Source organism: Cydia splendana, chromosome Z (genome assembly GCF_910591565.1).
Source record: "Cydia splendana chromosome Z, ilCydSple1.2, whole genome shotgun sequence".
Lineage (NCBI taxonomy): Eukaryota > Metazoa > Arthropoda > Insecta > Lepidoptera > Tortricidae > Cydia > Cydia splendana.
Window position 1 is genome coordinate 47,637,327 of NC_085987.1, and position 261,945 is coordinate 47,899,271.

General features: G+C 38.9%; 3 protein-coding genes across 3 annotated transcripts; 1 reads left to right on the forward strand and 2 right to left on the reverse strand.

The window, feature by feature from the left end:
- Positions 1-22,100: 22,100 nt before the first annotated feature.
- On the reverse strand, positions 22,101-159,598 carry LOC134804034 (F-actin-monooxygenase Mical-like). Its single transcript, XM_063776904.1, has 29 exons — positions 159,505-159,598; positions 138,143-138,323; positions 103,995-104,171; positions 101,850-102,017; positions 100,368-100,452; positions 94,703-94,890; positions 93,078-93,248; positions 81,184-81,381; positions 80,622-80,820; positions 77,158-77,334; positions 72,721-72,885; positions 70,959-71,056; positions 70,806-70,844; positions 68,070-68,136; positions 66,242-67,434; positions 58,174-58,307; positions 57,478-57,604; positions 57,141-57,269; positions 54,588-54,656; positions 51,660-51,811; positions 49,502-49,693; positions 49,144-49,292; positions 47,418-47,524; positions 40,454-42,340; positions 36,151-36,180; positions 29,881-29,989; positions 26,495-26,579; positions 25,503-25,939; positions 22,101-22,669 (listed from the first exon to the last, which is right to left on the reverse strand). Exons 2-28 carry the CDS (start codon positions 138,314-138,316, stop codon positions 25,903-25,905), a joined length of 6,306 nt encoding a protein of 2,101 aa, XP_063632974.1. The 5' UTR covers positions 138,317-138,323; positions 159,505-159,598; the 3' UTR covers positions 22,101-22,669; positions 25,503-25,902.
- Positions 159,599-180,278: 20,680 nt separating this feature from the next.
- LOC134804079 (protein RCC2 homolog) lies at positions 180,279-196,860 on the reverse strand. Its single transcript, XM_063776986.1, has 12 exons — positions 196,743-196,860; positions 193,135-193,321; positions 192,487-192,630; positions 191,778-191,853; positions 190,647-190,778; positions 187,663-187,762; positions 186,599-186,702; positions 185,848-186,014; positions 184,921-185,101; positions 183,495-183,572; positions 181,298-181,398; positions 180,279-181,033 (listed from the first exon to the last, which is right to left on the reverse strand). The coding sequence occupies exons 2-12, from the start codon at positions 193,312-193,314 to the stop codon at positions 180,863-180,865; spliced, it is 1,434 nt and encodes a 477-aa protein (XP_063633056.1). The 5' UTR covers positions 193,315-193,321; positions 196,743-196,860; the 3' UTR covers positions 180,279-180,862.
- A 7,235-nt stretch (positions 196,861-204,095) lies between these two features.
- Positions 204,096-261,598, forward strand: LOC134805165 (uncharacterized). Its single transcript, XM_063778463.1, has 10 exons — positions 204,096-204,221; positions 212,531-212,706; positions 214,566-214,768; positions 230,086-230,266; positions 233,614-233,736; positions 234,325-234,417; positions 235,672-235,788; positions 247,287-247,340; positions 260,908-260,976; positions 261,441-261,598. Exons 1-10 carry the CDS (start codon positions 204,214-204,216, stop codon positions 261,596-261,598), a joined length of 1,182 nt encoding a protein of 393 aa, XP_063634533.1. The 5' UTR covers positions 204,096-204,213.
- Positions 261,599-261,945: the final 347 nt, after the last annotated feature.

Here is a 261,945-nt window from a genome sequence, read left to right on the forward strand (position 1 = left end):
CTGGCAGCTGTTCAGCGGTGGGTGCGGAAGTGGATGGGCAACAACAATTTTGAAGTGCAAAGTATGCCTTTCCGAGCTGGTGTGGTGAAAACAATGTTATTTTCACTTCTTTTATGTGCACGGTGTACCGTGCAAACCTGCGGGCAAGCATATTAGAACACACAGCCATGGAGCGTCTCTCCCTTTCCATGTCCATCCCATATAACCATTCCAGTCGCAGAATCACAAAGTGGTAACTAAATGTCAGATGTGTCGTAACAGAGTCCACACAATGTGTCTAGAATTGTTTCGAAACAAAGTGTCGTCGCCGTGTCTACACTTTTCCGTAACAAGGTGTCGACACATTTGTGTGCACTTTGCGTGCGGTTTGCGACTAAATCTGACAGCAAATTTGTGACAGCAAATGTCAATATAAAATACCTCTTGAAAACCAAAGTTTGTCAAACTACTATTAGTGTCTCGTGTGCTCGTAATTCTAGTAAGTCATCATGGGCAATGCAAATGATAATAATCGACCGAAACCATATAAACACCCAACACCCGTCAACCTTTTACAGAAAAGTTTTTAAAGAAATATCAATAAGCTACTTAGGTCAGGCAACGAATGCTCCAAAAGTTGTAGAGGGAAATGCTCGGAACACAAATTTTGACTCCGTAACTCGGTTTGACAAGTTAGGAGGTGAACATATCAAAAGTCCCCGGCCGTAGCCCTTGAGCGGGGGGGGGGAGAGAGGGGGCTTTGAAGGTCCCATTTTCCCGTTTTTCGATTATATCTCGGAAACTATGCATCTCAGTGACATGGCCACTTATACAAAATGAAAGTTAATTTAATTTGTTACAAGTTTATTCAGTCAATTTTTTCGATATGTTGAATAGTTTTTGAGATATCCGCTCTTGAAAGTTTATTTAGGGCTCTCAATTTTATCTTGATATATCTATATCAGTGAAGGTGCTAGGCCGTGTTTGGTATCGTTTTCGTATAAATCTGGGGTGCTGAATCCATTTAAGATATCACATTGACACCATTCCACAAAATAAAAATAAATCTTTTTAGGGTTCCGTACCTCAAAAGGAAAAAACGGAACCCTTATAGGATCACTCGTGCGTCTGTATGTATGTCCGTCTGAATACACAAAATAGTTCTTTACCTATAGATGACAGGAAAACCTATTAGAAATGTGCAGTCAAGCGCGAGTCGGACTTAATGTACGGAACCCTTAATACGCGAGTCCGACTCGCACTTGGCCGGTTTTTTTGAAACTCTTCTTGACGCTTAACCGCTGAACCGATTTCGTTGAAATTTGGTATAGAAATAGTTTGCGTCCCGGAACAGGACATAGGATAGATCTTATAACCAAAATCATCTTTTGAAGGTGTGAAAAGTGGCGTGGAAATTTGTACGGGAAATCAATAACCGCTGAACCGATTTATATGAAATTTGGGATGGTCTACATCTTTGATTTAGTTAAAAATGATGAAAAAACATGACTTCAAACCTAAACTTAAACAGTATTAACTTCAAGAAGTCAATTCTGAATTCCCCCCTACACCTCATTTCACACCTATAAAGGATGATTTTTGAGATAACTTATTATATCCTGTCTCGGGACTCAAAATATATGTGTACCAAATTTAAATTAAAACTGTTCAGCAGTTTATGCGTGAAGAGGAGTTTAAAAGAAAGTATTTTAATAAGTTTATATGTTTTTACTTCGGAATGGTGTCAATGTGATACCTTAACTAAATTTGGTACTGCGAATTTATACGAAAACGATACCAAACATGGCCTCGTAGCTTTACTGTTGTAGAAGTCAAAATAAAATTGAGAGCCCTAAATTCTTATTACTTGGCCAAACTTGTGTAGAAGGAAAAGGTAAAATAAAAGTCTTCGGCAGGAATATAAGACACAAATATATTTTTTTTTTGCGTTACTATTTCATTCATCAAATATAAACATACCTTGATTATACTATTCTAGTGAGATCCTCATAGATAAACAAAAACATTTACTTAAAAAATTACAAGGTCGAAATGTCACGGAACTTGTGAGAGTAATATGTGAAAAATAAAAACTTTTATGACAAAAAAAATCTGGACACAATTTAAGAATCACCCAATTGCGTCGAGGAATCATCTGTATTTTTGCTTGTTTCATTACCTCCTCGCTTCTTTTTTGTCCTTTGTATTCTGTAGCAATTTGTTAGATCTGAAAATAAAGATAACTTGCGTCGTCACGGATGTCGATTTATAGGTTTTAGGGAGTGCAGAATTCGAAAACGATGATCATTTTATAATCCAAGATGGCGGCTACGTATTTTGTCATAAAAGTGGAATCCAAAGAGTCATCATTTTCGAAATCTGCGCCCCCTAAAACCTATAAAACGATATCCATGACGACTTTTATGACATAGTGCATTGCCGCCATTTTGAAATTGAAAATGTTATCATTTTCGAAATCTGCGCCCCCTAAAACCTATAAAACGACATCCATGACGACTTTTACGACATAGTGCATGGCCGCCATCTTGGAATCCAAAATGGTCATTATTTTCGAAATCGGCACTCCCTAAAACCTTTAAAACGATATCCATGGCGACTTTTATGACATAGTGCATTGCCGCCATTTTTAAATTGAAAATGTTATCATTTTCGAAATCTGCGCCCCCCAAAACCTATAAAACGACACCCATGACGACTTTTATGACATAGTGCATGGCCATGCATGCATGGCATGTTGCTGGCGACTTCCAGCGCTGATCTTCCGATAAGACCATCCGGTGAAACAATCACGACAGGTAACATGAATAACAAGAAAAAAAATTAACAAGAAAATGGTCATCATTTTCAAAATTGGGGCCCCCTAAAACGTATAAAACGACATCCATGACGACTTTTATGACACAGTGCATGGCCGCCATTTCGGATTCCAAAATGGTCATTATTTTCGAAATCGGCACTCCCTAAAACCTATATATCGACACCCTTCTCGACTTTTATGACAAAGTGTTTTTCTACCATCTGCATGCAAGACATTTCTATTATTTTTACGTACAAAAATGGCCCCCTGTCAACTTTCAATCGAGATTTAATCGATAATTTATTCGATTAATATTCAGATTAATTCAATTTCAATCTACGTTAGGTCGACTAAACTAATCGCGATTAAAATTTGAGAATGAACTTTTTTTATTCCATTAATTAGGGCCACTTGCACCATGCCACTAACCCGGTGTTAAGCGGTTAAACCGTTAACCCAATGTCAAATAGCACTGGTAACCATGGTATCTTTTGGTTTAACCGGTTAACCCCGAGTTAGTGGAATGGTGCAAGTGACCCTTAGTCGAATAAACAGTTAATCGATTAATGCCCATCTCTGACCACGGCATTTTTACACTTTGAGAATATCTGAAAACAAATCAACACAAGGAGCCATTTTGCAAATCCAGTAACATACCAGTAACTTTGTTATTACTTTTGACAGCGCGTGTCATGTGTCAACACAGAGTCGACACAAAGTCGAAACATTGCAACTACTTTGTGACTGCAATATTTCTCAGCCTTAAACCATATTTATACATCATAATTAACAAGTTTCGTAGCATGTAAAGCGTTATTTCTGTTATTTAAGTATAGTATACGCATCGAAGTACTAAAAATGCTTCAAATAATATAGTTATGAACACAGGCACTGAGAAGTAAACAATTTCATTTCCGGCTAAACTAAAACAATGTGGTGGCGCGTTGATTATATTACACTTAGTTTATCACTCGAGCAGTTTAATTCCCCATAATAATTTAAGTCCTATTGTAATATAAATGCAAACAATATATAATTACGTCTTGTAATCCGTTTTAGAGATGGCGTATTAATGTCACTTATTTTTATTTAAGTATTTTTCCATCTGACAGTTTCCATTTGACAGGAACAAAATGAACGAATGAACGAATGATTTTGGCATAAAGTAGTCGCAAACCCGAAACAATGTGTGCACACGGCGACCACACTTTATGTCACTTTGTGTCATGTGTCGACCCTTCCCCATTTCTGGTAACTGTGTCGACACGGCGACGACTCTGCGACTGGAATTGTGACCGAAACAGACGGTGTCGACACAAGATGTGTCAACACCGCGTCGTAACGGCGACTGGAAATGGTTGTATGGGAGCTCACCCCCAATATACTCGTATATGAGGTTCTGTGGGTCCGGATTACATATGTAAGTATGTACACTATAGCCATCACATACCGATATCAATACAAACGATATAACGTACTATGGGAACCTTTTTTGAAATGGAACCAATAGGCTTAGTACGCAATTTGGAATCAGCCCCATACATGACCCACTTATATTTGTGCAATAAAGTCCTGTAAATTGACTTGGCCAAAAAGTCTCTAAAATGCAAATGGATCCTGTCTCATTTACTCCGAGGATCCTGTAGAACCTTTCCCAGCTCTCACGGCCCCAGGGTCACTTAGATATAAGTATATATTTTTTAGATTAAGTAGTTAGATTTCCAAATATTGATTGCACCCACATTATAAAATGTTATACAACATCGTGTGGTCCCTATGGGTCGAAGTGTATCCAAACAAGGGCCCCCGAAAACAATAATAAGAAAAACAACATCGTGTGACAGGGACATAACATTGTATAACAAAATGTGGGAGCACCATAAACCCACACTAGGTGTTGTTATTTTATGGCCAATAGCGATGACTCACAACTTGTCGATGACGCCTCATTTGGGGAGCACCCAAAGAAGATAGGTATCAATCTACTATTCTATTCCCGACATTCGATCTAGGCCTTGTTCGCGACTTCATGAGTTGGATATCAGCCAAGCTAGACTGTTTGTACATTTAATCAAATTATCAAACAACATGTTTGTTTAACATCTAAACCACGTGAAACAAACAGCTTTATCAGTAGACAACTAGTTGGATACTGTGGAAAGGCGCGAGACGAATGAGTGTGTTTTTGATTGACTGTGTCTAAAGTCGTTATGTCGAACGCGCGGAAGAAGATAAGTCGGCGACAGTTGTTGTGCAAGGTTAGTGAACTAATTTATGCGTGAAGTAAAGCCCACTTTTGAGAGAAGCTAATAAAGGCATTATTTAAAGGTAAATATCGTTTCTACAGTAAGAAGGCTAAACTAATGGCTCTGTGAGCTGTAGACCTCGCGAGCGTAACTTAAAACTGAATAAATGTAAGGCTCCGCCATCATTTTCGACAAAACAATATTATGGATGGCTTTATATTTATTTATTTATTTTTAAACTTTATTGCACATACAAAAAGTACAACAGGCGGACTTAATGCCGTTATAGGCATTCTCTACCAGTCAACCATAGGGCCATTAGTTTATCCATCTTTATCCACGTGATAAAATAACTGTCACTTTTTAAAACCGCGGAACAGAAAGTGACGGACACCGTTTTATCACGCTCTCACGTAGACAAGAACGACCATCGTATACGCACTGCTTACGAAATTTCACGAGATTCGGTTCAGAATTGCGGCTTGTAGAGGAAAACATCCGGACATAGGTACGAAAGCATTTTTTCCCATGCTGAAATGGAAACATGATTTCGTCTGTTTGAAAACAATCAATAAAACCTTCATCCTCCTTTTGAAAACATTACTGTTTTGTATAAAAGTCCATAATTTCTAGTAAGTCGTGATATTTGTCGCTCCTAACGTCTATAATTAGTTTAAAACATAAATTACCGCGGCGCAGCACTTAGTTTTCTAATGAACATAACTTATGCATATTATGCAAGACATTTAAATTATTTAAGGTACCGGTGAGTGATCTTGTTCATTTTAAGTTTTTCTGCTGTAACCAACTTGAAATATGTACCTACCTACCAAACAATAGGGAAGTATGAGGGAAGTAGGTATGTACTACTACAAGTGACTGAACGAATCCAAAAATCTCTAAAAACTAAGTAACGGGGCTATAACCGCGAAAATCTAAATTCGCAAATTGCGGGCGTCTTTCTCTGTCACTCTAATTAATTACACCTTCATTGGAGTAAATGAGAAAGATCCCCGCAATTTGCGGATTTCGGTTTTCGCGGTAGACCCCCAGATTCTCGCATTTGAATCCGCGAACCACGTTCGACGTGTTACCTCTCTGTCACACTTGTAAATTCGTACGTAAGTGTGACAGGGAGGCAACACGTCGAACGTGGTATGCGGTAGGCCCTCAGTAGAGCCTACCCTCCCCATATAACCATTCCAGTCGCAAAATCACAAAGTGGTAACTAAATGTCAGATGTGTCGTAACAGAGTCCACACAATGTGTCTAGAATTGTTTCGAAACAAAGTGTCGTCGCCGTGTCTACACTTTTCCGTAACAAGGTGTCGACACATTTGTGTGCACTTTGCGTGCGGTTTGCGACTAAATCTGACAGCAAATTTGTGACAGCAAATGTCAATATAAAATACCTCTTGAAAACCAAGGTTTGTCAAACTACTATTAGTGTCTCGTGTGCTCGTAATTCTAGTAAGTCATCATGGGCAATGCAAATGATAATAATCGACCGAAACCATATATATAAACACCCAACACCCGTCAACCTTTTACAGAAAAGTTTTTAAAGAAATGCAATAAGCTACTTAGGTCAGGCAACGAATGCTCCAAAAGTTGTAGAGGGAAATGCTCGGAACACAATTTTTGACTCCGTAACTCGGTTTGACAAGTTAGGAGGTGAACATATCAAAAGTCCCCGGCCGTAGCCCTTGAACGGGGGGGAGAGAGAGGGGGCTCTGAAGGTCCCATTTTCCCGTTTTTCGATTATATCTCGGAAACTATGCATCTCAGCGACATGGCCACTTATACAAAATGAAAGTTAATTTAATTTGTTACAAGTTTATTCAGTCAATTTTTTCGATATGTTGAATAGTTTTTGAGATATCCGCTCTTGAAAGTTTATTTAGGGCTCCCAATTTTATCTTGATATATCTATATCAGTGAAGGTGCTAGGCCGTGTTTGGTATCGTTTTCGTATAAATCTGGGGTGCTGAATCCATTTAAGATATCACATTGACACCATTCCACAAAATAAAAATAAATCTTTTTAGGGTTCCGTACCTCAAAAGGAAAAAACGGAACCCTTATAGGATCACTCGTGCGTCTGTATGTATGTGCGTCTGAATACACAAAATAGTTCTTTACCTATAGATGACAGGAAAACCTATTAGAAATGTGCAGTCAAGCGCGAGTCGGACTTAATGTACGGAACCCTTAATACGCGAGTCCGACTCGCACTTGGCCGGTTTTTTTGAAACTCTTCTTGACGCTTAACCGCTGAACCGATTTCGTTGAAATTTGGTATAGAAATAGTTTGCGTCCCGGAACAGGACATAGGATAGATCTTATAACCAAAATCATCTTTTGAAGGTGTGAAAAGTGGCGTGGAAATTTGTACGGGAAATCAATAACCGCTGAACCGATTTATATGAAATTTGGGATGGTCTACATCTTTGATTTAGTTAAAAATGATGAAAAAACATGACTTCAAACCTAAACTTAAACAGTATTAACTTCAAGAAGTCAATTCTGAATTCCCCCCTACACCTCATTTCACACCTTTAAAGGATGATTTTTGAGATAACTTATTATATCCTGTCTCGGGACTCAAAATATATGTGTACCAAATTTAAATTAAAACTGTTCAGCAGTTTAAGCGTGAAGAGGAGTTTAAAAGAAAGTATTTTAATAAGTTTATATGTTTTTACTTCGGAATGGTGTCAATGTGATACCTTAACTAAATTTGGTACTGCGAATTTATACGAAAACGATACCAAACATGGCCTCGTAGCTTTACTGTTGTAGAAGTCAAAATAAAATTAAGAGCCCTAAATTCTTATTACTTGGCCAAACTTGTGTAGAAGGAAAAGGTAAAATAAAAGTCTTCGGCAGGAATATAAGACACAAATATATTTTTTTTTTGCGTTACTATTTCATTCATCAAATATAAACATACCTTGATTATACTATTCTAGTGAGATCCTCATAGATAAACAAAAACATTTACTTAAAAAATTACGAGGTCGAAATGTCACGGAACTTGTGAGAGTAATATGTAAAAAATATAAACTTTTATGACAAAAAAAATCTGGACACAATTTAAGAATCACCCAATTGCGTCGAGGAATCATCTGTATTTTTGCTTGTTTCATTACCTCCTCGCTTCTTTTTTGTCCTTTGTATTCTGTAGCAATTTGTTAGATCTGAAAATAAAGATAACTTGCGTCGTCACGGATGTCGATTTATAGGTTTTAGGGAGTGCAGAATTCGAAAACGATGATCATTTTATAATCCAAGATGGCGGCTACGTATTTTGTCATAAAAGTGGAATCCAAAATAGTCATCATTTTCGAAATCTGCGCCCCCTAAAACCTATAAAACGACATCCATGACGACTTTTATGACATAGTGCATGGCCGCCATCTTGGAATCCAAAATAGTCATCATTTTCGAAATCTGCGCCCCCTAAAACCTATAAAACGATATCCATGACGACTTTTATGACATAGTGCATTGCCGCCATTTTTAAATTGAAAATGTTATCATTTTCGAAATCTGCGCCCCCCAAAACCTATAAAACGACATACATGACGACTTTTATGACATAGTGCATGGCCGCCATCTTGGAATCCAAAATGGTTATCATTTTCGAAATCTGCGCCCCCTAAAACCTATAAAACGACACCCATGACGACTTTTATGGCATAGTGCATGGCCGCCATTTTGGATTCCAAAATGGTCATCATTTTCGAAAGCGGGGCCCCCTAAAACCTATAAAACGACATACATGACGACTTTTATGACATAGTGCATGGCCGCCATCTTGGAATCCAAAATGGTTATCATTTTCGAAATCTGCGCCCCCTAAAACCTATAAAACGACACCCATGACGACTTTTATGGCATAGTGCATGGCCGCCATTTTGGATTCCAAAATGGTCATCATTTTCAAAATTGGGGCCCCCTAAAACGTATAAAACGACATCCATGACGACTTTTATGACACAGTGCATGGCCGCCATTTCGGATTCCAAAATGGTCATTATTTTCGAAATCGGCACTCCCTAAAACCTATATATCGACACCCATCTCGACTTTTATGACAAAGTGTTTTGCTACCATCTGCATGCAAGACATTTCTATTATTTTTACGTACAAAAATGGCCCCCTGTCAACTTTCAATCGAGATTTAATCGATAATTTATTCGATTAATATTCAGATTAATTCAATTTCAATCTATGTTAGGTCGACTAAACTAATCGCGATTAAAATTTGAGAATTAACTTTTTTTATTCCATTAATTAGTTGAATAAACAGTTAATCGATTAATGCCCATCTCTGACCACGGCATTTTTACACTTTGAGAATATCTGAAAACAAATCAACACAAGGAGCCATTTTGCAAATCCAGTAACATACCAGTAACTTTGTTATTACTTTTGACAGCGCGTGTCATGTGTCAACACAGAGTCGACACAAAGTCGAAACATTGCAACTACTTTGTGACTGCAATATTTCTCAGCCTTAAACCATATTTATACATCATAATTAACAAGTTTCGTAGTATGTAAAGCGTTATTTCTGTTATTTAAGTATAGTATACGCATCGAAGTACTAAAAATGCTTCAAATAATATAGTTATGAACACAGGCACTGAGAAGTAAACAATTTAATTTCCGGCTAAACTAAAACAATGTGGTGGCGCGTTGATTATATTACACTTAGTTTATCAAATCACTCGAGCAGTTTAATTCCCCTTAATAATTTTAGTCATATTGCAATATAAATGCAAACAATATATAATTACGTCTTGTAATCCGTTTTAGAGATGGCGTATTAATGTCACTTATTTTTATTTAAGTATTTTTCCATCTGACAGTTTCCATTTGACAGGAGCAAAATGAACGAATGAACGAATGATTTTGGCATAAAGTAGTCGCAAACCCGAAACAATGTGTGCACACGGCGACCACACTTTATGTCACTTTGTGTCATGTGTCGACCCTTCCCCATTTCTGGTAACTGTGTCGACACGGCGACGACTCTGCGACTGGAATTGTGACCGAAACAGACGGTGTCGACACAAGATGTGTCAACACCGCGTCGTAACGGCGACTGGAAATGGTTGTATGGGATGCCATCTGGTATGACTCATGGTATAATAATATACTCCGCCTGGTACTCTATTTCGAGATTCGCGTATGACCTAACTGACACGGGCCTACGTCATCATGCTGTTTACAGGTTCTCAAACTTTAAAATGTGGGAGAATTTTAACCAACGGTGAAAATTATTTTAACGGCATTAATTTTAAGTTATTCATGTAGAAACATAGTAAAATAAAACAAATCTAATGTATTAAATTAAACTTTATTTATCTATACAAGACAAACGTTTGAAAAACTAATTCACAGTTACACATTAATTACCAAGCTTACGACGTGAAAAGTTTGGAAAACACTGCGACTGCTGACACTGAGCGAGAAGGAAATAACAATTAACACGCGTTCGACAAGGATGACGGTCAGGGCATGAAGTTATCTAGATCCGAATTGTCAAATGTGACAGCGCTATCCTGTGTTGCCAGTAATGTAAACAGAATTACCCGAACGTCTGAAATTTCTTTCGTGAATCGGAAGATATTGCTAACGAATAATTAAAAATGACGTGTTATTGTAAAATTTAAGATAAAATACATATAAATGAAAATTATAATATTATAAAGAAATATTTTAACTTATTAACCATAGGTATAATGTACCCATGTAACATGTTATGTTGAAATAAAGTGGCAATGTTATTGTGACGTAGGCCCGTGTCACTCTGGGAATAGAAGACCATGTTTTCACCCATTTAGGGGTGATAAAGCCGCCTCGGGTGTCACCCATTTAGGGGTGACACCCGACCGTGAACATCAGTAGGTCATCTATAAAAAATCGTAAAACTGTGGCAGATGATGCTGTGATGCCCAATTGCCCACGAGGAATCCGAGAGATTTTGACAGTATATTCCTGATCATATTTAAAGACTAAAATGTCCTATTAGCTGGTTTGTTACTGCACACCGTTGTATGGGGACCTTGCACTTTGAGACTATGCGCTGAAACTTGGCACAGTTGATTCGTAGCTGGTCTTGAGCAGATACAGAGCGGGAGCCGTCGAGAGAGCCACCTCTCATTTAGTGGGGGGGGGAGGGGGAAAGTTCGACGCTGCCGCGCTTCACTTGGAGCAACATTTCTCCAAAACTATACCTATTAGGGCATGTAATATATCATTTTAGGATAAATTAAGGATGAGGAATCTAGTTTTAGAACAAAAACAATGCACTTTCTAACAAAAAAAAAAGCATAAAGTAGAAAAGACTAAAAAACGTATTTTTGATTTTTTCATAATTACCATTTTTTTTTTAAAGTGTAGCAGGAATCTGAAAACAAAAAATACAGTCGTAAAGCTACACTTATTACGTTTAAGAAAATATATAGTTTAATATACAAAACTGTTGATAAATGGGAGATAAAAAATAATATTAAGCGTGGGTCAGAGTGATCTCAATACAAAATATTATGAATGTGGGAAAGTTACTTATAATTTGTTCTACAACCGTTTATTTTTCTTGTTTTTCATAAATAACTCGTAAACGGTAGCCCACAGCAAAAAAAATATCTTTTACGTAAATAATCTGTTCCAGATTTCTTATAAAATAAGTACTACTGTTTTTCGCTACCATCAATATTAAAAAAAATATTGAAGGGAGAAAATAAATACTTAGGTCCCCTTTTTTAGTCATTCGTAAATAACTCGTAAACGATGGCCAATAGCAAAAAATTTTTTAGTACATGAATAATTTACATAAAATTTCCTACAAAAAAGGTCATTCATACTTTTTCGCTAGGATCAATATTAAAAACGATATTAAAGAGAGAAAATAAATTCTAAGGTCCCCTTTTTAAATATTGATCCTAGCGAAAAAGTTTGAATAACCTTTTTTGTAGAAAATTTTATGCTAATTATTCATGTGTTAAAATATATTTTGCTATTGGCCATCCTTTACGAGTTATTTACGAATGACTAAAAAAGGGGACCTTAGTATTTATTTTCTCCCTTCAATATTTTTTTTAATATTGATCTTAGCGAAAAAAAGTAGCACTTATTTTATAAGAAATCTGAAACAGATTATTTACGTAAAAGATATTTTTTTGCTGTGGGCTACCGTTTACGAGTTATTTACGAAAAACTAAAAAAATAAACGATTGTAGAACAAATTATAAGTAACTTTCCCACATTAATAATATTTTGTATTGAGATCACTCTGGCCCACGCTTAATATTATTTTTTATCTCCCATGTAACAACAGTTTTGTATAATAAACTATATATTTTCTTAAACGTAATAAGTGTAGCTTTACAAATATATTTATTGTTTTCAGATTCCTACTACACTTTAAAAAAAAATTGGTAATTATGAAAATATCCAAGATACGTTTTTTTGTCTTTTCTACTTTATGTTTTTTTTTTTGTTAGAAAGTGCATTGTTTTGGTTCCAAAAAAAAATTCCTCATCCTTAATTTATCCGAAAATGATATATCGCATGCCCTAATAGGTACAGTTTTAGAGAAATGTTGCTCCAAGTGAAGCGCGGCGGCGTCGAACTTCCCCCCTCCCCCCTTACTAAATGAGACGTGGCTCTCGAGGTCTCCCGGTCTGTATCTGCTCATGACCAGCTAAGAATCAACTGTGCCAAGTTTCAGCGCATAGTCACAAAGTGCAAGGTGTCGTGCACTAACAAACTAGCTATATAAACTGTTTTGGAATTCGCCTAGTTTCAGAGTCCAGTATCACCAGCCAGCTAAAAAAACATATTTTTATTGTTACTTAGTGCAAAATGTTTTTTTGATGGCGATGTTGCTACTATGGGACCTAGTCCAAATATCCTTATCGATAGAATGTAAAAAAACTGACAAGTACACTTTGCAAAAACTAGGTTTTACAAAAAAAGTAAAAATTCTTTTTGGGTGATAGTTTTACAAATAGCGTTTATATTTTATGTACAAATACGTACAAAAAACCGAAATAAGTTTTTTTTTCGGCGAAATCGACGTAATCTCTTTTAACATTTTTTCCTTCTTTTGGCCTCAGAAATGCGTGGTTAAAATCTCTCGGGTTCCTCGTGGCCACCTGGTATGTAACAATAATATGTTGGCGCCTCGTAGGTTTTTTTATTCAGAAAGGTTTTTTTTATTATGTGATTATTTCCGTAATTGAGAAACTATGTCACTGTTTCTAATTGGGTGACTCTGGACTATTTGAAATTCATTGTGAAATGGGATTTTACAGAATCTCTTCCAAATCTCGCACTTGGCAAAAAAAGTTTTTAATTTTTTTTTTACATTAATTATTTGTATGTCGTTCACGGGACAATGATGACTCGGACCTTTGGGAGGCGTGCGCGGAGCCCAAACCAACAAGTACATAGTTGCCCTTTTGACACTTATGAAATGTTGGTTACACCGCGAGCGGATGCTGTCCTTGCCCGTGTCATAGAACGCGCGCAGAGGCAACACACGCCAGGGTGTGGACTATTGAGAGTTCATGGAATGTAAAATGAAAGCGATGGAGTAAATTGTGAGCTATGGAATATTAAACATAAATTATAAAATTACTATTACTTTTTTAAATAATTATATTTGACAATTTTGATTGAATTTTGGGGTGACACCCACAATTTCCGCACCGGGTGCCACCCATGCTAGCTACGCCACTGCCTATATGTCATTATGTATACCTACCTACATAGACCTATATTATATAAATATACTTATTTGGCATATCTAGCACACCGTAGTCCATAAGGGGCTGTGAAAATCGTCCGTTTTTCAACGAAACGGACACAATAGTCGTTCCATAAAACAGACAATGAGGAGGCACACTGAAAGCAAAAAGAATAGATAGTATAGAGGGGTCCTGTCATTGTAAATTTTGTAGTCACTGTAAATTTACTGCCATCTATCGACACACGACTAAAACTCAAAATAAAAACGTATAAAGTTATCAAAAAATGTATATATATGGATAAATGATTTTATTATTTTTATATCATATTGATCCCTGTTCATTCACTGATATCTATGTGTTAAAATTGTTAAATATGAAACGGTGTCGTCACGCCATCTAGCCGAGGATAAGCTAAAGGTGTGTGCGCCATCTATTCGAGAATGACTTTTGCTTGAATTCCGAGGCACGTTTTTTCCGTAGACTTTATTCGTCTTATACGAAGTTACATAATATGTCTTTGCTGAAAGGTTAGGACAGATGTCGCCCCAGCAACCCGTCATTGTTTACGATTTGTGACAAGTGTATGGTTGCGAATTTTTTACTAATACCAGGCCCCAATTTCACATCGGTGACAGGTGCGACGAATTGTAAAATCACTGTTGCTGACGTCACAGGCATCCATGGGCTACGATTACCACTTACCATCGGGCGGGCCGTACTCCTGTTTGCCACCATCATTGTATTATTTAAAAAAACTTTATTATATCGGATAAAAACAGATATTTCTCCTGCGAGGTTTCTGACAATTGTCAAAGATTTAGAAGAATTGTAGGTAATTCTTGACAGGTAATGAGTTATATGTCGGAATTTCGTGACAATTGTAGTGTTTCTTGTGACAATTGTCAGAAACCTCGCAGGAGAAATATCTGTTTTTATCCGATATAATAAAGTTTTTTTTAATAATACAATGATGGTGGCAAACAGGAATACGGCCCGCCCGATGGTAAGCGGTAACCGTAGCCCATGGATGCCTGCGACGTCAGCAACAGTGATTTTACAATTCGTCGCACCTGTCACGTTGGTGAAACAGGGGCCTGGGGGGTGTCACTACGCAGTTTAGGTACATTAATTTGGCCGGCGCGCCGCTCGGAGCGGCAGGCGTATGGCAGTGGGCTGCCGCTCGACCGCACGATAGTCGTGTCACGTGGCGCTCGCGCAAAGAAGATTCACCGATCGTGCGCGGTTATAAGTTTCAATTTTGTTGCAGGCGGCGAGTATAGGTATAATTTTATACCTAAATCTGACTTTTGTGAAGGAGTGAATTTTCTGTACGGTAGTACTATTAGTTATTCTGTGCTAATACTTGCATTTTTTCAAGAACAATGTATTCATTTATGACTGTACGGGAACTGCAGACCGAGCTTCGAAGGAGAATTGCTACAGTTGGTGGAAAAAAGGCTGATTTGATACAAAGATAATCACTTCATATATTTGAGGTTATCTTGTGTATTTTACCGTTTATTAAAAAAAAATACCTGGATCACCTGGATGTCCAAGAAGGCGTTTCATATACGCCCGCCCTACGACACGTCAGATAGGTATACAAAGTCGTGATGCGTATGGAGTACAGCATGTGTGGCCAAGCCATTATGCCCTAAATTATGTACTACTTCATTAAAACTTAGCTTACCTGTGTATTTACTCTTTCCAAAATATTTATCTTCCTTAAAATGCAGCCTATAAAAACGGTCTGTCATTTGCCTTAGTTTTTGATACTCAAAGCTTTTTGTCACCGATTTATGCATATCGGGTCCTTGGGAAAAAGGGAGATCCTATATTTCCACGATTTGTCGCACAATATTTGAGTATTTTCGACAAAAAGGAGAATGTTTACAACTTATTTGATAAAATGTAGGTATGTGATTTGACAGTGACTGCAACTCCATTACGGAGGCGCCACCTGGCGTGATAAAATGTCAGTTTGCCTCCTCATTCAAATATAGTCTGGATTTGAATCCAATTCAAAAACGAAAAATTATAACTTACTAATATATGCAACGTTACATAATTTTACTAAACATTCAATCTTCAGTTTGGTTAAAAAACAATAATGCGGTGTTCTGGTTGGTTAGAAGACACGCCATTTTTCCCCTAAATAAACATCTATAGAGTCTGTGCGGAAAGAGAAGAGTCGTGGGATTTGAGGGCGTTCCAGTGCTATTGTATTTATGGCTTTAGTTATGCGGACAACACTGTCACGTAATTATAATACGACACTAAAGATCATGATACTTGAATCCCTTTGTTCCGGCTTTAGGGCCACAGCTCACTAAAGGGAGCCTGGTGTCGGCTCGGCAACCTAATCCTATGAAATAGCACAGGCACTAGTAAGTGACTGCCAATTCACCTTCTACCCAAAGGTAAAAACCAACTCTTGTTTTCGTCTCAAATACTACAGTGACAGTTCGGTTAAAAAAATAACTAAAATTAGTTAATAGTCTACATGCCCATACCAACTGTCTCATAAGTACAAAACTAGATAGGGTCTAATTTACTACCAAATCTGCCCAGTCCAACAGTTATTTTAGTACAAACCTGGATAGGGAAATTGGATAGTCAAATCAAAAAGTTATTTTACTATCGGGCATCGGAGACATAAAAACAGTGCATGTCACCGAGCGTACTCATTTTGCGAGCTGTAACTGTAACCAAACAGATACAGTAACGAGGTTCTATGTGGACAAGCCGGATCTATCCGCAGTTTTGGTTTGTAACTCCACGATGTCGAACGAAGTGTATGTCGCTTGTGCAGCATACATAAATACTTATAAGATGCCTTACTCGATGATCATAAACGGCCACGAAGATGGTGGATACATAGAATAGAATGTGTCGGGAAAGAAGTTCCATGGTACACTTAGTACTACATAGTACACTTAGTACTACATAGTACACTATTTTTCCTGTAGGCGTCTATCAGCAAAAGACATTTATCCTCTGACCATTCACTTATGACGAATAAATACTCGAATATATGCTGGTTTGCAGCGGCTAGTAACAACTGATCTTGACGTCCACGCGCGCCCTTTGATTCGCGGCAAAAATACGTCGCTGTGAGTCGCTCGTGTAGCGTTCGTTGCAGGCTCGCGAACCACGTACACACTATGTTTTTTGGTTACAGTACATGCAACGGTTGCGGTTACAGCTCGCTAATGAGTACCCGGCTTTATGATTGAGCTTGATGCAAAATAACCAGAGACACTTGATCGAACTATCTTCCATCTAAGTTAATGTGCTTGAATCTGACATGTGGATAACAAATAATTGCATATCTTCTAATAAATGGTCTTTTATTCGAGATACCGTATGTACTTTCACTCAGTCCTGAAAATAAATTCACATTCGATGGCTGTGACTCAACCTCGTATATGAAATATATTGATTTTAGGAGAACACGTAAAAACTATTTTTTTTTGTTTTATTGTACTGAACAAGTAAAATGTTTATACGTGTTTGGGTTTTGAATAAACCTATACGTAAAAAATGTCTTTCATCCTGTAGGTATACTTTTGCCGTAACGTGAATAGTCAAATTTTACATAGTTTTGTATAATTTTAATTATCTCATTTTCGCCAAAAGGACATTCAAACGAGGTTGAGTCACACATAGGGTTTGCACGACGGATCCGAAATGTATGGGAATATCCGCGGATCCGGATCCAGATCCGGATAATTTCATACATTTCGGATCCGGATTGCAAACCCTAGTCACACAGCCATCGATATAAATATTGACTAGCATGGCCAAGTATTAAAACTATTTGTCAGTTATTTTAAGATCATGAATGACCTTCATATTTACCGTAAATTAATATATTTTGAATGATACTTACCGATTATGTGCCGGAGACTATAGTAGATTGTACAACAAGGGCATAAAGTGACCCATTTTTACCCGAGGCAATTTTTTGTAGAAGAACCAAAATAGTAGACGAGGGTAAAAATGGACATTTTATGCCCTTGTTGTACACTCTGCTTTTCACTTCGATTGCGAGGAAAATAAAACACATATTCACGGCAATTTACACCACGAAATTGTAAAGCGAAAGAACATAATACATCACCAATTCCCGCCAACTAACTTTTAAATTTTTTTTTTAATTTTCAACATGTGATCAGAGTTTCAGACCTTCGAGCAACACCGGCTTCCGACACATCGGAAGGGAGGGGCCCAAGCGATATCTCACCGTACAAATCTTTCTGCCATTTTTCGCGGGGGGGAAAGGTGCACACAGTCGCACTTCTCACACACTTACATACAAAATCCAATCTGTAATGACGACACAAATACATAGAAAATGACACACGTCAAAGACAAATCTTGCAAACCTCGATCTCTTTTTGTGTACGGACGAGTGACAAGTGTCACAACACGCACACTAACACATTTTCGTTGAAGTATGTTATTGTATTCTGAGAGATGAGAAGTCGGATTTGTCGCTCGACCGATCCGCAATTTGTACTGAGCGAGCAAAATCGATAAATCCAACAATTACACGAGACTAAAATATAATAATTGTGTTTGAATGTAATTAAACGTATGATATGTAAAAAAAAATATTACAAGTGAAATGTAACACTTTCTTTTTGTAAATTTGATGTCCCCGACCTCTTTTTATAACAAAAAACCGAGCAAACAGGCATTTTTGTGCAGCAGTGTTCACGCGCGCGTCTGGACTCGGTCTAGCGAAAAATCCAAGTGCAACTAGTTTTATTACCCGCGCTAGATTAGATTGACGCGCTAATCTTGTACCTCGGCAGAGGGGAAATAGTGCGAATGCCGCCTCCCTTCCGTGTTGCTCGAAGTTTCAGACGCTTGATTTTCTGCCAAGTCAAACATTTCGGAGCATTTTTGAACGATAATCGACTTCATTTTATGTGATTGACTAAATTTAATGACAGAAAATACGGATTTCTAATAAATTGTAGCAAAAATAAAATAATATAACAAGTTTTGTCATCTACACAATTTTTTGCTCAGTAAAATTGTGCAATAAGTTTTAACTGTTTGGCTGTTGAGACCGAATACCTTAGTCTTAGAAGAAAATTTTACTTTTATGCTCTAGAGCGTCTACGCACGACATAAAGGTGCACTTTTTGAGCATGAGAAGTGAAAATTAATAAGGAGGACTATTAACCCTTTATAAGGCAGAGACGATTTGGAAACCACTTAGTTAATAAACATTTACGGAGAAGAACATCCTCTTTATTATTTAACTATAATGGTATTATATAGCGAATATATCAGGCTTTCTTTCCTCGTTCATACTTTTTCGGTCAGTATTTAATTTTTGTGTAATTAATTAATCTATAGTATGTGGTCAATTTATGCACTATGCCTGTCAAGGGAAGCAAGCTATCGTCATTGTTTCCATTATACTATTAAAAATATACACGTCGCTGTATCTAATAATTTGAATTATAGCTCTTGCAATTCACGATAGCGAGTGGCGAGACTCTTATTGGTATGATGACAAGGTCTAATTTTGATAAATCCACTCTCCATCGTGAATTGCAAGAGCTTATAATTTTTTCAGTGATATTCGTATATTAATCCTACCCACTACAAGATACACAATAATGTTCGATTTACCGTATGTAGTCAATTAAACGCCAGTCTGTACAGAGCACCTTATGTTTGTTATGTCAATGTCAATGAATAGGGGTATTGGAAACAGATCATCTGAAAACTCAAGTGCACTAACAGGCTGAGTGCATATATTGACCACATGTTTTTCTTAATGATTTCGTTTTTTTTTTGGCGTAGATGTGTTCCCCAGTGCATTAGAAACATGGTAGTGTATTTAACTTTCACGTAGCATATCTGTATAAATGGGGCCTTATAAAGGGTTAAATAGGTTATAAAATTGTATACAATATAAATACCCATCATAGCGAAAACACGTTGTGTGAACGTTTGTAAGTCGATAGTCGGCTTTAAGTCGTTTTGTTCCCGGCGAATAGCCCGAACTATGTCAAATGTAATTTCCCTTACGAGTATGGTTTTATGAACGATACTGTTTTGAAAATATTTCATACTTACATACAACTTGCAGTTTTTGTAAATAAAAAAATACAATAACAGAAATTCGTTTACTTTTTACAAGACAGGTGTCAAAGGTTTGATTGCCATATAAAATTGATAATGTTAGTTCCCGTTTCTGCCACGACCCTTCTCTTTCCGCACAAACTCTACCTCTCGCGTGGAACGACGGTCCCTATGACAGTTCCTTTTAATATGGAGTAGCTGTAAAATAAAAATACAGTAAAATAACTTTATTTTTAGGGTACCCAAAAAATTAATCTTTAAAAAAAAGTAAAACCGACTTAAGTGTTCATCAGCAGTTCCACTTTCTAATTGTAAATGCTTAGTTTGTTGATAAAATTACAAAAATCGCTGTATGTATGCTTATAAGATTTGAGGAGTTCCCTCAATCCCTCATGGAATCCATCATCAGACTAAACCTTGATAAAAATGTTCTTTATAAATTTTACTGGCTTAGGGCCAGTTGCATCAACCACATTTGACAGACTGATCAACGTCAGCCGGCGCGCCCCGGCGCTTTACTATGAAACTTTCCATACATAAAAATTTAGCGAACTCTTTAACGATACGAACAGTTTGGTGCAACCGACCCTTAGTAAACTTAACCAAGAGGACAAATCGCCAAAGTGAACTATGCATCGTTAAAGAGTTCCGTTCTGATCATCATCAGCAGTTCCATTTCTTTGTCACTTTTTCTGAACGTAAATACTTGTTTTATTAACACAAAAATCGCTATATGTATGCCTATAAGATTCGAGGAGTTCCCTGGATTCCTCATGGATCCCATCATCACTGGGATGGGATTTGATAAAAACGGGACCAACTTGGAACTATAATACTTTCAAACAAAAAAAGAATTTTCCAAATCGGTTCACCAGTGACGGGAGTTATGAACATACAGTATACAAAAAAAAAACAGGCGGTTAAAAACAAAATAAAATAAATAGGTAATTTAAATGGGGCTCTCACACTGGGCTCCCATAGTGCACGGGTCCGACTCGCACTTGGCCGAGTTTTTAATTAAATTCAACCAATAGAGATTTGAAGAAACTGTCATTCCGCACGAGAGGTAAGTATAACCTAACTTCAAAACAATCGTAGTTAAAATTAAGAGGCAGTTATCGATTTTAGAGCAGAAATGTGCAATTGATGGTTTTGGGCGTTGAAATTGTACACCTTTTGTTACGTAATATCTAAATAGCAAGTATTGGTTTCTATTAGCACGTCTTCTCATCTTGGCTTTTAACCTTTTGACGTGCACGGCTACAACCGAACATCAACCTTCGTGCATTCCGACATGTTCACGATGTCCTACTGGGCACGATAGGCGTGGCGTTCAAAAGGTTAATAATGAGGTCGCCAGCGTGCGTCTCCGGTAATACTCGTACATGACGAGAAGGGGCAATTTTTAAAAATTCATCATAAAATTATACTAAATGACGTATAAGAACAGTTTCAGGAAATGTTGTCGATTGTTTAAGTATCAAAATTACGTTGAAATTAAGTCGAGTTTCAAAGAAATTGTCACTTGTTTTGAAGTAATTTCTGGAGAAAATTGATTTCGTCTAACTTTCATTTACACTACTTCAAAGTCATAACATAATAACAAAAATGTAGTCTACAAAAGTTCGAGTATAATATATAGTATATTATACAGGATATGTATAATACAAATTTACCATTTTTAGCAGTCCAAACTTTACGAAATTCACAAATAAGATCGACAAAATCAGTGCTTTACGCGCGTCTACCTAAACGTCCTTCAGAAAAAAAAAACATTACTAATTTAGAGTCTGTTTTCAAAAAAATGATCTATTAAAGTGAAGAATTTCTTCGTCAAAATCTATCAATTTTACATTTTTGCGACTAAAATCGATAACAGCCTCTTAAATCGTGAACCAATACGACTCAGGCAGGTACAAAACGAGTTACATATTTGCAAACTATTGTGAACGTATAAGTACCTAGGTATAGTTTATAAAGTCGTGATACTCATAACTCGTAACCCAAAAGTTGTACAGTAGCCATCAGATATATCGGAACGGCCAACGCGCTCACAAATATCTGCACACGGCCTCTATTTTCAAGGCGCTAGAGAGCGTGTTCAGATATTTTTGAGCACCTCGGGCGCTCCAATATATCTGATGGCGACTCTAGCGCCTTGATAGTGAGAGGCGTGTTCAGATATTTGTGAGCATCCTGGCCGCTCCGATATATCCGATAGCGACTGTAACGGAAATAAACGTGAAGAACTGATTTGAACAGTATGAAACATTTTACAATATATAAAATACAGTGATTAAAGTAAAACTTATAATATAAAATAAAAAAACATAAAATGCTGCATTGACATAGTCTATATAAATGTGTGATGCCTATAGTAAAACCTGAGTAAAACAATAATTAACTAAAATATTAAAGATATGAACACTAAATTTGGCTAAAATTAAAACTAAACCTAATATAAATCCCCTTTGTCACCTAGCCACCACTCAAAAAAATCAGATACAAGTATAGGCCCAGCAATTTTTGACACAGATATACGGATAATTTTATAACTTATAATGTCTGAAGTTGATCTAGTATGGTCTATCTAATATGAGTACGTACAATACTAATTATTATATCTACAGTAAAACACGTTTTTCGTTTACAAATAATCATGAATATCATTACAATTTTGTCAATATCGAGAGTAGCGACACGACAACCACGTTAAAAGCACAAACTCCCATCTCATAGTACCGTCCTTACTACATCAGTCAAATCTTACAATAAAAAAACAATGCGTGATGTAGTTCTGTATTTTTTCTACATTGTTTGGAGTCCTTGGAGGAATGTGAGACTGTGTTTTGCAAGCAAAAAAAAGTTGTGCTCTCTGCGTAATTTGCGAAAAACTCCTAAAATTTCGGACTTTTTTCAGATTTTACGGTTTCATTATAAAACTATGGGTTTTTGGTCAAAATTTTCTATGTAATGTTGAAAGTATATTAAATTTGGAACAATTTAAGCCCATAAACAGCGCTGTATGTCAAATAGTTCTTGAGATATAGAGCTTTAAAAAAAGGGATTTTTTTTCCTTGAATATTTTTTTTAGTTTTTACTATATTTTAAGACAAATATCGGCACAAACGCTCATGCTATGAGGTATATTGCAATAAACAAAGTTGTAGCAAATTTAATTACCTTTCATTAAAGTGCAAAAAAGCGTCAGTAAGTCAAACAGTTCTCTAGTTATCGTAAAAAAATGAAATTGCTATAATGGGGAAGGCACCTAATGTATTGTTTAAGGCATTGTCAAAATCCCTACAAAAGGCAGTACCATCGACGAGAACGCAATCTACGATTCGCTTTTACCGGTTTTCCCCGATAGCAGCAGAGCGATGTCGGAGATCAACCATTTTTAAAATGCACCCCCCTCTTAAGGACTTCATTCATTCAGTAATTAAATCAAGATACAATCTGTAGTTTGGCTTGTTTCTCGGCCCCACTTTTTGGTTGTAGCCATAGATCCCACGATGCCGATTCTAATTTATGTTTTTGGATTTGGATTCGTATTTATGGTTTTGAACTTGTTTTGATACGACCTTGACAATAGTTCACGGTAATTGGCGTGGTGTTGGTGAAACACCCTGAAATTACTGGAAGTCATGTCATTAGTATCTAGCTCGCGCTCGCTTATTGGTGCTCTTGAGTGTACTCTGAGTCGTGGTAATACAAGATCACGATAATATCCTAAGATCCTAACCATAACATATTGATTCATCAGAATCAGCTACCATTACCCACTCTAGGTAAACGTTTGTGTTATAGGGCATGTATGTGACTCAGTCTTGTCATGTAACTAGTATATTAAAACTTCTTCAATGGTTTACCGTATTTACACAATAAATTACAAATTCATTTCCAATGGTTGTTAAGGCTAAATGAATGTGGAGCTACTGCTCAGAGAGTTGTCAATCCACGGGTTGTAACTAGCAATACTTCCTTCACTAGTAGTATTTACTGTATAAATGTATTAATAGTAAAAAATAAAAATAATGAGAAAGTAAATGGGTCAATTAGTCAATAGAAAAAAAGTATTTGTTTGGTTTTATGAAACCACGATACAAGTAAAACATTTTTCGGATTGTAGATATAGGCATTTAACTGAAAATATTCGGAAATTTATCCGATTTAGGGTGTTAAGAACGGGTTTTTAATCTTAACTTAATAAATATTCTCTTTAATTATCTTATAAAAGCTCGCCCAACGCCAATCACGCCAATGTAATTCACGCCAGTTACTCAACATGATGTTGTAGTTCATAATATCGCTTATACGCGAGTCAAGGGCTAAAGCAACCGGTATAAAGTAAGCTTTCCGATATGAAACAAATGTATGCAATCCGCCCGGCTTGGCAGATCATGTTAACACACACTTATCTATACTTACCTACGTCTTTCGTTCAGTTCTTTTTCTATTAATGATATGGTTTGTCAATTTATACACCTATCTAGTAAAGACTAATAGGATATTGCTAGTTAAAACCCGTGGATTATAACACAAACGTATACCTAGAGTGGGTAATAGTAGCTGATTCTGATGTATCAATTTGTAATGGTTAGGATTTTTTGGTGATCTTGTATTACCACGAGTCAGAGTACACTCAAGAGCACCAATAAGCGAGCGCGAGCTAGATACTAATGACATGACTTCCAGTAATTTCAGGGTGTTTCACCAACACCACGCCAATTACCGTGAACTATCGTCAAGGTCGTATCAAAACAAGTTCAAACCCATAACAAATTGTTAAATCAGAATCGGCATCTTGGAATCTATGGCTACAACCAAAAGTGGGGCCGAGAAACAAGCCAAACTACAGATTGTATCTTGATTTCATTACTGAAGGAATGAAGTGCTTAAGAGGTGAGTGCATTTAAAAAATGGTTGATCTCTGGCATTGCTCTGCTTCTATCGGGAAAAACCGGTAATAGATAATCGTAGATTACGTTCTCGACGATGGTACTGCCTTTTGAAGGGATTTTGACAATGCATAAAACAATACATTAGTTGCCTTCCCCATTATAGCAATTTCATTTTTTTTACGATAACTAGAGAACTGTAAGACTTACTGACTTTTACTAGCACTTAAATGAAAGGTAATTAAATTTGCTACAACTTTATTCCTTGCAATATATCTCATAGCATGAGCGGTTGTGCCGATATTTGTCTTAAAAAATAGGAAAAACTAAAAATTTCATTCCAAGGAATAAAATATCCTTTTTTAAAGCCCCATATCTCAAGAACTATTTGACATACGTCACTGTTTATAGGCTTAAATTGTTCCAAATTTAATATACTTTCAACATTACATAGCAAGTTTTGACCAAAAACCCATAGTTTTATAATGAAACTGTAAAATCTGAAAAAATTCCGAAATTTTAGCAGTTTTTCGCAAATTACGCAGAGAGCACAACTTTTTTTTGCTTGCAAAACATAGTCTGACATTCCTCCAAGGACTCCAATCAACATACAAAAAATACAGAACTACATCAAGCACTGTTTTTTTAAGAGATTTTTTTGTAAGATTTGACTGGTGTATACTCCTTAACTTTCAATTCAAAAAAATAGGCATAAAACTAAGTTAACAGTAAGACCAAACTTCAGTTTTCATCAGTTCATCACAAAACTGTAACACATTTTTCTTAGCTGTATCCTTACCACGAGTTTGACACTGACATATTCGCTAGCGACGGCGTAAACTAACTCACAATGATTTCCCTCGTACTGACATTGGCGCGAGCGAGATGGGTTTAAGACCACTCATGGTAAGAATACTGTTCTAACGATAGCTGTGAAACTTGCGTCCGTGCGTGTGACGTAGGCCGAAGGGACCCGACGACTGCCGAAGCAGACCCAAGAGCTGCCGAGTTAGGCCTGCGGTGTGGTAGGTGACGTAATTTGTGTGTATGTAGGGGGGGGGGGGGGATATGATGGCGTCGCTTTAGTCACCGACGCCGCTGCCCGCAGCACTGCGTCTCCTGAAACAGTAGTTTATACAATCGTTAAGGCCACGAAGCTTGCTGAGTAAAATAAATAATTATTTGAGCTATCGTTTTGTTTCGTCCTCTTGAACGTGGCGAGGTGTGATTGGTCAAATTCATTATAGTTGACTAGTAACAGTTTCGTAATCAATATTATCGTTTCGTTATCGTTGAATTCGGAGCCCATACATGAAAAGTACCCTATTACAGTTTGGTAATACGAAATCTTAATTCAACTATTACAGTCGACGAGTAGAAAAAGGACATTATCTTACTACACGTAGTGGGGGTGGGGGGGTCCCTCATTGGCTGTTATAACGTTGGACCGCATGATAGTACTGATAGTGTTTTATTATATTTGTCCCTGTCTCACAACGTTGTATAAGACGACCGGTCTGGCCTAGTGGGTAGTGACCCTGCCTGTGAAGCCGACGGTCCTGGGTTGGAATCCCGGTAAGGGCATTTATTTGTGTGATGAGCACAGATATTTGTTCCTAAGTCATGGATGTTTTCATTATGTATTAGGTATGTGACATTACGGTACCCCCGTACCTGTCAGCGGCCATCAGCGCCTGGTGCGCCTCACGCTGCGCCGACACCTGCACCAGCTCAGCCACCGTCGCCGCCTGTTGCTCCGCTGGAATAACACAATATTCTTTTCACCACACCAGCTCGGAAAGGCTTACTTTGCACTTCAAAAACAGATTGCACTTTGCTATCAGTAATTCACATGTGAGGCAAAGTAATCAAATGCAAATTTTGAGTTGTTTTCTTATGTTTTCTGGTAGAATTGACTTTTAAATGATAAATATTTAATAACATTCATTTGAATTTGATTTTGTTTTATTAAACAAAATATATTATTTATTATATTATTTTTTACATTTAATATTTGCTTCGGGTTGGTGTGGTGAAAAATTTTGTGTTTCACTCAGGGGCAAATTTTGTTTAACCCTCGTGCTTTGAAACCCTCGCAAAGCTCAAGTTTCCATTTTTCGAATCTTGGAATTTTGGAATCTTTCGCTTGCTCGGGTATCAATATTAGCACGAGCGGTTAAACAACAACTTTGCCCCCTTGTAAAACAAATAACTATTTCATCACACTTGCTCGTTATTAATAGCCCTTTATGAAAGTGAAACGTGGACAATGACCCTAAGAGACAAGAAGAGAATGGTAGCATTGGAAATGTGGAGCTGGAGACGAATGAAAGGCATTAGGTAGTTGGAGAGACAAGATAACGAATGAGGAGGTGTTACGAAGAATGAGTGAAACAGAGCTATTCTGAACACTATTGAGAATAGAAACGGAAAATTATTGGACATTTAATACTACACGACCATTTCTATAAAACTATCCTACAGATATGGTTGTACCCGCGCTCACCACGCATCGAACACAGCTGCTAGCATCCGTGCCCTTCTTATTGTACAAGTAGGATCAACGAGGGGTATTCAACTGACAGCGGCCGGGATAGTCGCCGCTCCAGCCGGGCCAGCCGCCCGTAGCGGCGCGGGTCGCGGGCCCGGCGATGCGCCACCAGCCGCGCCCACCGCGCCTCGAACCACAGCTGTTAGCGTCCGTGCCCCTCTTATTGTACAAGTAGGGTCAACGAGGGGTAGTCACCTGACAGCGGCCGGGATAGTCGCCGCTCCAGCCGGGCCAGCCGCCCGTCGCCGCGCGGGTCGCGGGCCCGGCGCTGCGCCACCAGCCGCGCCCACCGCGCCTCGAACCACAGCTGTTAGCGTCCGTGCCCCTCTTATTGTACAAGTAGGGTCAACGAGGGGTAGTCACCTGACAGCGGCCGGGATAGTCGCCGCTCCAGCCGGGCCAGCCGCCCGTCGCGGCGCGGGTCGCGGGCCCGGCGCTGCGCCACCAGCCGCGCCCACCGCGCCTCGAACCACAGCTGTTAGCGTCCGTGCCCCTCTTATTGTACAAGTAGGATCAACGAGGGGTATTCAACTGACAGCGGCCGGGATAGTCGCCGCTCCAGCCGGGCCAGCCGCCCGTCGCCGCGCGGGTCGCGGGCCCGGCGCTGCGCCACCAGCCGCGCCCACCGCGCCTCGAACCACAGCTGTTAGCGTCCGTGCCCCTCTTATTGTACAAGTAGGGTCAACGAGGGGTAGTCACCTGACAGCGGCCGGGATAGTCGCCGCTCCAGCCGGGCCAGCCGCCCGTCGCGGCGCGGGTCGCGGGCCCGGCGCTGCGCCACCAGCCGCGCCCACCGCGCCTCGAACCACAGCTGTTAGCGTCCGTGCCCCTCTTATTGTACAAGTAGGGTCAACGAGGGGTAGTCACCTGACAGCGGCCGGGATAGTCGCCGCTCCAGCCGGGCCAGCCGCCCGTCGCGGCGCGGGTCGCGGGCCCGGCGCTGCGCCACCAGCCGCGCCCACCGCGCCTCGAACCACAGCTGTTAGCGTCCGTGCCCCTCTTATTGTACAAGTAGGGTCAACGAGGGGTAGTCACCTGACAGCGGCCGGGATAGTCGCCGCTCCAGCCGGGCCAGCCGCCCGTCGCGGCGCGGGTCGCGGGCCCGGCGCTGCGCCACCAGCCGCGCCCACCGCGCCTCGAACCACAGCTGTTAGCGTCCGTGCCCCTCTTATTGTACAAGTAGGGTCAACGAGGGGTAGTCACCTGACAGCGGCCGGGATAGTCGCCGCTCCAGCCGGGCCAGCCGCCCGTCGCGGCGCGGGTCGCGGGCCCGGCGCTGCGCCACCAGCCGCGCCCACCGCGCCTCGAACCACAGCTGTTAGCGTCCGTGCCCCTCTTATTGTACAAGTAGGGTCAACGAGGGGTAGTCACCTGACAGCGGCCGGGATAGTCGCCGCTCCAGCCGGGCCAGCCGCCCGTCGCGGCGCGGGTCGCGGGCCCGGCGCTGCGCCACCAGCCGCGCCCACCGCGCCTCGAACCACAGCTGCATTGCGTCGCGCTCGTCCACGTCCGACGTCCCTGCTGTTAGTTTGGTTATGGGCGGTGAGTCTGATGAGAAAAGCGAACGTTATAGCTATGAATGAACATAAAATCAATGATATTATGTATTTATAGACTCACTCTCACTCATACATACGTAAGGAGCATGCATACTACCATATATTTTATTTTATTGCCTACGAATTAATCTGTTTATTATATTAAATATATCCGTTGAGCATAAGCTCGCCACTCGCTGTTGAGCATAAGCTGTCTGTTTTTCTTTCGGTTTGCGGGAGCTCGTTAAGGGGCCCACTGATTAACCGTCCGCCGGACGGTATCGGCCTGTCAGTTGTTCGGAACTGTCAAAATTTTGTTCTAACTGACAGGCCGATACCGCCCGGCGGACTGTTAATCAGTGGGCCACTTTAGCAGGATGAGGGGATGACAGATGCGAACGAAAAGTTAGGTTCGTGATCTACATGCATTATTAAGTTGCGTTAGGCAGTTTCTATTCTACAAACAATTGTCATTTGACTATATACTTAGGCTCCTTGACAGCAATTCTTACTGTAGAACAAAGCGGGGTAAGTTGTAACACTAGTCTCGCTATTTCTCACTTGGTAGCGAGTTCTGTATCAACTCTGGTGAGGATGATCTTGGATAGAGTAGGGTCAGTTTAACACTTGTCTTGAAAGTGACCAAGGCCTCCAGTACCCAGGTGAGATCGAACCAGAATCTGCATTTTGAGGTGTACTTACGCCATAACCACTAGGCCTCCAAATACCAAAGTTATGGGTCGAAATTTCTCCAATATATGCAACCGTTGGCCAACTCTAAGGTAGAATAGTATGTGCTCTTAACTCCTATCCGAATCAACTCACATGATTCCGGGATAATGAGAGTGATGGCACTGTCTGGAGAGGATCCTGGGTGGAACGGGGTCAGTTGTGACACTAGTCTCACCTAGCAATTCTCTTGTGAGCGGAGGCGGCTGTAGCACGAGTCTAGCAGGCTGTAACGTACTCACCTGGCAGCGGGCAGGGGGGACGGTAGCGCGCCGGGGGCGGCGGCACAGGGGGCGGCTCCTGCAGCGCCCCCGTCGACTTGTGGGCACTGTAGCAACTCTGTGGCGGATCCTGGGGAGAACGGGGTCAGTTGTTACACTATGTCATATTTCAGGTTGCCTCGAATTATGAAACATCTTATTTTTTAATTTCACCGAACCCGTGGTTTATGAAAAACTTCTATTCCATATTATTGATTTTTTATTATGACAAATAAAAAAAATAATTTGGACGTGTGGACTAGACTATAGAGGATTAAGTAGTCGTTCCTAACTTTTTAAATATTGTCACACCTGTTACCTATTTTATCCCTTACAATTTTTAAGCACTACGCGATCCCATAGAAAATAATTTTAAGTAACGTTCAATTATGAAACCATTTAGGATTTTCGTTACCTTGGCCACTTCATACAAAGAAAACCATAGTTTACAAGTTTTAAAAACCAAATTAGACCGATTCTGTAACTCCAAAAATTATAAGCTTCAACCAAACATATAAGTATGCCACGTTAATTATATGTAGCCAATTGTACAAGAACAAGTACGCCTACATGCAACACATAGGTACAGTCAGCTGCAGAGAAAAGTGCACCCCCCCCCCCCCCTTTGAACTTTGTATGCAAAGGTGCTACGATAATATTGCTGACGGTACTTAAGCTTAAGCAACTGCACAAACAATAATAAAGTTAATTTAATTAGGTAGTCATAAAACCCGCCGCCACAAGCGCTGCCATACAATCGAGCTCCTCTCTCATTTCAAAACATGCTTAGGGGTCGTCCATTAATTATAACAAACAAAATTTTGATCTTTTAGCGCAATTAGGTGTCATTTCCGAATCTAACTATCTCTATCTAATACCTTTAAACGAGACATTCTTGTTTATTTACCTAATATTATAATATCTGGGAGACTATATATATTTCGGGGATCTCGAAAACGGCTCTAACGATTGAAATTTGCTATATGGGGGTTTTCGGGGGCGATAAATCGATCTAGGTAGGTCTTATCTCTGGAAAGACGCGCATTTTTGAGTGTTTATCTGTTTCCCGAGCAAAGCTCGGTCTCCCAGATATTATCGTTTTAAAACGAGAGCGCAACCTCGATTGTTTGGCGGCGGCTAAGTTGTGTGACTTTTAAAATTAATAACTATACAAACAAGGCAAAACTATTTTTTTATCGTGAGCAAAAACGACAGTATTGCTATAGGCCTAGCACTTGAAGTTCAGCCTAACTACCTATACCTCGGTGTAAACTTTCACGATTATTAAACATTATCAAACTGCACTCGGGACTTAATCGCGTATTTAAGTTTTAAAATTTACTATACGTGGTCTCGGAGAAGAAGACTTCTCCGAGACCACGGGGACAACGCCGTCCTCGATACGTTGGAGGTAAATTTTAAAACTTAAATACGCGATTAAGTTCCGAGTGCAGTTTGATAATACCTATACCTCGTTTTTTTATCATTAGAAAGGACTACAAGAGCTTGATCGTGTCTTGTTATTATTCTTCTTCTTAAGTTTTTATAATATGATTTTTTTTATTACCCTATTTATAGCCCCCCCTATTTGTAGCCTATTTTTACCCTAAGTTTTAAGTTTAGTAATAATGATACTAACCCCAAATGGACCTAGTCTGAAATGATTTTTATTTTTTTATTTTTTATTTATAGGAGTGTCCCACGGCTGGGCAAAGGCCTCCCCTCTTTCCCGCCATTTGTGAGCCGACTGAAAAAGCGCTCCTTCACCGACCGTTTAATATACAAATACACCCTCGTCCTCAATACCCAACGACTCTGACATACCAAGGTATGTGTAGGTTTCTGATTCAGAGATAGATCTGAAAGACATTGGCTCAGCGGAAAGTTGTAAATTTGTTGAATTTATAACCTTTCCCCGCTGTACATGTATAACAGCACATTTATCGACACCAAACTCCATATTCATGGCACTACTGAAGACTTCGGTGGTTTCAGTAGCTCCAACAAGTCTAGGCTATTTGGTGCAAATAATACTATGCATATATGTTCATATATGCTTTATAATTGTTATATATTTGCAGTGACTTATTTTACAATAAAGAGACACGTCAAGATCGCGTAGTTTTTTCTAAATCTAAAAAAACGGGGTATAGCTTCTGCCCGCGTCTTTATACTTTTCCCACCTTTTACTTATGAGATCATTTTCGTTCATTATTGTATGGTATAAGATAGGAGGCAAATGAGCAGACGAATCGCTTGATGGAAATCAATTACCGTAGCTAATGGACTAAAAAAAAATCAAACGTAAGGGCATGGCTATGGGTAATATATGTACAGTCAACTTGAGATGATTTGTGCACCCATATTTTTACAGTTGACTGTACATCAAATTGTGTAAAAAATATTTCCCTTAAAATGTCTATATCCAGAGAGGAAACTGGAGAGGAGACGGAGACCACATTTGTATGGAGTAACGGCCGTCCGCTTTCCTCTTAAGCGTCAAAAGGCAACAGACAGACAGATTTACTTTCGCATTTATAATTATAACTATTTCCTTACTAAGTATAGTTTGTTTTTTTTAGCATTACAAAAAAGGTAACTATCTTGATGTGTCTTTTAATTGAAAAACACGTTTTAAAAATAAGTCACGGCAAATATGTAACAATTATGAATCTAATACGACCATTTATATTCTTCCGCTTTTTTTATTGCTTCTGCTTGTTATAAGTAATAGTATTTTTTTAAAGCGTTTTTCAATTAAAAGACATGTCAAGATCGCTTACTTTCTTTCTAATGCTAAAAAAACGAACTATAATATCATAAATGTGAAAGTTACTCCGCCTGTAAGTTACTTATTCGCGTTTAAGCCGCGGAACTGATTTATATGAAATGTGGGATGGAAATAGTTTGAGGCCCGGGGGAGGACATCTTAGGATACTTGTTATCAATCATCAGCATTCCACGCAGACGAAGTCGCGGGCAGAAGTTAGTGTTATTATATATATATATATTATAGTAGGCATATTTTGGCAGTTTTTTTTTTACCTAAAAGTCAATATAGTTAGGTACCACATAGAAGTTTACGAGTAAGAATTTGAAATGAATCAAGATACATTTAAGTTCGATTTGTTTTTCAAAAAACCTTATAACGCCAAGGCAGAAAGCTAAAGACAAAACAACCACATTACGAGAACGAAAGGAAAAAAGGAATTGCCGGCCGATGTAAACAGGCGAGCGAATCGAGGACATTTGTGACGTCCCATGGTCAAAGGTACCTTATGGTGGGTATGGAGTTATGCATATCCCAGTAATCTACATTAAATAAGCTATCGATAACACAAAATATCAACCTCCTAAGTTGTGTAGTTACAGAGATATTATTTTTTGAAAATAATGTTGTGAAATGAGCAACTTTACGATAGAGAAGTTTTAAGTTTAGCCACCTAAAAAACTATGTTCCTGAAGTAAGTTACATAGTTGACTACAAATAATAATACCTTAGACTCCTGAGATTAAAAAAATGTTGCGACTTGTTCTGTGCTACAAATAGAAACCTTTGATATCGACTGATTTATGTGTATACTAACCAATCTCTTGAAAATAAAGTCTTGTTTTATTTTCACGATTGATTGCAATGAGCTCTCAGGATTTAAATTTATCAATTAGAAAACGACACTGAGAGACAGTTTAAGCAGAAAAAAAATCCAATTTAGAGGTGAAAATGTAATTTCTGACTTTTTCATGTAATATCACAAAATTGAATATTTTTTAATTTTAATGTGACCCACAATAAATTTTTCTGAGCATTTCTGAACGAAATGGTCATTCAAATGAAATAAATCCTAAAACCACAACTAAATACTATATTTAACCTCTTATGCCACTTTAAACTTGCATAACAATAACGGTCTTTGCTCCATACATTTAAGAAAAGGTACCTTATGGAAATTAATTTAATAATACGCACTACAAAACGTCAATTACATTGAAGTTTATCTTTTATGAATTGAAAATGTTAATTTACATTAAACTGCCACAAATTGAATTAGTTCTTCGTCATGATAATCTTTAAAAAAACCGGATAGGACTCGCAGTCGGACTCACCCACCGAGGGTTCGATACTTTTTAGTATTTGTTGTTATAGCGGCAACAGAAATACATCATCTGTGAAAATTTCAACTGCCTAGCTATCACGGTTCATGAGATACAGCCTGGTGACAGACGGACGGACGGACGGACGGACGGACTGACGGACGGACGGACAGCGGAGTCTTAGTAATAGGGTCCCGTTTTTACCCTTTGGGTACGGAACCCTATAAAAACCAACAATTTGTATGTAAAGAAAAGGTAATACCTTGTGGTTAAGTTACATGATGAGGCATGTTGATAATGAAACAGTTAGGATAAACTAATAATATTCTGGGGTTAAGATGGTAGAAATCTTCTATTTCTTATCAATAATATATTTTGGTTGCCATTGAAGACAAGCGGCTTTGAGGTTCGATGACCTCAGATATTACCTATGGCAATGCGTCGGGTATTGGAATTTTTCAGCAAACCAATGGCAGATTTATTGCATGCGCCCAAACCAAATGAAGATGATTTTAGTTAAGAAAGATTTGACGAGAGTAACTTTGGTATAATAGCAGGCTACTAGGATTAGTAATGTCGGTCGATGTTCGGTTATAATATTTGCTAGGCCCCCCGACCAGAACTGAAATTATCAAATTAGTTTTTCAGAATGCTAATACAGTTCTCTACCAAACTTCTTTTCTCGTATTGACTAGTTCTTTTTGGGAATTTTCAATCACTTTTCCATAAGGTACCTTTTCTATTAAACTCTGAGACGACATTACTAGGCTTATAACTAACTTATAACAAAAATAAAAACAGGTAAACAAACGTTAAGCATCAAGGTTTCAGATCATACTATAAAAAAAAATTGAGCATTTTTTCACCTTTTTACAAAACGTTTAATATCTCCGAAACTAGAAACCCTCATAAGGTACCTTTTCCCGAGGAACGTCACATTTATTAACGTAGGTACTTGTCTGGCAATTCCTGTACCGACAAATTTTATTGATGACAACGTGATGCTTTGTAGTTTATTCTTATAATCATAAAAATATCCCGCATTAATTGAGAAAATAATTTAAAATATACCCTTTCCAAGCTGACGTCCGTGTATTGTACATGTGTTTGTATCTTTAAATAGAGCACACATTTATAAAGGGATGAAGATACTTCAATACCGAAAGCGCATGCTATCACGTCCATTGCACAACAGATTATAAAAATAGGCTTTGAGTAAAATAAATTAAAGCACAGTAATGCAAGTACGAAAGAGACATTTTTGTCAGAAATACACAAAAGCCGTGCGTTGTGTGCTCATGCCACATGTTCTAACACTGAACTGGCCGAGGGCGAACTTTACGTATAACGAGGCATTTTGATACGCATACGACGAAGTCACTACACAATTGCATATCAAATCCTTTGCGAGCAGACAGCAAACTAGAATATACATATGGCTAGCCACCAAAATTGGTGTGGGACGGATGTCCTTGTAGCTACTTGTTGCGACGCGACGAAATCGTGGAGTGAGCCACGCCTGCTTAAGCCCCTAATCTGTTGGTCAAAGGTTTCTTCTATGCGGCAGTTTACTACAGCTGCTGCCTCCGTCATGAGTGAATGGGAACAAGATATAACAAAACGTGTTATCTCCGCATGAGCTGTTACATGAATTTGAACTATTATAAACAGCACGGTAAAAATGCTTTTAAAAGGGCTTGTTCCCGTTCACTTATAACGGGGCTATCAGCAGTAGCAGTAGTAACCACTGCATAAAGGAAACAATACCTTTTTAACAGGCTAGGACAAGCCCGCCCGAAAGCTCGAAATTTTTTTTCTCTCCTATAGAAAATGGACCACCCAAATGTATGAAACAGCCAAATTTTTTTTTCGCGATTTCGGGGTTGGTCCCATAGTAAAAGTTGCTCAGTAGAATCTCAAAACCTCCCTGGCAACGGGAATTTATTAGCCACCCTGTATATTCTAGTTGTTTGTTAACTGTACCATCTCATGATTATACTATAACTGGACTAAGCGGTCGCGCTTATACTAAATTACTTAAATTAGTAGGTATATACGCATTTGTGCGGTGACCGTCGTGTTATATCGTCGGTTCACAATGTGGACCTTAACCCGTTACAACAAGGTTCACTAACGGTCAGCCAAGCGATGTTTCCTTACTTGTAGTGTAAGATCCGGCTCCGAGTACCACTGTAAATGTAACTACGGTTAGTCTACTGGTGTCCGCTACGTGGCGTAAGTATAACTAGTGTTATGTTTGTTGTGAACAGTGAGTTAAGGCTCATTTAGACGGTGCGAACTCGCATGCGAATTTAGTTACATTGCGGATTATTGGGGCGTATCACACTAGCGATTTGCGGGCGAGTTGAAAGCGAATCGAACGTGCAGCGAGTTCAACGTGTTCGCCGCGAGCGCATGACGATCTCGCCGTGCGCGTGCAACGATTTCGCTGGGTACTATACTAAGATACTGGAATTCATTGGAAATACGTTGCGCGCTCGCGGCGAGAACGTGACGCGGTCTCGGCGAACTCATTGCGCGCCCGCGGCAATCTCGCTGTGCGGTCGCCTCGCTCGCAATTCTGAACTCGCCCGAAAATCGCCAGTGTGATAACGCCCTTAAGGTTGTATCGGAAGCAGCCGACGGATCCAACACCGCATGTAATGTTCGAGTTCTAAATGAGCCTTTAGGCTGTTAACGAACAAATAATAAGACGTGCAAAGTGGAATTCATGAATAGCTCAATATTCTTGATAAATCAAAATGATGTGTAAGCTAAGAATAATGTCAGTGATATTTGTGAAGAGTCAAACGAACCTAGCTGAAGCCATAAAATACATACGCTCTCATTTTAAAACGACATGACATGTACAGTCAGCTGTAGAGAAAAGGTACCCCCGCCGCATAGTAATTTGTATGCAAAGGTGCTAAGCTAGTAGTATTGCTGATTGTACATTCAAGTAACATACATCCATGTCTGACGGTCTAGCATGAGTTGCGTTCTCGCGCGCGACTCCATACATCTAGCGCGACTTCAAGTATGAACTCGCGCGCGAGAACGCAACTTATGCTAGACCGCCTGGTATAAGTTCTCGTTACTAGAAGTTGTAATACAAAACTTGTCGCTCTATTTTCTTTTGAGTTTTACAATTTTTAGCAACAAAAACTAGTGTAAAACCTTAATTAGCAACATCATTAGGCTCATCTTTGAATTCTGTATGTTATACATATTGTAACTTACCTACGTAATAGTAGATTCATTACGATACCAAGTGCGAATTACCTTTTCGCACGTGTATTGTACAACGTTTTACAGTACATATGGCCCTTTATAATTTTGACATAGACACGTATTGTTCTTAATAGCGCCCTCGGGCGGTAAAGTAGCACCATATGTAATGTACTGTAAATGTTCCTGTCATTTGAACAAGTTGTTTTAATATGAGAGCGTAGCTCGGATTGTATGGCGGCGGCCAGTTTCATGCGACTTCACTGTAGGACTTCATTGTAAAGGGGCCCACAGATTACCAGTTCGCCGGAGACGATATCAGCCTGTCAGTTAAACGCACAAGGTGACAGTTCCGAAACACTGACAGGCTGATATCGTCCGGCGAGCTGGTAATCTGTGGGCCCCTTAAGATGCTACATATAAATGAATTAGTCTGATAACTTTATACGTCTTATTATTCCTTTGTCTATACTATACTGTTCAATTAGAGCGGCAATATTATATCATATATAGGTACAAGTCGTGTTCGCAAATTGTCAGTAAATAGTGGAACTTCTACTGTGTTTTAATGTATTTTTTCATCACACTCGCTTGTAAAAGGTGTTATTGCACGTAAGCGATGCGTCTCGTATATCCTAAATTTCGACCTAGGGCTGTAATCTACGTCAGCAATTAGGCAGAAGTTTAGTTTGATTTTTTTCCCGTTTTCCTCACAAGTGTGATGAAAAACTTTGTGTGTGCCACGGGAGGTATAGAAATTACGAACTCGTGTTAATGTAGACCTCGCCTTCGGGCTTCAATTCACACTCGTTCGTAAATTCTTGTTGACCGCACTTAATACACAATTTACCTATTTGTTTTAGTACCCCGGCTAGCGAACGCAAAGTCTTCTAGAAATCGATTTTCGCTCATGTCGTCTCGGATATGGGTGAATAAAGTGAATATGAAATTTTATAGAATAAAGTGATTGTGAAATTTTTGAACGTTTTCTAATAATTGTTAGACCAAGTATTGAAAATGTTACATTATGTTATATATTGTGATCTACTTACAAAGCCCTTTCATTTGCACATGGTATTTTTAAAAGAAATTAAAAAATGGTTAGTACTGCCGACTTTATGACGTCACAGCAACTACCCCCCCCCCCCCCCCCCCCCCCCCTCACTTTCGCGCTTGTCATCTCATATATTTGTGTTCAGGGCATTACCCTGAATGCATCGATACCATATTCAGCCTAGACCCCATAGACATATGAAGAGGTGCAAACTAGAGCCCTCTGACTGGGAGCGGAAGGCAGCGCAGCGGCCCGAATGGCGGTGCCTCATTAATGATCGACGTAGCGTTTTTGAGACTGAACGCCGCAGTGAGCTCGACAGAAAACGAGGTGAGCTTAAGGCTCGGCCGCCAACCTCAATATCCTACAACTATATTGGTGGTGTGCTGACGTGCCCAAAATGCGCTAGAGTATTTAGCAAGAATATAGGGTACGTGAGCCACCTAAGGGCGCACCAGAGAGTGGATCAGCTACACTCTAATAATACGAGTTAAAAATTGCGTACTCCAGAGCACACAGTCGCTGTGGCGGAAACCGGTCAGGAGAGCATCATCATCATCATCGCCATATTCACCCATATCTGAGACGACATGAACGAAAACTAACCTAAAGCCTGTGCGGCCGGGGTACTAAAGTTGGACAAGCAAATCTTGTCAGTAGAAAAAAGCGGGTTTAAAAAATGTAGATGCGAAGGGTTATCGTCGCATAGAAAATTTGAATTTCGCGCCTTTTTCTACTGACAAGATTTGGTTGATCAGCTATATTTGCCCAACTTGACAATATTTTTAATTAAAATGTCAAGTCGGTGAATGGCGTAGCCATACCTTCAACCAGTCTGTCGCTGGCCATGATAACTTCTAACCAATTATTGCAGAAACGACGATGGCAGTTCTATGCGCACAACGTTTAGTTGAGTGCGTGACCGTGGCTCCTTTTAACGGTGCTACTTACACTAATACAGTGTACGTATATCTACATATGTGGTTGTGTAAAAATTACTAAGGTGACAATTCTCGAACATGACATGACGATGTATGGTTAATTCGAGTATTTTTGACGTGATAACGTCTTATAAATCGATGAACATCGGTAGCATAATGCACGAAAAAGTGTCACGTTGTCCACAAAGATCTCCATGGTAACGTTGTGGACAGATCTCCATGGTAACGTTACGGCCACATTTTCTTATGACGTTATCACGCAAAATTATCGTCCGTAAACCGACTTTACAGACAACCATTTTTTTTATTCTTATGCTATTTGAGTCATTGAATTTGGATAAAAAGTCGTTATGAATAAATCATGGTCAGGGGTTTACAACCTTTATTAATTTACAAAACAAAAAATTACAATATTTTGTGGGAGAAAAGTGATGTTCTGGTGTGTACAGTCAGCAGCAAATAGACTGTGACAGCCAGTAACCAAATGTATCGTACCACACCTTTGTTACTATAGAAATGTGATATATTTGGCCATATTGGTCACTAACTATTTGATTATGACTGTGCATTAAATACATTTTTGGTTTAAAACTCCCGATAAAGATGAAGGAAATAAATGCGTATGAATGAAACATCCATATGAATTCAAAAACAGGTAAGAAGTAACAGTCAAAGAAAGTTTTAGTTTCGTGAATGTTACGGATTGATTATTTTAGTGACAATTGATAGATCGCTGGCCAGCAGAGCATTGTTGCAGCTATCGAGGCGGATCGTACAGTCGACGTCAAAGATATGTTTACATTTTTCGCCGTATTACAAAGGAGTAAGGTGCAAAATTGTAGACATATTTTTGATGTCGACTGTACATTTATAATGTACACCTAAATACTGCAATAATTTCGGAATAAGCGGAAAAGGTTGAAGTATATTAAATCAATTAAAAACTTTAATTTAAAACATAACAAAATCCGCGTAACTTTTTTTCTACAAAAAAAAAAACGGTTTTAAGTCAACTTTTCACAAAAACACATCAGAAATCTGCTGCTAAACCTCTGCTGTAAAACCAGAGCTCAGTCACGGGAATGGCTGGTTACAATTGGAATATAAATAGATCCGCATTTATTCCCTCATCCTGATTTATTCCACTACCTACATTGCCAATAGGTGGACACCCCTACTCTGCCACCAACTATATTATTTACATATACGTAAAATAATATGAACAGTTTGAAACACATACCTTCTGCCGCGGGCCGAGCCTCCTATTCAGATAGTTGGAAATACTTTTCATAATACTCTTCCGCCGTCTCTCTCTCGCCAGCTCTGGGTCTGAGAAAGAGGGGGTGACTTGCATTAAGGGGGGCGCGGGGCGGGGAGGCGGGGGCGGGATCTCAGGGGGCGGTGGTAAAGGTGGCGGGGTCGGTAAGGCAGGTGGCGGGGGGACAGGTGGAGGCACGTTCGAACAGGGCGATACTTTAGTTCTCCTCGTCGATTTCCTATTCAATCTAGGCCCGCTCCCTAACCGCTCTAAGACTAATCTTCTAACCACTTCTGTCTGTTCCTCTCTTTCTCTCTTTATCTCTTGGACTTTGTCTGTAGTGTTTAAAGGGGTGGGACTCACTGGCGACACGGAACCAGAGCTAAGCATCAATGACACTGATAGTTCTATGCTTCTAGATGGCGAATCCGTACTTCTTGAGTAGGATAAGTTGATGTTATCGCTCGCAGACCTGCAGATAGCCGGTGAATACACTCTTAAACATGGAGCGAAGTTGCTTGATTTGTAGATGGGTGCGTTTGGAGATTTTGGAGTTTCGGGCGCCAGCGGCGGAGACTCAGATTCTTCGTTTTTTGTCTCTAAAGGTGGCGATACGTCAGAGAGAGATAAGGAGTCTATCTTTATATCAGGAGATAGAGAGTCTTTGGTGCTATCTAATTCACTTTTTTCAGGTTTAGGCTCTTCGGCAGTAATTTCGACCTTAGGCTCTTCTAAAGGCTCCATTACAACAACTTCAGTCACAGCCGAAGTCGGTTTGAAGACCATTTCAAAACTTCTCTCAATGAAGTTCATTGATCTATCATTGCTGGGTGAATAATCAAAGTCATCTACCAATTCCATATACCCTTCGTTGCGGGGTGTCGCCGGGGTCTCAATAGAAGGATCCTGTTCTCCTTCATCGGCAAATTCAAAATGCTCTAAAGCGTTAGAATATACCACAGGTTCTGGGCTAGTTTTCCCGCAAACGTGTGAAGAGATCGTTGATATATTTTTAGCGTCGTGAACCGTTTTTAAACCGCTTAGTTTCCTTGGTTTATTTCTCTTATTGTCTTCTAGACATTCGTCTAAAACGGCGCTTTCTGCGGCCCAATCTGATAGCTCGGTTTCTGTTAAAGCTAACGTAGTTGCATCTCTACAAGATTCTGAGGATTCCGACTCGGCCGCGACGACTGTAGGGCCGGTCTCAGTCGCTGTGCCGGACGCTTTCTCCGTTTCGTCACTGTTAACTATAGTTAAACTGTCTAGTTGAATCAATTCCCCGCCCTCATCATGAACTTCAACTCTAGGTACGGATTTAGGGGCTGTTTCCGTGTGCGATGAATCTGACAATGAATCTGAATCCAATTCTTTTTCTTTCTCTTTTATTGTCTCTTCTCTCCACTCTTTTTTGACCTCTCTAGACAAGAGATCAACGGGAGCATCATAGCAGAGATTTTTAATGATATCTGGCATGGGTTGAGCCTTCTTGTCTTCTGTCTGGTAAGCAACTACTGGGCTTTGAGTGGTCGTGGCGGGGTGTAATAATTTTTGGAATTCCGTTATAGTGGATCTAAAGGCTTCAAATTTGGTGTCGAGTTGCGAAGTTGAATCTGATTTTCTGACAGCGGGAGGGGACGGTTCTCCTAGTAAGTATCTCCTCTTGAGTTCTAGAGCTCTTTTAGTGGCGAGTCCGCTAGCGGATTTAGTTTTGCTTAGAGGGTATTCTACAGGGGGCGGGGGTTCGGTGACGAGGATGGCGGGCGGGGTGGGTTGGGGCGCGGATTCCTCGGCGGCGAACTCGCTGTCGGTGGAGACCTCGGTGGCGGACGAGACGTCCTCGTCGCTGGAGGAGCTGTCCTCGGACTCCACCTGTGAGGGGAGCTTTATAATAAACTACGGCCCCGGAGCCTGCTTTTTAAGGCCATACAATCAAGGGAAGAGGTACCATGGCATGGCCATGATAAGGTCAAAAAGTTTGAAGACTTTGGATTCTAACTGGAACAGATCTGAGTAAAGTGTCGGTTTTGAGCCAAGTAGAGTCAGCAGTAAAATTTGCTAAGCGAGCGAGATGTTCGGTAGCTTAACTAATTTTATTGCTAACTGTATATATACCATTTTTTGACGTTAGAAATAACATAAATGTAAAAAAAAATCACAAAAGTAATAATAATAGTTTAGTAATGTGTAGCTACTCGAAACACTTTTTACGTAAATAGTACACTGATTCTGAACGTTTAGGAAAATAATTTTATTCCGTTTTTTATTTTAGAAAAAATTAAAAGGTACACTTTTTATAATAATTAAGTTAAATAATACAATACAATAATCTTAATAGTCAAATAATGTGTGTCTTTCAACAAAATATACCAAATTTACTGAATACGATCTAGCTTTTATTCCAAATACCTTTTATTTATGGTACTAGATGCCTTCAGCGAATTCAATGAAAATAAATAAATGAATTTAAGTATGATTTTAGCTGAAAACATCAAGCCATTTTAATTATTTTACATTCTTAAATAGCAAACAAGGCAATAAAGATCAATTTCCTTTACGCTACGCTTTAGTTAACTATGAATTTATCATAAACAGCGTCAAAGGAAAATGAGGTTTATTCGATAGAAAAGTGCGCCGCAGGCATCCACACTAACTTACCGCCCTTCGTGATGGCTAACCGTTTGTACTAAAATCAAACTCTCGCTGCACGCTAATACGACATATGTAGTGCATAATTGTTTTGCTTCGTATTTTTTCGGGAACGTTCGTATTTGTCATGCTACTTCAGTGAACGTCAGTACTTTTTGTAACGTGACTGAGCGAAATAGCAAGACGCATTCGTACGTTTCCGAATACGAAGGAATATAATCATGCACTACATCTGTACTCGAACCTAGTGTGCTACTCTCTGTCATACTTACCTAAGGCGGCTAGCTGTGACACGAGAGCACACTACGAATTCGCGTGCAGTGAGTGTTTTATTTTACTATAGATCCAATATCGCTTGAACACATTCCCAATATTCCCTCAATCTTCTATAAGCTTTCAGCGAAATGTCAAGCGATTTCGAACCAAACCGACCCGTATAATACATAAATACAGTAAGTGTTATAAAAACTCAAAACAGCGTTATTTACACATATATAAACATATATACATCGGTGCTTGTACATACATATTTATATTGGGAAGCAGTTATTCGGCAAAAATATATATAACAAAATAAACAACACATAAAGCGCCATCAGTTGTTTTAAAAACTTGAGGTTTTTACACCCAAAAAAAAATTATTATAGGAAATCTTAGTTAGCGAGCTCCGAATGTCTTTTTTAATGTTGCTTTTACAATGTTCGAAATTCAGGAATGTTATATCTATTTCAGAATAGAGAACGAACAATTGTTTTTTTTATGAAAATGTGACTATGATTTTCGCACACTTTTGATAGGTACAGTCAACAACAGAGCTATGAATACAGGCAAAGTGTCAAAAATACGTATACAGTACTTTATTGCCTGTACATTAAGGTCGTGTATACATATTTTTGGCACTTTGCCTGTATTCATAGCTCTGTTGTTGACTGTACCTACCATTTTTAAATTACATACTTAAATTTGTATATCAACGGCGACATAAAGGTTAAAATGAGTTCATAAAGAGTGTAAAGAGTCCAACAAAAAAAGAATAAAATAATTCTTATTTGACGTAAAAAACAACATTAAAAACAAAAATAAGACGCACACTAACAGAACAGGGTCGCAAGGCTCAAAACATCAAGTCTCCGGGACGGTAGTTAGTGTGGGCACACTACACCCACCGCGGCCGCCGCCCGTGTTAGCCCAGCGCGTACGGATGATACGGCGCAAAATGCACCTTGACGTGGTCGGATTAGAGTCTCATTTCGGACGCTTGTAAGCGAATAGGGTGGCTAAAAGATGGAATCGTAATTTTTTTGGAATGCTACTGTGTCGTAATAATGATCATGATCTATTTTTTGGAATGCGTCTGGTGTGTCGTAATCATTTCGTTTTTTATTCATTTAATCAAAATGTAGAGTGCCACTATACAGGGTGATCAATCCAAATGGGTCGGTATGGAGACGTCAGAAACTACGAGAGATAGCGAAATCTGTTCTTAGGAATCATGGCGTCGATTTTAGGATTAATAATAATGACATTCAAACTCAAACTTTTTTTTTAACTCTCATACATAACCGGGAATCGAACCTGGTCAATATTCTTTATGTAATTGTGTATAGTATTTGTTTGTACAATTGATCCTGAAAGTATAAGGACCAAATTTTGCTGTGAAATGCCCACAATTTAAATAATTTGCAAAATGTTATCACTAATATGAATCGGTCATCATTATGAATCATAGATTATCATATATGATAGAGACGCGCATCACAGTCATATGCTGTTGAGATAGCAACTGCTTGTAGAGATACCATCTCAAGGCAAAGTAGAACCTTGTCAGTCTATACAGGATGGCTAAAATATAACCGCATGCCCGTTGCCAGGGACGATTTGGGATTATACTGAGCAACTTTTACTATGAAACCAACCCCGAAATCGCGAAAAAGAAAACCCCCCATAGAAAAAGGACCAGCCAAAATGTATGAAACAGCCACATTTGTTTTTCGCGATTTCGGGGTTGGTCCCATAGTAAAAGTTGCTCAGTATAATCACAAAACCTCCCTAGCAACGGGAATGCGGTTATTTTTAGCCACCCGGTATAGACTTATGGGTTCTTAAAGAAACCGGACAACTGCGAGTCGGACTCTTCTCCTATTTTTTTTAGTTCTATCCTATTTATTATATAGAAATTGTCAAAAAATACCTGCTCTCTACGTTTTATAGGTAATCATTATCTGGTGCTTTATTTCGTCCATGGTATTAAATGATTAATTTTAAATTCCGGAAACATCCCTTTTGACCACGTATCGCATACCGTCCACAGGCATATTTATAGTGAGTGTATGTATGTAATTAATAGATGGATGAATGCCTATAGGGCGGCGGCACACGGACGACTGTCGACGCACCTCTCCTCCGCCTCAGTGGGCAAGCCGGGCAGGGGCTAGCTACCCCCTTATAGAAAAAAATGTTTTACACCTATTGTCGGCCGATCTTATAATAAGTTCTACTACTCCACTTATAGAAAAAAAAATAGTTTTAGACCTATTCAGCGATAACACAAATACTGTTTAACAGCGATAAGACCGCCTGTTGCTACTTTTTATTTTTAATGTATTACTTTTTAATGTAGGTATACATTGTAATTCTGTATTTAGATTAACTTTGGGTGCAATCAAAAATATTTGCGAACGTTTAGCAAACTACCCACTTTTAGAAACAAAAAAGTTTTAGTACTAGGTACTATAGAAATTGGATTGTTTTAAAATTATGCAAATGATTATTTTTTCGCTAAAAAAATTTTATTTTCGGAACAGGAAAGCTTATAACTCCTTAACAACATTAAAGATTTTTTCTATATTTTACTTTGGTATATTTTTTATTTCTCTATTTATTTTGAGATTCTTAAATTCATAATACAGTCATATATTATAATTGTTGCGGATGGAGCTTCATTTAGTATTATTTTGCAACGTTTTTAACTTTTCTTTTCTTTCTTGCTATTTAACTATTATCAAATCTTTTCAGTTTATAATATATGTTTAATGCTTTAACGTTATTCTTCTAAAAGAATAATTAAAAGCACTATGTAGGATTCTTTGAAACAATTCAACTTTATAATTCCGATATAATTATGCTCAATAAAGCTATTATGCACATATTATTTATAGGTGGTATATTGTATAAATTTGAAACAAAGACTTGTTATTTATTAATTAATGAGATACTTTGTGTGAGACAAGCACTTTTTTCCTATACAGGGTGATTCATGAGACGTGAGCAGGACTAATCCTGCACACTCAGTAACTGATAATTGATTGATCACCGTCGTATTTAAGTGAAACAACCACACTTTTTCCTATTTTTTTACTTTTTGGTGAGGGCAGATTTAATTCTCTACAATCATGGTCACCATACAAGATCTAATTAATAAACATAAAACCTCTTTAACCGTAATGACAGCATTTTGATTACAAAGAAAATAAACTGTCAAACTTGAGTGAGATAAGAGTTGTCAAAAGTAACCCGACCGTGATGACATTCAATTTGACATAGAATATCGGTAGTTTAGTATTCTAATTTTAGGGTGACCATGCCTGTCGTAAATAAATTAATAACTTTTTATTCAACACTACTAGAAAATTAACGTTAACCTCACTAATACTGATACGAAGCAGTTGCTTATAATTTACGAAATGCGCAGTGTTAGTTCTGCTCACGTCTCCTGAATCACCCTGTATATTCATTAGTTTACAGTAAGTATTTTTTGTTCTTTAGTCTTTTGAAGCTTATAACTTTATTTATTTTAATTTGTATGATTCTTGATAATTCCTACATATTTGTAAATGTTGGCTGTTTGAAACCGATTATTTTTTCAGCGTAGGTTTTTAGTTATACCTATTGTATTTTAACTTAGCCATTTTTTATCAGTAAGTCTTATCGATTATTGTGTATACTTTTGATAGATATTTTCACATTGATAACCTAAATGTATTTAATAATGACTGAAACAGATTACGGTAGGTACCTATAATTTTTATAGTTAGGTACCTACCTATTTTTTTTATCAGGAGCTCTATTTTATTGTCTATAAATTGGAATATTATTTATTACACTTAATATTATTTTTAAATCTTATTTAACATATTTAAACATGTTAGAAATAGACTACGTTAACACTTTTATGATGTTTTTTTTTTTATTTTAGATATTAAATTTAGATTATCTATTTCCACGGTTTTTTTCCACTGTAAAGCCCTATCAACCCCCTCCCCCCACCCCTGCCCGGTCACGCGACGGCGCAGCGCGGTACCTCGCTGCTGTCGGTGGGGGGGCGCGCGTCGGCAGGCACCTCGCGGCGGCGCGCCTCGCGCGCCAGGCGCATGCGCGAACACGACTCGCCGCCGGATGACTCGGCGCCTGGAACGGAGGTTCGGAATGAATACACCGTTCACATCATTCCGGTCCACTGATCTAAACCACTGCTGGACTGGTTCATATCGTTTACATTAATTCCAGTCACTTTCATCATCCAGTGAATTTATTCTGAGCGAAGTAGAAACATCAATAGCTAAACTCAAACTGAAAGCTTGTGGTGGAGATGGTCTTAGCGCACAAATGCTCAAGCGCCTAGGTTCAGACGGTAACAAAATACTGTGCAACATCTGCCAAAAGGTATGGAGAACCGGTTGCTGGCCTGAAGATAGGATTGAATCTACTATTGTCCCCCTGCACAAGAAAGGATCCTCTCTCAAATGCGAAAACTACAGAACTATTTCTCTCATATCGCACGCTGGCAAAGTTCTCTTTCATATAATTAACAGGAAGCTCGAGCACTTTATTAAAAATCAAATCGCGAAGGAACAAGCTGGGTTTGTAAAGTGCAAAGGGACACGCAAGCAAATAATGAACATAAGGCAGCTCATAGAGAAATGCAGAGAATTTTGCGTACCGGTAACGCTCTGTTTTATCGATTACGCAAAAGCCTTCGACTGCATTAGCTGGTCTAAAATGTTCAAAGTTATGAAGGAAATGGGTATTCCCGAACATCTAACTTTCCTTGTGCAGAACCTCTACTTGGATGGTAGCTCCAATGTTCGGATAGATGACGCAGGGTCGATGCCCTTCAAGCCGAAGAGAGGAGTCAGGCAAGGATGTATATTGTCTCCGCACCTGTTCAACCTTGTTGGAGAGCATATTATGCGCCGTGTACTCGATGGCTGGAGCGGAGGGATAAAGATCGGTGGCCGTGTAATCAACAACTTGGGTTTTGCCGATGACACGACCATTATTGCTTCCAGTGAGTCAGAACTCTCCGAATTGTTGCACAGGGTAGAGAAAATTAGCGCAGTACGGGCTTCTCATAAACCGAAGTTGTGAGGCGTGGACAAATAGCCAAATCTGCAGTTAAGCGACTAGAGAAAATATGGAAAAACCGTAACATCAAACGCGGCACAAAAGTACGACTCATGCGCACACTTATTTTTTCCATATTTCTCTATGTGGAAAATGTTAGGCATATCCTGGACAGCGCGTCGGACTAATGTGTCTATATTCTGCAGGAGCTCAAGATCCAGACTCGTCTTTATGCTATTTGCCGTGGGAGAATGCTTGGCTTTTTTGGGCACTTGGCCCGGCGTGAACCTTATAGCCTGGAAAAGGCTCTGCTAGTTGGGCCTGTTGAAGGCCATCGAAAACAGGGAGGGATACCCACACACTGGTTCAACGCCATTCAAGAGGTTACACGCGAGGGGTTCCAGGGTTCCTTAAGGAAGGCAATGAATCGGCCAGGATGGAGAGCCCTACAGCACAGAGCGACTTATGGTGGTCACGACCCTCAGACATGAGGATTCGCCTAGGAAGAAATATGTATATGCAATTTTACCCCAGAGTAATAGGCCGCAACAAAAAATTAGGTAAACAGAGTCAAAGTAGAATAACTTAGAATCAGCTCCTGTAGAGTTCAATACGAGTAAGTGCATAGGGAAGGGCTCCATATCTCTCATCTGATCCTAACCTAAGGCTAAATTGTAACTTACCCTCGGGTCCTGTGGACAGGTCGTCGTACCCGGACGAGTCGTCCGAGTATAACGCCGGACGGATGTGCGGTAACGCGTCCGGGGAGCGCCCGCCGGACCGGTCCGACGCCGCATCCGTATACTCGTCCGAGCTCGACTCGTCTTCGTCGCTGTTGGATTAAATATTTTATGTTAGTAAGAACAATACTCAAAAGACTATTTTTTGTAGTGTCCTAACATTTTGTAAGGTAAAAACTGCCTTCAGCTTTGCCCCTAATTACTACCCAATAACGCATTATACCATGATCTTGGCCAAAGTAACCTAATGTAAAAAATTTACTTTTGGTTGGGCATATATATATATTTATCTCTCTCTAACCTCAGACCGGGGGCGGCGCTCGTCTCACTCTGCAGACAGTTGCGGTCGGTCCACTCGTCCTCGTCTATCTCCCTCGCTCCATCTGACAGCTCGATGCTGATCCGCTCGGGGGTGGGGGTGGGGGGCTCGGGGGCGGCGCCCGCGTGCCGGAGGCACACTAGGCGGCTGCCGTAGCGCTCCATTGCGTAACTCCTGTAGAGAAATAATCGATGAATGAATATTATAGAACAATCTTACACAAATAGCAATAACTCCATAAACAAAAAAAGAATTACTAAAATCGGACGGTGTCCACGTGAGTTGTCACAGCGTGGAGCAGTCAGCTGAGACTTGTTTACCTTCAAATTGCACTAACGGTAAATTATGTTACTTTGCGTATTTAAGCACTTATCACTTACTGTTCAAGTCCTTGTTACTTAAACTTAATCCTATGATTGTCTGTTTGTCACATGCACAAAAACAAAAACATTACACAAATAAATGAAATAAACTTAAGGAACACTCTTCCCGTGTTGCCGTGTCAGATTTAAATGTTTATAGTTTTTGTGTTCGTAATTGTTCACAGTAGATAACACTTCACGTTCGTAGTTACATTTCACATTGAATTCTAATCAGGCTTTTACAGTGAAATATCGCTTCTAGCTATTTTTAAATAAATGAACACACGGAGGCGAACTTAACCCTGGCAGTGGCGCCATCTCTCTCGTGGCAGTGGCGCAATCATTTTTAAGTGTCCTTATTTATTGTTTTTTTTGACTGTGTACGTAATTTTAATTATTTTAATTTAATATCGATCATTTGTTATCTGCAATAAAGAATTGAATATGAATATGAAAAAAATGTTTTCGTAAGGCACATGTGTACTTAAGTAACTTTAAATGTGTAATTTTTAGTGTGTAAGTGATTATTTCAGTTGTTAAAGACTTCCTCGGGGTAATTTTTTCAGTAGGTATCTAGGTATGTGATGATGATGATGTCCTCCCAGACGTATCCGTCGACGGCGACATCCTGACAAATCAAAAAGGGTCTTAACACTCTTAACTATTACGTGCGTGGGCGCGAGCGTGGCTCGCAAATCCAAATTTGGTCTTGAAAGTGCGGCAACACAAAACACAGTAAAGCTGCCCAGACGCGTTGTATGTGTAATTGTAGGAGGGCTTGGGCCGAGTTTTTCGGAGCTGGCGTTTGGCGTCAAGATCTTCAAGTCGGGTGTGTTCGAAGTTATCAAGTCCCGTATTGACAGCAGTTCGCCAGTCCGATCTCCGAGATGCAAGCTCCTCCCACGACTCGCATGATATGCCGGTGGCCAAAAGGTGGCGTTTTAAGACATCCCTGTAGCGCAGGTACTGCCCACCAGCCTTGCGTTTACCTGAGGCTAGCTCAGAGTAAAATACTGCTTTGGGCAGTCTCGATGGTGCCATACGTACAAGGTGTCCACACCAACGCAATTGGCCTTTTATGAGCAGACATTCCATACCCGGCATGCCCGTCCGGCGAAGAACCTCCGAGTTCGGAACACGATCCTGCCACTTCAACCGCAGTATTGCTCGGAGACATCGTAAATGGAATGTGTCTAGACGTTTTATGTCCCCCTTGTATAGACACCATGTCTCCGAAGCATAGAGCAACAGAGGTAGAATAATTCTAAATAATTCTACCATCTAGGTATGTAATAGGATTGAATTGGACTATAGCCCAAACCCTCTCGCGCCTGAGCGGAGGCCTCAGCAGTGGGACGTATTATATAGGCTCCATGTTTTGGATCTCCTTTGATTTCACGGGCCTATAAATCCCGGTCTTTTGATAGGCTTGCATGGGGATATAGATCCAACACGTAGAGGAGAGCTTTAATGTCATGTAGAACGCCTGCTGGAACCCGTTCACTGGCGCAACAATTAGACACCGATGTACCGGTCTCAGCAGGCATTGGGACTATTGTAGAAACAGTGAACAGTATACCGGTCTATAGATTCTTCATAACTTTCATAAGTGTGTCTTTAATGTGTTAGTAATTTCTAAAGTGTATAAATGACCTGTTCGATGAGTAAGTTATTTCTAAACTGTGACTTTTGTTTATGAGTGACCACTTGAGTGCGTAATTTTTTATTTATTAGTGATATCTTCGATGTCCAAGTTATTTTGACATAGTGTAACTCACCCCGGCCGCAGCACGGCCTTGCACACGGCGCAGCGGAAGCACGCGCGGTGCAGTTGTAACCCGTCGGCCGTCACGCGCTCGGCGGCGAACACTCGCGTGCCGCACGCCGCGCACTGCACGCCCGCTGATGACGGGCCGCGCCAACTCTTCTTCTGCACAACAAAAAATAAAAATAAAAAACACTTAAGACGAAAGGGGGACTAAGTCACCTCACCGCTTCACTTCGCGCAACTTCGCGTCACCGCTTAGCGTGATCCTTATTTTCGTTTCTGGATAAACCATTATAAAGGGGTTCAATTTAATATCAACCTTATCAATAACCAACAATGTGGTTTCTTTAAGTTGAAAACGCCACATTTGATGTACCTATAGATGACAGGAAAACCTATTAGAAATGTGCAGTCAAGCGTGAGTCGGAGTTAATTACTTAGTTTTTGATCCGACCCCTACGGGTTTTTAGAGACATTTCATTCACCTTCCACATAAAAAATACACTGTCGAAAATTGGGTAATGTACGGAACCCTTGGAACGCGAGTCCGACTCGCTCTAGACCGGTTTTTGTTTTAAGTAGGTACCTATTAAACTATTAAAAATTTGAATGAAATTTTTAACCGATTTAAAAAAAGGAGGAGGTTGTCTATTCGAACGTATTTTTAGGGTTCCGTACCTCAAAAGGAAATAACGGAACTCTTATAGGATCACTCGTGCGTCTGTCTGTCTGTCTGTCTGTCTGTCTGTCCGTCTGTCACAGCCTATTTCCTCGGAAACTACTGGACCAATTAAGTTGAAATTTGGTACACATATGTAAATTAGTGACCCAAAGTAAACAAATTAATTAAAAACATGGGGGCCATTTTTGGAGGTAAAGAAGAAGTTAAAAAATACAGTTTTTCAAACTATATCGTGTTATATATCAAATAAAAGAGCTCATATTGAGAATTTTTTAATATATATTTTTTTATAATTTTAAAATACATAGTTTAGAAGTTATTTCAGAAAATATCAAAAAAATGACCATTCCCCCCTTTATCTCCGAAACTACTGGGATCAAAAATTTTGAAAATCTACACAAAATAGTTCTTTACCTATGACAGGAAAACCTATTAGAAATGTGCAGTCAAGCGTGAGTCGGACTTAATGTACGGAACCCTTGGAACGCGTGTCCGACTCCGGTTTTGAATTTTTTGTATGTTACCTCATTAACTCCGTCATTGGTGAACCGATTTGGAAAATGATTTTATTATTTGAAAGTATATAGTTCCAAGTTGGTCCCGTTTTTATCAAATCCCAGTTCTGATGATGGGATCCATGAGTAATCCAGGAAACTCTTCGAATCTTATAGGCATAGGTACATATAGCAATTTACATATGTGTTTTCATCAATAAAGCAAGTATTCAAGTTCAGAAAAAGTGATATTTAATGAAATGGAACTGCTGATGATGAGAATCAAAACGGAACTCTTCAACGATGCATATTCCACTTTGGCGATTTGTCCTCTTCTAAGCTCCTAACTCTTATAATAATATATTTTTTAATACCTAGTTTTTGTTGAGTCCCACTGGTGGGCGTAGACTCCCCTGTCTTCCGCCACTCGTCACGGCTTTGTGCATGCTCCCGCCAGTCGCCACTAAATGAGTCCAGTACGGTTACCATCAGTTTCTCACTGACATAAACGCCGTCGAGAACGTAATTTACATTCTATACATCCCGTTTGCACTAATATGCGAGTGCGAGCGAGATGTATAGAAAGTAAATTACGTTCTCGACGGCGTTTACGTCAGTGACAAACTGATGGTAACCGTACTGGTCGTTTCGCCATCTCGTTTTCGCAAACGAACGGCGTTAGCTATAGTTAACCCTTTAACTAATCTTACCTTTAAACGAGCAATTCTTGTTTATTTATTTATTTATAAATTTCGGGGATCTCCGAAACGGCTCTAACGACTTCGATGAAATTTGGTAAAAATAAGGCTACATTTGTATGGAGAAGCGGTCCTGCTATCCTCTTCATAGCTATTCCAAGTTTCAAATCGATAACGTACCTATGTAGTTCCCAAGATATTTAGTGATTTATTTATTTAATCATATTATTATGGCGTATATCCATAAACATTCTCAAACAATATGTAAGTAGCTAAATAAAATGATAATAAATCCACATTCAGGGTCCCGAGCCACGAGATTACGTCAGGTGTTAATTTATACAGATCTTCCGGGGGGCCAGGAAAAGAGTGTAGAGGGCAGCGCTGTATAATATGCACAACTAACGGTTTGAACCTCTTCACCACAGTCGCAGAGCGCAAAGTTCCGCCAGCCCCATTTATGGCGGAAATAGTTACAGCGTCTGTGACTTGTCCTCAGTCTGTTTACACGACACCAAAGTTTTCGTGGCAGGCCAAAGCCGTCTGGTTTAGCTGTGGGATCTATGGCTTGTATGGTAGTTCCAGCAGTAACTTTGCTCCACTCGTTCATTCAGTAATGTGACAGACGGACAGAGTCGCACGATACGAGTAAGGCTACTTCTTACTTAAGTTCACACGGCGTTAATTTTTCCCGTAGGTATGCGGCTAGACGGCTTTCCTGCATAGACTCCGTGTGAAGGATTTTGAACATTGCCATACACATTTTGCTGTCACTACGGTATTCGATCAAATCCTGTATAAGGTATACGTATAATTTTATGTTAGAGCTGCGTTAATACCTTTACGTATATTCAGTACCAATAAGACCACCGGCTCAGGATGACTGATAATGCACTATTTAGTCTTAACCCCTTGACCGCCTCAAATGATGCGCGCGGCTACAGCCCAACTTCTTACTGTCTTCGTGCATTCCGGTAAGGTTCACGATGCCGCGCCGCGCACGATAGGCGCGCCGGTCAAAGGGTTAAATATGGATTTATGATTATAAAATATATAACTCTTACCTCTTCTTTAGGTTGAATTTTGGCGTCCGGTTCCGCCTTTTTAACAAATTTGGTAGCTAGGTTCGCGACCTAGAAAAAAAAACTAAATGAGAAATATATAATTTTAAACAATTTCATTTGGAGCGGGGTGGAGGATAATCATTCTGTATGAGATATTGCTAATTCTGTGACGGAAGCGACAGACTCCTAGGCCAGTCGGTAGTGACTAGTGAGTGACCCTGCCTACCAAGTCGGATGTCCCGGGTTCGTGTCCCGTAAAGGGCATCTATTTGTGTGTTTATCACGATTAGATTATTTGTTCCTGACTTCTTGATATTATCAACGCATAATAAGTATGTATATAACTAAATAACTACATATACTATATATATATATATATATAAATACCTAATAGCATAGACAATTGATTGTAATAGAGAGGCAGTCTGAGAAAAACACGTGCTACTTACAAGGGAGGGTACCCAACTGTCCGGCTCTGATTTGATTTATTTTTATATATGTTATAGAGTTTGAAGTTACTTTAAAATAACAGACACGTATTTTTTTAAGTGAAAACTTATTTAGCGGCGCTGTGCACTTTTTGAGGTGGGGAAAAAAATATAAACTCGAGACAGCGTAAGGCTCTTTCTACCGCGCGGCGAAAATGTATGCCTGAGCCTGCTGTTTCGTTTAGGCGGCGCAGGGCGCTTGCGTGACGTCACTTGTGACGGACAATGTCATTGTTTTTCTTTTTTTGATTTAAATGCCGTCTAGTGAGTTTCCCTCAAACTGGTATTAATATTTTCGGACGTCACTGCCGTCACTGGTGTGTCAAACAGTGTTCTCAACAGCTGGCTACTCGTAGGCGTGTAGATATCTCGGACCCACCAGTGTAACGTGACCGTAAGCTCCGTAACAAAATATGCGTAATCGGAGAGCTTACTTATATCGGTTTCTTTAGCCCTTGACTCGCGCATGGTAAGTTAAGGATTGTTTATACGACAACGGTTTCACTCACTTGAATTTTTAGTCGATATTGGCGACATGTTTCGGGCCCGTCGGGGGTCCTTCCTCAGGCCCCCCCCGGCTGGCCTGGGAGCGACTAAAAATTCAAGTGAGTGTAACCGTTTTCGTATAAACAATTTAAAATATGTCTCACGAAAGTTTAATATCGATTAAGTTAACGATATTTATCTTCTTTTATTAATTTATTAAAACGCCATCCAGTGTTGAGAAGCTGTATTAGATTAGTGTTAGCCGAGCTATATTGTGAAATAATTAAAATTTACGACGCTGTGTCTCAGAATAAATGTCCTGTCGTACAGAAAGGAAACTTCCTACAAAACCGAAGTTTGACAGCGGTTCAGGGTCGAATCGTGCTATCTCTTTCTAATATATGGCACTATCCCTTTCGGCTATTTAGGGTTGTCAAAATTCAAGTGATTATCTTATCTGTGGTCGTGCACGCAAAAGGAAGTCAAGTGGTGCCAACCCTCATAATTGCTCGGAGCAATGCTGAGCCGATCGGAGCCGAGTTTGGCCGAAGTCAGGAGTTTCGCATCCCTGGCCGTGTCAAACACAAAAGCTGTCACGCGGACGCCACGTCACCGAAGCGTCAAAACTGAAATTGAACGTTATGCAATGCACGTAGATCTATGTTGCTGTGTGGTTTGGGACCGATTCATCAGTCTTTGGCGTTGAACCTGCGCTGCGGTGCGGATATATCGGTCATTGGCGTCCAAAAGGTTAAAGAACAGATAATGTTTCATAACTTTGACATTATATTTTAGACCGTGGTATATGTTACCTACAGTTGATATTCATTCTAAACATGTCAACCGGTAAAACCCAATTGAAATGGAAAGTTGCTATTAATGTATGCGCGTGTTGTACTTAACTAAACAGCTGTCATTTCATATCCACTAGTTTATTAATTCGTGGGGCTAGGATGATAAGATTTTTAATGAGGCGGCCACCGAAGAGATGAATCGCCTGTTGGTAAGGAAACACCGTCACCCGTGGACACATGCCTGCTTTTAAGACGGGAGTAAGTACGCTCTCTTCTTCTTCTTCATTTTCTTGAAGGTTTAAAGGCCGTGTCGGTCTGGAAATACCGCAGGCGACAGTTCATTCCACAGTTTAGCTGTGCGAAACATTCCACAGTTCTGGAGAAACGCACAGTTGAGGACTGCCAGCCATTTATGTTTAGCTGTGTAATTTGTGTGAAGCAGGAAGTTTTTGGAGAAACGCACAGTTGAGGACTGCCCGCCATTTAAGTTTAGCTGTGTAATTTGTGCGAAGCAGGAAGTTTTTGGAGAAACGCACAGTTGAGGACTGCCAGCCATTTATGTTTAGCTGTGTAATTTGTGCGAAGCAGGAAGTTTCTGGAGAAACGCACAGTTGAGGACTGCCCGCCATTTAAGTTTAGCTGTGTAATTTGTGTGAAGCAGGAAGTTTCTGAAGGAACGCACAGTTGAGGACTGCCAGCCATTTAAGCAAATGGTAAAGATGGCAAAGTTGTCGCGTAGAGCGATGGCGGACAAGAGCGGCAGGGGTTTACCGAACTAAAGTTACCTTCTTAGTGCCGTGGTCTGGCCGACCAGAGTCCTTGAGTTTCTGGTCCAGCTTCTGCAGAGTCTCGTCTATTTCACCCCACTTCTCCTCGTTGTCGCCCTCCTTTAGACGTTTCTGGCGGCCTAAGAACTGCAAAACACAAAATGTATATAAGTTTTTTTTAATCGTGTCTCAAAATTTGGGGGGTCCATTCGCAACATAACAGTGCCCCGAAGTTTGATCTACATCGGTCGGAATTGTCTCCTCGTCACGGATTGAAACATGTCGAGCAATCTTCGACTCAAAATACGTGAGTGACCCGTTTCAATACATATTTAAGTTTTGTTATTAACCTTACCTGTTCCCTATCCCACTTCGGCACGCGCTCGGCTGCCCTCGGCTCCGGTCGGCCGAGTTTGTTTTCAAGTATCTTGCGTTCAATCTCCCTCACGTTCCAGTCGTCTCGCTCTATCTTGCCAACGGATCTGCAAAGAAATGATTGTTAACTTTTTGAACGCCATCAGGCGTGGCTCACTCCGCGATTGAGTACATGCGGCCACACCAGTTTTGGTGTCTAGCAGTAGTATTTGCCGCGCACCGCAATGGAATGGATGCCTGCTCGCGCGTGCGCCACCTTGCGGTCATATCTGTCGTAATAGACGCGTTTTGTTAGAGAGTGAATCTTCTGTATTAATCTAGTATTATTTATTCAGTGACGCCACGCATATCGTTTTTATTATTCGATAAAAACATCAAAAATTTGCATTTAATCCACAAGAGTGGCAGTTATTTGATGCAAACTTTGTGTTGTTCCCTCATATTTGTTGGTTATCAAGTAACTTTGATTATCAAGTAACTGATGATTATCAATGATAAATATTTAATAACAGTCAACAGCTGTAGTAAATTTTACAGTTCGTTCGGATATTTCCCGACTTGCTAAATTTTGTGTTTCAATCGGGTTTAACCCTCGTACCTTTAAACTACGGTATCTTATCTTACGAGTACCTTACTTTATCTAATTAAAGCGGTGAAAAATACACCCTGACAATACCTCATCAAATCCTTAGGTTTGGACGCCTTCGGCGCGCTGACAGGCGCCGTTCCAGAAAGTTCGGCCGCGAGCCTCGCGACGCGCGCGCCGCTGCCCGCCGTGCGCCCGCCCCCGCCCACGATGCGACCCTCCTCCTATAGCAAAACGGGTGAAATTAGCTTGGCTTAGGACAAAGTTGGCAGTAGATTATAACTTTGTTTGTATCGCCGACTGAACAGAGACATACATAGCGAAGATGAAGTCAAATAAAATATCAGTACCGGTCACCTCAATGACTAATTTCAAAACATTTTAACACAAAGAGTCTCCTTGCCAGCAAAATAAATCAGTAGGTACCTCTATAACTCAGCCATATGACGAATGCCAAATAGAATTAGACCAAAAAAAGTCTGCAACGATTTCATTGATAGCATACTCATTACTCAGTGAAAGTGTTTATAGCGGAATATTATATCTACTGCCAACATTAAATATTTGTGTTAGTAAAACAACAGTGTCAATTCAAAACAAAACATATGTACAACTAAAACAGAAGTTTCACAACGGTGACTGTTAGAAGATAAATAGGAAGTAATAAATAAGACAGGACACTTCATTGTTTTCCATTATCCACAATTAGTACACTCAGCATCAAATAGATTGGCGCAACTTTACTTGTGTACAAACAGCAACACTCCTAACTGAACATTTATGCACCTTATTACAAAAGGCGTAAGGTCACCCGATGATTAGTTAACAATGTGGGCGATGGCTCAGGGTGTTTTTATATTTCGTTGTAAGTCGATAAAATCATTGCCCCGCCACTTTCATAGTCAATTACTCCAATTACACTAAGATTTATATTAAATTGTAAGCATTTTATTTTATAAATGTATAGCTTATTAACTTCATATTCACACGAACATAATGCAATTAGGTAGGTATGTTAAATTTTAAACATGACCCAAACAAGTAAAAAAGGATGTCATATTTGAACGTGTCCCATTACCCCCTGAGTAAAGTTTGGTATGAAAAAAAAATACTAAATTTGATTAAGTAAGTATTTAAAAGTTGTGGGCCTATCGGTGTTGAGTTATAAACTGAGCTGTAATTTAATACCTTATAATAAGGGTATTTAAAAAGAAATTTATAGGATAAATAAAGATTTAATCCTGTCCCGCGAAACGGCGTTAGTATATTTTACAGTAATTAAGATCTTTTTAAAGTGGAACTCCGCTAACGTCACCTGCAACGAAAAACAAAAACGCCTTACAACACAACGACTTTAATCGTAATGGCTTCCAAGCCTAGTAACGGATCTCTTCTATGTATTTGGACTATTTCTTTATCTTATGTTATATAATATATCGTCGTCTAGTGCTATATTAATTCGCATAACGTATAACTCCTAATTCAAATTTGCATAACATATATTACGCGTAACTTTTAAATGGCATAATATTCCTTCGCATAACATAAATTATGCACATAACATAAATTGTCATAACAATGACTTGTGATAAATGCAATGTTATTTACTTTGCATAATTATTAAATGGTATAAATATAAAAGGAAGAAAAAAGATTGTTACGTCACCAAAAAGCGGTATTTGGAAGCAATTGCAGTCAATTTAAATTTAGTTTGGACGGTTTTTTACATCCTACCGATTTATAGGTACAGGTTCTATTTATTTAGCAGGTATAGGTTTAGGTGCTGACAATAGTACATTATTGTCGAGGCTCGGAAGTAGCTACTTGCAGGCTGAGGATTCGTTTTAAACGGACGACCTTGGGAGTCCGTTTAATTGAATCCGAAGCCAGCAAGTAGCCTTCCAGCCGAGTCATATATAGTGCTTTTCTCAAAAATGGTGCAAGAAATATAAATATCATAGAAATATTTTACAAAAGCAACTTTCTTACGTATATATTTTCACAGAAAAAAGTAGAAACAATTGAAAAAATTAGCTTTGCCGCCTTTTTATTTTTTGAATAAAAAAATAAAAGTGTATTTTTCTGCCGAAAATACGCCAACCTATTTGAGACAGCTAAATAGTCGCGGTACTAATCATCTGTTTGGCTGTTTCATGGGCCTGTGCCTTCATTTGATATGGCCATTTCAACTTTTAAAAAGTTTGGAACTCGACAAATAATGGAATTTGTATGCAACATTGCAGTCCCAAAATCGAGACTGCAATGTTTTTAACTTTTTAATTTTTGACTGACCATAAACTACGCGCTTCGCAACCTATTTTTTAAACGGCAAAGTCGACTTTGCCGTCCATTTTTGAGAAAATGTATTTTACAGTACATATGGTCCTACTTTCCCGCACTGGTTGTGGAGATTTTTGGCATTTAGAAAGCCGCGACCTCCACATTTCCGTGGGATGTACAATCTCATATTATGTTTTTTTATTATTATGCCTGTTGAATGTTATGAACAATTATGTTATGCCAAATCTATTATGCGAATTCATATTATGACAATGAAGGCGTATTAAGGGGTACCCTCGTCTAGTATCCACAACACAAGCCTTATTGAGCTTACTGTGGGACTAGGTTATATATTTGTATAAGATAGTCACATAATATTTACGAGTATTAATAAAAAAAAGAAATGATGTGACCATATACATAGTAAAAAACCTCAACTCCTTTGGTTAATTTTGACAATTTCTTTCTTTATTTGGCTACTTTGTTTGCTAAGTCATTGATGCTGACTGTATCTTGGTTTAGACAATGTACAGTCAGCTGCAGAGACCCCACCCTCTATACAATCAGTATATGCAGGGGGGTCACCTGTCCTTGCAGCTGACTGTACGTAGTAGATTTTAATCCATCAATTAAAAGTAGGTAATGTCATTTATTTTTTTTACTTTTACAGATAGAGCTGAAATCATGCAAGCGAAATAAAAACTTTAAAGAAGGTAATTGAGATCAGAGCTCGATTCATAAAAAGTTAGAAGACTTACAAGTACCTACTCTTTACGTAGGTCACTCGATAAGTTTTGAGATACAGAAAAACTATTCAAGATATTAGCACTATTTATTTTACATTTTTTCAAAATACTTTCTATCATTCTCCATACAAAGTTCAATTCGTCTAAACTCTAAACCCGGTTTGAAAACATTTTAGCCAGTCTTGATCCTATATAGCGTCTGCCGCAACTTCATCAGTTTGTTGGAGCTAACGCGGGATCTAACGACAACAGACCTTCCTCACTCCAAGATGCTGATGTAGGATGATATTAGGTGGTTTTCTGAAAAAATGGTACCAATTACTTTTTTTTTTAAACTATCAACTTTTGGGTTAATTAGACTCAGAATCACGAGTACTATTGAATGAAACAAAGAAAAAAAGTGTCCCCAGATTTTCATACAAATTTTGGGTGTCAGTTTTGTAACGGTGCATACAAAATGTATGTGAATGTGCGTTAGAAAACTGTCATTTTTATTGGGACTCATTTTTATTCTTTTTAAATCGATAGTCCTCGTGATTCTGAGTAGAAATAACCCAAAAGTTGATGGGTTTTCGAAAAACAGTAAATGGTACACATAGACTAGGAATCCTCTAGACCGAGTTTAGAGCAATTATTTCATGCAACCGATGATGCCAAAAATGCGGGAGTGCGCGGGACGAGGTGAGCGAAGTCCCTTGCCGTGATTGGTCCGTTCAAAGACACGGACGTCACACGAAGACACTTTCGACTCGAACATGGAGTAAAATTAGCGTATGCGTAGGGGGTAGCGCGACTATGCTAAGTCTGGAGGATGTTTTGTCTGTGATGGTACACTATTAGTTTTACCGCTTTTAAATTCACTACCGTGGAATGGGGTTAATTTGATTCCTGGGTAAGTAAACGTCATGTTCAAACTCGAATATTACGCTTTCCGGACGCATCCTTTGGATTGTTTTCTTTTACGGTTAGCAAGATTGAACGTCACTGTCAAGTTGTGATTTGTGTCCGTGGGAACTAATCGATGGGAATTTTTTTTAATATGTAAGTATCATTTTGTGTACTTTTAATAGATGGAGATCTTCGAGCAACAGGAAGGGAGGCGGCATTCGCACTATTTCCCCTCTGCCTAGGTACAAAATCAACTGATCTAGCGCGGGTAATAAAACTAGTTACGCTCGGATTTTTCACTAGACCGAATCCAGACGCGCGCGTGAATACAGCAGCAGAAAAATTGCCTAATTGCTCGGTGTTATGTCGCAAATAGAGGTCGGAGACATCAAGAATACAAAAAGAAGGTGTTACATTTCACATGTAATTTTTTTTTACATATCATACGTTTAATTAAATTTAAACACAATTATTATATTTTAGTCTCATGTAATTGTTGGATTTATTGATTTTGCTCGCCCAGTACAAATTACGGTTCGGTCGAGTGACAAATCCGAATTCTCATCTGTCAGAATACAATAAAATACTTCGACAAAAATGTGTTAGTGTGCGTGTTGTGACACTTGTCACTCGTCCGTACACAAAAAGAGATCGAGGTTTGCAAGATTTGTCTTTGACGTGTGTCATTTTCTATGTATTTGTGTCGTCATTACAGATTGGATTTTGTATGTAAGTGTGTGAGAAGTGCGACTGTGTGCACCTTTCCCCCCGCAAAAAATGGCAGAAAGATTTGTACGGTAAGATATCGCTTGGGCCCCTCCCTTCCGATGTGTCGGAAGCCGGTGTTGCTCGAAGATGGAGATAGATCAATACATGGAGGAGACAGTGAGTTACATAAAATATATATATATATATATATATATATATATTTCTCGAGGGATCTTCACTCTTCAGTATAATGTTCAGTAGAGGATTCCTGCTCCGTCTTCGCATTCAAAAGCTTTGATACGTCGTCTCGTTCCTCTGACTCTTATGGAGATAGCTCTTATCACAGAAATTTGGACTTTAACTTCTAATGTACAATGTTCTATATAGCAAATAGGTACATTAATTTTATTTAATCCATTGAATCAGGCATCTATCGGCCTATAACTTCGAATCTTGTTTCAAATCATAATCATGGCGGCCATTTTAGTTTTTAGGTTTTTGTGGCATGGGGTGTCATTGATGGACTATAAGGGTTTACTTTGATCACTGATCAATGACAACCGACGACATATAGTTATTTTAGATTATTTAGATATTGAAGGTTTTTTGTATTATTGTTTTAGAATTATGCCTGAGCACATAAGTAGGAACTACTCTGAAAAAGTTTTAAATCGGGCTGTGACAGAAGTGGTCGAAGGCAGGCTGTCGATACGCCAAGCATCCGAACATCATCGTATTGTTGATTACATATTGTTAATAAATTTTGATAGGATTTTATTGTTCAATTATGCTTTTTACCTTAAGGTGGTTCGCTTTCCAAACAAAAAACAATTGCGTTATATTAAGTAATTACACTATTACTACATAAATATGTGCGCATCTATACACTTTCGTTTTGTTTATTTGCGCTAAAATGATAGTTTAACTTAGTTTTATACAGAAATCACGCAAAAACGAACGTTTTATTTTTTTTCACCTCAGCAGCTCGAACAAGGGTACTTTGCTTCTTAAAAATAGTGAGCAAAATGCGATTTTGCTCACTGAGTGAGACAAAATGACATGCAAGTGACCTTTATAGTCAAATGTCATTTCAACATGCGGGGTCTAATACAAGTTCGAAATACTTGGGTTCTATTATCTCTGTCCCTTTCACACTGTTAGCAAAAAGAAACAGACGAAAAAAGTTCAAACGACATTCAACGGTATATTGACTGTTTATAATAGACCCCCGAAAAACTTCAGAACGCATCGTTCCAAACCACGTACGAGCTCCGTACGAGTATGAATTCTTAATAATTATTTAATTAAAATAAAGTTTAATATTTGATAAAAATACTATATTTTAGGTATTTTATTGAACTATTAAAATAATGAACTCAAAAAATTTCCAGATTATCACGCAAAATTAATTATTTTACTTTTAAGAATTTCTACTATAGTTGACAAATAGTACGTATCCGCAATTCGGACCGTATCTTACAAACTTTTTTTTTTACAAAAAAAAAGTTGTCGGTTGAAGTGACAGTTGATGTTCGTTATTTCCATATTATTTTACTGAAATTTATTATTACGTTTTGTTTTTGTGTTCGATTGCGGCAATTAAACTTAATTGTTTGTATATTTTAAGAAAACATGAGTGCATAGGTATTAAGTGACGAAGAAGGATTAAATTTTTCAAGTTGTCTAATAGGTATGTTCTCACTGCTAAGGTGTGAAAAATTTTGTGTACTACACAAGATCAAAGTTATTTACATCTCGTGCGCTTTTGAGTCCCTTACTACGCTCAAGATTCTAAATTAGATTCACGAGCGTAGCGAGTATTATCGAATCTTTCGCTTGCACGGGACTCAAAATAAGCACTCGAAGAAATATCAAACTTTGATCTCTTGTTGTACAAATAACTATATCAATGTAATACCAAAATAACGTTTTTTGAGTGATTTTGATTTCTGTTTAAAACAATGTTTTACTATCAATTTAGCGCAAATAAACATTTGAAAGCAGACAGATGCGCACATATTTATGTAGTTATAGTATGTAATTACTAATATAATGCAATGTTTTTTGTATGGAAAGCGTACCACCTTAAACAAGTAAAATATGAGACTGTTTTGCAATAATAAAAACCCTAAACCTGCGAACGGATTTCTTTGTAATGTTTTGAAGTTTTACTCCCTATAGGACTATATAGGTTACTAACGAATTCCGTCGAAACAAAGGAGGGGTATCAAAGTAACCCCAAATTAAGTTTAAAGTTGATCACCGCTTTAGATTTTTTATTCAAAGGACACATTAGTAATAAAAAAAACATCGATAGAGGAGCAAAAACCGATATTGTCTTTGAAATTGATCAAAGTAACCCCATTTCACGGTAAACCATCTAATAACTATTGCTCGAGATGGAACGGAGTCCCCTAATGCTGATTGTAATCGTTGTAAACTTATCGGTTAAACCAAATTTAAAATCCTAAAATATAATAGCACGAAAATGTTCCAAACTGAAGTTCCATCGTTTCAAAGAAAAACCGCGGGAATGGTCATAGTAAAATGACTGCAACACGATTATTTTTTTAATTTAGCTAATTTGCCACTAGTGTTCTACTTTTGATAAAAAATTTATAGACATAGAATACAGGTGCGTTTCAAAACTTATCGAGTGACCTACTCATAAGTAATAAAAGCTTGTTTTTCTCGAAGCAGGCCCTAGTTCTTAATATACACAAAAGCTTGTTAAATTTTCAATTATGAAATCCCGCCTTTAGAGAGAACATCCAACAGAACTAAGCGAAACAGCAAAACGAGGCAAAATCAACCTGGGATTCAATGATGCATTATCGCTAGCTCGTTTATTTCTGTTAGACGCTATGTAGCAAAACCGATCAGTATGAGTCAGAAACGTTCGGAAATATCGGCGTCTTTTCTGTGGACATTAAAAAACAAAAACACGAAGGACAAACAGGACCGACAGTGTCACACATACAGGCTGTTTCATGTAAGTGTGAAACAGACCATATGAACAGCAACACTCTTAAACCATCGGTGTATAAGGCTTGCGAATAATCAGTTAACAAAGTTAGTATACTTCGGCTATTTTCGTTGCATCTTGTGTTACGGACTAGTCGTTTGGGGTAACACTTCTGGCAGTTTCTATATTAGATTCCGTCTAAGCTAACCCAGCACGAGTAGCAAGGCCAACAAAATCGCCAATTTCCAGTCAAAATTAAATAGTCACGGCCATAGACGACAAATATATGGGAACACTTTATTTTTATAGTAACCAAGTTGCGGTACGATATTTTTGTCCACTTTTGCCATCATTGTCTTTTTGATGACAGTCCAATGAGAATATGACGTCAACGAACGACAAACGCCAAACGAAAATAAAAAATTGGGATGACAGATGCTACGAAAGCCACGTGACTATTTCCGTACATTTAAGTTTCACGTTTTCTATCAATGATTATGTTGGCTGTACATGCCAGAGTTAAGTTAGACGGTTTAACACTCCGTTAGTTAGCATGCCACACGACTCTCACATAGTGGTGCAGCTGTTTCTCCAACGTCTTGACTCGATCGTCGAAGTGCGGCGCAGACGCCCTGTACTGCTGCAGTCCATAGTCATTCTCTAGATCAGCACCAGCGAACTCCAACTTCGGTTCCGCCGCTAGCATTTGCAAACTCTTCTCGAATCGCTGCTTCATTATAACTCTGGCCGCTTTCCTTCTACCACAATTCTTCTTCTTCTCAGCTCTCTTCTGCATCATGTCCGACACGCGCTGCATACGAAAAGCTTGCATGTCCGACGACTTCTTAATATAATCTTCGCTTTCGCTCTCTTTCGGCTTCTGTCCATGTATTAAATCGTGCACTCTCTGCCTTCTAGCGGCCATTTCGTTATCACCAATAGATTCTAATTTCAAACGCTCTGGATTATAAGTCTGTTTTCCTTCTATAATATTAGCCATGCGTTGGCATCGGAGAAGCATTTCTGGGGTAGTTATAGAGCTGGAACGTTTAGTCCTCGACTCTGGACTGGGAGTGTTCCTTCTAGAGTGTCCTTCGAATATCTGCGCTATGCGTTTAGTATTCTGAAGAGTTTCAGGTGAATCTATAGAGTTGGATCGCTGCTTTAAACTTCTACATTTAGGAGATTCCGTTGAAAACGATCGCGTGAACTTTTTAGTTTCTAATTTCGGTGTATCTATCGACGCAGATCTAACAAACTTCTCTTGTCGCAGCTTGGCCAATGTCGGTTTGTGATCAATTTTGAAATTATTCACTACAGTTACATCTGTTTCCGAGTTGTCTAAATCTGATAGATCAACGACTTTGACTGTCGACGCGTCTAAACCTTTCAATCTGCGCGGCGGTTTCACAGGTATCTTATCCTCTTTGTTAAAGTAGCTAGCAACAGATTTATTATCGCTAACTTTAGCTTTAGTATTACCGAGTAGTTTCCCTAGTGATTCTCTGACTAGCGCAGGATCGGGAGTGTCCTCGGGGTCGAGTAGCGCTAGTATTTGTTCCTGCAGCTCTCTCTGCTTGTCTTCGTGTATGTCGGCGGAGTCGTGGCCCTCTATGAGACGTGCTAGATGTGTTATGTCGTTGAGGTCGAGTTTGCCTATCTGTTTGCGGATATATTCGGCGGGATCGGTACTTACTTGCGGGGTGCGGAGCGCGCGCCGCTTCTTTCGGTACGACGAGTGCGATTTGTCCGCCTCGGCTGCGTCTGAAATTGTTGCATTTATATAATTACTCTTAAAAACGGGGTAGGTATTTACAGTTACAGATGCCTTCGTCACGGGGTAATAGTAGACTTCTTTTTTAGGGTTCCGTACCCAAAGGGTAAAACGGGACCCTATTACTAAGACTTCGCTGTCCGTCCGTCTGTCCGTCCGTCCGTCCGTCTGTCACCAGGCTGTATCTCACGAACCGTGATAGCTAGACAGTTGAAATTTTCACAGATGATGTATTTCTGTTGCCGCTATAACAATAAATACTAAAAACAGAATAAAATTAAGATTTAAGTGGGGCTCCCATACAACAAACGTGATTTTTGACCGAAGTTAAGCAACGTCGGGCGGGGTCAGTACTTGGATGGGTGACGGTTTTTTTTTGCTGTTTTTGCATTATGGTACGGAACCCTTTGTGCGCGAGCCCGACTCGCACTTGCCCGGTTTTATTTATATCTATACGATCAAATTAATATACATACATACATACCTACATATCATCACGCCTTCCCAGAGAGGTTGGCAGAGACCACGGATTTTTACTTGCTGCGATCCTGACATACCTACCTCTTTCACTTTAATTTTTATAATTTAATTAATATAATTTAATTCATAGAAAATGTCATATTACTTGAGTACACAGATATGGCGTCGTTCGCTGTTCGCGCGTGTTTCTCGTTCTGCTGACTGATTTTGATCTGTAAACACACTTTATGTTAGCTATCTGCGAGACATTTCATTGTAGCTTAGAATAAATTTAAAAGTGGAAAAATTACTGTCTTGGGTGAAGTGTAACGCTCTTACAGTAGATGGCGCTAGGGTCCCCTAGACCCATATGGTGGAAAGATTGCTGGCTATGGATGAGGTCTCGGTGGCTCAGATGACAGACCGCTGGAGTATCGATCCAGAGGCCGTGAGTTCAAATAATAAGAAATATCTGGGAGAAAACATATAAAAACTCAAAAATGTGCGTTTTCCCAGAGATAAGACCTAGCTAGATCCATTTTTCGCCCCCGAAAATCCCCATATAGCAAATTTCATTCGTTAATCGTTAAAGCCGTTTCCGAGATCCCCGAAATATATATATGTACATATAAATAAATAAATATACAAGAATTGCTCGTTTAAAGGTATCATAAATAAATATTCTTTATTTCCTTAAAATATACAATGAGATGGTAAGGATAACATATACAGGGTTGGGCAGATTAAGTGTCCTAGTTTAAAATAGCCATAAAATTAAAACAAAACTTCAAATCTGAATATTAAACTTGTTTTTATTTTAAATGTATTAATTCATTAGCTCAAATCGCTCTCCTTTAACCTGTATAACTTTACGCATTCTACCATAGAATGAGTTGCACGCGGCGCGCACTATATACCTCATCTGGTATATCGTCCCATATTTTGACCAACCGATGCTTGAATGAATTTAAATTCATTCCCTGTGTGCTCCTGCTGAGCATGTATCCCCATATAGAAAAGTCCAAAGGATTCAAGTCTGGTGAAGATGCAGGCCATTCTTGCCACAGTATAAAATCTGTCAAATGTGTTCGACATCAGTCTTGTGTACGTTTAGGTTTGTGAGACGGGGCACTGCATGTCTTGTTCAAAGCAATAATAGTCATCCCCAAACAACTTTCGGATATTTTCTAGCATATGACCCTGCAACACGTTCTGAATATAATAGTCTTGGTTAATTTTTACTCCCCGCTCAATAAACAGCAGTGGTAGTTTGCCCCTAGGTGATATGGCACCCCATGCCGACAGCCGACGCACTTTGAAACCGCTGTACGGCTAATTTGTCTACTGGAATATCCCTCAATGAAGCACCGTAAACACGATCATTTTGTTGATTGTGGCTATCTTGCAATTGAAACATCTTTTCTTCGGAAAAAATAATTTCATCGCCCTCATGCCAAGCTATCAAGTCCCTGCATTATTTCACTTTAGCTTTTTTCTGGGCTTCTGTTAATCCATGATTTTTTTGTTTTTTGTAGGCCTTCCATATTATACGCCTCATTGATCGTCTGGATATTTTCATATCTTTAGCGAGTTTACTTGCACTTTGGGCTGGATTTCGCCGAATACGCTCACGAACACTTTTAATTATATTTTTGACACGAACAGATGGTTTTCGACAAGGTTTGGACCTAATTCTTGAAGATCCTGTTTTTATAAATCGCTTAATGGTCCGAGATATGATCCTTACATTAATACCTAAATATTTTAGCTTCTTAAATATCTCTCACAGTCGGAATTTTTGCTGCTCGCGTCCATGATTATAACAATATAAAAACAATAGATATCAAGCTGACGTCTAGAAATCATAAAGACGCTTAAATTCTCGCTTAATACAAAATAATATAGTTAAAAATAGTTGCGCTGTATTTAAGTAAAATGGCAGTACTAAACTAGGACACTTAATCTGCCCAACCCTGTATTATCTGTACTAAAACATATTTTGCTAGTTTAGCATGCAGTTAAGTCTTACCCAAGACAGTAATTTTTCCACTATTTAATTTATTCTAAGCTTAATAGCATCATTCGCAGACGTTACTGCTTGATAAAAATTAACATTTAATTGTAACAAATATTTGCAACTTTCATCAGAAGATGATTTTAAAAAACAACACCTCAGTTGGCAGTATGGATCAGTTTTTGTGTTAATGAAGTATTTATTAATGTACGGGGTCAAACGCGGACGCAGTATAAATAAATGGTTGCGCTCGCATACTAAACTAGTACGAGAGTGCCTATTTATTTATTTATACTTTACTCATACTGCACAAAAGAAATAACTTAGTGTACAAAAGGCGAACTTAATGCCATGAGGCATTCTCTACTAGTCAGCCTATGTGTGGTTGCAGCGTGGTGTCTTGTTGTCAGCGTGCTCAATCTTGTAATTGAGATGTTTTGTACCTGTTGGAACTCGTCACTCTTGTGTCACTTGAGGCACCTTAATGAAGGCGAGGTAGGTACTTCATGAGGTCTCAACTTCGCCTGGTCCTGCCTGTATACCTCTCCTATCCGAACTCGTCGCTCTTGTACTGCACGTGAGGCACCTCGCCCTTGAAGGCGTGGTACACCCTCATGGGGTATGAGCGGAGCTCCGCCTCAGTCACGCCTGTATACTTTATCTATCCGAACTCGACGCTCTTGTGGTGCACGTGAGGCAACTCGCCCTTGAAGGCGCGGTACACCCTCATGAGGTATGAGCGGAGCTCCGCCTCGGTTATGCCTGTATACCTCAACTGTCCGAACTCGGCGCTCTTGTGGTGCACGTGAGGCACCTCGCCCTTGAAGGCGTGCACACCCTCATGAGGTTTGAGCGGAGCTTCGCCTCGGTCGTGCCTGTGTACCTCACCTGTCCGAACTCGTCGCTCTTGTAGTACACGTGAGGCACCTCGCCCTCGAAGGCGTGGTACACCCTCATGAGGTATGAGCGGAGCTCCGCCTCGGTCATGCCTGTATACCTCACCTGTCCGAACTCATCGCTCTTGTGATGCACGTGAGGCACCTCGCCCTTGAAGGCGTGGTACACCCTCATGAGGTATGAGCGGAGCTTCGCCTCGGCCACGTCTCGGGTCGAGCCCGTTGAGGAGAACGGCGCGATACCTTCAAACAAATTAAAAGACAGGTCAAAACTGGTAATTTTTCATTAAAACGTTTATTAATTTGCCGTTGCATTTGAGAAGTAAAATTGCGGCTATATATGTCATATATGTGTAGTCAGTAGTCACCCCGTGCTCTTTGTCAGTCATTTCATTGGCATTTAAGTCTATTGCAGAGGATTTATGGTGTAAAACCGGAGGGACACCTTTTATGGTGGCTGAATAGACCGGTGCAAGTCTGACATGGTCTACTAGGCCTGACAAGAGAGATTTGCGGAAAACGGCACTGAAACGCCTTTGGCACTCAAACGGCACTGAAACGCCTTTGGCACTGAAACGGCAGTGGCACTGAAACGTTTTTGCCTCTTGTCAGCGAGTGCGGCTAACCAAGCCTCATCACAAAACTCGGGACCTTCTACAACACGTTTGCGCCACTCCGTCCGCTGTTCTGCGAGCCTCTCCCAATCTCGGTGGTCGATATGAAAGGCAATCATGGCAATGGCCTCCCAACATTTCGTTTTGCATTTGCCACCGCACCAAGAAGAACACGGCGAGGTTTTTAAGAAGAAGAAGAAAGTAATTTATTGTAAAAACCTACATACAGCGCCACTTCAGTTACAAAAAAAGAGAGAAGAACTTACTCACTAAACACTTAAAGTAAATGTTACACAAAAATAGACAAGTCCACCAGTAAAGTGAAAAGTTTTGAGAGGGTTCCCTCCTGTGCAGCACACGCCCTAGGCAACGCTGTGCTCTTTGTAAACGCTTCATAATGCGATTACGCGATAGTGCTCCTGTTTCAGTACTACATGAGGTGTCTCGTCTTTGTCTGTTATTTGACTTGTAGTTTATTGTTCATAGAGAATCGTTAATCCGTTGGACCTTCCAGATGGTTCTGTAACAATTTTTTACTACGTAGTTCATAACCGTGTTTTGAGGTAATCCTTACTCTTGTATTCTTAAGTACCCTGTGAAGTGGATGGGCCAATAAGAAGAACGAAACACTAAGTTCTGTGTCAGTGACCGGTCCGGTATCCATTTGTGTATCTTTTAGCTGACATTGTTTCGTTATTTATTTTTGTCTTTATTAGATATAAGTAACATATAATGTAAAGTAATAGTGGTAAGTATGTAAACGTTTTGGTGCTACACTGTAAGTTTATATTGAAATAAATTAAATGAAATTATTTTAAAAATTCCCTTCGAGGGTTTTGGAAGGGGTATTTGGTAAGGTTTTGCTTTCGAAGCCATTGCTAACTAAAATCCTTTCATTTGGCTTTTTAAGCGTTTCATAATACGGGTAAGCTTCCCACTCCTAAGCGCTAACCTCTAGAAGGGGTATCGATTATAAATTATGATACGCTTATGCTACTTTATACTTTCTCTTCGTAAAAATAGAATCGAATATTGCTCGTTTATGTTGTAAGTGAAGGACTGGGTGTCTAGCGCGTTGACAGCACAGGTGTCTGTATTTGCAGCACAGGTGTGTGTATTTATGAATTAGGAAGGGGAAATCCTTTCATTTTAGCGGTATCTCTGAAAGGGAAACCCCTTCCTAGAGCTAAGTCAAATGAACGGGTAAGCAATTCAAAGGGAAAGCCAATCGTTGGGGCTATTCGATAAATAACTAAGTCATTTAAAGGTTTTTTCTGGGAAGTATACACTCACCGAACTCCTGTTGTAATACTACATGAGGGGGTGTTTCATCAGCGAGCAGGTCGGGTCGGTAGCGGGCCAGTAAGGCTAGCAGCGGGCCCGCGCTGCATGCCGCCCGCAGCCCGCCTTCGGTCACCTCTGCCCAGGACAGTACGACTTCGTCGGACACCTCCGCTTCTGTTAATAACAATAGTAGTTATCATATTAGATTTTTTTTACGTGATGAAAAATAAATATTTATTTACTAACAAGATATATATTTAGATTACAAATATATTAACATACTGTAACGTTTTATTAAATGTTTCTTTTAAGTATCATACTCGTATAAGTCAAAAACTTCTTAGCTGACAACTGAGGATCAAAGAGTAACTACATCTACCTCATCAAAATCTAACACAGTCCAGAAGCGGTACCATGTTCGCATTTTTATCACCTGTCATGCCATGCGTCACTTTCGCACTGACATATTTGTTAGAACGTGACAGGCATGGTGACAAATGATAAAGAGCCGACCATCTTAGCCCTACAGCTACGATGACATTCATCATCATCATCATCATCTCAGCCATAAGACGTCCACTGCTGAACATAGGCCTCCCCCTTGGACCTCCATACGTGCCGGTTGGAAGCGACCCGCATCCAGCGTCTTCCGGCGACCTTAACAAGATCGTCTGTCCATCTTGTGGGTGGACGTCCTACGCTGCGCTTGCTAGTCCGTGGTCTCCACTCGAGCACTTTTCGACCCCATCGGCCATCTTCTCTGCGTGCAATGTGGCCTGCCCATTGCCACTTCAGCTTGCTAATCCGGTGGGCTATGTCGGTGACTTTAGTTCGTCTACGGATCTCCTCATTTCTGATTCGATCACGTAGAGAAACTCCGAGCATAGCCCTCTCCATAGCTCGTTGAGCGACTTTAAGTTTTGAGATGAGGCCGATAGTGAAAGACCACGTTTCGGAGCCGTAAGTCATCACTGGTAACACACATTGATTAAAGACTTTCGTCTTGAGGCACTGAGGTATGTCGGACGAAAAGACATTACGTAGTTTCCCGAACGCTGCCCAACCGAGTTGGATTCGGCGGTTGACCTCTTTCTCGAAGTTGGACCTACCTAATTGGACTACTTGTCCTAGGTAGATGTACGAGTCAACAACTTCGAGTACCGAGTTCCCAACAGAGACTGGGATGGGCACAACATTGGCATTTGACATAAGTTTCGTCTTGTCCATGTTCATTTTCAAGCCCACCCGTTGTGAAACTCGGTTGAGGTCATCGAGCATCATGCTGAGTTCCTCCATCGACTTTGCCATGACTACGATATCGTCGGCAAACCGAAGGTGAGTGATGTATTCGCCGTTGATGTTGATGCCAAGTCCTTCCCATTCCAGGAGCTTGAAGGCGTCTTCCATTACGGCAGTAAACAGTTTCGGAGAGATAACGTCTCCCTGCCTTACGCCTCTTCGCAATGGAATCGCCCTCGTGCTCTGCTCCTGTACTCGGACCGACATGGTGGCGTTACTATACAAACACTTCAACACTTCGATGTACCGATAGTCAATATGGCATCGCTGAAGAGACTCAAGCACCGCCCATGTTTCCACCGAATCGAAGGCTTTCTCATAGTCCACAAACGCTAAGCATAATGGCAAGTTATACTCTTCGGTCTTCTGTATAACTTGCCGCAGCGTATGGATGTGGTCTATGGTACTATAGCCTTTTCGGAAACCGGCTTGTTCGGGAGGCTGGAAGTCATCAAGTCTGTGTTCGAGACGGTTCGTGATGACCCTTGAAAACAGCTTATAGACATGGCTCAGAAGCGTGATGGGTCTGTAGTTCTTCAATAGGTTGTTATCACCTTTTTTGAAGAACAGCACCACCTCGCCTCTATTCCATGTTTCAGGCGTTATGCCCTCGGACAAGACGGAATTAAAGAGCTTCTGGAGGACTTTAAGTACCGGTGTTCCACCCGCTCTCAGAAGCTCTGAAGTGATTCCGTCTTTGCCCGGCGCCTTGTTGTTCTTAAGCTGCTTCAGGGCCATCCTAATCTCGTACAGACTGATGTCCGGGATATCTTCGGTATAATGTCGGGACAGCTTGGCTCTTGGATCTCCTACCAAGCTGTCAACGGGCTTTGCGATCGAAGTGTATAACTGTCCATAGAACCTCTCGATCTCACCTAAAACCTCCGCTTTGCTCGACGCTATGCTGCCATCTTCCCGTTTCAGCTTTGTCAGCTGGCTTTGCCCAATAGACTTGTCCTTTGCGAACACTTTGGAGCCTTGGTTTCGCTCAATAGTCTCTTTAATACGGTTAGTATTAAAGAGACGCAGATCATGTCGCAAGGACTTAGATATACGTCTATTGAGCTGCCTATATGACTCCGCGTCATCGGGAGACTGCAACTGTAGCGAGCGTCGTTCAGCCATGAGGTTTAAGGTTTGCTCGGTCAATTTCTGAGGTCTATCTTTACGGCGGGATCTAAAAAACTTAGACCCTACTGTGTGGACAGTTTCCACTAGCCCGTCGTTGATTTCGTCCACTGAAGCCAAGTTCTCTAGGCAAGCAAAGCGGTTAGAGAGCTCGAGTTGAAAGCTTTCGGGGTTTTGAACATAGGCTCGAGTAGGTCGGAGCGTAGACTTCATCAGGCTGGACCTTTCAAGTTTAATATTGATATTCAGTGTGCCTCTTACGATTCGGTGATCACTACCGGTCTTTACCCTGTTGATCACAGAGACATCACTGAATATCCGTTTCTTGTCGGTCATGATGAAGTCTATCTCGTTTCTCGTGGAACCGTCAGGACTCATCCAGGTCCATTTCCTGTGAGGCGGCTTCTGGAAGAAAGAGTTCATCATGAAGAGTTCCTCTCTCTCCAGAAAGTCGGCCAGCCTCTGACCCCTAGGGTTCCGTTGCCCATACCCAAATTGCCCCACTCTCAACTCATCCCCGCTTCTCTTGCCCAACTTTGCGTTGAAGTCCCCCATAACAACAGTAAAGTAGGTTTTAGAAGTATGTATGGCCCTACTTACGTCCTCATACATAGCTTCTACTTCATCATCGGAGTGTGACGAGGTCGGTGCGTATACCTGAATGACCTTCAGCGAATATCTTTTGGATATTCTGAGTATTAGGTATACCACCCTGCTCGACACACTGTCGATGGTTATTATGTTGTTTACGAGGGACTTGTGAACGAGAAACCCGACACCACCTTGGGACTGTTGGTCGCCCTCCCGGTGGTAGAGCAAGTTACCAGACTTCAGGGTTGTCGTGTCCTCCCCCTCTCTACGGACTTCGCATAACCCTACAATGTCCCAGTGTAACCTGCTCAGTTCCTCTTCCAGCTCGCAGATCTTTTCGTCAGTCCTCATAGTGCGTATGTTGTGTGTTACCAGGGCCAGTCGTCGTCGGGGCGGGTAGCCGGATCTTTGCCGGAGATTCTTAGCACCCCTGACCCCGCTAATGCCCTGACCGCTACCATAGCCAGAGCACCGGGGGTCGCCGGAACCTCGGGGCCGTGGTTCTATTGTGCTCATCATGATGGGGGGTGAATGCCATAATCGCCACGCTTGGCAGGCGGGTTGGCGATCGCAGTCGAGTACACCGAATTTGAGGGACGCTGCTGCCCGTCCACCGGTGGTCTTGGACGTAGTTTAAGGACATACCCGGGTCCATACGATGACATTACTCGATGATTAATTTCCTTTGAAAATAATATACATATTTCTTCCTAGAGTGGAATTTTTTTGACACTAACTATTGTGTCAAAAGGAATATCCTGGCAACCGGGGATCAAAAGTGTAACAACATACCTTGTAACATGTCAAAAATGTCATATGGTATATTGACTACCTGAATCCAATATAATCTAGCTACAATCAAAGATAATTTGAAATAGAGGAATATTGTCAAAGTAAATTATGTAGTCAGTACATTTACTGCAATCTTTCGACACAAATGATTAACACATTAGAACGCCATTTGACTTTGATCCTTATTTTATCACTGATAATACTGATATGTGTTAAATTTGTTAAATGTCAAAATGTATCGCCGTCTACTCGAGAGTAGGCCATCTATTCGAGCGATGGCGCCATGTGTTCTGTGTTCTACATATTAGTTACGTAATGTGCTAATTATCGCACTATTGCGGTAAGGTAGCACCATATCGTCGCTATATTTACTCAACCTCATATCTGCAACAATCATTTGATGGAAATGTCGCTTTTCTTTCATTCGGATTACGGGTTTTTGTCATCAAATGAGTGTTGCAGATACGAGGTTGAGTAAGTATAGCGGCGATATGTACTGTACTGTAAAGATACTAATGTTATGAATTGTTCCTAAATTGGAATGTCTAGTCACTATTACAGTGTCAAAACGAATATCCTGACAACCGGGCACCGAAGTGTATAAATATCCACATCTACTAAAAACTAGTGTGATACCGCGGCGTCGCTTGCGCAGAGCCGTGCCGGCGTCGAGCGGTAGAGGCTCATCCGAATCGTAGAAGCCCGTGACCCGGGGCGCGGCCACGGCCGTCCGGTTCAGGTTCCGGTACCGGGTGCCCGGGTCGAGGGTGTACGCGCCGAAGTCGCGGTGCAGGTTCTCGGGGGTCGTTTGAGCTGGAAATATAAGATAATGCTAGTGAGTATTAACCCTTAAATGCATATTTTTTTTCTTTTTGGCCGAATAGAATAGGTATATGTGTCACATCATTGTTTGCTGATTTTGGGAAAATAGTAAAAAATATATAACATAGATTTTTACTGTAAAATCAGTGTTAGAAGTTGCACGAGGCTAAATCATATTTGGGTCATTCCACCGTTTCGGTTGTTACACTTGCACTCATAAAATAAGGTTTTATTCGATATTGTAACAGGAACTAGGAGGTTATAACTATTGATTCATCTACTACTTTGATAATATTTTCTTTTCCTGTACACACATAATTAAATTATAAGAGCAATAACGAGAGAATCACTAAAAAGTAGCTGTTTCGGGCGTTACATGAATTGGCCTATAGCTTCTGACCATCAGTACCAAAATGCATAATTTAGCGAATTTTGTCAAGTAACCTCCAGTTTTATTTATGTCAAATAATAATAGTTCTTATAGTCTACTGAAACACTGAAGTAACACTTAGTATCACTTTTTAATTAATTTTAAAAAAATAAATTACCTGTTTCGGGTGTTACTCATGGTTCGTTTCGGGTGTTACGAGTACGAAATTAAGACAGATTTATACGAAGTTATGGCTCATTTTATTGAAATTATTGTCTTTTTAATAAATTCGATTAAAAACATAAGTAATAAATGCTGAATTAATATAAAATACATTATCTTAACAATAAAAACTGTTCCACGAAGATATAATAATTATTTTTCTTTCGATGCGAATATTTCCGAAAATATTTACTTAATCAAAAAACGCTTGATGGTGACAGCTATTCATTTTGAAAGATCTATCCAACGACACCCCACATCACAGGATTAAATGCGAAAAAAATATTTTTTTTTTGTACAGGAGCTACCATAAAAATACATTTTTTCGGGTTTTTGTTTCCTGACATGAAGGTTTGGTATGTTTTCTATGGAAATAGGTTAGTGTTGACTTCTTAAACCAGTTTTAATTTTTGAACCCTTGGTAGCGTTTATTATGGAATGACCCATTTATGTAAATAACTAAATAATAAATAAATAATATATGAAATATCGCCTGGTTCTAGTTTTCTTGACGTCATCATCATCTTCCTCGCGCTATCCCGGCATATTGCCACGGCTCATGGGACCCTGGCGTCCGCTTGACAACTAATCCCAAGAATTGACATAGGCACTAGTTTTTACTAAAGCGACTGCCATCTGACCTTCCAACCCAGAGGGGAAACTAGGCCTTATTAGGATTAGCCCGGTTTCCTCACGATGTTTTCCTTCACCGAAAAGCCACTGGTAAATATCAAATGATGTTTCGTACGTAGTTTCGTTTCGTTCTAGTTTTCTTGACGTAAATGGTATAAATCAATTATTTAGTATGTACTTCGCCGGTTACTCTTGATCCCTTAACTAAACGCTCTGCCTCGGCCCTATCGCTTCTTGCTGCTACTACAACCAACTCTAATTTAGCTCCCCTTGAATTAGGCTTTATTTCTTCACAAGAGACACTTAAAACACAGAAATCTATTAAAACGAAGGCCGTCGGTGATGATAACCTCAGTGTGGATATGTTTATGCTCGTAGCGGATTTTATATCACCCATCATCTCCAACATCATAATGTTTTCCCTATCGGCACGTTTCCGGCGTCCTGAAAGTATGCCTATGTCATTCCTCTCCCAAAAACCTCCAATCCTGCATCTTTCTCCCAATACCGTCCTATCTCCATTCTCAAAATATTATCCAAAATTATTGAACATTATGTTAACCGTCGTCTCCTATCTCATCTTAATATAAATTCCTTATTAACTCCTCCAAACTGGATTTTGCCCCGGGCATAGCACAGTAACCGCTCTGGTTAAAGTCACCGACGATATTCGGTTTAATATAGAATCCAAAAAGCTTACAGTCCTTGTCCTCCTCGATTTTAGTAGTGCCTTCAACACGGTAGACTTTGAGATCCTTCTAGGCACACTCAACACACTTAACATTTCCCAACCTTCATTATCTTGGTTCCGTAGTTACCTTTCTGGCAGACGCCAGCGTGTTAGAGTAGATGACAAACTGTCCGACTGGTGTGAGCTCACCGCTGGCGTCCCGCAAGGTGGGGTGCTTTCTCCACTCCTGTTCTCTATTTTTATTATGCAGACGACCTACAGATTTATGCAGCGGCTGGTATAGACGATATTCCCTCATTAATTGCTCAGATTAATTATGACTTAGAGTCCATATGGGATTGGGCGTGAAAAATTAGTCTAAAAATTAATGCTCAGAAGTCACAGGCGATTGTCATTGGCAGTCCTTACTATGTAGACAAGCTCTCGGACAAGTTCTATGCTCATGTAGAATAATAATATACATATAACCACCAACATATAAATCCACGCAAACGAAGTCGCGGGCAACAGTTAGTTATGTATAAAATTAGACGTTTTTGTTATGTAGGCTGCATCATACGTCTTTGACATTTTGAATACCACATTGCATTTGATTCTTTTAATTGAGCCGGTATCGAGTCGGTGTCAGTGAGAGCCAGGGGTTCTTCTTTCTTCTTCTTTTCATCCTGTTACCCCCTGATGGGGAGTAGGGTTTGAATCATATTCTTCCACTGACTTCGGTCCTAGGCAGCTTGGGTAACCTAACCTCCTCCCACCCCATCTCCAATGCCCCAATCTCTTGTTCCACGGGACGGCACCAAGTAGATTTAGGGCGACCATGTTTCCGTTTACCGGGCGCTTTCAGGTGAGGGCCACTTTGCATAGGCCGGTGCATAGACTAGGAATCCTCTAGACTGAGTTTAGAGCAATTATTTCATGCAACCGACGATGCCAAAAATGCGGGGGTGCGCGGGACGAGGTGAGCGAAGTCCCTTGCCGTGATTGGTCCGTTCAAAGATACGGACGTCACACAAAGACACTTTCGACTCGAACATGGAGTAAAATTACCGTATGCGTGGCAGAGGGGGTAGCGCGACTATGCCCAGTCTGGAGGAAGTTTTGTCTGTGGGTCGGTGTCAGGCTTCCTGAGGATGTGCCCAATGCAATGCCATTTGCGCATCTAGATTTCCTTGTGTACGGGTCCTTGTCCAGTTGTTCTCCATAAGTGAGCGTTTGTGATTCAGTTAGGCCAAAAGATGATTTCAACAAAATGACAAAAACTTAGAGTTTGTTATTAAGCCTCAGGGGGTAACGGTAACAAAACTCTACAAACATTTATTCGGTCTCTCATACCAAATGAACAAATGAAAATTGTCAACTTACCCAGCAGTCTATAGACAGACTCCCGCTCCGCTATGACGTGCAAGGGGTGTAGGGCGGCGCTCCAGGCGCGGACGGCCCAGGCGGCGTCGAGCGCGGAGAGGAAGCCGCGCGCGCAGCCCGAGCCGGTCGGCCAGAAGGGCTCGAGGAGGCTGTCGCCCACCAGCTGGCAGAGCAGACGGCGGCCGCGGCGCTCGTATACCTGCCATTATTCATTTTAATATAAAATACATACTAGGTACAATGAAATCAATATACATTATTCAGGAGTCAATACTCCTCGGAATGATTAGCCCTTAAATTACTAACCTAAACAACACCTAACCTAATTTTATCCTAAATCCCTAGCAACTATTTAATTCCATTCATTTACACTCGATTTAAGTGTTAGCGCCACTTGCACCATCCCACTAACCCGGGGTTGACCGGTTAAATTGGTAACCCAGTGTCAAATTGTACTGGGAACCATGGTAACTCCAGGTTTAACCGGTTAACCCCGGGTTAGTGATAGCGCAAGTGGCCTTTTTTAATAGATTGATAACGGCTCCATCTATCGTATTCTTACCATACTAGCGTTTTCAGCAGCATACATCGACGTAAAGTCAAAAAGCGCGATATCTGGCTCGCCGTAGTGGTTAAGCGCGAACTCGGAGAGGGGCAAGCGGCCCTCGGTTGAGAAGCGGGCCGCTTCTTGGGCGTATCGCATGAGGGCCGCTCGGTCGACGTTCTCGAAGGAGAGGAGGCGGGAGACTTCGGCGTAATCCTGGGTAATAATAATTCAGTAAAATATTTACATTCGTCATGACCTGAATGTGGTTCAGTGTTCATTTATGAAGCAGGTAGAACGTAATACGTTTCGACCCTTAAGCTTTGGTTTCCTAGGAAAGCGGTGCCATCATACAGTGTAGCCGGCTAGACTAGACCGACGGCCGACTAGAGCGGTAGTAAAAGAAAACTAGGTTCTTACAGTAAAACAATATAATAATACAAATATGTACAATAAAATAAACTAATGATATCCGTCAGTTCGCGGGTTTATGTCTAAGCCATCAAGAAAATAAGTAGCTTCAATTATGCGTCTTGAGTTTTAAACCAGAAGCAAGGGCTGGAACAATCGTGCGTTTTGTTATCATCAGGTCGGAACCTAACCCAAGCCATATTCGATACAAGAACCAGTGACGTACCACGTACCTACAAATAAGATTTGGAATAGGTTTAATTTAAACATAAACATAAACTTAATACTATATATATACAATTATACAAACTTTACCTGCATTAGTGGCAGCCCTCGTATTAACTTTTATCACAAATCATAAGCATAGAGTCACATTAAAATAAATACAGTGAAACCTGGTTAATTGGCACCTGGATAAATGGAAAACCTCAATAATTGCAACCAAAGGTCCGGTCCCGGTCCCTTGAGACCAAAAGGCCTCTATAATTGAAAGTTTGGAACCTCTATAATTGCAATTTAGATTTTATTGCTTTTCGTAATTTTGCCTCTGTAATTGACCACATCGCAACTAAGACCTCTATAATTGACACTGTGCTAAAAAAATCCGTTATTTTAGCTCTTCTTATTACCTCTATTATTGAAACGAGACTTATTGATTACCTCTGTAATTGAAATAATGTAGTTGTATACAGCAGAAACAATATTTTAATAGCAATGATCATTTTATTTTAAATCTTCATCCAGAATTCAATTTATTTATTGGGTATCACAGCCAAATAGGTAGGTAGGTGAAATAGTTTTGATTAAATCAAAACCAAAGTATGCTTTTTACATTCCAATAAAACTTTTTCTACAATTCAAGGGAATTTTTTAAACCCAAATGATTAATAAGAAAATAAAGTAGTAATTAATGTAGGTAGTATAAAAGTGCAAGTTATAGACCAGAAACCCAGAAAGTAAGCTTGTAAATCTACTTTCAATGGTTATTTGCACATCCATAAAATAAATTTGTCAGAACGCAACCTCTATTAATGAAAACCTCTATAATTGACACAACGATTTTTTGAACCTCGTTAATTGGCACGACCTGGGGCCTATTGCATAAGTTTACTAATAATACTAGGAAATAATACTAGTTACAAGTCAATGATTTACAAGTCGTACTTATTTGTGTTGCATAACCATTTTTGATTTTACTAATAATACAAGAATATTCCTGTTGCATAAATTGCTAATAATATTTCTAAACTACAAGTTATAAGATCTCAAATTACTAGTACTAATATATTCTGTTGCATAATATATTTATTGGAACTTGTAACATTGGTGCTAATATTATCAGCAAATTATACAAATTATAAGTAAATTTGTTGGCTGAATGAGTAAAACCTTTGCCTAAGTCATGTTTTTTTTTCTAAAAAAGTAACATTTAGGCGGCAATTTGAATACTGAATATTGACATATTTTCGGCGACAGCTATTTAACAAAATATAATTGAAGTTTTTCAGTACAAACGTATTTCAATATTATAAAAAAAATGACGGGAAAACGTGAACAACAGCGAAAATTGAAAATGTGCGTTTTGGCAAAAATGAACGAAAAGAAAGACGTGTTATTTGGTCCATTTTCCGCAACCGTTACAAAAGAAATAAGATGTGATGCCTGGAAAAGTATTGGACAATATGCACAGAGCCTAGGTATTATAAAAGAAAAGAAGGATTGGACCTATATTCGCGATGTTTGGTGGACGAATATACGAAAAATGTCAGTGGTAAGTAACCAAGTATATATGTGATACCCAACTTCCAAGTTTACTCACTTTCTTATATGTCAACCAATACCATTCATGTCATTGCTTGCACGGTGCACGAATTGTCTGTTTGTAAACTAAAACATAGATAATATTTACTTATTTCTGATAGTGATAAAGTACTTTGTTATCACATAAGGCGAATCACTGAGTAGGTACCTAGATAGTAACAATAGAAACTTGAAACTTTAATCATGCATGTCTTATGCAGTATACTTATGTATAGTTTTATTGCTGTTTTTAAGGGTTCCGTACTCAAGGGGTAAAAACGAGACCCTATCACTGAAAGTTCGCTGTCTTTCTGTCTGTCCGTTTGTCTGTCTGTTTGTCAGCGTCTGTGTCTCAGGAACCGTGTTACTAGAAAGCTGAAATTTTCACAGGTAATGTATTTATGTTGCCGCTTTAATGAACGTGATTTTACGGAACCCTTCATGTGCGAGTCGGACTCGCACATGGCGATTTTATTTTATTTGTTTTGGTAAATAGTATACTTACATTTTGAATTAGGTCTTATGAACTTTCGTATGTAAGTACATGTACCGCTTTGGTATACGTGTACGTGGTCAAACAAAGTCAAAGTGTAGTTTTTCTAAGTACATACTATCTATTTTTATTTGTAGGTAGGTACTTTTTTTAAGTAGTCACACTAGTCTCTTCGACTATACGTTGTAGTGTATACAGAGTGTAACAAAAAAAGTGGTGATCCATTTAAGGGCATACTTGGTGTCGTATTCTGATAAGGAAAAAGTAGAAAAAAAAAATTTTTTGACGGAGTTCAGATCCGACCCCAGTCATCAGAGGGCTCACTTTTTCTGAAGTATAAGTACATAGTAGGTATACACTTTTCACCCAATTTCAAAAGAATAGGGTAAAAAGGGTACACATTTTTGCCCTTGACAGTACTTGAAAAAATACAAATATTTTCTTTAGGTGGCAGCACTATCTCTCTCGCTATACCAGAATCCCGACAGTGATTCGCATAGGAGGTGCAAGCACATACTGCTTGCCCTTAAGTATGCTGTCAGCCGTTTCAAGGATTGCATAATATATACTTGCCGCTGGAACTATGTAGTCCAGAGGTCCAAGACGTTAGCCGCGATAGCTGAAGACGTCGGTTCGAATCCGACCTAAGACACTTCTTCTGAAGTATATGACATCTATTCTCAGTAAAAAGTACTGCCTTCTTGCTAGTAATAAACAAAAGCATGTTTTAATTTTCTTTTCATACATTATTTATGTTTTTAGGAAAAGCTGGATAATAGAAAAAAGACGGGATCTGCAGGTGGTACAAATTGTAAAGAAACCGAGGTCGATTTTCTAGTGTACGAAATATTAGGAAAAGAATCGCCCGTGCTGGAAGGATTAGGTGTAGCGGAATCTTTAACTTTAGAAACAGAAGATAATATAACAACTGATATAGATCTTCCCACTCACACAACATCTCTCGCCGTAAAGGAAAAAACAGCGGAAGAAAGTGATCTTATTGATATAGATGCTCCCACTCAAAAAACACCTCTCAACGCGAAGAAAAAACCATCAGAAAAAAGTGATCCTACTGAGCTGACCAGAAAAAATAATTTAAAACGCAATGTAATTGAAGAACGTGAAGAGCTTATCCTGAAAAAAACTAAAATGGCAATAGAATTATTAGAAAAAGAAATTAAACTTAGGGATTTGCAAATACAAAACGTAGAACGCGATAATTACCTGAAAGACTTGCAGATACTTACTTATGAGTCTAAATATGACCTCCCAAGATCGCGTTTTACTCGCAATTTTGATCAATTCTCACTAGCTGTGTATAACGTCAATTTGGATGAACTATCGGAAGTTGCCATTTAATAACAATACCCAATGACTATCCGTATTCTATTTAATGCTACATACGTATTTTGTAATTGAATTTAATTATTTTCTGCTTAAAAATTATAAATTTCTAATTGTTTATTCCATTTTAGTTATTATGTGTCTACATGTATGCCTATTAATAATAAATCCATAAAAAACGCTAGTGTTTATGATTTAAAAATACACTTCTGAAAGTAACAAACCTAACTACATATTTATATGCAAAGCCTTCCTCTCAAAACTACGTACTTATAAGATTGATACCTCCCTACCCTCCCTCTCTCTAGCCTCTTATTAGGACTCTTTAGCTTAGTTGGTAGTGACCCTGCCTAAGCTGGAGGTGCTGGGTTCGAATCCCGGTACGAGCATTTATTTGTGTAATTATCACAAATATTTGTTTTTAAGTTATGGATGTTTTCTATGTATATAAGTATTTAGCTATATATGATATCTATTATATATTATCGTCGTCTAGTACCCACAACACAAGCCTTAATGTGCTTACCGTGGGACTAGGTCGATTTGTGTAAGATTGTCTTATAATATTTAATTATTTACTTATACTAGTCTCCGACCGAAACCTATCTTTTCGCCGAAACCGTAACCGAAGGTTCGGTTTTGATTTTAGTTTAAGCTGAAACCGGTAAACTGAATCTTTAGTAGACCTCGTAACATCGCTTTTTAGGGTTCCGTACCCAAAGGGGAAAAACGGGACCCGATTACTGAGACTTCGATGTCTGTCTGTTTGTCAGCGGGCTCTATCTCAAGAACCGTGATAGCTAGAAAGCTGGAATTTTCACAGATGATGTATTTCTGTTGCCGCTATAACAAAAACTAAACAACAAACTGTTAAATAAATAACAACAAAAAAAGATTTTTATTAAACTAGTTAATAGGGTTATTTATTGAAATGTTACATCATTGATCGTATGATTTCTTGTTGACGCCGGACAGCATTTAATTGCGGAGCCTCAATAATTATATCTAGATGCAGCTGGGGGACTGCATTCACCTCTACAGCTTCTCCTTCTCGGGCTATATTGCACAGTGTTGCACAACAAATAACAATATCTGCCGCAAATTTTGGGTTTACTCTGAGATGGTTTAGGCAAGGGAATTTTTCCTTTAATATACCGTAGGCACATTCTATGGTTTGTCTCGTTGCCTTTAGCCTGCGATTATATCTCCTTTCGCCGTCAGAATTCGGATCGTTGTGTAGTGGTGTCATAAGCCATGTTTTTAAAGGGTATGCAGAGTCCCCAAGTATTACGCCATTAGGAAACATATTGCCTCGTTCCATGATACTGTAGATGCTACTTCTTCGTAGAACTCTTGCGTCGTGGACGCTGCCAGGCCAATTGGCGCATACATAAAAAAACTGATAATCAGGTCCACATACCATCATGCAGTTGATAGAATGGCCTCCTTTTCTATCAACAAATGCTGGTTCGTGTGTAGTGGGTGCATCAATTGGTATTAATGTGCCATCAACGATACCAATCACATTAGGGAAATTATACGATGCGTAGAATTTATTTACCACATCTTCAATAGATTGAGGCCACTTAACTTCCGACGGAAATAATCTTCGATTTATAGATGTAATAACGCGGTGAACAGTACGTGAAACAGTCGATTTATGAATGCCATGACTTGCACCAATGGAGAAATATTGGCACCCAGTACCTAGCCAGTGGAGAGTTGAACACAGTTGTTGACCGGGAGATAGGCCACCACCATTGTTTTTTTTTCGAATATCTTGTGCAATTGTTTGAAGAATTCGTTCAGCTTTGACTGATGTCATGCGGAACATTTCATAGAAATGTGCACTGTTTTCAAAGGTGAAATTTAATCGCTTCCTGTACATTTTCCGCTGTCGCCTTATTTGTAGAATAAATTCAGCATCTTCGTCATCAGATGAATTTAATAAATGGTTCATTTTTGATATAACGGTTTAACGGTTCATCAATGGAATACTAATATTTTAAAAATATGGTGCCCCTGACGTACGTAGAAATAATTACAAGTTTGTTCTAATAATTTGTGTTTTTGCTTTCATTTTGCAACAAAAACTAGTAAAATTCACTAATTATATGAGTTATTAGTACTAATATTTTGCAACTTGTAGTTTATTACTACTACATTATTATGCAACAACAAATTATAAATTACAAGTCGAGTTACTAATATTATTAGCTTGTAATTTAGATACTTGTATCTTGTATCTTGTACTTTATTATGCAACATAAAAGTACAAGTTACAACCAAAACCGCTAATAATATTAGCTTGTACTTTGTTATGCAATAGGCCCCTGCTTAAATGAAAAACCTGGTTAATTGACAAAAAATTGCCGGTCCCTTGAGATTGCAATTATCCAGGTTTTACTGTAAAATCAGAATTGTGCTATTTGCAACATTTCCAGAGAAACATTGATGAAGTAAAACAAAAGACGGACGAATCGCTTAGTTTTTAGGGTTCCGTACCCAAAGGGTAAAACGGGACCCTATTACTAAGACTCAGCTGTCCGTCCGTCCGTCTTTCACCAGGCTGTATCTCACGAACGGTTGAAATTTTCAACTAGACAGTTGAAATTTTCACAGATGATGTATTTCTGTTGCCGCTATAACAACAAATACTAAAAACAGAATAAAATAAAGATTTAAGTGGGGCTCCCATACAACAAACGTGATTTTTGATCGAAGTTAAGCAACGTCGGGCGGGGTCAGTACTTGGATGGGTGACCGTTTTTTTTTGCCGTTTTTTGCATTATGGTACGGAACCCTTCGTGCGCGAGTCCGACTCGCACTTGCCCGGTTTTTTTATTTACAACCGGCCAGTGCGCACGGTGGCTGCACTATGTAGGTTTGCCATGTTACTACATCGGCCGTCATGATTGTAGCGGACGCAAAAGACGGCCGGCTTTACGGTGACGACATGTGGAATGTTCCACAGCGTCTTAACACACCGACAGCCACCAACGTCAAACGAAACGTATCCAGGAGAGAAAATGGACGACCCTGATTTAATTTACTTGGAGGATGAACTATCACCAGAAGAGGAAAATAATCGTAGTACGGAAGATCATTTATTCAAATCTCGTGGTACAGAAGGTGCATTTGAGATTTTAGTAGAAATGGCTTTGTCGCAGTAAGATAGATAAAGCCGTTATATAGTTATAACCCTAGGGATATAATTATATGACGTAACATAGTTATATGAAAGCGATTCATTACTATCTTACTAGGTATATAACTATAATATGTCTTTAGTTTAGTGATATAGTTATATTACTGGATTATGTTTAGTGAAATAATTGTAGGTTGGAGTGCAGCGGTGCGGCGGAGATTTAGTTATATCCCTAGGGATATAGTTATATGCCGTATTATAATCATATTCCTAGTAAGATAACTAGGTATAATACGTTTCTGGTTTAGTAATATAGTTATACTAGCAAAAAGCAGAGCTTTGTAAGGGCTCGCGGAGTTTTTCTACCTAAACGTACCAGACCGCGACTTTGATCCAATCCGATGCTTATTCCATGTTCGATCGAGTGGGTACGTAATAAGTCAGTTAAGAACGCAGCTATAAGTGAGAGCAAGAAAGAAATATACGAACCGGACTCCGGTTGCTGTCCGGTACGCCTGTTTGTTACAGCTTTTACTTTGTACATTAAAAACGTGTCCAGATGAAAAAATCTAATTGCCAATATCATCCACACGTAATATACAATTTCATAAGCGCTTATTACATCCTACATGGTCGCCCAGTACTTTTTGTAAGGAAGCCAACTGGCTTTCCTACATAATGTTGGGTCAGCGAGCCAATGTCCTTGAATTTATTTTTGCGTACTGCTCTATCTTGGGTACTACTTTCCTAAGTACTCACCAAGACGAGTCGGATGACCAAAACAGCGTGTGCCTATGTTGCACCAAATCTGAGTTCCAATAGGTACAGCCAGGATTCAGCATCAGCTTTATCTTGGATACTACTCTCCTAAGTGCTCATCAAGACGAGTCGGATGACTAAAACAGCGTGTGTCTATGTTGCAACAAACCTGAGTTCCACTAGGTACTGCCAGGGTTCAGCATCAGCTCTATCTTGGGTACTGCTCTCCCAAGTGCTCAGCATGACGAGTCGGATGACCAAGACAGCGTGTGCCTATGTGGCACCAAACCTGAGTTCCACTAGGTTCAGCCAAGGTTCAGCATCAGCTCTATCTTGGGTACTGCTCTTCCAAGTGCTCATCAAGAAGTGTCGATTGACTAAAACAGCGTGTGCCTGTGTTGCACCAAACCTGAGTTCCACTAGGTACAGCCAAGGTTCAGCACCAGTTCTATTTTGGGTACTACTTTCCTAAGTACTCATCAAGACGAGTCGGATGACCAAAACAGCGTGTGCCTATGTTGCACCAAATCTGAGTTCCAATAGGTACAGCCAAGATTCAGCATCAGCTTTATCTTGGATACTACTCTCCTAAGTGCTCATCAAGACGAGTCGGATGACTAAAACAGCGTGTCTATGTTGCAACAAACCTGAGTTCCACTAGGTACTGCCGGGGTTCAGCATCAGCTCTATCTTGGGTACTGCTCTCCCAAGTGCTCATCATGACGAGTCGGATGTCCAAAACAGCGTGTGTCTATGTTGCATCAAACCTGAGTTCCAGTGTACAGCCAAGGTTCAGCATCAGCTTTATCTTGGGTACTGTTCTTCTAAGTGCTCGTCAAGACGTGTCGATTGACTAAAACAGCGTGTGCCTGTGTGGCACCAAACCTGAGTTCCACTAGGTACAGCCCAGGTTCAGCACCAGCTCTATCTTTGGTACTACTTACCTAAGTACTCATCAAGACGAGTTGCATGACCAAAACAGCGTGTGCCTATAGACCTACATAGACACACGCTGTTTTGAACATCCGACTCGTCATGATGAGCACTTGGGGGAGCAGTACAATTTATTTGTACCTGTACAAAGGTACTTGAGCTCGTCATAATTTCATAGAAATTAAATTTAAAAAAATCGCTCACCCTTGTAAGAAAAAAATAAGATAATTATGTTCGACCCCACTCCACCCCAAAATCGTCTTACGTAATAAATGAATGGCGCCAAAACTGTTTCTCGAACTGAAAATACCCGATTTAAGTTTGCTAACACAACATGACTGATCAGTTCATCAGCGTCACAAAACTTTAACACAAAACATTAGAAGTAAATTGACCTCCGCAATCAATATACAGCACGATTGATTGTACTAGTAGAAACCTAGGTATTCACAGAAACTTAATTGCTAAATTGTGAATCAAACCAAGCGAAGCGAGGTGGGTCTGAATCCAAAGTTTTAATCGTTGTTAATAGCGGAAGCGCCATCGACTTTATTGAAATTGAAAACACCACATAGGTATCGTTGTCTGAGTACCCACAACACAAGCCTTCTTGAACTTACTGTGGGGCTTAGTCAATTTGTATAAGAATGTCCAATATTTATTTATTTATTTACTACTTACGCCATCTGTTAGAGAATTAAATAATTAACATTAGCACGAATGTTAATTCATTATTTTGCCAACAGATGGCGCTAGTAGTAATACAAAGTGTTATTACTTTATTTTATGTCTTTAGGTTTATAAAATGATATTTTTATGTTTGATAACACATCTAGACATAAATTTAAATTACTATGTTAAATCTCAAACCTAACAGTGCAGTAGTTTTTCCGTAAAGTGTACCACAAGAATGCATAGTTTGTCGAATAGTGATAGGGCTCGCTTCGCTCGCCCTAATTACTGGAATATGTTCAGTATTATAATTGTAGCAGTGTAGTACTTACTGTTTTCTTTGATTCCCTGGCAGATTTATAACCTTTTTAACCACATTAGTTTAGTCAAATACCGTATTATAATCATATTCCTAGTAAGATATTACTATCTTACTAGGAATATGATTATAATACGTATTATACGGCATATAACTATATCTCTAGGGATATAACTATACCTCCGCCGCACCGCTGCACTCCTACCTACAATTATTTCACTAAACATAATCCAGTAATACACCGTGTTTTTATTGAATTCCGTTAACTTCGGGGTATGGTTAAGTACGTTTAAGAGAAGTAAATGGCATAGTTAATTTTCAAAAAAAAATTTTTTTTTGCTTTTTTGTAATAAAAAAAAATTGTTTAAAAAGTAATTAAATGTAGCATATAGCGTTGTTGTAACACGGGCATTACATTTAACTCAACCAAACAATTGAAATCTGTGACATATCAATATCATTTCGAACATCGATCGACCGAGATTGTATTTAAGTTTAATAGCAAATGTATGAACTCATTCTAAACACTAATCAATATGCAAACCGGCCCTAAGGCAAGTGTACACGCTTGTAGAGGCCTTATAGGAAAAACATAAATTATTGATTATCTCCAAAATGGAGTTAATTAGAATACCGGTGTCTGAGAAAGTTACTTGAGTTAAGCTCAGGAATGTACCCTAGAAATTAACGGAAATCAAAAAAAACACGGTGTATAACTATATCACTAAACTTAATCCAGTAATATAACTATATTACGAAACTAAAGCCGTATTATAGTTATATACCTAGTAAGATAGTAATGAATCGCTTTCATATAACTATGTTACGTCATATAATTATATCCCTAGGGTTATAACTATGTAACGGCTTTATCTATCTTACTGCGACAGCTTCACCGCTATCAAATAAAACGTTCACGAAACTATCGACACCGTCAAGACGGCCGTCATGAAAAGGCCGCACCGCTTTTTGACGTTACGGGGTCAATCACGAAACCGCGCCATTTGGTTTACATAGGCAACGTTCTAGTGACGTCATTCACCGCTGTATTACGGCCGCTATATGACGGCACCGCTTTCCTAGGAAACCAAAGCTTAAAGAATTTTACCTTCCAAGTATATACTTATTTTTGTTTTTTTTTTAACATTTATTTATATACAATATATATACAGTGGTACTACTAAACGAAATTAATAACTAGCTTAAATCTAAAATAGGCCCTTGAGGCATTGTACCAAGGATGCTGGCGGCATTTCCTCGCTGTATCGCAATGCTGATACGTTATGCGAGGTAGCCGCCAGCTCTTCGGTCACCAGTTACGTCAACCAGACGCTTCGCGATTTCTGCGAACAACTTATGCGCGCTGGGACCCCATGGACCTAGAGTTTCAACTCCAAATGGTACAAAATGGTACTCTCTACCGAGGCTCTTATATTTGTTACGTTTTAGAATTTCGGCGCTTTCCGCCGCTCCGCCCGATTTTACAGTAGTCCGTTGGAGGTGGGACGGTGCCAGTGTGTCTACGCAGGTAGCATCCCACACTAACATCCGTCCCAAGCTCCAAGGAACTAAAGACACTCCATCGGGCCTCTTGCCATCATCTCTGATAATGCCAGTCGGCTCAAGAAGAGCAGGCACATTGATTGTGGCAAGAGACCGACGGACTATGTCATTAAGCGACGCATGTCTCGAAAAACGGCCTGCACTTTTTTGACAAGATAATCCGTGGTGTCCCAGTCGGTCCACGTCCGTGCCACAAGAGCATACGTGTGGCGTACACACCGAAACCCCGAGTCGCAAACCAGTCGCCAGTCTAAGGGAGGCCGGATCCAAGATCCAAGCTTTTTGTTTTGTATGTGCGATTTAGCAATAAAAATCGATGTGATATAATATTTAATATAGGTACGCAGGAAGCCATTATCCAAAATACTAGGTTTATAGACACGAATCACTTTCAATAGTATTTTTTAACATATCTAAGAAGCAGTGTGACATCCATCACACACCTCCATACATTACAACCGTATACTCACATTGAGCAGCACTCCTTTATCCAGCAGACTAGGTTTTTTAGCCGTCATCACGAAGTAATGCGTGTCGTCCTTATAGTACACGATGTTCTCGAGGTCTATGCCAGTGACCTCGTATAGTTCTTTGAAGAATTTCTGATTGAATATGAACGCTACGCCGCTTATTTCTGGGACCTGAAACAATTGGTTGTTGAAAATTTCAAGGAATTTCTAGGAGGCAAAGGAGCAGTCGAATGGCCTGATGGTAAGCAATTTCTGTCGTCCGGAGGGGTTGCGAGTGCGTTGCAGGCCTGCAGCGAGCGATACTTGTACTCACCGAGGCCTCCTACTCCGCTGTGCCTGTTCATAAAGTTTGCTGTGATGGCCATGGCGAGTTTACCGCGGAACTCCTTCCGCTTGAAGCCGTGCAGCGTGCTATGCCTCCTCTACACTATCGGCGATGATCGTTGATAGTATCATCGTCTATCATCGGCAAGATCATCGTGCAAGCATCCACATGATCGCCTGTACAGCGCGACCACCCGGCGATTCCCTTTGATGCGGCCCATAAAACCCCCTCACTCTATAACGACCCTGACTCACGTGTCGCAGGCGATGATAGAAGCTACTTTGCACACTACTTTGTATCATTTAAAACTTTTTTGTAATGTACGAGATATTTTGTAAAAACTCAATTTTAATGTACGAGATATTTTGTAAAAAAAGTATCACAAAAAAATTAGAAAATTTACAATATTTCTTTAATTACTAATTAACGGTTGACTTTATCGATATAATATACAAACATAATTTTAAGCTCACATATAGAGCTTTTGTTTAAAAAAAATGCAATGAAATCGGACGAAACTTATCGAGTTACGGTTGAATTTTTAAACTCAATATCCGCCATCTTGGATTGGCGGCCATTTTTGTTAGCTACCATTTTGAGATGGCAATCATGGTTTTTTAACATCATAATAAGCAGAGCTCGGATTTTTCACGGCAAAACAAAACACTATCGGAATCTAGCCAGTGATAGAAACATTATTTTATCGATATCGATAATTCAGTACTAGAAGAAAATACGTCACCAAATAAAATAAATATGTAATAAAAACATTTGTATGAAGTTATATATTAGAAACAGACGCAATTTCTTCTTCAAAATCTACGTCAGTACACACAGCAGCACATGGCATTTTATTTGTGTAATATTTAGTGATAGGAGTAGATAATCATTGTACCACTCATTGTCTTTCGGCGTGGAAAATATACATACTCATACCAAATTTCAGCGTTGTAGCACTAACGGTCACTGAGATTATCCGCGGACGGACGGACGGACGGACAGACATGGCGAAACTATAAGGGTTCCTAGTTGACTACGGAACCCTAAAAATGTATTGAGGCAATACCTGTCATATACTCTAGTAATACTCGATATCGATAAAATAATATTTCAAGCACTGGCTACATTACGCTAGTGTTTTGTTTTGCCGTGAAAAATCCGAGCTCTGATAATAAGCCTATCTAACTGCTGTGAAAAGGAAACTTGGTACCCCCAATTTATACCATTTTCAAAAATTTGACCAGCTGGCCCATGGACTAAACGTACTAATGATAAAAGTTAGGGGCAGGTTGTAACGTACCGAGGCCTCCTGCTCGCTGTGCCTGTTTATAAAGTTGGCCGTGATGGCCATGGCGAGTTTGCCGCGGAACTCCTTCCGCTTGAAGCCGTGCAGCGTGTTGCGTTTGCCGTCCGCGCCGAGTAGCGCATCGAACTCGTACTGGGAGACCGGGTGGTTGGGCGGCGAGACGCGCGCTCGCCAGCCGAGGGCTGCAAACAGGATGTACGTTTTGTTATTATATAATAATTAAAAAAAAAGCTTTCACCACAGTTTTCAGCCTTGAGAAATGATAGAATTAAAGTAACCAACATTGTTAATGGTTTGAACGCCACGCCTGCCGTGCCGTGCGCGGCGCGTCATCGTCACTTATCGGCCTGTAGGTACGAAGGTTGGTATGGGGCTGAACCGTGCGCGTTATTTGACGTCTTTGCCGGTCAAAGGGGCTTGTGTAAGAGGAAATTAAACCATTTTCGCCTCGACTATATTTTTTTTTTTATTCTCACGGAATTAAACAAACTACTCTGTCACTGTCAAAGTAACACTTGCAGGCAAGTCACCGGTTCTCAAAGTAAGGGCTCGCAGAAAAACTTAAAAAGTAGTTGTAAGACTTGTAAGTTACCATGCAGCCCGTCATACGCATAATATATGTAATACTTACGCTTACGTACATTTCATAAGTGATTGTTGCTAAGCCTACATGAATATATTTGAACTGAACATAAACCGAATCTAACGACTTCAGACATGTCAGGGGGCCTACCGCGAACACCGAATTTCGAAAATTGCGAAAGACGTAATTAGAGTGACAGAGGCGCGCATATAAGGGGTAATATTTTATTTAACCCTTTTTAAAATCGGAAAAGCCGAAGTTAATTTTATATTTACATTTTAGTCTTAAGTTTTCTGAGTGACGCAGCACTCTGCAGGACTCTATTCCTGCCTAGACGTGTCACTAACAAGTTTGGCGCTACAGGTACGCATCAAATTTCATGGTCATGATCTGAACCCATCAAGATTTAAGGAGTTCCCTCAATTCCTCATGGATTCTATCATCAGAACTGGGTTCTCACAAAAATGAAACCAACTTCAAACTATATTTCATACACAAAAAAAATCTAAATAGGTCCACAAATGACGGAGTTTTGCGGTAGCATACCTACATACTTACAAAACAAACGATCAAATTGATAACCTCTACCTTTTTTAAAAGTTGGTTTAAATTAAAACCATTAAAAGCGATTACGGGAGCACTCAATCTCGAAAGTCAGTGAAAAATAATGTTTAGCGGCCCGCAACTAGTCCGCCCGGGTGAATCTCCATAGTGATACCAGTGCATTCATTCATTAAACTACCCGCCAAAAGTAGCTTTTTATTTTCCATTAATATACCAAAACATTTTATGTTAAAATTTAACAAAGTCATTATTTCTGTAGTAATATAAAAATATTTCTAATAAATATGGACAGTTTAAGTACCTTGAATAATGCAAAAGTTTTTTCTCAAAAATGGACCGCAAAGTCGACTTTGCCGTTTAGATAATAGGTCGCGAAGTGCGTAATTAATAGTACATTGTAGGGGAGGCCGGAAAACCGCTTAAGGCGCGGTGTGTAGTAAAATGCGCTTTTTTGTCACCATATTTACAGACTTTTACAAGGATTTCATGCATTATTTTCTAGTATGTATAACTTCAGTCCTTGAACTACGTTATTGCTTGTCAGAAACACGACGGCTCATTATTTTCTCGATAGAATCTTAAGTTGAAAACATGCCTAACACTGTCTTTATTTCCTTATGTTAGAAGTACTACGACGAAAATGTATATGAAACTTACTTCAGTCGATAGCTTTTAAGTAAATCTTCATTATTGCTTGTCCTTTTATCGATACGTTAATTTTTTCATTCATCATTTGATGAATTCAACATTTTGCCTACTAAATTACATCCTACGCAGCAATACCTTGCGCCCATTCCTCACGCCAGTACGCCCGTGACCACTGTCAGCGTCGGACCTATGCTAGTTTAGCGGACGTTTCATAAAATGGGTAATCACAGTATAAATATGCAAATATGTTATACACACAATGGTTTTCAACATACTTGCGAAGAAAAGCAAAATAATTCTTAAATACGGTGACATTTCAGACATTCGTCCGTCATATTGTCATTTTATAACAAGTTGGGCAGCAAAGGCACACACCCATCTAAACAATCCGGAATTCAGTCACGATTGATAAATTGTGTAAACATAAATTTTAAAAGGCTATAAATTGAATAATTTTTAAACATAGATATACAGGATTCAAATATTTTAGACTGGTCATATTTTTCATAAAATCGATTTTAACTGGCAAATCGTATTACTTTTTGGCAACCGGGTTTTTTGACCTAAATAGCTGAATCCGAATTTGCTGGTTGCTTGATCGAATTCTTGACCGGAAGTGAGATATTTGATATTAAAGGACCCTTTTTTTAGTTTTTCGTAAATAACTCTTAAACGGTGGCCCGTTGCATAGCAAAAAATATTCTATTACATAAGTAATCTGCATAAAATTGCCTACAAGAAAGATTTAGTACAATTTTTTTCTAGGATCAATATTCAAAGAGATATTAACGCGGGAAATTCAATTATAATCTTATATTACTTTTTTTAGATTTTCGTAAATAACTCGTAAACGGTGGCCAATATCAATTTTTTTTATAAAACGTTAATAATCTACACAAAATTTTGTACAAAAAAGATTCAGTACACTTTTCGCAGGGATCAATATTTAAAAAGATAATAAAGAAGGAAAGTTAATTATAATAAATTGTAAGGTTCATTGTTTGTATTTATTCGTTAATAATTTGAAAAGTATGACACATTGCAAAAAAAATCTTATACATAAATAATAAACATAACATTTCCTACTAAACATGTAGAACTTTTCGCTAGGATCAATATTAAAAAAGACAAAGCAGCGGGTAAGTTAATTATAATCAATTTTAAAGTCCCTTTTTAGTTTTTTGTAAATAACTCGTAATCGGTGTCCCATAGCAAAATAGGTTTTAATTAATAAATAATTTGCATAAAATTTTCTCCAAAAACATCTTGAACTTTTTTTCTCTAGGATAAACATTTAAAACGATATTAAAGGAAGAAAGTTAATTACAATCAGTTCACAGGTCACTTTTTTTTAGTTTTTCGTAAATAACTCGTAAACGGTGGCCAGTTGCAAAAAAATATTATACATAAATATTGAACATAAAATTGTCCACAAAAAAGGTTCTTTACACTTTTTCGCTACGATCAATATTTAAAGAGGTATTAAAGGGGGTAAGTTAATTAGAATCAATTTCCAGGTCCCTATTTTTAGGTTTTCGTAAATGATTCGTAAAATAAGGCTCATAGCAAAATAAGTTCTTTATGTTCTTGTAAATAAATAATCGGCATAAAATTTTCTACGAAAAACGTAACACTTTTCTCTAGGATCAATATTTGAAACGACGACGACGACGACGACGTTTTCTTAAATCAACTTTTTATCTCTTTGTTAACTTTAACAACCCATAAGTATTGATCGTAACGTAAAAATAAAAAGATCCAAATTTGTAGGAAATTTTATGTTAAAACTTTTGTTATTGTTTTGTACCTATGCTATTCGTACAGATATACGCGTCGACTTGAGAACCTCCTCCGTTTTTTTCGTCGGTTGAAAAAGGTACCTTCACCCCCCTCCCCCCTACACCCTCAGCACACCCGCTAAGCTCGAGGACATTAAGTATGGTTATCTGGACACCACAAGGTGTAACTGTGCCAATTTTCAAAATTATACGAATTATTTCCGCAGTTTTTTTTTTTATTTTCTTGAGCTATTAACTAACTCGAATGTCGAAGTAGAAGTGTTTTTTGTCATTACAATCTTTAAATGCTTGACTTTTACTCGTCAATTCAAAATTAGAAAAATAGTAAGTAATTACAGTTAGAGTTATAAATTGTTATAATTCGTTTTTGTGAAGATAGCTAATTTTATGTACTTATTGGAGCTATGCATAACTCAATAGTCCCACAAATTATCTTAGCTTTGCTAGTATTCTTCCTTATTTTCACTACCTACTTGCCCGAAATTGACTGCTAGAGTTAGACCAAGTCTGCAACGATTTTGATAGCATAGGCAGTGCAAGTGTTATACATAATTTCATAGAAGTTTGACGTTTAAAATAACACTTGCACTGCGTGTGCAATCAAAATCGTTGCAGACTTTTCTTGGTCTAGCTCTATTACATTTTTAACGTCTATTAGTAAGTACTATTGTTTGTCTCAGTTTGTCGCGGTATACACTCATATTGTATATAATTAATAATTATTTACACTCACCGTCTTACCTACCATTTTTAATTTCATTAAGTACTCATCAAAATTCGAATTTGCTAATAAATCTTATTCAATATTAATTGCCGGAAAAAATCCCGGAACTGCCAATTCAGAATACCGATGTCGTCAGAATAAGGACGTAGACGTGCTGCGCGGGAATGGTGCGGTGCGCCGCGCGGGGCGCCCGCCTGCCCGCTCTACCACGCGTCTGCTTCACCCCCTTGAAAACGTAAAACTCGAGTATAAGAGCGCCTTAAAGATGGACGAGAGAGTTTGAGTAAATATACGATCGTCAAATAATACGAGTCCATCTTTAGCGTTTCCGGCCGAGGCATTACATAGTGCTTTTCACGACTACTGCCAGAAAATAAGCCTTCTTATATTTAGCCCGCGGTTTCTCTGGTAGCAAATTACTAGCCACTGTCTGTGCTGTCTCTTGAATTTCGGTAGGCGTCAGCGTAAGAATATCATTTACGTCACTAGAAGAACTCATTTTTATAGCGTAGATACGTGTATTTTTTAGTCAAACACAATTTACACTATCCAATTTTGCTGCTTTTTGACGGCCCAGCACTCGCTACCGTACATCATGGTAGTCTTACTGCCGTTTTGTACACTTTGCCTTTTGGCATTTTGGCATCACACAACGCACCTGTAAGGGTTCTCCATTTTAGCCAGGCTGCATTTGTTCTATGGGTAGCGTCCGCATCGATGTTGGCATCAGAGCCCAGAGCTTAGCATCGATCCCATATATTTACTTAAATTGATGTACTTTCGGTAATGGCTGTTCGTCAATTGAAATGGCTATATCAGATAATGGTGCGTCTTGGGATTTGGAATGCTCTCTGTTTCGTTTCTGCTAATGCGGAGGCCATTATTCTCTAACGCTTGTTTCCAGTCCTGCAAGGTGTTCTGCAGGTTTTTTCCGCATTTATCGGCTATAACTATATAGACAGCATATAATAAGCACCGTGGGAGAGCTGATTGGACGTGCTTGCTGGTGAGGTTGTCCATTGATAGGTTGAATAGGAGTGGACTTAGAGCCGAGCCTTGATGCACTCCAACTTGGACCTCAAACGGCTTACTAACTCCAGCCACACTTCTCACTTGTGTACCTACTGATGCGGTCATACATATATTTTACCAGACAGATGTATTATTCTGGTATTTATTGGTAGGGCAAGTCAGATCAAATTAACTAACTATTTGTTCAGTATGTTAAAATAAACCTCTTTTAAGTCAAGTTTATTATGATGGACCGATATTTACGGAACCCTACACTAAACCCAAAGAACAATAATTAGATCAAAGAGCAAAGAATAATAATTTGCTTACTTTCAGAATTCTCTGTAACTGTGGGCTCGAGCAGGCCTTCGAAACTGACTCCCTCGTGGATCTCCACGCCGAGCAACAACGCCACCTGTCAACAAACACACCATTCAGTACAATTTTAAATTATTGTATTTAGTTTGTATTACTAAATGGGTTATGTAGCATAATTTCTAAAATAAATTTCCTAAGTACGAATTTCCTAAAGACAGAACATCGAAAATTAAAATGTCTAATGTACGAAATTCCTAAAGATGGATGTCCTACACTTTTAATCGAACGATCTCATTTTCGAAAATCAATATTCCTTTGTACAAAATGCCTTATGGACAATACTTTGAAAGTCAATATGTCTAGTGATCAAAATATCTACGTTCAAAAAGCCTAATAACAATAATTTGAAAGTCAATATTTCCCAGAACATTTCCTTCTTACCCTGAGTTGACGGACCCCGCTACGCGGGTACTCCTTTTCCTGGGTGGTTTGCCTAGGTTCGTTAGGTACCTTCAGATGCCCGAAGGACAAACCGCCCAGAAATAGGAGCCCTTAGTATTTTCGTGCACTAGCATTATTGTACTTTAGACATTTCAAAAATAGGTTGATTAACCGTAGGACATGCATCTTTTGGAATTTCATACTTTAGACATTTAGATTTTCGATGTTCCGCCTTTAGGATATTTGATTTCAGAAATTATGCTACATAACCACTAAATGCCAGTAGACACTGAAATATTCCGATTTTAAGCCTAAGAAAATAATGATAAACAAATTTCACAATCTTTATTGGTCTGACACAAAACCTGTAGGTAAAATTTGTCGCAAGGCCGAGGATATGACCTTACTTACTAATGTGGCGCGATGACCCGAAGTAGATCTTGGCCTCCGACACCAAAGATCGCCCATGCTTCTCCGTCCAAAGCCGTTTCTATCCAGTGACGGCGCCGAGTCCATGGTAGATAGATAGATAAAATCTTTATTCAACCACAACTTACATGCTTTGTGACACAATAAATAATAACAAGAGACAAAAGGAAAGTTAACAAGAGACAAAAAAAAAATTAAAAGGCAACATACAATTTTACACTAATAGCAATAATAGCAATTTACACATTTGACATATTTTACATAAGTAGAGGGTCATGTGTTGTGGTAATGAAATAGGCGCTGACTCAGCATAAAATACTGCGGAGACCGCAGCGCTGATCTTCCGTCAGAACCTTAAATAAACCTACAGTTATGAACGACCAGTGCAGCGCTAGTCGATGTATGTATGAAATATGTATATATATATATATATATATATATATATATATATATATGTATTTATATGTATTTGTATATTTGTAATTGTGGATAATATAAATATTTGTTAAAAATAGAATATACATAAATAGTATGTGTCGAGTAACGGTGTGTGTATGTGTGTGTGTATGGTCTTTTTGCACTTGCAGAAGGATGTTACCTTGAACATGATCGTGACTTTATTACCTTGAGCAGGATGCACTGCAGCTGCCTGATGCTGATGTGGTCGATGGAGCCGGCGCAGAACTTGCCGAAGAACTTCTTGGCGGCCAGCGCTCGCAGGTCGTGGATCACGAACGGCCACAAATGCAGCACGTTGTTGCGCGACATGCGGTCTCGTTTCTCGATGACCACCTTAAAGGCATTGTTAAGCGTTAAGTAAAATGACAAATCTATCGCGGGACCAGTGCAAGGCTTTGAACATTTTTGTCTTTGGTGCGTTGGGTCGTCAAATACACTTCGCAAAACTAACTATATGACAAATTTGCATGATTTCTGTCATCCTTCTGCCCTATTCAGGGCTTACTAATGCCGCGAATACCGCTTCGTAAGCCACACCCACTTGCTTATTTTCCCCCGCTAGCACGCACACATGGAAGCGCTTCGCGGCGCACTAACTCCATCTAACGTTAGAAAAGTTAACCACCATCATACGCGGTCGCCCAAAAACTTAAATTCGGACAAAATAGAAACAGATTTTTTGCCAAATTTTATTGTTGATTTTTGGAAGATGTTAACTTCATAGTTACTTAATTGTAAGTATTAGAAGAGTATTGATAATAAGAAAATAACACAAGAAAAGAAAGAAGATTATTTTTAAACTGAAATAAATGAAGATTATTTTTGATTAAATATTAAAATATGATGAAAATTGATTTACTTGGGATTTACGGTCACTAAATGCAAACTACAACCTTATTGATATGGAATTTGGGATTATGGAACAACATTTTTATCAAGGTTTAGTCTGATGATGGATTCCATGAGAGATTGAGGGAACTCCTCAAATCTTATAAGCATACATACAGCGATTTTTGTATTTTAATCAACAAACTAAGCAGTTACAATTAAAAAGTGCCATTTGATTAGAACGTTTTCTAATAATTTGTTAGACTAAGTATTGAAAATGTTACAGCATGTTATATATTTGTGATCTACTCACAAAGCCCTTTCACTTGGTACCCCACAAAAATAAAAGTGTGTACTGCCGACTTTATGACGTCACAGCGACGACCCCCACCACTTACGCGCTTGTCATCTCATATATTTGTGTTTAGGGCATTACACTGAATGCATCGATACCATATACACCCATATCCGAGACGAAATGAGCGGGTTACATATCAGAATACCGAAAACTGATTTACCTAATGTTGAATCACCTATGCTTGATTCACCTATTTTTAAATTACCTTTCTATCATTTTACCTAAACATTGACTGACCTAAGTTTATAATACCTAAGCTCAAATAACCTAATGGACGAAACACCTAATGCACGATATACCTAATGCACGTTTTACCTACTGCACGTTTCACCTAAAGCTATTATACCTAATGCACGAATCACCTATAGCTGATATACCTAATGGACGATACACCTAAAGCTGATATACCTAATGAACGATGTACCTAAACTTGATTTACCTAATGGACGAAATACCTAAAACTGTTAGACCTATCGCACGACATACCTAAAGTTGATATACTTCCTGAACGAATTACCTAATTTCGATATGCCTAATGCACGGAATACCTAAAGTCTATATACCTAGTACAAAATTCATATCATTTTGCCGAATGATCCAGTGGCAACTCCACCCAATAAATCCTATGATTTCCCAACCTTACAGTAGAAACTGTTTGGATAACAACTTAAAAATATACTTTAAGAAACGCTACTTTTTAGGTAGTACAATGATTTCGTAAGTCTAATACAAAATTAGTTAACTTATCAAAAGCTTAATTTTTGTAAGTTAACATTATGACGATGAATAAAAGTCGGTTTTGGCACTGTTTGGTCGTAGTTAACCTAACACGCTCCTCCTCGCTTTGCTCGTCGTCGCACCTATCTTGACTCTGCGGTGGGAGGGTGGGAATATTAATTGCATGTAAAAATACGCAAGTAAGTATAACGGGTTAGCACTGATTGACTAGCACGTTATCTTTTCGCGGATTAGCAAAGTAATATTTTGGTTTTAATTTTCAAAGATGATGTATTTCTGTAGCCACTATAACAACAAATAGTAAAAAGTACGGAACCCTCGGTGGGCGAGTCCGACTCGCATTTGTCCAGTTTTTTGAATGATGACCGCGTACATCTGCCACGTACCACTTTAGCCCCCAGTAGCTGGCACTCGACGGCGGCGCGCAGCCCGCACGGCCCGGCGCCGATGATCAGCACCTTGTTCTGTGCACATATCCGCCCCTTGCCGTACACCTTGTGGTTGGCTCGCGCGTCGAACTTCTTGAACAGGGCTTGCGCTTTCCATGAGCTGCTGAGTTTTGTCTGAAAACGAAAGACAGATTTTTTTTTATTATGCTGGAATCCAAGGCAAAACGGTAACTAGAAAGGAACTAATAGAACAGCGCGGTTCGTGAAACTTGCGACGAAGGACATCGCGCAGAATAAAAATGGTTTTCACGTTTCTCGACAATTTTTTATATTAGAAGTAAATTATTTTTCAGAAAAATATTTTAATTTGTTTTTATCAAGTAGAAACACTTAGAGAATATAACCAAACGGAGTGGTCATTCCCCTCTGTCGAAAATAGGCGGCCAATGGTCAACCACATGTCAACCACATGTATGGACTGACGTTTATCTGACATGGCTATGTTTACGTTACGTATACATTTGATCGCGTATATATTTTTTGCGGGGGAGGGTCGCAAAAAACGGCAGACTATTTTGTACCGAAAATTATAGACATGGCGTCTTCGTTGGTTATATCCTCTAAGTAGAAACACTACTAATATAAATTATAAACTGAAATAAATGTCATATACTAAGAAAAAGTGACCAAGGCCTCCAGTGCCCCAGGCTGGAATCGAACCAGCGTCCTCTGCCATCGCGGCAGGTGCCTGAACCACTCGGCCACCGGGCCACAGCGGCATAGGTCGAATTTCTCCAAGTATATGCACTTCTTACTGAAGGCTTGTGGCGCCCCCTGGCCATCCCTAAGGTAGAACAGTATGGTTCGAACCTTCTAACTGGATCATCTCATGATGATACCGAGTTAGCGAGAGAGATGGCGCTGCCAATTCAATACTAGAAGTATTTGAACAAATTAAAGTATTTTTCAGAAAAATATTTTAATTTGTTTTTATCAAGTAGACACTACTATACATATAAATTATAAACTGAAATAAATGTCATATACTAAGAAAAAGTGACCAAGGCCTCCAGTGCCCCAGGCTGGAATCGAACCAGCGTCCTCTGCTATCGCGGCAGGTGCCTGAACTACTCGGCCACCGGGCCACAGCGGCATAGGTCGAATTTTTCCAAGTATATGCACTTACGGCTCGGCCACGACATCGAGCGACTTGCGACGGCGGGAGCGATAACCATAGGTTGGAGCGTGACACAGCGATCGGACCTTTCGCTCCAACCTATGGTTATCGCTCCCGCCGTCGCAAGTCGCTCGATGTCGTGGCCGAGCCGTTACAGCTGGGGCACTGGAGGCCTTGGTCACTTTTTCTTAGTATATCACATTTATTTCAGTTTATATTTTTTATATATGAATAATATTAATAAATAAATATTATAGGACAATTTTACACAGATCAATCTAGTCCCACGGTAATATAAATAATATAAAATATAAACGCTTGTTTCGTTTCGTTATTTCTATCAATCAGCTTAAGCCTGGTAAGGGTTTGGTCAAAGTCTGCCTTTCACATACTTATGTATAATCCATTGACCTAAACACTCGTAATATCTATATGTTCGTTCGTTGGTGCGCATATTCACTTGCTATTAGTGAAAATACCTTCTAAAGGACCTCCTAAAGGAGCCTAGTCGGTAGCTCGGTAGTGACCCTGGCAAAACCGGAGCCGACCCGGCCTCTTGTGTGGTTCAAACTGTACGTGGCTCCATGCCTTGGGCCCCTTAGGGCGTCCGCTAGCTAGCGCGGGTGAATGGAACGAGCGCAAGCACGCGGGTGCCATTGTAAAATCCGTCGCACGCGTCCGCGCCACTTACGAGGGAAGGTACAAATATTCGCGGAATTAAGTATTTGCAAATTAAATAAAACAATAGAAGTATTTTTCTTTTTCAATATATTTACCCTTCAGTTTAATGCATTTTTCAGATCGACTAATTAAAATATTTTTTATCTTTGCCCTGAAAATGAGCCGAAATAGCCTCGTTCACTTCTTCCTCGTCACAATTTTTTTTCCTCGTAGTTATTTTTTTAAATTAGGGCTCAAATTATCGCTGGGGGCCAGATCCGGGCTGTAGGGTGGGCGAACCAGCGATTCGAAGCCGCACCTGTTAAGAGCAGCATCAGACGCAAGTGTCGCAACATGGCTCTTGTGAACCGGTGCATTGTCGTGCAACAGCAACACATCCTTTGGCAGTTTTCTCCGCCTTTTTTTTAATGGCGTCTGTGTAGTCTGTAGAATTAATTCTAGCGCAGCTGTGCAAAAATAACTGAACATTCCGCTCTTGCCTCGTATATAAAAATCACAACTAAGTACAGTTCTAGGTAATGACTAAAAAGGAAATACATAACCAGAAAATACAAAATAAATTATTGTTAAACACTCGCTTGGCATGCGAAGTGGTCTGCCTACGTGCAGTGCGCCAAGCAAGCCAATCCTACGCATTGCTTCATTTATTGGATAAGGAAGGCGATAATTTATTTGACTATTGTGAGTGAAGCCGATTCGTTGTTTTATTTTATTGTATTATATACAATCTGCTCTATTGGTTCCTAAAATTGTTAAGTGAGCGAGAGCGAAGGTCTCCGATTATGCTTGGGCAAAAATATCCCTCATTGTATGTCCAGCTGAACCCTTTACCTACAAGTTTCATATCTCAACAGATTCTCGTGATATTCGATAATTATACGTATAGATCTTTTTGTCAACCTTTAAAAGTAAACTTGATTTCATTTTCAATTTAATATAATTTAATTTCATTATGTTTCCCCATGGAAAATTCGCTAGTCAATTAGAATATTATCTTTAATAGTCGCTATAGGAGTTGCCATAATATTCGAAGAGTTTCGACGGCCTCCTAGCCTAGTCGTTAGACCCTGACTGCCTACGAAGCAGCCGAAGCAGGAGGTCTAGGGTTCAAATCCTGGTAAGAGCAAATATTTGTTCCCCAGTTATGGATGTTTTCTATGTAGGTATATACGAGTATAAGCTAAGTAAACATTATGCATATCGGCTTAACTCACATTTGTATACAATTAGTTCCCAAGTACAGAAAACCAGTGATACAGAAGTTAAAGCCAAGGGATCTGTCTTCGGATGTGTGCGTGGAAATTGTGAGTGTTGCGTGTCGGACTATTGACAATAATTAACATTATGTGTAGGTGGTTTGAAAATGTCTGGTGGTTTGTCTACCCCAAACTTTTTCATACACTTTTCGTCAGGTAGTTGCAAAAATCTCTGTTTTGCTGGGACATCAGTTAGCCGCGACCACCACCAGTGAAACCTGTGTCGAAACGTCGGTAAATAAAGGTAATAAAATAAATTCGCGATAGACGCGTCTACAAATGTGAGTTAATATGTGTTCAAACGCGAAAGTTTTAAATATTATATGCATATCGTCGTCTAGTACCCACAACCACAACACAAGCCTTACTGAGCTTACTGTGGTCACTGTGGGTCTAGATCGATGTGTGTAAATTGTCTAATAACATTTATTTATAGTTAAGTACAACATTATGAGTAGTGGAAATTATAACTTTCTGTGAATTAAATAAATATCAGTTTCGCATTCGCAGATTGCCAGACAAATTGTTATTTATTAAAGATTATATCAAGTCGCAAAGCATAATTAATTAATAATACAATTACTAAGACTTATTAAGCATAATATCTATATCTATATACACGCACGTATATCTATGCACGTGTCCTGACTGACTGACTGATTCATCAACGCAGAGCCAAAACTACAAAAGATAGAAAGATGAAATTTGCACACCAGGTTGCATTTATAAAGTGTACAATAGATATGTAAGAAGCGATTTTGAGAAATACAACCCCTAAGGGGATAAAAAGGGGGGTGAAAGTTTGTATGGGGTTCAAGTTTTTTTTTTGTGGACTTGAATATCTTCTAAGGGGGTTGAGAGGGATTCTATCGAGAACATTTTTTTTCAGTTAGGGATTGGATTCGTAGTTTGTGACAGACAAATCTCATGCTTTGTATAATTATTAACAAATGATTAACCGTCCCTACTACTATCTTTGCTGCATAATGTTCTATGCTCATGTAGAATATAAGTACATATTACCACTAACATACAAACCCACGCGAACGAAGTCGCGGGCAACAGCTAGTTATGAAATATGTTTTTACAGCTAAACGAAAGTAGCTTAAGCAACGCAGCGCAGTCATCGTTCAGTAACATCACATCTGTTATAAAACTTAATTAACGTATCTCCTGAATACAGCTTTTCGTATGTATTTTCCAGCCCGCTAAACTTACCTACCGTTTGGTACATTTACGCGGTCGTTAGCGGCCGCTATGATGCTCAAAAGTGGTCACATTTTTCAATTATAGTCTCTCCTTACGCACTCATGAAATGTTTACCGCCGTTTCGCTTGTCTAAGACACTTTTCCTATTGGGTCGTGTTTAAGCTTCAACTTCGCCCTCTCGTGTGACGCTTCGGGCCTTTCGGCCCTACGCGGAGCTCGGCCTTCGGCCTTCGCGAGCCTGGAGGCTTCGCCGTCGGACCGGTGTAAGTATGTTATGTATACTTGAGGGCTTGCCATTTACACACTTCGATTACTATGTAAGCGTCCTTGTACATCTGGGGATACGACATTTCGTCTTAGCGTGCCTCAGTACAATCGTAAAATCGTAAAAAGCAATAGTTAGAAGACAGGTTAGCGTGTTTGCAGACGCACTTTCGCTCGATGTCGGAGCTACATCGATTAACACCTAGATACATTCATGCTGACATTATTTGCTAAGTAGTGTAAATTATTGACAGAGAAATTTAATTTTAAGACGCGTTTTAAACTGGTGCAAATATTGACGCCACCATTTCTTTATATTAGGTATATTTTATACTAATGCAAAAATCACAATTCCGATCTTTCCTAAAGATAGATGGGATTTTCAATTGAACTTCTAAATTGCGAAGTCATCTTGAGAATATTTTTTTTGTCTTTTGCTCATTAATGTTATAGCTGCTTATTCTGCAGCGAATTAACGTGGAAGGGTGAAAGGGTTTCACCATTTCTAGTCGACACCAGGCAATCCATTGTAGCTATAGCCGATCAAACAACTTTGTCAGTAGAAAAAGGCGAGAATTTCATCATTATGGGACGATTACCCTTCGTTTTTTAAATTTGCCGCTTTTTTTCTACCGATGCTTGATTTCTAGTGTGATTTGGTGTTTTTTTTTCTCGGCGCCGTCGACTGGACAGCAACGGCTTTGGACAGAGTAGCACGGTGGTCTTTGGTGTCGGAGGCCAAGATCCACTTCGGGTTGTTGCGCCACAGCAGTAAGTAAGTAAGTTTTCTACTGAAGGAAATGGCTTGACAGACTATATTTAATTAAAACCAAAATATTACTTTGCTAATCCGCGAAAAGATAACGTGCTAGTCAATCAGTGCTAACCCGTTATACTTACTTGCGTATTTTTACATGCAATTAATATTCCCACCCTCCCACCGCAAAAATAAATACGCAAATAAATATAACAAACCACCACCAAAAGAATAAACCTCGACACGTGTTTCGCCTCTCTACGAGGCATCCTCAGGAGTTGTTGACGGTCTGACGCCCGGCAACGGAATGACCTGTCTAGAATGGTCGGCCATATTTATACCTTGACCACTCCCCCTACCGTGCAAGTGTGAGTGAGATGGAAAAATTCGTAATAACGGCGATGACGCAACATTCAATTGTTCGTTAAGAATCATGCCCCTATTGTTGTACCTAATTATTTCCAGTTGTTCCAGAACACCCAAACGCAATCCCTTTTCGCAAACATGTAAAATATCAAAAGAATGATTCTCAGATAAAGTGTGACCTGTATCTAATAAGTGCTTTGCAAAATTGGACTTCTCTGGATGGTTATGTCTATATGACGCAACATGCTCTTTATACCTAGTAGTGAAACTACGGCCCGTTTGCCCCACATACACTTTATTGCAATCGTCACAGGTAAGCTTATAAACTCCAGACTTTTTCCCATTCTCGATCTTATCTTTGCCATTGCAAAGCTTCGAGTGCAAAGTATTATTTGTCTTAAAGGCCACAGGAATGTCGTTAGACTTCAACATTTTGTAAATTGCATCAGACAACTTGCCAACATAAGTTATGCTCGCTTTATATTTCTTAATCGGTTCAGAGGATCGTGCCGCATACAACATAGTGTTGACCATACTATTCCGCTTTTTCCTGATGATACCATCCACAACAGACTTATCGTAACCATTCGAAACTGCTAAGTGATAAATATTATTTAATTCAATCTGATAGTGTTCATCAGAAAGAGGCACAGTCAACATTCTATGCACATAACAATGAAAAGCAGCCAACTTATGCTGCCACGGATGCGTGGAAGAAGCCGGGATAACTGTATCGGTATGTGTAGGCTTACGGTAAATTTTGAACTGATGCCTGTTGTTTACTTTAGTGATTGTTAAATCTAGAAAATTCAATGAGTTGTCTTGCTCTAGTTCCTTTTTAAACTTAATTTTTGGATGCTTACCATTAATTTCAGCAATAAATGCATCCAGCAGGCCCATACTACCCGTCCAACAAATAATCAAATCATCCACGTATCTAAAATAGTATAATATATTATTGTTGCCCGCAATATGCTGGTTCTCAAAATGGTCCATAAAAATATCAGCCATTAAAGGACTTAGTGGTGAACCCATAGCCAAACCATCACTTTGCAAATAATACTGTCCCCCAAATCTGAAATAATTTTGTTTCATACAAATCGCTGTTAGATCTATCAATTCATCTACTTCCCCTGGATGTAAACGTTGCCTTTCAAAAAGACCCTTAATAATCTCCAAAGTCTCTCCATATGGCACATTTGTAAACAAACTGTCTACATCCAATGAAAGAAGAACAGCATTATCTGGTATGTTAATGTCCTGGATCTTTTCTATTAACTGCAAGCTATTTTTCAAGCAATATTTCGGCTGGAACTGGGACTTGTCTCTTATAATGGAATTCAACCTTTTTGCCAAATTATAAGTTGGCGCACCCAAATATGAGACCACTGGACGAACTGGGATATTATCCTTATGAATTTTGGGAAGTCCATAAAGAATAGGAGCTCGTGGATTCATAGGCACAACCATACTCTTCTGATGTTCGGTTTCAAAAACAAATGAAGAATTCTTAACTGCTTGTCTAAGATCTTTCTGGAACCCTGGAGTTGGGTCTCTTTGCAATCTCGAAAATCCGTCACCTTGAATAAGGTCTAGTACTTTCTGATTATACTGTCCCTTCTCCATAATCACAATGCAGTTGCCTTTATCTGCCTTTGAAACCACCAAATCACTGTCTTGCACTTTCTGTTGTATAGATCTTAGCAGCAAAACATCAGAATCAACACACGCACCCTGTGCTGGACTAGTACTCTTGATAACATTAGCCACCATGGTCTTTGTATCTACATCACCACGGCCCCGCACTATTGCAACCTCAGAATCCACTGCCAAATTTTCTAATGTTCTATGAGTAATTTTTGTCTGGAAATTATACTTCAAACCTTTATCTAAAAGCCCAATTTCATTTTCTGAGAACTCCACATTAGTTAAATTCTTGACTCGAGGATGGAAAACATGGTGAGTTGTTACTTGCACATCCCTTCTCCTTAAAAATGAACCAGAACTCGACTCTGTTAACCTATGCAATTTGTTAAGCTGGGTAGTATACATCTGGTGTGCAAGTTCAGAAGCAAAGTATCTCGCCTTCTGGTCCAGAATATCGAATTCGAGATTATGCAACTTAAATGAAAGTTCTGAATATAACACCTTAAGATGCAATTTCAAATTATCCCTTACTGAAAACCAGTGGCGAGATTCTTCGTTCAACCATATTTTCTGAGCCCTATTAATAGCCAATTTAGCAGCCCTGGAAGTACTACTACAGCGGAAATGGATGTAATTAGGAACAACATTCAAACGCTTGCACTGTTGGTTAAACCAAACATTCTGGACAGCTGCACGATGTTGTTTGGTTAGTTTGACATAAAGTCGTGCCTGTTCGGCCACGCAAGCCGTTTTCAAATAGTGAATAGAATCAGGCGTTACTTTGCGGAAATCCATACTAATTAAAACCAAAATATTACTTTGCTAATCCGCGAAAAGATAACGTGCTAGTCAATCAGTGCTAACCCGTTATACTTACTTGCGTATTTTTACATGCAATTAATATTCCCACCCTCCCACCGCAAAAATAAATACGCAAATAAATATAACAAACCACCACCAAAAGAATAAACCTCGACACGTGTTTCGCCTCTCTACGAGGCATCCTCAGGAGTTGTTGACGGTCTGACGCCCGGCAACGGAATGACCTGTCTAGAATGGTCGGCCATATTTATACCTTGACCACTCCCCCTACCGTGCAAGTGTGAGTGAGATGGAAAAATTCGTAATAACGGCGATGACGCAACATTCAATTGTTCGTTAAGAATCATGCCCCTATTGTTGTACCTAATTATTTCCAGTTGTTCCAGAACACCCAAACGCAATCCCTTTTCGCAAACATGTAAAATATCAAAAGAATGATTCTCAGATAAAGTGTGACCTGTATCTAATAAGTGCTTTGCAAAATTGGACTTCTCTGGATGGTTATGTCTATATGACGCAACATGCTCTTTATACCTAGTAGTGAAACTACGGCCCGTTTGCCCCACATACACTTTATTGCAATCGTCACAGGTAAGCTTATAAACTCCAGACTTTTTCCCATTCTCGATCTTATCTTTGCCATTGCAAAGCTTCGAGTGCAAAGTATTATTTGTCTTAAAGGCCACAGGAATGTCGTTAGACTTCAACATTTTGTAAATTGCATCAGACAACTTGCCAACATAAGTTATGCTCGCTTTATATTTCTTAATCGGTTCAGAGGATCGTGCCGCATACAACATAGTGTTGACCATACTATTCCGCTTTTTCCTGATGATACCATCCACAACAGACTTATCGTAACCATTCGAAACTGCTAAGTGATAAATATTATTTAATTCAATCTGATAGTGTTCATCAGAAAGAGGCACAGTCAACATTCTATGCACATAACAATGAAAAGCAGCCAACTTATGCTGCCACGGATGCGTGGAAGAAGCCGGGATAACTGTATCGGTATGTGTAGGCTTACGGTAAATTTTGAACTGATGCCTGTTGTTTACTTTAGTGATTGTTAAATCTAGAAAATTCAATGAGTTGTCTTGCTCTAGTTCCTTTTTAAACTTAATTTTTGGATGCTTACCATTAATTTCAGCAATAAATGCATCCAGCAGGCCCATACTACCCGTCCAACAAATAATCAAATCATCCACGTATCTAAAATAGTATAATATATTATTGTTGCCCGCAATATGCTGGTTCTCAAAATGGTCCATAAAAATATCAGCCATGATGTTTTGCTGCTAAGATCTATACAACAGAAAGTGCAAGACAGTGATTTGGTGGTTTCAAAGGCAGATAAAGGCAACTGCATTGTGATTATGGAGAAGGGACAGTATAATCAGAAAGTACTAGACCTTATTCAAGGTGACGGATTTTCGAGATTGCAAAGAGACCCAACTCCAGGGTTCCAGAAAGATCTTAGACAAGCAGTTAAGAATTCTTCATTTGTTTTTGAAACCGAACATCAGAAGAGTATGGTTGTGCCTATGAATCCACGAGCTCCTATTCTTTATGGACTTCCCAAAATTCATAAGGATAATATCCCAGTTCGTCCAGTGGTCTCATATTTGGGTGCGCCAACTTATAATTTGGCAAAAAGGTTGAATTCCATTATAAGAGACAAGTCCCAGTTCCAGCCGAAATATTGCTTGAAAAATAGCTTGCAGTTAATAGAAAAGATCCAGGACATTAACATACCAGATAATGCTGTTCTTCTTTCATTGGATGTAGACAGTTTGTTTACAAATGTGCCATATGGAGAGACTTTGGAGATTATTAAGGGTCTTTTTGAAAGGCAACGTTTACATCCAGGGGAAGTAGATGAATTGATAGATCTAACAGCGATTTGTATGAAACAAAATTATTTCAGATTTGGGGGACAGTATTATTTGCAAAGTGATGGTTTGGCTATGGGTTCACCACTAAGTCCTTTAATGGCTGATATTTTTATGGACCATTTTGAGAACCAGCATATTGCGGGCAACAATAATATATTATACTATTTTAGATACGTGGATGATTTGATTATTTGTTGGACGGGTAGTATGGGCCTGCTGGATGCATTTATTGCTGAAATTAATGGTAAGCATCCAAAAATTAAGTTTAAAAAGGAACTAGAGCAAGACAACTCATTGAATTTTCTAGATTTAACAATCACTAAAGTAAACAACAGGCATCAGTTCAAAATTTACCGTAAGCCTACACATACCGATACAGTTATCCCGGCTTCTTCCACGCATCCGTGGCAGCATAAGTTGGCTGCTTTTCATTGTTATGTGCATAGAATGTTGACTGTGCCTCTTTCTGATGAACACTATCAGATTGAATTAAATAATATTTATCACTTAGCAGTTTCGAATGGTTACGATAAGTCTGTTGTGGATGGTATCATCAGGAAAAAGCGGAATAGTATGGTCAACACTATGTTGTATGCGGCACGATCCTCTGAACCGATTAAGAAATATAAAGCGAGCATAACTTATGTTGGCAAGTTGTCTGATGCAATTTACAAAATGTTGAAGTCTAACGACATTCCTGTGGCCTTTAAGACAAATAATACTTTGCACTCGAAGCTTTGCAATGGCAAAGATAAGATCGAGAATGGGAAAAAGTCTGGAGTTTATAAGCTTACCTGTGACGATTGCAATAAAGTGTATGTGGGGCAAACGGGCCGTAGTTTCACTACTAGGTATAAAGAGCATGTTGCGTCATATAGACATAACCATCCAGAGAAGTCCAATTTTGCAAAGCACTTATTAGATACAGGTCACACTTTATCTGAGAATCATTCTTTTGATATTTTACATGTTTGCGAAAAGGGATTGCGTTTGGGTGTTCTGGAACAACTGGAAATAATTAGGTACAACAATAGGGGCATGATTCTTAACGAACAATTGAATGTTGCGTCATCGCCGTTATTACGAATTTTTCCATCTCACTCACACTTGCACGGTAGGGGGAGTGGTCAAGGTATAAATATGGCCGACCATTCTAGACAGGTCATTCCGTTGCCGGGCGTCAGACCGTCAACAACTCCTGAGGATGCCTCGTAGAGAGGCGAAACACGTGTCGAGGTTTATTCTTTTGGTGGTGGTTTGTTATATTTATTTGCGTATTTATTTTTGCGGTGGGAGGGTGGGAATATTAATTGCATGTAAAAATACGCAAGTAAGTATAACGGGTTAGCACTGATTGACTAGCACGTTATCTTTTCGCGGATTAGCAAAGTAATATTTTGGTTTTAATTAGTATGGATTTCCGCAAAGTAACGCCTGATTCTATTCACTATTTGAAAACGGCTTGCGTGGCCGAACAGGCACGACTTTATGTCAAACTAACCAAACAACATCGTGCAGCTGTCCAGAATGTTTGGTTTAACCAACAGTGCAAGCGTTTGAATGTTGTTCCTAATTACATCCATTTCCGCTGTAGTAGTACTTCCAGGGCTGCTAAATTGGCTATTAATAGGGCTCAGAAAATATGGTTGAACGAAGAATCTCGCCACTGGTTTTCAGTAAGGGATAATTTGAAATTGCATCTTAAGGTGTTATATTCAGAACTTTCATTTAAGTTGCATAATCTCGAATTCGATATTCTGGACCAGAAGGCGAGATACTTTGCTTCTGAACTTGCACACCAGATGTATACTACCCAGCTTAACAAATTGCATAGGTTAACAGAGTCGAGTTCTGGTTCATTTTTAAGGAGAAGGGATGTGCAAGTAACAACTCACCATGTTTTCCATCCTCGAGTCAAGAATTTAACTAATGTGGAGTTCTCAGAAAATGAAATTGGGCTTTTAGATAAAGGTTTGAAGTATAATTTCCAGACAAAAATTACTCATAGAACATTAGAAAATTTGGCAGTGGATTCTGAGGTTGCAATAGTGCGGGGCCGTGGTGATGTAGATACAAAGACCATGGTGGCTAATGTTATCAAGAGTACTAGTCCAGCACAGGGTGCGTGTGTTGATTCTGATGTTTTGCTGCTAAGATCTATACAACAGAAAGTGCAAGACAGTGATTTGGTGGTTTCAAAGGCAGATAAAGGCAACTGCATTGTGATTATGGAGAAGGGACAGTATAATCAGAAAGTACTAGACCTTATTCAAGGTGACGGATTTTCGAGATTGCAAAGAGACCCAACTCCAGGGTTCCAGAAAGATCTTAGACAAGCAGTTAAGAATTCTTCATTTGTTTTTGAAACCGAACATCAGAAGAGTATGGTTGTGCCTATGAATCCACGAGCTCCTATTCTTTATGGACTTCCCAAAATTCATAAGGATAATATCCCAGTTCGTCCAGTGGTCTCATATTTGGGTGCGCCAACTTATAATTTGGCAAAAAGGTTGAATTCCATTATAAGAGACAAGTCCCAGTTCCAGCCGAAATATTGCTTGAAAAATAGCTTGCAGTTAATAGAAAAGATCCAGGACATTAACATACCAGATAATGCTGTTCTTCTTTCATTGGATGTAGACAGTTTGTTTACAAATGTGCCATATGGAGAGACTTTGGAGATTATTAAGGGTCTTTTTGAAAGGCAACGTTTACATCCAGGGGAAGTAGATGAATTGATAGATCTAACAGCGATTTGTATGAAACAAAATTATTTCAGATTTGGGGGACAGTATTATTTGCAAAGTGATGGTTTGGCTATGGGTTCACCACTAAGTCCTTTAATGGCTGATATTTTTATGGACCATTTTGAGAACCAGCATATTGCGGGCAACAATAATATATTATACTATTTTAGATACGTGGATGATTTGATTATTTGTTGGACGGGTAGTATGGGCCTGCTGGATGCATTTATTGCTGAAATTAATGGTAAGCATCCAAAAATTAAGTTTAAAAAGGAACTAGAGCAAGACAACTCATTGAATTTTCTAGATTTAACAATCACTAAAGTAAACAACAGGCATCAGTTCAAAATTTACCGTAAGCCTACACATACCGATACAGTTATCCCGGCTTCTTCCACGCATCCGTGGCAGCATAAGTTGGCTGCTTTTCATTGTTATGTGCATAGAATGTTGACTGTGCCTCTTTCTGATGAACACTATCAGATTGAATTAAATAATATTTATCACTTAGCAGTTTCGAATGGTTACGATAAGTCTGTTGTGGATGGTATCATCAGGAAAAAGCGGAATAGTATGGTCAACACTATGTTGTATGCGGCACGATCCTCTGAACCGATTAAGAAATATAAAGCGAGCATAACTTATGTTGGCAAGTTGTCTGATGCAATTTACAAAATGTTGAAGTCTAACGACATTCCTGTGGCCTTTAAGACAAATAATACTTTGCACTCGAAGCTTTGCAATGGCAAAGATAAGATCGAGAATGGGAAAAAGTCTGGAGTTTATAAGCTTACCTGTGACGATTGCAATAAAGTGTATGTGGGGCAAACGGGCCGTAGTTTCACTACTAGGTATAAAGAGCATGTTGCGTCATATAGACATAACCATCCAGAGAAGTCCAATTTTGCAAAGCACTTATTAGATACAGGTCACACTTTATCTGAGAATCATTCTTTTGATATTTTACATGTTTGCGAAAAGGGATTGCGTTTGGGTGTTCTGGAACAACTGGAAATAATTAGGTACAACAATAGGGGCATGATTCTTAACGAACAATTGAATGTTGCGTCATCGCCGTTATTACGAATTTTTCCATCTCACTCACACTTGCACGGTAGGGGGAGTGGTCAAGGTATAAATATGGCCGACCATTCTAGACAGGTCATTCCGTTGCCGGGCGTCAGACCGTCAACAACTCCTGAGGATGCCTCGTAGAGAGGCGAAACACGTGTCGAGGTTTATTCTTTTGGTGGTGGTTTGTTATATTTATTTGCGTATTTATTTTTGCGGTGGGAGGGTGGGAATATTAATTGCATGTAAAAATACGCAAGTAAGTATAACGGGTTAGCACTGATTGACTAGCACGTTATCTTTTCGCGGATTAGCAAAGTAATATTTTGGTTTTAATTAGTATGGATTTCCGCAAAGTAACGCCTGATTCTATTCACTATTTGAAAACGGCTTGCGTGGCCGAACAGGCACGACTTTATGTCAAACTAACCAAACAACATCGTGCAGCTGTCCAGAATGTTTGGTTTAACCAACAGTGCAAGCGTTTGAATGTTGTTCCTAATTACATCCATTTCCGCTGTAGTAGTACTTCCAGGGCTGCTAAATTGGCTATTAATAGGGCTCAGAAAATATGGTTGAACGAAGAATCTCGCCACTGGTTTTCAGTAAGGGATAATTTGAAATTGCATCTTAAGGTGTTATATTCAGAACTTTCATTTAAGTTGCATAATCTCGAATTCGATATTCTGGACCAGAAGGCGAGATACTTTGCTTCTGAACTTGCACACCAGATGTATACTACCCAGCTTAACAAATTGCATAGGTTAACAGAGTCGAGTTCTGGTTCATTTTTAAGGAGAAGGGATGTGCAAGTAACAACTCACCATGTTTTCCATCCTCGAGTCAAGAATTTAACTAATGTGGAGTTCTCAGAAAATGAAATTGGGCTTTTAGATAAAGGTTTGAAGTATAATTTCCAGACAAAAATTACTCATAGAACATTAGAAAATTTGGCAGTGGATTCTGAGGTTGCAATAGTGCGGGGCCGTGGTGATGTAGATACAAAGACCATGGTGGCTAATGTTATCAAGAGTACTAGTCCAGCACAGGGTGCGTGTGTTGATTCTGATGTTTTGCTGCTAAGATCTATACAACAGAAAGTGCAAGACAGTGATTTGGTGGTTTCAAAGGCAGATAAAGGCAACTGCATTGTGATTATGGAGAAGGGACAGTATAATCAGAAAGTACTAGACCTTATTCAAGGTGACGGATTTTCGAGATTGCAAAGAGACCCAACTCCAGGGTTCCAGAAAGATCTTAGACAAGCAGTTAAGAATTCTTCATTTGTTTTTGAAACCGAACATCAGAAGAGTATGGTTGTGCCTATGAATCCACGAGCTCCTATTCTTTATGGACTTCCCAAAATTCATAAGGATAATATCCCAGTTCGTCCAGTGGTCTCATATTTGGGTGCGCCAACTTATAATTTGGCAAAAAGGTTGAATTCCATTATAAGAGACAAGTCCCAGTTCCAGCCGAAATATTGCTTGAAAAATAGCTTGCAGTTAATAGAAAAGATCCAGGACATTAACATACCAGATAATGCTGTTCTTCTTTCATTGGATGTAGACAGTTTGTTTACAAATGTGCCATATGGAGAGACTTTGGAGATTATTAAGGGTCTTTTTGAAAGGCAACGTTTACATCCAGGGGAAGTAGATGAATTGATAGATCTAACAGCGATTTGTATGAAACAAAATTATTTCAGATTTGGGGGACAGTATTATTTGCAAAGTGATGGTTTGGCTATGGGTTCACCACTAAGTCCTTTAATGGCTGATATTTTTATGGACCATTTTGAGAACCAGCATATTGCGGGCAACAATAATATATTATACTATTTTAGATACGTGGATGATTTGATTATTTGTTGGACGGGTAGTATGGGCCTGCTGGATGCATTTATTGCTGAAATTAATGGTAAGCATCCAAAAATTAAGTTTAAAAAGGAACTAGAGCAAGACAACTCATTGAATTTTCTAGATTTAACAATCACTAAAGTAAACAACAGGCATCAGTTCAAAATTTACCGTAAGCCTACACATACCGATACAGTTATCCCGGCTTCTTCCACGCATCCGTGGCAGCATAAGTTGGCTGCTTTTCATTGTTATGTGCATAGAATGTTGACTGTGCCTCTTTCTGATGAACACTATCAGATTGAATTAAATAATATTTATCACTTAGCAGTTTCGAATGGTTACGATAAGTCTGTTGTGGATGGTATCATCAGGAAAAAGCGGAATAGTATGGTCAACACTATGTTGTATGCGGCACGATCCTCTGAACCGATTAAGAAATATAAAGCGAGCATAACTTATGTTGGCAAGTTGTCTGATGCAATTTACAAAATGTTGAAGTCTAACGACATTCCTGTGGCCTTTAAGACAAATAATACTTTGCACTCGAAGCTTTGCAATGGCAAAGATAAGATCGAGAATGGGAAAAAGTCTGGAGTTTATAAGCTTACCTGTGACGATTGCAATAAAGTGTATGTGGGGCAAACGGGCCGTAGTTTCACTACTAGGTATAAAGAGCATGTTGCGTCATATAGACATAACCATCCAGAGAAGTCCAATTTTGCAAAGCACTTATTAGATACAGGTCACACTTTATCTGAGAATCATTCTTTTGATATTTTACATGTTTGCGAAAAGGGATTGCGTTTGGGTGTTCTGGAACAACTGGAAATAATTAGGTACAACAATAGGGGCATGATTCTTAACGAACAATTGAATGTTGCGTCATCGCCGTTATTACGAATTTTTCCATCTCACTCACACTTGCACGGTAGGGGGAGTGGTCAAGGTATAAATATGGCCGACCATTCTAGACAGGTCATTCCGTTGCCGGGCGTCAGACCGTCAACAACTCCTGAGGATGCCTCGTAGAGAGGCGAAACACGTGTCGAGGTTTATTCTTTTGGTGGTGGTTTGTTATATTTATTTGCGTATTTATTTTTGCGGTGGGAGGGTGGGAATATTAATTGCATGTAAAAATACGCAAGTAAGTATAACGGGTTAGCACTGATTGACTAGCACGTTATCTTTTCGCGGATTAGCAAAGTAATATTTTGGTTTTAATTAGTATGGATTTCCGCAAAGTAACGCCTGATTCTATTCACTATTTGAAAACGGCTTGCGTGGCCGAACAGGCACGACTTTATGTCAAACTAACCAAACAACATCGTGCAGCTGTCCAGAATGTTTGGTTTAACCAACAGTGCAAGCGTTTGAATGTTGTTCCTAATTACATCCATTTCCGCTGTAGTAGTACTTCCAGGGCTGCTAAATTGGCTATTAATAGGGCTCAGAAAATATGGTTGAACGAAGAATCTCGCCACTGGTTTTCAGTAAGGGATAATTTGAAATTGCATCTTAAGGTGTTATATTCAGAACTTTCATTTAAGTTGCATAATCTCGAATTCGATATTCTGGACCAGAAGGCGAGATACTTTGCTTCTGAACTTGCACACCAGATGTATACTACCCAGCTTAACAAATTGCATAGGTTAACAGAGTCGAGTTCTGGTTCATTTTTAAGGAGAAGGGATGTGCAAGTAACAACTCACCATGTTTTCCATCCTCGAGTCAAGAATTTAACTAATGTGGAGTTCTCAGAAAATGAAATTGGGCTTTTAGATAAAGGTTTGAAGTATAATTTCCAGACAAAAATTACTCATAGAACATTAGAAAATTTGGCAGTGGATTCTGAGGTTGCAATAGTGCGGGGCCGTGGTGATGTAGATACAAAGACCATGGTGGCTAATGTTATCAAGAGTACTAGTCCAGCACAGGGTGCGTGTGTTGATTCTGATGTTTTGCTGCTAAGATCTATACAACAGAAAGTGCAAGACAGTGATTTGGTGGTTTCAAAGGCAGATAAAGGCAACTGCATTGTGATTATGGAGAAGGGACAGTATAATCAGAAAGTACTAGACCTTATTCAAGGTGACGGATTTTCGAGATTGCAAAGAGACCCAACTCCAGGGTTCCAGAAAGATCTTAGACAAGCAGTTAAGAATTCTTCATTTGTTTTTGAAACCGAACATCAGAAGAGTATGGTTGTGCCTATGAATCCACGAGCTCCTATTCTTTATGGACTTCCCAAAATTCATAAGGATAATATCCCAGTTCGTCCAGTGGTCTCATATTTGGGTGCGCCAACTTATAATTTGGCAAAAAGGTTGAATTCCATTATAAGAGACAAGTCCCAGTTCCAGCCGAAATATTGCTTGAAAAATAGCTTGCAGTTAATAGAAAAGATCCAGGACATTAACATACCAGATAATGCTGTTCTTCTTTCATTGGATGTAGACAGTTTGTTTACAAATGTGCCATATGGAGAGACTTTGGAGATTATTAAGGGTCTTTTTGAAAGGCAACGTTTACATCCAGGGGAAGTAGATGAATTGATAGATCTAACAGCGATTTGTATGAAACAAAATTATTTCAGATTTGGGGGACAGTATTATTTGCAAAGTGATGGTTTGGCTATGGGTTCACCACTAAGTCCTTTAATGGCTGATATTTTTATGGACCATTTTGAGAACCAGCATATTGCGGGCAACAATAATATATTATACTATTTTAGATACGTGGATGATTTGATTATTTGTTGGACGGGTAGTATGGGCCTGCTGGATGCATTTATTGCTGAAATTAATGGTAAGCATCCAAAAATTAAGTTTAAAAAGGAACTAGAGCAAGACAACTCATTGAATTTTCTAGATTTAACAATCACTAAAGTAAACAACAGGCATCAGTTCAAAATTTACCGTAAGCCTACACATACCGATACAGTTATCCCGGCTTCTTCCACGCATCCGTGGCAGCATAAGTTGGCTGCTTTTCATTGTTATGTGCATAGAATGTTGACTGTGCCTCTTTCTGATGAACACTATCAGATTGAATTAAATAATATTTATCACTTAGCAGTTTCGAATGGTTACGATAAGTCTGTTGTGGATGGTATCATCAGGAAAAAGCGGAATAGTATGGTCAACACTATGTTGTATGCGGCACGATCCTCTGAACCGATTAAGAAATATAAAGCGAGCATAACTTATGTTGGCAAGTTGTCTGATGCAATTTACAAAATGTTGAAGTCTAACGACATTCCTGTGGCCTTTAAGACAAATAATACTTTGCACTCGAAGCTTTGCAATGGCAAAGATAAGATCGAGAATGGGAAAAAGTCTGGAGTTTATAAGCTTACCTGTGACGATTGCAATAAAGTGTATGTGGGGCAAACGGGCCGTAGTTTCACTACTAGGTATAAAGAGCATGTTGCGTCATATAGACATAACCATCCAGAGAAGTCCAATTTTGCAAAGCACTTATTAGATACAGGTCACACTTTATCTGAGAATCATTCTTTTGATATTTTACATGTTTGCGAAAAGGGATTGCGTTTGGGTGTTCTGGAACAACTGGAAATAATTAGGTACAACAATAGGGGCATGATTCTTAACGAACAATTGAATGTTGCGTCATCGCCGTTATTACGAATTTTTCCATCTCACTCACACTTGCACGGTAGGGGGAGTGGTCAAGGTATAAATATGGCCGACCATTCTAGACAGGTCATTCCGTTGCCGGGCGTCAGACCGTCAACAACTCCTGAGGATGCCTCGTAGAGAGGCGAAACACGTGTCGAGGTTTATTCTTTTGGTGGTGGTTTGTTATATTTATTTGCGTATTTATTTTTGCGGTGGGAGGGTGGGAATATTAATTGCATGTAAAAATACGCAAGTAAGTATAACGGGTTAGCACTGATTGACTAGCACGTTATCTTTTCGCGGATTAGCAAAGTAATATTTTGGTTTTAATTAGTATGGATTTCCGCAAAGTAACGCCTGATTCTATTCACTAGACTATATTTATCCAGCTCAAATAGTAAAATAAGTATAATAGTCCAACTATCGCTTTACTGAAATCTACTACCGAACAACATCATGTTTCACGAGCACAATTTTGGCAAGTCATTTAAAAAACCGAACAAGTGCAAGTCGGACTCGCCCACTGAGGGTTCCGTACTTTTTAGTATTTGTTGTTATAGCGGCAACAGAAATACATCATCTGTGAAAATTTCAACTGTCAGTAGCTATCACGGATCATGAGATACAGCCTGGTGACAGACAGACAGACATACGGACAGTGGAGTCTTAGTAACAGGGTCCCGTTTGGGTACGCAACCCTGAAAAGAAGAAGATGCTTCTCCATTCTCCAGGCTCTTATATTAACCACCTCTTTCTAATTAGCACTGAATGAAAGAGACAAGGTATTGACAGGCACACGCTCGCACAGATGTGATAAAACATATGTAAATCTAATACAAGAACCACTGTTTTAACCAAGTCATCGCAAAATGAACTCTATACGTTAGTAATAGAGACCACGGCAGCCCACGCATAACACCATTTTAAACGCATACTTGAATAATTAGTTAGCAGTACTTTTCTTTCGCTTAAGCGGTGATCACACTTTTGACGTTCCAATGTAAAATATGTATATTCTGTAGGCTTTGGTACTCAGAAATTATTAAACATGATTTATGGCCTACAGTGGCGTCTGCCAAAGCTGCAAAGAAATATATGTTATATGCTAAAGAAAAACGCTTGGTGCCCTCTAGTGGTGGAGGCAGGAGTCGAACCGGCTTGCAAGGCTGACGCCCTGGGCCTCTAGGCTACGCAATCATTGAAAGACTGTGCTTATTTAATCAACTCTAAGGGCAAGTACGCGAGTGCTTGCACTTCTTATAGTTCTCATACATTTCCCTTACGGGATTAGCTACAGTCAGCAGCAAAAGTTGCTAGACAGGCGAGGTGTTCAAAATTATTTAATTACCTTGACACCTTGTTATTCTCTTAACAATAAAGTCGCGTCAAGATTATTTTAAACACCTGCCCAGCTTAGCAACTTCTGCTGCTGACTGTCTGTAGGTACCAGTGTTGGCGGAAACGTTAAAGCAATTAAGTTGGCAATTAACCATTATTGGCCATTAACATTATAAATTAAACCGTAAACCGTAACGGGCGGTTACCGTTTACGGTTCAATTTATAATGGTTCATTGCAATTAACGTTCGCCCAATTACTGGTACGTAGGTACGTACATACATAGGACGAAAATTACAAAACGTTTTGGCGCAGCTGATAGTGTATGAAGTGACGTCACAAGGTTAGCGCTTTTTTGAGGCGTTTTTACTCGCAGCGCTCGCGCGACATTTGCTTTCCCAATTTGTAAGTTTCTGGGGTACTTACAGCAAATAGCAGGTTAATTAAAGAGGCATTTGAATCTCACGAGAAATAGAGACTATCGTCATTTTTCAGAAAAAAATTCCAAGCTAATTGTATTAGACCTATTCAGGGAACCATTTATTAAAATCGACGAGTGTACAGCAAGCTTTAGATCTGTTTTAGCGCTGCCCACCTTTTAGCCTTGACGTCATTCGAAGTGGCGTTCTATTATCGACCCTACGACATGGTTGTTGAATTAAAAATGGCTCGCCGATTTGTACAAACAGCAACACTCTCTGTCCATCGGTGGATATTATGCCTTTAGTAATAAGGTCTACCGATGGACAGTTAACATTGTGGGCGATGGTACGATCTATTTATTGTGCGTACAATTGAGTTGTTAGAACAAATTCCCGTCGGAAATCTGTTGTTAATGAGTATAGATTCATACAGTCAAAGACATATGTAACTTCGTGTAAGATGAATAAAGTCTAAGGAAAAAACGTGCCTCGGAAATCGAGAAAAAGTCATTCTCGGATAGATGGCGCACATACCTTTAGCCTATGCTCGGCTAGATGGCCTGACGACACCGTTTCATATTTAACAATTTTAACACACAGATATCAGTGAATGAACATGGGTCAAAATGATATAAAAATAATAAAATCATTTATCCATATTTATACTAGTGTCCGACCGAAGGTTCGGTTTCGGTTTCGGTTTCGGCCAGTTTCGGCCAAAAAATCATGTTTCGGCTGTAGTTTCGGTTTCGGCCAAAAAACGGCCGAGCCTTTCGGCCGGGCCGAAACTTACGAAACGGTACATCGTACTATGAAACTATTGAAACTAAACTATGTGACAAAGACCAAAAGTTGGGAAATAAGTAGGACAACAATATTAATATGTACTGATATACTACATATACTGATTCATGTAGGTATAGGTACAGAAATTAATTGGTTTATTATAAAACACAATTCCACTAATGAGGGCGCCACTAGACGGTCGATGCAGTCTTAAGAGGCTGTTAATACCTATAACGCGCACACTGTCTAATTGTATCGGAGTAAATGAGATAGCACTGTCGTATGTTACTGGGCCTGGGCAAAGGAATAATAAGAAAACTCATCATCTTCCTCGCGTAATCCCGGAATTTTTGCCACGGCTCATGGGAGCCTGGGGTCCAATTGACAACTAATCCCAAGAATTGGCGTAGGCACTAGTTTTTACGAAAGCGACTGCCATCAGACTGACCTTCGAACCCAGAGAGTAAACTAGGCCTTATCGGGACTAGTCCGGCTTCCTCACGATGTTTTTTCTTCACCGAAAAGCAAATAGTAAATATCAAATGATATTTCGTATATAAGTTCCGAAAAACTCATTGGTACGAGCCGGGGTTTGTACCTGCGACCTTCGGATTAAAAGTCGCACGCTCTTACCGCTAGGCCACCAGCGCTCAAGGAAATAGTTCGCTTTTTAATACAATGGACATTGGTTGGAGTCTGTACTACTTATCCTGAAGCCTGAAGCACGACTTTGACTTCGCATGAAAGTTCGCCTCACTGGGGCACTTCGGACGTTTAGGCCCAGGTGAAGATCGGTACCCGGCCTTGCGATATTGTCAACAAAAAATTCGCGCTCGCTGCGCTCGCGTTTTTGGTTAACCCTGTATCTACATGTTGGCTTGACTGGTGAATGAATAGAGTTAGACCAAGAAAGTTCTGCAATTATTTTGATAGCATACGCAGTGCAACTAGTGCAAATTTTATTTATACATCATAATTTCACAGAAGTTTTGACGTTTAAAATAACACTTGCACTGCGTGTGTTATCAAATTCGTTGCAGAATTATCTTGGTCTAACTCTAGTAATTTTCTTAAAAAACTGCTTAAGTAACATCAATTTCAAGGACATTGGGTGTTGACAGCCCCATAATATGTGTGTAAAAGCGGTTTTATGACATTTTTTCAATGATTTTAACAAGTCTACAAAAGGTTCGGTTTCAGTTTCGGTTTCGGCCGAAACTAGAGCCAAAGCCGAACATTCGGTTTCGGTTTCGGTTTCGGCAAAAAAACATGTTTCGGTCGGACACTAATTTATACATATTTTTGATAATTTTATACGTTTTCATTTTGAGTTTTAGTCGTGTGTCGATAGATGGCAGTAAATTTACTGTGACTACAGAATTTACTATGACAAGACCCCTCTATTCTATCTATTCTCTTTGATAATTTCAGTACCATTTCGTACCTTGTCACAGTGACAATCAATATGAAAGTCGCTAGGGACAGGGACCTCATACTTTTGTCACTGTGACGAGGTACAAAATGGCACGGATATTAAATTCCTTGGCCGTACATGTGTACCGTTTAACTGAGGCGGTTGGTAACAAGTTAGGCCGGAGCCCCACTGCTGCGCACGCTATGTACACGACCCACGTCCCTATACAAAATTTCGTGGGCTTGCCCACGGTTTGTATTAAAACGTGGGCCGTGGATGTAGCGTGCGCAGCAGTGGGGCTCCGGCCTTATTGTGGTCAGCCACGGACGGATTGAAGTCGGGCTGCACAAAGCTAATTTCATGATCGTTATCAACATCATTTTCACCTCAGCAGCTCGAACAAGGGTACTTTGCTTCATAAAAACAGTGAGCAAAATGCGATTTTGCTCACTGAGTCATTTTGTCTCACTCAGTGAGCAAAATGCGATTTTGCTCACTGAGTGAGACAAAATGACATTCAAGTGACCTTTATAGTCAAATGTCATTTCAACATGCGGGGTCTAATACAAGTTCGATATACTTGGGTTCTATTATCTCTGTCCCTCTAGGTATGTTCTCACTGCTTAGGGTGAAAATTTTTGTGTACTACACGAGATCAAAGTTATTTACATCTCGTGCGCTTTAGAATCCCTTACTACGCTCAAGATTCTAAATTAGATTCACTCGCTACGCTCGTGAATCTATTATAGAATCTTTCGCTTGCACGGGACTCAAAATAAGCACTCGAAGAAATATCAAACTTTGATCTCTTGTTGTACAAATAACTATTTAACCCCCGACGCAAGAAAGAGTTGACGCCAATGTCTGTCTATGTGTCTGTCTGTGGCATCGTACGTCCACGGATGGACCGATTACTATGCAGCTTTCTTACGTGAAAGCGAGTTAGTTCCTTGCGGTGGTTTTGATAATCGAGTAGTTTAAGTATCAGCTCTTTTCCAAAATTATGTTAGGCATTTTTAAATGATTTTTTTAATAGGTACTGCGTAGGGGATTTTTGGAATTTTTAATTTAATATGTAAGCCTTCTGTCGCTCAGCATAGGCCTCTCTTGGTGTACGCCACTTATCCCGGTCCTGGCCTAGTCTCAACAAGTCTAGTCACACAAATCGCCGCGATCATCTTCCGAATGTCGTCCATCCAACGAGCTAACGGACGCCAGAAAAGCAAAAACCGGCCAAGTGCGAGTCGGACTCGCACACGAAGGGTTGGGTTCCGTACCATTATCTATAAAAAAATGCAAAAAAAAACGGTCACCCATCCAAGTACTGACCACGCCCGACGTTGCTTAACTTTGACCAAAAATCACGTTTGTTGTATGGGAGCCCCATTTAAATCTTTATTTTATTCTGTTTTTAGTATTTGTTGTTATAGCGGCAACAGAAATACATCATCTGTGAAAATTTCAACTGTCTAGCTATCACGGTTCGTGAGATACAGCCTGGTGACAGACAGACGGACGGACGGACGGGCGGACAGCGAAGTCTCAGTAATAGGGTCCCGTTTTACCTTTTGGGTACGGAATCCTAAAAACGAAGAGAAAGTTTATTTGTATTATATGTAAAGAAAATTTACGTATAAAGTAGCTTTAGTTCTAAAAATGTTCAGTGACTCAGACCCGCGAAGGAAAAACACAATACTTTGTATAATATTTGTGTATGTTGCCAAAAATGCACAGAATTTCCTGAATGTAAATGTCTTGTTTTAGTAAACATCCCTTTACTATTGTCTAGACATAAATCTTCTTCTTCCTCGCGTTATCCCGGCATTTGCCACGGCTCATGGGAGCCTGGGGTCCGCTTGACAACTAAACCCATGATTTGACGTAGGCGCTACCCAAGTAGCACAGATAGCACTTATAAGAGCACACTCGTGGTCCTACAGCTGTATAATAGATCTCAGTGATATTTATATAGCTTAGGGCCGATTAAAAGCTGCATTACGGCTCTGAAAACTACCATTAATACGCAAAGAGTGATATAAAGGTATATTTGCTACGACCCTATACAGCTTTAAGGGTTATCAAATGCTTTAACCGTTATAAGGTCTGTTTAGTGGATAAAATTACGCCATGTGCTGTATAAGGAGGTAATTGTGGACTTTTATTACGTTGACTTATTAAGGGAGCACAAGTGAACTATTATAAAGCTAATAGACGTATAATGGAACACATGTGGCACATAATACAGCTTGTCGCTTAACATGTTTACCACTAAGCAGCTTTTATTACACTGACTTTTAAGGGAGCACGAGTGAACTAATATGAAGCCAATAGACGTATAATGGAACACATGTGGCGCATAATACTGCTTATCGCTGAACGTGTTTACCGCTAAGCAGCTTTTATTACGCTGACTTTTTAAGGAAGCACGAATGAACTATTATGAAGCCAATAGACGTATAATGGAACACACGTGGCGCATAATACAGCTTATCGCTGAACATGTTTACCGCTAAGCAGCTATTATTACGTTGACTTTTAAGGGAGCACGAGTGAACTAATATGAAGCCAATAGACGTATAAATGGAACACATGGGGCGCATAATACAGCTTATCGCTGAACATGTTTACCGCTAAAGCAGCTTTTATTTCGCTGACTTATTATACGGGAGAACGAGTGAGCTATTATGAAACAAATAGACGTATAATCGAATACATGTGGCGCATAATACGGCTTAGCGCTGAACATGTTTACCGCTAAGCAGCCTATTATACTACCATTGGGACTGTCTGCATAGCGGCTGTTAAAACGTTCATAAGATGCCTTATAACTGTTTAGAGGTTCACTAGTGTATCGAAATAGCGACTTGGACTTTATAGTGGTTCACTTAAGTATCTTTATCAGATATATAACAGTCGTATGCTGCATATAAGAATTTTAACGGTTCACGTTGCTTTTTAACATTGACCGCCATTTTATTGTATATAACCTACAAGATTGAAAATGCTTTTCCAACTTATAAGGGTAACAATATGGTTTTGTGCCTGAGTTCTTAACCTAAATCATTAGTTTAGTACTTCCTATAACGTATTATTAACTTTTTATCTCATAATTCTGTCCAAACCACTGAAATAGTTTTTACACATAGCTTATTTATATCATTAAAATAAATAAATACTGATTATTTTCGTGGCGCACTGAAATTTTCTTAGATAATGTATATATATAATGTCAATAAACTTGCATTCCCAAACATCTTTCTCGCATTAATATATAAAAGATCATCTACAAACATTTAACAAAAACTTTAACAAAATGACTTATGGTGTCGTTGCGCTTAATGTTTTTGCTTCAATATAAATATGTTCACCTCTGCGTTCGTCGTCACTATACTAAATATAATAGCTGATTTTTAAGGCAGAGGTGTAAAAGTATGTTATTAATTATCTTTTATTCAGCCCAATGTCAATATTTCCTGGTATTAGGGCGCACATGTGACATATTAGCTGAATAAAGGGTAACTGGTGGTCTCTTACCCAGCCAATATACACCTCTTATAACTCCTGTTACCCCTTATAATTCCGTTAAATTGCTGCTACAACGCTCTTAAGTAGCTATGTGCACTTAAGGCTGCCTAATTTGTGCCCATTTAAGAGTTATAAAAGCTGAAAAGACGCTTATACAGCTCTTATGCAGCTTTTATATTACAGCTTCAAGCGTATTCGTACTTCATTATGCGGCTGCTATACAACTAGTCTGTGCTACTTGGGTAGTTTTTACGAAAGCGACTGCCATCTGAACTTCCAACCCAGAGGGGAAACTAGGCCTTATTGGGATTAGTCCGGTTTCCTCACGATGTTTTCCTTCACCGAAAAGCGACTGGCAAAATAAATATCAAATGATATTTCGTACATAAGTTCCGAAAAACTTATTGGTACGAGCCGGGGTTTGAACCCGCGACCTCCGGATTGAAAGTCGCATGCTCTTACCGCTAGGCCACCAGCGCTCTTTTTTTTCTATTGTCTAGACATAAATATGTATGCAAAATAGCAGTTAGTTATTATACTGGGCATTTTCGGCCAATCGGCCAAGACGAACTGGGAACCAGACGAAACAAACCTAAACCGTTTTGGGTATGTAATACCTTGGAATACTCCCGAGCTACAAGTTATTCCGAAAATGGACTCTAATATGATGGAATGAATTTCATTCATCATATTATTATTGCTGAAGGCCGATGATGATGGGTGATTATTTAGTCTCCGACCGAAGTTTCGGTTTCGGTAAAAATAATGTACCTACCGAAGGTTCGGTTCCGGCTAAAATACTGCACAACCATTCGGCTGCACCGATGCTGTGTTTGCGATAGTGTCCAGCCGAATCATGTTTCTGCCTAATGACATTCGGCTCCGGACAAAACTAGAGCAAAACTGTACCTTCGGTTTCGGAAAAAATTACAGTTTTAGGTCGGACACTAGTGATAATACGACCATTAAGAAGGTATTTAAGGGTAAGGGATTTAAGGGTATTTAAATACCTTAACGAGCAATATTAGCGAGTGTTTCCGAGTCACCCTGTAGTCGCGGTATCTGGAGCGTAAATAAGTAATTGAGGCAAAAAATAGAAAGTACAATAAACAGACCGGTAGCCATAATGTCTTATAAATTACCCGCTTTGATTAACTCCGAGATATAATTATGATGTAACTCGGATGTAATCCTAATACTTAGTCGAAGAAGAAAAACATTATTTTATACCGAGTAGTTATTGTCACATTTACTAGGTAATAAATATAGTTTAATCCAAAATATATAGTAAACTATAAAAAAGACTAAGCATGGTATTCCACCGGTCCAATTCCTTGATCCAATGTCATTGCGTCTCACTCTCTCATTAAGCAAAATGTGAGACGCAAATACACCAAGAAATCGGACAGGTTGAATAGCATCCTAAGGGGTCATTTATTAATTACGTCACACGAATTTCTAGGTTTTTTTACTCCTCCCCTCCTCCTTGTCACACTTGGTCACATTTGGCAAACCCCTCCCCCCCTGGTGTGACGTCACATTTCTTCAACGAAATCGGCAAATATTTAATTAATATTTTATCAAAATATTATTGACAAAAGAAATATTAGTAATTTTATAACCCAAAACTGATTAAGAAATAAAATTAAACGAATAAAAACGATTATCGTTTCAAAACCTTGTTATTTAAATTATAATTAGCGTATAAAATAATTTAAATACATTTTCGGTTACTGATGAAGTTAAAGTGACGTCACAAAGTTTATGACTCCCCCCTCCCCCTTGTCACAACATGTCACATTTTCTTGACCCCCTCCCTCCCCCTAAACGTGTGATGTAATTAATGGATGACCCCTAAGCAATGATTGGCCAGTTGGCTAATGTTTGATATGAAAGTCAAAGAATTCAAAGAAAGATATAAACCTGGCCAGTTGGCAGTTAACACGATTTTTACCTATACGTCTACCATCAGTTTTACATTGACATATACGCTCACGTCTACGTAAAGTACGTAACTTACTTTCTATGCATCTCGCTCGTACTCGCATATGCGAGCAATAGTGCAAGCGAGATGTAAGTACAGAAAGTAAATTACGTAGACGTGAGCGTTATGTCAATGTTAAAACTGATGGTAGAGGCTCTGTGCAGGCCCGACTATTACATTAGTTATTTGTACAACAAGAGATCAAAGTTTGATATTTCTTCGAGTGCTTATTTTGAGTCCCGTGCAAGCGAAAGATTCTATAATAGATTCACGAGCGTAGCGAGTGAATCTAATTTAGAATCTTGAGCGTAGTAAGGGATTCAAAAGCGCACGAGATGTAAATAACTTTGATCTCGTGTAGTACACAAAATTTTTCACCCTAAGCAGTGAGAACATACCTAGAGGGACAGAGATAATAGAACCCAAGTATATCGAACTTGTATTAGACACCGCATGTTGAAATGACATTTGACTATAAAGGTCACTTGAATGTCATTTTGTCTCACTCAGTGAGCAAAATCGCATTTTGCTCACTGAGTGAGACAAAATGACTCAGTGAGCAAAATCGCATTTTGCTTACTGTTTTTAAGAAGCAAAGTACCCTTGTTCGAGCAGCTGAGGTGAAAAATACTTTGTTCGGTGTAGACTTCTCTATGGATCAATACCAGACATATTGCGCACTTTAGTTAAGAACCATCTACATAGGACGATTTTATTATAAATTTTTGGTGTGTCGTATGCACGTTCCTTTACCTACGTTTATCCCTAGCTAAGAATAGGATATATGACTACTAGTCAAATTAGTTTGTTTTTTCGAAGTGTCAAAACGATTTGCCAGTATGGAATTTATACCTATATTACAGAAAACCCGCTTGTGAAGATTCTGAAGGGACCACGCCAAAAACATGTCTAAAAGAGCCCACTGATTAACAGTCCGCCGGACGGTATCGGCCCGTCAGAACAAAATTTTGACAGTTCCGAACAACTGACAGGCCGATACCTTCCGGCGGACTGTTAATCAAGGGACCCACTGATGATAAGCGGAAAAGCGTATTAGCCGTAAAAACATATCGATCGTCTCAACAGTCGAACAGTCTCACCTACTACACTCGCGTGCAAAAGTATTGCATCACTTTGCATTTTTTCGTCCGCACCCAATATATTTGTAAACTGGTTAATTTCTCTAAATTATTTTAATGTAATCATGTTCCTTGAAGTTTTAGCTTTACGAAAAGTAAAAAAACATGGAAATCGGCCCAGTATTTTTCAAATTATCGGCATTTTCCCGATTTGTGAGCGGTTTCACGTTATCACGCGCACGAGTTGCGTTACCCTTGACCCTTATAAAACGGGGGGTAGAGAAGGGGTTGTTATCAGTCACTTATCAGAAGTCGATCTTTACATATCTCCGCGTATTTTCCCGTGAAAAAGACCTGGAAAAATGGAAACCACTGAAGCTGAAGTCCGCCAAATCATCCAGTTCTGCAAGCGGGGCGTAGCCAACGTTCAGTAGCTGCCGAGCTGAATTTAAGCCAATCTGCAGTTTGCAGAGTTTACCAGAGGTTCCAGGGGACTGGATCCTTTACTTCAAGACCAAGAAGCGGCCGCAGAGAGTGTACATCAGAGAGGGACGACCGCTTCTTTGTCACAACATCTCTCCGAGATCGACACCAAACCAGCATTGCCATCCAGCAGCGTCTGCGTGAGGTACGAGGAGTGGCTGCCAGTGAGTAGACAATAAGAAGAAGACTTAAGAAAGCGAACTTGACACCCAGGAGGCCCGCAGCGGTGCCCAGATTGCTGGCGCGACACCGTACAGCCTAAAGAGAGTTTGCTGAAAATCACAAGGACTGGACCATTGAGCAATGAACCCCAGTTCTATTCTTGAAAGAGTGCAGAATGTGTTTGAATGGATGTGACCGAAAAGGAAGAGTCTACAGAAGGCCAGAAGAACAGTTCGCTCAATGTTTCTTCTCCGAAAGGGTCGCCTATGGCGGTGGATCCGTAATGTTCTGGGGCGGCATTTCCTACGACGGGCGGACAGAACTGGTTTTCGTGCCTGGCGGGGGCCGTGACAGTGGATTGACCGCTGCCAAGTATATCACTGATATCCCGGAGGAACATGTTGTTCCTTATGCCGGTATTTTTAAGAAGAAGAAGAAGAAGAAGAAGAAATACATTTATTTAACATCTGGGTATAGAATAACATACAGAACAAGTTACATAAACTACTTAGATGCCTTTTAGATGCTTTTTGACGAGGGGTTCATCCTAATGCAGGATAATGTCCCGTGTCATACCGCTAGGGCCACCGCAGCCTACCTTCTCGAAGTGGGCATCGACACAATGGACTGGCCAGCGATGAGCCCGGACCTTAACCCCATTGAACACGTGTGGGACTACCTAAAAAGGAGGGTTCGAAAGCGGAATCCTGCCCTGGTCAATGTTGAGGAGCTGAAGGAAGCCTTGCTGGAGGAGTGGGACGCTATTCCTCATCATCACATTAGAAAATTAATTACGTCTATGAAAAACCACTTGGTTTGTGAAAGGAGGCCTGTGGGTGGCAATACCAAGTATTAATTTAATAATAATAAACGATATTGTATTAAAAAAATGACTTTTTCACCTCAGCAGCTCGAACAAGGGTACTTTGCTTCTTAAAAATAGTGAGCAAAATGCGATTTTGCTCACTGAGTGAGACAAAATGACATTCAAGTGACCTTTATAGTCAAATGTCATTTCAACATGCGGGGTCTAATACAAGTTCGAAATACTTGGGTTCTATTATCTCTGTCCCTTTCACACTGTTAGCAAAAAGAAACAGACGAAAAAAAGTTCAAACGACATTCAACGGTATATTGACTGTTTATAATAGACCCCCGAAAAACTTCAGAACGCATCGTTCCAAACCACGTACGAGCTCCATAATTACGAGTATGAATTCTAAATAATTATTTAATTAAAATAAAGTTTAAGATTTGATAAAAATACTATATTTTAGGTATTTTATTGTACAATTAAAATAATGAACTCAAAAAATACACAGATTATCACGCAAAATTAATTATTTTACTTTTAAGAATTTCTACTATAGTTGACAAATAGTACGTATCCGCAATTCGGACCGTATCTTACACAGTTCTTTTTTTACAAAAAAAAGTTGTTGGTTGAAGTGTCAGTTGATGTTTCTTTATTTCCATATTATTTTACTGAAATTTATTATTACGTTTTGTTTTTGTGTTAGATTGCGGTAATTAAACTTAATTGTTTGTATATCTTAAGAAAACATGAGTGCATAGGTATTAAGAAACGAAGAAGGATTACATTTTTCAAGTTGTCTAATAGACCAGGTATGTTCTCACTGCTAAGGTGTGAAAAATTTTGTGTACTACACGAGATCAAAGTTATTTACATCTCGTGCGCTTTTGAGTCCCTTACTACGCTCAAGATTCTAAATTAGATTCACTCGCTACGCTCGTGAATCTATTATAGAATCTTTCGCTTGCACGGGACTCAAAATAAGCACTCGCAGAAATATCAAACTTTGATCTCTTGTTGTACAAATAACTATTATTCTCTAGTTTCCGGATTTATTTTTGGAGCATTATGCGACTACTTTCAGTTTTATGATTTTTTTTAGTCTTCAGATTCGAAATTTCATTGAATTTACCATTTTTCTAATGCGTTACATTATAAGCTTTCAGTTGATACCAAAATTTTCAGAATCGGGTATAGAATTACAAAGATATTGGGTGCGGACGAAAAAATGCAAAGTGATGCAATACTTTTGCACGCGAGTGTATATACATAGGTATATAAGTACTATCAATTTGATGCTGACTGCACTTCAGAATCTGACTTCGCCTAATAACCGAAGCGAATAATAAGCGAAATAAGCGAAGACACTGTTCTACAAACCAAGTAACCTCACAAACTTGTGTTCGAAGTGCTTGCGCTGGCGCAGCGTGTATTGGTCTCTGACGGGCCAGGCCAGAAACCACAAGTGTAAAATCCAAATCAAGATGGATCTGATGGCCACATCTGTACGTAGGTATGTATTAAGTTTTTGCCAAGCTCACTAATTAAAGCACTGGAGGAGCCTAGCGATAAATGTGCGAATTTGACAACTGAAATAGATGACGATGTAGCTATTACGCCTTAAAGATGACTCACGCACGCTAGACCAGGCCGTGCCCGGGCCGAGGCGTCCGACATGTAATTTTCTATGACAGCGGATCATGCTCGTAGTGCTTGTCATAGAAAACGAAGCGCGGGAAGCTCCGGCCCGGCCCCGGCCAGGTGTAGCGTGAGTCATCCTTTACGTAAAAGTTACTCTTTTTCTTAGGGTCTCCCCAGATATATCGACGCGCATTCGGCAAAAGCCGATAGGACGCCTGCCGACGCGTCGACGGCTTTTTCGCTCTTATTGCGTGGACATAAGGCTTTTTCCTATCGGCTTTTGCCGAATGCGCGTCGATATATCTGGGGAGACCCTTATGGTGCCATATCCTATCGGATGTCGGTGATCATCATGCGAAAGTTTTCTCTACTCTTTGTCGTTCTAGAGAGAGTGGTAGGTACGTAAAAGTTGACGTTTTACAATTCAGTTATCACAAAATTCATGTAGTTAGGTTCAGATGTCAAACTCTGGGCACAACTTTGCACCTCTTCTAATATAAATATCATAATCAATAACTCTTTGGTGAAAGTTTACTACATATATGGTTCAGTCACCTGCAATAGTATGTTACACAACGAAGGCCGCAAAAATATCTGACCCGATCTTATTTGTAGAGCCATAAGAGCGTGTCACATATTTTTGCGGCCTTCGAAGAGTAACGTATTATTGCAGGTGACTGTACATATTTACATAGACCGGTTCCTGCGAGTCTAAAACTAGGTAGACGACGAGAGTGTATCAAACGAGCCCGTCATTGCTGGCCGTGTGCCAAACTGCATTTCCAAAGTATTTTCTGACTTCTACCCTTTGTTTATAATATGCTTCAGAGTGGCTTTGGAGCGAATTTGTGCCAGCATAGTCAAGGTTTTTGCAAGCTTTATTCATTTCTCATGTCCTAGTATTTATGACTGATCTCTCTTAGACACAGTCAGGAAGATGTTCGCTCCTTCTGCTCTACCGCCAGCGAAGCGACCAAAGACCATGTAGACGGTCTTCCCCACATTGAAAAAAGAGCCACGCCTTCAACCAGTCCTTAACTGACCATAAAAGTTTCTAACCAACCGCTTCAATTAGACGGTTTACCTATAGTGTATTTTCTCACCTTAAGTTTGGGGTAGAAGTCCGGTAGTCTGTTAGGCTTCAATCCGAGCGTGTTGCACATCTCTCTGTGCAGTGCGAGGATCTGTTTCATGGTGCCGGCCGCGCAGAAGTGGTTGAGCATTTCGGCCGCGAGCGCGCACTCGGGCGGCGTCGGCTCCGCTCGCCCGCGGTTCATGTTGGGGCTGGAACGATAGATCTGGTTAATTGTGTGAATTATATCACATGAATGATGTTTTTTAGAGTTACGTACACGAAGTAATAACGGGACCCTATTACTAAGACTCCACTGTCCGTCTGTCAGTCACCAGGATGTATCTCATGAACCGTGATAGCTAGACAGTTGCAACTTTCACAGATGATGTATTTCTGTTACCGCTATAACAACAAATACTAACTACTAATAAAGAACTAACTAATAATATTTTTTCCCAGTAGGAGAAAGTGCCACGAAATGTTCTCATCTCAGCATGTTGCTGGCGACTTTCAGAACTGATCTTCCGACTCATGAGACCATCCGGTGAAACAATCACGACAGGTAACATGAATATAACAACAAAATTAGTTGCACTTAAAAAGAATCAGTAAAGGACTTCAAAAATTCGTTTTCAAGCACAGAGTCTAGTGAAAGCGAGTAAAATTTAGACTCAATAGACTCGAGTTCCTAGTGTTCCTACCGACACCAGTCAAACATGTTCCGCTCGGCGACATTTTACAAACATTTGGTTATTTTTCGCAAAAGAAAGCCACTTTGACTCTCAAAACGAACATAGGAAAGTATAATAGCCCTTTGCCTTTAAAATGCCCAATGCAGTTCGATATCCGCTTTAGGTACATACGTTACATATGAAAATTAGTCCTATTCTGCTTTCGTCACTCATTCTACATTGAAAGCCACCGACGATTGTGACGAATGTAGAATGAGTGACGAAAGCAGAATAGGACTAATTTAAGAACTTGACGAAAAACGAATGGGACGACCCAAAACGATACCGAAAATACGGGGTCCTGATAAAAGTTCATGTTTATGAATGAAACACGTGTTGTTACATGCTCTTTATTTTTATTGATTGATTTTTATTAGTGATGTACCGACTATTGATTTGGCCGACTAGCCGACTAGCCGACTAATCGGCGCTCGAATGGCCGATTAGTCGGCTGACTAGTCGGCTAGTCGGCCAGATCATTAGTTTCGTATAAGTTCAGGTGAAAAACAATAGTTTTGCTCCTTTGGTGGCGCTATTCGTCATATTAGCTTGGCTAAAAGGTGTTCTCTACAGGTACAAAGACCTATCACAAGAGTCCTCGTTCAATTTCTGTCTTTAGTTCTTTTATTTTGCGATCCTGTGCAGACCGTCAGTACAGCTTGTAGTAGGTATTTCTAAGCCTCTATTTCCCGTACGTAGTCGCCAGTTAAGAACCTATCCCCTGTGGTCAGCGTCTTTATGTAAAACGTGCCCTGTTTAGACAGGGCAGGGCAGGGTTTAGGGCAGGGGACTTAGGTCCCAAAATTTTGCAATAACATTAAAAGTTCCTCATGGCTCCACCATTAAAAAAAAACAAAAACTGAATAATAAAAAAAAATATATCGAACTTGCACATGAAATTACACAAGAATCAGTTGAGATCGACCTGTAGAGGAAAACACCAGCCCACCAACATACGATAACGATCAAACGGTCAATTATATGAACAAAAGTTTTCGTTTGCACCCTGAATAGCTATTTTAGTAAAATAAATATAAAACATATGGTAAATAATGACTGTTGATTTATTTATTTCTGTTTTGCTTTCACTAATAAAGTGCCGACTAATCGGCCATTTTTGCCGACTAATCGCCGACTACAAATGTGGCCGGATAGTCGGCTTTCCCGACTAGTCGGTACATCCCTAATTTTTATCATATATATTGGTAGCGTCGGATTGGTAGCGTATTATCCCGGTACATTTGCTTTTCGTTTGGCGATACACTCGAGTCTGTAAAAGTTATAAAACCTATTACGACTGGATTGGATATTGAAGGTAATAGCCAGAAAATTACCAAACCAGTTTAAATACTGTTACGCGTCTTACTGTCTTAGAATTTAGAACGGCCGTTACCTAGCTGGTCAAGCTGGTACAATCAGCAGAAGAATCTAAATGGACGATATGTTCAAAATTATTGGAACTATCTTATATTATATCTCAAAAATGTCAAAAAAGTTGTTGTTTGTGGTTGTACAAGAAAATTACATACTTACAGATCATAAGAGGACTGGACGTTTGAGGAATTGGACATTCAAGGCCAGAATCTTAACATGAAATTATCTATGTCTGTTAAGGGGCCCACTGATTAACAGTCCGCCGGACGGTATCGGCCAGTCAGTTAGAACAAAATTTTGACAGTTCCGAACAACTGACAGGCCGATACCGTCCGGCTGACTGTTAATCAGTGGGCCCCTTTACAGTCGATGTCAAGATTTGTCTACACTTTTGCAACTTACTCCTTTGTAATAAGGCGAAAGATGTAAACATACCTCTGACGTCACTGTGCTAGTTTTCGTTTCGATACAATAGTATATTGTGCAACGTGGGGGGTAAGTAGAATATTGTACGAGAGTCTCTTATATTCACGACAGCCGTGTAGGCTGGAGTGAATTAAAGACTCGAGTAATAATATTCTTACCCCCGGAGTTACACACAATGTTTTTCATCACACTTGCGAAGAAAAAACTAAATTTTAAGCGAAATCATTCTTAAATACGGTAACATAATTCAAATATTCGTCCGCCATATTGAAATTTTTTGGCAGTGTAGGCATCGAAGGCACAGCCCCATGGGTTATTCCCACTAGTTACCACCAAGTTCTTACCAGTGGTAACTATACTGGCAAAAAAAATCCCAGTAGTTACCACCAAACCCAGTTGGTTGGTGGGTTGGTGGTGGTGGTGGTGGTGGTGGGAATTTTTATTCCCAGTAGTTACCACTGGTAAAAAGTGGGATTTTTTTTCCCAGTAGTTACCACCAAACTATTGTTACAGTTCAATACTAATAAAGACAGTTTAAATATAGAGTGCTTTAATAAATAATTATGTATAAGTTTAGTGTTTCAGGAAACTGCCTTAAGAGATCCTCCCATACAAATATACAAATATCAACATCAGACCAGTCAAATTGTATGACACAGCCAATTTTTCTTAAATACATTTTGCATTAGTTTATATTTATATTTAAGTTTAGTTTTTAATCAGTTTTATGTTTAGTTTATGTATTATTTTAATTATGAAATTAATAAATTATTATAAATTGATTTGTTTCATTACAGTAAACTGTCTGAAAATGATCAAAAAGACTAAAACATTCATTTTTTAATTAATAAAATCACTTGAAAAATAATCTAAAATTTAGATTCTAAATGGACGATTAAATTGATCCTGACTCATATTTTATTTTTTGCACTTGTACCGGTTAAACTGTTTTAATATTTTTGATCACTCTTAAGGCAGTTTCCTGAAACACTAAACTTATACATAATTATTTATTAAAGCACTCTATATTTAAACTGTCTTTATTAGTATTGAACTGTAACAATAGTTTGGTGGTAACTACTGGGAAAAAAAAATCCCACCTTTTACCAGTGGTAACTACTGGGAATAAAAATTCCCACCACCACCACCACCACCAACCCACCAACCAACTGGGTTTGGTGGTAACTACCAGTAGTTACCAGTGGGAAAAGGTGGGAAAAAAATTCCCAGTAGTTACCACTGGTAAGAACTTGGTGGTAACTAGTGGGAATAACCCAGACCCATCGACATTCAGCCACAATTGAAAATTGTGTAAAAACGGCTATTAAATTAATCAAATTTAATATTTTTATGTATAACCAAAAATATTAATGCCTAGATCACGCGGCCGCGGTAGGCCTAAGAAGCGCTGGCTGGACGTCGTGACAGCGGACATACAAGAGAACAATCTCATTTTCACGTCGTAAGCTTGGTAATTAATGTTTTGTTACGAAAATGGTTGGCTGTTCTATTCGGAACTGTAAGAGTAGGAGTGAAAAGGGCAGTATAATGTAATTAATGTACAGTCAACAACACTCCCAGCTGTACATCGGTCGACCTTATGCCTTTTGTAATAAGGTCCACCGATGTACAGCTGGGAGTGTTGTTGACTGTACTATGTTTCTACATGAATAACTTAAAATTAATGCCGTTAAAATTCTCCCACATTTTAAAGTTTGAGAACCTGTAAACAGCATGATGACGTAGTAGGCCTTTGTCAGTTAGGTCATTCGCGAATCTCGGAAGAGAGTACCAGGCTCCAATTTCACCACGGTGACAGGTGCGACAATTGTAAAACGTCACTGTTGCTGACGTCACAGGCATCCATGGGCTACGGTTACCGCTTACCATCGGGCGGGCCGTATTCCTGTTTGCCACCATCATTGATTTATTAAAAAAAACTTTATTATATCGGAAAAACAGATATTTCTCTTGCTAAGTTTATGACAATTGTCACAAGAAACACTACAATTGTCACGAAATTCCGACATATAACTCATTACCTGTCAAGAATTACCTACAATTCTTCTAAATCTTGACAATTGTCAGAAACTTCGCAAAAGAAATATCTGTTTTTTTCCGATATAATAAAGTTTTTTTAAATAATACAATGATGGTGGCAAACAGGAATACGGCCCGCCCGATGGTAAGTGGTAACCGTAGCCCATGGATGCCTGTGACGTCAGCAACAGTGATTTTACAATTGTCGCACCTGTCACCGTGGTGAAATTGGGGCCAGGTGGAGTATGTTATTATACCATGATTCGTAGGTATAAATCCGAACTCGCGCGGAGAGTTCCATAGGCCTGCCATAACTTGGATTGTATGGCGGCGGCTAGGTTCGTCTCTCTCTTAAATGAGTTTTCCGTTGCTCGTCACGGCTGTTATGACCTTGTGACTCACAATTATCACTAACAAAGTAAATACGTCCGCAAAGCGCAAGCCCGCGGTGAATGTTACAATTAACGTTTCCTCTTGCGCAAGAGCGTTTAAATTAACACGATCCTCGGTCATAAATATGTATACAAGTTTACACCTTACTACAACGACTTTAGGTCACAAAGCGTATACTATTTTGATCGTAACTTATTAGCATGCCCTTTTGAAATTAACTTTGGTATAACATATCTACACGAACAAAGTGCCACAAATCTAATGTACATACACCATACACTACCTTAATGTACGGGCAAAAAGTCCATACTTTTACCACCACCAGTTTGGCACAACTTACCTTCTATGCATCTAGCTCGTACTCGCATATTAGTGCGAAAGAGACGTAACATAGAAAGTAAATTACGTAGACGTTAGCGTATATGCCAGTTTTAATTGACAATGTCAGGTCTGTCAGTGACTCATGTTACAGGCTCAGGTAGTGTATATGTCGGCGGCAGATCGTAAAATCGGGCATATCGAGATATTCCTAGGCATATCATGACCGCCATTTAATGATCTGACTAGCGACTAGGTACTAGCCATATCGTTCAAACATCAACGTTTGACGATTTGCCTATTAGCGACGTTTTGGCATTACAAATAAGGTGTGATATTCCTGATGGCGGCGTTTCGTGATCTGCCTAACGCGACCACCAGCCATATCGTGCAAACCTCAAGAGGTGATATTCCTAGGCAGATCATGAAACGCAGGCATAACATGATCTGACTAGCGACCACCAGCCACATAGTGCAAACTTCAGGGTGTGATATTCCTAGGCAGATCATGAAACGCGCCGCCATTTCATGATCTGCCTAGCGACCACAAGCCATATCGTGCAAACCTCAAGGTGTAGGTAATTTTAGTAAGTACGCATGCTGCTCAAATGGAACGTAAACTTGTACTAAAAGGTACGATCTGGCAACACTTATTACTGGCATTACGCTACCGCCTACTTCTTTTTTATGGACTATCAGAAAATACGAGGATTTTTGTAGAACAAATCGTTCGACACTCGTATTTTATCCGACACGTTCGACTAACGCCGATCATTTTTCTTTCCTTCATTACGTACTTAGTCCCCTGACGAACCGCCATACTGGTACAAATGACCCAGTAAAATGTGTCACTATCTCCCGGTCTATATCGATAACACAAAAGATCAAGCTCCTAAGTTGTGTGGTTACGGAGATATTAGTTTTAAAAAAAATATTGTAGTAATATGAGCAACTTTACGATAGACGCGTTCTAAGACTTTTAAGTTTAGCCACCTAAAAAACCGGGCAAGTGCGAGTCGGACTCGCGCACGAAGGGTTCCGTACCATAATTAAAAAAAAACGGATAAAAATGCAAATAAAAAACGGTCACCCATCCAAGTACTGACCACGCCCGACGTTGCTTAACTTTGGTCAAAAATCACGTTTGTTGTATGGGAGCCCCATTTAAATCTTTATTTTATTCTGTTTTTAGTATTTGTTGTTATAGCGGCAACAGAAATACATCTGTGAAAATTTCAACTGTCTAGCTATCACGGTTCGTGAGATACAGCCTGGTGACAGACAGACGGACGGACGGACGGACAGCGAAGTCTTAGTAATAGGGACCCGTTTTACCTTTTGGGTACGGAACCCTAAAAAACTATGTTCCTGAAGTAAGTTACATAGTTGACTACAAATAATAATATACCTTTCTTAGAGCTTAGACTCCTGAGATTAAAAAAAACAACGGGTTGCACTCAGGGAGTGCCGACAGAAGTGAAAACTCAATGACTAGTGCAAAATGTCTGCAGCACTATGTGTAATTGACCCATCCTCCTTTCTATTGAAAAACTTTAGTTCCGAAATTGCTGGCCAGTGAGCTTAAATTTGTAGCGTTAATTGTTTAAAATTCGAATAGAAATTGTAAAGTTACCTTGCAGACCTCGCATCTAAATATATTTGGTCATGATATTGTGAGTTTTATTCACCAGTACTAGAGTTCACTTTTATTAGCGATTTCATCAAGATGTAGCTTTATTGAATTATATTGGAGTAATATAAAGTTATGTAACTGTGAGATCCTCGTATTTCAGGCCGTACAAGGTTTTAAATAATTGACCTGATTATGATACGTTATGGTTATGACTAAAGTTCTTTGGTGAATAACATTGTCCGTCACACATGACGTCAGCGTTACGTTACGCGTTACGCTGTCTCGAGTTTATCATTTTTTCCCCACCTCAAAAAGTGCTCAGCGCCGCTAAAGAAGTTTTCACTTCAAAAATGTTGCGATATTTTCTGTACTACAAATAGAAACCTTTGATATCGACTGATTTGTGTATACTGACCAATCTCTTAAAAATAAAAATAAAATTTTGTTTCATTTTCACGATTGATTCCAATGAGCTCTCAAGTTTAAATTTATCTATTGAAAACTATACTGGGAGAAATTTTAAGCAAAAATAAACGATTTAGAGGTGAAAATGCAATTTCTCACTCTACATGACAAAATCACAAAATTGAATATTTTTTACTTCTAACGTGACCCACAATAAATTTTTCACAGCACACGTGAAAGAAAATCTGTCATTCAAATGAAACAAGTCCTAAAACCGCAACTAAATACTACCTATATTTAACCTCTTATGCCACTTTAAACTTACATAACAATAACGGTCTTTGCTCCATACATGTAAGAAAAGGTACCTTGTGGAAATAAATTTAATAATACATCACTACAAAACATCAATTATGTACATTGAAGTTTAACTTTATATGAATTGAAAAATTAATAAATCTACATTAAAGAAAGGGCCTACCGCGAACCACGTTCGACGTGTTGCCCCCCTGTCACACTTAAGTAAGAATTTACAAGTGCGACAGAGAGGCAACACATCGAACGTGGTTCGCGGTAGGCCCTCTGCCACAAATTTAATAAGTTCCTCCTCATAAATACTTAATCTTAACAAGTACAAATAATTTGTATGTAAAGAAAAGGTACCTTGTGGTTAAGTTACATGATGAGGCATGTTGATAATGAAACAGTTAGGATAAACTAATAATATTTTGGGGTTTAGATGGTATAAATCTTCTATTTCTTATCAATAATATATTTTGGTTGCCATAGAAGACAATAAGCGGCTTTGAGGTTCGATGACCTCAGATATTACCTATGGCAATGCGTCGGGTATTGGCATTTTTCAGCAAACCAATGGCAGATTTATTGCACTAGTTTGTAATATCTACATATTGTACAAGTATATTTAAATGTATGTATATGCGCAGGTCAATGTCGTTGTAGCACGCAAACCGAGCCCGCAGACAGATAAGTCATCAATTCATCATTACAACTACGTTCGTTACGTCGGATATACATGTACATATATATACATACATACATTCACTATCACTGGTAATGACTGGTAATATCTAATCTAACAAGTAAGGATGGTTTCGTAAACGCTGTAGTTGCGAATTAAAAAAAAAACTCATTATCCCTTTTAACTTTTAACAGATACTATAAATTCACTACGCAACGTTTTTGTGAACCTCCTGACCTGGACAGTAGTAGCAGTAGTACCTTCAACAACTTTAGATTTAAAGCCAATGTATGAAGAGGGAGGACTTATTTTAGATTTTAACGCTTTTGCGGACGCATTATCATGAAGAATTTCTGGATCTGAAGAAATCGACATAACTCTTGAAATACATAATATAGGCGCAGTCAGCATCAAAAAGATAGTTACTGCCAAAGTGACCAATGCTATCGGTACACATAATACGTGGGGAGGTCCTAAAAGTTCGCGGAATTGTGAGCGTTCTAGGGTGGGGAAGAGCGTAATTTCTAGTATAGTACATACTATTGGTAACTCACTATGAGTATATACCAATTATCAGCTTAATGAGCTCATAACTTTACAAAGTTATCGTCAATGGAACACTTGTTGACCAGATTGACTTTCTGGAAGAACTTTGCAAGCATGAAACACATAGTCGCGTGCATCAGCTTTTTGGAATAGCACGTCGCTCGCATATTTAGCCAGTTTGGCTACTTTTAGTCGTAACTCATACACAGCAGATGACAGATGGATGGTGGATAAAATTACGACATTTGAAAACGTTTCAATAGGTTATTATATTGTTAAAGATGATGTGGACACCTTCGCATTTACCATCCACTATCGCTTGTATACACGGTGGCTAAAAAGTAACTGCATTCCCGTTGCCAGGGAGGTTTTGGGATTATACTGAGCAACTTTTACTATGGGACAAACCCCGAAATCGAGAAAATATAATTGGCTGTTTCTTACATTTTGGCTGGTCCATTTTCTATGGGAGGGTACATTTTTTTTTCGTGATTTCGGGGTTGGTCTCATAGTAAAAGTTGCTCAGTATAATCCCAAAACCTCCCTGGCAACGGGAATGCAGTTACTTTTTAGCCTCCGTGTATAAAAACACTCGTACAGTCAAGTGTAAAAATATGGGTGCAGTGCACACATCATACTCAAAAATATGTCCCAGAGCTCTTATATCAGCGAATAAAGAACTATGGGACATATTTTTGAGTAAGTTATATGCAATATAACACTTTAAACTCTCGCGTTTTGTACACATATTTAATTGCAACATAGCTGGTGCAACTCAGCTGAAACGTCGGAATTAAAGGTAAAAACAATGAAATTATATCGCGGTAGACCCGTTTGTGCAATTAAATATAAGTTATATGCACCCATATTTTTCGACTTGACTGTACAAACATATTTACAACATATAAGGTGGTGCATTGGTGATCAAAGTTGCTGTATGCACGCGAGCCGCTTGACCTTAGCTCGAGCATTTATTTATGTATATACGTATGTATGTACGTCATTAAACGCTCTTCCTTGTTCAAGGAACAGCTGTGGATCGCTTGGAATTTTTATAACTACATGTATATACCTACTATAGATACATTCTATATCTTAATTTTCACACACATACGGACAGACGGACATGAAGAAACTATGTACCGTAAAATGAGTAGGTGCAAAACTGACATTCAAACCTCGATAACATTTTATTTTTACATATGCAAACTGAATGGTGTATATAATAAGTGTTCCGGACGTTTGTATTTTAGTTTTTATTTTATTTTGGGTAGTTACATTTCATAACTTTGATGATAAACAGGAAATCCCACCTCACCCCGTAGTCCCTCGTATTTGGGGTGAGTTTAGTTTTCATACAAAGGTGATTTTGGAAGATTGTTGGATCGATTTTTTTTATTATGAGTATTACTATAACTCCATTTTAAATTGGAATACATTATTTTTGTAGCAGTAGGTAACCTTAAAATCTCATCTCACCCCCCTTTCATTCCTTCTCTCCCCATTCATAACCCAACTCTCCCCGCGAACCCTACTCACCCCATTTTACGGTAGTTTCCATTTTACTCATTTTGATTTTGATCACTACACCTTATAAAACAAAGTCCTCCGCCGCGTCTGTCTGTTTGTGTGTATTATGTATGTCCGCGATAAACGCAAAAACTACTAAACGGATTTTCATGCGATTTTCACCTATCAATAGCGTGATTCTTGAGGAAGTGTTAAGGTTTAATGAAATCCGTGCGAAGCCGGGGCGGGTCGCTTTCGCTTAGTTTTATAAGTAAAAAAGCCAGCTGCAGGTTAGATTCCAACGGAGGGATGTTTTGAAAGATGGAAACTTGATTTTTAGGGTTCCGTACCCAAAGGGTAAAACGGGACCCTATTACTAAGACTCCGCTGTCCGTCCGTCTGTCACCAGGCTGTATCTCACGAACCGTGATAGCTAGACAGTTGAAATTTTCACAGATGATGTATCTGTTGCCGCTATAACAACAAATACTAAAACTAAGAATAAAATAAAGATTTAAGTGGGGCTCCCATACAACAAACGTGATTTTTGTCCGAAGTTAAGCTACGTCGGGCGGGGTCAGTACTTGGATGAGTGACCGTTTTTTTTTTGCCGTTTTTTGCATTATGGTACGGAACCCTTCGTGCGCGAGTCCGACTCGCACTTGCCCGGTTTTTTTTAATTTCGCTTGTCCAAAAATATTCTTGAGTCCTACTAAATAATTGATTTTATGGATATTATACAGGATGGCCCATTTAGACCGGTCAGTATAGGAAAATCTGAAACTATAAGACATACGACGATCTCTTCTTAGGAACCATGTCATGATTTTAGTAACAAGAAAAAACCGGACAAGTGCGAGTCGGACTCGCCCACCGAAGGTTCCGTACTTTTTAGTATTTGTTGTTATAGCGACAACAGAAATACATCATCTGTGAAAATTTCAACTGTCTAGCTATCACGGTTCGTGAGATTCAGCCTGGTGACAGACGGACGGACGGACGGACAGCGGAGTCTTAGTAATAGGGTCCCGTTTTACCCTTTGGGTACGGAACCCTAAAAAAACTGCATTCATAGATTTAAGAAAAAATGTGTACTCGGCTCGGGAATCGAACCCGGACTAACACTATTTCTATTTAGATATTGATTGTGTAGATCTTAAGCAGTAAATGTTACCATGAAACATGATGTCTGAAATGAATAAAATGCATTGTTTCCATATCATGCATTTTTTTCCACACTGTATATTATTATGATATCTATTTCAGTTTATAATCGCACATTTGCCAAGCAAAAGCCAATCGACCGTAGAGATCTAAATCCTAAAATATCTAAGAATAGCCGCGGCGAAGCGAAATTGTAACAAATTCCAGCGAATTGTATAGGACCTACCGCGAACCACGTTCGACGTGGTGCCTCCCTACTTACCTACGTACGGATTTACAAGTGTGACAGAGAGGCAATACATCGAACGTCGTTCGCGGTAGGCCCTCAGCTTTCCTAGTATTGCTATATTTAGGACACTCCAGTCTCGAGAAACTTGAAGCGAAAGTTTATTTGGGTCATGCATAGACAGAAAAACAATAGTACCTGCAGTCACCACACGGGATTGTTATGCCATTTAGGGTCCTTGCTAGAATATATAATTCTATAGCGTAAGTATTCAACATCCAATTTAGCTAGGACCCTAAATGGCGCAACAATCGCGGAGCGTGATGGTACATTGTGCAACGAGGGGGGTAAGTGAATTTTTGAAACGAGGTTGGGCATTAACGACGGTATCGTCTTGGGTCGTCCCATTCGTTTTTCGTCAAGTTCTTATTAGTCCTATTCTGCTTTCGTCACTCATTCTACATTGAAAGCCACCGACGATTGTGACGAATGTAGAATGAGTGACGAAAGCAGATTAGGACTAATTTAAGAACTTGACGAAAAACGAACGGGACGACCCAAGACGATACCTTAACGACGGCCGCAGGCTGGTACTAGTTTTCATTGCTATATATTATTATACAAAGAAAATAGAGCGAGTAGAAACTTTGTTTTGTAAAACGCGTTGTACATTTTATATCTACAAAGGTATTTACATATTATTTAAATGGATTTATTTACTGTATTAGTGACTAAGATTGGCGACTTCACATTCACAGTAGGGATGTATCCTCTGCTTAAAATAAATTATTTCACACCGCGCACGAAATAAAGCACCAGATAATTATTAGAAAAACTTAGGCGCAGTTATTTTTAAACACAATTTCTATTTAATAGATCTGAGTTGACCGTGACGTCACTATACTCGCTTTCATATAAATTCCATATTAGCAAAAATAGCAAATCGTTTTTGACAGTTGTAAAATAGAAGCTGATTTGACTAGTAGGAAAGTAGCCTATTTATCAGGAATCCGATCGTCACTAATAATTGACAATTAAATTAGGCTGTCTGTAGATTAGGTTGGAATCTTTTTCGTTATCAACTGTTATCAGTGATAACATGACAGAATTTGTAAATCTTATTGTTCATATTGATGTAGGTAGGTACTAACAGCACGTAGATAGACTATATAGTCACATAAACCTAGCCGCCGCCATACAATCCTCGTCTCGCCATACAAGTTACGCTATCATTTGAAAGCGACATTCTGAAATAACGTAAAATTGAACATGAACGTTCAAGTAACATTGTCCATGTTCGGAACTAGTTTTCTGTGTTAGTAATTGGACATGAACATTCAAGTAACATTGTCCATGTTCGGAACTAGTTTTCTTGTTAGTAATTAGACATGAACACTCAAGTAACATTATCCATGTTTGGAACTAGTTTTCTGTGTTAGTAATTGGACATGAACATTCAAGTAACATTGTCCATGTTCGGAACTAGTTTTCTGTGTTAGTAATTACACATGAACATTCAAGTAACATTATCGCTGTATTTATTGTAGGTATAACAATATTTAGCAATGAAACTTAGTACAGTCACCTGCAATAAAATAATGTGACATGCTCTCATAGCTCTACAAATAAGATCGCGTCAGATATTTTTGCGGTCTTCATTGTGTTATATATTATTACAGGAGTAAATGTTCATGCCAAGTTACATGTAATTTAGGCATGTCATTTTAAATGTTATGCGGTAAGTCTTCGATTCATACATATAATTTTTAATATAAACAAGAATGTAAGCCAGAGGTTACCACGTGCTTACATTTAATTAAAATTATCTCTTATTATCTCTTAAGGTGCAGGGGGTCAATTTAGACTGCGGGGTAATTTAAACTAATCGAAATTTCTTCCATGTGTTACATTGTTAACTAGAGTCACACACAACACATCTTTTTCGCTATCTGGACATATATGGCACAGTGGCACTCTAGTTAATAATGTAAAACATCAGTGGCGGATTTGCCCTAAGGTCAAGTAGGCCCGGGACTAGGGCGGCAAGTTTTTTGGGGGTGGCAAATTGTGACAAGAAATTCGCTGATGATAACAAGTAATAACTCAAAATGTAGTCAATATGATGGGTGCTGAGAAAGGGGCGGCTACAGGGCCTGGGGCCTAGGGCGGCAAAGACTGCAAATCCGCCACTGTATAACATGGAAGATATTTCGATTAGTTTAAATTACCCCACAGTCTGAATTGCCCCCCTGCATCTTATACATTTTCCGCGAGTGAACATTATTCCGTTAAAGTTGATAGATTTATAACTCAATTCTGATTAATCATAAAAAAACATTATTGTTGTACTGCAGTTAACGAAACATTTTGTATTATAGGAAATTGTTACAACTTGTAACAATTTCTTATACTTAATACAACATGTTTCGTTTACTGCTGCTGGTTCTCTGTATCTGTAATTCTGTACTTACTGGCTGTAAGTATAAATAAAAAATCCTCCGGGAGTGCCGGCAGAAGTGAAAACTCAATGACTAGTGCAAAATGTCTGCAGCACTATGTATAATTGTGGTTAACGCCATCTAGCGTTATTTCGTCGCATTACTTGAAACCCCTAAGCACATCACTGTGAGTACTAGAGTTATATTAGTACCAGTTTGAGGGAAACTCACTAGATGGCATATAAATCAAAAAAGAAAAACTCAATGACTTTGTAACAGTGTCCGTCACACGTGACGTCACGTCTTACGCTCTCGCGAGTTTAACATTTTGTCCCCATCACAAAAAGTGCTCAGCGCCGCTAAAGAAGTTTTCACTTCAATAAATTAAATTAAAGTATGGGGCAATTGTGCTGCGTTTCCACGAGAGATGTGCGAGGACGCTTAGCGAGGGATGTTGTTAAGAACCAATAGAATCTCTGCTAGCATCAGCCAGCGGCAAATCAAGACCGTTCATACATTCGGTCGAGCGCAACGTATGAATGGTCCTGATTTGCCTGTAAGGAGAATAAAAATTCCCAGTAGTTACCACTGGTAAAAGGTGGGAATTAATTTTCCCAGTAGTTAGTTACCACCAAACTATTGTTACAGTTCAATACTAATAAAGACAGTTTAAATATAGAGTGCGATAATAAATAATTATAAGTTAAGTGTTTCAGGAAACTGCCTTAAGAGTGATCAAAAATATTAAAACAGTTTAACCGGTACAATTGCAAAAATTAAAATATATGTAAGGATAAATTTAATCGTCCATTTGGAATCTAAATTTTAGATTATTTTTTAAGTGATTTTATTAATTAAAAATTGTATGTTTTAGTATTTTTGATCATTTTCAAGACAGTTTACTGAAATGAATCACAAATCAATTTATAATTAATATATTCATGAAAATGTATTTAAAAATAATTGGCTGTGTTATACAATTTGACTGGTCTGATGTTGATATTTGTATGAGAGAGTCAATTTTTTTCGCGATTTTGGTATTGGTTCCACAATAAAACTTGTTTAGTATGACCTACATATTCACCTCGTAAATTATTGCAGGTGACTATAAAAAAACATCCTGTACATATTTATACTGTTTTTATTAGTATTTAACTGTAACAATATTTTGGTGGTAACTACTGGGAAAATAAATTCCCACCTTTTACCAGTGGTAACTATTGGGAATAAAAATTCCCAGTAGTTACCACCAACTCAGTTTAGTGGTAACTACTGGGATTTTTTTCCCCACTAGTTACCAGTGGTAAAAGGTGGGAAAAAAAATCCCAGTAGTTACCACTGGTAAGAACTTGGTGGTAACTAGTGGGAATAACCCGCCGGCCCGAGAGCACAGAATAAATAATAGTACTAGGTACAGAAGACTTACTCTCTAACAAAACGCGTCTGTTACGATCAGCACAGATATGGCCGCTAGGTGGCGACAGCGCCACGCGCGGCTTACGGCAAACCCCAAAATTGGGGCGAACGGATGTACTTTTATTAGCTACCTGTAGCAAAGCGACGAAATCGCGGAGTGAGCCACGCCTGCCGAGAGATGATCAAAGGTTGTAAACCTTAGAATGCAGATGTCGCTAGTGACATTGTCACAGTTGCAATGACTAAATTCGTGTTGATTGATGGATGGTTAGCTGGCGGAATTACTAACGCATTGGACCGGCAATCCAAGGATGTGGGTTCGAATCCCATGTTGGCCAGAGTTGATCATCATTGATTTTTTCATTGTGATTGACATCTATATTTACAATTTATAGATTGTAATATAGATCTCATCGCTAATAGGACGCGTCCGTGCTAGTCCGAATGGCATTCTAAAGGTGATTGCGAGCAGATATAATTGTAATATACTGGCACATTGGCTAGATCAGGTCAAGCCTTTAGCGACTTACGTCAAATAGGATGGCCTGTAGGTTTTAAGAATAATTTAATTTATTTTTACTAACATAGTATTTAAGTTAGCTTAAGATTTATTTATTTTGTAACTAACACGATATGGATGCTTTATCTGAAATAAAGAATTTGAATTGAATTGAATTGAATGTGGGTACGTCCCACAATAAAAAAGGAAAAATATATTAGGTAACATAACATTAAAGATTGGTGTTATTTTCTGACAAATTTGCTTGTTTCAAAGATATACATTGAGGCAAGGGTGAGGATCTGGTGCTTAATAAAAAGAGATCTACAGGAGTCTAGTTGATCAATATTTACCAGTATTCTAATGCATTTTTTTTTATCTGAAAATTATCTCAACATCTTACAAAAAAGCAGCACCAAAAACTTAATGTGTGTCAAAACCATATGGAAAGGAGCATACTTAATATAAAACTTAGAGACAGAGCCAAATTATCCATAATCAAGGCAAAATCAAAAACAAAAAGTAAAATAATAAAAGAACAAAAATGGCGCTGGACTGGCCATATGATGAGAGAAACCCTAATTAAGTGGACAAAGGACTTTGTAGAGTAGTGCCCAAGATATAATAAAAGGAGTAGTCCACAAAAGTTTAGATGGTCGAATGATTTAAAAAGAATAGGAGGAGGTAAATGGATGCAAACAGCAAAAGAAAGAAAGAGGCCTACGTCAAAGGACGAGTTGAAGTTAAAGTTATGAAACCGAATTAATATTATACTATGTACCTAGGGATTGCAATCCGGTCTGGCGGATCCGGTAATCCGGCCGGATCCGGCACTTTTTAGGAGGTACCGGATCCGGTTAAAATCACCGGATCCGGACCGGATCCGGGAAAATAGAAAAAAAGACCGCACACAGCACCCACTGTGCGTTTTAGGTGAGATAAAGGCGACGGATGGAAAAAAGAAGTTAAACAGAATAAAGAACGAATGAAAAAGTCAAAAGATTTAGTAAAATAAGAACATATTTAATATGACGATGATTGAACAGAAGAGGATTTCCTCTTCTTTCATGTTGGTGGCACAAATCGGCACAATACGACGATTACTTATATACTTAGAAGTAAGCATTAAAGGATGGAGATGTTATGGAAGGCATTTGTAACGACCGGTCTGGCCTAGTGGGTAGTGACCATTCAGTGACCCTGCCTATGAAGCCGATGGTCCTGGGTTTGAATCCCGGTAAGGTTATTTATTTGTGCGATGAACAAAGATATTTGTTCCTGAGTCATGGGTGTTTTCTATGTATATAAGCATGTATTTATCGATCTATGTACTATACGTATATATCGTCGCCTAGTAGTACTACCTAGAGCTAGTACCCATAGTACAAGCTTTGCTTGGTTTGGGGCTATGACTAGGTCGATCTGTATAAGATTGTCCCCAAATATTTATTCATGAATTATTTAATTATTTGTGATTTAGGCTATAAAACTATGTACACGGATAAAAAATGAAAGCAAGATAATATTGAAGCGCATTTTATATAATTTTGGTTAAAAGTAAAATATCTTGTTATTAGAATGGACATCAGAGTTATAAAATAATTCCATCAAATAACAGTTACGATAACTTGTCCTTTCAAGGAGTTCTCCAATTCCCATCCCATAATTATCCCATTAACAGGCTTTGGAATCTAATCAAACTTATAATTTTATTGTAAACGTAAATTAGAGCAGAAATTAATAAATGACTTAGATTTCAAGTTTTATTTTTAAATTGAGATTGACATTGTGACACTTTTTAATACTTAGTTTTATTTTATTTAGTGTGCTCGAGAAACTGAAAACGTGAAAAATAGAGATACTAATCCTAAAAATACGTGTGATACCTCATTATATTCGTCATGATGCCTAGAAAAATGTATTCGAAGCGTGTATTAGCACACAAAAAATATCAAAAGTTATAAACAAAAAAAGTAGATATTTTTTATTTCCCCAATATCTCAAAAAGTATTAATATTTAAGAAACCAAAATTAATATTATAAAAGAGGAGGATATTTCCTATAAAACATTCCATACTTTCAGAACCGTATCTCACGTATTTTTAGGATTAGTATCTCTATTTTTCGCCGTTTTCAGTTTCTCGAGTACACTATGTTAAAAAGTTATGTCTTGTTAACTTTAAATTGTTGTTTTATGAATACATTTGTAAAAATACCCTTTGTTTCTCATATAACGCATAAAACTTGAAAAATGTCATTTAATTAACTTTAATATCCTTATACCTAACCGGATCCGGTCCGGCCGGATCCGGCCGGATTGGAGCCAAAATCCGGCCGGATCCGGCCGGATTGAAAATCAATCCGGTTTGCAATCCCTATATGTACCAACTGACTTCAATAATAAAGGCTAATTACAATTACAATTACAATCTCAACATCACAACTATTTCCCCATAAAACGAGACCTTGCGCTCTGCGCTGTCGACAACGCGCCGACATACACATCTAGGATATGAATTATCCATACATTCCGAGGATTTTAACTTTTGTTTTGAGCCGCCGTTTAGTGAAAAGGCTAATTCCTATTCGGCAGTTGAGTCAAGTGACTGTGACGTGTGACTTGTTATGTTGGTTTTATTTTAGTTGACAAGAAATATGAGTCAAACACCAAAATGATGCCAGCGGAGATTAACATAACATATAGACGGTACCTACGAATTACAGGAGGCGGATCTGTAAAACGGCTACTTTTCAGGAGAAACCTTCAAAGTATGTATATTAAAAACAAGTCTAAGTATATTGACCCGTTTTTAATATATTTAATAAGTCTGTGTCTCACGGAAGTTTTGTTATTAAAAAACCTTCAAAGTTTTTCAAACCGATAAATGTATGAAATATAATGTTTCGTTAATTGAAAATATATTGTTTGGTTAATTAAAATAAGTTTTCTAGGCAATAATTCCATTTTCGGTACAAGCTTTTATCGCTGACTGTACTTTTCTTTCCACAAACAACTAATACTCATCAAGACAATTCTAAAAACCCCAAACACAATTAGGTTGCGTTGTTTTATCGCAGAGTTCTTATGGCCACCTCCTGTCTCCATCATCAGATCAGCTCGATGGTACCATAATATTGCATTGTCACCCGACTTACATAATGTAGGCAAAGTCTGAAAATAGGTCAAATTTAGGTTGCAAGATTTGACCCGTACAAACATAGTTACATAACTACATATTTACATTGTAAGTTAAATAAAAGCTTGTAAATAATATAGTTGTTAAACTTGGCATTTTTTTAAATTACAGTGGAATCCGTTTATTATGACTCCGCTTATACTGACCAACCGCTTATACTGACCAACCGCTTACTATGACGTAATTACTGTGCGAAGTTTGGTTTTCATATAAAATTCTTTGTGACACAGTCAGATAAAATGACTTCGCTTATAGTGACAAATCGCTTATTATGACCTATAAATCATATTTTTATGAAATTATGTCCGGTTATAATGACACATTTGCTGGTTTTTTTGGCCATCCCTACGTCTCTCTCTGTGAGGACGTTTGGTGCATGCGGTGTTTTAGTTTTGATTCTCAGTGACAAGTTGATAATTAAATTCATCTCTGACAAAGGATTATGAGATTAATTTGAAAAAAATAACAAAAATAAGAAGTTAATCATTAATCAACTATGCTTTATATGACATCCGCTTAGTATGACGGATTTGTCACTTCCCTTCGATGTCATTATAAGCGGATTCTACTGTATTTTAAGTTTATATTTTTTAATCTGTAAGTACTGTCTATTCTGTTTGGCTGACACTCAGGCTAGACAGGTTTCTGTGCAATTAGATACTTGTCACACAACATGCTATGATGATGATGTAGTTTCTAGCTGTTCATTGATAACTAGTATTAAAGAAGAGGAGTATAAAGAAAATTATGTATGGTATATTTTTATGTGATAATATGTAGGATAACCACAATGGAAAAACTATGATATGCCTTTAAAAAGTAAAAAAAATAAGTGATAAAACATAAACTTATCTTTTATATTATAAACTTTGGGTAACCTATAAGTTAATGTTAAAGACAACAACTTACAAGTTTAATGGTAGGGGAGCCTAAGAGGGGATTTTTGTGTTAACTCGAGCGCATCGATGATATCTTGCTACCCTGTGTAGTCTACCTTTACCCCTTTTTGCCATCTATGTTGAGCCCTTGGTTGTTGGGCGATTGGCGGGGGGTTCAACAAATTGTTAAGTAAATTGTGGATTTGGTCATATTAGTCCAAATTAACGCTATAATTGTGCTATTACTAAATCTGATAATTATATGCACGCATTTCCTTAATCTGACGGTTACAATGTAAAAATTAGGCGTCAAACTTGTGTTCGTCAGATTAAGAAAATGCCTACAGATAAGTGTTATATTAAGTTATAGAAAAAATATAGCATTAACGTGGGCAAAAACGACCAAACCCTTGTGGGTTGTCCTGCTTAACGATTTTTTAACCCTCCACCAACCTCTGGAAATTTAAAAAAAATTGTTGAAGCGTTCTGGCTCGCTGGAAAAAGAAACTTTATATAACTTTTTTTTCTACTTATCATCTAATATTTCGATTCCAATAGGTCTGTATGACGCTCGAGTAAATCCCGATTTAGCATAGTAGGCTCCCCTACTATAATGACTGCTCAGGTTAATAGTGTATTTACGTAGAGTAGGCATTCAATGTAATAATTCACAAGATATAATCGGGATCGTTTCCCTTTTAAAGCTAGCGCTGCAGCAAATCAATCGAGTGTACAGAACTAGTAGGTCAATTCAGCCACTCCTAATTTCACTTCAAAGTATGCGACAAACGCCAGGCATTCGAATGAAACTACACTTTTTTTAAACTATATTCGTAATTAGCACAACCAAAATGCGAGGCCAAAGTGTTACACATACACCGAGAGGTGAACGCACGAAGTGTAAATTTAGAAAAATACACCTACTTAAAAACCCACAGTTAACTCAATTCTACACTAACAGTTCACTTCTTCAGTTTCAACAATAAAATACTCACAAAATCGTAACTAGCGCGCAACTAGAGCCAGTAAATAAACAAAGAGAAACACAATTAAAAACATAATTAAAACAATTACCTATAAATTAGGAACTCGGTATGGATCCTATGCGGGCGTTGACACAACACAATCAAGTTTAGAAACTATTATTTATTTAACAGTCTTCATTGATATTGGTGCACTTTGTAACGTTTAAACACTGATTAATATATCACTCACCTGTAATTCACTAGAAATTAAAAACACTCCCCTTCCGTGACTTTGATTTCGTTTCGTCTTTATCGCACCACAGACGCGGTATATTTTGCTCCAGATGAATGAAACTTTCACGCGACGTCGTTCGTAATCTGTGGTTCGTACCGCTGGCGTCTTATGAGATTGGCAGCATTGAATGTTAGATCGTTTTATTTTTTCACGCCATGAATCTAGTATTAAACTGGATTGGGCATGAGTGGTGGAGATAACTGACAGAACGGGATAGTCTTACGTATCTTTCAGTAGGAGTAGCAGAGAAAGCGCTATTATTGTTTGTCCTTATCACAGTCTCACATATTTTTTGTTCCCCACCTTTTTTTAGTATGGGTAATGGTGGGCAACAAATAAATTCGACCAATCACAGTGTCGCATTTGCGTATGTTTTGTCCAAGGGCCCAACGTTTTCTGTTCTCTTTCACGTCGCAGCAACTAGTATCATTTCTCTCTCCTCGCTCTTTTAAAAATGCCGTTTGTCAAAAAAGGACAACCATACTGTTGACAAGGTGGACTTCAAATCAAGTGTTGCCTTTCTTGATGCGCCCAGGCTGTGTATGAGTGCGTAAAAGCGTATATGTGTGCTCTTTTAGGGATTGTAATGTACATGTAATTCTTGTGTTTTAATATAAAATAAAATAATCTATGTGCGGAGTCATACGTTCTTTAAATTAAAAAGCCCATAAACCTCAACATGGTAGCATATCGATGGGAATAATAATATATTTCGGGTTACGATTCACGGAAATAATAAGAAAATATAACAAGAAAGAAAAATAAAAGAAGAAAGAAAAAAGAAAAATGACGACCGCAACTACAATTTCATCAACCCATCTACCGATTTTAAGTGAAAATAGCAATTTTAGCACATGGAAATTCAGATTAAAACTAATACTAGAAGAAAAACAAGTTGCCTACGTGCTTACAACGGAAAAAGAGGAATTAGATACGACTGAGAAGAAAAAAGATGACGCGAAAGCAAAATCCGTCATTGCCCAAGCAGTATCTGATAAATATATAGAAATAATAAGAAACGGCGAAACAGCGAATGAAATGATGACATTCCTACAAAACATCTTCGAAAGAAAGAGCGTATATAATAAATTTTATCTAAAAAGAAAACTTATCACATTGAAGTGCAATGAGCCCCTACAAGCTCATCTAATAAAATTTAGCTCTATAGTTAGCGACCTCAGCGCTATAGATGTTAAAGTAGAAGAAGAAGACCAAATATGCTATCTGCTATCCTCTTTACCTAAAAGTTACGATAATGTCATAACAGCCATAGAAACAATGGCAAGTGAAAAGAAGAAGTTGGATTTTGACTTTGTAAAAGCAAGACTTTTAGATGCAGAAACAAAAATTAATAATGAAGAGAGCACAAGTCAAGAATCTGAAGCAGCATTTAGCTCCAGATACCAGCAACGCAAAACAAATGAAAAATATGACAATTCAAAGAAAGAACAAGAAACTTCAAGTGGAGAATACAGAGGAGCTTACTCATCCCGCCCACCAGGACGATTCTTTGGGCAGAGTCGCCGAGGACGAGGACGAGGCCTTCGCAGAGGAAATGGAAGATTCCAGAGTCAAGGAGCATTGTTGACAACAGAAGAGGATATAAGCTTCATCACAAGCTTCCAGAGTCAAGGAGCATTGTTGACAGAAGGAGATATTATAGAAGAGGATATAAGCTTCATCGCAAGTGAAATCGCGTTAAGTGGTACTAGTGAAAAGGACAAAGACTATGATATAACATTTATTATAGATTCAGGATGTACTCAACACATTGTAAGTAGCAAATTTGAACATGAAATGACAAATGTCACAAAATTAGAAAAAACTGTCAGAATACAAGTTGCTAACGGTGAGTACATATTAACCAATAAAATAGGAAAATTTAAAATAATATATAATGATAAACGTAAAATAAATATAGAGGCATTGATTGTTGAAAATATTTCATATAATTTACTGTCAGTCAAAAAGATAGCTGAGGCAGGATATAGTATTCTTTTTAATAATCATAGAGTAACTATTAAAGGAAATAATGCATTTATTGCAGGCATACTAGAAGGCAAACTTTATAAGTTACGTGCAAACATATGTAAAGAATCTTGCAACATAAGTAAAACTAATGATCTTGGTGATGTTCTTTGGCACAAACGTCTTGGTCATCTGAATAGGAAATCGCTAGGTATGATGAATTTACCAATTTCTAATAAAATTTGCAGCCCCTGCTTAGAAGGTAAAGCGACCAGAGCACCTTTCAAACAAACTCCAAGACCGAAGTCAACCTATGTCGCCGAGATGCTACATTCAGACATCGCAGGACCAATTAAAGACTGTGGACTAAATGGTGAAAAATACTTCATGACTATACTTGATGATTATTCTCATTTCTGCGTGGTATACCCATTAGTTTACAAATCAGAAGCATCAGAGAAGCTCATCAACTATATATTGAGAATAGAAAACGAAACAGGTAATAAAGTAAGAAGAATTCGTACTGATAATGGTGCAGAATACACCGCAAACAAAGTAAAAGACTTTTGTAGAAGAAAAGGGATTGAACTTCAATATACTATACCTTACACACCTCAAGAATCAGGTTGCGCAGAACGCCTGAATCGTACATTGTGTGACAAAACAAGAACTCTATTTGCAGAAACTAAGCTGCCCAAATCTTTATGGTGCGAAGCAATTCAGTGTGCAGCTTATCAACTTAACAGGTCTCCGTCATGGGCAATAAACTATGAGACACCCTGTTACATGAGATATGGTGAAACAGATCTATCAAAACTACGAGTTTTTGGCTGTAAAGCATGGGCCACAATTATACCAAGAAAGGACAAGCTAAGTAAACGAGGACAAGAAACAAGAATGGTTGGATATAACCGTGTAGGTTATAGATTATGGAATCCAGAAGATAATACCATCATACTTTCGCGAGATGTAATATTCGACGAAAGCGATACACTATATAAAGAAGAAAAAGAAGAGAATAATGTAAGAGAATATATAGAAGAAATAGTAAGACAAGAAATTAGAGAAGAAACAGAACCGCCCAAAGAAAATGAACCACAGCAAATAGAAGAAACCAGAAGGCATTCATGCGAGATCCAAGTAATGAATGATGAAAGACATGAAGAAGCTACACGATCTGGGAGAGTAGTCAAACGCCCTACATATTTGAGTGATTTTGAAACAAATATAGTTATATGTCTAAGTGCAAATGCACCTGACACATTTGAAGAAGCTGCAAGACAGCCAGAATGGAAAGAAGCTATTAATAAAGAGCTACAAGCATTAGAAAAACTAGAAACATGGGAAGAAAAAGAATTACCAGAAGGAAAGAAAGCAATAGATACGAAATGGATTTTTAAAGAAAAAGATGAAGGAACTAAGAAAGCAAGATTAGTCGCGAGAGGATTTCAACAAAAGAAAGAAACCATATTTGAAAATAATTATTCACCAGTTGCGAGACATTCAACAGTAAGAATGTTCCTATCTAAAGCTATTCAAGAAGACTTAAAGATTGCTCAACTTGACATACCAACAGCATTTTTAAATGGTAAACTGAAGTCAGACGTATACATCAAAATACCACAAGGTTACGAAACTAAGAACAGAAATACAGCACTTAAATTGAAACGTGCACTATACGGATTAACAGAATCACCTCGATGTTGGAACGAAACTATAGACACATTTGTGAAAACTATTGGATTTAAAAGATCTGAATATGATTACTGTATGTACTACAAAGAAGATACGTGGATGCTTATCTACGTGGATGATATCTTAATTATTGGAAAACGTACAGAAGATACAATAAAAGCTTTGAAAAAGGAATTTAATGCAAAAGATTTAGGAGAAATGAAAAGATTTTTAGGAATGGAAGTAAACAGAAATGAAAACAGCATAATTCTGAAACAAACTACAATGATAGAGAAAATTCTAAAGAAATTTAACATGGAAGACTGCAAAGGAACAAAGACACCTATGGAAATTAACTATAATATACCAATGCAAGATGAAATATTAACAGATGTCCCCTATCGAGAACTAGTTGGAAGTCTAATATATTTAACAGTCACCTCAAGACCGGATTTGACATTTGTTGTATCTTATCTTAGTCGATACTTAGACAAGCCGAATGAACAACTTTGGAAAGCTGGCAAGAGAGTTATTCGCTATCTTAAGGAAACCAAAGAGCGAGGACTGGTCTTTAGAAAATCTGCAGATGCCGACCTATCTGGATACTCCGATGCAGACTGGGCAGGAGACAAGAATGAGAGGAAGAGTGTGAGCGGAGGCATCATTCTACATGGAGCAAACCCCATATCCTGGTTCTCCAAGAAGCAGTCCTGTGTTGCCCTGAGCACTGCCGAATCGGAATACATTTCAGCAGCAGCTACAGCACAAGAGATGGTGAACATCAAAGGTTTAAGCGAACACCTAGGACTTAGTAGTAAAGCTACTCTATTCGTTGATAATATTGGAGCTATTTCTATGTCAAAAAGTTATGAAAATTCAAAGCGAACCAAGCATATTGATATTAGGGCTCATTTCCTTAAAGATCTTGTGGAAAAGAACATCATCAACATAGAGTATGTACACACAAATGAAAATTTTGCTGATTTAATGACAAAAAGTTTATGTAAAGAAAAATTTAATTATTTTGTCAACCAATTCTTATGCTAATATAGTCCAGTCAATGGATACTTAGTCCAGTTGATGGATATTTTCTTTGATAACTAGATTAAATAATATCTTATGTTAATGTTATCTTAATTAATGGTAATGTTATCTGACCATCATTTAAGTGTCAATTAACATTGTCATAATATTTTAAAATGCTTTAGTAAGCAGTATACTAAATAATTAATTTTATTTTAATTATTTTTAAAGTGAAAATGTCTCATTAATTTAAAGCTGTTTTAGCAAAAGCTTACTAAAACGCAAATTTATTTTATTAATATAAACTTAAATTATAATTTTAATTTAAGTGGTTTTCAGTATGAAGTGTACTATGTAGCAAATTTAATTTTAATTCAAAGTTAAATTTGAGGAGGAGTGTTGAGATTGTCTTTGGTTAGTCTATGAACAAACAAATGAGCTGAGCATTGACACACGTCACTCGCCCCGTTTTCTGAAAAATATGTAAAACATTAAACATGTAATTCTTGTGTTTTAATATAAAATAAAATAATCTATGTGCGGAGTCATACGTTCTTTAAATTAAAAAGCCCATAAACCTCAACAGTGAAAAGTCGATTTTAATCATGTTATATATCGATAAACGCTACACAGCGGAACGAAATAGCGATTAATTGAAGCTTCAATATCTTCGTTAAACATAAAAATAATTGAAATGCTAATGGATAATGAATATATTATAATATAATAATATAATTCAATTATTGCGGAACACCTATTTTAGGACGTATTCATGTATTTTAATTAAATATCTGAACTTTCCCTTGGTTCCCTGCTGGGGCGTGACTATAAAATTGTGATCTGATAACCACAATAAAGAATAAAAGCGTTTTTGGTAATTTTAGGTATCGTTAAGCCTTTGAAGTAAAATTAAAATTGCAAGAAATGTCGATAGTTTATCGATATGACTTTATCGACATGGCTACAGCAACGTGGGCCTCATTGTTAATCGTACACTAAATAAAAGTGGCAACAGTGACAGCTCGCTGAGACACCGTCTCTATATATTATAAGTCTATGGTTTTGTCCCTCACGGAGGCACGCGTATTCCACTTCTATACGATCCTACCTTCTATGTTTCACGCACAAGCTTTTCTCATAAGCCCCCTCCTCACTCGTGCGCGAATCGCGGCGCGAAGCCGCGAACGCGAGTGTTGCGTCGGTTTTCGCAGACAGCGAAATCGACTCCACACTCGCGTTCGCGGCTTCGCCCGCGATTCACGCGCATAGTCTGGAGGGGGCTATAGAAATAAAACTGCTTAAAATAAATTCTTAGATATTTATTCATATTTCGTTGATTTCCTTTGATAAAATTATACCAATAAGTATTATACTTTCATTTAATTTTTATGCAGTAGTCTTTAAAGCGGTATCCAGACGGGACAGATCAAATCGGTCGATTTGATCAGAAATAAAATTGGCGTCAATCTCCAGTTCGATCACCAATTTTAGATTTATTGTCTCCCCTTTTTTTTATGGTGCTACGGGTAATTCAAATGGCCTAAGGTAATCGTAACGAGTTTCATACCTTTAACACCATTTGCAGCATATTACTGAATTTCGGGATGTACCGCTAAAGGCCCCTGTACATATTGGGTCATCGCCGGCCAGTCCAAGGGACGCAGCTATGCGGTAGAATGAAATAGCAGTATCACTTGCTCCCTCTAACGCATAAATACGTCCTCCAGACTGGCCCACGCTGGCCCATTGTGTACAGGGGCCTTTATACGTAAAAACTAGCCAAGACAAATCCTTTAAAATTTAAGGATTTACACAGCACAGAACTTGGCACCCACACTCGTAGATCTCAATTCTTTTGTTGGCGAGAAATTTCAATTGTCTAGGTCACCTGGAAGTAGGTTAGTATTCGCGTTTGAGGGCATTTTATTTTATTTAGAACGCTCAACTATCACCATAAATCTAAAAATTGGTGATTAAATTGGAGATTGACACCAATTTCTTTTCTGATCAAATCAGTTGATTTGATCATACCGTCTGGACTGGCCTTAACCCTTTGACCGCCGTTGGTATGTAACCACCCACACTGTTAACTGTACATCGGTGGACCTTATGCCTTTTGTAATAAGGTCCACTGATGTATATATAGTCAGGAGTGTTGCTGTGTGTACAAGACAACGATAGAACGACACACTACACATACAAGACACAAATTCAACCGCTCGGTAAATGTGGAAAAAATATCAATTGTAATCCTTTTTACACTCATGTTAATGTTTCAGGTCTTTGTTGGGTTATTCCCACTAGTTACCACCAAGTTTTTACCAGTGGTAACTACTGGGAATTTTTTTCCCACCTTTTACCACTGGTAACTACTGGGAATAAAAATTCCCAGTAGTTACCACCAACTCGGTTTAGTGGTAACTACTGGGAATTTTTATTCCCAGTAGTTACCACCAAAACTTTGTTAGAGTTAAATACTAATAAAAACAGTAGGTATGAATAGTATAAATAGAGTTATTATGAATTACCTAATAAAATCACTTGAAAAATCATCTAAATGGATTATTAAATTTATCCTTAAGTACATATATCATAGTTTTGGTACTAGTACCGGTTAAACTGTTTCAATATTTTTGGTCACTTTTAAGGGAGTTTACTAAAACACTAATCGACTTATAATTATTTATTAAATTACTCTATATATTTATACTACACTATTTATAGTGTTTTTATTAGTATTTAACTCTAACAAAATTTTGGTGGTAACTACTGGGAATAAAAATTCCCAGTCGATTTTAGATTTAATAATAATGGCATTCAATTTTTTTTTAAATCTTACATACATAACCGGGATTCGAACCTGGTCAATATTCTTTATGTAATCGCGTGTAGTATTTGTTTGTATGGCAACTTTTAAACGATGCGTGATAGGTGGGGGGTGCTCGACCAAATATTATAGAGGGCCCCGAGACAAAACAAACTACATTAAAAAAATGGCCGACTTTTTTTTTTTTTAGTTTGTCCGAGCGCGCTGAGATTTGGCATGCGGCGAGCCTGGGAGCCCAAAATTACCATGTCAAATTTTTTTTTGGAAAAATCAAAAATGGCGGCGGAGCCTCCACCCCGACTCCCAAAACGCGACTCCCAATAGGAAAAGCTCCAACTTCCCCCTCTCGTGTGACGCTTCGGGCCTACGGCCCTACGCGGAGCTCTGCCTTCGGCCTTCGCAAGCCTCGATGCTTCGCCGTCGGGCATTCGGGCCGCCGGCTTCGCTCATCAAGACAGTTGACTTGGTAGAACGCTTGGAAGCACCGCATTCACGCAGCTCGGCCTTCGGCCTCGCGTTTTGGGAGTCGGGGTGGGGGCTCCGGGCCTTCGGCCTTCCGCCGGGGTCGGCCTTTCGGGCTCGCTTGACCTACTTGGAAATTTGACTTTGCCCGTGTCCGCCGCCATTTTGGATTTTTCCAAAAAACATTTTGACATGGTAATTTTGGGCCCCCAGGCTCGCCGCATGCCAAATCTCAGCGCGCTCGGACCAACTAAAAAAAAAAAGCCGGCAATTTTGATTTTTTTTTTAATGTACTTTGTTTTGTCTCGGGGCCCTCTATGATATTTGGTCGAGCACCCCCCACCTATCACGCATCGTTTAAAAGTTGCCATACAAACAACAAGAATATTGACCAAATTCGAATCCCAGTTATGTATGATCGATTAAAAAAAAAATTAATATCATTATTCATTATTATTAAATCTAAAATCGAAGCCATGGTTCCTAAAAACAGATTTCGCTATCTCTCATAGTTTCTGACTTCTCCATACTGACCCATTTGGATTGATCACCCTGTATAGTTAAATCCATTCTTTTATAATAAGGCTATCAAAATTGCTCCAGATTTCAACGTTTTTCATTTTCCTCGTCGCCGTTGTCTTGTATACAATACAGCTAGGGATTGGAACGTTAACTCGATATGAGAATATTCAAAATATATATCAAATCGCAAATCTGATTTATTTAAGCATTTGCACACTTGTTAAATGCCAATTGGTGGTAACTAGTAACTAGAATACGTAAAACGAGAGAGAGACAGGTATAAACTATAGCTGAAGTTCAGGGAGTTTCTTCAGCTGTTATAAATAATAAATAAATATTAAGGACATTTTCACACAAATTGACTAAGCCCCACGGTAAGCTCAAGAAAGCTTGTGTTGTGGGTACTCAGACAACGATATATATAATATATAAATACTTAAATACATAGAAAACAACCATGACTCAGGAACAAATATCTGTATCATCATACAAATAAATGCCCTTACCAGGATTCGAACCCGGGACCATCGGCTTCATAGGCAGGGTCACTACCCACTAGGCCAGACCGGTCGTCAGCTGTTGATAGTAGAGTCAGACAAGTAAATCTATCCTTGTGGTTTATTTGCAGAACAAACCGCTCACTCACACGCCAGAGCAAATTTTAAGTAAACAACTAATAAAAAGTTTAGGGATTGCAAATAGTGATATTTATAATTTATGGTAAAAATCTTCTCAATTTGGCTTTGTTCTTAACCAACTTTAATTTATTTCGAAAATGCCAAAAATTAACATATTTTTTACACACGACAATGTTAAAAATAAAGGTCTTTATCATTAAAAACAACCACTAAACAATATCGATTCATGAGGTTAATATTCAAAAGGTTAATTTGAAAATTACAAACATCTAGTATATAACTGGATCAGGCGTGAGGGGTGTGGGGAAATGACCAAACGGGAGTCTTATGTATCTTTCAGTGGGAGTAGCAGCGAAAGCGATATTATTGTTTGTCCTTGTCACAGTCGCACATTTTTTTGTTCCCCATCGTAAATTTAGTTTAGATTATGGTGGGCAACAAATATATTCGACCAATCATAGAGTCGTATTGCGTATGTTTTGTCCCTCGCGGACGCACGCGTATAGCACATCTATAGGATCCTACCATCTATGACTTTCTAGCACAAGTGTTGCCAAAGTATGAAGTGCTTCTAGTTTAGTAGAAATTAGGGATTTTCAAATTGGGACTGGGGTAACCTCGAAAGAGGAGGTACTCTTTCGAGGTTACCCCAGTCCCCAATGCTCGTTAAAAAAGAAAACAAACAAGCATGCATTTTGTTAAAACAATACAATAAATAAAAAGGAATTTTCTTTATTCTCAATTATCTATAGGTGTTAGGCAGTATTAGATGTACAAATGCGTGACCTAAAGCCGTAACAGACTACCGCACCGCACCGCGACCTTGGTGCGGTCAAAATATCTCTTTCTTGCTCTAACTTATAGCTACGTCCTTAACGCACGTACGGCGACCACCTTACTCACTATCGATAGTGGTGGGCCGCAGTCTGTTACAGCTTTTACATATCGGTAGCAATTGACGCAAAATTAATTAAAGTATCACAACCTTTTCACATTCGATTTTACAAAATAGTGCACGCAATATTTACACTGACAGTACTAACATATTCAGATTCTAGAACATTTGTATGCATGATAAATTGATGACACTTTGATACTGTGGTAGGTAAATAAACAAAACTTATTCTAATAACATTTGTGTGTAATATTTTGGGATTTGTGGTGTCAAAATAAATGTAACTGGCAACACTGTTCAGCTATCATGGCGGTGTTACAAGTGATGTGTGGTGCAATAATCCCAAGTGTTATTGGATTAACCTTTTGGACGCCAATGACGGATATATCGGCACCGCAGGTCCAACGCCAAAGACTGATTAATCGGTCACAGACCACAGAGCAACATTGACCTACGTGCATATATACATAAAGTTCAATTTCAGTTTTGACACTTCGGTGACGTGGCGTCCGAGTGACAGCTTTTGTGTTTGACAAGGCATCGAAAAGGTTAATAAATGAAAATGCATACATCACAGAATTAAACAATGATTTAAAAAAATATCGTTGTACAATTACATTCTTTTCAAATCAAACTTCAAGGAAATATCATTGTAAACATTTGGCCATATCGCCCTTATTGCACGAAGTACAGTCCGACAACAAAGAATACAAATTAAATAAAGAAGAAGTAATATAATATACAGCTGGCAACACCGATTTGTCAAAAATGTGTCAATGAAAACAATATCGTCGTGTTGATGTATAGACTGTATAGTCTTAACCACAAGGGATTGTTATGCCATTTAGGGTCCTAGCTAAATTGGTTGTCCAACACTTACGTTATAGAATTTTCAATTTAGCAAGAACCCTAAATGGCATAACAATCCCTTGTGGTGACTGAACTTACTAGAGTTAGACCAAAAGTCTGCAGCGATTTTGTAAGCCCACGCAGTGCAACTGTTATTTACACGTCACAATTTCAAAGATGTTTGACGTTTAAAATAACACTTGCACTGCGTGGGCTATCAATTTTTTGGTGTATTAATCTTTATTTTTTATTCTTTATTGTAGGACTATACTATATCTTGTTCTAATCTCTATGTTATTATTATAAATTCTTAAATACATTAATTAGTCAATGACAGTTCGAAATCCATATTACATTAAGGAATGTATTCGCGCCACTAAGAACTAATGACAGTCGGGCCAAGTGAGACCAAAGGGCCAATTGAGGCTTCCCTATGCAGGTACACCTACACCCTTAAAGGTTAGAGCCACCGAACTGTAGTTGTGCCTATGGGCACACTTGTCCCGACTACTTATCTTTAACAATACATTAAAATTAACGTTGAGTCAAAATCGATAACAATATTCTCGTCTATTTTCGTACTTAACTGTTTTCTAGTGCACTTAGTTAGAAAAATAAGATCTAACGTCAGTCGCAGAGATAAGTGAATACTTGAATGTGATATTACAGTCCCATAAGGATAATGTGATGAAGACCGACAAATAAAATGTTTGGTTAGGAAGATCGTCATAGGGCAAGAACTCTCTAATTTATAATCACCTGGAGCCGACTTTCGACTTTGTACCAGTAGCCATAGAGACCAGCGGCCCTTGGTGCGCTGACGCAAAAAAAAAAAATAAGAAAGTTAGGTCAAAAAAGCGGCGACCCCGGGTCCGGCGCATATTTAGTCCAACATATTTTGCTGGCTATTCAAAGAGGCAACGCCAGCAGCGTGCTAGGCACATTTACCCGGGTACTTATCGACCCTAGTCTGTAAATTTCTATATTACTTTTTTATATTTGTTATATAAATAAATATATATACGCACGTCGCTTCCCTCTTTCTGCTACCGACCTTCTGTAAGTGGAGTATGTGTGCAAACGCAAGAGTTATGGCTCCTCTACACGATGGGCCAACGCCGGCCACTCCAAGGGACGCATTTATGCGTTAGAGGGAGCAAGTGATATTGCTATCTCATTCTACCGCATGGCTGCGTCCCTTGGAGTGGCCGGCGTTGACCCGTCGTGTAGAGGAGCCATTGGAAGCGACGAAAGAGCTTGTAGACGGTCTTCACCACATTGAACCTAATATTTCATTAACAAAGCTGATGAGTTTTTAAAGGTTCAAATAATTATAACCGATTAAATCTGATCAACTTTACCATTCTAAAAAGACGCATGTATTTAAATATGAAATGTCGTTTGTCGTTGGAGCTTTTAAATGCTACAATCGATTCTACTGCATACACATACCTACATATTTCTTGGTTTTAATTTTTATTTATACGGCGCCAGCTAGCGGACGCCCTAAGAACCGGGCATCTTCACACTAATCCCGCAGCCACACTTAGGGGCTATTCATAAATTACGTCATTTCAAATTAGGGGGGGGGGGGGTCTGGACATCGGATGACGGTAGCATGAAGTAGGAGGAAATGGGGTCATTTGAAGCATGATTTCTGGATGATTATAGGGGGGGGGGGGTCAAAAATCGTCAAAAATCGATGACGTAATTTATGGACAGCCCCTTATCCGTAGGTACCTATATGGACTTACTTTTGTAATTTAGTTTAGATTTTGTCATAGGTTATTACAACCTGAAGTAAATAAATGCTCCAACGCCAGATCCCCCTAGTTTAATAAAACACCAAAGATATAAGACGTTTTAGAAACGGTAACACTAACAATAAGTACGATCGTAGCCCTTAAACATGGAATCGATTCTTGGGATTCATCTTTACCTAAATGACTTTAAACACTAAACTCGTATACTAACTTGAAGGGAGGTGGGTAGTCGCCTTTACAGTCCGACTTTAAAGTAGAAACAAATAACTGAGGAACTAAATTCTTTCATACTCGATCTATCCAACCATATTTCATATTGTTTTCTCAATAAATTATTCTTATTCTCATTCTTAACCTTTTGGACGCCAATGACCGATATATCCGCACCGCAGGTTCAACGCCAAAGACTGATTATTAATCGGTCACAAACCACAGAGCAACATAGACCTACGTGCATATGCATAAAGTTCAATTTCAGTTTTGACACTTCGGTGACGTGGCGTCTGAGTGACAGCTTTTGTGTTTGACACGGCGTCGAAAAGGTTAATACCAATTAATACCTAGAACATAATTTTTGTTTAAATATATTTTAATAATATTTCGTGTCTCTGGACTCTCTGGAGCTTGAATTAAAGATCCTTGGGGGCATTCCACAAAAAGGTATACTTTTTCGGTGACGTGACGCGTAGGCACGTACAGCTAGTTGGCTACGTTAATAACCTGCCGGAATCAGGCGGCGTAGCACGGTCGCGTTTTTATCCCTTGTCACCACGCCTGTCACGTTCTAACAAGTATGTAAGTGCGAAAGGGACGCGCATAGTGATAGACGATAAAAATGGAACCGTGCTGCGCCCACTGTATTATACACCGTTGAATTTCAAGCTAAGTTAACAAATTGCAGCGTCACGTATACAGACACTTTTCTGGAGTGTCCCCTTGGTCTAAAAAAATAAACAAATACAAACAGCTTCCGTAGATATACTGCCGGATGATAGTCAAGCTGATTTTATCATGCTTAGCCTTCAAGAGGCGAATGTGTAAATAACACTAAACAACTTTTACAATGTGACCAATCCCGATACTCCAGAAAAATCAATTTAATACTTTTCGGCGAATCATATCGTTGATGTTTTCTATGGAACAGCAGATTTTTGTCAGGATTAAGGGAGCTCCATAGTAAAGGTCCGAAAACATTTACCCCTTCTTAGAGTCTGGACGTAATTTAACCCTTCGAACGCCACGTCTCTCGTGTGCGGCGCGTCATCATGAGCCTTGTCGTAATGGTTGCTATCGGGCTGTGGCAGCGCGCGTCAGTTGACGGTCAAAGGATCGATTGTCTCTGCTCAGTGGCGCCCTCAATTATTTTCTACTCCTCACTGTCGGACTGTAAATGGGTCGTGGATAATATCTTTGATAATACTTCATCATTGTTTTTAAACACCACATTGTGGAGGCTGCGTTTCCACCAGAGAATGTGCGAGTATGCGTAGCGAGGGATGTGTTTGTTAAGAATTAAGAACCCATAGAATCACTACATTTACTTATCCCCGCTCGCTCTAGTCGACAATTTCCTAACAAACTCATTCCCTGCAGATTAATGGTGGAAACGCCGCCTAAACGTACCGTAATAATAAACAACACCATTATAGACTTACGGAGCAGAAGTATGTATTTGGGAGTCGTATTTGTAAGGCCCAAAGTACCTGACGTTCAAGTAGAAGACGTTGTACACTCGGCCGCAAAATTGGCAAGGGGTTTGTTTACTGTTTGTACTAGTCGCGCCCCCTACGCAGAGTTTTGCGTAATACCTATTCCCTATTACTGCATAATACAGCGCCATTTACTTCATCCGTCTTTTTGTCTGTATCGACGCCAAGTGCGCATCGACGCATTAAACACGTCCACTCCGTGAGTCTAAAACATTATTGTCTACGCCTTAATACTATTCCGTACAAAATCAGTGCATTTCCATACAGCCGTCACTCTGTGACGTCACGCTATACCTACCTACACGCTTCGATAGATCGGTCACACATTTTAAAACAAAATTTGTCACTCCTGTAGACTATCGTTGACAGCTTGTGGTTATAAATGGGGCATTATCTATGAAAAGGGACCTTATTGTCGATGGCGTTTACGTTGCACGGCATTATATTTATATCGGATAGCATCTTTATTAATGACGTTAAGAGCCGGTATAGCTTTATTTGACGTTCATAAGCGCATTGTAATATGCCAACTTGAATAAACTATTTTTTATCTTTAAGGGTGGTATTCCACCTGTCCAATATCATAAATTAAAGTATAAGCAATATTAGATCAAATGTCGGTGTTTCGAGTAAAGATGAAGTCGCCCAATTTCTTTGATCAAATGCGCATTGGACAGATGATGGAGTACCACCCTTAGGCGTGTAAACAAAAACCGGGTCCAAGTGCGAGTCGGACTCACCCACCGAGGGCTCCGTACTCTTTATAATATTTGTTCTTATAGCGCCAACAGAAATACATCATCTGTGAAAATTTTCAACTGTCTAGTTATCACGGTTCATGAGATACAGCCAGGTGACAGACAGGCGGACAGACAGATGGACAAACAGACGGACAGCGAAGTCTTAGTAATAGGGTCCCGTTTTCACCCTTCTGGTAAACTTCTGTAGCTTAGTTGTTGGTTAAAGCGATCGGACCGGTGTCCCGAAAGTTTGCAAGTTCGAGTCTTGCACGAAGCAATGAATTGTTCCATTTTTATTTTATATAAAAATTTGATTTTATTTGATATGTTAATACAAAAGTAGGAGAAAGTTTCAATCAGAATATTAGGGTTTATAGCCTTTGGGTATGACCACAGGAGAGACATGGACCTAATTTCTGTGTATGACCCACATACAAACAGGGTTGTCACTATTAAAATGTGTTATACACACTGGAAACCGAAATAGTTATTTGTACAACAAGAGATCAAAGTTTGATATTTCTTCGAGTGCTTATTTTGAGTCCCGTGCAAGCGAAAGATTCTATATTTAGAATCTTGAGCGTAGTAAGGGATTCAAAAGCGCACGAGATGTAAATAACTTTGATCTCGTGTAGTACACAAATTTTTTCACCCTAAGCAGTGAGAACATACCTAGAGGGACAGAGATAATAGAACCCCAGTATATCGAACTTGTATTAGACCCCGCATGTTGAAATGACATTCGACTATAAAGGTAACTTGAATGTAATTTTGTCTCACTCAGTGAGCAAAATCGCAATTTGCTCACTGAGTGAGACAAAATGACTCAGTGAGCAAAAACGCATTTTGCTCACTGTTTTTAAGAAGCAAAGTACCCTTGTTCGAGCTGCTGAGGTGAAATAGTTATTTGTTTTACAAGGAGGAAAACTTGTTGTTTAACCGCTCGTGCTAATATTGATCCCCGAGCAAGCAACAGATTCCAAAATCGAATTTTGAGGTTGCCCCCGAGTGAAACACAAAATTTTTCACCACACCTACCCGAAGAAAATATTAACTGTAAGATATGAAACAAAAACAAACCAAATCCAAATGAATGGTATTAAATTATTATCATTCAAAATCATCATTTAAAAGTCAATTCAACCAGCAAACATCATCAACTCAAAATTTGCATTTGGTTACTTTGCCTCGCGTGTGAATAAATGCGATATTGCTATCGGTTTTTTAAACAATCAAGAGAGCATCTACTAGTTGGTGTGGTGAAAACATACAATGTGTTTACCAATAGAAATGATAGTTTAAAGACTAGAGCACACCAGCTACGTGTGCGTAGTTGTGACGTCACGCAAACGGTGTGCCATCTTCCATAGTGGTCTCTATGCTACACGCACTTGCACTCATGCATCCGGTGGGTACAAACAAACAGCAATACTCCCAACTGTACATCGGTGGACATTGTTACAAAAGGACCTTATGGTCCACCGATGTACAGTTAACAGCGATGGTACAGGCTTTTGAGTACAACAGTTATTTTTAAATTCAGTGACAAGCCCTACGTGGGCCATACTGAAAGTTTCTGGATTCTGATATATGAGACGACTTGTTTTTTCTAAGTGGCCAGTCCAGGAATTTTCAGTATGCCCTAAGTATTAACTCTTAACATGCTTTGAGACGACAACATTACAAACTTGTAGGTGCCATGGCTAACTTATGTTCAATACTCCTTATAAAACAATGACCCCCGCCACATTTGTCTGTCTGTATGTTCGCGTGAAACTCAGAAACGGATTTTCCTGCGGTTTTTAATTATCAATAGAGTGATTCTCAAGGAAGGTGTATAATTTGATTTATTAAGGATAAGAAATGCCAAGCCAGGGAGGGTCGTTAGTTGGTTTAGTACATAAATCTACTGCAAAACACAAAATTAAGTACAATAAACTACTACAACTACGAGAGCTGGCACGAACGGAATGACAGCACTCTATTAAGGTTTAAAAAAAAAAGTATATTTTTGGAATTATCAACTTCTTCAAATGTACACTCAGCATCTAGAGTCAGTCCATGAAAAGTCTGCAGCGGATTTGATAGCCCACGCAGTGCACGTGTTATTTTAAACGTCAAACTTCTATGAAATTATGACGTATAAATGACACTTGCACTGCGTGGGCTATCAAATCCGCTGCAGACTTTTCTTGGTCCGACTCTAATAGAATTTGTTACCATAGAAATAAGAAGAAGGTGTCGATATATTTGGGCACTTTGGATGTTTCATTCTATTTGATGCTGACTTGTACACATTACAATCAGGGGCGTATTTACCCTAGGGCCATCCGGGCCATGGCCCGGGGCGCGAACCCCCGGGGGCGGCATATGCCGCCCCTGGCGGATTGCATTTTGTTTTTCTTCCTTGAATTCTGGAGCGGCGAAACATGCCAATGCCCGGGGCGCCAAATTACAAAATACGCCCCTGATTACAATGAATGCCATTATTAATTTGGTAATGTTATATAGTACTCCGTAGCAGCCCTAAACAAAGGCCCCACAAGGTGGGCCCTAATAACCTTAAAAAGTAACCAAATTTTGACAACCGAGCGACGCGATAAATTATTCTTCAACCAAATGTTACATTTGGTTTTAGAAATATATGACGCAATTGTAGTTACTTTGTTGGGTTGTTCGGGCCCACACTGCATATCTCTAGGCATCTTTACCAACGCACACAGGCTTGTTACATCGATACAACACACACTAACTATAGGTACAGAGGGCCTACCGCAAACCACGTTCGACGTGTTGCCTCTCTGTCGCACTAGTAAATTCGTACGTAGGTAAGTGTGACAGGGAGGCAACAAACGGGTGAACCTTACTCTCGAGTTCAAGTCCAAAGTTGGAAGCATTTAAAGATCTTAAGGGTCCAGCCGGGCTAGCACATGATCGGCGCGACTTATGTAATTTTATCACTTCGATATTAGCCTGTAGGCCAAGCACATGATTGACGCGACAGTATCTCGCGGCGAGATGCGAGATAGACTACCCGTCTTTTTCTATGTTAATTAAAGGCCATTCTACCGGAGGGATGAATGACTGTTGACGTTAATATGTTATTATATTCCTTTTATGAATTAATAATGTATGTACTAAATTTATATGAGTTGTTTTGTCAATAGAGTTGCACCAAAAAACCAAACGGTCTGACTATACTAACATAGTGATAAGTAATATTATAAATAATAAAGAGGGACGGGTAGTCCTTCTCGCCGCGAGATACTACCGCGTCAATCATGTGCTAGGCCTACAGGATTTTACCGAAGTGATAAAATTACATAAATAATTGTAGCCGCAAATTTGGCTGTCGAAGTAAATAATAATAAAAAAACAACGGGTTGCACTCCGGGAGTGCCGGCAGAAGTGAAAACTCAATGACAGTCTTACGTCTTACGGTCACGTGACACCTGTTACGAATTTAACATTTTTTCCCCAGCACAAAAAGTGCACAGCGCCGCTAAAGAAGTTTTCGCTTCAAAAATTGCGTTTTATTTTGCGCTCCTTGCAGTATTTGTTTACATTCATGGACTGTATGAATAAGAAGGCAAAAGTAAATTTACAAAAATCTTAATTACGCTTATACAGAAGGTAATGTAAAATTGTCATGATTGTTCTATTTGTACATAATTGTAATGTAAATTCGAGCAAAATAACAGATCAAAATGGCCGAAGTCAAAATAAGGCTTTAGAAAGGTACATAGTTGCTGCATAGGTACACAGTGTGCAAATCGCCACACTGTGATTGTAACATCCAAAATTGTCACAAAAAATTACATATCATTATTTTTTATTGTACAAAAATTATTATTTTTTGTATGGAAAGGCATAATAATTATTTTAAAAATGAATTCCTCGTTCCTAAATTATACGAAAATGATATATTACTTGCCCTAGTTGCTAAGAACAGGAAGAAATATAGCATAGATTGGACCTGGGGAGCCAACTCTTTCACCCCCCCTTTTTGGGGGGTATGCACGGTACGATCTCGTGGCTACCGGGGCAAATCAGGTTTGTTTGACCTCAGGAACAATGAGACTAAAGTGCATGCTGTTCCACATTTGAGTTCCTTACTAAACCTACTAAGTGTAAAATAGTTAATATGACAATAATGTCCCCGTCCAGGACATTGCGCCAATGGTTGCCACTTTCAATCTTAATTACACGCGATAAAGAAAATCCAAACATGCAGCGCCATTTTAGTTAATTAAAACCTATCTAAGTAATCGTTTGTATTAGTATTAAAGTTACCGAAAAATGGTAATAAATACTGAAAAAGATTCAAGGGTTGCCATTTGACAACCCATACATATTAGTAACTCATAACAACCCGAAGGTTTTTACCAATCTTACAAGTAATGCCAATGCTACCAAAAGAAGAGTCGAATGGTCATCTGGGGATTAAAAATAGACTAACCCCCTTACTTGCACCATTTCACTAACCCGGGGTTAACCGGTTAAACCTGGCGTTACCATGGTTACTAGTACAATATGACACTAGGTTAACGGTTTAACCGCTTAATCCTGGGTTAGTGGAATGGTGCAAGTGGCCCTTATTCATAAACGCTTACTAAAGTTAACAAGCCGATAATAATCGTTTGTCCCTTTCCATCATACCAATACGTCGAAATGGGACAAACGATTAGTATCGGCTTGTCCACTTTAGTAAACGTTTATGAATAAGGGGGTAAGAGAATAGTGGATATATCATTAACACTGGAAACAGTAAGATGTGAATGAGAATCTATCTACAAAGGGTTTTAACAAACTTATGGTATCATTAACTACTAATATTACCGAAAAGAAAGATTAAGGTAGACCCGGTGGTCAAAAACAGACTTATGGTATAGCAGGAGCTGTTACTGGAAACTAAGATATAAATAATATTTAGATTCACCTGGCTCCAATTTCACCACGGTGACAGGTGCGACAATTGTAAAACATCACTGTTTCTGACGTCACAGGCATCCATGGGCTACGGTTGCCGCTTACCATCGGGCGGGGCCGTATTCCTGTTTGCCACCATCATTGTTTTATTTAAAAAAACTTTATTATATCGGAAAAAAAACAGATATTTCTCTTGCTAAGTTTATGACAATTGTCACAAGAAACCCTACAATTGTCACGAAATTCTGACATATAACTCATTACCTGTCAAGAATTACCTACAATTCTTCTAAATCTTGACAATTGTCAGAAACTTCGCAAAAGAAATATCTGTTTTTTTTCCGATATAATAAAGTTTTTTTAAATAAAACAATGATGGTGGCAAACAGGAATACGGCCCACCCGATGGTAAGTGGTAACCGTAGCCCATCGATGCCTGTGACGTCAGCAACAGTGATTTTACAATTGTCGCACCTGTCACCGTGGTGAAATTGGGGCCTGGAAGAATTACACTAATATTTAATGTTACCAAAAGGTCAACGTCAAAGATCCCCCGTATAGACCGCGGGCCAGGAGCAAATATCGTCGCTTGATACTTTGCCAGATGATAGTTTAGATGCTTTTATAAATAAAAAATACCGTCAGCCGGTTGTATAGCGGTGGAAAGACCGTCAGCTACTTGCATATCCATGTAAAAATTGTAGAGGCGATGACAAAATTATTTTATTTATTTACGTGTTTCGGTGGCTGCCATTCCTCAACCCACCAACGGAACGGCAGCTGACGTCTATGAGAGTTCATCATACAAAGCCGTTAACCGCTATCCGAGTTATCACCCGGGAGGCGATTGGTCATGGAAATCTGTTCCTGGTTCGCGGTCTAGTAGGTTAAACCGTCTCAAAATATTACTGAGGCATTGAGTTGTAGGTAAATAACTCGTAGGGTAAAACAGACAAATGTATTGGGGACTTATCAATATCACTGAAGGATAAGCTATAGACCTGTGATGGGATGTTTATATTACGGTAACAATGTTTACCATAAGGTAAACATCCCATAGAGTTAAAAACAGACTATTTTATATAGGAGGTACCAATAGCGACGGGTCTAAGGTAATATATAGTAATAGTATAGTATTAACTCGTAGATATCACTGAAAGGTGAGTTATAGTATGTAGACCAGGTTACCGAAAGGTTTCGGGGGATTTAAAATAAACTTAAATTATGTGGAATTCACCATTAGCAACGGGTGTAAAGGTCTAACCCGTAGGTTAAAAACACACTTAAATTATATGGGAGTTACAGTTACCGAATCTAAGGGTCAAAGACAGGCATGGTGGCGAGCTTCTGTTTGACCGCGTCCGTGGAGTCATCGCAGAGCAGCAGGGTGTGCGAGTACCCCATGGTCACCTGGGTCACGTTCGTACCCTCCATGCGGGTTACCTCTTTGGGCTTGGCGGTTGACTTGGTGATTTCACCGGTGCCCTGTGAAAGTTGTAAATTAGTTTCTAACGGGTAATTTCTCTGTTATCGTCGGGAACTCTTAAAATATTATAGGGATTTGACCTTCTATTTGCCCTTCCAACCCAGAGGGTAAACTAGACCTTATTGGGATTAGTCCAGTTTCTTCACCGAAAAGCGACTGGTAAATATCAAATTATATTTCGCACATAAGTTCCGAAAAACTCATTGGTACGAACCGGGGTTTGAACCCGCGACTTCCGTATTGCAAGTCGCACGCTAACTTACCAGTTCCCCATAGGTCGGGGACACGCCCCAGGCTATGAGGGAGTCGTCGGCCGCTATCACGATGGAGGTGTTACTTGTACCGATGCTACGAATGTTCCAACCTGCAAGGTTATACCGATTATACAAGCTTTTTTAAAAGGACTATGCATCAAAATTGCCCCAAAACCAACAGAGTTGAGAGTTAGGTCATTAGACAGGTATTTTTCTGTACTTCATTTCGTTCTATGGGCACCAAGCGGAATTCCATTGCAGAACTGAGATATTGGTATGTTAGTCAAAATGTCGTCACCCTTATTAACTAGGCAATAGAGTCCACCGCCGGGCGAGGGCGGCAAATCATTCGGTGTGCTCGCCCGGCGGTGCGCGAACATCTACCCTGCAGCAATTAATTTACTTACTTGGACTCTATTCCCTAGGTAATAAGGGTGACGACATTTTGGCTAAAATACCGATTTCTTAGTTCTGCAATGGAATTCCGCTTGGTGCCCGTAGAACAAAATGAAGTACATAGAAATACCTATCTAATGACCTTACTCTCATTTCTGTTGGCGTTGGGTTCAGGCTCCATACAGTTGCCCATGGTCCTTTGCAATGTACCTATAGGTACAGATGTTGTGCATAATTGTTTTCCATCGTATTTTCTCGGAAACGTTCGTATTTGCCACGCCACTTCAGACAACCGCAGTACTTTTTGTACCGAGACTGGCTGATATAGCGACACATGTACTTTTCCGTGAAAATACGATGTTTGTACAGGTAATGGGTCAAATATTGCAAGATAAATTTGAACAACTTCTCGGTTTCCGATGAAGCTGAAAATTGGCATACATTAAGTATGTAAGTCGGGTAATAATGCAATATTATGGTACCATGGAGCTGATCTGATAAAACAACAATAAGTACCTAGAAATTTGAAATTTTAACCAAAAATCATTCTAGTGGCTCTCCCTACACAGAGTTTTGGGTAATATTCCCTATTGTTTAGATTATCATTTTATGTAATTTTAGAACTATTAGAACAAATAAAGTTATTTTCAGAAAATATTTTAATTTGTTTTTATCTCAAGTAGAAACACTACTATATAAATTATAAACTGAAATAAAAAGTGACAAAGGCCTCCAGTGCCGCAGGCTGGGATCGAACCAGCGTCCTCTGCTATCGCGGTAGGTGCCTGAGCCTTTCGGCCACCTGGGTGGGCCTTTTTAGGGTTCCGTACCCAAAGGGTAAAACGGGACCCTATTACTAAGACTCCGCTGTCCGTCTGTCCGTCCGTCCGTTCTTCTGTCTGTCACCAGGCTGTATCTCATGAAGCGTGATATCTCTACAGTTGGATGATGATGATTGATATTTCTGTTGCCGCTATAACAACAAATACTAAAAACTAAATAAAATAAATATTTAAGTGGGGCTCCCATACAACAAGCGTGATTTCTTGCCGTTTTCTGCGTAATGGTACGGAACCCTTCGTGGGCGAGTCCGACTCGCACTTAGCCGGTTTTACATAAAGTCTATTTCAATAGAACTTGCTAACTATGTAAACAAACAACTTAACTTTGTTGTATCACTGTTTCTCTTTGAATTTTCACACCACCTCATCAAATACCATTGAAACCATACACATATACACTATAGAAACGGTCCGTTCCGTAAAATACACAAATATATAACTGTATCTTGGATATTTCATTAAAAGTTTAAAATGGGTTCATAAGTTAGGTTATTAGGACCTGTTGGAATGACGGTTTTGTTTCTTTTAAATTCTACAATTGTCTATGATGGGTAGTGTTGTGACTAAAGTTTGTGATATAAACCCGCTACACGCTACCCAACCCACGCTCTGTACCTACCGCCGCGGTTATAAAATACATCAATACATCATTCTTAAGTACTAATTTGTCTTCTGGTCGTGATTAAACAAATTAAAAATAAGTAACTACTTGTTTTTTACTTTTGGTATTTTATTATTCGATATGGTTTGACATTAGTAAAGTAGTAAGTAGGAGTCTTGCCCATCACTAGTAAATTCATCATTCAGAGACAATTTCAATATGGCGGTTTGTTTACATAGTTAGCAAGTTCTATTGAAATAGAGTTTAGTATATGACATTTATTGCAGTTTATAATTTTATTTAAATAGGTTAAAATGTAATTGACAAAATGGATGAAGGTTGTGGATCTAATTCTAACGTTGCTCACCGGTGAGATCCTGAACTGGCTTAGGGTACATGTTCGCCTCTCCAGTGCGTTTCGTCTGCCCGAACAGGAACAGGGTACCTGAAAGACGCACAACATGAAGTAACATAATCAGCACAATAGATTAATAGGCCAGTCAAATTAGATACAAGAAAAGCGTTTTGAGGAATTAATTCCCGGATAGCTGGAAATCATTTTAATACCTTCATTTGGTCCTAAATGCGTTTTCGCGTTTACCGGTAAGCCCTTGTTAACAAACCGCCTTGATGCATCAATGTCATGTTTTATTGTCTGTGAAAACTTGTCATAAACAGTTTAAGGCACAGTATGTATAAGTTGAGTTGCACCAAACTGTTCGTACGTCAGAGTTCGCTAAATTTTTATATATGGAAAGTTGCATAGTAAAGCGCCGGGGCGCGCCGGCTGACGTTGATCAGTCTGTCAAATGTGGTTGGTGCAACTGGCCCCTAGTCAGACTACTCAGACCTCTATAGTTGAATCAAGTCCGTTGGGGTTATTCCCACTAGTTACCACCAAGTTGTTACCAATGGTAACTACTGGGATTTTTTTTCCACCTTTTACCACTGCTAACTACTGGGAAAAATAATTCCCAGTAGTTACCACCAACTCGGTTTGGTGGTAACTACTGGGAGTAGTTACGACAGGTAAAAGGTGGGAATTATGTTAGAGTTAGACCAAGAAAAGTCTGCAGCGCTTTTGATAGCCCACGCAGTGCAAGTGATATTTTAAACGTCAAACTTCTTTGAAATTATGACGTATAAATGACACTTGCACTGCGTGTGCTATCAAAATCGTTGCAGACTTTTCTTGGTCTAACTCTAGCTGACTTTGAGTGCACGTCAACGTATATTTCACTTATTTCCTTACGTTTGCACAGAAAATCAAATATATTTTCTAGTATCAAAACTATAATTCTTACTACACAAAGTGTGCACAGCTCAAGATTTTTTGAATTTCCCGCCAAAAAATTGTGTAATATTTCAGTAGCCAGCTGGACTCTAACAACAAATACTAAAAACAGAATATAATAAATATTTAAGTGGGGCTCTACAACGTGATTTTTTGCCCTTCGCGCGCGAGTCCGACTCGCACTTGGCCGGTTTTTTTGTACGTACAATATACTTAGGCCCACTTGCATCATCTCACTAACCCGGGGTTAAGCGGTTAAACCGTTAACCTAGTGTCAAATTGTACTGGTAACCATGGCAACTCCAGGTTTAACCGGTTAACCCCGGGTTTTGGGATGGTGCAAGTGGCCCTTAGGGTTGATTTAGACGGCGCGCGAACTCGCATGCGATTTTAGTTACATACGGACTGTCAACCGACCAATCAAAGCCCGCAATGGTATGAAACTCGCATGCGAGTTCTCGCATCGTCTAAATAGGGATTTAGAGTACATCTGACTCACCGATCTCATTAACAGCAAGGCTGTAGGTAGAGCCGCAGTGTACGGAGCGCACGCCGCGCGCCGCGGTATCGAAATACTTGATAAGGCGAGGTACCGACTCGTCTTTCTGCTCGGCGTGACCGAGACGGCCGAAGCCGCCGAAGCCCCAGCTGAACGCGCGCTTCTTTGAGTCTATGGCCACCTGCGGACAAATATTTATTTATTCTCACTTAGCAACTATCCTTCGTGTGGTGCCGGCATCAGAAAAGAATAGCACCACCCCATCTCGTCCCGTGGGTGTCGTATAAGGCGACTAAGGGAAAACTGGCGACAGATATGCATATGAGCAAGGCTCGCCCGTATCCTTAGCGGGGTCCTTGCTCACAAGAGCTGTGCGCGCGCCACATCGAAAAAAAAAAAACAACAGGTTAACCCTAATACAATAGTGCCTTACTAACTATGTAGATTGTATTAATTGTAATATCAACACAAAACATTTAAACTGATTTTTACAAATTCGGACATATTACTTACATGCAAACAAGTTCGATCAGCCACTAAATTTAGTGTACGGACGGTGCGAGTGAGAGGCGCCTTACGAAGCAGGTTGGGTGTGCCAATCGGCTCCACCAACAGACGCGGTCGCCGCCTCCGCTCCACGTACCCGACGGGCACACATATATTAAGGTAAACGTACTGGTGCTCGACGCGGTCCCAGTACATGTCATCTTGAAACTTAAGTCATTGTCAATATAGGTGACAGCAAGGTCATCTATTGGGCATTAGCATGTGCTTCGTGTGATAGGGCCCTGGTAACAGTGGTGACTCTATCTAATACCGTCCGTGTGGATGTGCTTCGTGTGATAGGGCCCTGGTGACTGTACCTAATACCGACCATGTGGACGTGCTTCGTGTGATAGGGCCCTGGTGACTGTACCTAATACCGACCGTGTGGTTGTTCCCGCAGGAGAAGTCCACGATGTCGACGTCCTTGACGGGCACCACGTGGCCGTCCTTGGTCTTCTCGAAGAACAGCGCGATATGCTTCGGCACCGTCTCGAAGTGGTACGAGAGCTTCGTCGACGTCACGAAGTATTTGCCGTCGGTGTTGTGGCCTGGAAGTGAAATTCGTTATGCCTCTTCTACACTATCGGCAATGATCGCTGATAGTATCATCGGCAAGATCATCGTGCAAGCACCCACATGATCGCCTGTACAACGTAACCACCCGGCGATTCCCTTTGATGCGTGCCGATAAAACCGTCAACTCACGGGTCGCAGGCGATGATAGAAGATGACTGGCGGGGACTGCCGAGTATGCCCTCTACGCTATCGTCCACGCCAGTCATCGTCTATCACCGCCGATAGTGTAGAGGAGCCATTAAGTTGGAGCTTAAACACCACCCCAGTGTTGGAGATCAGCGTATTTTGAAAAAATACCCAAATATATTGTACACTCGTAATCGCATAGGCAATCGTTCGCAATTAAATTATTTATCTACCCAAATATCATAAACCCTCCATGATGCGTTCAAGAACCGCACATTATGACCACCATACAAATAGACTGCTTTGTTAGAACAAGTTTCTTGTCTGTAAAAATGTTATTATTGCTAAATAATAACATAGTTTTCGATAATAATATGCATTCAAATTTCGAACGTCATTGAAAAATGAGCGGGAAATCAGTAACGCTTACCCAACTGTCCGTATTCGGGCAGACCGAACGAGTGCAGCCCGCCGTTGCAGTCCAGGATCATGGAGAATTCCGCCCCGCACCCCACCTTGACGATTGGTTTGCCGCTAAAACATTCAACAATCTAGAGATGCCCCGAATAGTGGTTTTGGCCGAATACCGAACATTCAGCCCCCCTCTCGGCCGAAGCGCATGACATGCGAACATTTTGAGTCACATTTATTATGAAAACTGTTAGCCAACAAAGCACAACTTTTCTAAGATATATTATTTGTTGGACAGAATTTGAATGTAGTTCAATCAAATCAGACTCATGATAAAAATAAATTATTTTGTAACAAACAAAGTCTCAAAAAAGGGTCTTCGTATTTAACAACATACATTTTAAATATTAAATATACGTAGTTGTTGCTTATTTTTATTGTCTATTTTTTCATTTTAGGTAGGTGCAACAGATGTTCGGTATTCGGCCGTATATCAGGCAACATTCGGCCTGTTATAATACCATGTAAAAAAAAATTAAATAATCTTGAGCTAAAACACTGAAAGTTGAGACCCACACAAACGTGGTATCGTCTTGGGTCGCCCCATTCGTTTTTCGTCAAGTTCTTAAATTAGTCATATTCTGCTTTCGTCACTCATTCTACATTCGTCACAATCGTCGGTGGCTTTCAATGTAGAATGAGTGACGAAAGCAGAATAGGACTAATTTAAGAACTTGACGAAAAACGAATGGGACGACCCAAGACGATACCAGGCAACATTCGGCCGAATACCGAATATTCGTGGCATCTCTGGTTATTATAATACCATGTAAAAAAACTCGTCAAAAATAGATGACGTAATTTATGAACAGCCCCAATGTTGCGAAGAGCAGAGTTGACTAGACACCGATGCTCGGGGGAGGCCAGTGTGAGGTCACTCTTAAGGCATAGGATGAATATATCAGTAGCATATCAGTATTCAGTAATCACCCATTAAGAGAGTAAAAAGATTGAGAAATTTACTATACAAAATGTATATTTCGCAGAGGAATGGCAGTGGCAGAGGTTATAAAACGTACTTACGTGTATCGTATGCGAGTAGGCTTGAGCACCTGCGGGGAGCTGCTACCCAACCCGCACTGGCCGCTCTTGTTGTCGCCGCAAGCGTACACCGTGCCCGTGTCTGCCAATCAAATATATGAAGTCTGGCAAGCCATTCCCGTCAGTGGAAAAAAGCGGCAACTTTAAAAAATGTAGGCGCGAAAGGTTATCCTCCCATAGAAAATTTGACCGGCTATAGCGTTTCGTTTTTCTTCTCGGCTAATCCATTGGGGTTGGCTGGTCGAAGTATTTAGCAGATGCAGTATTTGCCCTGTCAATCCCTAGGAATTGACAGGGCAAGCTATGCTGGCGCCATCTAGGCGCATCTGGCACCATTTGCGAGTCGGACTCGCGCACGAAGGGTTCCGTACCATTACGCAAAAAACAACATTATTTATAATCTATGAACAATATAAGTCAAATAATAAATAAAGGGCCACCCCTAGGGCTCCTTTCTCGGACGGTATTAGTCATGGTATAATAATATACTCCGCCTGGTACTCTATTCCGAGATTCGTGTATGACCTAACTGACATGGGCCTACGTCATCATGCTGTTTACAGGTTCTCAAACTTTAAAATGTGGGAGAATTTTAACCAACGGTGAAAATTATTTTATCGGCATTAATTTTAAGTTATTCATGTAGAAACATAGTAAAATAAAACAAATCTAATGTATTAAATTAAACTTTATTTATCTATACTAGACAAACGTTTAAAAAACTAATTCACAGTTACACATTAATTACCAAGCTTACGACGTGAAAAGTTTGGAAAACACTGCGACTGCTGACACTGAACGAGAAGGAAATAACAATTAACACGCGTTCGACAAGGATGACGGTCAGGGCATGAAGTTATCTAGATCCGAATTGTCAAATGTGACAGCGCTATCCTGTGTTGCCAGTAATGTAAACAGAATTACCCGAACGTCTAAAATTTCTTTCGTGAATCGGAAGATATTGCTAACGAATAATTAATAAAAATGACGTGTTATTGTAAAATTTAAGATAAAATACATTATAAATGAAAATTATAAAGAAATATTTTAACTTATTAACCATAGCTATAATGTACCCATTTAACATGTTATGTTGAAATAAAGTGGCAATGTTATTGTGACGTAGGCCCGTGTCACTCTGGGAATAGAAGACCATGTTTTATTAGACCATGGTATTAGTCTAATATTATTTGTGTTGCCAGCCATGGTACCCATACGACTTGACAGTTCGTTCGTGGACTAATAACAGAGTTGAGCGTAATCAATTCCTTTTGGAATGAAATTACACATTACATTACAGTAATCATGATTCCTCAGTAATCGATTCCTTTGGTAATCTAAATTACTGGAATCAATCCCGCTGGTCATCTTTTCGAAATCTGCGCCCCCTAAAACCTATAAAAAGTAAATCCATGACGACTTTTATGACACATACTGCATGGCCGCCATCTTGGATTCCGAAATGGTCATCATTTTCGAAATCTGCACTCCCTAAAACCTATAAAACGACATGCATGACGACTTTTATGACATAGGTACTACATGGTCGCCATCTTGGATTCCAAAATGGTCACCATTTTCGAAATCTGCACACATGATACAAATAAGGTGCATCTATATCTAGTAAGTCAACAACATCTATATCTACTATCGAAATGTACTTTTGATAGAAGTAGTACGAAATGAATCAGGTAATGCATTCCTGTAATGAGGAATCGACATTAATTCCAATTACTTACTAGTAATAGTAATATTATTCCTGATTCCTCAAATGGAATTGTAGTTAGTAATTCGGTATTGTTAGATTACAAAGTAATCTGGAAATCGGTAATCAGATTACAAAGTAATTTCGAGTAATTGTGGAATCAGGAATCAATTACGAAATGCCCATCTCGGACTAATACCAAATATCTGAGAGGCCGAGCTTTGCTCGTACAACATATAAAAACTAAAAAATGCGCGTTTTCCCAGAGATAAGACCTAGCTAGATCGATTTTTCGCCCCCGAAAATCCCCATATAGCAAATTTCATCGAAATCGTTAGAGCCGTTTCTGAGATCCCCGAAATATATATAAACAAGAATTGCTCGTTTAAAGGTACATATTAGATAGATATTAGATTTTTAACCGAGTTCAAAAAAGGAGGAGATTATCAATTCGACCGTATTTTAACTTTAATACGCCAATATGCAAGAAATACATTTTAATCAGAAAGCAATAATAACTATTTCAATGACTAATGTATACGTTCCTATATTTAGTTGTGAAATATCTAAACCACAAATTAGTAATCATGTTGTTGTTTTTGTGCTTTCTTGTCACAAAAAGCTTCGAGTAATAAATAAAATCGAACTTTTGATTTTTTTTTATTCGAATGCTGCTCCGCCTAGGCCGCCTAGCCAAGATGACAGTCTAATACCGTTCGAGAAATGGGCCCCTGGCGTCTACCCGGCTATCGGAAACCAGTCATTTAGGTGAAAGTCGGGTAAAAACATACGTTATGTTTAAATTAATTTTCTTAATCCGCAAGACATGCCTGTTTACTGTAAGCTCTTATTAGTGTGTCTGTGAATTGAATAAAGGTATGGTGTAATGGCTGTCGATAGGTTGAAAATAAATTACCTACTGCTAATAATTTTATTTTAAAAATGATAGTACCCCGGCCGCACAGGCTTTAGGTTAGTTCTCGTTCATGTTGTCTCGAACATGGGTGAATATGGTATCGATGCATTAGTGTAATGCCCTCAACACAAATATATGAGATGACAAGCGCGAAAGTGGTGGGGGTAGTTGCTGTGACGTCATAAAGTCGGCAGAACAAACTTTTTTTTATTTTTTATTTTTTAAACATACCATATGGGGTACCAAATGAAAGGGCTTTGTGAGTAGATCACAAATATATTATAACATACTGTAACTTTTTCAATACTTGGTCTAACAAATAATTAGAAAAGCAGTGTTCAGTACCTGTGACGAACAGCGAGTGGTGTCGCCCGACGGCCGCATGGATGATGTTGATGCCGTGCAGAGCTGGCACCACTTCAGGCACGTTCCGGGTGGTTGTGTCGCCGAAGCCTAGCTGACCGCTGCCGTTGCGACCTGAACCACATAACAGTTCATTATAACAGCAGTTGGCTCGTGGCATATACAAACACACATCAACATAAAAACCGGCCAAGTGCGAATCGGACTCGCGCACGAAGTGTTCCGATTCATTACGCAGAAACGGCAAAAAATCACGTTTGTTGTATGGGAACTGGGAACCCCACTTAAATATTTATTTTATTTCTTTTTAGTATTGGTTGTTATAGCGGCAACAGAAATACATCATCAGCCGGGTACTGACTGAGCGAGCAGCCTCGCGAGGCAAATCCTCGGTCAGTCAGGACGTGCCTCGCCCGAGGAAAACGCATGTCCGGCCTCGGCCGAGCGCGCCTCGGCCCGAGCCGAGCGTTCTCGGATTTTTATTCATGCTCAAAGACGCCTCAGTAAGTTTGCCGCGCTCACTCAAGACGGTTGTGTTTTGCCTCGCTTGTTCGCCGCATGTTAGCGCCATGGATAAAGAACAGTGCCTTAAATTGATACAACTATATGGTGAATATAGACGATTATGGGATGCGAAATGTCCCGATTATACTAATAGAGGACTAAGAGAAGATGCGTGGAGAAATATAAGCCAGGAAATCATTTCCTTTTTTTACAAGCCGTAGATTTATTAGAAACGCAGTGGTAGCGACTGCTTTTCGAATGAACGGCCTCATGACACGCGCGGTCGCTGTGCGACTTCACGTTAAACTGAGCGCTCGATGTTTGGCTCAGGCGTCACCGTGGCTCGGCTTTTCCGCGCGCGGCAGCCTCGTGCAACAAATCCTACTGCGCGGCATTCGTCCGAGGCTGCCTCGCGAGGCTGCTCGCTCAGTCAGTACCCGGCTTGTGAAAATTTCAACTGTCTAGCTATCACGGTTCATGAGATACAGCCTGGTGACAGACAGTTTACGGAACCCTAAAAACAGATTCTAATTTAAATGTATCGTAGCTGTTAGAATTCCTTGTATATAATAAATACAAAATTTTAATGTCAATAATAAATGAACTTACCGAAAGTATATGCTGTACCATCTTCACCAATGAGGATGGAGTGCCCCGCGCTGCAAGAGCTCACGATCAGGCGGTACTGAAAAAAAAAACCCGACAAATATTGTACAAACAGCATCTAAAGTGGCGGGGGAATCAACGCGCCAAAAGTATCTGCCATCATTGAATACTTTTGACGCATAGACTGATAGGTACAGTACGAGTATGTTCGAAGCTGACTGTACATATTCCACAATCTATTATTAATCTTTATTGAGTACTTCAAGGTTTTAAATTCAAAAACAAAAAACACATTCGGGTTTTGGGAGGTCAGGGGGTCAGGAGGTCGGGGGTCAGGGGTCTACCACTTATCTCAGATGGTTGATTTTCTAGTAGAAGCTAGCTGAGATTTGGGACTAAAAATGAATACACATCTTTTCTTAACGTAATGCAAATCAGTTTTACACAGCTAAGCCTTCAACCAGTCCGTAGCCATAACTTCTTACCTTTTATATTAACTGCCTCAGATAATTCGTAGACCCATAGTGGCTCTGTGATCTATAGACAACGCAAACCCGCTCCGCCTTTTTGAAAAAAAAAGCTAGAAACGAATAAAGTAAATATGATGGCAAAGGATTACGTTATACACCACATCTGTACAGTTTAGGATGGTTGAGCGGTCGCGTTCTTGGCCGTCAGGTCCGCGAGACCGGAGACCTCGGTTCAACTATACCTTGCGGTCTGTGAGCCGATGGAACGTGTACAAGTTGGGATGGGTGCGGGCGGTCGCGTTCTCCTTCTTGGCTGTCAGGTCCCAGGACACCAGGCCGGCGATCATCAGCACTCCGGGGGTCTTGTAGAACGTCTTCAGCAGCTCCTGTGGAACAAAATATTATTAACCTCAAAAGTACTTATAAGTATTGTATACAAATAATTAAAGCAGACGTCGACACGTGTATGGAAAAAAAAGTCGCGCGCTCGATTAGTAAAGGCGTACCGATTGCGCTCCTAGGCGAAGATCCTCGAGAACGATTCGAAACATTTTCAGCGTTTATGTCATTTTTATATGTACTATGTCACCATAGCCTATGGACGCCTGCAACTCCAGAAGTGTTACGAACGCGTTGCCGACCCTAAACACCCTGCACCCTCGTTGAGCTCTGGTAACCTTTTACTCTGTCTAGGCGGATGCCTGGGGACCCAAGTCCACTGAGAGTTAGTTAGGAGCAGCGGTGGAATATGTTCGGAATTGTATATACATATGGTAATTGACAATCGAAACTCTGTAAGCGCGATGTAGAACGTGCTAACGCCATCTGTTACAATTGTGGCACGATGTAGTCAGTGACTGAGGACTCTGAGGAGACGCCACAAGGTTTACCTCGGGTAACTTGACAGTAGGCTCATCCCCCATCGGTGACGGCGTCCTCTGCTGCTCTCTCGGCTCCGACGTCACCGAGTCGTTGCTCTCTTCGTCTTCGGAGAGCTGCTTGCGCGGCTTCCGTGGCTTGCCGCGCGGCGCCGACGGCAGGGAACGCTTGCGGGTGCCATTGTTTGACATTGTTGGTCTGTAAATATAAATATCTTGCGTCAAATTTGTAAAGTCCTAAAGTTAGTAGTGTGTACGTTATGGAGGGTAGAGGCACAGAATAAGTAATAGTATTATCATACAGAACGGCCACGCACCGCCCCGCCCCGACTCGAATTACCTCGCCCCGCGACAGCAGATTGACGAGCTTTTGGCGACCGCTCAGTTCGGTTAGCAACGCGATGACGGAATGTTCAAAATGCCGGTGATTTGTGATATGTACGGGTAATTACCAGTGATCGGGCAAATCATCGCAAAACCATCAAAAATCATTTATATCTCAAAATAGGACAAGATTTATTAAACTCATATTATGTACACAGCATCTTTATAAAATTTCCAGATTATACTCATAAACTGCAGTTCAAATTTGTTAAAAAAATTGTATCATGTTCCCTACAATATTTATTTTTGCGATTAATTGTCCGAACTCTGGTAATTATCATTTTCTAGAAAAAAAAAATATTCTGATATCCAAAAGACGAAAGCTTATGAGTAAATAAGGCTACAATTTTGCATATACATTGGTATCTACTTAATTAACCGAAGCGTAGCGAAGGTCTACGTTTTGACTCGGGCATTTTGCTTTCGTATGTCCATCCGAGGTCCATCCGGATGTTCTCCTCTACAGGTCACAATTCTCAACCGATCCTCGTGAAATTTTGTGACCAGATTCTATGATTAAATAAAATTTTTATGTCAATCCAGTTTCAGGATTTTTTAAAAAATGGCGGAGTCGTGATACCTCGCTCCTAAACCAATCGTCGTATCGATATCATAAGAGTTTTTTCTTTTTGATATATGTTTATAGATTAAATGGCCAAAAATACAGAAAATTTATTTCACTGGTTTCGGAGGTATTGAGTATTTAATTTTAACTAATTTTAACTTGAGAATGAGTAGCTAAATTTCGTCTGCTTATCTAAGAACTATTTGGCTCAGTTTGTAAACGTTCGCTTTTTTTGTTTGCACAGAGAGTCTGGGTTCGATCCCCAGTATTTGTATGCTGGGATATAACTTTTTTTATTTTTTTACACTTTAATTTCGTATTGTTTTTTTTTACTTTACTATATTTAAAGCTCTTAGCACCATGTAATTTAAAGCTCTGCTCGCGAGGTCTACAGCTCATAGAGCCACTAGTAATATTATAATAGGCAGATTTATAGCTATTCCTTAAGAAATACTTGATCATAGAAATACATCACATGAACAATATACATCATAAGTGCATTTTTTATAGACTATCGAGAGAAACGGCAAGTTTAGGTATCATATGTATTATGTGAATATACGAAATATTTATGGCGAAGGTAATAAATCTTTAATAAATAGATTTACAAACCCTATTGGCTGCTTGGCTGTTTTTTAAAGTGAAACTTTCATTCTATCACCTCAAATTTTTTGGGCTGTCTTTAGCATGTCGCATTACAGCGTTACAGCAATAGTAAAATTCTACTTTATTCCTAGTGTAAGTACTAGGTATAACTCTAAGGCAGCCATTCTCTAAGTGTGTTCCGCGGAACCCTAGGGTTCCGCGACACCCCTGTAGGGGTTCCGCAAGAATTTAGAACACTATGCTTTAGTCGCCTCGAAAAATTTTACTATGCATAAAACACAGTTCTAAAAACTATTGTTTTATTGTAGGGTTCCATCAAGTATATCGCTTTCCAAAAGGGTTCCGTCAAAAAAAAAGATTGAGATCTGCTCTAAGGAGTTCATAGTCTTTAAAATAAGCATACAACTTTTAAAGTGAAACTTTTATTCTATCACCCCAAATTTTTTGGGCTGTCTTTAGCATGTCGCATTACAGCGTTACAGCAATAGTAAAATTCTACTTTATTCCTAAGTAGTGTAAGTACTAGGAATAACTCTAAGGAGTTCATAGTCTTTAAAATAAGCATACAACTTTTAAAGTGAAACTTTTATTCTATCGCCCCAAATTTTTTGGCCTGTCTTAAGCATGTCGCGTTACAGCATTAAAGCATTAGTAAAATTCTACTTTATTCCTAGTACTTATAGCCTAACCAAATAAGAAAAATCTGTGGAAATCATTCGTGTAGTTTTGAAAATTGGTACAGGTATACCTTGTGGTGTCCAGATAAACATACTAAAATCGACGACTAAAGGACCTAAAAGACTGAACTACTTCGTTAGACCGATTGACCGAGAGTGGAGCGCTCTCTGTAGTGACCGAGCAGGCACAAGCCTACTGTCAAAACGATTTTGCTTCTATGGAATTTATATGAAACACTAGTATGTGACGTCACAATCAAATTACCTACTCTTTATAGTTTTATACGGGTTTTAAAATAGAAATAAAATTGTGTCTAAAAATAACTGCTTTTTATGTTTCCCTATTAATCTTGTGGTATATTATTTCATACATGGTATAAAATAATTTATTTTAAATACAGTCATATACCCTATTGTAACCTTTGGGAGTGAAATACTAAGCACAGAAAAAGCGATGCTGTATGGCACCGCTAGCTGCTAATGGGTTAAAAGAAATAAGTAGTCATCTTTTTTCCATATTATCTGCTTAAATTACTTCTTTTACAGTCAAATATCCATGAACCATTACTTTTTAATATTGAATGTTCTATATTGTATCAATATCTGTGTATCGGAAGTCGACAAATGAGAACTCTATGAAAGTTCAAAAATGCCGTAATAATTCTGGTCTCTGTTTATAAGCCAACATTCCAATATTATTTATGGATTGTTGGCTAGTAAAGATGTACTTATGTGAAGTTGACTGTACTAATGGAAACAATTTCTGAATACTTCTGAATACTTGAACTTGAATACTTGAACTTGAATATTTTTCTATACTTTAACAAAATTTCTAGTGTTAGTAATTAACAACATACTAAATTCAAATATTGTATTAAAATGCTTTACACTGCGTGTCGCTGACGTGCACATTATTAATTATTATTAATTAAGTATAATTAATTAAACATTAAAAATAACTTAAAAAACTATATCTTGATAGCTGCTTAAAAGCACATTTAATGTTAATTCGCACAATGCAATAGTACTCAAATAAATAGCCATATATTTTTTTTTCATAAAAAAAAAGTTTGAGGCGCAAACTCCATAGAATTCAATAACGACCTGTCAGACAATGGGAACATAACGGTAAAAAATAAAACGTAAAAATAACCGTACACAAGTGCGTTTTCGAAGTAATCAGACGGTAATGATAAATCCATGTTTGTTTTCTTGTAAACCCACGCTTTATTTAGTTTTTTCTCAGAATACATCCACCATCTCACTAATTCAGCGAAAACCGAAAGGCTTAACACGTGCCGAAAACAAAGTAAAAGCTCACATTACTATTAATTAATTAACTTATTTAAGCTTAATATTTAAAACAACCATATTATTGTATAACTTACCAGTATAACACAGTAAACTAAACTTATTAATATTATTTATAACGATGTCTATCAAAGCTTGCGTTGCTCGCGGCCTTAAAAAAAATGGGGATGCCGTAAAAAAAAAACATCAAACACCGTTTGTTTTCTATTTCCTATGCTTCATGGCAGTTCATGGCTGTTATTATTATCTCATTATCGTACTCTTTTCATCAGTCTGTGGTCGTAAAAATCATAGACCTATATAATAGGGACAAGACATATTGTTCTATACGTACAATTGCTTATAGAAATAGCACCCATTTTGACGGCACACACATAAATATATATCTATCTCGTTTTTACTCAGTACTGTAACCCATAGCAAAAAAAGGTGACAGTATTTCAGTACGCACATAAAGTGTTCCATGAAAATACGTAAATACCTAATGCGGCCGAAAATCCGCCATGTTTAGTCACGCAAATGTCATTGTCTGTCAGTTCAGCCGGTACTTGTCCTGTCAAAAAGTCGTGGTGAAAATTAAAATTATTAATTATCTTTCAATATTTTGCTTGTGATTGAAAATAATTGAAGCCAAATGTGAATAATTACGTCGCGAATATGCCAGTGTGTAGTGTATTAGGGTGCGGCATAAGAAAACCACCAAATTTGCCATCTTTAACCTTACACAGGTACGCTATCATTTACATGAAAAATATTGGTTATTGTTAATGTTCCTGGGAAATGTAAGGATGTTTCACATTATAAATAGCAAGGTTCTTCTGTGCAGTTATAGATCATGAAGTGATTGGATTTATTTAACTATATTTTTACGCTTAAATAATGTAAACATTTCAGCTAGGGTTGTACTTTATTTATCGACTTTGATATCGATATATTATGATTGCCTATTTATATTTTCTCATTTTATCATGCTACCCCGCTTCAAACCAACTAAATTATCTTAATTTAATAATTAAATCATTTTTTATAGGTTACCAAGAAATGAACATAAAAAGAAAGTGTCTGGAGATGGAGATCCTGACCGACTCTCGGGAGCACTAGGGTAACTCGGGGCCGTGGGGTCGTTACTCCACAAGCTGCCCTGCGGGCTTTTTTATATCATTATTATATTTTTTTTATATGATTCGACATTAAGAGACCATATACTTACATATAGTTGTAATTTATAAAATGGTTAATGTATTGTTATTATTTTTGCTTGTATGTAAATTCAATGTTGACGTATAAAAATGCCCTTGTGGCCTATTTGCTGAATAAATGTTGAAGAAGTTGAAGAGCGGAAGTCATTACTTATTTTTGTAATAAAAAAAATGTTCTGAAGGTGTTTTGTTTTTTTTTTTCACCCGTCGCTTAATAAGCTTGAATTTTGTATCGCTCTCACTTATAGATACGGCGCACCAAGGTCGAGGTGCAGTGCGGTAGTGTGTTACAGACTTTAGGGTTAGCAACACAACAAAATTGATTGTAATGGAGAGGTAAAGTCCAAGAAAAACACGTACACTTATTCTGACATCCAAAACGGATGGCGCTGTACTGCGCCATGTGTTTTGCGGTCACTAAGTTGTCAAACGTCAACTTTTGAAAATCAGAGTTACCGCAAAAATCGCAATATGTATTGAGTAGTACAGCGTCATCTCGTTTACCTGTCAAATTTGAAGCACGAAATTGTCCTAGACTCCACACATCTTACTCAATCAAAGTATCTTTTCACATAACAATATACTAATAAAGAATTTTTATTTATTTACTTACTTCCTATTAAAACATAAACTCCACAAATAATACATACTTAGTATTTTAAATAAAATGAGCCGAGAACGTTAAAAAGTTATCGATGTATCGATAAAACCTAGTAACAGTAAAAATCTTCTGGGCAGCACTAAAACCGCCATGTTTAGTTCTAAGATGACGTCACAGTGGCACGCATTATTCGTTGACGTTTCACTTCCATAGGTTTCATATTTCAGTGGTAAAAATATAATTAGTACAGACTCAAAATGCGGGCATCGGGCAACCCCAACCCAATAATAGCGATAGCTGTAGACCGCGGGCCAGAGGGGCTACCGCAAAAATCGAAGTTCGCAAATTGCGGGCATTTTTGTCTGTCACTCTAATTACGCCTTCATTGGAGTAAAAGAGACAGATCCCCGCAATTTGCGAATTTCGGTTTTCGCGGTAGCGCCTCAGGAGCAAATATAGTTAGGCCCCATTCGCACGACTGCTTAAAAAGCGTTGCGTTAAAACCTGACGTTGGCGCTTTTTTACCGTTTCTAATATTTGTGTTCATATGAACGCTTAAAAATCACTTGTGAGTCGTACTGCCACGTACGTATCTCAGCAAAGCCATACTTTACTTGCTATTACGACGTATTATTTCAATATAGCTTGAATATTTCAGGAATTAGTAAGCATATATTGACATTTTTAAGGAGAAACTAATAATAATTTTGACGATTGACACCAAAAATGGACACTTGACAGCCAACTGACGGCAGCGCCGGCGCTTTTTTAACGCTTGTGAGAACAGATTTGAGTTCCTCCATTTTGAGGGTGCGAGCAGGGGCGTATTTACCCTAGGGCCAAGGGGGCCATGGCCCGGGGCGGCAGGCCGCGGGGGGGCGGCTTTCGCCGCCCCCTCGCGGCTTTTTCTGGGCGCCTTTTATAATCAAACTTAGCTATATTTTTTATTATATTTTAATTGACATTTAAATTAATAAACAAACGAACGCTTCAAGCCCCACCAATTGCTTAAAATATCTACCAACAAGTACCTAAATTAAGCAACATTTTCGTTCAAGAAGTATTAGTACGGCGCAGTGCCGGATTTACCACTAGGCTGGGTAGGCTGAAGCCTAGGGCGTCAGATTTTAGGGGGCGGCAAATTTGGATCTAAAAAATATTTTATTTGCTGTTCAGATAGGGTCGACCAGAATTTTGTCGCTCCCCTATTTATTTGTAAAATTTAAATAACATTATTTTAATTATTTGTCGATTTTGATAGTGCTCTCGATATCAGATACAAATACAATACTTTTCATGACTTTCCAGCGCCACAGAATGAGGGATAATGGTACGGTCTGTGTAATACGCATCCCTACTACTGTCGTCTGCATAACAATGATTATCATTGATATGCAGCAATGACAGCACAGAACCTAGTGCAACGCCAGCGGTAATATCCACACTATCGGAGCAGCTTCCGTCTACTATACGGCTCATGTGCGTCTACCGGAAAAAAGCTAGCGATCCATTTGTATAACATAGTCCCTCGAGCAGACTCGATGCCAGACCCGACCGCTAGTAGCTATATCCAGTCTGACTGTCAATGCCTCACCTTGATTCGCAATGGCCAAAACCCAGCGGTACCCACCGGTCACCGATCAGACCAGGCAAATATAACGAGGTAGCATCGTCATTGAGTGACAAAAACGGCCCATATAAATCTGTACCTAGAATAGTGACATTAGTAACGTCACCTTTCTGCACTCAAAAGAATAAAAAATTATCTACGTTCCACTATCAGCGAAGAGCGCCTGAATAGCTTTGTGGCGTCTCCTCTAGCTGTCACTGCCAAACGTCGTTCCACAATAACCTAACAGATGGCGTTAGGGAGCTTAGAACGCACAAAAACTGCTAAGAAGATACTACGTCTAGAACGCAATTAGTATGTGAGACCTACATCGCGCTTACGGAGTTATAATGTCAGTTTCTATATATATAACTTCCGACCAACTCTCAATGGACTTCGGTCCCCAGGCATAACACCCGCCTGGAGAGAGTACTCTCTATTGCCTTCTATACCTTTCTACAGCTTAGCTCTTCTTAATACTTATAGAAGCTGAGCTGACAAACGTTTTAAATTACGGCAGCGTCATTAATGATTTTGTCAACCAATTTGTACATAGGAAAACAATGTAAATGCCTATGATGGTAAATGTTTCGTTTTTTTTTATTTCACACCCCATAGGCACTTGTTGCAGGTTTTTTTTTTCTTAAATAAAATACTTTATCGTCACTGATGAAGGGGGGCTACAAATCAAAATGGCCCGGGGCGCCAAATTTGTAAATACACCTCTGGGTGCGCTGGGTGCGAGATTATTTTAAACTGGTAAATTATACTTGCATACGCATTAAAGCAAATTTAGGTACATAGAGGTACTTACAGTAATAATCCCGCGCTTCATAGAATTACCCATTAATTACTTACGATAATTTAATAGCGATTGATAGATAGTTGATGGGTACCAGCAATAGCCATCCGTGCTCTCACCGGCTTAAACTCACAACATCTGGTAATCGTTATTGGATAAATTGGGATATTCTCCGAAGGATAGTCTTCATTTCAACTCAGCGCAATCTTCATACAAATATTGCGAACTTGATCACGTCGGGGTCACCACACATATGTTCGAGAACATACAACTCATTTAAACATTACACTTTATTAATATATTTAACGTTTTAGTAAAACAAATAACATTTCTTCTTCTTTGTAAACATCAATATTTTCAACAGAATGAACAAAATCATATATATCTAGTCATTGTCAATAATCGAATTCCGAATTCATACGGCGGCCAGCAACGTCGTAGGTACATGAAGGTGTCAAGCACCAATGAGGCGCTAACATTCTTAATAATTTACACACTGGAAAGAGGAAACTGAATATTCATAATTAAGCAATGCTATGAATGGTCTACATAAATTAAACCACTTTAGCGTTCAGAACCAATCAAGCTTATGCCTACTAGTAGGCACCAGATAAGGTAAACTACTCTTACTGCATATATAGAAATTAATGAGTACAATTAAGGTCACTTGATGATAGCTAAACATGAATATAAGCAGAATGAGCCTGCACCTTTACAAATATAATTGATAAGGTTCTGTGGCATTTCTATATTAACCATTTGAACGCCAAGAGCACCAAAAAGCGTCATAACTAGGCGTGCCCACATGAGTGTTATGTTATGGCTTAAGCTCTCAAAGTAACCTTCACAATTTTAAGTAAGGTTTGTTTAGGTACATTAGCTCGCGTTCGCGTTAGTAAAGCGTACAAAGGATTAAATGCATTTTATAGCTATAACCAAGTATATAGCTCACATTGACTCACAGTCATTAAAGGAATTCAGTAATTCCCTATGACATTTTAGTAAGTAGGTAGAGTCTGGCTAGCCAAAATTTGTTGACAGATATTTCATTGTTGTATCACCAATTGTCTATGATTTAAAAAAAAGCTAAAAGTCAGTTGTCAATTTATGTCATTCATTCAAATTGTTTGCGGTTTATAAGGGGTTTATTTTAAATAATATTAATAATGTCTATACTACTGAGTGAGATTCGCAAACTATTATTAAATTTAAGCTCGTAAATAATTTCGACAATGTGCGAAGTCGACGTGTAGCGTTGTATAACGAAAAACTGCAATGTTTACAACTCCTAAACAAATTAGAAGGTTGGTGCTCTATAAATATTTTGATACTTAGCATTTAGCATTACATATGTATTTTTTTTGGTAATGGATTAATATTACGGTATTATCGAGCTAGGTCTTATTTACACTACATTTCATTTTTCGCCTTGTTACAATGGTATATGGTGATAAAGTGTTAACGTATGTGTTTATCGTTGACTGTACTTTACATAGTGGTAGAAATTATGTGAGCTGACTTTAAGTGCAAGTCAACGTATATTTAACTTACTTATATCCTCAGGTACCTTACGTGTGCACAGAAAATCAACAATATTTTCTAGTATCAAAACTATAATTCTTACTACACAAAGTGTGACCAGCCCAAGATTTTTTGAATTTCCCGCCAAACATTTGGGTAAAATGTCAGTAGCCAGACTCTACCCAATATTAACTTTGTGGGTAGTGATAGTGAATTATAACGAATATTTAAAATATTCGTCTACTTAATCTCGAGGGATTCTGGAAATAAGAAAGGTCTTGTCCTTGTTATATTCCTGCAACTGCTTACTTTACTAGATAATTATTATCAAATTTGTTAATAATTGGGAGTTATAAATAAAAACTACTCGAGTACTTTATGATTTTATTCTTTTCATACTTGAATTACATCACTCCTTATCACAGATGTTGTATGCTCCTTGAAGAGTAGACTGACTTATCTCATCTTCTTTTACCTAGTTTTCACATACATATAATTAAGTATAGCACCATTGTGGTGACTCATTTTTTCTCTTTGAACATTTATAAGTACATTCAGTACGTATATGAAATGTAAAGTTAGTAACATAATATAATGGTATATCAAATTGTATGCTTTACATAATACCTCTCTCCTCACGGGTGTTAAAATATAGGGTGTACTACATAATTAATTAAACACTCGTAATATAATAAAATCACATTGGCTTGGCGTCTTCCCACCACCAGGCGATAACAAACACGTCTCAATATTATTCTTAGGTTTCGAATATCGGTACAGTTGTTTAATGACAGCGTTTTACACAAAAATAAAACGTTAATTAAATAACTTACCATATTCGAAACCTAAAGTTTTAATCCTGCCTGGTGTAAATATGTATAATTTTGAGACAATGACTTGGAAATTTGTTTTGGCGGTAACTGTCAGACACCTGTCAAAACCAACTGCTCTGTGGTGGGAATGTGTGAGAGAGAGAGGGACGTATATGCTAGAAAAGGACAATACGACCGACAACACAATGTTGCCATTCTCAATATTATTCTTAGGTTTCGAATATGGTAAGTTATTTAATTAGCGTTTTATTTTTGTGTAAAACGCTGTCATTAATTGAGGCTTCAATATCTTCGTTAAACATAAACATAATTGAAATGCTAATGGATAATGAATATATTATAATATAATAAAATAATTCAATTATTGCGAAACACCTATTTTAGTAGGTATTCATGTATTTTAATTAAATATCTGAACTTTTCCTTGGTTCTCTGCTGGGGCGTGACTATAAAATTGTGATCTGATAACCACAATAAAGAATAAAAGCGTTTTTGTTCATTTTAGCAGAAATGCCGATAGTTTATCGATATGACTTTATCGACATGGCTACAGCAAGGTGGGCCTCATTGTTAATCGTACAGTAAACAAAAGTGCCAACAGTGACAGCTCGCTGAGACGGGATCTCTATATATTAAATCTATGATCATATATTAATGGTCAGAGGGGCTACCGCGAAAACCGATATTCGCAAATTGCGGGGATCTTTCTCTTTTACTCCAATGAAGGCGTAATAAGAGTGACAGAGAAAAATGCCCGCAATTTGCGAACTTCGATTTTCGCGGTTACAGCCCAGGCTTTAAGACATCTGTGACAGCTTTGGCTGGCAACCCTGGCAACAGTGGCAGCTGTGGCAGCACTTGGTCTGTGCAACTGCAAACCCATGGCAAACCCCGACCCGAAGCTCATCTCATCCGGAAGTGACCGGAAGCCGGCTGCACCACTATAGCATTTTGTTTTGCATTCAGTTCAGCAATCATATAAGATGAAGCAGTAAGTGATTTACTTTATTCAATTGATTTTCATTTGTTTTTCATCAAAACAAAAACTGTTGTTTTGGTACTTGCAGCATGCTTGCAGCTGCGTACATGAAAATGCATGTGTTGTTATACTTTAAGTATTAATTATGACCGTATTGTACTACGTTGATGTATATGATCCTTCCTGTGGGGTCAAAACACGTTACTTTTTATACTTAAATATCCTTAGTCAGGTGGGGTAAGAAAACCATATTTTGTTTTACCCATGGAAGAAGGAACAGCAACCTCGTCAGGGTTCTAAGATCTATTGCCTCTGCTTTCCTTTTCGCCACCAATTTAGTCAATTCACAACAAAAATAAGTAATTTGGTTTTTTGACTTTGATAACAAGTAAGTATATGTATACATAACTATAACAACAAAGTTATGATTTTACACTTGCTTTATCAGGAAAAACACATTCTGTTGCCACAAACGAACAAAAAAGAGTGATTTTATTCCAAACAACTACTTTGTTAAATCCGATTCTTTTTAATGGGCGGACCCCCCATTAACTCTTTTGATTCGGTTAAGTTGTGTTCTAATGTATGGGGAAGACAAACAAATTATAGCCAGCCTTTTATGAATGTAGTATGATACCTTGTCGGAAATAGATGCCTCAATCTCACTGTCCAAGGCCCTAGATCACGCGGTAGGCCTAAGAAACGCAGGCTGGACGTCGTGACAGCGGACATGGGGGAGAACAATCTCACACCCGAGGATGCCGAAGACCGGGCAAAGTGGAGAAGACTGAGCAGGAAAGCGGACCCCGGCGCCAGGCCGGGAAAACGCTAGGTCGAAGAAGAAGAAGAAGTATGATACCTTTGGGTATGGTGCTTTACCCACGCTAGCGTCCCCTTCCCTCCCCCTGCCGCAACCCTCCCTTTTTGCATGAAATATGTCCCAGTTGACGGTTTTTATTAATTTTTGAGAAAAGTATTAGAATTAGGAATATAGTGTCAGGTAAGAAATAATCCTTAATAAATTCTAAACAAAAAAGGTTATATGCAACTTTTTGGTAAGACTCACCATATTCATGTATTAACTTGTTGAAGTTCAATATAACATAGTATGTGATAGTACTGAAAGAAATCTTATACGGAGAATAAACTTGCAAGGTTATTCTCCGTGTAGGATTTCTTTCAGTACTATTACATACTATGTTATATTGAACTTCAACAAGTTTTTCAACGGTTAAATTTTGTCGAAGTTCATCTAGCCATAACATGAATATGGTGCGTCATATCAAACAAATGAATATAACCTTTTTTGTTAAGAATTTAATAGGGATTATTTCTTTCATTGACACTTTTCCCTATATTGTATACTTTCCCCAAAAAATGAAAAAAACTGTGAACCGGGACATACATATTTCATGCAAAAAGGGGGGGTTGCGGCAGGGGGAGGGAAGGGGACGCTAACGTGCGTAAAGCACCATACCCAAAGGTATCAAAGTACATTCATAAAAGGCTGGCTATAATTAGTTTTTCAAAAAACACAATTTGACTGAATCATGTCTCTCTTTATTGAATTTGTAAATTCAACAATCTCTGAGGGATTAAGAGGAAAGAGGTGAAATGTGGTGCTGGCGGAAAATGCTAGGCATATCTTGGACTGAACACCGGACCAACGCCTCTACACTCAAGGAGCTCGGAGTAACCACCAGGCTCTCATCCACATGTGTCCGAAGAGAACTTGAGTTCTTCGGACACATAGCCAGGAAGACTGGAGACAACCTGGAAAAGCTAATGGTCACAGGTTCAGTGGAAGGAAAGAGAAGGGGCCGCAGTCCAACGCGATGATCCGACCAGATTAGCAAATCGCTATCCATGAAGGTCCATAATGCCTTCGAAGTCGCAAGGGATCGGACAGGCTGGAAATCTGCAATCCGGAATCATGTGCTCCACTAGGAGGTCACGACCCTCAGCACAGGAGTACGAAGCAAGGAGGGGGAAGAGGAAAGAGAAGCACCATACTTTTCAAAAATAGGTATTTGAGTAAAAGATGATATCTCTCTATGCTAGTGGTAGAAGAGCTGACCGCAAAATTTCGAACAGACTTGATACCGCGATGAAATGCACAATGGTTTCCCATAAAAGTGATGCTAAGTCCGAATTTGATAGTCTGCCACGGCAGAACTTGCTGAAAGTACAAAAAATCTCGTCTGTCAAGGTGTTTCGGCAGGAAAAGCCTTGGCAGACTTATACAGGGTGGCTAAAAAAATAACTACATGCCTATTGCCAGGGAGGTTTTGGGATTATACTGAGCAACTTTTACTATGGGACCAACCCTGAAATCGTGAAATAAAATTAGCTGTTCCATAGATTTTGGCTCATCTATTTTCTATGGAAGGGTAAATTTTTTTCGAGATATCGGGGTTGGCTCCATAGCAAAAGTTGCTCAGTATAATCCCAAAGCCTCCCTGGCAATGGGAATGCAGTTATTTTTTAGCCACCATGTATATTCCTGAAATGAGGGTTCATGCCTACCAACTGGAATTGGTTTCAAAGTGGTATCAGATGGCTTAATTTAGGGTAACCAATGGTCACCTTGCTTATAATCTCATCTGTCAAGGTGTTTCGGCAGGAAAAGCTTTGGCAGACTTACATATTCCTGAAATGAGGGTTCATGCCTACTGACTGGAATTGGTTCCATGGTGGTATCAGATGGGTTAGTATAGGGTAACCGATGGTCACCTTTGAGAGAGTCTGACAAGCTCTTCCGGCGAAAAAAAAAAACTGCAGATTTCGCTTTTCTGTGTCTACTAGTAAATTTTTAACTGCTGCCATAACTATTATTTTGGTATCAGGGTTCAGGGCCCCTTTTTCACACCAGAAGTGGCTTTCTTTTTTGTACTTTCGCCTATGTGTTAGAAGACACATAGGCGAAACACACAGAACACTAATCCGGACAATACAATGTGTTAGTTTTTAAGTAAATTTGTTTATAAATGTAATGTAATACTGTTTTAGTTTCGGCAATAAAGGCGATTATGATTATGATTGTGTATTTCATCAAGTCTGTTCGAAATTTTGCAGTCGGCTTTTCTACCATTGTTTGTAAATCAGATAGAGTGAAAAGGGGTCAACTGCTATTGGGCCCAATTTTATTTGTTTATCACGGTTGATGCACAATGTACAGTCAGCGGCAGAAGTTTCTAAGCGGGTAAGGTGTTCAAAATTACCTTGATACACTCTTATAACAATAAAGCCGCTATATAAAGATAATTTTCAACTTCAACACCTGACCGCTTAGCAACTTCTGCTGCTGACTGTACATTTAAAAGAACTTTGATTATCCTCTAGCAATACACACTACAAGAAAAATTGGCAGGAAAATTGGAATCAACAGTGCGTCCCTTGGAGTGGCCGGCGCTGGCCCATCGTGTAGAGGAGCCATGACAAGTATACATATAGGTACTATTTAAGAATTTATGCAAAAGCGAAGGCGTGGATTTATCATGGGGTCGCTCGGTGGGGTCGCGTACTCAACGTACATTCAATTATTGGACGGTTACTTTATGAACCTTGGCACATAATTAGGTTAGCCATAAACCAATTTGGCGCAGTCTGTGTTGGCTAGGGGGCATAGTCATGGAGTAGGCGTTTGTAAACTACCCTTTATTAATAAAATCAACTAACTAGAAGTGTAGAATCACTATAAAGTCTGATTAGACCTCAAAAATGACCCTACGTGTATGTATTGTTATGTGAACGACTGAACATAGTGGGACATACAATGTTTGCCGCGCAAGATTTTCCCGATTTTGCCGCGTGTGTCGTTTGTTTATCTAACATTTATTTGGTTGGTGCAAGAACTTGCGTGGTGATATAGTAGAAGTGAATATATAGTAGAAGGTAGCTAATTTTGGGAGTAAAAGTAGTTTATTATAAATTTCAACAAAGAAAAAAATCCATACTATATATAAGCATGATGACAATAATGTCTTTTACTAAAAATACTAAAATCCAATAAAACTTTACTAGTTTAATGGGCTTCCCTTTTCACTCCACTCTGCCTATTAGGCACTCATATTTTACCGCACCCTAGTTCAGATTTCGCACCCCCAGTTTTTAGGGTTTCGTAGTCACCTAGAAACCCTTATAGCTTCGCCATGTCTGTCTGTCTGTCCGAGGCTTTGCTGCGTGGTCGTTAGTGCTAGAAAGCTGCAATTTGGCATGGGTACATAAATCATGCATTGCAACAGAACAGTAAAATAAAAATTATACAAATTTTTTTTTTAGAGTAAGTACCTACCTCCTATATGGGGTATCGTTGGATAGGTCTTTCAAAACGAATCCTTATTCGTTCGTTCGAAAATATTATAGATCTATATCACAAAATGTTTTTAGAGACAAGGGTAGGGGTTTAGGGGTCTATAATATTTTCGAAAATAATCGCTCCGAAAAAAAAAATACGTGTCCCGTCCCCCCCTCTAACTTTTGAACCATGGGTCCAAAAAATATGAAAAAAGGTGAAATAAAAGCTTAATAAATACTTTCAATTAAAACTATTAAACTTAAACTTCATAATAGCTTGTTGCTAGGCCTACATGAATAAAGTATATTTTGAAAAAAAAAATATTTTGAAACTATAGGGAATATGATCGGTCCAGTCGTTTTTGAGTTATTGCAAAAAATCTTCTTTTCTTAAGGCCTGGCCAAACAGCCGGCGCGACGCAGCTAACAGGTTACCGACGTCAAACAGACTGCTACGTCCCGCCACTCCCGCCGGTATCACGCCCCGCTTCTGTCGCGCCCCGCGCCGCGCGGCCCCTTGCGTCCACGCGGCGCGTGCGCAGCGCTGCGCCGCGCGGACGCGGCGGCCCGCCGCGTCGCGCAAGGTCACATCAGTCCGATCGGACGTTAGGCAGCGAGCGGTGCGCCGCGTTCCCGCGCGGCCGCGCCGCGTTCGCGCGCGCGATGAGGGCGTGTTGAGAGCGTGAGGCCGGCGCGATCCGCGCGCGCCCTGTTTGAACAGGCATCGCGTCGCCATCACGCGGCGCTGCGTCGCGCCGGCTGTTTGGCCAGGCCTTTAGTAAAAAGACGTACTTAAGTACAAAGCGCTGCTAAGGTACTCCCTTATGATACTTACTAATAGCCCCCGTTTTATTGTGACAGAATACGAAACCCTACACTGATCATGGCCCGACATTATCTAGGCCGATTTTTTTTAAATCCTGTCTGCCTGCCTTGTCATCCCAAATTAAAAGGCCGTATGCTTTTATTAACTTTGAACGCAACCCCTATCGTGTGTGTGGAAGCTATGTAGGGGAAACTATGACCTATCGCCGAAATCGCTCGTGTGTCAGTTATCCGCGAAACATTTTTTATTTATTTATTGGAAACAGGTAAACATTTGACCACAATCTCACCTGATGGTAAGTGCCGATGCAGTCTAGGATAGAACATGCTTACCTAAGAGATGTCTATTCACTCTCGTATATATATTATATATATATATATATATATATATATATATATATATATATATATATATATATATATATATATATATATATATTCATATTCATATTCATATTCATTTAATCCATTGTTCTCATGCTCATCAGTACAATAGGTCTTACATTTTAGTCTTCGTAGGTGCATGACACCCTGCTAGGGTATACAATACAGGACATGTTACTTAATAACTAAACTTAATAACTAAATAAAATTTACAATTACAGTAATTATAATAGCAAAGTAAATGATTTAAACTTTAAAGTAATTATCATGCAATACTAGGTTTAAACTAATATATTACATACAGAACATAATGCAGGCCAAAGAAAAACACTTACACGTAGCCATAGTTCTCTGCGATATGACGCGCGCATTTGACCTTTGCGATCACAACGTCTTAATCAAAAAGTTTGAGCACTACGGGCTGCGCGGCCCTGTTTTGAGTTTGATGATCGACTTTTTAAAGGAAAGTCAGCAATTCGTTGTAATAAATAATGGATCAACAAAATCTGACGACGGTTGTGTTGACATGGGGGACCCCAGGGCGACCCCAGGGGTCGTCCTTGGCTAATTTATGTTTTCTAATGCATGTCAATGACTTACCAGACGCGGTGGACGGCAATATGTTCGTCTTTGCTGACGATGCTTGCGATATACTAACCGCCCCGAACATAGACTGCTTAGAAGCATTGATTGCTCGTGACGTTCATAAACTCCTCCACTGGTTTTCTGTTAACGGACTCGTCCTAAATGTAGCAAAAACCCAGGTTCTTCATTTTAACCTGGGTGGCAGACCTCCAAGACCGCTCGCTGTAGTCATTAACAGCACAACACTCCCACAAGTCACTTCTGCCAAATTCCTGGGCGTTACCCTCGACACATCACTAAAATGGGACACCCAAATCCAATTAGTTTGCACAAAGTTAGCAGGAATCTGTTTTGCACTTAAAAGACTGTCTATTATTCTTCCACAGGCCCAAGTGCGTAGCAGTTATTTTGCCCTTTTCCATTCTGTGCTAAACTGCAGTCTTGAATTTTGGGGAGTCGCCGCTGACTGGCATCGCGTCTTCGTGCTGCAGAAACGAGCTGTAAGAATAATAGCCAACGCCCCTCCCGGCTCACCAGCTCGACAACTATTTATATCATTACGAATAATGACATTACCATCGCAGTACATTTTCAACATCGTGAAGTTCGTAAGAACCAACATTAACGCATTTCCCCTCAGGGCGGGTAACCTAAGAAGTCTAAGGTACAGGAACAGAGGTATACTTGAAACATCCAGATTCAGACTAACCAAATCTACCAAAATGACGTATGCTATGGGCCCCAAAATCTATAATGCTATTCCTGAAGATATAGCCAGTATATCAAATGATAATTCATTTTATTATAAGTTAAAAAAATGGCTAATTGACTGCCTTTTACGACATTAATGAAATATTGTAAAACACAGTAAAATAGAATAATTTTCATGAGTAATTTTATTACATAGGTAATTTGTGTACGTACAATAATTAATTTTATTGTACACATTTGTGTATACTTTTCATATCATTGTTTTGATGTAAATTTGCTTAGTTATTATTTCACCGATTGTATATTTGACGTATAATGTATGTGTACATTATTAATAATAAATATGAATATGAATATGTTTATGTACAAGAGAAGACGCGGAACGTATTTACAAGTATATTTACATCAATTTACACCACAATTTATACTCAACAATTCAACAAAAAAAAATATAGCGGGATATTTTCGTCTTATTAAGCAGATCTCTAGGTAATGTGAAGGGTACACGGAAAGAACATGTCTAATCAATTTTTTTGAAAAATGAGATTTTAATCTCAAAATGTAGAGCTCTCAATGAACTATTAGTAACAACTTCGGTTACCTGTGTAATCATAAATAGAATTCCTTTTTTTCTTACTTTAAAAACACCTATACACGAAATTAATATGGTTAATTATGTACATCGTTCCTTTCAAACCGCGATAACTCAAAATGTTGTCAGAGTGACTAGACATGTTCTTTCCGTGTACCCTTCATGTGTACTTATCTGTTGCGTAGCGACAGCGACGGCGGTGGCGCATCGCGCATGCGCGCGGATGTAGGCGCGTAACCGTAAGGAGAGTGGCGTGCCGGTCGCCACAAACCCTTTGGACGCCGCCTATCGTGTGCGCGTCATCGTGAACCTTGTCGGCATTAACGTACTGTCGAGTTCATAAATAAGTTACAGTATATTATAAGGTGTCACCTGTTTAAGGTGGTTTTCTACAATTCTGTAAAATAGGCTATTATTGTGTTCATTCATTATAATAAAATTGAAATAGATAGCAAATCATGTATAAATTTCTTCACCTTATTCTATTGCAATAAGGTGGAAAAATCTAAACATTTTTTTTAACTCGATGTACCAAAGTTAATATTGAGCTCTAATAGCCGCGCGCGTCAATTGACATCTTTGGTAAATTACATAAAGTGCGAGAGCGCGGCGCGCTCATTCTTTCTTCCGTGGTGTGCATAATGTCGTACCTGATACCGCAACAGAGCATAACCACAGTCACCTTTAAATTGTAAGTTTTATTTTATATTTATTTAATTCTAAATATAGGAGATTCGGCATCTTACTGTGTTTTATGTTGAATGTAATTGTGTGTTGATGAAAGGGTTTAAACTAAATTAAAAATTAGTAATAAAATGCGGGTCGTGAGGGGGCATCATAGTCACATTTTGTTTCCTCGGCCCTCGAGTTCGAACACTCAACTAAACAATTTTTTTTAGAAAACTAACGAAAAAATTTTTTTTGCCAGGAACGGAGTGCGACTCGTGCAGAGGAAGTTCGCGCAAGGTGTACCCATTCCAGCGAGCAGCATCAGCGTCGCGCCCACGCCGCCGGAGCGGAAGCCGGACCCACCTTACCCTCCCAAGAATGTCTATCACAACAATATGTCCGCAAGGAACCTGCTTGATATAGTGTCTATGCAAAGTAAGTTGAAAAAATAATTTTAAATTGACAAATAAAAGGAAAAAAAAAACACTTTTTTAGACAATATTTTAACTCACGACCTTCCAGAACACCGCACCGCCGGTCCGATCGCTCTAGCTCACCACCGAAGCCTGACGAACCTGTGCGAAATAGAATGGCATAGTGGTGTTTTAAGGGGATCCCCCACGCCAAAGCCAAAGTATGCTTTGTTTTATAAACCAAACCTATTGGCTATTACATCTTCTAAAATGATTGATTCGTCACTGTCAATAACGGCCTCCGCTGTTATAGCGGCCAGAGATGGGCAAATTTTATTCGAATGACGAATAACGAATGAATATAACAAAATTTATCGCGAATGACGGATAAAAATGATTATTCTTATTTGAATAAATTATTCGTGGAATAATTCATCCGCGAATAATTTATTCGTCGAATGAATTGCAATTGGTTTATTGGAATACCTTCTAAACTTTTCACGGTTTCGAAAGATTTGGCAATTGTCGGCTCGATTCGGGAAATGAATTAGAGATTCACTAGATATGAAATAATGTTATGTGACGTTCCATGGTAAAAGGTACCTTATGGCGGTTGGCAACTTGGCACTTACGTCGCATAGCGCCGCAATAATATTGGACCTTTATATATATCGTATCTAGTTAATCTCTAATTCATTTCCCGGATCGCACCGTCTGATGTGCAATACAACTACCTGCAAGTCCTGCAACTACCTAAATCAGCGGTCGGCAACCTTTTAGCAGCCAAGGGCCACATAGTAGGTAACAAAGTTGACGCGGGCCGCACTTTGTTAATATTTATGACTTTATCAGACATTTTCGTTTGTCAATATTACATACAAAATAGCCAGGGAGGCTCGCGGGCCGCAAGTGAGTGGGCCGCTTGTTGCCGACCGCTGACCTAAATAGTTACTGTAAATGTAAATTACGCGTTGTGATTCGCGTTTCGCTCTGAAGCAAACAACTGCTAAGAAAATTTGGTTTTCTCGCTCTTTTCGTATATAGCTATCTCTTTCTAGGTGTGGCTAGAAAGTTACTAATACAATAACTTTGTGTGTGACTAATTAATTGTTCACGCTAATCCTTTGTTTATTATACTACCTGGGCTTATCCTTTAACCCTTAACAATCTTTAACTTGTCAGAACAAATTTACAGTAAAAACAAGTCATATTAAACGTGTTATTATTCGTGTTGTTTATTTGAACGGAATAAGCCAAAAACTTAAATATTTTTCGTGGATTTATTCGAATGAAATAACGAATAAATCATTCGTTATTTGAAAAGTGGTCGAATGATTTATCCGCGGATAAATTATTCGCGAATAAATCATACGTGAATAAATCATTCGCGAATAAATCATCCGCGAATAAAAAAAATCTTAAATTATTGTTTATTCGAATGATGCCCATCTCTGATAACGGTCTCCTAGCCTAGTCGGTAGTAACACTAGTAACCCTGCCTACGAAGCAGGAGGTCCCGGGTTTAAATCCTGGTAAGGGCATTTATTTGTGTGTTCATCACAAATATTTGTTCCTGTGTTATGGATGTTTTCTGTGTATATGTATAAGTATTTAAAATATATATTATATGTGTATATTATATATATCGCCGTCTAGTACCCACAACACAAGCCTTATTGAGCTTACTGTGGGACTAGGTCGATCTGTGTAAAATTGTCCTAATATTTATTTATTTCTTTCTTATTATTTATTAATTTGACGTAATTAAGGGAAAAGGATCCAACATACACTCTTTGGATCCAACCCAAATATCTATAAAATGAAATTTGAACTTTCTGTCAAACTAACATTAGCTCTTGGTCCAATTTATTCATCTTTCAGGCATACACAAACACAAGCAAGAACCACTAGTGGTTCTAGAGCGTCTCCGAGACGACGAGATACCCTCCTCGCCCGTGCCCGTGCCGAACGGGCGGTGCGGCCGACCAAGGATCCGGGTGCCCTTGAGACGGCGGAAAGTCAAGGGCAACAAGGGCAACATGTGCCTGAGGTCGGGGAAACGGAAGTCCACCGAAGCTGGCAAGGTAACATAATTTCATCCTAATGTCTTTCCATCCATCTTTTATCTGGCACTCGCCTCTGTAGTGCTTGCCTTGACTGGCCGGTCTGTCATCCTTATTATTATTTGTTTGTCCTTGCCATATCTCGGGACCTTTGGGAGGCATGGGTGGGGCCAAAGCCAACAGCACAGAGGCCCTATTTAGACAATTTTTTATGTTTATGTAATAGAAATAGATACCCGTAAATCGGTTCCAGCTCGCCAGCTGCAACAAGTTTATACGTTTATACGCCTATAAGGGCTATTATAACTAAAGTGGAGAAGAGGGTCGGTTATGGTGTGTTGAAGTTTGCCTGGTCAAAAGATTGGGCTATTGTAAAGAGGTCCGGACACCTGCCATTATTATTTTATTATATTTCTGTGCTGTAATAGTATTTTATGCAACATTTGCATAAGAGGGGCCAAAAAATATGAGTGACGTGGGTAACAATGTGAGCCGAAGGCGAACATTGTTAATAAATAGTCGCCATGAGCATTTTTTTTACTGCATACTTATACAACGTTGCATACAATGCTTTTTCTATGAGTGGTAGGAATATTAAATAAAATAAAATAGTTAATAAACAAAATTTTATTTATGAAAATGTAAGTTTTGGATAGTGTTATTATGATTATGAGATATTGTTATACATAGTTGGAATACTGGTCGATGCTGCCGTGTTGATGCGTATAATAATTAAATATAAAAATACCTGGTTTGTTAGTGCACGACACCTTGCACTTTGTGACTATGCGCTGAAACTTGGCACAGTTGATTCTTAGCTGGTCTTGACCGGTAGACATCGAGAGCCACGTCTCATTTAGTGGGGTGGGAGGGGGAAGTTCGACGCTGCCGCGCTTCACTTGGAGCAACATTTCTCTAAAACTATACCTATTAGGGCATGTGATATATCATTTTCGGATAAATTAAGGATGAGAAATCTAGTTTTGGAACAAAAACAATGCACTTTCTAACAAAAAAAAGGCATAAAGTAGAAAAGACTAAAAAACGTATTTGTGATTTTTTTATAATTACCAATTTTTTTTAAAGTGTAGCAGGAATCTGAAAACAAAAAATACAGTTGTAAAGCTACACTTATAACGTTTAAGAAAATATATAGTTTATTATACAAAACTGTTGATAAATGGGAGATAAAAAATAATATTAAGCCTGGGTCAGAGTGATCTCAATACAAAATATTATGAATGTGGGAAAGTTACTTATAATTTGTTCTACAATCGTTTATTTTAACGTTATAAGTGTAGCTTTACAACTGTATTTTTTGAATTCAGATTCCTGCTACACTTTTAAAAAAATTGGTAATTATGAAAAAATCTCAAATACGTTTTTTAGTCTTTTCTACTTAATGCTTTTTTTTTGTTAGAAAGTGCATTGTGTTTGTTCCAAAACAAGATTTCTCATCCTTAATTTATCCGAAAATGATATATCACATGCCCTAATAGGTATAGTTTTAGAGAAATCTTGCTCCAAGTGAAGCGCGGCGGCGTCGAACTTCCCCCCTCCCCCCACTAAATGAGACGTGGCTCTCGATGTCTACCGGTCTGTATCTGCTCAAGACCAGCTAACAATCAACTGTGCCAAGTTTCAGCGCATAGTCTCAAACTGCAAGGTCCCCATACAACGGTGTGCACTAACAAACCAGCTAATATAAATAATTTTATATTCTTTTATGTTTTAATTTTCTGTTTTTAATGTTAATGTTAAGTTGACGATCTTTTAGTGAAAGCCTTTATTTTATCCTTTTGTGTAAAATACTGTGTCTTTTTCTTTAAGAAATAAATATATCTAATCTAATCTATATCACAGTTTTTAGGGTTCCGTAGCCAAATGGCAAAAAACGGAACCCTTATGGGTTCGTCATGTCTGTCTGTCTGTCCGTCCGTATGTCACAGCCACTTTTTTTCCGAAAGTATAAGAACTATTCTGTTGAAACTTGGTAAGTAGATGTATTCTGTGAACAGCATTAAGATTTTCACACAAAAATAGAAAAAAAAAAACAATAAATTTTGGGGGTTCCCCATACTTAGAACAGAATCTCAAAAATTTATTTTTCATCAAACCCATACGTGTGGGGTATAGGTCTTCAAAAATGATATTGAAGTTTCTAATATCATTTTTTTCTAAACTGAATAGTTTGCGCGAGAGACACTTTCAAAGTGGTAAAATGTGTCCCCCCCCCCTGTAACTTCTAAAATAAGAGAATGATAAAACTAAATAAAATATATGATGTACTACATGACCATGCAAACTTCCATCGAAAATTGGTTTGAACGAGATCTAGTAAGTAGTTTTTTTTAATACGTCATAAATCGTAAACCGCAATTTTATTATGTTACTTGCTGCTACGGAACCCTTCATGGGCGAGTCCGACTCGCACTTGGCCTCTTTTTTGGATAGGTAATTTGTGACAGAGTCTGTTTTGCTTCAGGTGTAGTTAGAGGGTTCTGCGGTTCATTTTCTGGCACATAAGTAGGTAAAATATTAATCTGTGGCTCAGTTTCTGGTATAAAAGTAGATGTAACATTCTTCTGTGGCCCTTTTTCTTCTATAGATGTAATAAGAAGGTTGGAGTCGTTATTCTGCAATTTCTGCCTTCGGCTACCGTAATTTCTATGTCGCAGGCAATTTGTAAGAATCCGCCGCGCCGTTTACAAACGGCGTCGGCATTTTACAAACGTTTCGCCGTTTGCAAATTCTTAGTGCACTCAATAGCGTCAACGTCAAACGTTGTGGGTTTCGCTAGTAGTGTAGTAAATAAAGGTAGTGGACCCCGCAGTAATTCCTCAGCCAGAAAAAACTTTACAGTATGATAAAGTATCAATAAATAAAAAGTATTGTACAGTCACCTGCAATAATATGTTAATCTTCGAAGGCGGCAAAAATATGTGACACGCTCTTAGGGCTGTACAAATAAGATCGTGTCAGATATTTTTGCGGCCTTCGAAGAGTGACATACTATTGCAGGTGACTGTACAAATTTCCAAAGAATAATTATAATAGAATTAAAGTAAATACCTAAAGTCTTAAATCGTTAATATCTTTTTACGGAAAAATGCTCCGTTCAAACTTTCTTCACCGGACATATTCATGTAACGTATTGCAACAATATATGAAATATCAAAAAAAAAATATCCCAGCAGAAATACCAATATTAATAAATTATAATTTTTTGGCGTGTCTTGGACCGGAAAATTGCTCCGTCTAATTTTTTCACTGGAATGCCATTTTATTGCAGTTTTATACCTACAAAATGAAAATCTAAAAAAATTACCATGTAACTGTACTATTTTCAGAAATTGCCTTTTTACTCGCTGTGGAAAATTTCTCTATCCATTTTATTTACTGAATTAAGTTCACAGTTGTCTTTCTATTCAACTATAAAAACATTCAAAAAATAACGAGCGTATTAAAAACTAAACATATCGGGAGCAGTAGTGTGTAGGGAGCGGGGTGTACAAGGTATGATATTTCTTTTGGATATTTTGGATTTAAGTGTATACGTGACTACTTAGTACATATTTAAAAAGAAATCAGGCTGAGAAATTTTCCACTCTCAGTTTTTAATAGTTCTAAAATACATAAATATGGGTATGCATTTTTTTTTATTTTCTTACCCACTACGCCAAATTATATTCTAAGATCATATAAGAAGAAAAAAATGACAGAGCAATTTTCCGATGAAAATGAACGACCAAAAAAGGAATTATTATAAAAAAATATTCTCATGTTTGACAAAAGTTTTAGATTTTTTTCTAGTATTACATACTGATACAAATAACTTATTTGGTAAAATTACTTTGGACGGAGGAATTACTCAGTTCAATATATAAACAGATTTGTATTTTTACGTATAAATACCTAACTTAGGAGTGTTTTTTTTTGGATATTTATATGTTAGTTTAAGCTCATACTATACAATAACGAAGCAAAATTTCATCGACTGAGAAATTAATGCATGGGTCTCCATACAACAACTTGCTTCATTTACTACACTATAGGGTGCCCATGGCTTACAAAAAAAAACTAAAAGGTATTCAATCATTTATTCCAAATTTTTTTAACTGAAACTTACATTTCAAATTTCTGCACATCAAAACTATGAAAAACGCTGGGATGTTCATCAAATCTGGAGTTCTTGAATGGTCCCATCGCACTGTTTGTTTTCAAAAAATATTTCCTACACAACTTAACTTGACGGAGCTCCTAATTCTGGGCGGTTTGCCCTTCGGGCATCTGAAGCTACCTAACGAATCTAACCGTGCGGACGCAAACGCCAATTTGGCTCGCCGATTCGATTGCCCGATCAAATCAGCAGATGCGGACACAAAAATGCTAATTTTCGAAGCTAGTATCTTTGGAATGCTTAGAATCTACCAGTGCGTGTGTTTGTTTATGGTTCGGGGCAGAGGCTATCGGAGGCTATGTTTGAATTTCAAGTGCTGGACCAATGCAATTTTTTGTTTTTTGGTGAGAGGCGAGGTCAATAATCAAATATTTCAAAGTGCGTTCAGCAAAGGTACGGGTACGGATACACTATGCTTCTCCCGCTGCCGCGTTGTTGCCCGCTCTGCCTATTTCGTCAAGAGTGTAGCCGGGGTTTTAAAATAATGCGATTAAATTGTGTACGTGTGGACGCTAGATGAGATTGGCGCCATTTATTTTCCCGATCAAATCGGTCGATTTTATCAGCCCGTCTGGAAACGCCTTAAAACGACACAAGTGCTTTTTTGGGCAATAGACTATAGACTTTTATAAGGAGTAAATAATGTATGTCCTTATATGTACGTTCATAACTATGTAAATGACAGATAAAGGTACACGAGTAGAAAAAATAAGAAGTTTCGGAGTAGACGAGTTACCCCTAATGCTATTCCGACAATGTGCCGACGAATTAATTTTGCCTTTCTACATATTAATTAATCAGTCTTTTACAGAAGGAACTTTTCCCGATATGCTAAAAAAACTATTATAAAACCGATATATAAAAAAGGCAAAAAACCGACCCCAGTAACTATCGCCCCGTGGCCCTTCTACCAACATCCTCTAAAATACGTATTCGAGGCTGCTATGTACAACCGCGTATATTCTTTTTGTGAATGGTACAATATTTTTGATGACGCTCAAGACGGTTTCAGGAAAAGCCGTTCTACTACCTTGGCTGCATACAAATATATATTAGAAATTGTTAACCGCCTTCAAAAAAAAGGAGGATCTCAGTTTGACCCGTATGTTTGTATGTATGTATGTTTGTATGTATGCATGTATGTATGTTTGTATGTTTGTCCGCGATTATCTCGCGTTTGGCTGAACCGATTTTGATGCGGTTTTCAGCAAAGTGTTTGTTATATTCTGGAGAAGGTTTTAGTATACATATAGCTGACCTGATGCTGAACCCTGGCTGTACATAGCGGAACTCTGGTTTGGTGCAACATAGGAACACGCTGTTTTGGTCATCCAAGATGTCTTGATGAGCACTTGGGAGAGCAGTACCCAAGATAGAGCTGATGCTGAACCTTGGCTGTACCTAGTGGAACTCAGGTTGGGCGCAACATACGCACACGCTGTTTTGGCCATCCGAAGCGTCTTGATGAGCACTTGGGAGAGCAGTACCCAAGATAGAGCTGATGCTGAACTCTGGCTGTACCTAGTGGAACTCAGGTTTGGTGCAACATACGCACACGCTGTTTTGGCCATCCGAGGCGTCTTGATGAGCACTTGGGAGAGCAATACCCAAGATAGAGCTGATGCTGAACCCTGGACCACGCTGTTTTGGTCATCCGACACGCCTTGACGAGCACTTGGGAGAGCAGTACCCAAGATAGAGCTGATGCTAAACCCTGGCTGTACCTAGTGGAAGTCAGGTTTGGTGCAACATAGGCCGACGCTGTTTTGGATCATCCGACACGCCTTGATGAGCACTGGGGAGAGCAGTACCCAAGATAGAGCTGATGTTGAACCCTAACTGTACCTAGTGGAACTCAGGTTTGGTGCAACATAGCCCCACGCTGTTTTGGTCATCCGACACGCCATGATGAGCACTTGGGAGAGCAGTACCCAAGATAGAGCTGATGCTGAACCCTGGCTGCACCTAGTGGAACTCAGGTTTGGTGCAATATAGGCCCACGCTGTTTTGGTCATCCGACACGCCTTGATGAGCACTGGGGAGAGCAGTACCCAAGATAGAACTGATGCTGAACCTTGGTTGTACCTAGTGGAACTCAGGTTTGGTGCAACATAGACACACTCTGTTTTTGTCATCCGACACGCTTTGATGAGCACTTGGGAGAGCAGTACCCAAGATAGAGCTGATACTGAACCCTGGCTGTACCTAGTGGAACTCAATTTTTTTTGCAACATAGACACACTCTGTTTTTGTCATCCGACACGCCTTGATGAGCACTTGGGAGAGCAGTACCCAAGATAGAGCTGATGCTGAACCTTGGCTGTACCTAGTGGAACTCAGGTTTGGTGCAACATAGGCCCACGCTGTTTTGGTCATCCGACACGCCTTGATGAGCACTGGGGAAAGCAGTACCCAAGATAGAACTGATGCTAAACCTTGGTTGTACCTACCTAGTGGAACTCAGGTTTGGTGCAACATAGACACACTCTGTTTTTGTCATCCGACACGCTTTGATGAGCACTTGTGAGAGCAGTACCCAAGATAGAGCTGATGCTGAACCCTGGCTGTACCTAGTGGAACTCAGGTTTGGTGCAACATAGACACACTCTGTTTTTGTCATCCGACACGCCTTGATGAGCACTTGGGAGAGCAGTACCCAAGATAGAGTTGATGATGAACCTTGGCTGTACCTAGTGGAACTCAGGTTTGGTGCAACATAGGCCCACGCTGTTTTGGTCATCCGACACGCCTTGATGAGCACTGGGGAAAGCAGTACCCAAGATAGAACTGATGCTGAACCTTGGTTGTACCTAGTGGAACTCAGGTTTGGTGCAACAGCTAAACTTGGTGCAAACTTTGGTGCAACACACTCTGTTTTTGTCATCCGACACGCTTTGATGAGCACTTGTGAGAGCAGTACCCAAGATAGAGTTGATGCTGAACCCTGGCTGTACCTAGTGGAACTCAGGTTTGGTGCAACATAGACACACTCTGTTTTTGTTATCCGACACGCCTTGATGAGCACTTGGGAGAGCAGTACCCAAGATAGAGCTGATGCTGAACCTTGGCTGTACCTAGTGGAACTCAGGTTTGGTGCAACATAGACACACTCTGTTTTTGAATGAATGAATGAATGAATGAATGAATGAATGAATGAATGATCGTTTATTTGCATTAAACAAGCGTGTATATACATAGGTGTTCAATATTTCATTACAGAACGATTCTTGTTTTGCCATGGCTGGCGTACAAATATTACTACTTACTAACTAGCTAAACTAACTATGTACAAGTAAAGCTAAACTTACACACTACGATTTTTCATGCAGTTCTGTACCTACATAATACATTTTTAAATACATTGTGATAACATTAAATTAATAATTAAAATTAAATTACAATTTACAATTGATTATATACTCATCTACAGAATAATAACAATTCGCAATTAAATGGTTAAACAATGTTTTTTTAAATGTCTGTAAGTGCAATTCTTTAAATTCATCAGAAAGGATATTAAATAATTTGATAGCCATACAGTAGACGTTTTTTCTAGATAGCGCTAGTTTAGTTATAGGTAAAAGCAATTTATTTCTATGCGTCCCTCTCTTGGAGTTGGTTGTATAATTTTCAAAAAGTGACATATTCTTCTTTACAAAAATACATATTTCAAAAATATAGAGTGACGGAAGAGGCAGTATATGTTTGGATTGGAACAGAGGTTTACAGGGTGCTAAAAAGTCAGCTCCACATAAATTTCGGATACATTTCTTTTGTAGTTTAAATATAATATCTGCATCTACTGAGTTACCCCAAAGTATGAGCCCATATCGTAATATGGATGCCACATAACCATGGTACGCAGAAAGAGCTGCTTCTTCCGAGACTACATTTCGCACCCGATTCAAAACGTATACAAATCGGTCAAGCCGTAAACGCAAGTCATCAATATGACTTTTCCAATTACAGAAACAGTCTAAGGTGATGCCTAAGAATTTAGCTGATTCTACTTCTTCAATTTTAGTATTATCATATGTTACCGTCAAATTCATAGTCTTACTTTTACATGTTAAAAATTGAATAACTTTAGTTTTGTTTAAATTAATGTTTAGGTTATTGTTTTCTAGCCAGCTTATTATGTCTCTCAATGCATCGTTTATATCATGGTTAAAGGTCATAATGTCTTTACACTTTATGAGTAGGGTAGTATCGTCGGCGAATAGGATACATTCATGTTTTGTAGCATTGGGTAGGTCGTTAATGTATAGTAAGAACAACAATGGACCCAGTATACTTCCTTGCGGTACTCCTGTAGAGTTGTGTTTATAACATGACCTATAAGTTATTTTGTGGTTACCAGTTACTCTCGCAATTTCCACGCACTGTTGCCGGTTACTAAGATAACTGCTTAACCATTCATAAGCAACACCTCTTATGCCATATTTAAATAATTTATTCAGAAGTATTTTATGATTTACGAAATCAAATGCTTTAGTCATATCTAAAAGTGTTGCGACTACAGGAACATTATTGTCCAGGCTTTCTATGACAGATTTTACCAGGTGAAAGCATGCCTTAGTAGTGGAACTACTTTTGCGAAACCCAAATTGCTCATCTTTCAATATGTGATATTGTAATAAGAAGCTACATATTTTGTTATGCATTACTTTCTCGAATATCTTCGAGAAGACCGGTATAAGAGTGATAGGTCTGTAATTGGCAACTTCATATTTGTTTCCCTTTTTATGTAATGGTTTGACCACTGAGTATTTAAGGCGTTCCGGAAAAATGCCTTGTGTGAATGAGAGATTTATGATGTGACTTAAGGGCGTCGAAATACTAGTAGCACATAATTTAAGTACTTTAGTGCATATGTCATCGTAGCCTGTAGAGTTTGTATTACGTAAGCTTAGTATTACCTTTACAACATCTAAATTATTTACGGGTGTAAGAAACATACTGCGTTCATTTTGAGATATATTCTTGTCTTGATTTACTTGTTGTTGTGATTGCTGTGTTACATTAATGAAATAGTCGTTCATTTTATCCGCTATATCTTGAGGACTATTAAAAGTGTCAGTACCAATCACTATTTTGGAGATTTCTTCAGCCATCGGCACTGCATTACAATTGTCTTTTATAATTAACCATGACGCTTTACATTTGTTATTTGATTTATTTATAAATCGACTATTTGAGATGTGTCGCGCTTTATGAAGACACTTTTTTAAAATTTTAGTATATTTTTTATACTGTGTTAAAAAGCATTTACTCCGAGATGCCTTTCTGTACAGTATTCTTTTGATCATACAACTGTTTTTTACTCCTTTTGAAAGCCATTTATTCTTTATAGGCTTGGTGATTCTTTTTACTTTAATGTTAGGAAAGCAAAGATTATAGAATAATAAAAATACATCATGAAACTTATCGAATGCTAAATTAGTATCAGTTTCTTCTAGTGCGTCACTAAATGATAAAGCAGCAATACACTCATAGAATTTATGTAAGTTATCTTGGCTAAAGTCTCTTTTAAATTCATGCCAATATACGGGTTTTTTCTTCACAGAGGCATCATATTCTAATTTACATGTCAGACTTTGACCAGTTTCATGATCTGAAAGGGCTAAGGTGTGGATGTTGGTTTTGACATCTGTGATATTACTAGCCATCAAATCAATGCAGGTCTTTTTTCGGGTCGGTTGAAGGATATGATTTTGTATATTGTAGTTTGATAGGATTGATGTTAATTCCTTCTTTATTCTATTGTCTTTTAATATATTAATATTCCAGTCTCCGCATAGTACCACGCGTTTTTTGTTATTTTTAGTTATCAACGATAATAATTGATTTAATAAAGAGAAAAATATGTTAACGTTTGACGTTGGTGTTCTGTATATACATACTATAATTAAATTATACTGAAGTAACTCAACGCCACAACACTCAAATTCAAATTGTTGAGATAGAGTCAAAACTTTCTCTAGAACTTTATATTCTAAATCTGCCCTAATAAGTATACATGTGCCCCCTCTCTTCTGATTTTGTCTGCAATATGAGGCAGCTACCTTATAATTATTGATATTAAGGTTTGATATGGACCCTGACTTAATAAATGTTTCACACAGACATATAATTTCGACATGACCTAAGACTTTATGTAGATCATCCATTGACGCTTCAAAAATATCTCTTTTACCCATTATTCCTGCAATATTCTGGTGAAATATATTAACAGATACAGAATTATAATTAGAGTCAGGCACGAAAGGACTGAGTATCGGTTCCTGTAATGTTTGTTTTCTTTACTTGGTTACTGAAATAATAGGGAATCGTTCCTTTTTTCAGTCTCTTGTTTGTCTGTGGTGTAGAGCTTGGAATTGAGCACAGAATAGGTGTACCCACTGGGTTAACAAAATTGTAGTAGGCTTCTTTATAGTCATTTTGGTCTAATATTGCGTTGATTTTTTTACATATATAAGTCAAGTACTGTGTTTTATTTTTATACCTATGGCTTGTAACATTTACATATGTACAATTACTCTCTTTTAAACAGACATGGTGTAACATGTAATTCAACAGATCAGCATGCACGTATGGGTTGTATCTTACACTAATAATATAGATATAACAATTATGTAGGTGTTTTAATGCTATGTTTAAGTTAGTAACAAGGTCTACTGGATTTTCGTCGTGTTCTCCAAGTGAAAGTATAACTTTATCCCCGTCGGAAAATACGCATTGCTTAATTTTAGTAACAATCCTTTCTGTGGTCGCTCCCGGTTGAATAGTTGATGAGATGTTGTAGGATTTAGTACATAATTCATTGTCTTGTCGCGTGTGTAAAAGCTTTGAGGCTATACCGACACATTGTTTTCCGCCAAATACGAAAATAGTGTCATTCGTGTTTTCTTGTAGTAAAGATAGACGACACTTATCATTTCTATCTTGTTCTGGTTCCGGGCTAACCGATCTTGATTGCATAGGTGTTTCAAGTATGTTTGACTTTGTAGGTATAATTTCTTTGCTTATATTTAATGAGTTCTCCATTTGGACTGTACGAGTGAGAAAACGGCTCGTTCTATTTTTTTCCCGTTGTTTTGGGGTTACCTTTCGTGTTAAAGTGGGAGTGCCTTCTCCGAGTAACTGCTTAAAAACTTGTACTTGCCTTGTCAAATCCGCATTTTCCCTCGTTAATTGTGTAACTTCAGAATGTAATTGATTAATCTCTTCATGAGCGCTGCTGAGTTGTGTAGTGAGAGTTTTAATTTTATCCTTTAGTTCGGCGAGTTGGGAGTCCTCGGTGAGGGTTGGAAGACTTTGCACACTATCATTTGCGTCGCTTGTTGTCGAGTTTATGCTAGAATTTATAGACTGGTCACCTAGAGATAAAGTCGATTTCTCTGAGGATACTTGGCAAGAAGTAAGTTGGTTTATGTTATTTTTAGCAGCTTCTAGGGCGGCATTTTCAATATTCGCCCTGACTTTGTCTTCAAGTTTTTCGGCTCTCGATTTTTGTTTGGAGGTTGATGTTGCGGCGGGGTTTGTCGGTGGTGCGCGGCAACAAGTACTACATTTCCATGATTCTTTATTTTTCTTTGTCATTACATTAAATCTTTTTTGTGAGACAGCTGTACACCCCAAATGGTAAATACATTTGCATTTACTACATTTTATTGTAAGCTCCTCCTTACTAATTAAAATAGTGCATTTTGAACAATATGTATCTTTTGTAATACTATTCGGCGACATGTTTCCAATCCGCGTAAATTGTTCACAACACAAGCACTTTCAGTCTTATTGTTTTTGTTGTCAATTAATATTAGTTTAAAAAAAAAAAAAAAATTGTCTGATGTAATAATGTCCGTATTGTTCATAAGTAAATAGTAATCAATTTTAGATAAGAATAGAAAATAGAATAAAAATAAAAAAACTAAAAATAAAAAATAAAACACAAGTCAATATAAGGTCTCTCGCAGGATTTGAACTCACGGCCACTGTGGTGTAGAGATTTAATTCAATAAGTTACACACTGCGCCAAGTAAGCTCGTGACGTCACTGACGAATTTGGCGTACTGTTGATGCGTGTATTAGTGGGAGTGGTTTCGTTAATGTCACGGCGTTGATTGGTTATTACACTTAACACACATTGCGACTTGTTTATATGTGTGCGTAAAATTTGAATGGCACAACGTCGGTTGTCATTTTATTTGCACTGTTTTTTGATAAGTTTCGCACTTTTTGGTCTAGTTTTAGCACAGAATACAATCCATATTACACATTTCACTGAAATCCATAACAGTCTTAGTAGTATACGCACTTTTTACATGTTTTTATCATTTATTTAATAAAAAGTTTGTCATCCGACACGCCTTGATGAGTACTTGGGAGAGCAGTACCCAAGATAGAGCTGATGATGAACCTTGGCTGTACCTAGTGGAACTCAGGTTTGGTGCAACATAGACACACTTTGTTTTGGTTAACCGACTTGTCGTCGTGTACCTATGTTGCAGAGTTCCACTAGGTGGGTCAATAATTTTTTTTTCTAACCGCCTTTAAAAAAACGATTCTCAGTTTGATCCGTATGTTTGTATGTATGTATGTTTGTTCGTGATTATCTCGCGTTTGGCTGAACCGATTTTGATGCGGTTTTCAGAAAAGTGTTACATTCTGGAGAAAGTTTTAGTGTACAGTACATGGATGGTTTGAAAAACGAATGGGACCCGGTAGGTGGCGATGCTATCGGTATGCCTACCAACAAAGTTAAGTTGCTGAAACCGATTTAGATAAAATAGTGGGAATGGGAGTCGGACTCGAACTGGGGCTGGAAGTGAGAGGGGGAGCAATATACATACAAATCGTTTAGCACCGAAACGTCAAAGTTTCGTCGCGATTATCCGATAGGATAACCATCGCCAACACTAGTACTAGTCAAATCTAAATGGAAAGCCCATCTATGTAGAAACAAACTAATATTTTAGCTCAAAACCTAAAATAAATAAAGTACCTGTCACTAAAAAGTAAAAATAAAATAAAAAAGTAAAAAATAAAAAAAAAACAAATAATAAACAAAAACAAAACCAAAATAACTTAATTTTATTTCTTTTTTTTAAAAAGGGAACCACCTTCAAAAACCAACCCACTGAAAAGCATTAAATAATTCTTATATACCCCACCCCTATCCTTATCCATTCCTTATCCCGTCCTAAAGCAAAATTCTCTGCCAAAAAGTAATTAATACCTAATAATAAGCAAATTAATAACCATCCGGGTAATTACTTAGTTTTTGAAGGCGGTGCCAAACCAACAAAAACATTCTTTGCTGCCAAACAGAAAAAATAGCAGTAGTTAGTAGTGCAAGAACTAAATTAATGAGTAAAGTATGTATGTCTTTTTTATGCAAGTACTTAAGTGGAGCGTTCTTCGTTGTCTAAAATTTTGGTTCTCTAACATTTTGGTTTGGCACCGCCTTCAAAAACTAAGTAATTACCCGGATGGTTATTAATTTGCTTATTATTAGGTATTAATTACTTTTTGGCAGAGAATTTTGCCTTAGGACGGGATAAGGAATGGATAAGGATAGGGGTGGGGTATATAAGAATTATTTAATGCTTTTCAGTGGGTTGGTTTTTGAAGGCGGTTCCCTTTTTTAAAAAAAGAAATAAAATTAAGTTATTTTGGTTTTGTTTTTGTTTATTTGTTTGTTTTTTTATTTTTTTACTTTTTTATTTTTTTAAATATACTTAATGAATTTAATGATAAAAAATACGCAATTGGCATATTACTAGATATGTCTAAGGCAGCGGTCGGCAACCTTTTAGCAGCCAAGGGCCACATAGCAGTTAACGAAGTGGACGCGGGCCGCACTTTGTTAATATTTATGACTTTATCAGACATTGTCATTTGTCAATATTAGATACAAAGTAGACAGGGAGGCTCGCGGGCCGAAAGTGAGAGGTTCCCGGGCCGCATGCGGCCCGCGGGCCGCGGGTTGCCGACCGCTGGAGACCATATGATATGGTTCAATACGACACACTATTAAACAAACTATATGAAATAGGAATAAGGGGTTGCACACAATTGGTTCACGTCTTACCTCAAAAACAGAGAACAGTGTGTTGCAATTGAGTTTTTGGATCACACAACGAGCGAAATAACATGTGTCAAATCTGATCAACAGTCCATCACGCATTCCATCCCTCAGGGAATCATACATTAATGATATCCCGAAAACAATAGCCCAATATTGCGTACTCTCCGCTAATGATATTTCAATCTTAACTTCATGTAACGACAGCACAAATACAAATCAAGATATAAATTCCATATTAAACTCTGTAATAGACTGGATGGAAGACCACAACTTAAAACTAAATATTTCAAAGACGAAAATTATTCAATTTAGGCCTCATCAAAAAAAAACGCTATCATTAAACTTGGACATAAATGGCATAAAATTGGATTTCGTGGACTCGGGAACATTATTAGGTTTCGTTATAGATTCAAATATTCATTGGAAGGAACATATAGCCAAAATTAAATCAAAATTATCATCTTTCGTGTACGCATTGAGGGAAGTTAAGAGATCTACAAATTTTAACTTCGTAATTACATCTTACTACTCTTACGCATACTCATGGCTTACTTACGGCATCATACTATGGGGAAATAGTACAGACGTCGAATATATTTTTATCCTTCAAAAAAAGTGTCTACTCGCCAATATAAAAATCCCAGGGAGCTGTATTCCTTACTTGAGAAAATATGATATGATATCATGAAACACTAGTTTCCATATAGATTTATGAGGTGTGTAAATTTGTCAGGAAAAACCCGCAACTATACACTTCTATCCTAGATCAGACCCGCCGTTACGAATCTAGGTTCAAAAATAATCTAGTTACAGTGTCAGGATCTACAATGAAATTACACATCACACGCCATGACAATTAAAATTTATAATAAATTGAGTGACACCTTAAAAGGAGAAAATAACAATTTATTGTAATTAGGATAATTTAATATTTAAGTTCTAGATACTTAATAAGTTTTCTGCTATGCCCCACCCGGGTTTAATAATAATATGACGTGTATAAGTATATTTTATATACTTATGTTATTTAGCATGAATAAATGAAACGAAATATTTTTTTTAATGCAGGGACCGATCAAGAAACGAAAGAAGCTGTCCTCGGAGTCCACAGACGACATACCGCTCGTGTACTACTTCAACAACAGGCCTGCCAAGCCGCATAATGGACACCTTAGGCAGAAGGACATCACAAGTATGTTGACAGCTTATTCTCCTAAGGCACAACCATACAACAAAAAGTCTAAAATTTGTCAGTGGAATTTGAACCTATATTGTGAAGGAAATATGATTACATAATTATCAAAATATAGTTGAAAACCGGCCAAGTGCAAGTCGAACTCGCGCACGAAGGGTTCCGTACCATTACGCAAAAAACGGCACGTTTGTTGTATGTGAGCCCCACTTATATATTTATTTTATTTTGTTTTTAGTATTTGTTATTATAGCGGCAACAGAAATACATCATCTGTGAAAATTTCAACTGTCAGTAGCTATCACGGTTCATGAGATACAGCCTGGTGACAGACAGACGGACGGACGGACAGCGGAGCCTTAGTAATAGGGTCCCGTTTTTACCCTTTGGGTACGGAACCCTAAAGAGGTACTAAATTATATGATCAGCCTGAGTTTTCAGGGGCAAAAACGTAAGGAGGTGTTATCAATATCGATGACAAATAATTTCTATATCAGATTATGAAATGTGACACATCCTCGAAGAAAAATTATAATTTATTACAAGTGTTAGTTCTTTTATTATCCTATACGGTGTCCCACTGCTGGGCAAAGGCCTCCCCCTCGATTTCCATTCGTCTCGGTTTTGAGCAATCTCCGGCCAGTCGTTAAGATATGCGTCCAGGTCGTCCCGCCATCGCCGTCTGGGCCTACCAGATCCTCGCCCGTCTTGCGGCACCCATACCGTGGTTATTTTGGCCCACCTCTGTGGGTGCATGCTGCAGACATGGCCGGCCCAATCCCATTTCAGCTTGGCGTTTTGGGGTTTTCTTTTATTATCTATTTGTCTTAAATTATTTATAAATTTTATAATTAAATATTCGCCAACGGACACTGACTCTAATCATTCTGATAACGATTAAAATTACATCAAATAATTCAATTCACTTCAATTTATTTTAGAATTTTCACATCCCATAGCTTGGTTAGCAACAAATTTATAGTTAATCAAGTAATATTATTATTATTTTTATATATAGCCAATAGGGTATTTGTCAATTTTTAGGGATCCGTACCTTAAAAGGAAAAAACGGAAAACTTATAGCATCACTCGTGCGTCTGTCTGTCCGTCTGTCACAGCCCATTTTCTCCGAAACTACTGGACCAATTAAGTTGAAATTTGGTACACATATGTAAGTTTGTGACCCAAAGACGGACATGTAACGTAAACAAATGAATTTTAATCATGGGGGCCACTTTTGGGGAGTAAATGAGAAAATTTAAAAAATAAAGTTTTTCAAACTATGTATATCGTGTTACATATCAAATGAAAGAGCTCATTGTGAGAATTTCAAATAGGTACATATATTTTTTTTATAATTTTAGAATAAACAGTTTAGAAGTAATTTAAGTAAATAGGCAAATAATGACCATTCCCCCTCTTTATCTCTCTAAAATTCTAAAATTTTGGAAAACATACATAAAATAGGTCTTTACCTATAGATGACAGGAAAACCTATTAGATATATGCAGTCAAGCGTGAGTCGGACTAATTACTTAGTTTTTGATCCGACCCCTACGGGTTTTTTAAAGGCAAGTCACTCGAGTTTTCATATAAAAATACATTGTTAAAAATTGAGTAATGTACGGAACCCTTGGAACGCGAGTCCGACTCGCACTTGACCAGTTTTTTATGAATGGTATCAATCGATCAGGTTTGTTTTTAGGATCAAATGTCTGTATGGGACCCATTGTCAAAGCAATACAAAAGTAACAAATGATGACCAAAGTCTGGCACCCGCACTTTACTCACGAAACGCTTCTAACAAAATGGCAATACATCGTGACGTCACGATGTAACGTTAGACGGTTAGAGGCCGTTTTGATGTATGGAAAACAAGGAAATTGCGATTTTGTCGGTGAAATATTGCGTTTACGTATATTGTTGGCATACAATATTTTTTTAATAAAATGTAAGGAATCGAATGGTATAGGTAAATTTTTTTGAACTGATCTTGTTCACTTACCTGTACTAACAATGGCATTGTTCTATTACAATCCTATTATCTGCTTTTGTTCTCGTAGGCGCCAACCAATTTACTTACAAAATAAGTTAGAAGTACATTGCATGTATATTGAATTCTAAACCTTATTTCTTGTTGAATGGGGTTAAAATGGTCTAAAAAGATAATATCATTTTAATCTTTTGGAAAGTCACATGCACCTTAGCCACGACAGGGACGTATTCTGGTGTTAAATAAAATATGTAGAAAGATAAAAATGTATAATTATTATACATATTAGTTAATGTCCACTTGCACTCGCATTGACCCACGGTCGCCACATAATTATTATCAAGTCCAGTTAAACGTAGCCAGGGTCGTTAAAATCACAAGGTACAAAATCCAATCGAAAGCAGGGAATGTCCGGTAAAACTTAGCCAAGTTGCGTAAAAGATCAGTAGGAATTGAATAAGAACACATGTACTGAAATAGCGAAAGCCAGTTAGACACTAAGATTTAAAACTACAATCATATCATAATGTGTCCCACAATTTGATAACAGGCCAGGTAATTTTTTTTATTGGGTCTCGCTCGCTCTTTTATTACAATTGTAGTTAGGTATAGGTCAGAAAAAATTACCACTAAATAACATTCCGACATAAACAGATAAACTACGTGCTTATCAATTGCAACAATGCGAGTACGACCCTGGCGGCACATCTGTTATCTCTAAATGCAAAACGTGTGAATGTTATTCTTACCTTCAAAGCATTTTTATCCTTATGGTGAGACTATAGAGCCGAAAATATAATGGAATTTTATGGTATCTCATAGCTGTTTCTCTACTGAGTGTGTTCTTTTTGAGTGTCGATGGTTGTTAAATGCAAAAAAAGTTAGGTTAGCCATTATTTAGTTAGTGTATTTTGTAGTCTATTGTTTAGAGAAATAGAGTCGTTAATCTATACTAACATTTCAAGGCGGTTATAATCTGCTTTTACTACGAGGTGATTATCCTAATTTGTGGTTTACCACTCAATGGTATTGTATTCTTGAGACTCTTTGAGTAAACTAGATCAGATCGTTTGATTCACACTATACCATTATTTTTTTCCTATTAAAAGTTGAAAGAAAATTTTTTTTCGAGACTTGTATTTATTTATTATTTCCATATATTTTGTAAGTTTCCAATTTATTGTGAAATTTGCTCATTTTCTATCTATTTAACTAGATTTAGTTATATAATTCAAGATGTGTCAACAACCCTATTTTGAGTCCCATTGCTTTACTTACTAATCTGCACTGCACTTTTTAAACATCAAACCAAATAGCACCCATCGAACCCGGATTTCGTATGATATTTTATATAAAGCAATAGTGTGTAAACAATATTCAACTTGAATTTCACATACCGATCTCTTGTTAGGTACAGATAAAAATGAGAAACCGTCAGTAAGGGAGAAACGTCCGCCCACACCAAAGAAAACTGTCACGAGAGACCGACGCGACAGTACTGTTGACAAACCCACTTTAAGGGCAGAGTCCAGAGGTAAGAATACATTTAAAGTATTTAAATTGTTATATTTACCAACGCAAAGCAATGAATTTACAATTAAAGTATAGTGAGAACGTCACGCACGAACAACTTGGTACACTGACCCGCCTGTTCCGATCGCATTACGATCAAATTGACTAGTAAGCTCAAGAAGACTTGTGTTGGGGGTACTCAGACAACGATATATACAATATATATATATTTTGTTATGTTTAAGACGTGACAAGCAACGTCAACCACAATGATATGGCGTGGCGATGGCGTCCATTGAAGAAAATATTTATTTTGTATGAAAAATTGGGAGTCTAAATACTTCATAATTTTTAAAAGTTGTTGAACAAAAGTCACCGTTTGAGGAGTACAATCTATGTTTCAATTATTTGCTCATGTTACAGGCCACACCCGGTATAAATATGTACCTAAATACATATAAATCAACCATGACTCAGGAGCAAATATCTGTGTCAACACACATATAAATGCCCTCGGGATTCGAACCCAGGAGCAGCGGCTTCATAGGCAGCGTCACTACCCAGTAGGCCAGACGAGTCGTCAAATTTTTGATATGAATGTATTTTTCAGCGACTGATGAGCGAAGCTTTACATTTAAAGAGCCGTCGAGCCCGGCGCGCCTGAGCTACAGGTTGTACAAGAAGAAACCAGCTGCCGCAACAGGTACTCTCCTTTCCCCCTTTATATGTATGTACGACTGTACGTGTATGGCTATTATTAAGAGGAAAGGGGAGAACCGCTTCTCCATACAATCGTAGTCCCCATTTTCCTCTGACATTATTGAAAATATTTTACCATAATTTGATGTATACCATAACTATGCCCCTTCGTTTGACTTTTTTCGATGTTTTGATTATTATAAGAATTATGAGCGGTAAATAAATTCCAGACAAGTTTTTAAATCTAACTTTTATTTTATGGATTATTACCGGGGTTCGAACATATGTGTACTATCAGCACAATTAACCTCTTGTCTGTGTATAATAAGGACCCTGACCGAATTTTGAGTCATATTTTTCATATTTTTTTCGAGATCATTATTTTCTGCTGTACAGAACAACCGAGGTTGTGACCGAGGTACAATTGACCACCACACACGTATGAAAGGTTAGGTATAGTCGTTCCATTTGTAGCTGGCCCCAAACGGATAATCCTTTGTATGTTGTTATGTAAACATTGTATATGAGTGCGCATTGTTACGCATGTCATGTCGATGCCACATTTTAGACTGGTTCTGTAGCGTTCGACTCGCTGGCACTCCCGCACACCAGAGCCTCTACCATCAGTTTTAACATTGACATAACGCTCACGTCTACGTAATTTACTTTCTGTACATCTCGCTTGCACTATTGCTCGCATATGCGAGTACGAGCGAGATGCATAGAAAGTAAGTTACGTAAACGTGAGCGTTATGTCAATGTCAAAACTGGTGGTAGCCGTACAGTAAACGTAGACCACACACAGCCTCGCAAAATATTTTTCCATTCATTCATTTTGAATTGTATTACCATAGAGTCGTAATTTAATAACCGGTTAAAGCAACCCATCCTCTTTTTAACAAGCTTTTATTAGGTCGACCTGTATGTAACTAACATCTAATGGAATCTAAGGTAACTAATTTAACCATCTTCCAAGAATCGTAGCGTCATGAAAATTGGCAGCTGTATGTAGTTCTGATGACAATACAATAATATGGTACTGATGATGGAGACAGGGGGTTAGGGGTTTTAAGAATTGTCTCGATGAGTATTAGTTATCTGTCGTAAGAAAAGTACAGTCAGCGATAAAAGCTTGTACCAAAAATGAAATTTTTGCCAAAAACTTATTATGCATAGCACGTGCGGTTTTACTTAACAAAGGTTTAGCCGTTCGGGGCCAGCTACAAATCGAACGACTATATGAATGTTGTATTCGCAGCCCGGCAGCTAAAGACAGGGCTGCCGAAGGACGCGCGCTGGTCCACTCTCCGCTCGGCGCGAGCGCCCTCAGAGACCAGGGGCATAGTACGACGGCTGCGTAACAAAGTGCTACTAGGTAAGTCCATTCGTACACCTTATCTTACCTACACCTGAGTCATACTGGTGTATTTCAATTTGTCCCCGCCGGGCATAGATGGGAAAAGGTGTATTCAAATAAATCATTCCCAACCCCGGCTGTTCTTGTCCGCACCTCATATATGGCGGCGGGCTTTTAACCCTCGGAGTAATTAACAATGGAGCCGCCATTAACAGGCGTTCCCCTCTGTCGAAAATAGTCGGCCAATGGTCAACCACATGTGAACCATATGTATGGACTGACGTTTATCTGACATGACGTACCTATACATTTGATGTGCCCCTCCCCCGCAAAAAACGGCAGACTATTTTGTACCGAAAATTTTAGACATGGCGTCTCCGTTGGTTATATCCTCTAAGTTTTAACCATTCTACATTCCTTTCTAGTCATGCGATTTCGAAGCGTAATAGGGGATATTACTGCAATGTTCTGCCGCCAGAGTGCAGCACTAAATTCATAGACTAACTTATACATACTGTGCCTTAAACTGTTTTTTGACAAGTTTTCACAGACATTAAATATGACATTGATGCATCAAGGCGGTTTGTTGACAAGGGCCTACCGGTAAACGCGAAAATTGAAATTTAGTTATCTGCCTCTTTATCGCTCGAATATGCAAGAGTGATAGAGAGATTAGATAACGAAATTTCGATTTTCTTGTTTCGCGGTAGGCCATGTGATTGACGTGACGTGTGATGTGTCAATATGGTTTGTTTACTGTATGTGCCACAATAGTATTTTATACAATCGTGATATAATAGAGAGCTTTTCAGTCGAGTACCGTGTTTAGACAACGAAGCTTGCTGAGTTGTCTAAGTAAGGTACGAGATTGAAAAGCTTGATTATACCACCATTGTATACAATACTTTTTCTACGCGTCAACAAAAATAATACTTTAAACTAGTAAAATCATACAAACAAACTAAACCAAAAGCTAAGATACGCGATTTACGGGAACAGCCGCGATACCTTCATACTGGTACGCGCCCCGGCCGCCGCGTTGGTCAACGACACCTTCTCGTAACTCATGTGGCCCTGGTACTTGCTCCGCGCTAAATTCAATTAATAGACAGTTGTTTTCTCGATTTCGGCCACCGTAGCCTATGGAGACTAACAAGCAACGCTAAGTGGTTTTCGTAGTCAATGGATGTTGCTATATTAAGGGTGTCACATGCGCGTTTCTGACTTATGAAGCAATTGTTTGTACTATACAACCTAAAATGAATAATTATTTTGAGCTATGGTTTTGTTTCGTCCTCTTGATCGCGGGGAGCTGTGATTGGTCAATTTCATTATAGTTGACTAAACTGTATCGATATGAATATTATAGTTGAGTTGGGAGCCCATACATTAAAAATACCCAATTGCAGTTTGGTATAAGAAATCTTAATTCAAGAATTACAGTCGACGAGTAGAAAAAGGTGCCACCTACGCAGAGCTTTGCCTAATATTCCCTATTCTTATAGTAGAGATGCGCTTTTGTTTTATGGGCGAGTATGTCGCCGCTACGGACTAAAGATAGATACTTGTAAGTTACTTATACAGTCATCTAAACTTTTGACCGCCAAAGGCGGCTACTGACGCGCAGGGTTACAGATTAATATATATTAACCTTCTTGCATGAGTTCAAACGGCAATGCTGCGTTTCCACCAGAGATGTGCGAGGATGCGTACTTGCGTAGCGAGGGATATGTTTGTATTGTTTGTTAACAACCAATAGAATCACAGCATTTAGGTACCTCTATATTCGCTCAGCGCAGCCCTTTCTTTTCGTTTTTAACTACCACGTACGTCGCTACGCATCGTCGCCCATCTTTGATGGAAACACAGCATAAAGGCTGGCGTCCACTAGACTCGCCGAGGCGAATCGAATCGAATCGCATTAATTCGCCTCCTATATTTTCTATGCAACTGCGTCCATTGACGAAGAGCCGCGGCACGCCGATTCTTGTGTAAAAATATAGGAGGTGAATTATTGCGATTCGATTCGATTCGCCTCGGCGAGTCTAGTGGACGCTAGCCTTAAAACGTGAACACTTTTAATATAGGATATGTTTATAAAAGCACCAGCACGAAAACTGCATCACGAACGCTTTTTGATTGCACGATAGTGCTTACGTGCTTGTTTACTTAGCCCGGAATAACAATCAGGGGGTCTTATTAAAATGCCCGCGACCGTGACGGGACTAAATTAACTCACGGCTACAGTGGCAGTTTGAATAGCGGACACGAACGGACATCTTTTATGTGCACACGACATGATAATGATAAAGATTCAGAAACGGGTTGATTTATATTACGGCATATGATTGCAGTACAAATTACTTAAAGGAGTTAAAGGATATAATGTTCCTATTGTGTATTGTGTTCGCCTAAAAATTCTATATAATTCTTGAATCTGCTCACTAAACTTCAAGAGAATTGTTGAGAAACGCAACCTGTAGAAAACATTCCGGACTCGCATGATTGCATTTTTGCCCAAGCTAAAACGGATACCTTCTTTAACGCTCGGTAAACAAGATAATCCAAATAAATTAACACATTCACTGCCAAGAACGTGTGTATTCATTTTGTACCTACTGGAAACGGGGCGCCCGGCACCGAAAGTGTCAAGTAATTGCACTATATATATGTATGTTCTTTGTTACTATCATCAGGCCAATTTTCGTGTTCACATGTCTTCTACAATCAATAACTCTGATGCGTACCTTAACAAATTATAACATTTATGTTATTTTTTAGGCTTCCGTTCCGTACCCAAAGGGTAAAAACGGGACCGTATTACTCCACTGTCCGTCCGTCAGTCTGTCTATCACCAGGCTGTATCTTCCATACAACAAACGTGATTCTTTGTCAATTTCCTTGTGGCCCCCATGTTTAAAATTCATTTATTTACGTTACATGTCCGTCTTTGGGTCACTAATTTACATATTATGTGTACCAAATTTCAACTTAATTGGTCCAGTAGTTTCCGAGAAAATAGGCTGTGACAGACGAACAGAGAGACAGACGCACGAGTGATCCTATGAGGGTTCCGTTTTTTCCTTTTGAGGTACGGAACCCTAAACATATACTGAATTGACGTTTCGTATCGATAATTTTTTTTTTGTTTAATATCCATGGATACTAGAATAGACACCCACTTGAGTTTTGACAGTTGTTCCAAATTTAAACTCATAACCTTACAAAAATGTATAATGTTATAACTTTAAAGTAGGAACATATTTTACCTACTACCACAGATAAGAAAGTTCTCATAGTAAAATTGGTTGTAATAATGCTGGTCATTTCCTACGGTTTCTGAACGCATTATAGAGCACTATAGACTGGTTTTATTTTTCATCAAATCGATTTCGACTGGCAAATCATATTAATTTTTGGCAACCGGGTTTTTTAACCTAATTAGACCCCGCTGAATCCGAATTTACTGGTTGCTTGATCGAAATCTTGACCGGAAGTGAGATATTTGACATTAAAGCTTAAAAGTCCCTTTTTTTAGTTTTTTTTAGTTTTTCGTAAATAACTCTTAAACGGCGGCGCATAGCAAAAAATGTTCTATTACATAAGTAATCTGCAAAACATAGCCTACAAGGAAGATTCAGTACAATTTTTCGCTAGGATCCATATTCAAAGAGATACTAAAGCGGGAAATTTAATTATAATTACTTCTAAGGTCCCTTTTTTTAGTTTTTCGTAAATAACTCGTAAACGGTGGCCAATATCAAACAATGTTGTTAAACGATAATAATCTACATAAAAATTTGAACAAATAAGATTCAGCACACTTTTCGCAGGGATCAATATTTATAAAAATAATAAATAGGGAAAGTTAATTATAATAAATTCTAAGTTTCCTTGTTTTTAGTTATTCGTTAATAATTTGAAAAGTGTGACTCATAGCAAAAAAAAAATCTTATACATAAATAATAAACATAACATTTTCTACAAAAAACATGTAGAATACTTTTCCCTAGGATCAATATTTAAAAAGACAAAGCAGCGGGTAAGTTAATTATAATTTACTTCTAATGCAATGTCATGGTTTTGTTATGTATCAGAATTAGGTATTTTTAACTAGATTACTTATACATTTTACAACCGGTTTATAGTATTTCTAGCGTATCGAGCATTTGTGTGTATTGTACATTCTCGTTGTTTTCTTATCTTTGTTATTTTTAATCGTTATATAATGTAAGTCAATGGATGACTGTTATTGGCCTTATTGTTATGTAAGCATTAATATGTCTTAGTTATATTTACGGCTGTTGTTATCCTGAATACCAATAAAATAAAATAAATAAATAAATAATCAATTTTAAAATCCCTTTATAGTTTTTTTGTAAATAACTCGTATACGGTGTCCCATAGCAAAATAGGTTTTTAAGAATAAATTATCTACATAAAATTTCCTCCAAAAAACATCTTGAACACTTTTCTCTAGGATCAATATTTAAAGCGATATTAAAGGAAGAAAGTTAGTTACAATCAGTTCACAGGTCACTTTTTTTTAGTTTTTCGTAAATAACTCTTAAACGGTGGCCCGTTTCAAAACAATATACAAAAAAAGGGACCTTAGAAGTGATTATAATTAAATTTCCCACGTTAATATCTCTTTGAATATTGATCCTAGCGATAAATTGTACTGAATCTTTCTTGTAGGCAATTTTATGCAGATTACTTATGTAATAGAACATTTCTTGCTATGCGCCACCGTTTAAGAGTTATTTACGAAAAACTAAAAAAAGGGACCTTTAATGTCAAATATCTCACTTCCGGTCAAGATTTCGATCGAGCAACTTCGGATTCAGCGGGGTCTAATTAGGTTAAAAAACCCGGTTGCTTAAAAGTAATATGATTTGCCAGTCGCATCAAGAAGGAGAGTGATTTAGATTTTTTTTGTCTAGTCTACTAATGATATGTGCGTAGATAATAGTACATTTCGATGCTAGGGCGGAAAGTATGTCATAAACAAGAATGACATTTCCGCACGTGTATCGAACGACGTTTTTTAATACAGTTGCGAAAAATTAAGAAAAACAACAAGTAAGAAATTCTAAACTTACTTATTTTTGGATTTTTCAGGCAAAGCACTCTCATTTGCAATTGCAGCCTTCTCACAAATGTCTGGCGGTGTTAAATCAATTTCAAACTCTGATTCACTCATTTTATAAGCAACTTTTTGAAAACATAAGATTGGAAAACAAAGTTGTTGTAAGTCAATGATCTTTTATACAAGATGTGTCATACATGTTCCAAAATTGAAGCACTCACCTTGTGTCATGTGGACAAGTTTGTCTCAGTCTGCCGGACGCAAGCGCGAAGGTGTACACCGGTTAATACTTTTCCACAAATAACGTGTATTAAGCAACAAAATGCCGACCTGCGTTATGTTGAAATGCTCATATTATCCACGGCAAGCAAAAAAAATAAAAAAATTGACGGCGTCACATATCATTCGTAAGTAAAAGCTGAAATAATCAGTTTTTCTTCGGTTTAATTTTGAATCAAATAAAGCCTGCCGCCATTTTCGCCGGCTGACAGAAAGAGATAAGTTTATGTTCTTACCAGCGAGAATGACAAGGACGCACCAACTGCGTACATAGATTATCATAGCAGACGCGTCATGGTAAGTTGCATTCATTGTTTGGTGCTTGTCGTACAAATAAGAGAAATAAATTTCAACTTTAATATTAAAGTTTTTTACTTGAACGCATTTTTTCTTGTAATTAAGTACAACAATTGGCAAATTAAAGATTAATATTGGCCATATTATTGTCCGGGTCGCGACAATTAAGTAAATAGGTATATTGCTGTTTTGCTGTTTATACAAAGATTTTTTTACTTTTATTAAATTGCAATAACATGAGATCAATCAAAAATAATATGTAATTGAAAAAACTATAACTAGTAATTAAATAGGGTATTCCATATGAACAAATCGTTATGACAGTTCTAAAAAAGTAACTGATTTGACTAGTAGTAAACTTTAATGCACTGAACTAAAATGATTTGCACCTTCTGTCAAACATCTTATTCCTTGATATTTTTTTTTTCTTAATAAGTTTTACGTTTCTCGCCATCTTCAATGTTTGCCGTCGTGTTATGGTGGTATCACTGATTTACCAAATTCACGCGCAAGTGACAAACACTACCCGTCTCTTTTTTACTTAAGTATTCTTTTAATTATGCCGTCTCTTTTACGCATTTGCGTATGAAGTTGTAAACAAATTGTAACTGATGCTGCCGCCACGTTGGCAGCATTGGTTGGCATCATTTTTTCGCTTGATATGTTAGTGTATGACGTATCTTGTATAAAAGATAATTGTTGTTATATCGATCTTTCGCAGTGAAAATTACTGACATTATGAAAAGTGTTTTTTTTTCTAGCTTTTATTCGACTATTGAACCCACTTCAATGAAGACTATAAATAAGACATAAACAATTGTAAATATAAAACATTGTATTATTATTACCTAAGTAGCGTTATTGAAGTGAAAACTTCTTTAGCGGCGCTGAGCACTTTTTGAGGTGGCGAAAAAATTATAAACTCGAGACAGCGTAAGGCGTAACGCGTAAGGCGTCTCTCCTCTCTTTCTACCGCACGGCGAAAATGTATGCCTGAGCCTGCTGTTTCATGTAGGGCGCTTGCGTGACGTTATGTTATGTGTGACGGACAATGTTATTCACCAAAGAACTTTAGTCATAAGTTCATAACGTATCATAATCAGGTCAATTATTTAAAACTGGACTTTTATATTAAGCAGTAAAGCTCAATGTTCTAATCTTGTACGGGCTGAAACACGAGGATCTCACAGTTACATTCTAACTTTATATCACTCCAATATAATTCAACAAAGCTACAGCTTGATGAAATCGCAAATAAAAGTGAACTCTAGTACTGGTGAATAAAACTCAAAATGTCATGACCAAATATATTTAGATGCGAGGTCTGCAAGGTTACTTTACAATTTTTATTCGAATTTTAAACAATTAACGCTACAAATTTAAGTTCACTGGCCAGCAATTTCGGAACTAAAGTTTTTCAATAGAAAGGAGGATGGGTCAATTATAGATAGTGCTGCAGACATTTTGGACTAGTCATTGAGTTTTCACTTCTGTCGGCACTCCCGGAGTGCAACCCGTTGTTTTTTTAGGATTATTTGTGTATCGTATATTTATAAAAACAATATCGAATGTTGCCTTTGGAAACTTATAAAATGCTTGCAGTAAGAAAAACGCCTCTTTGACAGGCGTTTAGGCAGCTATTCCGTTCCATTCAGACAACTTATTAAGAACGCCCAAGTAGCAAAGATAGCTCTATAACTACTCACTTTTAGTTCTATCTAACGCTCTGTGCGTATTAAGACACTTATAAGAGCACACTCGTGGTCCTACAGCTGTATAATAGATCTCAGTGATATTTATATAGCTTAGGGCTGATTAAAAGCTGCATTACGGCTCTGAAAACTACCATTAATACGCAAAGAGTGATATAAAGGTATATTTGCTACGACCCTATACAGCTTTAAGGGTTATCAAATGCTTTAACCGTTATAAGGTCTGTTTAGTGGATAAAATTACGCCATGTGCTGTATAAGGAGGTAATTGTGGACTTTTATTACGTTGACTTATTAAGGGAGCACAAGTGAACTATTATGAAGCTAATAGACGTATAATGGAACACATGTGGCACATAATACAGCTTGTCGCTTAACATGTTTACCCCTAAGCAGCTTTTATTACACTGACTTTTAAGGGAGCACGAGTGAACTAATATGAAGCCAATAGACGTATAATGGAACACATGTGGCGCATAATACAGCTTATCGCTGAACGTGTTTACCGCTAAGCAGCTTTTATTACGCTGACTTTTTAAGGAAGCACGAATGAACTATTATGAAGCCAATAGACGTATAATGGAACACACGTGGCGCATAATACAGCTTATCGCTGAACATGTTTACCGCTAAGCAGCTTTTATTACGCTGACTTTTAAGGGAGCACGAGTGAACTAATATGAAGCCAATAGACGTATAAATGGAACACATGGGACGCATAATACAGCTTATAGCTGAACATGTTTACCGCTAAGCAGCTTTTATTATTCTGACTTTTTGAGGAAGCACGAATGAACTATTATGAAGCCAATAGACGTATAATGGAACACATGGGGCGCATAATACAGCTTATCGCTGAACATGTTTACCGCTAAAGCAGCTTTTATTTCGCTGACTTATTATAAGGGAGAACGAGTGAACTATTATGAAACCAATAGACGTATAATCGAACACATGTGGCGCATAATACGGCTTAGCGCTGAACATGTTTACCGCTAAGCAGCCTATTATACTACCATTGGGACTGTCTGCATAGCGGCTGTTAAAACGTTCATAAGATGCCTTATAACTGTTTAGAGGTTCACTAGTGTATCGAAATAACGACTTGGACTTTATAGTGGGATATATAACAGTCGTATGCTGCATATAAGAATTTTAACGGTTCACGTTGCTTTTTAACATTGACCGCCATTTTATTGTATATAACCTACAAAATTGAAATTGCTTTTCCAACTTTTAAGGGTAACAATATGGTTTTGTGCCTGAGTTCTTAACCTAAATCATTAGTTTAGTACTTCCTATAACGTATTATTAACTTTTTATCTCATAATTCTGTCCGAACCACTGAAATAGTTTTTACACATAGCTTATTTATATCATTAATTTAAATAAATACTGATTATTTTCGTGGCGCACTGAAATTTTCTTAGATAATGTATATATATAATGTCAATAAACTTGCATTCCCAAACATCTTTCTCGCATTAATATATAAAAGATCATGTACAAACATTTAACTAAACACTTTAACAAAATGACTTATGGTGTCGTTGCGCTTAACGTTTTTGCTTCAATATAAATATGTTCACCTCTACGTTCGTCGTCACTATACTAAATATAATAGCTGATTTTTAAGGCAGAGGTGTAAAAGTATGTTATTAATTATCTTTTATTCAGCCCAACGTCAATCTTTTCCGGTATTAGGGCGCACATGTGACATATTAGCTGAATAAAGGGTAACTGGTGGTCTCTTACCCAGCCAATATACACCTCTTATAACTCCTGTTACCCCTTATAATTCCGTTAAATTGCTGCTACAACGCTCTTAAGTAGCTATGTGAACTTAAGGCTGCCTAATTTGTGCCCATTTAAGAGTTATAAAAGCTGAAAAGACGCTTATACAGCTCTTATGCAGTTTTTATATTCCAGCTTCAAGCGTATTCGTACTTCATTATGCGGCTGCTATTCAGCTAATCTGTGCTACTTGGGCGGTTTTTCAATATTCAATATAAAAAAAAATAAACGTGTTAGGGATCATCCATTAATTACGTCACACGAATTTCTAGGTTTTTTGACCCCTCCCCCCCTCCTTGTCACACTTGGTCACATTTTGCAAATCCCTCCCCACCTGGTGTGACGTCACATTTTAGGCAACTTTGTTTTCAACGAAATCGGTAATAGTAACTCGGCATTATTTTTTTTAATGAAAAATTATATTTTGTAAAAAAAATATTTAAAAAAAATGGTAAAAGAAATATTAGTAATTTTATTAACACAAAACCAATTAGGAACGAAAATTACTTCCAAAAACTTATTATTTAACTGTACAGCGAATAAAACAATATATATTAATTTTCGGTTACTGATGAAGTTAAAGTGACGTCACAATGTTTGTGACTCCCCCCTCCCCCATGTCACAACATGTCACATTTTCTTAAGGGTCCCTCCCCCTAAACGTGTGACGTAATTAATGGATGACACCTTGTAATGATGAAGAGGTAAGTAATACATATATTAAATGTATATTTTTCATATTTTTACATTAACAGTAGGTTTTCATGTTGATTACGACGTTTAAAGGAAACTAATATTAACACTCATCAATAAGCAGTCGTGAATTGGAACAAGTATAAAAAAATGGAAAAGTGAAAAGCACTAGTTCGCGAAAACCAACTTTCCGCACGCTAAACAGCTACGTAAAGTAGCACTTTTTGAGCAACTGTATTAAAAAATTCTATTTCTCAATTAAACATTTATTACGTACGAAAAATATTAGTAGGTACACTAGGTACACGAAATAAAGTAAATATTTTTGTGATATTATATAAATAAAATGCTAAATAATACGATTGTTCACAAAAAACTTATTTAATTAATTGACTGAATGGAACTATCATTGCCATGTTGGCTTTCGTAAACAGAAAAAAATAAAAAGTAAAACCGGCGCCCGGTATTTTCACTCAAAATTTACCAGTATCTAAATAATTCATCTTAAATTACAACCGTGTGAGAGTTTTTGTATAAAATGAGTTATTGTGATTAATTTTTGTAATGTATTTATATCAACGCAGTGCTGAATTAACAATATCATTCAGGTTCAAAGGAAAATTAAGTAATATATTCGTGTGTAAAGCACTCATGGAAACAATATGTACCACCCTACCAGCAACTAATCCGTGACGTCACAAACTGCCGCGAGGCGTTTTCGCGCGATGTTTATAGTAGCTATAATAAAATGCAATTATTTATGTTAAAACTTATGAGTATAGCTGATATATTATGTTTTCCGGAACCAATACTAGTGTACCGACATCGACAATATTAAAAGGGATTTCAAATTTGTCATCAGGCCAATAAATTGTATTTAAAATTAAAGAAATGTCATAAATTTTTGTAACAACCCTCGAATTTTTTTTGTCCTTATAGGTCATTTTCACATTTGTGTTTGGTAAAAAGACACAAAATTTAACAGGCGTTTTCTAAGTATATGAGTAAGGGGGTAAAGCGGAAACGATGCAGCGGATGAACTGGCCAGGAAAGGTTCAGAAACACCGCCACACGGACCCGAACCCATTATACCCCTACCAGTATCCTACATACAAAACCTGCTAGACCAACATCACAAACAGCTGCACAACAAGTACTGGCTTGAAATGAACACCCGTAGGCAGACCAAAGAAATTCTACCGGAACTTAACTACAAGCTTACCAAAATACTACTGAAAACACCCAGACACCAACTACGCAAAATAGTAGGATTGATCACAGGACATAACACACTAAACAAACACCTACATAATATGGGTAAAACAGACAGCCCCATGTGCAGGGAAGAAGAGGAAACAGCAAAACATATCCTCCTACACTGTAAAAAGGGAAAAGTACACAGGAACTAATACCTAGGGACTCCGTGCACACTGAAGGAGGCAGTTAGCAACCTGAAGACACTGCTAGGTTTCATGGAGGAGCAGGAGTGGCTAGAGTAGTGCTGCCTCGTTTTCACGCAAAATAGGCACAATGGTTGTCGACTAGCGGAAAATGCCCAGTATAACTAACTAACTAACTAAGGGGGTAAAGCAGAAAAGCTACCTGAGCGTAAATTGTGTGTCAATATTAAATAATATTTGACTTTGTTTCAGGTAAAAAGCCACCTAAACCAGCAGTCAGGAAAGCGGGCCCGAAAACTAAAAAAGGTACTAATTTTGTTTCGAAATCGGTGTAGAGATGACTTAAAAAACTTTTAAAGTTTTGACTAGTATACAGTGTGTTACCAGGACCCGGGCTTTTTTTAAGGGAGGTTAAAATATCGTATATCTATAATGTAACCATGACATTAATTTAATTAATACACTAAATTTCAGACTTCGTTAACTTTCTAACAAAATTTTAATTGCCCGCAATGTACAGCACAGTAAATTGACAAGTAAGTGCTAATGACAGCTCTTCATACTTTGTTTATTACGGAGTTTATTTCAAGATGCACTTAAGATAACTACACCAAATTAAAGCCACTCTGGTCTCATTCATAAAGACTTTACTACCAACTAAATTCAACTAAAATACAAACCCAACATTTCAATAAAATAATACATTAACTCCACATAATACGAGTACTTGACGTTGGTTTGGTACCTGTCTGAAGTGCTCGAGAATCCTTTCCTCAACTTGCACTGGCATGATCCCGTGCATGGCCCTTTCAGGCTGACCAGGGGCGATTGGCCTATTCTCACGAACACGCTGAAAAGCCGCTGTTATCAATCGAACATTGTGTGGATGTCGTTAATTTGCGAAGTGTTTCCTATAAAGCCTTACAGCCCGTTCACACAGAGTCTCCGTATTTACGGTACCCGTTTTAACGGATACGACAAAAAATTATGCTTTGTTCACACATAGGCACCGTATAACGTTCAACGTATCCGGCATTAACTGAGAGCCCGTTCACACATATGTAGTCTCCGTCCGGGCTCGCTTAACACAGTTTTTGTATAGGATTTTGCTTTGTTCGTCATTTCCGCAGCTCGGCCTTCGGCCTTGCCCAAAATTACTGGGGGTGGGGCACGCTTGGACATTCGGGATGAAGCTCCGGGCCTAACGGCCCTCCGCGGGGTCGGCCTTCGGCCTCCCAGGCTGATGCTCGCCCTTCGGGCTCGCTTAATCTACTTGGAAATTTGAGTTTGGCCCGTGTCCGCCGCCATTTTGGATTTGTTTTTTTTTTAATGCAGTTTGTTTTGTATTATAGCACCGTTTAAAAGTTGCCATACAAAATAAAAGTGGCCAGTTCTCCCACAATTGTAGAATTTTTCTAAAAAAATTTTTCCCCTAGGGATCTAGGGGGCTCCGAGATTCCGTGACCACAATTTCAGCGCGCTATCTTGAAAAAATTTAAAAAAAAGAGTCGGTCATTTTGAAAAAAAAATGCGAGGCCGAAGGCCGAGCTGCGGGAATGAAGTGCTCGCATGCGGATCTTTTCTTTCTAGCAAAAGTACAACTTCATTTCCTTTTCCCTCTGGAAAACCAACTACTACACAAAAACTACAGCACCAACAACAGCACAAACAACAACACCAACAACAACAATATATTTAACAAAAGAGCTCCCCCCGCCCCGCACCCCACACCAGGGACAGGAACCGGTTACCTTAACCGGGGTTTTTCATAGGGTTATTTTAGAGGTGTTTATAAAAACCCCTACCATAACGGTAACCGCTTAATAAGGTAACACTTTGATTCGGTAACCGTATCAGATCGAGTTAACCTCTGTTACCGGTAACCGAAATAAAAACCCAGTCTATTCAGTTACCTCATTATGAGGTTTTTGACCAGTTCAAACGACTGTAATCTTTACGCACACTTAAATTCAACTTATTATTGAATAACCGAGGTTGGCATGGGCGGTCTATGAAGCCTCCAGCACAAACAAGTTTTTTTGCCTTTCCTTTGTTTATCTTCATACCTACCTGTGTGGTGTGTTCTTATTATAAATATTACTAGTGGCTCTGTGAGCTGTAGACCTCGCGAGCAGAGCTTTAAATAACATGGTACTATAAGAGCTTTAAATATAGTAAATTAAAAAAAAAAAACAATACGAAATGTATGTGTAAAAAAATACAAAAAGTTATAATAATATCCCAGCATACAATTACTGAGGATCGAACCCAGACCCTCTGTGCAAACAGAAAAAGCGAACGTTTACAAACTGAGCCAAATAGTTCTTAGATGGGTTGACGAAATTTAGCTACTCCTTCTCAAATTAAAATTAGTTAAAATTAAATATCTCCATACCTTCGAAACCAGCGAAATAAATTTTCTGAATTTTTGGCCATTTAATCTATAAACATATCTCAAAAAGAAAACACTCGTATGGTACCGATACCACTATTTGTTTAGGCGCGAGCTATCACAACTCCGCCATTTAAAAAAAAATCAAAAAACCGGACGGACAAAAAAATTTTATTTAGACAGAATCCAGTCACAAAATTTCACGAGATTCGGTTAAGAATTACGACAAGTACGGCTACCACCAGTTTTGACATTGACATAACGCTCACGTTTACGTAACTTACTTTCTATGCATCTCGCTCGTACTCGCATATGCGAGCAATAGTGCAAGCGAGATGTACAGAAAGTAAATTACGTAGACGTGAGCGTTATGTCAATGTTAAAACTGATGGTAGAGGCTCTGTAGAGGAGAACATCCGGACATACGAAAGCAAAATGCTCCAGTCGAAACGTAGACCTTCGCTACGCTCCGGTCAATTATATTATAACTAAAATAACTAAAATAAATAAATTAAATAAATTAAATAAGTTTAATAAATTAAATAAATTAAATAAATTAAATAAATTAAATAAATTTAATAAATTAAATAAATTAAATAAATTAAATAAATTAAATAAATTAAATAAATTAAATAAATTAAATAAATTAAATAAATTAAATAAATTAAATAAATTAAATAAATTAAATAAATTAAATAAATTAAATAAATTAAATAAATTAAATAAATTAAATAAATTAAATAAATTAAATAAATTAAATAAATCAAATAAATCAAATAAATCAAATAAATCAAATAAATCAAATAAATCAAATAAATCAAATAAATCAAATAAATCAAATAAATCAAATAAATCAAATAAATTAAATAAATTAAATAAATTAAATAAATTAAATAAATTAAATAAATTAAATAAATTAAATAAATTAAATAAATTAAATAAATTATATAAATTATATAAATTAAATTAATTAAATTAATTAAATAAATTAAATACGTTAAATAAATTAAATACGTTAAATAAATTAAATACATAAAATAAATTAAATAAATTAAATAAATTAAATAAATTAAATAAATTAAATAAATTAAATAAATTAAATAAATTAAATAAATTAAATAAATTAAATTAATTAAATGAATTAAATAAATTAAATGAATTAAATAAATTAAATGAATTAAATAAATTAAATAAATTAAATAAATTAAATAAATTAAATAAATTAAATAAATTAAATAAATTAAATAAATTAAATAAATTAAATAAATTAAATAAATTAAATAAATTAAATAAATTGAATAAATTAAATAAATTAAATAAATTAAATAAATTAAAAAAAAATTGAATTAAATAAATTAAATAAATTAAATAAATTAAATAAATTAAATAAATTAAATAAATTAAATAAATTAAATAAATTAAATAAATTAAATAAATTAAATAAATTAAATAAATTAAATAAATTAAATAAATTAAATAAATTCAATAAATTAAATAAATTAAATAAATTAAATAAATTAAATAAATTAAATAAATTAAATAAATTAAATAAATTAAATAAATTAATTGAGTTAATTGAATTAAATGAATTAAGTGAATTAAATTAATTAAATGAATTAAATGAATTAAATTAATTAAATGAATTAAATTAATTAAATGAATTAAATTAATTAAATGAATTAAATTAATTAAATAAATTAAATTAATTAAATTAATTAAATAAATTAAATAAATTAAATAAATTAAATAAATTAAATAAATTAAATAAATTAAATAAATTAAATAAATTAAATAAATTAAATAAATTAAATAAATTAAATTGAATTAAATAAATTAAATAAATTAAATTGAATTAAATAAATTAAATAAATAAAATAAATTTAATAAATAAAGTCAATAAAATCAACAAAATATTGTACACGACGCGCGTTTAGATTAATAAGATGTAACTAGATAATAAAATAATTAAGATATAATTTAGATAAGCCAAAGTTTGTGAATAATAAAATATCCTCCTATTGTGTTTCATTACGTAACTCTGCATAACGGGAGGGGCAAAGTGTGGGTCGCCGGCGGCGACACACACTTTGCGCCTTTCAAATAAGAATGTGATAATAGGCTAATTAAGAAAAAAGTCTAATTAGAAAAATAAGTTAGGTAGAATAGCATAAGAAATAAAACTTGTAAATTAATAAATATTTAAATAAAGAAAGCATGAGGGCCGAGGAAAAGAGAGGTATCATATTAGAAAGAGAGGTATCATATTAGAAAGAGAGGTATCTTATTAGAAAGAGATAGGAAGTCTGCGCGCATGCGCCGATCTCTCTCGATCCGCGCATGCGCGCCACGCGGGTAGCGGGGGACGAGGTACATAAAATAGGCAGTAATAAAAGCCGGTACGTCGCCCCGCTCAGCGTCAGTCCAGAGCCAGCAGCCGACTAGGAAACAACTAAAAGGAAAAGAAGAAACCTCTCCAACCTCGACCCTCCTGCATCTGAAGAAGCCAGCTGCGTTGTTTTATTGCTCCATCCTCTGCCGCCTACGAGAATTTCTACAGTCCACTCTCCCCCCCCCTGCGCACCCCGCTGCGATGTATGAAGATAGGGCCTAACACTCACATTGTTTGGTCCTCGTCGAAGCCGGATCTCTGAAGCAAGAACACAGCAAGATGGTAGTAACAAGAAACAACCACAACAAGGAAGATGAAGAGTCGTCAGAAAATACCGCAAAATCTCCGAGCTCCGAGGAAACCGGCACCACGTCAGGCACCGGCACCACGTCGGGTACCGGCACCACGTCGGGCACCGGCACTACGTCGGGCACCGGCACTACGTCGGGCACAGGCACTACGTCGGGCACAGGCGCAACGTCGGACTCAGCGAAGACGTTGGACACAGCTGCATCGTCGGGTACGGGCGCCATCAGGAAGACGCGTCCCACACCAGAGGACCTACCCGGGCCGAGCAACGCCGTCCACCCCGCTGACACGTCGGGCATTAAGGCCACACCTGCGGCCAGCCTCGCCGCCACGATCGTCGAGCGCAACCCCGTCGAACTGATGCCCCCACCGCCGACGAAGCCCGCTCGGTCACACCGATCCAAGGCCTCCAGCAAGAGACTCCTCGCGGAGTTGGAGGCCAAGGAGAGGTTAGCCGAGCTAGAACTGAAGCGCGTGCAAGCGGAAACCGAGCTAGCGAGAATACGTCAAGAAAGAATAGACCTGGCGTCATCAAGAGAGGAGTCAGAAGAGGAAGAGGACCTCGCTCCACAGCGCATCGCTGACTGGTTCAATCGCCGACCCGAACGAGCGACAACATTAGAAGAGGCCGCCCATATAGAAGAAACGCAAGAGCCCGCCGCGCGCACTACTAGACGACGCGCGCGACCGGAAACATACGAAGATGCTCGTGCGATGGACGTGTCGTCGCTAACCGCCGCCCTCACAGAAGCCATTCAAGCCAGCAAGTCTTACAAGAAGTACATACCTGACCTGCCGACGTTTAGTGGCCTGTGTCACAGATTAATAAATAGTTACTACGTAACAGATACTTCATTCCCAAACAAAAGCAAAAATACCTACGCTATAATAGCCTACAGAACCTTAATAATAATACCTGCTGCTCAGGACAAGAAGAAATGTACCATAAGTACGCGCACAAAGAGTCGAGACTGTGTTGCCCGCCGTTCGAGTCACGTGCCAACGCGTCATCGTAAGAATGCGCTAGGGTTGTAGCTACCCTACCTATGATGATTATTGTAATAAAACGAATGTTGCGAATCAAATATGTTTTAGTTTTAATATAATGATTTATAATTTTTTCACTTCTCGGAATTCTCTGTTATTAAAATTTAATAAGTAGTTGAGAATATCCTAAATCGCGTAAATAATTTTAATAAATATTCAGGAGCAAAGCAACGGACAATCAACGGTTTTTAAAAGTTGTAATACGGTGCTACCAGGCCGATTAATTATTACGTCGTCAAAGTTATTTAAAAATACTTTTTCTAACCCTTCAATATAATTATTAAACTTTCAGGTGGGACCTTTAGCCCGCCATAAAAAGATGAATTTTTATTATAGGCTTTTTCCTTTGTTTTTTTGACTTTTTCTCCCATCTACTGCACAATAATTACGTGGTTTCGGCATTTCGAAGTATAAGCGCGGGAAACGCGCGGTGCAATGCGGTGCGAGCGCTGAGGCGGGCGTTCGGCGGCCCTCTGTCGGTTGTATCGTCGACGATACGCCGAGCGGTAGGCATATAGCGCGTGGCCTTGAGCGTGTGACGGAGGCCTGCCTGTGTACCGAGTGGCTACAATTTAAGGCCGCGTACAACGAGTCCGCGCCCAGTTTCTCCGCAAGTGAAAACGTCGCCCGTATAAGAAGAAGTCTAAAAGGTGTCGCCTGGGAGGCCGTCAGCGCCCTCCTCATCAGCCAGCCGCATCCAGAAGACGTCATCAAAGCACTAGAAAGAAGATACGGAAGGCCAGACGCACTACTTGTCAACGAACTGGAGAAGCTAAAGGGACTGCCGCGCCTCACCGACAACCCACGTGACCTGTGCATATTCGCCAGCCGGATCGCTAACACAGTGACGACTATCGAGATATTGAAGAAGCCGCAGTATCTCTACAACCCCGAGTTACTGCGGTCGATAGTTGACAAGTTATCGCCGATAATTCGCAACAAGTGGTACGACTACGCAGCTACAAGAGAAGAGACGCCCGAACTTAAGAAGATTGCCGACTTTTTGAATAATGAAGCCGACAAGTGCACGCCTTACGCTCCGCCTGAAAATACAACGGAACATAAAGAAGTAAGAAGTGCAAGAAAGAAGCCCGAGCGAACCTACGCCGCCGCAGTCGAAATCAATAAGAAGCCAAAAGAAGAGAAGCCGGCGTGCCCGTTATGTGAGCACGCTACGCACCAATTGCCGTCGTGCCCGCAGTTTATGAAGATCGACACGAACGAGCGCTGGGAAGTGGCCAAGAAGAACAACATTTGCTACCGATGCCTCGTCAGCAAGCATCGACGCTTCGCCTGCCGCGCCAAGCCTTGTGGCCAGCAGGGCTGCCCCATGAAACATCATCGCCTACTACACCACGAGAAGTCGCCACCCGCGGCCGCCGCTGCAGCCGCTGCCGAGCCACCCTCACCACGCAAGCCAGAAGAAGTCGTGGCCTCGGCAGTGAACCAGATCGCCTGCGCGACAGCACAAACAAGACGCGCCTACCTGAAGATAGTACCAGTCACACTACGCGGCCCGCGGGCGGAAGCAGACACTTTCGCTCTACTAGATGAAGGCAGCACCGTGACAATTATCGACTCGGCGCTGGCGGACACACTCGGGCTCAACGGCCCCACCGAACCAATGTGGGTGCAGGGCATAGGCGGGAAAGAGATGGAGCACAATCAGAGCAGGAGGGTCGAGGTCTACATACGCAACAAGTACGGCGGGCAGGAGCAGCGCATACCAAACGCGCACACCGTCGGCAGTCTGGGCTTCACCACACAATCCATAGGTGCGAGCGAGATAGATGGCTGCACACATCTCAGAGGACTCAAGCACAAGTTAACCTACCAAGGCGCAACCCCACAAATACTCATCGGTCAAGACAACTGGGAGCTAATCGTGTCGCGGGAAATAAGAAAAGGACGGCGCGATCAACTCGTCGCTTCAAGAACCCTACTAGGATGGGTACTTCACGGCTGCCGCACCACTAGAGCGGAGCCGATCGCGTACTGCTGTGCGCACCTCACGCGGGCCAAGTCGAACGAAAACATAGAAGAAACAATGAAGAAATATTTCGCTCTCGAGTCCCTATCAATCGAGCCGAGGCGACCGAGCAGCGATCCCGAACAACAAGCGCTTCGCATATTAGAAGAAAAGAGCCGCCGCTTACCCGACGGCAGGTTCGAGACGGGGCTACTGTGGCGCAACCAAGAAGAAAGAATACCCAACAATCGCAACGACGCACTGAAGCGGCTACACACGCTCGAGAGGAAGCTGGATCGAGACGCAAACCTGAAACAACAATACACCGAGCGCGTCAACAATCTACTCACCTCAAGCTACGCCGAGCGCGCGGCCACGCCACCAAGCGGCAGGACGTGGTACCTACCTCACTTCGCCGTCTGCAACCCAGAGAAGCCGAAGATAAGACTGGTCCATGATGCTGCGGCCACCTCACACGGCCGCAGCCTCAACGACATGCTGCACACGGGTCCAGATTTCCTGCAATCACTACCCGGCGTCATCATGAAGTTTCGTCAACACAGCATCGCGGTCTCAGCTGATCTGAAAGAGATGTTCATGCAGATCAAGATACGCGAAGAGGACAGGGACGCACTTCGCTTCCTATGGAGGGGCGATCGCCGCGAGGGAGAGCCAGAAGAATACCGCATGACTTCAGTTATATTCGGCGCGTCGTCATCGCCGTGCACCGCTCTATACATCAAAAATAGAAACGCACGAGAGCACGCGACACAGTACCCGGAGGCTGCGCGAGCAATAGAGCGCAACCACTACATGGACGACTATCTCCAGAGCTTCAACACAATAGAAGAGGCAAGACAAGTGACAAGAGACGTCGATCATGTACACCAACAAGCCAAGTTTCAGCTGCGTGGGTGGGCTACGAACGAATATGAAGCAATAAGAGACGTCGTCGGCAGCGAAGAGCGAGAGGGAAACACTGTCCCTATCGGCGGGAGCGAGATAGAAAAAACGCTCGGCCTGCTGTGGGACACAAACGAAGATAGCATCCGGTTTCGCCTCAACACTAGAAGAGCTCAGCCCGAGGTGGTCAATGACCTCCGGCCTCCGACGAAGAGAGAAGCCCTAAGCATCATAATGTCAATATTTGACCCGCTCGGCCTGATTTCACCTATCACTACGCCGGCCAAGCGAATAATGCAAGACACGTGGCAACATAACACGAGCTGGGACGAAGCTATACCCGAAAATCTGCGGGAGCGCTGGAGCGAGTGGCTACAACAACTGCGAGACCTAGGTACCCTAAAAATACCTAGATGCTACGACGCAACGCCTGCCGCCGTGCGCGAGCTACACACTTTCGTCGACGCTAGTGAAGAAGCATACGCCGCCGCCGTGTACTGGAGGATGACGCGAGCCGACGGGTCAGTCAAAATAGCCCTGGCCGCCGCCAAGAGTCGCGTCACACCTAGGAAGCCTATCTCCATACCTAGACTGGAGCTGCAGGCGGCCGTCCTAGGCGTACGGCTAGCAAGAACAGTGATAGAAGAGCACGACTTCGAGATCGCTTCAAAAATATACTGGAGCGACTCTCGCACGGCGCTAGCATGGATACGCGCCGAGCCCCGTACATTCAAGACGTTCGTGGCCCACAGACTCGCCGAGATAGAAGATCACACTAAGAAAAACGAGTGGAGATGGGTACCGACAGCACACAACGTAGCCGACGACGCGACCCGCGCCACACCAGCTGACTTCGATACGAGCCACAGATGGTTCGTTGGCCCGTCATTCCTGTACAATGAAGAATCGACTTGGCCCCGTGAGAATAAAGTCGAAGTTCCCGTGACCGGTGAAGAAAAAGAGACGTGTGCTGCGACAGCCGCCGTGCCTGAAAATAAACACGCGGCCATACCTAAGTTCGAGCGCTTCTCAAAGTGGACGCGACTACTACGTGCGACCGCACGTGTGCTACAGTTCATCGACCTCGTGCGCCCTCGACCCCGTGACCCCGCCCGGCCCGCGACACAACTTATCGCGGCGGCCAGGCGCAAACGAACGCGCGCAAACGAGACACAAGACGGCGCCTGGAACAAGCGTGCCACTCACACACGCACACCTGTCAAGATCGCCGCTACGCCGCCACAAGAAGATAAGAAGTACTTAGTGTTAGAAGCCAAATACCTAAGTGCCGCCGAGAAACTACTAGTACGCGCCTCACAAGAAGATAGCTACGAAAAAGAGAGAGGGCGCATAGCAAGCGGCCGCGCGCCAGACAAGGACGACCGACTGGCCAAGCTGAGTGTCTATATGGACGGCGATCACATTATACGTCTGCGGGGCAGAATAGCGGCCGGCGACTTACAAGAAGAGACAGTGCGACCTATAGTGCTACACGGGAAACATCACTATACAAAGTTATATGTTTCTCACGTTCACGAACAGTTACATCACGGCGGCACCGAAATAGTGGTTAACGATCTGCGACAGCGTGTGCATATAGTGAAAATAAGACCGACAGTGAAACAAGTGATCGCCCAGTGCCCAAAGTGTCGCCTGCGTCGCGCCAAGCCCGCGGCGCCATCTACGGGTGACCTGCCAGCGGCGCGCCTAGCACATCACGTTAGTCCCTTCACATACACGGGTCTGGACTACTACGGGCCGCAAGAAGTTACAGTGGGCCGTCATAGAGAGAAAAGGTACGTCGCACTGTTCACCTGTATGACGTCGAGGGCCGTACACCTGGAGATGGTTGCCTCACTGAGCACCGACTCCGCCATCAACGCACTGCGCCGCTTTATCGCTCGGCGCGGGTGCCCTACCGAACTGTGGAGTGACAACGGGACTGCCTTCAGAGGTGCACACCGAGAGCTGGCGGAAGCAATGAGAGACGCCGCCCACGCACGCCGCATCAATTGGCGTTTCCTTCCCCCCGCCGCCCCATTCATGGCGGGCGTGTGGGAACGTATGGTGCGCACCGTCAAAGAAGCAATGAAGGCTACGCTGCACGAGAAGTACCCGAGCGACGAGACCCTGCAGACCCTACTGGCGGAGGCGGAGGCAACCGTCAACTCAAGACCGCTGACCTACGTGGCCGTGAATCCAGAGGACCCGCCGGCCTTGACCCCGAACATGATCCTGCTGGGGCCGGACTGCTACTCACCTGCACCCGGCACCTTCGAGGAGAGCGACACCAACGCGCGACAACACTGGAAGCGCGCCCAGCAGCTCGCCGACACCTTCTGGCAGCGCTGGGTTCGCGAGTACGCGCCGCTACTCCAACACCGGCGGGAGCCCTACGACGGAGGAGTCGCCCCGGCCGTCGGAGACGTCGTCATCATCTGCGACTCCAACCTCCCCCGTAACACATGGCCACGGGGGATAGTGACGCAGACGTACCCGGGCAAGGATGGCGTGGTTCGAGTCGTGGACGTCTCTACGAGCAAGGGACACGTGCTGAGGAGGCCGACAAAGAAGATCGTCGTGCTACCAGTAGGTTCGCGAAGCGACGGCGGGAGAAATGTACACGACGCGCGTTTAGATTAATAAGATGTAACTAGATAATAAAATAATTAAGATATAATTTAGATAAGCCAAAGTTTGTGAATAATAAAATATCCTCCTATTGTGTTTCATTACGTAACTCTGCATAACGGGAGGGGCAAAGTGTGGGTCGCCGGCGGCGACACACACTTTGCGCCTTTCAAATAAGAATGTGATAATAGGCTAATTAAGAAAAAAGTCTAATTAGAAAAATAAGTTAGGTAGAATAGCATAAGAAATAAAACTTGTAAATTAATAAATATTTAAATAAAGAAAGCATGAGGGCCGAGGAAAAGAGAGGTATCATATTAGAAAGAGAGGTATCATATTAGAAAGAGAGGTATCTTATTAGAAAGAGATAGGAAGTCTGCGCGCATGCGCCGATCTCTCTCGATCCGCGCATGCGCGCCACGCGGGTAGCGGGGGACGAGGTACATAAAATAGGCAGTAATAAAAGCCGGTACGTCGCCCCGCTCAGCGTCAGTCCAGAGCCAGCAGCCGACTAGGAAACAACTAAAAGGAAAAGAAGAAACCTCTCCAACCTCGACCCTCCTGCATCTGAAGAAGCCAGCTGCGTTGTTTTATTGCTCCATCCTCTGCCGCCTACGAGAATTTCTACAGTCCACTCTCCCCCCCCCTGCGCACCCCGCTGCGATGTATGAAGATAGGGCCTAACACTCACAAATATAAATAAAGTAAATAAAATAAACAATTTTTTTAGTATTTTTTTTAGTTCTGACGGCACTTTCTAAAACTACTTTAATGTAGCAAACCAGTAAGCAACCGATAATAAAGGTTACCATAACTGAATGAAAACCTGTTAAAAACCCTTAACAAAAACCCTATCGCGATGGGGTTTTGAGATTAACTCGGTTAAAGGTTAGGGTTACCGTTTCAATAAGGTTACCATTACAATCAGGTAACAGTATGATAGGGTTACCGAATGATAAGGTAACCGAATCGATTGGGTTACCGAATTGATAGGATTAAGCGTAAAGAGGGGTTTTCCGGTCCTTGCCCCACACACAGTTTATATCCAGTAAAAACGTACGGATACATGACGGATACGTATTCCGTTCATCCAGTATTTCGATGACAAAACGGAATGTCATAATTTAACGGACCGACATTTTTTACTGTATACTGAATACTGTGTCATATGTGAAGTCGCTCATACAACTCCATACGCCATCAATGAAAAAAAACGTATACGATAAAACGGAACAGTAAAACGGAGACCCTGTGTGAACGAGCTGTTAAGCTGCAGTTCCACGTGTATCAACAACTCTCGAGCATTGTAACCCATTTTAAAGAAAAGCGAATACCAGTTTTTCTAATATTTTTTGGTTTGTTTTGACAACCCGACATGTTGACGACTTTTGAAATTGTCATGTCAAAGTTGACAAAAAACTTTTTAATTAATGTATTAAAACCTCCATACATGAACCCAATGATAAGGACGACAATAATTTTACGATAGTTGTCTCAGTTTTTTACCCCCGTACCACGACATGCCTTGTATAGTGTGAATCAAGCGATCTGAGCTAGTTTACTCAAAGAGTCTCAAGAATACAATACCATTGAGTGGTAAACCACAAATTAGGATAATCCCCTCGTAGTAAAAGCAGATTATAACCGCCTTGAAATGTTAGTATAGATTAACGACTCTATTTCTTTAAACAATAGACTACAAAATACACTAACTAAATAATGGCTAACCCAACTTTTTTTGCATTTAACAACCATTGACACCTGTCGTGGCTAAGGTGCATGTGACTTTCCAAAAGATTGAATATGATATTATCTTTTTAGACCATTTTAACCCCATTCAACAAGAAATAAGGTTTAGAATTCAATATACATGCAATGTACTTCTAACTTATTTTATAAGTAAATTGGTTGGCGCCTACGAGAACAAAAGCAGATAATAGTATTGTAATAGAACAATGCCATTGTTAGTACAGGTTAGTGAACAAGCTCAGTTGAAAGAATTTTATCTATACCACGTGCGTTAGCGATATGAGTAATGACAATTACGCAGTACACCCACTACATTGCGTGTGCGAATTTTGGAAATTTAATTAAGCAGTTAATTTACATAATTATGATTTGCTAATACACGCAAACAACTGCTAATGGACCATATTAATAAAGTTTTAATAAAAGCCTGCATTCCGGTAACACACTGTATAGTGTGTTATAATTTATCTTGTTTATTCGTTAGATGACACGCCTCCAACGCCGCCGGGTCCGTCCGGTTTCAGAGTGCCACGACCGCCACCCTCTGAAAGCAGTGAGTATATTTCATCATAATCATAAAAGCCTTTATTGCCGAAACTAAAACAGTATTACATCACATTTATAAACAAATTTACTTAAAAACTAACACATCGTATTGTCCGGATTAGTGTTCAGCGTGTCTTCTGACACATAGGCCTCTCCCAGCTGTTTCCATTCGTTTCTATCCTTGGCTTTCCTGGTCCAGTCCAGGTGGCGCCCCCTATAGACTTGATGTCATCCATCCATCTTTTAATTGGTCTACCTCTTTTTCTGTTACCGTCTCGTGGTTGCCAGTTTGTAATTATTTTGGTCCATTTATCCTTACCATCCCGTGTCATATGTCCTGTCCATTGCCATTTTAACTTTCTTACTTTCTTAATTAAGTCTACTACTTTTGTTTTTGCTCTTATTTCTTCCGCTCTTTTACGATCTTTTAATGTGATGTTCATCATACTTCTTTCTATTCCTCTTTGGCAGGTTCTAAGCTTTTCGAGATGTTTCTGAGTGAGTATATTTACCATGTGTATAATAAGGGCGAGATGAGCCGGCTCGACCATGAATCTCAGTTAGCTAAAATTATGGTGGCGGTGTGCTCACGTGCCCAAAATGCGCACGAATATTTAGCAGAAAGATAGGGTACTCGAGACACCCAAATTCACAGACTAGACGCCGACGGTCATAATCATAATTTAGAATAGAATAGAATAGAAAATGTTTACTGACAAAAGAAAACGATCTCACAACGCACATGAACACAGGTGGATCCCAAACTAGGCTATGGATATGACTTGGGCTCCTACAATGCAATTGACATTAGAAAATTTTACAGAAAATATTACTGACATTTAAATGACTAAGAATTAGTATAAAACAAGTATAAGAGGAAAAGTTAAAGTTAGGATAAATAATTTAAGAAGAGATTAACTATTTAAAACAAGAGGAAGCTCACAACTAGTTACTAACTAATTAATTTACAAATTAA

What these genes read in the sequence shown, in the direction of transcription:
- LOC134804079 (XM_063776986.1), bottom strand. Translation starts at nt 193,314, where the DNA reads ATGTCAAACAATGGCACCCGCAAGCGTTCCCTGCCGTCGGCGCCGCGC. An exon ending in ATCGGCTCACAGACCGCAAG is followed by an intron (nt 191,854 to 192,486) that starts GTATAGTTGAAC and finishes TTTTTTTTTCAG; the next exon opens with TACCGCCTGATCGTGAGCTC. An exon ending in CCTGCGGGAACAACCACACG is followed by an intron (nt 185,102 to 185,847) that starts GTCGGTATTAGG and finishes ATTTGTCCGCAG; the next exon opens with GTGGCCATAGACTCAAAGAA.
- LOC134804034 (XM_063776904.1), bottom strand. Translation starts at nt 138,316, where the DNA reads ATGAACCGCGGGCGAGCGGAGCCGACGCCGCCCGAGTGCGCGCTCGCG. An exon ending in AGCTACTGGGGGCTAAAGTG is followed by an intron (nt 102,018 to 103,994) that starts GTACGTGGCAGA and finishes AATGCCTTTAAG; the next exon opens with GTGGTCATCGAGAAACGAGA. An exon ending in TGCAGTGCATCCTGCTCAAG is followed by an intron (nt 100,453 to 101,849) that starts GTAATAAAGTCA and finishes GTTTGTTGACAG; the next exon opens with GTGGCGTTGTTGCTCGGCGT.
- LOC134805165 (XM_063778463.1), top strand. An exon ending in TTTAAGGGCAGAGTCCAGAG is followed by an intron (nt 233,737 to 234,324) that starts GTAAGAATACAT and finishes TGTATTTTTCAG; the next exon opens with CGACTGATGAGCGAAGCTTT. An exon ending in GAAACCAGCTGCCGCAACAG is followed by an intron (nt 234,418 to 235,671) that starts GTACTCTCCTTT and finishes TTGTATTCGCAG; the next exon opens with CCCGGCAGCTAAAGACAGGG.